This window comes from Heterodontus francisci, chromosome 15 (genome assembly GCF_036365525.1).
Source record: "Heterodontus francisci isolate sHetFra1 chromosome 15, sHetFra1.hap1, whole genome shotgun sequence".
NCBI classification, from domain to species: domain Eukaryota; kingdom Metazoa; phylum Chordata; class Chondrichthyes; order Heterodontiformes; family Heterodontidae; genus Heterodontus; species Heterodontus francisci.
In genome coordinates, this window is record NC_090385.1 from 63,603,150 (window position 1) to 63,891,507 (window position 288,358).

Consider the following 288,358-nt stretch of genomic DNA (forward strand, 5'->3'; position numbering starts at 1 on the left):
TACCTTCAGCTTTAATGGCTGTTTCATGTCTCTCCCCTGTTTTCTGGATTACTTCAGTCATTCTTGAGTCGGACCATATGTCCCACTGGACATCAACACATGATTCAAAAAGTTCAGGGTGGACAGTCTGAGAATACAATAAAAGTACAGAGGTTGTTCTGCTACTTGATATCACCAGTTCCTTCAATGCTAAAGATGTCTCACTGGATACACTAGTGTGCATTGCCTGTGGTGTGTTTGCCCGGGGTTGAAATCATTGAATTGATTCCCAGGCAAGTCTGATATTGCAAGTCATTTAAAATAAATGAAGCCTCTTTGGGATATGAGCTTAAAAGGGAAGGAAATCAGAAATGGTGGATCCGTGTTGGGGCAGGAAATTTTATGTGGGGGAAAAACAATTTTCTAACTTTCTCGTTTTGATAGTGGAGATATTGGGAGGGATACGATGTACAGGAAGTACGTGTACCATGGAGTCTTTAATGTTCACATGAATCACCAGAACCGCCAGGCAGGATCGCTAGGGAATAATCATTTTTTAACTCTCTATGAATTGTTTTCACTTTCCCGGTCCATTTGTGTGATTGTTACCTGTAGTTTAAAAATTAGTGTTGATTTTTTTTTTTAACAAATTGCCGTTGTATAGCACACAAAATTGTAGCTTTGGATTATAGTCCATTGCACAGCATGTTCACATGGCAAAACTAAAGAAGCTTGGATTAATCTCCTTTGAGCAGAAAAGGTTAAAGAGAGATTTAATAGAGGCATTCAAAATCATGATAAGTTTTTAAAGAGTAAATAAGTGTTTCCACTGAGAGCAGAGTTCATAGATTTAAGATAATTTAGGCAAAATCTCCAGAGGCGAGATGAGGATTAAAAAAATTTGCACAGTGAGTTATGTTGATCTGGAATGCACTGCCTGGAAGGGTGGGAACAGTTTCAGAAGTAACTTTCTAAAGGAATTTGGATAAATACTTGAAGAGAAAAAAATTGCAGGGCTATGGTGAAAGCGCAGGGGAGTGGCACTGATTGGATAGCTCTTTCAAAGAGGCGGCACAGGCACAATGGGCTGAATGGCTTCCTTTTGTGCTGTAAGATTCTATAATTTTAGACATATCTGTTGCTTTATTTTACATTTATGATCCTTTCTGTTTTTGGTAGGAAATTGTGGTTTACCTAGCAATGTACATAAGGACAGAACCCAATTTATTTGCTGAAATGTTCCGACTGCGTATTGGATTAATTATTCAGGTCATGGCAACCGAGCTGTCCAATTGTCTCGTATGTCCAGGTAAAGCTTCTAAAGTTTCACAGAAACATTAGCAGGTTTTCTCTGAGGATGGCAAAACAAACTGTCTGAAAATATATACGTTCAAACTCTGAATTGCTGTGTTCAAAACCAGTCTAAGGAAAAATGATAGTGTTGGTAGAGTAGGGGATATAGTTTGTAGATGTTTCCAGCTGTGTAGCTGTGGGCAGCCTTCCTGGTAGTCCAACTAAATAATGTTCATTATTGTAGTTGCCAACTCTATATTGGAAAGGTTTGCATGTTTGTTTTTAAGTGCTCCATTCTGTAAAAACTGATCCCCTGGCTATGAATACTCCTCCTTCCTCTGACTGGACACATTGCGGCTCCTGTTGGCCAGGAGTCAGAGGTTGCCTGTAAGGTGCTGCTGAGAAGAGCTGCCTTTATGGGATCCCTGAGACATTCAATGTTAATTTTCTTGCTGCAGTGTTTCTGTTGCTGTCACTATTTAGGGGCCAGGTTGATGGAGATGATAAACCAAATTAGGCGATGATCCCTCCAGCAGTCATCGGCATCTGTTATGGCGCAAGTGACATGAACATCCCTGCGATCTTTCACTCGGACAGTGATGTAGTCAAGCAAGTGCCAGTGCTTGGATTGTGGGTGTTGCCATGAGGTCTTTTGCTTGTTGGTTACAACAAGTTCTAAGCATTTCGTCAGGAGAAGGACTCCATTGTAGTTTATTTTCCCTACTCCTTACTTGGCAAACACACCCTTCCAGAGGGTCATGTCCTTCCCAACTCTGACATTGAAGTTGCCAAGGAGAATTGGCTTGTTTCCTTTCCCTCCCACCACCAGCACCACACCCCCCCCACCCCGCAAACCGGGGACATGGGTTGGGGTTTGCTCAAGGTTGCAGTAGAATCCCTTTTTATTCTCGCCTGTGCTGTCTGATAGAAGCATGTGCGCTGACAACAGTGTCAAACTGATTCCTCGTCAGGATGAGCTGATGGGTCATGAGATGCTTGCTTAACCAACAAGGGGAGTCACTGAGACACCAAACAAGTTCGTTCTTGATGGCGAAACCCACCCCATGAGGGCGTCATTCCTCTTCCGCATTGCCCTTCCAGCAAAAAGTATACCTGCCGCCTTGTTCCTTGAGTTGGCCTTCTCCTGCCCACCACGTCTCACTGAGGACAGCAGTATCATTATCATAGCGTCTGCAATCCAGAGCTATGATGGTCGCTATTGGAGTTCCATGAGAGTCCTGATGTTCCAGGTCCCGAACTTCATTTGAGGAGTGGAAGATACAGTAGTTACAACACTGGCATCTACCCGGCAATGTGGAAAATTGCCCAGGTATATCCTGTACACGCAAAGCAGGATAAGTCCAACCCGTCCAATTACCACCCCATCAGTCTACTCTCAATCATCAGTAAAGTGATGGAAAGTGTCATCAACAGTGCCATCAAGCAGCACTTGCTTAGTAATAACCTGCTCAATGATGCTCAGTTTGGGTTCCGGCAGGGCCACTCAGCTCCTGACCTCATTACAGCCTTGGTTCAAACATGGACAAAAGATCTGAACTCCATAGGTGAGGTGAGAGTGACTGCCCTTGACATCAAGGCAGCATTTGACCGAGTATGGCATCAAGGAGCCCTAGCAAAACTGAAGTCAATGGGAATTGGGGGAAAACCCTTCGCTGGTTGGAGTCATGCCTAGCGCAAAGGAAGATGGTTGTGTTTGTTAGAGGTCAATTATCTCAGCTCCAGGACATCACTGCGGGAGTTCCTCGGGGTAGTGTCTGAGGCCCAACCATATTCAGCTGCTTCGTCAATGACCTTCCTTCAATCATAAGGTCAGAAGGGGGGATGTGCAATCATCAGCAAACAATGTTCAGCACCATTCGCAACTCCTCAGATACTGAAGCAGTCCGTGTAGAAATGCAGCAAGACCTGGACAACATCCAGGCTTGGGCTGATAAGTGGCAAGTAGAATCGCGCCACACAAGTGCCAGGCAATGACTATCTCCAACAAGAGAGAATCTAACCATCCCCCCCTTGTCATTCAATGGCATTACCATCGCTGAATCCCCCACTATCAACATCCTAGGGGCTACCATTGACCAGAAACCGAACTGGAGTAGCCATATAAATGCCGTGGCTATAAGAGCAGGTCAGAGGCTAGGAATCCTGCGGCGAGTAACCCATCTCCTGACTCCCCAAAGTCTGTCCACCATCTACAAGGCACAAGTCAGGAGTGTGATGGAATACTCTCCACTTGCCTGGATGGGTGCAGCTCCAACAACACTCAAGAAGCTCGATACCATCCAGGACAAAGCAGCCCCATCCACCAACATTCACTCCCTCCACCACTGACGCACAGTGGCAGCAGTGTGTACCATCTACGAGATGCACTGCAGCAACGCACCAAGGCTTCTTAGACAACAACTTCCAAACCTGGGACCTCTGACAACTAGAAGGACAAGGGCAGCAAATGCATGGGAACACCACCACCTGCAAGTTTCCCTCCAAGTCACACCATCCTGACTTGGAACTATATCGCTGTTCCTTCACTGTTGCTGGGTCAAAATCCTGGAACTTCCTTCCTAACAGCACTGTGGGTGTACCTACCTCCCATGGACTGCAGTGGATTAAGAAGGCAGCTCACCACCACCTTCTCAAGGGCAATTAGGGACGGGCAATAAATGGTGGCCTAGCCTCCGACGCCCACATCCCATGAATAAATAAAATAAAAGATGCCTGTGCATGAGATCTTTTACTGTGGGGTGGCCATTGCACACCAGCTACCACACAGTTTTGACAGAGCAAGGTATTAATCCAATAGCAAAGAAGTCCAAGACAGTTGGAGACCAGGCACTGCTACATAGCATTACCACAGTTGACACACAGATGTATGCAAGGTGTGTAGACAGGAACAGGGGGCCACACAGATTTCCTACAACACCCCACCCACATGCACCCCTTAAACCTTCTCCCCCCACCCCCCCCCTCCCCCAGATTCCTCTGCAACAAACTCCCACTCTCACCCACACTCAGGCCTACTTCACCCTTGGTCTCCCCCTTGCTGAGATTTTCTCTCCCTCTCACAGATCTCTTCCACTTTAGCCCTCTCTCCCTCCAACCCTCTCTGTTTTTCTCCCCACTTTCTCTCTCCAACTCCCCACACCCCTGCCCCTGTCCCCAAAGGCCACAAAACTTGCTGCTGGGATCAGGTTGCCTAAGGCTGCAAATTCACCGCTGGGACCGGCCCCCCACCACCCCACCAAGGCCACAGACTGGCCACTAGTTTACAGTAATAAATCCATCGGCAGTATTGAAAGCTATTTACCCTAGTAAATCCCTCTACACTGATAGCCAATTGAGGATACTTAATGGCCTATTAAGGCCTATTGTCTGTTACATATTGTTAAATTATTCGTAAAGAGCTAGGAACAAATTGTTGTGTAGGTGTGTTCACATTTGCTGCTGCACTGACATGACTTGTAACAGTACATCACTTTGGAAGTCTTTACCAAGCAGCATGCCGAACTGTATGAATTAAACAAAGAGCTCCAGCATTTTAAGCCTAAAGTGTGATTATTTGTAACTTATGGGAACCGGAAGACATAACATTGTCACTGGAAGTTTGCGGTTGGCCTCCAGGTGCTCCAGGCAGTCTTTGAGGCCCTCCCACCTGCCTGACCTCAGCTGCGGCCACAGGCCGCCCTGTAGAGGGCCTCCCCCTCCAGAATGGTGGCCTGGCTGCTGAGGCCATTTTGTAATTTGCAAGTTTAAAAAATTAGGGAGCGGGCTCGCTCTCTTACCTGAACTGCAGGCTTCATCTGCTTCGGTGCTAGAGAGCCTCCTATTGGCCCTGTAACTTCAACAGCCCGCCTGCTGTCCAATTCCTGCCCTCTGGCCACTAATTGGCCAATTCGGGGAAAATCACTACCAGTTGACTGTTTCCCCACACAGTGCGGGGATGTGACCCCCATTTGACCCCAATGTCAGGGTCCAGACCAAAGTGCAAGATCCTGCCCTTAGTTTTTGCCATCTTACATCTGTAACCTCCCTCTTTCTAAATGTAGAATTTAAGCTTCTTGAGTCTTTTCTCATAGCTTGTACCTTTCTGTATTCAACATTGATCTTTGGCCTTTCTGCATCCTGTCTAATGCCTGTATATGTTCTTTATGATGTGACCAGAATTACCCCCCAAGTGTGGTATGACTAGTGCATTGTAACGACTCTGCATAACCTCCAATAGCTTGTGCTGTAATACGTTTGTTATATGATCTTAGTATTCTCTTTGTTTTTCCAATTGCAATAATCTCATCTTGCAGATATTCATCCCTATCAATTTTGACTTTTGTTAGGCGAAGAAGCAACTGAACATTTAATGTCTATGAGACCCTTTGATTTGAAGACACTTCTGCACCATATTCTGAGCGGAAAGGAATTCGGAGTCGAAAAAAATGGTTGTTTTTTTTACCTAATTCATTCTTTTACCGAAGTATGTGGGTGGTTATGACCCTAATGAAATACACTGACCTGAAGTAATATTTAATGCTCAATTTGATCTGTCAAAGTAGGGTTCTTTTGAAATGGCTTATGACATAATTTAACTTTTCCACCATTCTAAACATGGATTCAGTTGTGAACAAAGAATAATATAAGTTTGATACGGTTAAATGTCAAAACTTTTCAGATGCCCTCTGTATTCACCAGTGTCCAAAAATGAATAGTTTTCTAGGCTTCATTGCTCAGACATTTTAAAATATAAAACTAGAAGTACAATCATTGCCTTATATAAGGGCTTGGTGAAGTCTCGTGGGCCAGTGGCTGGTTTTGGTCCCCTCAGGGTGGGGGAATACTGAGGCCCTGCAAAAGGCTCAGACGAGGGCCACTTGTTTCCCAACTAGTTTAATTATCAGGTTGGTCTTAGAAAGCTGGGACTTTTTACTGAGGAAAAGTATGGGCTTCCAGGGAATATATTGAGGACTTCAAAATTATTAAGGGGTTAGATTCACATTATGAGGTCAGTGCTGGAGAAGTCCATGAGGGAATCTTGCCCTGCAGTACAACTTCCAAAGGGTGGAAATAGTGGGTTTGGGGGGGTGGGTGTTGGGGGTGGGGCACGGTTGAAGAGATCATCTTTGGGAGTGGAATTGGAAGTTTGAAACCATAGGACAGGCAGCAGTGGTATATCAATTAATGTTCACAAGCCTACTAAAAATGTTGCCTGTCTTGTAAACAGGAGAGCTCATTGGGTGGGGAGATAAGTGTAATGTAAATTTAAACGTGGAGCTATTGAAGGTTTTCAAATACTTCTCTTGATCTCAAAATCAAATGTGATTGGAAAAAGAGCAATGTGCTCCTACAGGAATCAGAAACATGGCGGTCCAACAAAGCCACCCAAAACAAGCTCAACAGCTTCCAGTTTAGATGCATGTAACAACTTTTTAACATCAGATGATTTAACAAAGTGATGAATGAAAGTGTACATCAGAGAGCAGAGGTGTCACCACTGACTATAATAGTCCGTAAAAAGATGGAGCTATATTGGTCATATTCTGAGAATGCCTCATACAGCGTCCCAAATTAGGTATGGAAATGGAAGACACGAGGGAAAAAAGCTAGTGGCTGAACATGAGGAACTCTAAAGATCGCAGTAACACATGATGCAGCTGAAGTGCACCTGCAATTATGTAAGTTGGAAGCAGAGATACAAGTCAGAATGCGATGGTCTTGATTATTTACTGCCTAATGCAGCTCAATAGCACAGGAAGAAGAAAAAAGCTTTGAGGGATAGGTGGTTCAACAAAAATAATTGTGTTGCAGGAAGTAAGTGTGATCCTTTCAGGAATGCATTGCTATATGAAAAACCTCTAATACTATACATACACACAGATATATATTGCATGTATAAGTATTTAAAATTCAATTCTAGTTGGAACAGAAATCCCAAAAGCTGGGATAGTTGGTTGTACTTTGGTAGAGGATAGATTGAGCTGCATTCAGCCTGTATTTCAGGACCCATGATCATCTATGGTTGATTTTTTGATTGATGTGCGTCAAGATGAATGGATGTCGATGTTCAGAAACTGGTAGGAACCATTTAGGGCATTCATCTGCTTTCTCCTTGTATAAAATTGTGAAGAAAAGAAAACATAAAGGAAACAAAAACAATTATTGGAGTATAGAGGAATAAGGTAGCAGAAAAGAATAAAATATTATAACTGGGTTGTACATGAGGGTGAGCAGGATGAGTTGAAATGAGTTTTCTTCTTCCTATCTTAGCCTATCTTTATAGACTTAAGTGCTGCAGTGCAACTGCATGGGAGTTTAATTTCCAGTGGTAGAATTCTGCCAAATGAATTTATTTGCATAAAATTACTTGGCAGAATTTGAAGAATTGTTAACCTATATAAATTAAACAAATTAATATTTGTGTTAGTGCATTGACCATTATAGAGAAATTTAAACCCTCTAAATGTCTTATCAACCATTTTGTTTCAAGTAGCAATTTCATTTGAGTCAAATCACACTATTATTTAGCAGCCTATTTTAGTAGGTATTGGAAATGTCTCAAAAGTGAAATCCATACGTGTGAACAGGTTTTTATGTTTGTGTTGCATCTTAAATGAGCCTCACTGAGACTCCTGCAGACTTTTTTAAAGCTGTATCCTTTTTTCTATCATTCTGTTTGAAGTTGTGTCACAACCTATTTTGACGTGAAACTGCTATCCAATTTGTGTCATTTTCGTAGCTGTTCTCGTTTAATCATCTTGCTTGACTTTCCACAGTTCATCATACTAGCTCAAAATATATTTCTATTCACGATGTGGATCACACTGGAGCAACAAAAAGTGAGAGAGCTGGAATTAGCAAATTGAAGATTGAGATGAGGCAGGTGAGCAGCCCATTTATCTAAAATGTGACTCATATATTTGTAAATATTTCTAAGTTCTGTTGAAGAATGAAGATGATGCATTATCCAGTGTTTAACAGATCAGGTTCAGCCCTGATATGTGTTCAATTAGCCGACTACAATTGGGGAGCACTGCATTGACACCCCTGGGCTGGGAAGAGTTAAAGATTAGCAGTTGCTACCCATATCTCCTGCTGGAAAATGCATATGTGCATACCAGGCAAGGACAAGATCAAATTGCTTGCTGGTAATCACTGAAAATATGTGTATTGTGGTTTTAGAGGGCATGCAACACCTGTGGAATCAGTGTCAGCATGAGTCATTGGCCCAGATTTTGCAGTCGGAATAACAGCGGGGCATTCAGCCCTCGCTATTATTGTGGAGTAAATCTGACAGGAACATCCAGCATCCAGATATGCAGAGTTAAATGTGGAAATCATGTAGTTGCTATCTGAGTTGCTCTGGTTTGCGACAAGTTTCGCTACACCAGTACTTTCCCGAGAAACTCAGCATTACAACACATGACGGGCATGACGTTGTGCTACCTGACCACTAAATATCCATTAAACCTGCCAGAAACTTGACCATTTAAGTGTAATTGAATTTTTAATGGCGTGATAAGTTTTATTTATTCTCTAATGCTGTAAAGTTTATCTTTCTACAAGTGTGGAGTCTCATTCCTGCAGATTTTATTTATTAGGGATTTTTTAAATGAAGAATTAAAATAATTTTTTAAAGCTTTTTCTGTCTCTCATCATCTTTTAATCCCATATTTCTTTCCCTCTTTATATTTCATTTGCCGTACATGATTCTACATTGAATTAAATATTCTAACTTACACTTCCTGGTTTCGACTCTAGGTGGAATTTTAATATAGTGAAGCGAGGGGAGCAGGAGAGCCCGGTAGCATGTGGGGAACCTGGAAGTATCTGCAGCGCTTCTGTCAGTGGCTTGCTAACCCAGCCTTTGCATTTGTATCTGATTTCTGGGTTTCCCTACCAATTAATGCGAGCGGGCGTGATGATGACTTGCATGAGTCTATTTCAGCTGAACTATTTAAAGAAGCACTGCGAGGCTGATAGTTGAAGGATTGTGGAGGTGGGGGAACAATGGAAGCAGCTGTACTAATGGATTCCCAATGTGGCAAGGCTGCACCTCAGCTGACAGATGCCTCAGCAGACCCGATGCTGCAGTATGTAAGGAACTGCAGGGAGATACTCTTCAATGGAAGGAAGAAGGCTGCCTCAGAGAACAAGAAGGCGTGGCTGGAGATTGCTGCGAAGGTTAGCAACAGGAGTATGGTGCCACGCTACTGGATACAATACTGGAAGTAATTTAATTACCTAATGAAACCAGGAAAGGTGAGTACAATGGCACATTCAACTACATCCTATGTAGTTGACACATATGTGTATCACCTCCACCTCTCCCACTCGCTCTACCTTCCCAAGTTTTCTCCTGCACATCACTCTTTACATCACCCTACCTTGCAGGTGCATCCATCCCTCTCTGTGCACCTCCTTGCATCCCCATCTGACCACCCACCACTGACACACCTCATCTTAATACAATGTCACACCTGTCCATCATAGTGACCCTCCACAAATGTTGTCCATCCATCCATTCAACTCATTCCATTATTCTCAATCATAGATCTGTTCTTTCCTTCCTTGCAGGATAAGAGAACACAGAACATCAGGGAGAGGCAGAGAACTAGAGGAGGTGCTGGAGATAAGCTGAGCCTCAACATGCCTGGTCATTAGAGATGGAAAGATAGGGGACTGCCAGCTACCTGGTGACGGAATTAAATATCAGACAACCACATGGCATACAACACTCACTCATGCTGATTTAATGTCAGCAGCCAGTGAAATTTTTTTTTCATTCCGTGATGTGGGCATTGCTGGCTAGGCCAGCATTTATTGCCCATCCTTAATTGCCCTAGAGAAGGTGGTGGTGAGCTGCTTTCTTGAACCACTGCAGTTCTTCAGGTGTAGGTACACCAACAGTGCTGTTAGGAAAGGAGTTCCAGGATCTTGACCCAGCGACAGTGAAGGAACGGCGATATAGTTCCACGCCAGGATGGTGTGTGGCCTGGAGGGGAACTTGCAGGTGGTGGTGTTCCCATGCATCTGCTGCCCTCGTCCTTCCAGGTGGTAGAGGTCATGGGTTTGGAAGGTGCTGTCGAAGGAACCTTGGTGAGTTGCTGCAGTGCATCTTGTAGATGGTGCTCACTGTGGGTCTGTGGTGGAGGGAGTGAATGTTGAAAGTGGTGGATGGGGTGCCAATCAAGTGGGCTGCATTGTCCTGGATGGTGTCGAGCTTCTTGAGTGTTGTTGGAACTGCACGCATCCAGGCAAGTATTCCATCACACTCCTGACTTGTGCCTTGCAGATGGTGGACAGGCATTGGGAGTCAGGAGGTGAGTTACTTGCTGCAGAACTCCCAGCCTCTGACCTGCTGTGATCATCTGCATAATATTTGCTTAACACCTTCTTACCTTGACAGTTCTAATTCATGTCTTTAAGCTCCCACAGGCCCATGAAGCGTCCTGTAAGAGGTGAGGTGATTCAGGAGGAGGAAGACGACTCCTCAGAGGGGGTCACTCACTCTGAGGCTGCACGTCACGGGACCCATGCAGACCATGCACCAGCTCGCATGTGCATACTTCAATGGGATTGATAAGCTATGTAGTTGGGTTTTCACCTGGTGTCTCACATATCACAAGTAAGCAAGAGCAGATAGTTGAGACAGGGACAGCAGTGGATAGTCCGCGTTGGAGGATGCAGGATGCTCCAAGCTTTGCTCAGCTGGACACAGATGCTGAACCTCGGGTCCACTGATGAAGAGGTTAATTCTGGAGCAACAGCAAAAATGTGCAAGTTGCTGGCAGCCTTTCCAGCTGCACTGTGCACGCTTGCAGAAATTGGAGGAATCCATCACAAGCATGAGTGCCATGATGTCGCAGGCCTTTGTGATGATGTCTTCAAGGAAAGAGTGGCCACCTGCATGGAGCATCAAACATGACAGTAGAGTGCATGCAGGCCTTCTGCAATGATTTGCACACTCTGACTGCCACCTTAAATAGGGTTGTTGAAATCCTAGCCTTCTCCCTCAGTACCCCATTGAAGTGCAGCAAAGTGCTGTCCAGCTCATTGCCAGGAGGGACGTATAGGTGGGACATGAGAGGGAAGATGCAGAAAGGGGACATGGAAGTGGGGACTCTGCTCAAAGTACTTCCACTTCTCACTTGTAGCCAACCCCTCAGTCAGTGTCTTTAATGCATCGGTGCAGACCTGATGGGCCGAAGGGCCTCTTCTGCACTGTATTATTCTGTGATTCTGTGAATGCCCAATATGCTGCCTCATGTTCCAATAGCCCAGACTGCACAGGTGTAAGTGGAGCAGTCTTTGGCAGGGCCTTTATGGGGCTCCGAAACCCAGAGGACATCAGCCAAGAGCATCTCAGCAGTCACAGCAGGGATCTGAAAAGCCTGTCTGTCCCTATTCTGAAGCCGCAGAGGTTGCACCACACAGGACATAACAGCATAAGGAGCAGGAGTTTGGTCATATGGCCTCTCGAGCCTGCTCCGCTGCTCAATAAGATTGTGGCTGATCTGATCTTGGCCTCGACTGCACTTTCCTGCCTGTTCCCCATAACCCTTGACTCTCCTATAGTTCATGAATCTGTCTATCTCAGCCTTGAACATATTCAATGACCCAGCCTCCACAGCTCTCTGGAGTAGAGAATGCCAAAGATTCACAACCCTCTGAGAGAGAAAAAAAATCCTCCTGGTCTCCTTTTTAAATGGGTGACCCCTTATTCTGAAACTATGCCCTCTAGTTCTAGATTCCCCCATGAGGGGAAACATCCTCTCAGCATCTACCCTGTCAAGCCCTATCAGAATCTTATCAGAAGTGCTCTGAAGAGGAAGAACAAAGATTTGTAGTTGCACAAGGTTATGCAGTTATGCACATGGGAGTGTTGCACAATGTTAAGTTTCTGTTAAATTTTTAAGACAAATAAAAATGATTTGTTAATAGCACTTTCCCATCTTGCCCATTTTTGCCTGCTGCCTGACAATTGGTCTTCTCACTTGTGATGAATGGTGAGTTAGGACTTAAAGCTGTGCCACGGGCCTACATGAAAGGGATGCTTTGTGGATTGCAGGACTGGTTTAGGTTGCAGGGAAGAATGGAGGGTAAAGGTGGTTTTGGCATGTGGCTGCCCGATGGGCACATTGGTGCAACCTAAATAAATCCTGCCATTGTCAGATCATCCTAGGCAGCTGTGTGCCTCTGCTGGTGATATGGCCATATCGCATTCCTTCTCCTCCTCCTCTGAAGAGGCATTGTGCTCTGCACCTTGTTCCTGCTGCAAGAGATATCTGCAGGCTTTTGCAGTTGGCTGCCCACAAATGCATCACACAGGTGACCGGTGCCATGTTTGCCAGGCAGGCAATTATGTATATTTTGTCACCGATGAGGCCAATCGGAATGAGTGGGCTCCAGCAGCTCCAATCCTCACTGCTGTGCTATGTTGTGCAGAGCATGGCACACCATGATTATTCTTGAGAACCTGGCTGGTGTGTATTGAAGGGCACCTCCAGATCTGTTAAGTGCATCTTCAGCAACCCGAATGTTTGCTCATTGCTTTATGATACTTCTCGTCATCATGTAGTTTTGATTTTGCAACGCACCAAAGCTCCTTAGACAGCACCTTCCAAACCTGCGACCTCTACCACCTCGAAGGACAAGAGCAGCAGATGCGTGGGAACATCACCACCTGCGAGTTCCCATCCAAGTCGCACACCATCCTGACTTGGAACTACATCGCCGTTCCTTCACTGTCGCTGGGTCAAAATCCTGGAACTCCCTTCCTAACAGCACTGTGGGTGTACCTACCTCACATGGACTGCAGCGGTTCAAGAAGGCAGCTCACCACCACCTTCTCAAGGGCAATTAGGAATGGGCAATAAATGCTGGCATAGCCAGTGATGCCCACATCCCATGAAAGAATTTTTAAAAAATTGTAGCGCTCTTGGGCCTCATTGGGCTCCTCGCAGGCATCATCAGCCACATTTTAAGTGGATAGTTCTAGTCTCCAAACAGCCAGCCAGTAAGTCTGTTCTGAGGTGCGAAGAGCTCAGGGAAGATGAATGTATCTTGGTGGCTCCCTGGGAATCTTGTACCTACGTAACAATCTTTTTGTGGTTGCAGATGAGCTCCATATTGACAGAGTGGAAGCGTGATGGTTCATGAACACTCCAGGGTGATCTGATTGCCACAGTCACTGACACTCTGCACCTGGGGGAAGCCAGTCAGAGTGGGCTCACCTGAACGCCTGCTCATTCTGACTGGCTTCATCGGTGCCAAAGTGTACATAATATGGCACTAGTCCCTGTATGATTTGTGGGCAGCCAACTATGAAATCCTGCAAATATCTCTTGCACATTCCTGGAAGGAGCCTGAGGCAAATCTTATATATAACAGATGTAAAGTGGAGATCAGATGCGCAAAATTCCAGAGTAAAGTGACCACCAAAGTAGTGAAAGTAACCTCCAAAGTAGTAGAAATCACCTCCAAAGTAGTAAAAGCAAACTCTCAACATGTACTGTGAGCAAAAGCCTTTCACTTAGGCAAGGAAGTAGGTGTGAGGTCTCAATACTTTTGGGATTTTTTGCATTCGTTCAGCCCTTCAACTGCTGCTATGCTTTCACTGGCAAGTTCCAGGAAGCCCAGGGAACCCACAGTTGAAAACCCTCTGTTGCCTCTCCCAACAGAGTTTTTCTCATTCAGCCGAATGCACTGCAGTTAAATGCAGAACTCAGATTTGAGCTGGCTTTTTGACGCACTGTCAATTTCTGTCATCCTCTCCCAAACTCTGTGAATTGAAGGTTCCCCCATGTCTCACAGTAAGGATTCTTCAATCTCTGATTGGTTTAAGAGATCCGCTGTTGCTTGCCCTGTTGACACAGATCCCAGGACCCTTGTAGAAGACACTGTGCTGAAATGGATCTCTAATTGCCATTAATTGCTGTGCAAAATCCCACAAGTAGTCTGAGAGCATGTAATGAATGGAAAGTTCTGTTCCTTCACCCCTGACCGCAAAATACAGGCCACTATCTTTGGCGACAAGAGAAAATTGAAGGGGAAATTTTCTTTTCTTCAAAAAACTGAATTTTTAGTGTGTGTAGCACTCTGGGGTTAGGGGGGGGGTGGGGTGGTGTTGGTGGTTAATGTAAAATCATCCAAGGTTACATAGAACATAGAACAGTACAGCACAGTACAGGCCCTTCGGCCCACGATGTTGTGCCAAACCTTTAACCTACTCTAAGATCAAACTAACTACCTACCCTTCATTCTACTATCATCCATGTACCTATCCAAGAGTCGCTTAAATGCCCCTAATGTATCTGCTTCTACTACCACCGCTGGCAGCGCATTCCACGGACCCACCACTCTCTGTGTAAAGAACCCACCTCTGACATCTCCCCTAAACCTTCCTCCAATCACCTTAAAATTATGCCCCCTGGTGATAGCCCTTTCCACCCTGGGAGAAAGTCTCTGACTATCCACTCTATCTATGCCTCTCTTGTACCCCTCTATCAAGTCACCTCTCATCCTTCTACGCTCCAATGAGAAAAGCCCGAGCATCCTCAATCTTTCTTCATAGGACATGCCCTCCAGTCCAGGCAGCATCCTGGTAAATCTCCTCTGCACCCTCTCTAAAGCTTCCACATCCTTCCTATAATGAGGCGACCAGAACTGAACACAATATTCCAAGTGTGGTCTAACCAGGGCTTTATAGAGCTCCAGCATAACCTCGCGGCTCTTAAACTCAATTCCCCTGTTAATGAAAGCCAACACATCATACGCCTTCTTAACAACCCTATCATCTTGGGTGGCAACTTTGAGCGATCTATGGACATGGACCCCAAGATCCCTCTGTTCCTCCACACTACCAAGAATCCTGTCTTTAAGCCTGTATTCCGCATTCAAATTCGACCTTCCAAAATGAATCACTTCACACTTTTCCAGGTTGAACTCCATCTGCCACTTCTCAGCCCAGCTCTGCATCCTGTCAATGTCCCGTTGCAACCTAAAACAGCCTTCCACACTATCCACAACTCCAGCAACCTTCGTGTCATCGGCAAACTTGCTAACCCAGCCTTCCACATCCTCATCCAAGTCATTTATAAAAATCACAAAGAGCAGAGGTCCCAGAACAGATCCTTGTGGTCACCGAGCTCCATGCTGAATACTTTCCATCTACTACCACCCTCTGACTTCTATGGGCCAGCCAATTTTGTAGCCAGACAGCCAGCTTTCCCTGAATCCCATGCCTCCTCACTTTCTGAATGAGCCAACCATGGGGAACCTTATCAAACGCCTTGCTAAAATCCATATACACCACATCCTCTGCTCTTCCTTCATCAGTGTTTTGTCACATCTTCAAAGAATTCAATAAGGCTTGTGAGGCATGACCTGCCCCTCACAAAGCCATGCTGACTGTCTCTAATCAAACCATGCCTTTCCAAATAATCATAAATCCTGTCTCTCAGAATCCTCTCCAATAATTTGCCCACTACCAACGTAAGACTGACTGGTCTATAATTCCCAGGGTTATCCCTATTCCCTTTCTTGAACAAGGGAACAACATTTGCCATCCTCCAATCATCCGGTACTACTCCAGTGGACAGTGAAGACGCAAAGATCATCGCCAAATGCGCAGCAATCTCTTCTCTCGCTTCCCGTAATATCCTTGGGTATATCCCGTCTGGCCCCGGGGACTATTTCCAATAATGGGTTCTATATTATTAAAGCACCATTCATACTTTTGAGCAATATACTTACTCTTCCTGCCCAAGACCCTATTTAATCAAAATGGCAAGCTTAAGAAATCTAGGAAGGCTATCCTTCAGGTATTTGGTTTCTGTTGTGGTATTACTTTAAGGGGCATATCTGAAATGTTTGACCATCACGAGACAGTATATGTTCACACCCATGTGATCTCTAGGCAGTTGTTGAAAGCAGCTACAGAAACAAGATGGGTATCCTACCTTTCCAGTATTGCTGCATATATTTTTTTTTATTCATTCATGGGATGTGGGCGTCGCTGGCCAAGCCAGCCATTCCTAATTGCCCTTGAGAAGGTGGTGGTGATATAGATTAGTATCTTCAATAAAAGAACCCACCTTTTAGATTTGCCAATTTTGTTTGTGTGCTTGGTGTGTTTGCATCAAGAAAGAGGAAATACAATATGGTGGCAGCTGGTTGTTGAAGATACTTCAAGTTTCTGCAGATCCTGCAAAGCTGAACCCATCCACTCGCTACAGAAGCTCAGGTGTGAAGGTGTGTAAGCTCATCAGGGTTGTCTGTAATCCTTGCAGCATTGTTGAAGTCTGTGCAGGTGACTCTGCGATATTGTTGGTGCGAAGACACAGCAGGTCCACACCATTGGAACATTGCACTTTGCGCCAAGATTCTACAGCTTTAAGGGAACATGAATCTGAATCAAGCTGCAATTACAGTTTGTGCCAGAAGCAATCTGTCAAAAGCTGACTCTGAGGTGTGCGCTGGGCAGATCACCGTCAGGCAGGAGCACTAATATTGCTGACGGGCCACCAGATCGGGAGTTCAGCGGGGAGATTGATCTATCGCCACACAGCCAGGGAGGAGCATCCGTGCGCGGCAGCCTCCAGGAGTTTGAGATGGTCAGAAAAACTTCATAGCCATTTTCCTTTTTCTCTTGAATGTCTCAGGCAAGTCATATTTCTTTACATAAAATTCAACTCCATTACTGACCGTTTCATAGATCAGGAGCGCTAAGAAAAAACTTTTCTTTCCCATTGCCAATACTCACCGCGAGATCCTTTTTGTGGCGACATTGCTCTTCGTGGGGGGGGCCTTAAGATACTGTGCAGTCTGGAAGACAGCGGAGTTTTTTTTCCTCGCGCTGAAATCGCCTTCGTGGGCAGGGCCTCAAGAAAGCGCGTGAACCCAGAGCCAGCGCCACGCTCGCACTGCCTTTCTCTCTACTGCTCCACTAGGCTCTGGCAGCCTGTGCAACTGCAGTGATTTTTTTTATCCGTAGCAGCAAGGCAGTTTTCTTTGGCTACAAAGAAAGCTCGTATCTGCAGGTTAAAGAGGAAGACAGCAGCCACAGAACTTAACCTCTTAAGGGTTGTTCAAGTTTAAATCTTTATTCCTGCCACCGATACTGATCAAAACAAGATGACAACCAAGTATCCATCCCTATACTAGAAGGTAGCAGACCTCCGCACTGAATTTAAATTATGTAGACAGAGAATGGAACTGTTTTTTCTTGACTTGGCCGTTGCTGAGCCAGATAGACAAGCAATTAAAGTCAAGATTGCCATTGGGAATGAAGGCCTCCATAGATTAAATACGTCCGATCTTTCAGAGGATGACCTAAGAGACCCGAGTCGAATATGGGCCACATTGGAAGACCAGTTGAAAGTCAAACTCAATGTCAGAATATACCGTCTCGAGTTTGTCATTCCGGTAGCAGCCAAAGGATACAATAGACCAATTCGTGAGCCGGTAGATATAAGGGGCATGATTGCGATTTTTCTTGAGCTGAGCTAGCTGACAGGATTATTGAGCTTGTGATAGCTTCGACCCCATTGAAGTATTCCAAAAAAACGTCCTTGACCAACCCAAAGGCTAGAGTTTAGATGCCTTGCTTAAAAGCAGTCGTAAATCTGAAGCCATCCTTAGGTGCAGGCAGAGCCTACAAGCCCCGTGCACCTTGTATTCTATTGGCACCATTGCCAGTATGACGAAATGTGGCGAACCATGTAGGCGGTGTGGCCTTGTACATTCACCAAGAAGTTGACCAGCTTTCCATGATTTTTGCAAAGCATGTGACAACAGAGGGCACTAGAAGTGCCAATATAAGAAACCCAAGGCATAACAAGTCAAGCCACAGTTCGATGCACGACGAGTATGGCATCCCAACAGACAGAGGAACAGTCTAAATACCAAAGGCAGAAAATGCATGAGACAATCAGCCAGACCGAAAGCATGACCAAGGCACTGACACAAAATGAGCAGGCGTTTCATACTGTCAATCTCGGAGTATATTGACATGATGGGACCTTCTGAAGCCTTTGCCACCATCTACATTGTTTCCCCACAAAAACTGGCAAACACACACTCTGGACCAAGATTGACATGAGCGCGAGCGCCAATATTCTACTGCTCTGTATCCTGAAGAACATGTATCCACAGCAATGGAAAACAATGACTCAACCGACCACTGGCAAGCTCACAACATACAACGGTTCAGCGATTTTGTCTTTGGGATCCATTATGCTTGAGTGCGGATAGAGCATTTTACCTTGGTCACCCCAAATTTTTTACATCATGGATATCACAGGTCCATCAATTGCAGGCCTACCGACGTGCAAACACCTGATATCGGTAACAATTCATGGCATCGATAACGATCGTGATGCAGACAGCAGACCACAAAGACCACTGGAAACAATCTGATAAGCAAGAGCAGGCACCGCAGGAGCTGGGCTACAAACACAAAATCCAGACTATCAAAAAAGCCAACAAAGCATTGTAGGGTCCAACTGAAAACTGATCTGGTGATCAAGAAGGAGTGCAATGCTCTACGCAAGAAGGGGCAATATCTTTCAGCCCAGAATAAAAGACTAACCGGTCAATTAAATGAAATTAAATGAAAGATAGCTGAGATGGACTGCAAGAACAAAGATGATGTGATGGCACTGAGACTTCAAGAAGCTGATAGGGCAGCTGTGGTTGAACTATAACATAAAATTGCTGATCTAAAGATACAGCATATATGCAACCCACATTTTGTTCTGCAATTGGAGAAGGAGCTGGTACAAGCAAGGTTAAGGGAAACCGAATCACAATGTGCTCTTAAAGAGATGCGGGACAAAGTCTTGGACATGGAAAAGAGAAACGCTTCTTTACTTAACGAGAATAATGCAGCCAGGTTGCAACAGGAGCGAAACCGAGAGAAGCAGAATCGCTAATGGGTCTGAAAGAATTTTGGCAGCAAGTTAAAGATTTGGAGGATCACTGGCAGCATCATCTGGCTAGAACTACTGGCAGGTGGAAAGACACCCCATGGAGGAAAGCTGTAGGATGAACTCACGACAGTACGCTTTAGAGGAGCTGAAACGTAGGCTGAACTGAAAGAAGTTAAACTAAGCATGTTAGAACTTAAAACAGAGAACCAAATCAGCAGTAACCAGCTATGTCGAGCAGAGGAGAATTGCTTGACAGGCAAGAAAAAATGAAAGACACGTCCCAAACCCAACATTCCCACCCACAGTCAAAACTGAGAGACTACAGCATCCACAAACTAAACTTACAGTAACCAGGTCAGGGTGTATCATTAGACCGCCAATACACTTTGGAGATGTGAAAATTTGTTGCTGTTCTTACGACTGAGGCGGGAGGAGTGCACTGTTCATTCTAGTCGCACTTCTTGTTTAGAGCTCTGTTACAGATAAAACAAAACACTTTGGCTGAATACTTGTTCATTCTTGAAGAAACAGCAGATGAGATATGTTGTGTTCCAAAACTGGCATACTGTCTGGTCTCCAAGTACATGTAGACGGGTCATTGGGATCTTTTAGTACAGTTCTTTTCAGGTGGTGTTGAGAATTAGTTTAGCAGGCTTTTCTTCAAAGACAGGAGACGAGATGAGTTGACACTGGACTTCTCAGGGTCTTTTAGAGAGGTGCTGGAAAGCTGAGCTGGGTTGTGGTCTTCTCTCCTTCCTTTGGAATTCTCTTCTCTCCTTGGAAGTTCTCTCCTTTTTTTATATAGTTCAACCCCAACTCAAAACAATTCAAAAGCAAAACCAACAACAGGAGGTCAACCTTTTCACCTCCATCAATCTTGACCTGTCACTTCTTTGTAACCAACTTCTCCAGGTGTCCAAAGTTCTCTGTTGTTTATTGAGCCGGAAGTCAAGTGGTTTCCTGGAAAGGCTTGTTTTCCTCACAAGACCTCTCAGAGCCACTTTAAAAAAAAAAAATATTTCCAGGGACTGTTTTTCAAAGTCAAGTGACCTTTACATGACCCCCTTTGAAAACCCCGAATTTTAACATTTCATCAATCTTTCAAAAATGAATCCTCCAAAAATATATTTAACAAAACACAGAGGCACTTTCATAAGACTGTATATTTAAAATATTTTAGACATACCTTTTTCACTAGCTGTATTGTAAATAGTTCCGGTCATAACATTTAATACATTTTTCACTCACTGCATTATAGATAGTCTAGATTATTTTGTGACACATTTTTAATTTAGGAAAAAGCAAGATGTTGTGGTATTGCTTTAAGGGGCGTAACCATCACCAGATAGGATGTGATGTACAGACCCATATGATCACTAGGCAGTTGTTGGAAGCAGTTATAGAAACAAGACATGTGTCCTATCTTCCCGGTATTGCTGTATATAAGTTAGTATCTTCAATAAAAGAGACTACCTTTTAGATTAGTCAGTCTTGTCTATGCGTTTGGTGTGTTTGCATCAAGAAAGAGGAAATAAAACGATTTCCTTTCACAAAGATCTCAGATCCCAACTGCACTTGTTGCACACTGGGAGCACAGGCTTGGCTAGTAATTATGTTTGGATTTAAATTCACCTGCCTTTAGCACACCCAACATTTCGTTTAAGTATATTTCTGTAGGCTTTTATCATTTCTGTGTATTTTTTTAGTCTGGAGCATCTTGCATAAAACTTACATGAAAAAAATCTTAAACCTGGGGAGAAGAGATCACATGCAATTTTCCACGTCATCTCATTGAGAATAGAGGTATTACACAGAAAGAGAGTGATTTATATTAGAGAAAGAGAATAGTATGAACTGTGTCTTTACATGGAGAAGGGGAGGGTAAAAGTGCCACAGATGGATATATTGCACTTGAGCAGAAGACAAAATATAATATGTTGTGTTAGAGGAATATATTGTACCTACATGCTTCGGCAGTTTGCTAGCCATGGAATTGTAATACCAATGATTATGCCATTTTATAAATGTAGCCTGAGAGATATTGTGCCTTTAAAGTGTCTCACTCAGAAAATGCTTAAATTTCATGCCACGAATAAATCTGGTATTTTTTTCCCTGTTTATAGATGGATTCACGTAACTTTTCTGCTGGTGTAATCAATAAGGAGGTGACATGTTTGTAGCTGGAACTATCAGCTTTCACAACTTTCCATCATTTTTTATTTGCCTGAATAGCTAATTACTTCACATAGCATTAAACACTGTGCATTGCTTTGAACATGCAGCTTAACCATCAGTTTAAAGTTTTATTTAAAACAATAGTGCATCACAAATACAATGTACTGTCTTACAGAATTGTAACTGTTGCCGCATGTTATGATTGATTGCAGTTTTATCTGATGATGCACGTATGCCAAAGCAATATATTTAATCTTTCTCTGTCCTTTTAAACTTTATTTTCCTTCCTTCTCCTTAAAAATCACTAATATTTGTTCGGTCAGAAAACAAGCAAATACTTTAGTTTCATCTCTTCCCCAAACTTCTTCCCTTAAACTCTTTCCCCTGTGAGAAGGTGACTGGTCCTGGCTTAGCACCTTCTCACAGTTGCACAATTAAGATTTGGGCCTCAGTGAAGTGAGGAATTGAACCTGTGCCTTACCACAGTTCCTTAAGCTACACACTGGTTTATCAATGTGCTTCTAGAAAAGTTTAAAAACATTGATGAAACTACTTTGAATCAATGCCATACAGAGTTGTGAGCTTTTGATTTAAATGTATTTTTGTCAACATTGGCTCAATGGTAATGCTGTCTGCTCTGAAGCAGAATTTTTGAGTTCAAGCCGAGATTTGAGCACATACTCTAAATTGACACTTAATGCAGTATTGAGCGAGTGGTGCAGCTTTCGGACACAATATTAAACTGAGGCCCAGTCTTCCTGCTCAGGTAGATCAAAAAGATCCTATTGCACCACTTGAAGAAAAGTAGGGGAGTTCTCCTGATGCCCTGCCTAACATTTATCCCTCAACCAGCAGCACAAATCAGATTATCTAGTCATTTATTTCATTGCCATTTGTGGGACTTTGGTCTGCATGAATTGGCTACTGTGTTTACCTACGTTACAATGATGACTACACTTCAAAAGTACTTTGTTGGCCATGTAACATTTTGAAACAGCCTGAAGATGCAAAAGGTGCCATATGAATGCAAGCTAATCCTTTTTTTTCTTAGAAAGCTCAATAAATTTTTCCATCAAAGCCTCTTTCACAACTTGACTGTAGGGTTAAACTGTTTCCATCTAAAGATAAAAAGAGAAACAGTGAATGCTGGAAAGCTGAAATGAAACAGAAAATACTAAATATGCAGAAAAGGTTGTTCAGCATCTAAAAGAGAAAAATACGTCAATGTTTCAAGTGGGACCTTGCATCAGAAATCCACTCAGTTGCAGGTTTTACGGGATTTCTGTTCTAATGTTTTTAACCATGGATATTAATATTGTTTTTTGCATGATGTCACAAAAATGAACTGACCACTTTCCTCACTTAAGTTTCATACCTTTAATATATGAAATTACTAACTTTCAACTTGCTTTAACAGGCCAGAAAACGGCAAAATTATATTGCTTGTTATGGTATGTTCTTTAACATGTATTATTTCCCACCCTTGTAGAGCGGATCCCTGATGACAGCTGACACCATGCTTGATGGAACACAAGAGGTGATGACTATTAGTGTTAACAATATTGCATTATATTTATTGATATTTTATGGTAATTGATCTGTCACTCAATTGCATCTTCCCAATATACCTCAGAATCATTATGCATTTAGCAATACTGAGTGTCTAGCCTTCGATGTCTGCATGACTAACCTCAGTCCAAAAAAAGAGTGGACTAGATGGCACAGTAGGACCTGGGGTGAAAATCCACTCGGACAATTAAACAAACCGGGTCTGCCTGTAAGAGTTCCTATGTAGAGTGAATTTAGATGATCTCTACACAGTAGATCTTAATTCTACTGGAATAAGTGAGCTTTATGACCTCTTTTTGATGTGTTCATGGGATGTGGCTCGGACAGCATTTATTGCCCATCTCTAATTGCCCTTGAGATGTTGGTGGTGAGCTGCTTCTTGAACCGCTGCAGTTCTTGGGGTGTAGGTACACCCACAGTGCTGTTAGGAAGGGAGTTCCAGAATTTTCATCCAGTGACAGTGAAGGAACGGGCAATATAGTTCCAAGTCAGGATGGTGCGTGGCTTGGAGGGGAACTGGCAGGTGGTGGTGTTCCCGTGCATCTGCTGCCCTTGTCCTTCTAGGTGGTAGAGGTTGCGGGTTTGGAAGGGGCTGTCAAAGGAGCCTTGGTGAGTTGCTGCATGCATCTTGTAGATGGTACACACTGCTGCCACCATACGTTGGTGGGAGGGATTCCAGTTTTGCCCAGCACAGGGCATGTTCTTCATAGGAACCCAGAACTGGGCCTCATCTATCTTGTTGGTCCTGAACCACAAGAAAAACTGAGCCATTTGGGGCCCAGGCTATCTCTACATCCTGGACTTCATGAATACTTATTTCTACAACACCTACATTCTTTTTCTATTCTATCTCCATTGTGATGAGAAATTATAGAGCATTTTATGTTCTCTAAATCTGCATACTGAATACAAGTATCTCCACTGGGCTGTGGTCATAGCCTTGGTTCTGCAGCAGTAGCCCCATTAACCTTGACATGTGATATTCTGTTTATTGCTTGTGATAGATCCTGACATTCCAAAATTTGGAGCAGAACTCAAGCAGCTACTTTTTCTGGGACTTACACTGCCCTTTTTCTGCTTGTATACTGTGTGATCCAGGGTGCAATAATCAAACCCCTTTGTGATCTGGCACAGATCATCGTGTCTTTCACACATGCATTTCTTCAATTTCTCTGAAGATTAGCTTAAGTAATACTAGATGAGCTGAGGTTTGGTTTCAAATCATTAAGCAGTTTATTTCCACTGTATGGTGAATGTACAGAGCAGTGGTTAAAATCAAAATCACTTAGTTTGAATGGTACAACCTAGCTTCACATGAAAATGAATATGCTATGCTATTCCATTTCGGTGGCTTGTTTTCCTTGACTTATTGACAGTGTCTGTAAGGAACTACATGGATTGCCGCTCATGCATTTATTAGCGAATTAAATTTGGTCAACATCTAGGATATTGTTTTAGTAATCAAATTAGAATCCCACTTTAGGGCTGACCTCTTCTTAAATTGGTGCCAGTTTGGTATGGCCCCTATGGTAAGAGATGCCTGAATGACACAAATTGAATTAGATACCTTGTAGAGTCTTTACGCTACAAATGATGGCATTTTACACACACCTTACTCCCTCCCAACCTTACATTAAGCCCTGCAGGGATGTTTTGTGGGTAAGGAGTTTTGAAGTAAGTTCTTTTTATTATAGGTCTTTTTAATCTACACTAGCTATTGTGCAGGCTGTGGGCCTTTTTACAGCGTGGGAGAAGGGGGTCATGGGAGGACAAAAAAAAGGCTGGTTCTGGGAAAATTGAGCAAAGCAGGATGAGTTGCTAAAATGCACAAGGAATGTTACCATTGACAAATAATGAAGATGGTGGATAATTCAGTTTTAAGATGCAGGCTACCAGAAGCACATAGAGCTCCAGAGACAGTTTTAACATGTCGCCATACCTAACTGTTGGGCAGCACAAATACCAAGCCTTTTATCATGGAGTGGAATGGGGAGCATTTTGGCAGTTATTTCATTTTTATAAATGCATAAAATATTTGTACAGCTTATTAGTAGATTACAATAACTAAACAATTCTGATTGTGTTTACAATGCATAATAAAGCCTGCCATTCCCATGAATAAACTTAATTGTCACAGGTAGTAAGTTACATCACGATTTAGTTTGATTTGTCATCTTATGATTACTGTGACCAGTCTTGTGTATATGTGATGCTGGAAATGGAGACCTTGAACAGATTTAAATTGCTTTGCTGTGCCTTAAGATACACTGTAACATTTATTATAAGCATATTAATAAATGTACTTGTACATCACAACAGTCAGGCAATCGATTCTCTAATGTAGCTGAGACTTTGACCAATCTTCCATTGGAAAGTAGTGATTCCTTTGATGCACGCCATGGACAGTGGTTGCGACGAAGGCGCATCGATGGGGCACTCAACAGAGTCCCTGTTGGTTTTTATCAGCGAGTGTGGAAAATTTTACAAAAGGTACTAAGCAGTGCTTCAGTAGAATTGTTTTTTTTCTTAAGTAAGTGTTTTTTTAAAAAAATTTGAAATGAGATAATCTGTTTTTATAAACAATCTGCCCTATGCTTGCAGTGTCAAGGGTTGTCGTTTAACGCTTACATTCTCCGATCGTCTACAACTGAAGAGGTAAACCATTATCTACTTTGGTTTTCCGTAGTTTCGCTTGCCTCACAGCAATCTGTCTTAATCCTAAGCTTGAAAATATGCCTACTTTACTGCATTGCATTTGTAACTTGCATCAGCCAGTTTAGTATAGGAACAGAAAATGCTGGAAATATTCAGCAGGACAACTGTGTTAACGTCTCAGGTTCATGAACTTTAATCAGATTTGGAAAAAGTTTGAGATGTAACAGTGTTTTAGTCCAGAAAGCCAGTTGGTGAAGGATATAGCTGGAGCCAATCTTTATACAGTTCCAGATAACAAGCAAGCACCTCCTAACCCAGGGCACAAGTGATTCCCCAGTTATTGCTCACCACCTGCCTACAATTAAACACAATTGATATACAGTTAACAGCTTTAAACAAGTACAGAGGTAGGGAAAGGAGGATGAGAGGAAAGAACAAAATGGAAGATCTGTGATGGGGTCGAAGGTAGGAGAGATTAAATGACAGAAGGGATGATGGTGCAAGGCAAAAGGGAATTGTAATGAGACAAGTAAAGCAACAAAATGTGGGTCTAGAGAAGTGTAAATGGCAATAGCAGAACCATTACCAATAGCTGCTGTCTGAAAAAATGGTAGCAGTGGCTATAATCTGAAATTGTTGAACTCAGTGTTGAGTCCAAAAGGCTGCAACATGCCTAACTGAAAGATAATGTGTTGTTCCTTGCACTTCTGTTGAGCTTCATGACAATTTAGTGCAAACTTGTTCACAGTACAGGCAGTTTTGTGTGTGGATTTGTCTTTTGCAAATTTCAGACTCAAGTCAAACAGACATATCTGTTGGGAATCTGCAATAAAAACAGAAAATGCTGGAAATGCTCAGCAGATCATCCTTCCTAATAACTCCTTTTTTTGCTCTGTGCCAAATTTATCTGATTATGATCTGTGATGCACCTTGGGACATTTTCCTACATTATATTCACTATATAAATGCAAGTTGTTATAGTTGTAGTAATAAAGTTACAAAAAGCTAATAACAGAATAGTGTATCGCTGTAAAATTGTCTCTATAAAAACTAAAAATATGTTCCCTCTAATTTCCCTTTGCTATGTGCAGCCCATTTATTGCACTGCATAGTCCCTTTAAGATCGCCATGTGGCTGCACAAACTGCTTCCTGTGCACGTCCTGTTTGTCCCCTGCACAATAAGTTCTGGACTGCTGCACAGCTTAGAGGGAAGCTTGAATGTGGGCCCTGTCTAATTTACTGTGCTTTTCCCTCATTGCAACCTGATAATTTTCCTTTGATCAGGCATCAAGCCTGGAGTCTTTTCAGGTCAGTGTAGCTCAGGTAACCACTTGATAAACTTGCTGAGCTACTAGTGGACCTTGTACACTTCATTCCAGTAATGCTGCAGTTAACCTTCAAGTATAAGACTGCACAACAGCAACTTAAACATGTAACTATGCCACTTTTGGTTTTATTTATTCTCATTTTCCTAATCTTCCCATACCACAGGAATAGCTCAGCCATCCAAATTAAGAAATCATGAAAAACATTTAAAAGTATTTTCAGTGTACATCAGACAAGGTTATGCGAGTTGCTAGCTGAAGCACAATAGTTGGAAGGAACTAGAAATCCATGTTGCAATTTTAATAGCACGTGACTCTACAGAACAGCAGTTTAATGCTCATGCACGTGCTTCATTAATTATGACTCTTTGGAACATGGGAGACTTTTGAACAAGGGGTTGAAAAATAAAGTTTTAATACCATATTTAAAACAAAGTTTTGGATCAGGGAAATCCCATTCAACCTATAAACAAATGCGCTTTGCAGTTCATGTACATTTTGCTCTATGAAGAAATCAGAACAATACTTGTAATCTCCTGAGGAAAGCAATGAATCACAGGATAAAGCTTTACAACATTTTTCCATGACCCAATAAATAATTTATTGAAACTTTAGGATGTTAATCCTTTCTTACAAACTACATTACTCAACTGTGACAATTTGCGTTCAACTGTGACTCTCCAGAGCATACCAATAATATTTTTTATTCTTTTCATTGGATGTGGGCATCACTGGCAAGGCCAGCATTTGTTGCTCATCCCTACTTGACAACTGCGTGACTTGCTAGGCCATTTCAGAGGGCAGTTAAGAGTCAACCACATTACTGTGGGTCTGGAGTCACGTGTAGGCCAGACCAGGTAAGGATGGCAGATTTCCTTCCCTAAAGGACATTAGTGAACCAGATGGGTTTTTACAACAATCGATAATTTCATGGTACAATTACTGAGACTAGCTTTCAATTCCAGATTGTTTTAATTAATTGAATTTAAATTCCACCAGCTGTCATGGTGGGATTTGAACCTGTGCCCCCAGGGCATTAGCCTGGGCCTCTGAATTGCTAATTCAGTGGCATTACCATTACGCCACCACCTCCCCAATTTGATTGGCCTGAAGAGTCAACAAATATTTGGTGGCAGTCAAGATTCTTTAATATATTCTTATGTTGGCCCCATTTCTGCTCTTTACACTTTCCCAACTCTGCTCAATTTATGATTTTACCCATCTGTAAGGAATTATTTTTCTTCATGTATGGAACTTAAAGAATTTGGTCTATGTTGCATTTTCATACATGTTTTGATGTCTCCTAACACAGGACTATGTTTTTGAGACTTTCACTAAATATAAAAGAAGCAACTTGTATACGAAAATGATCTAGCTGTCTGACTTTGTGATTTGATTTAGAATTGTAGAATGATACAGTGCAGAAGGTGGCCATTCGCCCATCGGGCTTACGTTGTGCCAGCTCTTTGTAAGGGCTAGCCAATTAGTGCCACTCCCCTGCTCTTTCCCCATAGCCATACATATTTTTCCCACCTCAATTATTTATCCAATTTCCCTTAAAAAAAATTGTTTTTGAATCTCTGCTTCCATCAGCCTTTCAGACAGTGCATTCCAGATCGTAACAACTTGCTGCATAAAAATTTTTCCTCATGTCTCCTCCGGTTCTTTTGCCATTCACCTTCAATCTGTGTCCTCTGGTTACTGACCCTTCTACAACTGGGAGCAGTTGCTTCTTATTTACTCTAACAAAACGCCTCTATCAAATTTCACTTAACCTTCTCTGTTCTGAGGAGAACAATCCCGGCATCTCTAGCCTTTCCACATAACTTAAGTCCCGCATCCCTGGTATCTTTCCAGTAAATCTCCTTTGCACCCTCTGGGAGGCCTTGACATCCTATGGTGCCCAGAATTGGCTGCAACACTCCAGTTGGGGCATAACCAGTGTTTTAAAAGGTTTAACATAATGTCCTTGCTTTTATACTCTATGCACCTATTTATATAGCCAAGGATCCCTATGTCCTTTTAACAGTCTTCTCAACTTGTCCTATCATCTTCAAAGAATTGTCCATGTACACCCAAGGACACTCTTTCTGCACCCCTTCATAATTGTACCAGTTAGTTTATATTGCCTCTCCTCATTCTTCCTACCAAAATGAGTCACTTCACAATTTTCACAGAATCTAACAGCACAAAAGTAGGCCATTCAGCCCATTGTGCCTGTGCTTTGAAAGAGCTGCCCTATTTAGTCTCTCATGCCAACTTTCTCCCCATAGCCCTTTAAATTAATCATTTTCAAGTACATGTCTAATTGCCTTTTGAAACTTCCTGTGAATCTGCTTCCATCACCCTTTAAGGTAATGCATTTCCAGATCTTAACAACCGTCTGTGTAAATAGACACTCCTTATTTCTCCTGTAGTTATTTTGTTAATTATTTTAAATTTATGACCTCTGATTACTGACCCACTGTCCAGAGGAAACAGTTTCTCCCTACCCGCTCTATCAAAGCCCTTCATAATTTGAATACCTCATATTGGGTCTCCCCTTAATGTACTATGCTGTAAGCAGAACCATTCCAGCTTCTCCAGTCTTGCCACATAACTGAAGTCCCTCATCCCAAGTAAACCTTATCTGTACCTTCTCCAAGGCCTTGCCATCTTTCTTGAATTGTGCACAATACTCCATCTGAGGCCTAACCAGTGATGTATAAAGGTTTAACATGACTTCCTAGTTTTCCCCTTTTTATAATGCCAACTATCCCATTGGCTTTCTTAACCGCTTTATCAACTTGTCCTGTTACCTTCAAAAATCTGTGAATGTGCAGCCCTAGGTCCCTCTGCTCTTGCCCTCATAATAGTACTATTTAGATTATACGGCCTCTCCATGTTGTTCCTCCCAAAGTGCATAACTTCATGCTATCAGCGTTAAATTACATCTGCCATGTGCCCTCAAACTTCAAAATTGTACTCTTTCTATCCAAGTCCAGGCCATTGTATCAAAAAAGCAATAGTCATAATACTGATCCATGGGGTCCACACTGCATACTTCCCTGCATTAAATTCCATCTGCCATGTATCTGCCCATTTCACCAGTCTATGTCCTTGTGAAGTCTGTTACAATCCTCCACATTGTCCAGTAAATTCCTGAATTTTGTGTCATCTGCAGACTTTGAAATTATGCTCTATGTACCCAAGGCCATGTCATGTATTTCTATCAAAAGAGCAATGGTCCAAATACCTACCCTGGGGGACACCAGTCGCTCTGGTGTAAAAAAAAAATAACTTCACCACTACTCTCTACTTTCTCCCTTAGTTAATTTTGTATCCATGCAGCCACTGCCCCTTTTCTCCTATGGGCTGCAATTTTACTAACATGTTTATTATGTTGTACCTTATCAAACATCTTTTGAAATTCTGTATAGACAACAGCAACCCTGGTACCCCTATCAACCCTCTCCGTTATTTCATCAAAGAACTCAATTTGCTTTTAATCTGTGCTGGCTTTCATTTATTAACCCATATTTTTCAGTGCCAATTAACTTTGTCCAGATTATTACCTCTAAATTTTTTCCCACGACTGATGTTAGGCTGCCTAGCCTGTTGTTGCCAGGTTTATCCCTCTCCTTTTTTTGAACAGGGATGTAACATTTGTAATCCACCAGTTCTCTGGCAGCATTCCCATATCTAAGGAGGTTGGAAGGTTGTGGCCAGAATCTCTGCAATTTCCATCCTTACTTCCTTCAGCAACCTCGGATGCATCCCATGCAGACCATGTGATTTTTCAACTGTGTTGTGCTCCCAACCTTTAAAGTACCTCTTATCTATTTTTATCCCATCCAATTTCTCTACTACTTCCTCCTTTATTGTGATATCGGCAGCATCCTCTTCTTTAGTGAAGACAGATGCAAAATATTCACTTAGTACCTCAGCTATGCACTCTGCCTCCACAAGAAAATCTGTTTTTGGCTCCTAATTGGGACAATTGGTCCTTTGACTACCTTTTTACTATTTACATGTTTTTAAAAAAAACATTTTGGTTCTCTCCTATGTGACCTGCAAATCTATTCTCATACACTCTCTTTGACCCTCTTATTTCCCTTTTCGGTTCTCCTCAGTATTTTCTGAATTCATCTTGGTTCTCTACTTTATTATGAATCATAGAATAGTTACAGCATAGAAGGACGCAATTTGGCTCATTGGGTTTGCGCCGGTTCCCTGCAAGAGCAATTCAGCTGGAACAAATTCCCCCAGCCTTTCCCCATAACCCTGCAAATGTTTTTTATCTTCAGGTACTTATCCAATTCCCTTTTGATAACCATAATTGAATCTGCCTCCACTACCCTCTCAGGCATTGCATTGTAGATCCTAAGCACTCACTACATAAAATTGTTTTCCTCAGGTTACCTTTGGTTCTTTTGCTAATCACCTTAAATCTGTGTCCTGTGGTTCTCAATCCCTCGGCCAAAGGGAAGTTTCTCTCTGTCTACTCAGTCTAGACCACTCATGATTTTGAACACTTCTATCAAATCTCTCAACCTTCTCTTCTCTAAGAGGACAGCTTCTCCAGTCTATCCTCGTAACTGAAGTTCCTCATTCCTGGAACCATACTCGTAATTTTTTTCTTCACCCTCTCTAAAGCCCTTCACATCAATCCTAAAGTGCAGTGCTCAGAATTGGATGATATGCTCCAGTTGAGACTGAACCAGTGATTTATAAAGGTTCATCATGACTTCCTTGCTTTTGTACCCAATGCCTCTATTTATAAAGCCCAGGATCTAATTTCTTTTTAACCACTTGCTCAACTTGCCCTGCCACCTTCAACGATTTGTGCACATATACCCCAGGTCTCTGTTCCTGCACCACCCCCCCTTTAGAATTATACTCTTTAGTTCCTATTCCCCCTCCTCATTCTTCCTATGAAAATGTATCATTTCACATTTCTCTGCATTAAATTTCATCTGCCGCGTGTCTGCCCATTCCACAAGCTTGTCTATGTGCTCTCGAAGTCTATCACTATCCTCCTCACAGTTCACAATACTTCAAGTTTTGTGTTATCTGAAAATTTTGAAATTGTGCCCTGTACACCCAAGTCTAAGTTATTAATATGTATGAAGAAAAGTAGTGGTCCTAGTATTGACCTCTAGGGAAACACCACTTCTTCCAGTCCAAAAAACCATTCCCCACTATCCTGTTTCCTGTCACTCAGCCAACTTCGTATTCATTTTGCCACTGTCCATTTTATTCCATTGGCTTCAACTTTGCTGACAAGCCTACTATGTGGCACTTAGGCAAATCCATATACACCACATCAGCTGCATTACCCTCATCACAAACAGACATTTCTTATAAATAGATTCTGAGATGAACGTCTTGATTTACTTGACCTGCATTTTTTTTCCTTTCTAAATAGATGACTCCTGGTGAAATAAAGTTTGCTGTTCAAGTAGAGACTTTCCTGAACAATGTGCCACAGCCAGAGTATCGACAGCTTCTTGTGGAGACAATCCTCGTTATCACCATGCTGGCTGATATAGATGTACAAAGTATTGGTGAAATAATCCATGTTGATCACATTGCACACATGGCAAATAACTTATTTATTGAGGAGCAGGTAAAATTTTATTTGTCATATATTATAGTTTCATTTTTATCTTTCCTGCCCCATCCCTTCTCCTGGCTAGAAAGTTTGGAAGGAGGAGCAGGTAATCTACAAAAGTTAGTTTGTATCCAGTTACTGGAATTACCTTGTGGTGCCTGTTCTCCGCTCATGTTTCTTCTCTTCTCCACCAATCCCTGAGTACTACAGTAGCTTTGGAAACTTGTCAAATGGCATATTAGGTTGGAGAACTCGTGGTTTCTGTTATGCCGTCCTTGTCAGGAATTGTCTTGAGCCTTAACTTTTACTGCTGTTGTTGTAGTTATCTTTTATAAAGATGTGGCACTAATTTGCACTTTTTTTCAATAGACAGCCCTGGGTGCTGATAATATCATGCTGGAAAAGGATACTGCCACTGGGATTTGCAAGTTGCTGTATGACAGTGCCCCAAGTGGTCGCTTTGGCACCATGACCTATCTTTTGAAGGCTGTAGCCGTATACGTGGATGAATTCTTACCAGGCAGCGGATGCTCTATGCAGTAAACTGCTCATCAAGTTTATTGGCATAATCTAAATTACAAGACTGAGCACTAAGTTGCCATGTGAAAGGGCTACAATGTGCAGCATTGAAATTGAATGTCACCATGCACTAATGATGCAGAAACTGTGAAGTGCAGGTTGTGTCGCTTATAGTTGCCAAGAAGAAATGACTGAATGAAATCTTTAAATCAATTAAATCTTCACAGAAAGGGAAGCATGGCCTAGTATACTTTTCTATACGCCCGTTAAGCTTGGACCTGTTTTCTTTTAGTAGAAATTGGAGAAGATCTGGAATATTTTTATATAAATTTTGTTAATGCATCAGCAAATGCAAAAAAATGGCATCATTAAAATAAGGCCAAAATTTATACATGGCTCAAAGCATGCTATTTATTGTAGACTGTTGGGCTAGAAAGCTACCTATTTGCAGCTAATGGGTGAAGTATCTTGCCCCTCCTTTTTAAAACAAAATGTATGAAACATATTGTGGTACTTGTTGAGCAAACGATGTATTTTGTATGCAAACAATCTTAACATAACAGTAAAATAATAAGTTTGATGATGTATGCTCGCACCTCTTCCCACCGTCTTAATGTCTCCTATGTTGCATGACATCTCACACTCACAATAAGATTACACAATTCTTATCGGTTTGACAAAGCTAATCCTCAGGAATGGATAAAAAAAAATTGTAGAGAAGTTTTTTTCTCTCCTCATCCCAAAGCAAAACTGTAGAGATCCAGGTGCTTTAGTTTATATTTTCTTTTATATTTTTTTAAGAAGAAATTTACATTTTGACAGTAATGATCAGGTTAATGTTACTGCCTTATCTTGAGTGATTATAAGAAAATTGGTTTTAGAAGTTAAGTATCTTTTTTTAAAATCATAAAGGAAAGAAATGTTTGTCTGCTTTGATGATATGCTTGTTATTTTAGCAACCTGCTTAACAATTTGCTTTTAATTGCAATGTTTAATGTATTAATGTGCCTTTATTGTTTGATCACAAGGGTAGTCACGCCTGATGAATTTAGGATGATTTGTGATTGTAATCATTATGCTGCTCAATTACAGGAAAGTTGTATGTGCAACTTCAGAAAATGTAGAGGCTGGTACTTTAAGGTTTAACATTGTGGGGAAGGGATGGCAAGTAGCTAGGCAACTGAGTTTCCACTTACTGTTTTAGATGATGCTTATGCAGATGCCATGCTCAGACCTTTTATTATTGCCTTGAAAACTGTATCAGATGCAAGTAAGAAGAGATCAGCTATTCTTCACTTGGTTCAACACTTTAATACTCTCCCATCTTCACAAAAAAAAATCCTAGACTGTTCAGTTAATAAAAACTTTTATTAAAGCTATGAACTCAATATCAAGTTGTTTAAAAAATTATTATGCTAATATTTTAACATGTTCTATTTTATCTGAATAATTATTTGTGTGTATGCATGCGCATAATAGATTTGTTGTCTTTCTAAATTTTCAGTTGTCTCCTTCCAAATCCGTGCCAACTTTCCCAAAACTCCACGTTTGAACCTCTCCAATCATTTGTTTCTGTCACTGCCACAGCAAAAAAGTTGCAATAGCATTCTCGGTGACTGTGGCTATCGTACACTTTCTCCTTACTCTCCTTATCCTTTTTGATCTAGCTATAGCCTTTGGCATGGTTAACTACATCATCCTCCAATGCTACTCCTCCATTGTCCAGCTGTGAAGGACTGTCCTCACTTAGTTTTACTCTTGCCTATTCTGTTGTAGCCAGAGAAGCCCCTGCATTGGCTTTCTTGCACCATTACCTCTGGAGCCCTCCAAAGATCTATCATTGACCTTCACCTAATTTGCATATATGTAACGCCCTCAATGACATCATTCCAATGATATGGCATTATGTTCTACTTTCTAGGCATCACACCTCAGTAAGGGTATATTGGACTTGGAGTTAAATAATGAGGACAGGGTTAGGCTTATATTCTCTTGTGTATAGCAGATGAAGGAATGATATGATTGAGGTATTTAAGATGATTAAAGGAGTTGATAGGGTAGCTAGAGTGAAACTATTTCCTCTGGTGGGGAAGCCCAGAACAAGGGGGCATAGCCTTAAAATTAGAGCTAGGCTGTTCAGGGATGATGTCGGGAAGCACTTCTTTACAAAAAGGATAATGGAAATCTGGAAAATTCTCTTCCAAAAAAGCTGTTGAGGCTAGGTCAATTGAAAATTTGAAAACTAAGGTCCTTCTAGCAAGGAATCATTTTCATGGCTCTCTGAACCTTTTCCAAGGTCATTACTCACCCATTTTGTAAGGGGACCAAAACTGGGTGCAGTACTGCAGATGTAGTCTAACCAGTGACCTGTGTAGTGGCAGATAATGTCCTTTGATTAGTACTGAATGGTTCTATTAATATAAAATAATACCCTGCTATAGCTGGAGCTTCCGTGCATTGATCATGAACCTTTAGTGATCTGTGCACAATATCTAAATCTTTTACTCTCAATCTCTTTCAGAATTGTTCCCGATAAATAAATGTATTGTGTGTTGATCCTACCAACATGCTGGATACTGGATTTATCCAGATGCAATGCCACTTGCCATTATAAGTCCCATTCCCCTAGAAAATCCAAGTTTCTCTGCATTAGATTTCACTCCTCTATTGTCTTAACCCTTGCACAGATTTTTGTATCATTTTCAAGCTTAATGAACAAACTATCAATACCAATACCAGGTCTTTTTTTTTAAAATTCATTCATGGGATGTGGGCGTCGCTGGCCAGGCCAGCATTTATTGCCCATCCCTAATTGCCCTTGAGAAGGTGGTGGTTAGCTGCCTTCTTGAACCGCTACAGTCCATGTGGGGTAGGTACACCCACAGTGCTGTTAGGAAGGGAGTTCCAGGATTTTGACCCATCGACAGTGAAGGAACTGCGATAAAGTTCTGAGTCAAGATGGTGTGTGACTTGGAGGGGAACTTGCAGGTGGTGGTGTTCCCATGCATTTGCTGCCCTTGTCCTTCGAGTTGGTAGAGGTCTTGGGTTTGGAAGGTGCTGTCTAAGCAGCCTTGGTGCGTTGCTGCAGTGCATCTTGTAGATGGTACACACTGCTGCCACTGCGTCAGTGGTGGAGGGAGTGAATGTTTGTCGATGGGGTGCCAATCAAGCGGACTGCTTTGTCCTGGATGGTGCCGAGCTTCTTGAGTATTGTTGGAGCTACAGCCATCCAGGCAAGTGGAGAGTATTCCATTACACTCCTGACTTGTGCCTTGTAGATGGTGGTTAGGCTTTGGGGAGTCAGGTGAGGTACTCCCCGCAGGATTCCTAGCCTCTGACCTGCTCTTGTAGCCATGGTATTTATATGGCTACTCCAGTTCAGTTTCTGGTCAATGGTAGCCCCTAGGATGTTGATAGTGGGGGATTCAGCGATGGTAATGCCATTGAATGTCAAGGGGAGATGGTTAGATTCTCTCTTGTTGGCGATGGTCATTGCCTGGCACTTGTGTGGTGCGAATGTTGCTTGCCACTTATGAGCCCAAGCCTGGATATTGTCTAACTTTTGCTGTATTTCTGCACAGACTGCTTCAGTATCTGAGGAGTCACGAATGGTGCTGAACATTGTGCAATCATCAGTGAACATCCCCCACTTCTGACATTATGATTGAAGGAAGGTCATTCAGCCAGAAGTGCCGAGTTGCTGATGCATCTCGGCCTCCTCCTGATGACCCCAGCATCACAAACGGCAGACTTCAGCTAATTCGATTCACTCTGCATGATATCAAGAAACTACTGAAGGCACTGGATACAACAAAGGCTATGGGCCCTGACAATATTCTAGCAATAGTACTGAAGACCAGTGCTCCAGAACCTGCCACGTCCCTAGCCAAGCTGTTCCAGTACAGTGGCATCTACCCGACAATGTGGAAAATTGTCCAAGTATGTCCTGTGTACAAAAGAAAAGGAAAAGTCCAACCCAGCCAATTACCGCCCCATCAGTCTACTTTCAATCATTAGTAATGTGATGGAAGGTGTCATCAACAGTGCCATCAAGCAGCACTTGCTTAGCAATAACCTGCTCAGTGACGCTTAGTTTGGGTTCCGCCAGGGCCACTCAGCTCCTGACCTCATTACAGCCTTGGTTCAAAAATGGACAAAAGAGCTGAACTTGAGGTGAAGTGAGAGTGACTGCCCTTGACATCAAGGCAGCATTTGACTGAGTATGGAATCAAGGAGTCCTGGAAAATCTGAAGTCAATGGGAATCAGAGGGAAAACTCTCCGCTGGTTGGAGTCATACCTAATGTAAAGGAAGATGGTTGTGGTTGTTGGAGGTCAATCATCTCAGCTAAAGGACATTACTGCAGGAGTTCCTCAGAGTAGTGCCCTAGGCCCAACCATCTTCAGCTGTTTCATTAATGACATTCCTTCATCATAAGGTCAGAAGTGGGGATGTTCGCTGACTGCACAATGTTCAGCACCATTCGCGACTCCTCAGATACTGAAGCAGTCAGTATAGAAATACAGCAAGACCTGGACAATATCCAGGCTTGGGCTGATAAGTGGCAAGTAACATTCATGCCACACAAGTGCCAGGCAATGACCATCTCCAACAAGAGAGAACCTAACCATCTCCCCTTGACAGTCAATGGCATTACCATTGCAGAATCCCCCACTATCAACCATCCTAGGAGTTACCGTTGACCAGAAACTGAACTGGAGTAGCCATATAAATACCGTGGCTACAAGAGCAGGTCAGAGGTTAGGAATCCTGCAGGGAGTAACTCACCTCCTAACTCCCCAAAGCCTGTCCACCATCTACTAGGTACAAGTCAGGAGTGTAATGGAATACTCTCCACCTGCCTGAATGGGTGCAGCTCCAACAACACTCAAGAAGCTCGACACCATCCAGGACAAAGCAGCCCACTTGATTGGCACTTCATCCACCACCGATGCACCGTGGCAGCAGTGTGTACCATCTACAAGATGCACTGCAGATATGCACCAAGGCTCCTTATCAGCTTCTCAACCCCCAACCTCTACCACCTAGGACAAGGGTAGCAAATGCATGGGAACACCACCACCTGCAAGTTCCCCTCCAAGTCACACACCATCCTGACGTGGAACTATATCGCCCTTCCTTCATTGTCACTAGGTCAAAATCCTGGAACTCCCTTCCTAACAGCACTATGGGTGTACCTACCTCGCCTGGACTGGTTCAAGAAGGCAGCTCACCACCACCTTCTCGAAGGCAATTAGGGATGGGCAATAAATGCTGACCTAGCCAGGGATGTCCACGTCCCATGAATGAATTTTTTTAAAAAATGACCTGGTAGTGGTATTGATAGTTTGTTCATTAAGCTTGAAAATGAATAAGTAAGGTATTAGGTGGGGTCTGGTTAAGTGGAATTGCTCTAGGGTCAAAATTAGGTTTACAATGCATGAATGTAAATGCATGAAGCATAGTCAATAGGTTTGATGAGTTGTAGACGTGAATAGCCACATATGTTGAATACGATGTTGTGGCGATAACAGAGACCTGGCTCAACACACATGCGGTCAGATCTGCTGAGTATTTTGACACTTTCTGTTCTCATTTCAGAGTTCCAGAATCCACAGTATTTTGCTCTCATCAAAAAATGGCAGGCCTGCTACAAAATATCCCTCGATCATTAAGTGTTCAGGAAAGATAGGGAATGAAAGAGATGGGGTAGCAATATTGATTATGGAGAATATTACAGTGCTGAAAGAGAGGATGTTCTGGAAGCGTGAAAGACAGAATTTCTTTGGTTAAAGTTAAGAAACAATAGGGTACTATTACACTACTGGGTGTATTCAATAGGCCACTAACTTGTGGGCAAGATATGGAGGAGCAGATTAACAGGGAAATTAGAGAGTTGCAAAAACTACTAAGTAGCGATCTCGAGGACTTCACATCCTGATATAGACTGGGATAATAATAGTATAAAGGGCAGAGCAGCAGGTGAGTTTCTAAAGTATATTCAAGAGAATTTACTTGATCAGTATGTTTTCAGCCCAATGAGGAAAGAGGCATTGGTGGATCTGGTTCTGGGGAATGAGGTGGATCAAGTATCAGTAAGGGAATACTTAGATAATTATATCATAAGGTTTAGGTTAGCCATGGAAAAGGACAGGAGCAATCTTGAGTAAAAATACTTAATTGGAGTGGGGCTAGTTTCAATTGGGTGAGAATCCTGGGTGAAGTGGAATCAAAGATTGGCAGGCATAACTAACAGGACAATGGGCTGCCTTTAAAGAGGAGATGGTTTGGGCACAGTCAAAGTACATTCCCAGGAGGGGGGAAGGTAGGGCAGCCAAAGCCAGAGCTCCCTGGATGACGAACAGGATAGAGAAAGAAATGAAGCAGGAAAAGGATGTGTATAACAGATGTCAATTTGATAATACAAGTGAGAAACAGGCTGAATGTAGAAAGTCCAGAGAGGAAGTGAAAAAGAAAATGAGAGAGTATGAGAAGAGACTGGCAGCTAACATAAAAGGGAATCCAAAAGTCTTTTATAGGCATATAGTGAAAGGGTAGTAATGAGGGGTGGGACCAAAAAGGGGATCTACGGATGGTGGCAGAGGACATGGCTGAGGTTCTAAATTATTACTTTATATCTTTACCAAGGAAGAGGATGCTGTCAAAATCATCGGAAAAGAGGAGGCAAAATAGTCGAGACACTGGATGGGCTAAAAATTGATAATAGAGGTGTATTAGAAAGGCTCGTCGTACTTTAAAGTTTGTAAGTCATAAGGGATCTATCACATGCATCCGAGAATGCTGAGGGAAGTAATGGTGGCAATTGCGGAGGTACTGGCCATAATCATCCATTCTCCTTGGATACAGGGGTAGTGCCAGAGGACTGGAGAACTGCAAAGTTACATGCTTTCTGGATAGAAGCAGCAAGTACAGGCTAGCCAGTTTAACCTCAGTGGTGGGAAAGCTTTCAGAAATGATAATCTGGGACAAAATAACTGCCACTTGGGCAAGCGTGGATTAATTAAGGAAAGCAAGCATGGATTTATTAAGGGAAAATTGTGTTTAACTGACCTGCGTGAGTTTTTTAATAAAGTAACAGTAATGCGTTTGATGCGGTGCATCTAGATTTCCAAAAGACATTTGAGAAAATGGCATATCATAGACTAGCCAGCAAAGTTGAAGTCCATAGAATAAAAGGGAAAGTGGCAGCATGAATATGCAGTTGGCTAACTGACAGGAAACAGAGTTGTGGTGAATAGTTGTTTTTCATACTGGAGGAAGGTATATAGACAGGATCCCAAGGGGATGGTACGAGGACCACTGCTTTTCTTGATATATATTCATAATCTAGATTTGGGTGTACAGGGTACAGTTCTAAAATTTGCAGATGACACAAAACTTGGAACTGTGAGGAGGATAGTGATAAACCTCAAGAGGACAGAGACAGGCTGGTGGAATAGGCAGAAATGTGGCAGATGAAATTTGATGCAGAGAAGTGTGAAGTGATTCATTTTGGTAGGATGAATGAGGAGAGGCAATATAAAATAAAGGGTACAATTCTGAAGGGGGTGCAGAAACAGAGACATCTGGGGATATATGTGCACAAAGTGTTGAAGGTGGCAGGGCAGATTGAAAAAGTGGTTACAAAGGCATACGGGATCCTGGGCATTAGAAATAAAGGCATAGAGTACAAAAGCAAGGAAGTTACAATAAACTTTTATAAACCACTGGTATGGCATCACCTGGAGTATTGTGTCCAATTCTGGGCACTGCGATTTAGGATTAATGTGAAGGCTTTATAGAGGGTGCAGAAAAAATTTATGGACATGGTTCCGGGAAGAGAAACTTCAGTTAAGTGAATAGATTGGAGAAACTGGGGTCACTCTCCTTACAGAAGAGAGGTTGAGAGGAGGTTTGATAGAAGTGTTCAAAATCATAAGGGGTCTAATCGGAGTGAATACAGAGAAACTGTTCCCATTGGCAGAAGAGTTGAGAACCAGAGAACACCAATTTAAGGTGATTGGCAAAAGAAGCAACGGCGACATGAGGGAAAAACTTTCTTAGGCAGTGAGTGGTTAGGATCTGTAATGCACTGCCTGAGAGTGTGATGGAGGCAGATTCGTGGCTTTCAAAAGGGAATTGGATAAGCTGGCAAGGACATGACAGACCAATGGCCGCCTTCTGTGCTGTATCCATTGTTCTATTCTATACTGAGAATCTAGTACTATCTTGCAAAGAAAGACCGACTGAAAGTCAAGGTAGAGGATGACTTCCCGAGTTCCATTATCCACTACCTAAATGACTTTCAAGAAAATAGTCAAGTTAGGAAGACACAACTTTCTTTTCTGGAAGCCATGTTGAGAACTTCTAATGGCCCATTTAAAATGGGGGAACCATTGGAAAGTGTGTTCATTTTTTTGCTGAAACTATTGATAGGTTTGTTTCAGTAGAACTGATTAGTTTAATTATACCATTGGATATAAAAGACATTGCAGTTCTGCATTGATGTGACAGTCCCTAAGCAGAGGGCTGTGGTTATGGAGTTTGGAATGTGACTGAGGCATTTTTAATAACATGTAGTTGGAAGGAGAGTCTCTGTGTTCTTCACCGAGTAGCTCAACTCCCCAAGCCTATGCACCATCTACTAGGCATAAGTCAAGAGTGTGATGGAATACTCTGCACTTGCCTGGATCAGTGCAGCTCAAACAACACTCAAGAAGCTTGTCACCAGTACAAAGCACTTTGCTTGACTGGCACACCATTCACCTCCTTAAAAATTCACTCCCTCCAACAGCAGCACACTGTGGCAGCAGTATGTACAATATCCAAGATGCACTGCAGCAACTTGCCAAGATTTCTCTGACAACACCTTCTAAACCCACAACCTCTACTACCTAGAAGGACAAGGGGAGCAGGTGCATGGGAACACCACCACCTGCAAGTCAAACACCATCCCAAGTTTGAAATATCACTTTCCTTCATTGTTGTTGGGTCAAAATCCTGACATTCCCTCCCGAACAGCACTATGGGTGTACCTACACCACACTGACTGAAGCGGTTCAAGGTGGTGGCTCATCACCTAGAAACAGAAAATTTACAGCACAGGAGGTCATTCGTACCTTTGTATCTGTGTTGGATGATAAAAAGCTATCCAGCCTAATCCCACTATCCAGCTCTTGGTCCCTGGCTTTGTAGGTTACAGTGCTTCAAGTGCAAATCCAAGTTTTTTTTAAAATGTGATGAAGGTTTCTACCTCAACCACCCCTTCAGGTGCTGAGTTCCAAACATACATATGAACATATGAATTAGGAACAGGAGTAGGCCACTCGGCCCTTGAGTCTGCTTCGCCATTCAATAAGTTCATGGCTGAACTGATTACTCCACATTCCCGCCTACCCCTAATAACCTTTCACCCCCTTGCTTATCAAGAATCTGCCTTTAAAAATATTTCAAGACACTGCTTCCACCGCCTTTTGAGGAAGAAAGTTCCAAAGACTCACGACCATCCGAGAGAAATAATTTCTCCTCATCTCTGTCTTAAATGGGCGACCCCTTATTTTTAAAGTGACCCTAGTTCTAGATTCTCCCACAAGGGGAAACATCCTTTCCACGTCCACCCTGTCAAGACCCTTCAGGATCTTACATGTTTCAATCAAGTCGCTTCTTACTCTTCTAAATTCCAGCAGATACAAGCCTAACCTTTCCAACCTTTCCTCATAAGACAGCCCATCCATTCCAGATATTAGTCTAGTAAACCTTCTCTGAACTGCTTCCAACACATTTACATCCTTCCTGAAATAAGGAGAACAGTACTGTACACAGTACTCCAGATGTGGTCTCACCAATGCCCTTTATAGCTGAAGCATGACCTCCCTACTTTTGTATTCAGTTCCCCTCGCAATAAATTATAACATTGTATTAGCTTTTCTAATTACGTGCTGTACCTGCATACTAACCTTTTGTGATTCATGCACATCCCTCTGCATCTCAGAGCTCTACAATCTCTCACCATCTAGATAATATGCTTCATTTTTATTCTTCCTGCCAAAATGGACAATTTCACATTTTTCCACATTATACTGCATTTGCCAGATCTTTGCCCACTCATTTAACCTATCTATATCCTTTGTAGCCTCCTTATGTCCTCTTCACAAGTTACTTTGCTACCTATCTTTGTGTCATCAGCAAATTTAGCAACCATACCTTCAGTCCCTTCATCTAAGTCATTTACATAAATTGTAAAAAGTTGAGGCCCCAGCACAGATCCCTGTGGCACACCACTCGTTACATCTTGCCAACCGGAAAATGACCCAGTTATGCCTACTCTCTGTTTCCTGTTAGCTAGCCAATCTTCTATCCATGCCAATATGTTACCCCCCTACACCATGTGCTTTTATTTTTTGCAATAACCTTTGATTTTTTGCAATAACCTTTCGTGTGGCACCTTATCAAATGCATTCTGGAAATCTAAATATAATGCATCCACACGTTCCCCTTCATCCACAGCACATGTAACTCCCTCATAGAACTCCAATAAATTGGTTAAACATGATTTCCCTTTCACAAAACCATGTTGATTCTGCCTGATTACCTTGAATTCTTCTAAGTGCCCTGCTATCACGCCTTTAATAATAGCTTCTCACATTTTCTCTAAGACAGATGTTAAGCTAACTGGCCTGTAGTTTCCTGCTTTCTGTCTGTCTCCCTTCTAATCTAATGGAACATTCCCCAAATCTAGGGAATTTTGGAAACTTAAGACCAACGCATCAACTATCTCACTAGCCACTTCTTTTTACACCCTAGGATGAAGTTCATCAGGACCCAGGGACTTGTCAGCCCGCAGCTCCAACAGTTTGTTCAGTACCACTTCCCTGGTGATTGTAATTTTCTTGAGTTCCTCCCTCCCATTTCCTGACTTACAGCTAATTCTGGATGAAACAAATTCCTTCTCAAATCTCCTCTAATCCTTCAATTATTTTAACTCCATGCCCCTTGGTTATTGAACTCTCTGCTAACAGAAATAAGTCCTTCCTATTCACTCTACCTAGGCCCCTATACACATCAATTAAATCTCTCCATAGCTGCCTCTGTTCCAAAGAAAACTCCAGCCTTCCCAATCTTTCCTCATCGGTAAAATTCTCCATTCTTGGCCACAGTCTCATAATTCTCTTCTGCAAACTCTCTAGTGTGATCCCATACTTCTTGTAATGTGGTGACCAAAACTGTATGCAGTGCTCCAGTTGCGGTCCAATCAGTGCTTATACAATTCTAGTATCACCTTCCTGTTCTTACTTTCCTTTATTGGCCAAGTCATAGAATGTATCCTGTACGTCATCTTAACCACCTCATCGAACTGGCCTTCTACCTTCTGCTGCTATTATCAAGGACAATTAGGAATGGGTAATAAATGATAGCCTTACCAGCGATACCCACATCCCATGAATGCATAAAAAGGTAATAATTAAGGTAACTTTTGGGTGTGTTTTTGAGATAATCCAATGCGACCCTGTTTTCCCCTTTTTTTTTTACAAAATGGCATTAATTAATAAGTATAAACGATCCTAGAAAGACTTCAATTTTTAATGTTAATTCAAAATTTTCCTTGCAAGCATGCTCCAGGACTCTCAAATGTACTGCCCATGTTATGCCTTTAATATTTGGATTTCATCTTCAGGCTTCATATCATTTTTTCCCCACCAACAACAGTGAAGGAATGTAGTGTATTGAAGTTAAAAAAGTCCGTTAACTACTTGTTTTCATATCAGAACTGTTACTGCGTTGTCGGGTTTTTGGAGCTTGTCAGCTAGTTTTTTAGGTTACATTTTATGGATTTTTAGCTCATCTATTTAAACTCTGGAGAGTGAGTCTCCTCTACTTACGTCTGCGGTAGTTGAAGCCAAGGCATAGGAAACTGGAGGTGAAGAAAATTGAGAATTAAATATCGAATAGCCTGGGAAAAAAACTGACTGAAATAGAGGCAAATATAAAATATGATTCAGGTTTCAGGATGCATACAATCTTTTGGTAATATCTTCCTGGCCCACTGATGCACCATTTCCCCTTTTCCTCTCTTAATAGCTGATGTTGCTAAGGGTGTTAGAACGCCTTTTCAGGGTAACGGCAGAGGATGCATCAGTTGGAAATACCCGACCCTTTTACAGGTTCCGAAGAAGGGTCACTGACCCGAAACGTTAACTCTGCTTCTCTTTCCACAGATGCTGCCAGACCTGCTGAGTGAATCCAGCATTTCTTGTTTTTGTTTCAGATTTCCAGCATTCGCAGTATTTTGCTTTTATTATCCTTTTACAGGTTGCACGGGGCCGGCCGGCAGACGGTTTTCTCGGTTGCACGGGGCCGGCCGGCGGACAGTTTTCTCGGTTGCACGGGACCGGCCGGCGGACAGTTTTCTCGGTTGCACGGGACCGGCCGGCGGACGGTTTTCTCGGTTGCACGGGACCGGCCGGCGGACAGTTTTCTCGGTTGCACGGGGCCGGCCGGCGGACGGTTTTCTCGGTTGCACGGGGCCGGCCGGCGGGCGGACGGTTTTTTCGGTTGGAGATGGAGCCCAAGCAGGAGGCGGATTCGGAATCACCGGCCCCTGCCACCAACATCTCCTATATCTACACTCCCGGCTACATCGAGAGATGCGACTCCCTTTCTAAGGTCACGAGCCGGGTAAGGCGAAAGGCCCATGGGGCAGTGCATAGCAACCAGCCCCTGGCGGGACTTCGAGGTCGAGATGATCTTTATTGCCCCCCCTCACCAGTGATGCCACTGCTACAAGAATTGAAACCCCTTCTTCCCACATGAGCCATGTGTTTTGTTCTGTAGTCTGTTTGACCCTGTGCCAATTTGCGTGTGGCTCAGGTAACAATCCAGAGATGTTCTGCATTTTAGTTTGGCCCCTAACTCCTCAAATTCTCTAAGCAGAACATCATTTCTGGTTCTACCTATGTCATTGGTTCCCACAGGATCACGACAACTGGATCCTCCCCCTCCCACTCCAGATTCCTCTCCAGCCGCAAGGAGATGTCCTTCACCCTGGCACCGGGCAGGAAACACAGCCGTCAGAGCTCTCAGCCGCAGATGCAGAGAACAGTATCTATCCCCCTGACTATAGTGTCTCTTATCACTACCACATTCCTCTTCACTCCACCCACTGGAATGGCATTTTTCACCGTGGTGCCATGGTCAGTCCGTTCATCCACCTTGCAGTCCTTCTCTTCATCCACACAGGTAGCAAGGACCTCATACCTGTTGGACAAGGTCAGGGGCTGAGGCTCCTCCATCACTACATGCTGATTCCCCCTACCTGCCTCACTCACATTCACACCCTCCTGTCCCTGTCCATTGGCCATCTCTAATATTCTCCCTACTCTAAGGAGTGTGACTGCTTCCTGGAACCAAGTGTCTAGGTAACTCTCCTCCTCCCTGGTGCTCCACAATGTCTGCAATTCAGTCTCCAGCTCGGTAATTCTGAGCTGAAGTTGTGCAAGCTGCAGACACTTACTGTAGACATGGTTGTCCGGGATTGCAGTGCGTTCCACAGATTCCCACATGCTGCAGTTGTAGCACACCACCAGCCCTGCCATCTCTGTACAACCTTTTTTTAAAAAATTGTCAATTAATTAATAATTCACACAGCTGAAATAATGGAAAGTTGCACATACCTACCTTCGAATCAAAGAAAGAAGACTCACCAGCTGCTGGAGGCTAAAAAAAAAAGATAGGAAAAGGCGCCCCTCTTTCCCCCTCTGCACGAATTCCCACGTGCACCAAATTTCCAACTTCACTCTGGCAATGTCTCACTCAGGAAGATGTCCCCTCACTGCTAAATGGAGAAAGTTATAACCAGATGCATTTCATTTCTTAGAACGGAGTTTTTTTAAAATTCATTTGTGGGATGTGGGCATCACTGGCTAGGCCAGCATTTATTGCCCATCCCTAATTCCCCTTGAATTGAGTGCCTTACTAGGCCAGAGTCACATGTAGGCCAGACCAGGTAAATTAAATCAGTAAGTTGTTACCTTAAAACAGGTTCTGCTTGGCCAACGTTAGAGAGTTACTTTGAAGAAGTAACATCGAGGATAGATGAAGGAAATGCAGTGAATATGATTTATATGAATTGCACCATAAAGTATGGGACAGGCTTTATGGACCAACTGATCTTTTCCTGTGCTTCATTTTCTTATGTCTGCATGATGTTTCTATGATATTTCTGCTCTTGTCCTTCTGTGTAGTAGAGGTCACAATGGACATGTAATCAAAAAAACCCTTGGTGAATTGCTGTTGTAAACCCTTTAGATAGTAAAAGCTGCAGCCTCAGTGAGCTGGTTATGGAGAGGATGGCTATTCAGTTGAATGGCAGGGGTGCAGATCAAGCAATCTGCTCTCATAGAGTCATTATGGCACAGAAGAAGGCCATTCAGCCCTTCAAGTCCATGCTGGGCATGTTCTAACCTAGATGGTGTTAAGCTTCTTTATTGTTGTAGTTGCACCCATCGAGGTGAGTGTTCAGTATTCCATCACATTCTGACAAGCCTTGCAGATGTTGGAAAGACTTTGAGAGGTCAGGAGGTGAGCCAAATATTGTAGAGTACCTCGTGTCTGCTCTGTTTTGGTAGGCATGGCTGGTCCAGTTAATCGCTTGGTCAACCATGATCCACAATGTGTTGATGAGTTCGAGTGACAGTGGTGCTGCTGAAGGTTAATGGAAATGTCTTTTTTTTTATTACTTGAGTTAATCATTGCATTACCTGACACTACTAGCGCAGGCCTGCTACAGGCTGGCACTGGCTGCCTTAATATCAGAGTAGAATGGAGCTGAGTACCAAAATAATCAGTAGATGGTCACTTGATAGGACTCCTTGGTACCATTTTCAGTTGAATGCTGATATTAAGGTCAACTCCTGTCACCTCTATTGGCATTTAGTTCTTGCATCCATGTCAAGATTAAGGCTGCAATGAGGTCTGGAGCCAAGTGCTTCTGGTAGAACCCAAACCAAACATCAATGAGAAAGTTAATAGGTGAGTAGATGTCGCTCAGTGGCACACACTCATGATATGCAATTTGGAAACCACTGAATCAACTGGTAATACAACTAATTTGCCTGAAACAGTGTATTAAGCAGCTTATCTGCCTCTGGGAGTTCATCTTTGTGAATTGTATCTAACTTCATAAGAATACCAAAATATAAATGAAATCAAAATCCCTTCCAGGCCAAATAGGTAAACATCTGAAAATGTTATATCAGTGGAGACTTTTACCGGCTGAATTGTCTGTTTATATGTTGTAACATTTTATAATCATAAGTAGATTTATTTTTATAATAATATTGGCCATACACAACTAAATCTAAAGGTTGTCTTCATTGCATCATTGACAAGACCTAGACATTGTCTGAAGCAGTTTAAAATATACAAACAGGAAGTTTCACAGGTAACTTGTTCATTTGCTGGAATTAGGAGCTTTTGATTACAAGCTTCAAACAATGCAGATTCTGGGACCTTGGATCTCATGAAAAGCATACTGCCAGAGGATAATTAAAGTAGTTGGAGCATTTATAAATCTGGGGAATAGAGATTGTTCCTTTGACTTGGCATTTGCTATTTGCTTATGTAACATCATTTACACAATGTTTCTCCACTCCAATTAGTGTAGATTTGTAGTTTCCAGATTGAATGGTTTCTGGCCAAACATCTATTCCGGACCATTTTCATTTTTTTGGTGTTATCCTTGGTTTGGTGGTAGCACTCTCACCTCTGAGTTGGAAAGTTGTGGGTTTGATGCCCAGTCCACAGATGCTTGAGCACATAATCCAGGCTGACACTTTAATGCATTACTGCGAAAGTGCTATACTGTTGGAGATGCTGTCTTATGGATAAGATATTAAACCAACTCTGCCCACTCAGGTGGACATAAAAGATCCCATGACTCTAGAAACATAGAAAATAGGAGCAGGAGTAGGCCATTCGAGCCTGCTCCGCCATTCATTATGATCATGGCTGATCATCCAACTCAGTAGCCTGTTCCTGCTTTCGCCCATACCATTTGATCCCTTTAGACCCAAGAGCTATATCTAACTCCTTCTTGAAAACATACAATGTTTTGGCCTCAGCTGCTTTCTGTGGTAGCGAATTCCACAGGCTCACCACTCTCTGGGTGAAGAAATTTCTCCTCATCTCAGTGCTGAAAGGTTTACCCCATATCCTTAGACTATGACCCCCTGGTTCTGGACTCCCCCACCATCGGGAACATCCTTTCTGCATCTACCCTGTCAAGTCCTGTTAGAATTTTATAGGTTTCTTGGAGATCCCCCCTCACTCTTCTGAACTCCAGCGAATATATTCCTAACCGACTCAATCTTTCCTCATACGTCAGTCCCGCCATCCCAGGAATCAGTCTGGTAGACCTTCGCTGCATTCCCTCTATAGCAAGAACATCCTTCCTCAGATAAGGAGACCAAAACTGCACACAATATTCCAGTTGTGGCCTCACCAAGGCCCTGTATAATTGCAGCAAGACATCCCTGCTCCTGTACTCGAATCCTCTCGCTATGAAGGCCAACATACTATTTGCCTTTTTTACCGCCTGTTGCACCTGCATGCTTACCTTCAGTGATTGGTGTACGAGAACACCCAGGTCTCGCTGTATATTCCCCTCTCTCAGTTTATAGCTGTTCAGATAATCTGCCTTCCTGTTTTTGCTACCAAAGTGGATAACCTCACATTTATCCACATTATACTGCATCAGCCCACTCACTCAACTTGTCCAAATCACCCTGAAGCGCCTCTGCATCCTCCTCACAACTCACCCTCCCACCCAGTTTTGTGTCATCTGCAAATTTGGAGATATTACATTTAGTTCCCTCATCTAAATCATTAATGTATATTGTGAATAGCTGGGGTGCCCCACTAGTCACTGCTTGCCATTCAGAAACAGACCCATTTATCCCTACTCTTTGTTTATTGTCGGCCAACCAATTTTCTATCCATCGCAATACACTACCCCCAATCCCATGCGCTTTAATTTTACATGCTAATCTCTTATGTGGGACTTTGTTGAAAGCCTCTGAAAGTCCAAATTAACCACATCCACTGGCTCCCCCTCATCAACTGTACTAGTTACATCCTCAAAGAATTCTAGAAGATTTGTCAAGCATGATTTCCCTTTCGTAAATCCATGCTGACTCTGCCTGATTCTACCACTGTTCTCTAAGTGCTCTGCTATAAAATCTTTGATAATGGACTCTAGAATTTTCCCCACTACTGACGTCAGGCTGACTGGTCTATAATTCCCTGCTTTCTCTCTACCTCCCTTTTTAAATAGTGGGGTTACATTAGCTACCCTCCAATCTGTAGGAGCTGTTCCAGAGTCTATAGAATCTTCGAAGATGACCACCAATGCATCCACTATTTCTAGGGCCACTTCCTTAAGTGCTCTGGGATGCATACCATCTGGCCCTGGGGATTTATCGGCCTTCAATCCCATCAATTTCCCCAACACCATTTCTCTACTAATACTGATTTCTTTCAGTTCCTCTTTCTCACTGAGCCCTGCGTTCCTCAACATTTCTGGTATGATATATGTGTCATCCTTTGTGAAGACAGAACCAAAGCATTTAGTTGGTCAGCCATTTCTTTATTCCCCATAATAAATTCCCCTGTTTCTGACTGTAAGGGACATACATTTGCTGCCTTCAATCTTTTTCTCTTCACATACCTTTAAAAACTTTTACGGTCAGTTTTTATGTTCTCCGCAAGCTTGCTCTCGTACTCTATTTTCCCCTTCTTAATCAATCCCTTGGTCCTCCTTTGCTGAATTCTGAACTGTTCCCAATCCTCAGGTCTGTTGTTTTTCCTGCAAATTTATATGCCTCTTCCTTGGATCTAATGCTACCTCTAATTTCCCTTGTAAGCCATGGTTTGGCTACCTTTCCCGTTTTACTTTTGCGCCAGACAGGGATAAACAATTATTGCAGTTCATCCATGCGCTCTTTAAATGTTTGCCATTGCCTATCCACCGTTATCCCTTTAAGTAACGTTTCCCAATCCGTCATGGCCAACTCGCGCCTCATACCTTGGTATTTTCCTTTACTAAGATTCAGGACCCTTGTCTCAGAATCAACTACGTCACTCTCCATCTTAATGAAGAATTCTATCATATTATGGTCGCTCGTCCCCAAGGGGTCTCGCACCACTAGATTGTCAATTATTCCTCTCTCATTGCACAATACCCAGTCTAGGATGGCCTGTTCTCTTGTTGGTTCCTCAACGTATTGGTCCAGAAAACCATACACTCCAAGAATTCCTCCTCTACAGTATTGTGACTAATTTAATTTGCCCAATCTATATGCAGATTAAATTCATCCATAATTACAGATGTTCCTTTATCGCATGCATCTCTAATTTCCTGTTTAATACCATTCCCAACATTTCCACTACAGTTTGGGGATCTATATACAACCCCCACTAATGTTTTTTGCCCCTTAGTGTTTCTCGGCTCTACCCATACAGATTCCACATCGTCAGAGCTAATATCTTTCCTCACTGTTGAGTTAATTTCCTCTTTAACCAGCAATGCAATTCCACCGCCTTTTGATTTTTGTCTATCCTTCTTAAATACTGAATATCCCTGGATGTTCATTTCCTATCCCTGGTCACCTTGCACCCATGTCTCTTTAATCCTGATTATATCATACCCGTTTACATCTATTTGCGCGATTAATTCATCCACCTTGTTGCGAATGCCCCGTGCATTAAGACACAAAGCTTTAAGGCCTGTCTTTTTAACATTACTTATCCTCTTCCCACTATTTTTTACTGTGGCCATGTGTGATTCTGGCCCTTGATTTCTCTGCCTATCACTTTTCTTATTCCCCTTACTGTCTTTTGTTCTTATCTTTGATCCCCCCTCCTCTGACTCCATGCAAAGGTTCCCATCCCCCTGCTATTTTAGTTCAAACCCTCCCCGACCACTCCAGCAAATACTCCCCCTGGGACATCAGACCCAGTCCTGCCCAGATGTAACCTGCCCAGTTTGTGCTGGTCCCACCTCCCCCAGAACCAGTCCCAATGCCGCAGGAAATCTAGAACCCTTCCCCTCACACCATCTCTTCAGCCACATATTCATCTGAAAAATCCTGCTATTTCTACTCTGTCTAGCACGTGGCACTGGTAGTAATCCTGAGATCACTACCTTTGAGGTCCTACTTTTCAATTTACTTCCTAGCTCCCTAGATTCTGCTTTCAGGACCTCATCCTTTTGTTTACCTATGTCGTTTGTACCAATGTGTACCACAACCACTGGCTGTTCACCATCCCGCTTAAGAATGTCCTGTAACCGCTCTGAGACATCCTTGACCCTAGCACCAGGGAGGCAACATACCATCCTGGAGTCTCTTTTGCCGCCACAGAAACGCCTATCTATTCCCCTTACAATTGAATCCCCTATAACTATTGCATTCCCACACTTTTTACTCCTCCCCTGTGCAGCAGAGCCAACCGTGGTGCAACGAATTGGGCTGTTGCTGCTTTCCCCTGAGAGGCCATTCCCCCCCCCAACAGTATCCAAAGCAGTATACCTGTTTTGCAGGGGAATAGCCACAGGAGATTCCTGAACTGCCTGCCTAGTCCTCTTGCTCTGCCTGGTGGTCACCCATTCCCCTCCTGCCTGTGGGGTCTGAGCCTGCGGTGTGACCACCTCTCTATACATGCTATCCACGATACTCTCCGCCTCGTGGGTGCTCCACAGTGTCCCCAGCTGCCGCTGCAGCTCCGAAAACTGGGCTTCCAGGAACTGCAACTGGATACATTTCCTGCACACATGCTGATCCCGGGCACTGGAAATGTTCCTGGCTTCTGACATGGAGCACAAGGAGCACACCACAGCTTTGAGGTCTCCTGCCATGATTTAACCCTTTCAATTAAATTAAGCCTTCTGGAAGATCTTAATGTCCAATAATATCAGTTACTCTAGGGCCCTTCTTCCCTGGTCTTCGTTACTACAGAACTCCCTAAAAAAAAACACTACTTACTATATTTGAAAGAAACTTTAAACTTTTCTTACCTGAGATACTTACCCAGCTATTTAGAGCTATTTGAAGAGCAGGGAAGTTTTCCAAGCATCCTGCCAACATTTATTCCTCAACTGACATCATCCAAAAAAAAACATTATCTTGTCATTCACGACCTTACCGTGCGCAAATTGACTGTTGCGTTCCCTAAATGACAACAATGATTTATAGTTCAAAGTAATTCATTGTTTGTGAAGTGCTTTGGGACAACCCGAGAATGTGAAAGATGCTATATAAATACAAAAATAAAAGCAAAATAGTGCGGATGCTGGAAATCTGCAATAACAACAGAAAGTGCTGGAAATACTCAGCAGGTCTGGCAGCATCTGTGGAGAGAGAGAAACAGAGTTAACGTTTCAGGTCTGTGACCTTTCGTCAGAACTGGCAACGTTAGAAATGTAATAGGCTTTGAGCAAGTGAAAGGGGGGAGGGGGAAAGAAGAACAAAAGGGAAGGTGTGTGATAGGGCAGAGGGTAGGAGATTAAATGACAAAGATTTCATGGAACAAAGGCAAAGGGAGGGCTAATAGTTGTAGTAAAAGACAAAGCATTAGTCCAGATAGAGTGTTAATGGTAGAATAATAAACAGCTCTGTCAGCATTCTGAAGAGACCATTCCCTCTGCAACACCTTGGTTCATTGTTCCATCGCCTTGTCCCCTTCTCATGGGACCATCCAATGCAATTGCAGGAGGTGTAATACCTGCCCTTTTACTTCTTCTCTCCTCACCATCTAAGGCCCCAAGCACTCCTCCCAGGTGAAGCAGCGATTTACTTGTACTTTCAATTTAGTATACTGTGTTCGCTGCTCACAATGCGTTCACCTCTATATTGGGGAGACCAAACGCAGATTGGGTGACTGCTTTGCGGAACACCTCCACTCAGTCCGTAAGCATGACTTAGAGCTTCCAGTTGCCTGCCATTTTAATTCACCACCCTGCTCTCGTGCCCACATTTCTGTCCTTGGCCTGCTGCAGTGAACCTCAACACAAGTTTGAGGAACAGCATCTCGTCTTCCAATTAGGCACTGTACAGCCTTCTGGACTTAACATTGAGTTCAACAATTTCAGAGCATGACTACCTTTTGTAAAATTTTATTTTAGTTTTTTACCATGTGCCTATCTTAAACTTGCTTTTAATGTTTGTGCTTTTGGACAGAACTTTTCATTATTTTGCCATTAGCACTCTGGACGAATGCTTTGTCTTTTACTATAACTATTAGCACTCCCTTTGCCTTTGTTCTATGACATCTTTGTCATTTAATCTCTCCTGCCCTCTGCCCTATCACACACCTTCCCTTTAGTTCTTCTTTCCCCCTACCTTCCACTTGCTCAAAACCTATTACATTTCTAATCTTTGCCAGTTCGGATGAAAGGTCACAGACCTGTAACGTTAACTCTGTTTCTCTCACCACAGATGCCGCTAGACCTGCTGAGTATTTCTGGCACTTTGTTTTCATTGTATATAATTACAAGTTCTTTTTCCTACTCTGGACCAAGCAAATTCACAGAAATTGAGTGCCAATTTTGGACAGTGATGCTATGCTCGGTAGTCTTGCTGAGTCTAGCTAGGTTTCCTTTTTTTCCCTCCGTTTGTTTCCCTTCAGAAAGTTTTTAGACCTCTTGGCTGTTGACACCATTCCAGAATGTATAACTAGGTTGACTATATTTGCAGCAGCACTTTCACTAAGGAAGACATTTGCCATTTGTTTAGCAAATGGTAATTTTATTTTCTTTTGTGTGAAACTGTTGCTGCAGTATTGGTGCCACTGCGATGCCCAAAATATGGTGCTGAAATTTGGTTACCTGCCCCTATCCAAAAGGATGGGTAAAAGCTTGAGTAGCATTCTGTGGTATTAATGGATTCCTGGTTACAATATGAACTGACGATGTTATTGAAGTTTTATACCACTGATTTGTGTGTAGGGAGATTTTGTGAGAGATGAGAGAATTGGGAAAAGTAATGGGAGAGATGGTGAGCAGTGTCACATGGAGAGAAGGGACACACTTTTTATCTGCAGTTAGAATGTAACTGTAAATTAGTGAATTGTTTAAGGTTATCATTTTTCTTTCTCTTGCCAATCACCAATCTCTCCTCTGCCCACCAGCTCATATGCTGCGGACATGGATTTCTCACGGGACTTCTCTCCAGTGCTTTGACCTTGATGGGTGGGAATGCATTACCGCTGAGCCCAATCCTGCACTTGCCCAAGATTCATGTACTTGCATTTTGCAGGAAATTCATTGGACAGTGGGCCGGAGCAGGAACTGTAGTGGGGTTTATTTTCAGCCCAGAGATGCTGAAGCCAATTGCAGTGCTGTCCCGACTAAGATCATCCAACTCAGCATGTCTTTGAGTTCATGCTATTCCTTTAACCAAAAGTAACACAAATTATCTGACGAAAGGTCACTGACCTGAAAAGGTAACGCTGCTGCTCTCTCCACAGATGCTGCCAGACCTGCTGAGTATTTCCAGCATTTTTTGCTTTTATTTCAGATTTCCAGCATCTGCAGTATTTGCTTTTATTATACAAATTATCTGCTCTTTGTTCCCTGTCACATCTGCTCCTGAATGACTGTATGGAGACTGCAGAGTATGACTGCGGGGAAACTTGCTGTTTAAAAATCTTCTCTCAGTTGTTCCCATAGGGAAATGTATGGCATATGCTTGATTACCTCCCTGATGGAATGGCCAGGGTCTTGAATTGATATATAAGGAATTGGAAGCACAATTCCATATTCAGCATGTACTGCTTGGTTGCTATTGGAAGCCTGCACATATTGATCTGCCCTTCTCGTCTGCTAACTAATCCCCATCTTTTTCTTCTAGGCCAGCATGGTCCATTCTCTGATTGCCTCTTATGGATTACTGAAATACATGAGGTACAGCCATTTTGTTTACCAGAAATATCTTTGTAGGCATCAAGCTTCATGTTTATAATATTCCCAGCTGCATCCACCCACCTTAGCTCCATATCCCTGAATACCCTTGGCATATAAAAATGTATCACCCTCGGATTTAAAATTCTTAATTGCGCTAGCATCGACTGCTTTTTGTGGGAGAGTGTTACAAATTTATATCACCCTTTTTGTGTCGAAGTTCTCACCTTAATGGCTTGGCTGTGATTTTAAGGTTGTGTGTCTTTATCCCTAGATTCTCCCACCAGCGGAAAAGGTTTCTCTCGATCAATTCCTTTCCAAATCCTAAAAACCTCAATCAAATCACTCCTTGACTTTCTATATTCCATGGCATACAAGTTTATTTTATGTATTCTCATAATCTGACTCATGGAGCTCTGCTAAATTCTGGTGAATCTGCACTGCACTCCTTCCAAGGCCAGTACATCCTTTCTAAGGTGTCGTGTCCAGAGCTGTACACAGTGCTCCAGATATAATCTAACCAGGGCTTTGTATAGTGGATATTTGATGTAGTTAAAATTACTGCAATGGCAAAATTTTGGTCCAGTGTACTGCCACCCATTATCCCCATTTGAACTCTAAATATCTGCTCCCAGGGTGGTCCTGTGTGCTGGTTTTAAAGTACAACAATGAGAAGAGGAAAGTAAGAAGTCGGGGTGTGGGTGGAAAGAAATATACTGATCCCCTTGCAGTTCATGAAAGTTGCTTGTTTCATTTTCGTGAAAGTGCTGTTACTCTGATTGAAGAGGAAACTTACAGAAGTCAAAGCTTACTTCTTGTTTCATTCAGATTATCAGATTAAATTGGGATCAGGCACTAACTTGTTGTCCAGCTTCCCAGTTTCTCCTCAGTTTTCCAGAAGGTGCTGACTGAGACTGTGATGTGTTTCATAGATGCTGGTTGAGCTCTGTTTTACAAACAATGATGGACAGAAAAAGATGCTCTGGTCCATCCAGCATGTCCCACTGTCATGCAGGCCCCCACCTGCCAAGAATGAGGAACATTAATTTTGCCACATGGACATTAAATTTCAAATTGTTGCTGGGAAGAAGAGAAGGCCTGATACAAGGGGTTGCCAAGCCTGGCTGGAAAGTCATTTTTGCATATTAACAGACAGGCTTGTAGACAAAGGATCGTTCCCTGACCCACCCAATACACAAAGCCAGAAGTGGTTATACCAGTCGGTCACGTGACCATCCTGCTGGCCAATTTGGGGAGTTTTAAGTTGTAGAGACAGGGTTTGAACTGGCAGCAAGCTCTGTGCTCCTGCATTGAAAAGACCTCCTCCCTTCCTGTCTGCTTCCATCTCTTTCTCGCAGAACTGAAACCCACTGAAGACACATGGACCCCAAGAGAAAAGTCTCCTACAGTGAACAAGGTTTAAGAAGAATACTGGGCCCCAACGAAAAGCAAGATCAACCTACAAAAGAACTCCACAGTGAGCTCGAAGAACCGTAACAAAGTCTTCAGATATTGCCTCAAACCTTTCCACTTTATTTTTCTTCTCTTTTCTGTCTCTATTTGCATGTGTGTATCGCGTATGCATGCTAGCGTGGGTGCATCATGTATCCGTAGGCGTCAAGCAAATTAGAGTTTAAGTTTTAATAAATTTCACTTTTCTTCTTTAAACATAAGAAAGCCTGTTGTGCTCATTTCTTTGCCTTATAATTGGAAAACGGTGAACAAGGATGCACCTAGAGGGAGCTCAAAACACAGTGTGTTTAAAATCAAACCCTGTTACAGTAAGACCAGGTGAAGGCTGAGAGGGACCCCGAGACACCTTTCTCACCTGGTCATAACACCCACACATTTGTGATACTTTGTGTATCACAATAGATGCACGTTCCACACAACCCATGTGAACTCTTGGGAGAGGAACATAAACTAAGAAAAACCCTGGCCAATTTAGGGGAAAAAATCTGGGGAAATTTCTATCCGACCCCAGCAAAGTGATCAAAACTAGTCCAGGTGGTCACTTTGGCTCTGATAATTCCTTGCAGTACCTACCTTTTGTAAGAGGAGATCCAGCCACAGCCAGAAACAGGTGAAAATCTCGCTTGAACAAAGTCAGTGGGCTGGCTTTTACCAGCCATCTAGGGTAGGTTGGGAGGTGGGTGGGGTGTCAGGGCTAAAAATGGCAAGGGAAGGTGGGGGGGGTGGAGTGTCGCCATGGAATTTTACCAGGGGCAGGGAAGGCCGAGGATGGGCTTCCTGCCCAAAGGCCAATTGAGACCCATAAGTGGCCAATTAAGGGCCTCCCCACCATGGCTGGTATTTTATCAACAGTGAGCGGGGGGGCCCTCTGCACGTGGGGAGGCCACCCAGTAAAAGCTGGCAGGCTTGGGAGTGCGGCGGCTGTGGGGAGGGGGGGGTGGGGGGCGGAGGCGGAGGATGCGAGGTTCTCCTGATTGGGACCCTGTGGCCAACGGAAGGCCTCCTCGGCAGCAAGGCGCACCCTCTTGGAAAGAAACCCCCACCCTCATGACTGATCGCCTCTCTCCCCCACCCCCACAATAGTCAGGCAAGCCCCAGCAAGCCTCACAAACTTACCTTCATTCTGGGGCTTTCTCTATGCTGTCTGGTCTGGGCCTGCTGCAGTCCCAGCAGCGGCCATTACTCCTGGTGGTGTTGCTGAGACTGAAGAACTGCCTGTCCTCTGAATGGCCAGCAGATCTTGGAGGGGGCTATTGTATTATAAAGGGACAGAAGCCCCAGCGCCAGGCAGTTAATTGCCTGAGTGCCCAGAAATGCGTTGTGGGGGGGACTCTGAACAGCCGAGGTGGGGTTGCCCTGGTGTCGGGACCCTTGCCACGGGCACAAAATTGAGCCCAGTGAATCAACGTTCATTGCAGAAGCTGGTAGCCTCTTCCAGATGTCCAGTATTCTATGGTAAAAGAACTACCTCCTGACATATAAACGAAATCTAGCCATTTACAACTAAAATTGTGACTTCTATTCCTCCCTAATCTATTTAATTGAAATAAACTGTCAACTCAAATGCAATCTATTCCCTTCATCACCTTATAAACCAAGATCATGTGATCCCTAAGTCTGTGTAACTCTGAAGTGTAAAGCCCCAGCTCTTCTAGTCTATCATGAAAACTAAGATGCTTCTAAACTGGGAATTAATCTAGTGGCTCTCCTTTGCACCCTTTCCAATATCAGCCACCATGTGAGGAGACCAAAACTGGACATGGTATTCCAACTGAGACCTGACCAAGGTCTTGTACAAGGACAAAATAGTTTGCTTTGTCTCGTAAATGCTCCTCAATGGCCTATTCCCTCCTGTGCCTGTCTTCTCACCGCTGCCTTCCCTTAAGATCTTGCTACAGCCTCACCATTTCCCCCCTTCCCTCAGCGCTCGCTCCAGACCTCGCCACTGTTCCACCCCCCCTCCCTCTCCTTGGCCGATCGTTCCTCACTCCTCTCCTCCGCCCCCCCCCCTCCCCACCACCACACCGTTCTCCGGCCAATTGCTCCCCGCTTCTCTCCACCCCCAGAGGCTAGCTCCAGGCTGCGCCCCTTCCCTCCTCTTGGCCACTCGCTCCCACCTTCAGTCGTTCTCTGCGCACTGCACAAAGAGGCAAAACGGACTGCGAGGGGTGACAGGGCGACACAGGAGCGAGTGGCTGAGAGAAGGGAAGTGGCGCGGCCTAGAGCTAGCGGCTGCAGGGTGGCGGGGTGGGGGGAGCAGGGAGCGAGTGGCTGGAGAGCAGAGTGGCGGGGGGAGGGGGGAATGGGAGGAAAATAGTGAGGAACATTCGGCCGTGGGGGGGGGGAAGCAGTGGCGAGGTTTGGAGCCATTGGCTGGGGGTGGGGCTCGGTGAAACTGTGCCCCCTAGTTATAGATTCCCCCAAGAGGGGAAACAACCTCTCAGCATCTACCCTGGCAAGCCCCCTCAGAATTTTATACGTTTCAATAAGATCACCTCTGAATCTTCAAAACTCCAATGAGTATAGTCTTAACCTTTCCTCATAAGACAAACCCCTCATCCCAGGAATCAGCCTAGTGAACCTTCTCTCAGCCGGCTTCCTGTGCCAGTATATCCCCCCTTAAATAAGGTGACAAAACTGTACACAGTACTGTAGGTGTGGTCTCACCAACATTCCATACAGTTGTAGCAAGTCTTCCCCTTTACAATAAAGGCCAACATTCCATTTGCCTTCCTAATTACTTGCTGTACCTGCATGCTGATTTCTGGTGATTCATGTACAAGGACACCCAGGTCCCTCTGTACTGCAGCATTCTGCAGTCTCTCTCCAGTTAAATAATCTGCTTTTCTATTCTTCCTGACAAAATGGACAACCTCACATTTTCCCACATTATACTCGATCTGCCAAATTTTTGTCCATATACTCAACCTATCTATATCCCTTTGCAGACTTTTTGTGTCCTCCTCACAACTTGCTTTCCTCCTATCTTCATATTGTCAGAAAATTTGGCTACAATATCCAAGTCATTAATATAGATCGTAAATAATTGAGGCCCCAGCACAGATCCCTGTGGTACTCCACTAGTTACAGTCTGCCATTCTGAAACTGACCCATTTATTCCAGCTCTCTATTTTCTGTTAGTTAGCCAGTCCTCTATCCATACAAATATGTCACCCCTAACACCATGAGCTCTTCTGTAGTAACCTTTTATGTGGCACCTTATTGAATGCCTTTTAGAAATCCAAATACAGTACATCTCCTGCTTCCCCTTTATCCACCCTGCTTGTTACATCTTCAAAAACTAATAAATTTGTCAAACATTATTTCCCTTTCACAAAACTGTGTTGACTGTGCCTGATTGTATTGTGATTTTCTAGATATTCTGCTACTACCTTTTTAATAATAGATTCTAGCATTTTCCCAATGACAGATGGCCTATAGTTTCCTTCTTTCTGTTGCCCTCCTTTCTTAAACAGAGGTATTACATTTGCAGTTTTCCAATCCGGTGGGACCTTTCCAGAATCTAGGGAATTTTGGAATAGACAACCAATGCATCCATTATCTCTGCAATCAATTCCTTTAAGAACCTCGGATGCAGGCCATCAGCTGTAGAGGACTTTGTCAGCCCATTAGTATTGCCATTACTTTTTTTCTAATGATGGTGATTGTTTTAAGTTCCTCCCTTCCTTTTTCCTCCTGATTTTCTACTATTCTTGGGATGCGTTTTGTGTGTTCTACTATGAAGATGGATTCAAAATACTTGTTCAAAGCCTCTGCCATTTCCTCGTTTCCCATTATTAATTCCCCAGTCTTGTCCTCTGAGGGACTAATGCTCACTTCAGCTACTCTTTTCCTTTTTATATAATTGTAGAAGATTTTACTATCTGTTTTTATATTTATTACTAGTTTTCTATCATACTCCAATTTATCACTCTTTGTTTTTTTAAGTCATTGTTTGCTGATTTCTAAAATGTTCCCATTCTTCTGGCCTACTACTAATCTTCACTGCATTGTGTGCCTTTTCTTTCAATTTGATACCGTCCTTAACTTCCTTAGTTAGCCACAGATGGTGCATCCTTCTGATAAAGTCTCTTCCTTAGTGGAATATATCTTTGTTGAGAGTTATGAAATAGCTCCTTAAATATCTGCCACTGCTTTATTGCCGTCTTACCTTTTAACCTATTTCCCAGCCCACTTTAGCCAACCCTGTTTTCATACCCTTGTAATTGCTTTTATTTAAGTTTAAGACACGAGTGATGGACCTACATTTCTCACCCTCAAACTGAATGTCAAATTCTGTCATGTTATGATCACTCTTGCCTAGAGGATCCTTTCCTTTGAGGTTTTTAATTAATCCTGTCTTATTACACATTACCAGGTCCAAAATAGCCTGGTCCCTGGTAGGTTCTACAACGTATTGTAAGAAAAAAAAGATACACACTATGAACTTATCCTCAAGGCTAGCTTTGCCAATATGATTTGTCCAATTGATGTGAAGATTAAAATTATCCACGATTATTACTGTACCTTTTTTGCAAGCTGCTATTATTTCTTTATGTATGCTCTGTCCTACTTTGTAGCTACTGTTAGAGGCCTATAAACTATTCCCAACAGTAACTTCTTAACTTTGCTTTTTCTTATCTCCACCCAAACTGATTCTACGTCTTGATCTTCTGAACCAAGATCGTTTCTCACTATGGTACTTATCTCATCCTTTATTAACAGAGCTACCCCACCTCCTTTTCCTTTCCTCCTGTCCTTCTGAAATGTCAGATACCCTTGAATATTCAGGTCCCAGCCTTGGTCACCTTGCAACACTGTCCATCATATCATACTCATTCATTTCTATTTGTGCAATTAATTCATCCATCTTGTTATACATGCTGCAAGCATTCAGATAAAAAGCCTGTAATTCTGTCATCTTACCATTTGTTTTCTACTCTAACTTTAGTTGCTGGTACACTCTTATGTTTGTATGCTCTGTCCCTCCCTGTCACACTCTGGTTCTCAACGCATATCATTACCTTGCACTGTTTCTTTGTTCTTTCTCTTTAACTTTCCAAATCTCCCCTCAGGTGAACCCTTCCCCTCCACTATTTAGTTTAAAGCATTCTCTATTACCCGAGTTATATGAATCCCCAGGACAGATGCCAGTGCCCCATGAATCTCCCACACCAATCTTTGAGCCACACTGTTACCATCAGTTGAGGAGGGGTCAAAGGGCTCCCCTCTTTTTCCTCTCCTTGTTTGACCACATCAGATTTATTTCTTTTTTCAGTGGATATACTTGCCAATTCAGTGAGTGTTTATTTGTTTATGCACCGTGATCATAAAAAGAGCCAATTGGACAGATTTTCTTGAGTTCAACCAAAGAAAGAGGTTAACTTTATTGTACTCAAACTGATCTAAGTAAAAATAATAAAGTATGTTCCAACTTTCACACACCAATAGATTACAGAGTGGGGAAGGATAGTTTGGTCGAATTAGAGTCCAGAGAAATAAAAGGGGTATACAGTCTGAGGAGGTTGGTGACTTGGCTGGCTTCAGGCTGAATTCAGTGGTCATGTGACTTTCCTTTGGTCCAGAGGCTTCCGGTTTGAAGAGGTGGGGGACTGATTCCCTGGGAGACAGCAATGTGACTGAATTCCTTCAGGAGATCTCGGTCTGTTCTTTCCAGAAAGTACTCTACTCTCTAGCTCCCCCATCGGGCTAAGTCATGAAGCACAGCGAGCATGGATTGGTGAACAGACTAACACAATCAAACACAGACCAATTAGACCACTGAACACGACAGACTGCAGCAGGGAATATGCCTCGGTGCTCACAGTAACAGAGCACAAAGCTTTTAAGGTTTGAGTGGTTTGTCTCCACCAGTTTAATATTCAGGTTTCCAGCCGATGGATTAAAATAAAATCATCATTGGACTTAGGACATTTTCAAGACACTTCTACACCATGCGAAATGAAATGCAATGACGGGAGCATTTCATTAGAAGTTGTAAAATAAAAAAAAGGGACTGTACACACACATTCATCCTCGAACACTCACTTATCAATCTCACACTGTCATAGCTATGCTCTGGTATAGTTTTCATCCAGGATGATTCTGTGCTGAGTTAGACTCTGGATAAAGTTCAGCTATCACATTGTTTTTCGCTGCAACGTGAGTAATCTTTAGATGCTAAGGTTGCAAAAGCAAGCTCCATTGGACTAGCCTGGCATTCTGAGTTTTGAATTTCTCCACAAATGTCAAAGGATTGTGGTCAGCATAAGCTACTTTTCGGATATATACTTCGAAGTGCTTGAGAGCCAGTTACAGTCCAAGAGTTTCCTTCTCTACAGTAGAGTATCTTCTTTGATGTTTGCTTAATTTCTTGGAAAAATACTCAACTGGTCCTTCAGTGCCTACCTAACTCATGATCTTGGAGCAGAACAGCACCTACCCCTAGGTCAGGAGCATCAACTGCCACTTTAAATGGTTTTTGGAACTGCTAGCATCGGCTCGTTGATTAAGATGGCTTTCAGCCTCTCGAAAGCTGTTTGGCACTTCCTTGACCACACTACTTTCACACTATTCTGTAATAAGTCTGTGGAGTGGCTTTAATGCTGAAGTTTGGGACAAACTTGTGGTAAAACCCACACAGGGCGGCACAGTGGCGCAGTGGTTAGCACTGCAGCCTCACAGCTCCAGGGACCCGGGTTCGATTCTGGGCACTGCCTGTGTGGAGTTTGCAAGTTCTCCCTGTGTCTGCGTGGGTTTTCTCCGGGTGCTGCGGTTTCCTCCCACAAGCCAAAAGACTTGCAGGTTGGTAGGTAAATTGGCCATTATAAATTGTCACTAGTATAGGTAGGTGGTAGGGAAATATAGGGACAGATGGGGATGTTTGGTAGGAATATGGGATTAGTGTAGGATTAGTATAAATGGGTGGTTGATGTTCGGCACAGACTCGGTGGGCCGAAGGGCCTGTTTCAGTGCTGTATCTTCTAAAAAAAAAAAAAATCCCCAAAAATTGCATTATTTCCTGTTTGGTTGTGGGGATGGGAAAATTCATCAACACCTGTGCCTTCGCTGCTCTGGGCAGCACTTGCCCTTGACCCACAACATGCCTTAGGTAGGTTACCTGAACTTTAGCAAACTCGCTCTTTGCGAGATTTAACACTAGGTCAGCTGACTGTAACCTTCGGAAGAGGACTTCCAACTGGTCTAGGTGGTCCCCCCACACTGTACACTAACAGATCATCCAGGTACACTACACAGTTGGGCAGGCCAGCCACTACCTGGTTCATCAGCCTTTGGAAGGTGGCTGGGGCATTTCTTAATCTAAATGACATCACCTGGCACTGGAATAAGCTGTCTGGGGTGACAAAAGCTGAGATTTCTTTAGCTCGGGTGGTTAAGGGAACCTGCCAGTATCATTTTAACAAGTCGATTCTGGTTATGTAGGTGGTGTTTCCTACTCAATCGATACAGTCTTCCAGGCGGGGCATTGGTATGAGTCGGCTCTAGTCACTGCATTAACTTTCCGGTAATCATTGCAGAGTCTTGTTGAGACATCGGACTTGGATGCGAGCACAACTGGTGAACTTCAGCTGTTCAGACTGGCTCTTAGCTTGTGCTCCAGTGTATACTGAATTTTTTCCTGCATCAGTTTCCTCGGACCTAGGAGATGGGGATTTTGGTTAATGGGAGGGGTCTCTCCTACATCCACATGGTGCAGGGCTTGGGTTGTGCACCCTGGTTAGTTCCTGTGGATCTCTTTAAACGCTGTGAGCAGCCTTGTTAGGTCTCCTCTCTGTTCTGCGTTTAGATAGGTGAGTATGGTGTCTAATCTCCCTAACATTTCGATGTTAGCTAACCGGATGGTAGGGAGTTCAATTTGGGAATCCTCCAAGCCTCCCTCTATCTCTTCTTCATTGTCCCTTTCACCCTCCTCTTTCCTGACTGCCTAACAGACCTGTGCTTGTCTGTCCCTTTCCCAACAGTGTTGCTGCTTTAACATATTGATGTGGCACAACATTTGCTTTTCCTCCTGTCTGGGGTGTCAATTAAGTAATTCACCTCACTAATCGTCTTTACTGCACCTGTCCGGCCACTGAACCGGGCTTTCAGTGGTTGACCCTGTATTGGTAGTAGCACTAACACATGGTCTCCGCGCTGAAATGTTCTGGCTTGGCATATTTATCTGTCTGCTTTTTCATTGCTGTTTGGGAGGCTTTTTGGTCTTCCTGAGCCACCGCATAGGCCCTTGTGAGCTGCCCACAGAACATGAAAATGTAGTCTAACATGGAAGGTTCGTCCCTGTGTCCCAAAAACCTCTCCTTGATTAGTTTAAGCAGACCTCTCACCTTGGGTCCAGAAACTAATTCCAAGGGATTAAAGCCAGTGGACCCTTTGAGTGAGTCCCTGGTAGCAAACAGAAGAAATTCCAACCCTTTGACCTAGTCATGGGGCGGGTACTCAAAGCAGTATGCCCTGATCATTGTCTTTAAGGTCTCGTGGTGCAGTTCCAGAGTCTTTTGTGACTGTGGGCGGTAGGCTGAGGACTTTAGCTGGGTTATGCCCAGCTAAACCTTGCCCGTCTAAGAGCGAAGTCCAAAGTACGGAAAGTCCTCATCAGAGAACTCCTCTTTGCTGACGATGCTGCTTTAACATCTCACACTGAAGAGTGCCTGCAGAGTCTCATCGACAGGTTTGCGTCTGCCTGCAATGAATTTGGCCTAACCATCAGCCTCAAGAAAACGAACATCATGGGGCAGGACGTCAAAAATGCTCCATCCATCAATATTGGCGACCACGCTCTGGAAGTGGTTCAAGAGTTCACCTACCTAGGCTCTACTATCACCAGTAACCTGTCTCTAGATGCAGAAATCAACAAGCACATGGGTAAGGCTTCCACTGCTATGTCCAGACTGGCCAAGAGATTGTGGGAAAATGGCGCACTGACACGGAACACAAAAGTCCGAGTGTATCAGGCCTGTGTCCTCAGTACCTTGCTCTATGGCAGCGAGGCCTGGACAACGTATGCCAGCCAAGAGCGACGTCTCAATTCATTCCATCTTCGCTGCCTTCGGAGAATACTTGGCATCAGGTGGCAGGACTATATCTCCAACACAGAAGTCCTTGAAGCGGCCAACACCCCCAGCTTATACACACTACTGAGTCAGCGGCGCTTGAGATGGCTTGGCCATGTGAGCCGCATGGAAGATGGCAGGATCCCCAAAGACACATTGTACAGCGAGCTCGCCACTGGTATCAGACCCACCGGCCGTCCATGTCTCCGCTATAAAGACGTCTGCAAACGCGACATGAAATCGTGTGACATTGATCACGAGTCGTGGGAGTCAATTGCCAGCATTCGCCAGAGCTGGCGGGCAGCCATAAAGACAGGGCTAAATTGTGGCGAGTCGAAGAGACTTAGTAGTTGGCAGGAAAAAAGACAGATAGCAAGGGGAGAGCCAACTGTGCAACAGCCCCGACAAACAAATTTCTCTGCAGCACCTGTAGAAGAGCCTGTCACTCCAGAATTGGCCTTTATAGCCACTCCAGGCGCTGCTACACAAACCACTGACCACCTCCAGGCGCATATCCATTGTCTCTCGAGATAAGGAGGCCCAAAAGAAAAAAGAAAGAAAGACCCATGACCTTTTGAAACATACTGGACATAACATTTGTGACCTGATCTGACTGGATCTCAGCAGGCAGCCCATAATAGGTGAAAAATTGGGTTAGCCCCTCCACCACTACCTTGGCAGAGATAGTTTTTAGGAGTTCTTAGGGGAATGGCCTCTGAAATCAGGTAGCCATATCCATAATGGTGAGAAGATACTGGTAGCCCCCTGTTTTCGGCAGGGGCCTCACACAATCCATCAGCACTCTGCTGAATGGCTCTCCCACCATTGGGAATTGGGGGTGCAGGTTTTATTGCAGTTTGGGGCTTCCCACAACCTGGTATGTGTGGCAGGTTTTACAGAACTCCACCACATCCTTGTGAAGTTTGGCCAGTAAAAATGCTGTCTTATGCGGGATTAGATTTTTTGGATACCAATATGTCCAGCCATTGGAATTGCATGCGCTATCCTCAATATTTCCCTATGGTACCTTGGCGGCACCACTATATGGTGGATCACTATCCACTCTTCATCCTCACGTCTGTGAGGAGGTCTCCAATTCCTCATCACCTCATTCTTTAAATAGTAGTACTCTGGAACTCCCTCTGCTTCAGCTTTCATTTGGGCAGTCTGTGCTAACCTTTTTAACTCTGGGTCAGCTTGCTGAGCCTCAACCAAGGAAGACCTGCTTAACACTTCCTTTGGGTCCTCTAAATTCCCAAAGGAGGTTTCAGATAACCAAACAGCTGTGTCATCTGTCTGCAGTGCCAGTTCATCCTCCTCTGACAGAGCTTGTTTGACCATGGACCAGGTCATTACACAGTCTGGGAAATGCCTGGGACCTTCTCCTATACCTGTTCTGACTCCCTGACCTCATTCTTCTTCTCCAAGACCCCTGGGGACACTACCACCTTGGCCCCCGCCAGTCCATTATCAAGGAGCAGGTCGACCCTGTCCACAGGCAAACTGAGGGCAATCCCCACAGTTAGCGATCCTGAAATAAGATCGCACTCCAAGTGCAGCTGGTACAAAAGTATGGGCCCCCGATATCATTCACTGCACTGTCTGGAGGAAAGGTCATCTCTTTTCCCAGCAGAAGGGATTAGGTGGCCTCTGTCTCCCTAAGTATGATTATGGGCTTACTTGCCTCACTCAAGGGATATGGGGTCACTTTTCCTTTAGACACAAAATCCTGGTAACTCTCAGGGATTTTGTTATGTTTTCCCGTACTGTTAGCGGTACATTTACAGGGACTTACTGCCACAGTTAAAGCCACAGCCTGGTCTGCCGTGCTTTTCATCAGGGCCTCTTCTCCTGCACTGGTCTGGTGTACCCTGACTAATCCTATAGGTTTTCCCTGTAACTTGCAGCAGTTAGCTTGAAGGTGACCTGCCGTGTTACAATGGAAACATACAGACTTTTGGGCATCATTTCAGTTCTTGGCACCTTCCACTTTTGGCCTGAGGAGGGCCCCCTGTGTTTTCAGCTTTCCTTTCTTGCCCATTGCTGTTCATCCTGCTATCACCCTCCCACCTTCTATCCTTTTCAGGTTTGTGGAGGTAAATAGGGAAGGATTTTCCTTGGGGCAAGGGTTTGTGAACAAGCTCATAATCATTAGCCAGGGTTGCTGACTGCCTGGGTCTTGGAACCTCTTGTTCCTCCACATGGGTTTTATGGAAAGGAGAAGCAAATTTTTGAGATTTTCGAGGATCTTCTCTCTCAGGTTTTCATAGGTAGGCTCTATCTTAAGCGCCCGTATCCATCAGTCGAAAGCAAGTTGCTTAATCCTTTCAGACTCAATGTAAGTTTGTTCAGAACTCCGAAGATTTTGGAATTTTTGGCGGCATGCCTCTGGTACCAGCTCATATGCACTCAGGATAGCATTTTTGGTTGTTTCATAATTTGATGAACTTTCGTCGGACAATAGGGAATAAACCTCATGGGCTTTTCCTGTTAATTTGCTTTGCAGTGGCATGGTCCAGCTCTCCGCTGGCCACTTCAGCTGTTCTGCTAACTTTTCGTATGAGATGATAAATGCTTCCACATTCCCCTCATCGAACTTTGGTATTAATTGGGCGATCTTTAAGAGCTTAGCACTCCGTCCTAAGCTCGGGGTAGTTCCCTCACTAGCGGTGCCTTCACTGGATACATTGGGTCTTTCCCTACTCAGTTCGAGCTGCCTTAGCTCTCTTTGCTGCTTCTCTTTCTGGAAAGCTCTTTCTTTCTCCCTTTCCTGGAATTCTCTCTCCTTCCTTTCTTGGAATTCCAGCTCTTGACTCCACTATTCCAGCTGTATCTTGGGTATTGCAAGCCTGTCTGTGTAGATTCTATGCTTGTCTCCGGTTTTTCAGTTTCAATTTCAAAATAGTTGACCAAACGTTTTAGGATTTCGGGTTTCCTAGCTTTTGGACGAATATTTATCTCTAAATGCCTACTCCTCAAAGCTAAATACTCCTCAACTCTTCAACGGCGAGGGCTTTTAAACTGTCCCAAGTACCTTCACTCAGTACTAGGAAGGTACTGGTCTTGAATGTGGACATTTTTGTACTCTAGCACTGAACCATAAGAAAACCCATATTGAAGTTTTTTTTTTAAAGATTATTGTTAGGGATCAATTTGGTTTCCTGCTTCCAATTTCTCATTTGTCTTTGGGTTTGATCCCAGAAGAGCCCCCAAATTTCTGTTACAATCAGGTGAGGAGGGGTCAAAGGGCTCCCCTCTTTTCCCTCTCCTCGTTTGATCGCAACAGATTTATTTCTTTTCTCAGTGGATATACTTGCCAATTCAGTGAGTATTTACTGATTTACGCGCCGTGATCATAAAAAGAGCCAATAGGACATGTTTTCTTGAGTTTAATCAAAGAAAGAGGTTAATTTTATTGTACTTAAACTGATCTAAGTACAAATAATAAAATACGCTCCAACTTTCACACACAGACACAGACACACACACACACACAGAGGTTACAAAGTGGGGAAGGATAGTTTGGTTGAATTAGAGTCCAGAGAAATAAAAGGGCTACACAGTCTGTGGAGGTTCTTGACTTGGCTGGCTTCAGGCTGAATTCGGTAGTTGTGCGACTTTCCTTTGGTCCTGAGGCTTCTGGTTTGAAGATGTGAACGCTGATTCAGTGGTTCTTTGGCTACTGGTTTGAAGAGGTGGACTCTGATTCAGTGGTTCTCTGGTTGACAGCAATGTGACTGAATTCCTTCAGGGAGATTTCTGTCTTTTCAGAAAGTTCTCTACTCTCTAGCTCCCATTCAGGGTCAAGTCATTAAGTACAGTGCACATTAATTGGTGAACAGACCGACACAATCAAACATTGATCAATTAGACCACTGAACATTGCAGTCTGCAGCAGGGAATATGCTTCAGTGCTCATGGTCAGCAGACAGAGTTCCTATGCCAATTTGCTCATGGCTGAGGTGGTAATCCAGAGATTATTACTGTTGTGGTTCTGCTTTTTAATTTAGCCCCTAGGTGCTCATATTCCCTCAGCAGAACCTCTTTCTTAGTCCTGCTTATGTCGTTGGTACCCACATGGACTACAACAACTGGATCCTTCCCTTCTCACTCCAAGTTCCTCTCCAGCCTTGAGGAGATGACCTTAACCCTGGCACCGGGCAGGCAACACAGTTTTCGGGCTTCACACGCTCGGCTGCAGAGAACCATATCTATCCCCCAAGCTAGACTGTCATCTACTACAACTACATTCCTTTTAAGTTCCCCTACTTGAATGGCTGTCTGCACCACAGTGCAGTGGTCAGTTTGCCCATCCTTCCTATCGTCCCTGCTGTCATCCACACAAGCTACATTGAATCTGTTGAACAGTTGCAAGGGCTGAGGCTTCTCTATTGCTACCTACTGGATCCCCATACCTGCTTCAGTTGTTGAAGAGTACGATTGACAGGAGGTGACTGCTTGCTGGGTGATCATATAACTCCTTGTTAGTGTATTTGTGATTAACTGGTGTGTTGTAAACTGGTATTCCTACCAAACCTAGTAAAAACATCAGTGTTTACTTTGGGCTTTTGAATGTTGACTCATTAGTTCTCGTAATTCTCATATCAAGGGGTGAAAGGTTACATCTTACAAAAGCAAAGTACTGTGGATGCTGGAAATCTAAAATAAAAACAGAAAAATGGTGGAAATACTCAGCAGATCTGGCAGCATCTGTGGAGAGAGAAATAGAGTTAACATTTCAGGTATACGAGCTTTCATCAGAATCTCGAGATCTATGTACAAGAACATCCAGATTTCTCTCTCCACCTATTAATGCTTTTCCTTGAAGTGTATGTATGTTGAGCATTCATTCTGTCCACATGCATAACACTGCATTTATTGAAGTTAAACATTGTTTGCCAGTCATGAGCCCAATCTCCCAACACATCAAGATTCACCTGAAGCCGTCTGGCATCATCTGCAGTCCTAACACTTGCTTAGATCTTGGTATAATCTGCAAATTTGCAGATCGTGCTCTCAACACTTCCATTTAGATGATTAATAAAAATAGTAATCAGCAACACTGATCGCTGTGGGATGCTACTGGTGACCAGTCTCCACAGCTCCAGCTCCATCTATAGCTACTTTCTTCCAGCCAGTTCTCAATCCAGGCAATATATTACCACTACTACCAGAGACTTCTATCTTCTAAAGAAGCCTCTTATTTGGAACCTTGTCAAGCTTTTTTGAAGTCTAAGTAGATAATGTCTACTGGGCATCTTTCATCCACCGTCTTGGTGACTTCAAATCAACATATTTCTAAGACATGATCTTTTTTGAAGCATGTTGGATGTTCATAATATCCCCCTGTCTCTCCAAGTAATTATATATTTCACCCCTAATAATTCCTTCAAGCATCTTTCCTATTATTCATGTCAAACTGATGGGCCTATATTTTACCCAGGTCTGTCTTGTTTCCTTTTTTAAAGATGGTGACGACATTAGCCTTCTTCCACTCCACGGGAACCATCCCTGAGTGCAGTGAGCTATTAAAAGTACTGACAAAGGCTTGCATACCATGTATCCTAACTCCATGAGGACCCTCTGATGGATATCATCTGGCCAAGCTGCTCTATTCTATTTTCAGGTTCTTAATTTGATCTAAAATTATATATTCATCTAATTTTATAATAATTTTATTATTAGCATCATTATTAAATTCTAACAGTTGAGCACCTTCAAGAGTGAAGACTGATGCAAAGTACTCATTTAATATTTCTGCCATATTCTGAGTTCTTATTGACCTGTCCTTGAGCATCCTTCAGTGGCCCAATGTGACCTTTGAAAGTTCTATAACTCTTCATGTTACTAAAAATCTTTTTCCATTACTTCCACAATTGTCTCCATCCTCTTCCTATTACCGTTTTAGCTGATACAGCAGGCTTTGTTTACTTTAACTGTTCCTTGTACTTTACTCTGTTCAGTTGAGTATTAGATGCCTTTAGTTCGTAGAACAATCTGCGTACATTTTATTTGCCTTTGTATGTGGCCAGTCAGACACCTTGCCTTTTACTTATTGTGCTCCCTTCTTTTAACTTTGGGTACATATTTGTCTTCCACATCTTTTATCTTGTCCTTAAAAGCTTTCCAATTGTACTCTGCATCAGTTCCATACCCACCCAATTGGTTAGCCAATTAACCTGTTCCAAATAGTTTGCCATTTTAGCAAAGTTTGCCCTTCTGGTACAAGTTGTAGATTTTCAGTACCTTTTGGTTTTATGGCCATTGAAACCAGGTAATGTTTTCTCATGTAACTGTCGATGCTTCATCATGTGTGAACCTAGGCAGTGAGCATTAGCAGGCACTCACTTGACGCATATACATTTGTGCTTCGAGCAGGCTGTAGGATGTGCAGTGAGAACCTTGGCTATTTTGTTCCTCATCCATGACTTGGGGGCAATGATACCAATTGCAGCCCTTATTGAGATCAGCTAATTCAGCACAGATCATACTGGGACGTTCCTGGTTTACATTGTTCTTTACCACACTGGTAATTGTGTTTACCCATTGAGTTCAACCAAACGGCTAACTTTAATGTTTCCACACTTTCTAAAAGTATGTAGGTTTTAATGGTATGTGCTGATTTAATTGGAACGTGCAAGTAGCTAAATGTTTTGTTCGGTATTTGACTTTGTATCATCATCTTGCTGGTTGACAACACTAATTATGCTGCGCTTTGAAAATATTGAGCACCTGTTAAGGATGACACATGACTGCTCTCCAGTCCAGATAGACATTGAGGCTGAAGGACGAACCCCAGAAGCTAATTCATATTTCAGTGAAGAATTAGATTCCAGCATAATTATTCAGAAGTGTAAAATCATAAAGTTGATGCTTTTATCATTTACAACAGGGTAGTCAAACCTCGAGTAGCCTCTATGGAGGAAATGGCAATGTTCCATACAGATGCCTATCTGGAACATTTACGAAAAATCAGTGAGGATGGCGATGATGATGACCCTGAGTCTGCAGAGTTTGGACTAGGTGAGCAGTCTGACTGCCTCTTTTGAATACTTCTGCTTTTTTTCTCTTTTCCTTTGTGATTTTATCCTTATGAAGGATTGTCACCATTAAAAACTTTTAGCTATGATGAGTCAGATGTAGAGTAAAGCTCATTCCACACTGCCCTAATTTCAATGGTGCACTGCTATTGCACTATCGTGACTTGTGCATTTTGTACCCTAACTCTATTTGTGTCCTCTCTGAGTGGTACTGACGACTTAATAAAGAATAGGGCTGAATTAAAACTGTAGTACTTGATGGTGATAATGGGTTAAAGTAAGGTCAGCTTTGTGCTTTGATTTTATGACCACAAAGGACTGGATTGAAACTGCTGAAGTCCTTCACTTGGGAACCTTGATATTGGCAGAGCGGAGACATTTTATTTCAGTAGTCTGGGTTGGGTTATAAACTAGGTCAAAAGGGTAGAATGACAGTGTTATAATCCACTGTGCCAAAATTAATGAAGTATTGCATTAGTGTATGTTATGGTGCAGCTCCTTTTTCGAATTATTTTCCCCTTTTTCCTATGGTTTTCCTCGACTATTCAACTTCCACAAAGTGAAAAGAGTGACCGACACTACAGCTCCACCTAAGCTGTTCTGAAACTAATCTTCAGAATGTGCATCAGATTCTTCTCACCCTGGAATGTCCAACCTTTTCGCATGGTCGGGGTGGGGGGGGGGGTGGGGGGGCCATATTACAATTTTTGTCTCATATAGGGGGCCGGTGAGATGATTTCAGAAAGATAAAGGCATTAAAAATTTATCTTACTATTGATCAAAACAACAAAAATGTACATTTTTGTGAAGAAGTTTAAATGAAGAGTCTGATTTATTGACTCACTTTCTCTTCACTATGTTGTAGAGCATGGCTACCGGACCCGACACGTGTCTGGTTTGGGTCAGGTCGATCTTCTGGGTCCAGCATGCGGGCTCGGGTCGGGTCGGGCCAGGTCAGACACACTCTATCACTACCTCCGATACGTGGCTCAAATCTTAATGTACTTTTTAAACAACCTTCAAGTCCAGTTACAGTTTTTGTTGCTTATCTGCACAAGCTTAAAAAGTGAAAAACGGAAGCTAGGTTAACTGAACATTCTGGTGGTCGGGTCGGGCACAAGAAAAATGAAAGGACTCGGGCCGGGTCGGATGTGGTTCTGTCGGGCTCGGGTCGGGTTTCATTTGCAGACCAGAGCTTGCCTTTTCTGTGTTGGACACTGATTTAGTGAGATACCTGGCATTGTTTTGCTTGCACAAGCAGTCAATGTTTGCCCAGACTCTTGATGTAGCAATGCGGAGTATTTTGGATAGATGTCATTCTGTCAGGAGTGATCTTGATCACTCTCTCCTTCTCTCTCCCTGTGTCCCTCCTCTCTGTGTTCCCCTCACTCTGTGTTGTTCCCCCCCTCTGTTTCATCCACACTGTCTGTGCCCCCCCATCTTTCGCTCTGTCTCCCCCCTTTTCGCTCTGTCTCTCCCCCCCCCCCCCCCTTTGGCTCCCTCTGCCCCCCCCTTTCGCTCCGTATCCCCCTTCTCTTTCGCCCCACGTCCCCCCCTTTCCCTGTCTCTGTCCCGCAAATGCTTTAACAAAAAAAGTTGGAACCTGCTGGAAAACCCCTGAGGAATGGCCGGGTACAGTTAACATCCGCAGGCCGGATGTTGAACAACTGTGTTCTAACCAGTGTTCCTTCTCAGTCTCTGCTTAGCAGCTTCCCGCTCCACAGTATGACTGAGCTCAGAAGTTTAGGGTTGTTGGGAGAGTGATGCCAAGAATGTGTGGATTAAAGCCTGGCGACCCGACCACTACGTGTCGGGCTCGTGTCGGGTCAGGTCTATATTCTGTGTCCAGCATTCGGGCTCAGGTCGGGTCGGCTCTGGTTGGGTTTTGTTTTGTATTTTTTTTTTATCAACATTTTCACAGGATTTTTTTCTGTACATGTTTGATATTTTCGGATTGGGCATGAAAAAAAATTGAAGAACTCGGGGCCCGGGTCAGGTTCGGGTTGGCTGTGGTCGGATCAGGCCTCGGTTGGATTTTAATTTTATACCCGAGCCAGGCTTTAGTGTTGATTTCTTTTGCTATGCTTCTTGATTTATTGGTAATTCTATAACTTCAGTGCCACAATAAACTGAGGTAAAGCAGTGCGATTTTATGGAAGCAGCAGTTAATTTTTTTCTCTGTATTGTCCTCAGGTTTTTAAATCTGTTGTTTTGCTTCTTCTGAAAGATTATATGGTTGCTGTTGGGGGGGTGGAATTGTGGGGTTGTGTTGCCTAGTTGCAACATGGCTGAATGGGAGAGACTCAATAAAACAGCTGGTCTTTTTTGTCCATCTTTTCTATCTGTTTTCTAAATGTATTTCATGCTCTAGTTGCTCTACAGGCTTTTTCTTTTGATTAAGTCCATATGTTTTAAGAGTTGAATTCAGATAAACACAAAGTTTTTTTTGCCAGGAAATGTACTGCTTGTATCCAGCTTTCTGGAAACTGTAGATACGTTAAAGATAATTTCATTTTCTTTGTCTCACAATGCATTCAAGAACTTGGTCTACCACCAATGTGGAAAATTCTGAATAGAAATACAATTCGCAAGCATTCGGATTTTAATATATAAATATATTATAGTGGTGTGTGGAATTTGTATAAAATAGGAAGGGCTCTGATATGTTAAAATTGTATCCATTGGGAATGAATAATTGTCGTCCATTGAGCAGATTGCAGATGGAAACCTGCATCTGATTCTTCCTGAACCATCTCTAGGTGCTAGGTCCACGTAATCTGAAAGCATTCTCTTAGGTTATTGCTGTTTCCTAATATCTGTGCCTGATCTGTGTGCGAGTTATACTTAGAAAGAAATAACGAATCAAACATTCATCTTCTAAACCTGAGTTTCAGAAAATCTTTTTGAACATTCCTGCTCAGGAAGCTTATAGATAACATTTTTTCATTTTGCAATGATCCAAGATGTATGCCACTTTTGTAAACGGTTTGTATCTGAGTAATGGTCAGTTGTGCGCAGTATCTTCCCAGTGGATGATTGATTTAGGCTCGACATTTGACATTTAACAGTCTATGCATGCATCTGATTTGAATTAATTTAGGAGCTGGAGAAAAAGACCATTTAAAAGAACTTTTGAGAAACAACTCCTCGCGAGCTATTGTAACATTACTGTCAAACCATACAGGGTTTCACATCCTCCTGCTGCAGTTGTGCATTGCTTGTTGCAATATGAATTAAAAGTTACCGTTATAAATGCTAATTTAGAAGGCAAACCTTCCTTCAGAACAGGAGAACTTTCCTCTTGTCTTGACAAATGTGAATATATTACTGTCACAAGCCACTAGATGGCAATAGTTGCCAATCTTTGGAAAGATCCATGAGTCACCTGCCTTATTGCTACATGTATTTGTTATTTTTGGGATTTTCTTCTCCCTGCTGCTTTCACATGCGTTCAAATCCTCTGAAGAAGGAATTTTCCTCCACACAAGATCAGGGGGCAGGTTGTTCAACCTTGCCCGTCTAAGAGCGAAGTCCAAAGTACGGAAAGTCCTCATCAGAGAACTCCTCTTTGCTGACGATGCTGCTTTAACATCTCACACTGAAGAATGCCTGCAGAGTCTCATCGACAGGTTTGCGTCTGCCTGCAATGAATTTGGCCTAACCATCAGCCTCAAGAAAACGAACATCATGGGGCAGGATGTCAGAAATGCTCCATCCATCAATATTGGCGACCACGCTCTGGAAGTGGTTCAAGAGTTCACCTACCTAGGCTCAACTATCACCAGTAACCTGTCTCTAGATGCAGAAATCAACAAGCGCATGGGTAAGGCTTCCACTGCTATGTTCAGACTGGCCAAGAGAGTGTGGGAAAATGGCGCACTGACACGGAACACAAAAGTCCGAGTGTATCAGGCCTGTGTCCTCAGTACCTTGCTCTACGGCAGCGAGGCCTGGACAACGTATGCCAGCCAAGAGCGACGTCTCAATTCATTCCATCTTCGCTGCCTTCGGAGAATACTTGGCATCAGGTGGCAGGACTATATCTCCAACACAGAAGTCCTTGAAGCGGCCAACATCCCCAGCTTATACACACTACTGAGTCAGCGGCGCTTGAGATGGCTTGGCCATGTGAGCCGCATGGAAGATGGCAGGATCCCCAAAGACACATTGTACAGTGAGCTCGCCACTGGTATCAGACCCACCGGCCGTCCATGTCTCCGTTATAAAGACGTCTGCAAACGCGACATGAAATCGTGTGACATTGATCACAAGTCGTGGGAGTCAGTTGCCAGCATTCGCCAGAGCTGGCGGGCAGCCATAAAGACAGGGCTAAATTGTGGCGAGTCGAAGAGACTTAGTAGTTGGCAGGAAAAAAGACAGAGGCGCAAGGGGAGAGCCAACTGTGCAACAGCCCCAACAAACAAATTTCTCTGCAGCACCTGTGGAAGAGCCTGTCACTCCAGAATTGGCCTTTATAGCCACTCCAGGCGCTGCCTCACAAACCACTGACCACCTCCAGGCGCGTATCCATTGTCTCTCGAGATAAGGAGGCCCAAAAGAATTTGTTAAAGGATAGCATTGAAGGAGACTGTAGCTTCTGAGGTTACCTCATTGCACAGATTTTTTTTTAATTATCAGTATCAAGAAATTAATTTATTTGAGCTTTGTGCCACACCTGTGGAAAATCAATTTTTGCATTCGATGGAGGCACAAATTGACTAAGCTGATGCTAGTGGTTCTAAGGCCGGCTTTATGGCTGCTGATCCAGAGTGGTGCAGATTCCTTAACTCAGCGCTGGCTGTTGACTCTGCAAGAAGTAGTGACTGTAGTTGGGTGAGGTTACTTGCATCACCCAATAGTTTTAATATTTTATGTGTTCCTCTCTTTCCTTGTGGAGTGGCACCTGACCTTACCTTGGTGTCTCTGCAAAGTTCTAGGATTAAGATGCTGCTGGGCATGAAACCATGACGTTGTATTATGGAGTGCAATGGTGTACCAAGAAATTTTATTGCTGGTTCACCACCATGACTTTTTTAAAAAAGTAAACTGTACCAAAATTTACACAATGGCTTTTGTGTGTCATCAAGGCTCACAACACAGCTGCATCGCAAGTTAGAAATGCAGACTCTGAAATAAGAATACTTTATCCCACAACCAAACTCAAAACTATACACAATTATGGTGCTTGGACAAGCCCTGTGTTTTAACTTTGGTTAATCACTATGTGTTATCCTGTGCCATAGAAAGGTAGGATGCAGGTTTACTCCTGAGATTATATGTGAAACATTTAAAGAGAAAATTAGTAAATCTTAGCCCCACTGGATGACGAATGGCATTCTCGTAGGAAATCCAGCATCTGCAGGTTTCCCTCCAAGTCAAATGGTATCCTGATTTAGGTGTATATATATTGCTGTTGCTTTATTGTTGCTGGGTCAAAATCCTAGAATTCCCTATCTAAAACCATAATGGCAGTACCATTAACACAATGACTGCAGTGGTCCAAGGAAAAGACTGACCAGCATTTTCTGAAGGCAGCTAAGGATAGGCAGTAAGTGTGCCAGTATCGCCCATATCCCACGAACATACATTTTTTAAAAAACTATTCTTGAGAATATTGCTGTGGACAGGAAGTGGTTTCAATGAGAAATGAGCTATCTGGAAGGAAATGGTTTTTGTTCTTAATCTGTTTTGAAACAACAGCAGCAACAACAACATAAATTTATATAGTGCCTTTAAGGCAGTAAAATGTCCCAAAGTGCCTCATAGGAGCACTACCAGACAGAATGTGACACCAAGCTACATTAGGAGATATTAGGAAAAATGGCCAAAACCTTGGTGAAAGAGGTAAGTTTTAAGGAGCATCTTAAAGGAGGAAAGAGAAGCACAGAGATTTGGGAAGGGAATTCCAGAGCTTAGAGCCTCGGCTGCTGAAGGCACAGTGCCAGTGGTGGAGCAGTTAAAATTAGGGGTACGCAAGAGGCCAGAATTGGATGAGTGCGGATGTCTGAGAGAGTTGTAGCTGGAGGAAGTTACAATGATAGGAAGGGCAAAGCCATGGAGGGATTTGAAAATAAGGATAACTTTAAAATTGTGGCATTGCTTACCCGGGAGCAGGTGTAATGAGCAAAGGGTTATGGGTGAATGAGACTTGCTGCAAATAAGGATATGGGCAGTAGAATTTTGGATGAACTTAAGTTCAGGAGTGCATTGGAATAGTCAAGTCTAGAGGTGACAAAGACATGGATGAGGGTTTCAGTAGATGAGCTGAAGCAGTGGTGGAGTCGAGGGATGTGACGGAGATGGAAATAGGCGGTCTTTGTGATGGTGCAGATATGTGGCCGGAAGCTAATTTCATGATCAAATATGACACTAAGGTTGCGAACAGACTAGTACATGTGGAACCTGACGCTGTGTTATTAGATGATATCACTGAGTAGCAGCATATATATGAGAAATAGGAGGGGACCAAGGACTCCTTGGGGAGCATCAGAGATAGTGGTGGGGGAGTGGAAAGAAAAGCCATTGCAGGTAATTCTCTGGCTTTGACTAGATAGATAACAATGGAACCAGGCGAGTACAGTCCCACTCAGCTGGACAACAGTGGAGAGGTGTTGGAGGAGGATGATGTAGCCAACCATGTCAAAGACTGCAGACAGGTCAAGAAGGCCTGGGATGGATAGTTTACCTCAGTCACAGGGGATGTCATTTGTGACTTTTGATAAGAGCTGTTTGAGTACAGGGGTGGAACCCTGATTGGAGGTGTTCAAAATGGATTTTCGGAAAGGTCGATGCAGATTTGGGAGGCAGTAGCATATTCAAGGTCTTTGGAGATGGAATGGTAGTTGCAAGGATGGAGGGGTCAAGGGTTGCTTTGTGAGGAGAGGGGGCAGGACCCAAGGAGAGAGGATTGTTAACAATATCAGCTAGCATAGGAAGCCAGGAAGGCAAGTTAGGTGGTCAGCAATTTAGTGAGGACTGGGTCAAGGGAGCAGGAGGTGGGTCTGTGGAAAGATGAACTCAGAGAGGGCATGAGAGGAGATATGAGAGAAACTGGAGAAAGATATGAGTTCAGGGGAAGCTTTAGAGGAAATTTGGCCCAGTGGGCTAGCAGGGAGAAGGGAGGGAAGCAGCACTGGCAGCTGAATGGATGGTCTCAATCTTAATGACAAAGCAATCCATGACCTCAATACACTTGTTGGAGATGAGGGGAAAGGGGTTTAATAAGACAGTTTTCAGTAGAGAAAATAAGCCAGAGTTTATCTTTGCATTCCGGGATGATCCTGCAATAGCGAGCAGTTTTTGCAGAGGAGAGCAGGACCCAATAATGCTTTATGTGGTGCAACCAGATTTGGCAATCTGGCAATGAATAGCTAAATCAGTTGTTCGTTTCAATTCTGCATCCCTTGCACTTAAGGGAACGGAGATGAGGGCCATACTCGGCTAATGACCAGAATGTGAAAGAGTAATGCTTTTAATTGGGACTAGGACATCAAAGATGGGGATGAGGATGCAGTTAAGCAGATCGGTGGCTGCAGAAATGTTGTGCATGGTGGGTCAAAGGCTAGACAGTGAAGGTGTGAAAGTTGTAAGTGAATTGAGAGTGTGTGTTTTCCAGTGGTGGACTCGGAAGGAAGTAGGTTGGGAGGGGGAAGAGGATGTAGATGGAGAGCGATACAAGAAAGTGATCAAAGATGGCCTCTTCTGTGCTTGACATGATGGGAGTAGCGAGGCCATGTGAGATGGTAAGGTCAAGGGAGTGGCTGTAGGTACAGATTGGGGAGTTTATGTGAATGGAGGAATTAAGGAAAGATGTGATCTCGAGGAGAGAAAGTGTGATGAACTGAGATGGAAGTTGAAATCACCGAGGATAAGAAGTCGCTTGGTGCAGAGGCTGAGGGAGGAAAGCAGTGAAGATATCTTAGTGAGAAAATTGTCATGGTACTTAGATGGGCAGTAGAGAACGAGGATTTTAAATGAAGGGCGAGAGGGGTGGAATAAAGTGAGGTGCTCTAAAGAGGAGAAGGTGCCTGATGAGTAGGATGACAAACCAAAATGTGATTTGGTGATAAGAGCCATGCTGCCATTGCAGTTATTTGGGCAGGATAAATGGTAGAAGGTACAGCCAGGAGGAGAGGCTTTGTTTAGGGTGAAGATATCATCACCTCTCAGCTAGGTTTCCATCAAGGCCATGATGTTGATGCAATGATCCACAATAAGCTAATGGATGGCAAGGGCCTTGCTCACAAATAAATGGAGATTCTGGACAGAAATTTGGAGAGTGGCAGTGATAGCTGATCCAGTGGTAGAGTCCACAGAGTTAGCATTGGGTGGAGTAAGTGAAATGGGAAAGAGGTTGAAAAGATTTGGCCCCAGCGAATGCTAATCCTGGTAGTAAATAGGGAATTAAAGAGAAGACAATAGGAGGGAGTCCAGAAATAAAGCCAAAGGTCCTGTGCTGGGATAAAGTTGACAACAGTAGAGTGGGGTCAGCATGGAGCATCAGCTAACTGATATCCAGGTTCGGAGATGGGTGTGATGGGTGAATTAATCTTTATTTGAAGGGTAGAGTATAGGAGGACGTACAGTAGGAACTATTTCTGTGGGAATGAAGATCCAGGAGGTGTACAGAAATCAGTTGTGGAACTGAAGAACAGTGGCGAGGTTGGAGGTCACCATAAGGTCCAGAAGCAGCCGAGAAATGTACTTCAGCCCAGAAGAGTGAATCTCCGTTCAGGAACCAGACTAGCTGAAGCCGCAAAACCAGTAGGGCAGTCACAGGCTCAGCAGGTAATAGCAGCAGTGGAGGATGGGCTATAAGCTAGACAAAGTTACTTTGAAATTTAAGCAACTGAGCAGCAGATCAGAGACACAGGTATAGTCCACTGTAGAAATGTAGTCTTGATATCCAGAAAAGTCCAAGAATGTGAAAGCCAAATTTGAGAAAAGATCCCATGTTCACTGAGGAAAACAAAGAGGATGGGTAGTGAGCATTTTATGTTGCAGTTAACTTGTAGTTGAAGCTAAAAGGCATCCACTGTTTAAGCCGATGGAACTTAAACAGTGGAAGAGAGGAGATTGAGGGAGAAAGAGCAAAGCATGATGGTGGATGACCCTAGGGAGCCATCTTGAGGGACCTCAGACAAATTGAATACCATCATGTAGTATCATAGGTTTGACTCATTATGTCACTAAGCATTTGTCAATTTCAATTGTTCTGTTGTGGAGTGATACGGAGAAGAGGCAAGGGATCTTCCCATAGTTGGGGGTGAGAGAGAATTGTAAAGAGTTGTCCCTGAACCAATTTTGTGCCATCTAGCAACTGGGACGGAGAAGTGTTGACAGAGGCCTGTGTGTAACAAGGCTTTAGAATATGATTGCCCCGTGGAAACGAGCGCAGGTAAGGAAGGAGAAATTTTTGGGTTTTTTTTTTTGCAGAAGAATGAAAATGTTTGGTTGATGCACTAAAGGGTAAAACTTTAAAAGGAGTATAAGAGCTTAGGAGTTCAGTTACACAAAGCTTTAAAAATGTGAGGGCTCTTTAATAAAGCTGTTTAAAAAAATTTAGATTTTTGCTTTTATGAACAGAGGCAGGGAATTAAAAAAAACCAAGTGTTAATGGTAAATCTTCTCCTTCAGAAAGATGACAAGGGCGCAGAGAAGTTTTAGAAGGGATTTACTGAGATGATGCCAAGGATGGGAGCCTTCAGTTACAAGGAGAGTTGGGGAAACTATGCTCCTATCAATTGAATGTAAAATGTTAAGAGGAGATCCGCTAGATGCGTTCAGAATTCCTAAGACTATTTCCACTGATCAGTAAGTCCGTAACTGAAGGGTATAAGTTTAAGATCATGGCCAGAAGAATGCAGGAAGTGATTAGGAGAATTTCTTTTTTTGCGGCCAGTTAGGATATGGTATACCCTAGCACAGGGATCAGTAATCTTACTAAGAAGAATAGCCATTTTTAAAAATTTAGTCAAAAACGCAATATCATAAGAGCTGCAATGCCGTTACTCAAATGCCTATAATAATGAAAAACAAAACAGATACACATTTCAACAACATTTTAAAGGTTTTTGCAGAAAGTTATTAATTGAATGATACTTTCTCACAAATACAATGTTAATAAAAAAAAATTTAAAAACAAAACAAACAATTTACTTAACATCAAAATGGCTGACCAGTTAAGGTCTGGAGCCGCAAATGACTTCTCAATGAACCGCAGGTGGCAGACCCCTGCCCTAGCAGAAAAAGTAGTGGAAACTGAATATACAATTTAGCTTTTTTTAAAAAGTGGATAAGCATTTGAAAAAGATAAAAAAGAGTGTAGGGATAGGACTAAGTGCATAGCTGTTTCAGTGGTGCCATAAGTGCGATGGGCTAAATGTTTTTTCTTCTGTGCTGTAAAATTGATAATTCTGTGATGGGAATATCAGTAAATAGTTCTCATGATGTAATACAGGTTGATTTCCTACTTGGATGGCAACACTTCAAAATCAAAAATGACCCTTGCTATATGTGAGCGAGTAATTTGCCTTATGGGCTAACTGATTTATTTTTTAAAAGCACTAAAATAATGTGAGTACTTTCTACCTACTCATCTACAAAATGTAACACGGCACTTTCATTCAAATAAAAATCAGCATTGACCCCCAGGGCTGAAACATTGGGAGATATTTCTTAGTCATCAGAAGTATTGACAAATTCCCACACAGGTGAAATACAGGCTTGTAGTGTGTGTTTTTTAAAAGATTATGATCAACAAGTGAGCAGACAACAGAAGAAAATAACTTGTTTATATCTACCATTGCATTGATAATCAGAGGTAGAAATCAACCTCTCCCTGTCCTGTTCCGCCACACTACCCCAAATTTCCAGCTTCGATGCATTTTTGGTACTCAAGAAGTTAACTTTATCTTACTGCACTACCTGGAAAGAGGTTGACTATCACAAACACATCCCCTCATGGTTTCCTCATGGTAATGAGTTTGTGAAAAGCTCTGTCTCTCCTGCCTCAGTCAGAGAGGGTCCTCAACATTGCTGGGGCTGCCGAGCCTTTCCCTGTTGCTAGGTGTTACACAGCCTCAGACTGTGCTTCGCAGTACTCTGTAGATAAGGATTAGCGTCAGTCAGGTTGTCTGAAAGCTGGGACCATTCCAGCATAGAGGAATTTAATCTCACAGAACTCTTATTATATTTCACTTAAACCTGATCTAACAAAGGACCTTCTGTGGAACTGTTAGCAGCCAATATAGGGAAAAGACAAAGACCAACCAGACTGGTGCTTCCTACCCTGAAATCCCCCACTCTCTGGTTCCCAATTGGTTTTGGAAAGGAGAAACAAAAGCATTTCTGTTGCTTTCCATGGAACAGAATTCAGATCATCTGTAGAACCAAAGGCCTCATGCTCTGGTGTTAAATGAAATAGAATGAGGTGTGCAGGAGGTGTAAAAGGGCATCTGGATGTAAATCTGCAGCGTTATTCAAATCCTTCCTGTTTCAAGTTAATTTGACACATGTTGGCATTTAATACACTTTATTTAAACTATAATTTTCCTTTGTTTTTCTCACATTATTGTGAACTATTCTGTTCTGAAGTACAGCCAAGTGTCCTGTTTGTAATCCTGCGCTATTGTGCACCTGTTAACGAGGAGACAGCCACATAGCCTAAAGTGGCCCAATCTTGCCATCATTTACTATCTCTTCCTATGGGCTGCCTAAGATCCATACGGATGTTTAGAGTAGTAAAAGATGACATTTTTTTTTTAAAGGCTTGAAAAGAATAACCTGTAAATTCTTTTAGCCCACTGATAGTGTTATTTAGTGTGATCAGGGGTGGAGATGCAACACCTTGTCCCGTGACCACAGTTTTCCTGACATTTATAGTCAAGGAGAACAAGTTACAGGCATGGGAGAGGCAGTCCGAGTCTTTGTAGCTGAATTTCCATTGTGAGCGACTAGTGCAGCATCATCAATGTAGAGGAGTTCTCTGATCAGGACGTGATGAGTTTTTGTCTTCGCTTTCAACCTTGATAGATTGTAGAGCTTGCCATCTGACCTAGTGTGCAATGTAGATTCCTTCCATATCTGTAGGGCAGGCGAAGGTCAAGAGCATGGAGAAGAAGTTGCCAAACAGAGTGGGGGCTAGGCCACGACCCTGTTTCACTCCATTCTTCACTCCAACACTGTTGGAAGTGGAGCCACCAAACTGTACAGTGCAGTGCACGTTGTCATGAAAGGAGCAGATGAGACTGAGGACCTTCGGTGGACAGCCAATTGGAACCACTCAAAGTGGTTAGCAAATTCTGCTACCTTGGGTCCACGGTGACAGACAATCTGTCCCTTGATGCAGAGCTCGATACACGCATAGGGAAAGCAGCTATCACTTCTGGCAGACATGTGAAATGTGCATGGGATAACACTAAGCTAACCCTTAGGACCAAGCTGATGGTTTACATGGCCTGCGTTCTCAGCACCTTGCTGTATGTTTGTGAAACATGGGCAACTTGCAGCCACCAGGAAAAGAAGCTCAATAATTTCCTTCTTGGCCGTCTGCAGTGCATCGTGGGTATATCCTGGCAGGACGAAATCACAAATGTAGCATTCCTCTCGAAGGAAGAGCTCCCAAGTTTGTTGGCTCTAATCAAAAAGCGGTGGCTTCGGTAGATCGGACACGTCTGCAGGATGGAAGATGGTCGTGTACCCAAGGACCTTCTGTATGGTGAGGTAGCAAGGACCAGACAACCAGTGGGGCACTCAAAGCTCCGCTTCAAGGATGCTTGCAAGTGTGACATGAAGGCCCCAAATGTCGACTGTCGCACCTGGAAATCACTAGCCATCGAAAGAGGGAAATGGTGACACATCCTGTGGACTGCTGTGCACTACCATGATGACCAGTTGCTACAGCAGCTTGGCAACAAACGCCAACGTCAAAAACAAGAGCTCACAGCATCACGTGGCAGCTTCATGTGCAGCACTTGTGGCAGAACCTGCCTGTCAAGGATTGGCCTTCATAGCCATCAGTAAACGTGCACCAAGAGAAGACACCCCACCTAAATGGATTGTTTGCTGTGTGCCCATCATTTTTCGTAGATGGAAGGATGCCAACCAACAACAGATAGCGTGTGGTGTGCACTGACCCAAAAAAAGTCCTTTCAGGCTGATATGAGGCATTAGCTCATGTTTTGATTCTGAAGAAAGTCAGTTATCTCAAGCAGAGTTGCATTTGGAGCTCTTCAATGCAGTGCAACTTCATGCACTCTGCATGACAACTGGAAGTTTTGCAAAAGTGTTGTATATTTGACTTACACTCTGATTTTTATTACTTTCCCATGAGGGCCCCTTTGGGGGAGGAAATTGGAAGGATTAGTTGCTTGAAGGAAAATTAATTACTCTGGGACAGGAGGCTGAAGTGTTCTGATTTGATATGTGATGTATCTCGCCTTAGTTAAATAATGAGCAGGAGAGGCCGAAGGGAAGATTGTGTAAGGATTTTCTCCAGCTTAGGAAATGGTGTATGGTATTGGAGCGGCTGAAAAATGAAGAGGAAATGGCTTTCTTGACAGCATTGTGAGTTTATATAGTGAAGAGCAAAACTATACAGAGTGTGATTCAGCTGTCTGTCTGTTTTGAATTAGCTAATCCCAGTTTGGGCAGTGGTAGAGGTGCTACAATTAGCTTCCACACCCTTGGTTTATGAAAGGAGATGTCAATCAGGATTCATGCACCTGGTCATTGTTCAGTTCTGAAAGTACATGTGTGTCAGTGTTGGTTGAAGACGGAATTGGGCATAGTTGTGAATTGTCCTGTAGTTGAATAGCCATGCATTTTCAAAGCTCATGTATGAGTAATGGCCACTTGACTAAAGTTCTTGAGCACAAGCAGCACCTGTGGAATCATACCCCACCAAGAACTCAACACCTTCAGGAAAGTGGGGAAATGGTGGCTGACAATGAGGAAAAAAGAACTTAAAGGATAAACTTTGTTAGAAAATAAATATCTGTTCTGTGCCTGGGTTGCCCATAGCTCAGGATTCCTATCTGCCACTGACTTGGTTTCACCATTCTTTCTGTTTGATTACCTCTCCCATTTCTGTATTTTTCAGGTTATGACTGCCCTACAGCAGAGGGAGTGTTTGATTATGCTGCGGCAGTAGCTGGAGCTACTCTTACAGCTGCACAGTGCCTGATAGACAAAAAATATCAGGTGGCAATAAACTGGCCTGGTGGATGGCATCATGCAAAGAAGTGAGTGCCTGGAATATAACTTCTTCACCCAGCAAGATAAGAAAATCAAAACAATTACATATTTCAAAATAACAGGATTCAATTTGTTAATTGAATTGTCTTTTGTGTCTTTTGATGCCTTCATTAGTTTTTACTTGAAGACCTTGATCTTTTCCAAAAGCCTGGCCATAGACTTGATGATTTGCTCAGAGTTGTGATGCTATCTGCTGAATTAGGATTGTTCAGTCTGAACGTGTTCAGTGTACCTAATTTCCCAGGATTCATCAGTATTCAGCTGTAAGAATTTTCGTTAAAGCCTGGCACTTTCTGCCCAGTAACTTTTCCTGAAATAATTTTGGAAGACGAGGTTGAATTTCAAAAGCTGTACTAAAATAAAATTTATAAGCTTTTTATAAAAAAAACTTTGTATGTTTGAGAAAGAAAACAATGACTGATTACATGCATGTTTAAACTTTTTGTGTTCTATAAACTTTAAAAAATGTATTTAATTAAGGGAGGTTGAGCGATAAATGAGGTGGAGGTAGAGATATGAATCAAAAAGAAGTGACGAATTATGTGCTTTCTTCATTTACTGTTACTTCAGTTTTCAAAAAAGAAGTTTAATATTGAAGTCAGCGAATTGTTTCACCTGTGTTTTGTTCTTAGAAAAGGTCAATACTTATCACTTAAACAGATCTTGATTTCTAACACGAGTGTAAATGGGAAAGAGACACAGAGGGACAGAATGGCGATTTGACAGAAAACGGGGCTTGCATTGGTAGCATTTTTCCAACCAGCACCTGCATGTTCTAAGCCCGTAACACTTTAAACATTCCAACCTAGTTCATTGTGCACAACTACTGAATACTGGAAAACCTGAACATTATCTGCAGCTGTTACCTTATAAATTGGAGCCTTGTTGACATCCAGCTGAGTACCAGTGGGCAAGGGGAGGGTGGAGATGGGGAGAATGTCGTCTCAGCTTGGGACTGCCTGTAAGTTATTTTCCATTAGAGGGGATTCTGGTGGGTATCTTCAGTGGATGTGGGGCTTTTTATGTGATTTGACCTCAGTGGGAGAGGCAGGTGATTGATGCATCAGCAGCGGGAGATGTGGGTGGGAAAGTTTTGTTTTGGGGGAAGACAGCAGGTGTCAGAGAACTTTTTATTTGTCTTGGAGTCGGGGAAGAATATTTGCATTAGCAGGACTTAAATGCTACCTTGCGATTCAGAATGCTGCTTGCTGTTGTTAGGTGGGTGCTGTGGATGCATTTTGATTTCTGGATATCACTATTTATTTCAGCAAATCTAATTAACAGTCCTTTCATGAGAGGCCAAGTTCAGAGAGCTGCATTTTTGAATCTCCTGTTCAGCCGTGGTAAGCCACGGGTGCCTTTTATTTTGTTCTTTGACTAACTTCTTTATCCAAGAAAAAGCAGCCCAATTGAGGAGTACCCCATCCACCACCTTAAGCACTCACTCCCTCCACCACCGACACACAGTGGCAGAGGAGTGAGCCATCTACAGGATGCACTGCAGTAACTCGCCAAGGCTCCTTCAACAGCACCTACCAAACCTGTGATTTCTACCACCTAGAAGAATAAAGGCAGCAGATCAATGGCACGCCATCACCTGCAAGTTCCTCTCCAAGTCACACTCCATCCTGACAAGGAACTTTATTGCTGTTCCTTCTATGCCACAGAGTCAAATCCTGGAACTCCCTCCCTAACAGCACTGTTGGTGTACCTACACTACATGACTGCAGTGATTCAAGAATCTCAAGGGCAATTAGGGATGAGCAATAAATGGGCCTTGCCAGTGACACTCACATCCCAAGACTGAATAAAAAAATCCTTTTCCTGAAACAAATTGGTTCAGGGCTAAATGGGACTTCAGTCCCACTCCTATGTAGTTGATTTTTTAACAGCCCTCTGAAGTGCCCTAGCAAACTGCTCAGTTTCAGGGCAACTAGGGAATGGCAAATAAATGCTGGACTTACCAGCAATGCCCACATCCCAAGAATGAATTTTTAAAAAATGTTTGATTTCCTTACACACTGATATGTGCCATGTGCAGGAATCTCCTGTATACTCCATCTAATTCCCTTGTACACTGTTGCATACTGTGTGATATCCCTATATAGTGATGTATACTATGTGTTTAATTCCCTTGTACACCAATATACACTGCCATATACTTTTGTGTGCAATTTGCCGTTAAACTGATATACACTGTGTGCTTGCTTCCCCTATGTACTGCATGTAATTCCCAGTGCACTGATGTGCATTGTATGTCTGATTCCCATGTATGCTGAAATACATTATAAATAATTTTTCTCTTGTCAGTATTAGCATTGTATTAATTTGTCTAAGATTTTTTCAAGTCTGACATTGACATAATTTTAAATGTTGATGTTCAGAGAGATTTGGCTGTACTCATATAAGGAACACAAAAAGTTAGCATGCAGGTACAGCAAGCAAGTAAGAAGGCAAATGGCATGTTGGCTTTTATTGCAAAAGGACTGGAGTGCAAGAACAAGGAAGTCTTGCTACAGTTGTATAGGGCTTTGATGAGACCACACCTGGAGTACTGTGCAGTTTTGATCTCCATATTTAATACATATACTTGTACTGGAGGCAATACATCAAAGGTTCAGTAGATTGGTTTCTGGGATGAGGGTGTTGTCCTATAATGAGAAGCTGAGTAAATTGGGCCTATACTCTCTGGCATTTAGAAGAGTGAGGTGATTATATTGAAACATGTGAGATTCTGAAGGGACTTAGGGTAGGCACTGAGAGGTTGTTTTCCCTAGCTGGAGAATCTAGAACATGGGGGCACAGCCTCAGGGTAAATGATTGATTATTTAGGACTGAGATGAGGAGAAATTTCTTCACTCAGAGTGTTGTGAATCTTTGGAATTCTCCACTCCAGAGGGTTGTGGATGCTCCATAGTTGAGTTTATTCAAGGCTGGGATAGATGGATTTTTGGTCTCTCAGGGAATCAAGGGATATGGCGAGTGGGCAGGAAAGTGGAGTTGAGGCAGAAGATCAGTCATGATCCTATTGAATGGTGGAGCAGGCATGAGGGCCTGTATGGTCTACTCCTGCTCCTATTTCTTATGTTCTTATCAGTTTTTCCTGAATGAGACTTCCAGATGTTAATGCTAAGATTTACATATCAAAGAAAACGATCAATTGCAAAACACTTAAATATAATTATAAGTATCTGATCTCTCCAAATTCCTTCAAACAGTTCATTCCTATAAATCTTATCTCCAGTTTATTTTGCAGCATTGCCCTGCTGCAAGGTGGACAGGCAACTTCCTTTTTGGATTCTAATTCTTCCAATCACTGGATTCAAAAGAATTACTGAACAATACATGCATACAAATATAGTGCAATGAGATAAAAGGAGCAAGAAACCTTACCTCAGTTACAAGAATATTCACAAGTCAGTTGAGTTTCACCATTATGGTGTATGACAGTCTGCCTTGTGAACCATCTTGTTATTTGTTTGTTGATACTTGCAACTGACCTAATGGGTGGAATCTTATGGGTGCCATGGTGTTCCCGATGGGACCAGAAGTTGTCATAACGTTTGCTCCCACAGCAAATCCTTTTTGCCATGCGATTTCGTATTTAAATTAGCCAGGCAGCGACGGGCACTTGGGAACATGTGGCGGGGGTGGCCTTTCATTGGTGAAACCTGCCACCACTGCCCAAAGCACCATGATCGCTGCAAATATAAAACATTCTGTGCTTGCAGCCTCAAGGATCAGCAGCCTTCCTTTCATGTAAGTATCTTCAGACTAACTTAAATTGAAGCATTTACTTAAATCAAAACGGTTTGCCGCCCTTATTTTGCGAAAGTCACCACCAACTTCATATCATTTATTTTCCCTACAGCCAAAGTCAATCTCATGGGAGCCAGCAGGCAGCGTCCCGCCCCACGGTTCAGTGATGCCTCCCTGCAGGTTCTCCTTCAGGCCATCAGGGAAAGACAGGAGGTCCGCTTCCCGGCAGATGGAGTCAGAAGACCCTCCCGCCTCATCAAGGCGGCCTGGATGGAGGTAGCGAAGGAAGTCTTGAACCATGGGGTAACCCGTAGAACGTGGGTGCAGCGCCACAAGTGAGTCAATGACTTGCTCAGATCAATGAGGTCAGGTGTTCTGGTGAAGCTGCTCCACTGTTTTCTTCCATGACTCTGTGTCTTCAAGGCAGAGGGTACACAATGAATACAGTGGAATGTGTGAGCAGCCTTGGTGCCATTCACTAAATGAAGAAGATTGGCATTGTTTATGTGATTGAATGTATCATGCAAAAGCCAATGCAGAATGAGTGATATTGATGCATGTATGTAATGGTTGTGATGCATCATTTTCCATGTGATTAAATCTGCACTGTCTGCTGCAGGATAAACGAAACCACAACCAGCGTGAGCGTGCTAAGACGGGAGGAGGGGTCCCTGACATCAGGCTGCTGACCACGGCTGAGGAGGAGGCTTCGGAGATCGCGAGAGAGGAGAGAGGCAGGGCGAACAAAGATGGCGAGGCAGGAGCCACAAGGCGTAAGGCTGAAGTGTCATCTCTGCTCTTGCAGCCATATGTGGAAACTGAAGGAAATTGTGTGAACTTATGTGCCTCTGTGTCTGCACTGCAAGTGCCCGCACTCAAGTCTCAGAATGCCATGTGGCCCAAGAATCCTCCTCTGGGGAGGAAGAAGAAACCAATGCCCCAGAGGGTGCACCGCCACCTGCCTCCTCTTCCACCTCCACCAGCACAGATAAATCCACAGGGGGGGATTTGAGATTAGAATCTGGGTCACAGTCTGGTGTGGATGACACAAACACGTCTCAGCAGCTAAGGGAGCATGTGCCAGCCGGGACCCCTGACAATCAGAGGACTGCTAGGGACCAGGCCCCTGCTGAGCAACACGCTCATGATGATCCTCTGCTTGTTGCTATGAGAAGTCTGCTGGATGTGAAGCAAAGCCATGTGGAAAATATGTCGGAGGTGCCTGAGGTCACACGTGGCTTTACACATGCCATGGAGGAGTCCATGAAAGCCATGATGCCTGCCATGTCCCAGGCATTTGAGTGTATGGCTTCCTCAGTCAAGAGTGTGGCAAGCTCCATGGCGAGTCTTGTTGAGCATTCAAGCCATTTGCGATCTGACCTGCACTCCAGCACTGTTGTCGTGGGCTCCATGTAGCAGAGTCTAAGCGAGAGGGGGGACGAGAAACCTGGAGCTCCCTCCAGATTCTCCTTCCCCTCAGGGAGACAGGCAGGTGCCATCGTGAGGAGTGCGTACCAGCTGCCCCGGGGCCCACTTCTCAGGGAAAGCGGCGTCTCGTTCTCTCCCACTAATATTGACCCCCTACCTCCAGCAGGCCAGCACATTTGGCGGGGGGGGGGTTTACTTAAGCACCATTGCTGCAGACCCCCAGTAGGATGGAGCCATCAAGGCCCTGTTCCTCCACAGGATGCCTGCCATTGTCATCCACAGCAACGGGGCAGAACCCTGAGCAGACTGCCTCCACCTCAGCTGCTAATGTTGGGGTAGCACCTAGACATAATAAGAGAAAAAGGAAATTGAAACAGTTTTGATCACGAAGGTGGCACGGGTGCTGTGCAAATTGTCACGTTTGCACAAATATATTAATACATTTCTATTTCATGCAAAATTTGGTCCACTCTCAGTAATGTTTTGCTTCGTTACAGATGGATACAAAGAAGTTTTTTGCAGGCCTATGGCAGGACTGCAGCGATGCTTGCAAAGCATCTCAGGAAATGTCCAGTGTCCATATCTCATTGGAATTTGATCCTTCACTCTTCAATAATGGCTGTTTTCCTATTGATGATCAATAACTTTTTCCAATACTGTCATGCCTTACTTTTGTTTTCTACGGTCATAAATTAACGCTGCTTGCAGTAGTGTGTAATCGCATTCATAGTAGCCCATTGATGATTTCAAATGCTAATCACATGAAAAGCAGCGACGCATCATTAAGATTGCAGAAATGAATAAGACCTCATACAAAAGAGAATTTCTGTGGGGAATTGTTATGTTTCTCCTCCCAACATTCCTTGATTATGTGTCTTATTGTTGGTCGAATCGTGCATAAATGAGGTTCTCCCTGATGTCCCATACATGTCTTTCCATGGCCCTCATATCGATGACAGCATTGTTGTTATTGTTGTCCTCCTCCTCACCCTCTTCATAGTCATCCTCTTCTGAGGAGGACTGATGTTCCTCCTGTTCCTCTGCCTGCAGATTGTTGTTCTGTCTGATTGCAAGGTTGTGCAAAGCACAGCAGATAATGATTATTTGTGACACCCTCTGTGGCGTGTACTGAAGAGTCTCTCCAGACTGGCCAAGGCAACGGAATCACATTTTCAACATGCCAATGGTGTGTTCAGTGATGACTCTGTGAACGACATTGTACCCCTCTTCAGAAGCACTTTGGGGATGACGTACTGGCGTCATCAACCGTGTACAAAGTGGTAACCCTTGTCACCCAGATTCCATCCGTCCACTTCGGCCAGTTCCTCAAAAACTGCTGGGAGTTCCTCAAAATGTAGGAGTCATGACGGTTCCCTGGGAAACGGGCACAAACCTGCATGATTCTTCTCCTGTGGTAGCAAACCAGCAGTACATTTAAAGAGTGAAAGCCTTTGCGATTGACAAAGACAGCAGGCTGGTCCCTGGGAGCTCTAATGGCCACATGAGTACAGTCAATCACCCTTGCACTTTAGGGAAGCCAGTGATGGCGCCGAAGGCCACAAACACTGCTGCCTGGCTGTCCTCATCTACAGGTAAGTAGGTGAAATTATTGGCACGTTGAAAAAGGGCATTGGTCACCTCTTAGATCCACCTGTGGGTCGCAGAGTGCGAGATGCCACATATGTCGCCCATGGATCCCTGGCTGGAGCCACTGGAGAATAAATTGGGTGCAGCAGTCACCTTGAGGGCAACTGGCATAGGATTCCCACTGAAGCTGAGCAGCTGTAGGATCCTACAAGTTTCTGTGACCATTTCACATGACATCCTTAGGCGTCTCTGGCATTGCCTGTCTGATATTTGAAGGTAATTTATCCTTGTCCTGAGGATGCGATGACATGCCAGTGCCCATCTTCGATAAGATTGTTCCTCGATGTTATCATTCAGAGCATCATCACCTTCCTGTTACTGGCGCTCAGGCATCATGAGTTGAGGGAACTCCTTCGTCTCTCTCTCTGTTCTTCCCGTGGTACGAGACAAATTGGATGTATGAGACCCATGTCTCTGTGGCTCTTCTGAACAATAAATAAGCAGAGCGTTGCGATTCAGCCTTCTGTTACCACTGAGCTGAAACATCGAGGCAATGAACAGCTCCCTTATATCTGCCTTCAAATTGCAGTCAGGTAGAAGACACACCCACTGTCATTTGCCTCCTCCCGCTCTCCTTGCAATCCTTGAGTGTCCACGTGGTTCCCATTATCGTTGGAGAAAATGGTGCGCGTGGAATTCAGACAAGTCTCCTCACCTTCCAACCTCCTTCTGCAACCTTCCAGCTTGAACCTATCACCTTTGACCCACCCAATGTTACCATTACTCTTCCCTCTGTTACCATTGAGCCTCTCCCATTACCGTGCTCGGTAATCCTCATTGTATTCATGCCATCCCTCCCACCTGTTCCTACTCCCATTACTATCGGCATGCTGACTCTCATCCTTGACCTTCTCACATTGATCTGACCATTGTGGCTGAATCCATTCCTCTTCATATGGAGCTGTCGAATGCCCACCCATTAGTCTTGACCTTCCCCTCTACAGAATCCATTTGCCCCCATTGACTGTGACCATTCCCTCTGCTAGCCAGTGCCCTCAATTTTCCCCATAGCTTCCCGACGTCGACAGCACTCATTCCTCCCTTTGGGGCCTTGCCAAATATCTTCACACAGTACTGAATTAATTCACCCACCACCCCGCAGCCAACAAAATGCACCTTCACTATCAACATCAACCATTCAACAACATGTATACTCCACTCCATCCGATCAACCCCACCCTTCCCTCCCTGACTACCCTTCCCTGCTCCTCCATGCACCCAATCACCCCCACCCTTCTCTCCCTGACTACCCTCCACTGCTCCTCCATGCACCCAATCACCTCCACCCTTCCCTCCCCTACTCCTCCATGTAGCCCCTGCTCATGGCTTCACTGCCATCCCCTGAAATAATTCACCCTTGCTGGTGCCGAGTCTGGAGGCAAACATCCATTCCAGTGCTGGCGTTAGTTTAGTGGCTGAGTTAGAGAGAAGAGCACAGTCCTGAGATTCAACTGCACAAATCCAACTGTTGCATGCAATGTTGAAACATTCTTGAACTGGATGACACGGTAATATTATTCGCCGTTCACTTAATCTGGCAGGTGGGACTAAATTGTAACTATGTGTCGGGTAATGAGTATTCATGTTATTTAAATGAATGCAAAGCTGCAGTCCGCCACTGCGCTGGGGGAACCCCGGAATGCCACAAACCCACAGCCAACTTAATTCTTCTAAAATATCCCGCCGTCGAAAATCTGAAAAAACACCTCCTACCTAATTATATCACTCCACACGCCACCAAATCCACCATAGTGGAATGCATAGAATTGACCCCAATAGATGCAAATGAAGAGCTGCATTATTACTAATAAACGTTAGTAATATTACTGCTTTTCGCATATTAGAAGAGCTGGGATATAGTTTAATAGTCTGCTATGGACATATACAGCATTCTGTTTCTTTTTGTTCAGGCTTGATTTAGTGCCCATTGTACAGAATGGTAGCTACATATGATATACTGTTTCAAGCTGGTCAGTGTTCCAATGATTAATTGCTTGGCATAGCAGGTGGACAAACTATAATCAAGGTAAAGTCTATAAAAATAAATACAGTCATAGATGAGTATGTAGTCTAAAGCAGTGTTTTACAGACTTCTTTTTGAACCAGTTTCCAACTTTTCATCCCACCAAACAATTTGTAACCTATCACGCCTTTCTAACTAGTTCCAGAAAGAATCCAAAAATGTTTGGATTCCACCTCCTCCACAATTTTTTCCTCTTCTGTTTCTCTCCTTCGCTTCTCTTATGCCCCTCATATTTAGTCCCATTTCCTTTATCACTTCACTTCTCTTGACTTCTTTCCACTTCACTTTTCCAACATTTCACCATTTCCTTCTTCTCTTCCTTTTCTGTTTTTCCTTTCTCTCCAGTTGGTCTTTTGAACATTTCATATCCATTCTCCCTGCTATGTTCACATTTCTGCATGGCAAAACTGGGGTGGGGGGGGGGTGGCGGAGGAGAATGGGGCTGGGGAGACAGTGCAAAGAAAAAGTACAGAAGCAGAGAGGCCAGTAGGGAGTGCATTACAGAAAGAACATAGAGAACAAGAGGCAGAATGTTTTTATTTTATTTATTCATGGGATATGGGCGTTGCTGACAAGGCCAGCATTTATTGCCCATCCCTAATTGCCCTTGAGAAGGTGGTGGTGAGCTGCCTTTTTGAACTGCTGCAGTCCACGTGGGCTAAGTACATCCACAGTGCTGTGAGGAATATTACACGTACATGTGCCATTGACTGTTGTCCTAGAGTTTTCCACTCGATTGCCTTTGGAGTTTGGGAGGCGTCAGTTCTCTTTGAAAGTTTTACTCGGAGTAAGTTGAGTAGAATCCATATTATTAACAATTGTATGTGTTCTGGTGGAAGGAAATGGTTTAATTGGTTGAATGTGGGTGTAACATGAGTGATGCTGAGTTCTGCACTAGGAAAGAAGGCTGTTAGAAAAGATAAAAAGAAATCTGTGAGAAAAGAGTAAAGCACTAGCGGGGCTTGACAGAAAGTATCAAGTGAGTGAATTGGCTTGCAGATTAAAAAAGACATTGTAATTATACTGCACCTTATTATGTCTCTTGCAAACATCCCAAAGTATTTCACACATTTGAACTACTTTGAAATTGTGTTTACTTCAACATATATTGACTGTTGTAAGCAAGTGAGGCAGGATTTTTGGCAGTGTTTTTGGATCTCATTCTGTGTTTGTTTGTTTTCCATGAAAGCTACAAATCAGTTGCCTTAATGATTTGACTACAAAAGGGCAAGGCTATTGACAGCACTGTTAGTAGGAAGTGAATGTGACAAAGCTGTCCAGGAGATTAGAACAAAGAACAAAGCACAAAGAAAATTACAGCACAGGAACAGGCCCTTCGGCCCTCCAAGCCTGCGCCGATCCAGATCCTCTATCTAAACCTGTCGTCTATTTTCTAAGGGTCTGTATCTCTTTGCTTCCTGCCCATTCATGTATCTGTCCAGATACATCTTAAAAGACGCTATTGTGCCCGCGTCTACCACCTCCGCTGGCAACACGTTCCAGGCACCCACCACCCTCTGCGTAAAGAACTTTCCACGCATATCCCCCCTAAACTTTTCCCCTCTCACTTTGAACTCGTGACCCCTAGTAATTGAATCCCCCACTCTGGGAAAAAGCTTCTTGCTATCCACCCTGTCTATATATCTTATGATTTTGTACACCTCAATCAGGTCCCCCCTCAACCTCCGTCTTTCTAATGAAAATAATCCTAATCTACTCAACCTCTCTTCATAGCTAGCGCCCTCCATACCAGGCAACATCCTGGTGAACCTCCTCTGCGCCCTCTCCAAAGCATCCACATCCTTTTGGTAATGTGGCGACCAGAACTGCACGCAGTATTCCAAATGTGGCCGAACCAAAGTCTTATACAACTGTAATATGACCTGCCAACTCTTGTACTCAATACCCCGTCCGATGAAGGAAAGCATGCCGTATGCCTTCTTGACCACTCTATTGACCTGCGTTGCCACCTTCAGGGAACAATGGACCTGAACACCCAAATCTCTCTGTACATCAATTTTCCCCAGGACTTTTCCATTTATTGTATAGTTCACTCTTGAATTGGATCTTCCAAAATGCATCACCTCGCATTTGCCCTGATTGAACTCCATCTGCCATTTCTCTGCCCAACTCTCCAATCTATCTATATTCTGCTGTATTCTCTGACAGTTCCCTTCACTATCTGCTACTCCACCAATCTTAGTGTCGTCTGCAAACTTGCTGATCAGACCACCTATATTTTCCTCCAAATCATTTATGTATATCACAAACAACAGTGGTCCCAGCACGGATCCCTGTGGAATACCACTGGTCACACGTCTCCATTTTGAGAAACTCCCTTCCACTACTACTCTCTGTCTCCTGTTGCCCAGCCAGTTCTTTATCCATCTAGCTAGTACACCCTGGACCCCATGCGACTTCACTTTCTCCATAAACCTACCATGGGGAACCTTATCAAACGCCTTACTGAAGTCCATGTATATGACATCTCCAGCCCTTCCCTCATCAATCAACTTTGTCATTTCCTCAAAGAATTCTATTAAGTTGGTAAGACATGACCTTCCCTGCACAAAACCATGTTGCCTATCACTGATAAGCCCATTTTCTTCCAAATGGGAATAGATCCTACCCCTCAGTATCTTCTCCAGCAGCTTCCCTACCACTGACGTCAGGCTCACCGGTCTATAATTACCTGGATTATCCCTGCCACCCTTCTTAAACAAGGGGACAACATTAGCAATTCTCCAGTCCTCCGGGACCTCACCTGTGTTTAAGTATGCTGCAAAGATATCTGTTAAGGCCCCAGCTATTTCCTCTCTCGCTTCCCACAGTAACCTGGGATAGATCCCATCCGGACCTGGGGACTTGTCCACCTTAATGCCTTTTAGAATACCCAACACTTCCTCCCTCCTTATGCCGACATGACCTAGAGTAATCAAACATCTGTTCCTAACCTCAACACAGTTGGCGGCGCAGTGGTTAGCACCGCAGCCTCACAGCTCCAGGGACCCAGGTTCGATTCCGGGTACTGCCTGTGTGGAGTTTGCAAGTTCTCCCTGTGTCTGCGTGGGTTTTCTCCGGGTGCTCCGGTTTCCTCCCACAAGCCAAAAGACTTGCAGGTTGATAGGTAAATTGGCCATTATAAATTGTCACTAGTATAGGTAGGTGGTAGCGAAATATAGGGACAGATGGGGATGTTTGGTAGGAATATGGGATTAGTGTAGGATTAGTATAAATGGGTGGTTGATCGGCACAGACTCGGTGGGCCGAAGGGCCTGTTTCAGTGCTGTATCTCTAATCTAATCTAATCCGTCATGTCACTCTCCTCAGTGAATACCGATGCAAAGTACTCGTTTAGAATCTCACCCACTTTCTCTGACTCCACGCATAACTTTCCTCCTTTGTCCTTGAGTGGGCCAATCCTTTCTCCAGTTACCCTCTTGCTCCTTATATATGAATAAAAGGCTTTGGGATTTTCCTTAACCCTGTTTGCTAAAGATATTTCATGACCCCTTTTAGCCCTCTTGATTCCTCGTTTTAGATTGGTCCTACATTCCCGATATTCTTTCAAAGCTTCGTCTTTCTTCAGCTTCCTAGACCTTATGTATGCTTCCTTTTTCCTCTTAGCTAGTCTCACAATTTCACCTGTCATCCATGGTTCCCTAACCTTGCCATTTCTATCCCTCATTTTCACAGGAACATGTCTCTCCTGCACGCTAATCAACTTCTCTTTAACAGCCTCCCACATATCAAATGTGGATTTATCTTCAAACAGCTGCTCCCAATCTACATTCCCCAGCTCCTGCTGTATTTTGGTATAGTTGGCCTTCCCCCAATTTAGCACTCTTCCTTTAGGACCACTCTCGTCTTTGTCCATGAGTATTCTAAAACTTACGGAATTGTGATCACTATTCCCAAAGTAGTCCCCTACTGAAACTTCAACCACCTGGCCGGGCTCATTCCCCAACACAAGGTCCAGTATGGCCCCTTCCCGAGTTGGACTATTTACATACTGCTCTAGAAAACCCTCCTGGATGCTCCTTACAAATTCTGCTCCATCTAGACCTCTAACACTAAGTGAATCCCAGTCAATGTTGGGAAAATTAAAATCTCCTATCACCACCACCCTGTTGCTCCTACATCTTTCCATAATCTGTTTATGTATTTGTACCTCTATCTCACGCTCGTTGTTGGGAGGCCTGTAGTACAACCCCAACATTGTTACCGCACCCTTCCTGTTTCTGAGTTCTGCCCATATTGCCTCACTGCTCGAGTCCTCCATAGTGCCCTCCTTCAGCACAGCTGTGATATCCTGTTTGACCAGTAATGCAACTCCTCCACCCCTTTTACCTCCCTCTCTATCCCGCCTGAAGCATCGATATCCTGGGATATTTAGTTGCCAATCGTGCCCTTCCCTCAACCAAGTCTCAGTAATAGCAATAACATCATACTCCCAGGTACTAATCCAAGCCCTACGTTCATCTGCCTTACCTACTACACTCCTTGCATTAAAATAAATGCACCTCAGACCACCAGTCCCTTTGCGTACATCATCTGATGTACTAATGTCAACATGTGCGTCTTTACCACTGTTTTACCAATAAAGTGAAGGAATACAGAAGTCGGCATAGGAGTCCTATGCATGTGATTATTCAAAGTAATTGTTTTAAAAAGAAAATTACACTATATCCAAAGGCTTTGTATAATGGCTGGGTGTTTTTGTAATTAGAAGGCTGTTTCCAGTGATCTGCAGGGCTCTGTGTTGGGTCCTTTTGCTTTTTGTGATGTACATCAATGATTTAGTCTTAAATGTAGAGGAGTGATTAAGATGTTTGCAGATGATACAAAGATTGGTTATGTGGTTGATAGGAAGAAAACTGTAAACTGTAGGAAGATGTCAATGAACTGGTCAGGTGGGCAGAAAAGTGGCAAATGAAATTCAGTCTGGAGAATTGTGATGTACTGCATTTGTAGAGGGCAAGCAAGGCAAGGGAATATAGGTAGGATACTGAAAAGTGTAGAAGAACAGCGGACCTTAGAGTGCATGTCCACAGATCCCTGAAGGTAGCAGGACAGGTAGGTAAGGTGGTTAAGAAGGCATATGGGATAGTTTCCTTTATTAGCTGAGGCATAGAATGTAAAAGTGTATAAAACTGTAGAACTGTATAAAACACGGGTTAGGCCACAGCCAGAACACTGCATACAGTTCTGGTGTCACTGCATTACAGGAACGATGTGACACCAGTAGAGAGGGGACTGAGGATATTTACGAGGATGTTGCCAGGAATGAAGAATTTTCGCTATGAGGAAAGATTGGATAGGCTAGGGTTGTTTCTTTGAAGGAGGCTGAGGGGAGATATAATTAAAATGTATGAAATTATGAGGGGCCTAGATAGAATGGCTAGAAAGAACATATTTCTGTTAGCAGGGAGTTCAGTAAATCGGGGGCATAGATTTCAAGCAATTGACAGAAGAATTAGAGTGGAGTTGAGAAGTTTTTCACCCAGAGGGTTGGGGTTCTGGAACTTACTGCCTGAAAGAATGGTTGAGGCAGAAACCCTCATCACATTTTAAAAATACTCGGATATAGGGTGGCACAGTGGTGCAGTGGTTAGCACCGCAGCCTCACAGCTGCAGCAACCCAGGTTCGGTTCTGGGTAGTGCCTGTGCGGAGTTTGCAAGTTCTCCCTGTGACCGCATGGGTTTCTGCCCGGTGCTCCGGTTTCCTCCCACAGCCAAAGACTTGCAGGTTGATAGGTGAATTGACCATTGTAAATTGCCCCTAGTGTAGGTAGGTGGTAGGGAATATGGGATTAATGTAGGATTAGTATAAATGGGTGGTTGTTGGTCGGCACAGACTCGGTGGGCCGAAGGGCCTGTTTCAGTGCTGTATCTCTCTATGACTCTATGTACATGAAGTGTCTTAACCATCAGGACTATGGATGAAGAGCTGGAAAGTAGCATTAGGCTAGATAATTGTTTTTTGGCTGGCACAGACGTGATGAGCCGAGTGGCCTCCTTCTGTGTTGTAAATTTTCTAACTAAAATGTCCCAATTGATATTAAGATACGAAATATGTTCATCACATTGCATGTACAAAAGAAATGGATCTTTGTATTCCAATTACTGTTCTGTATGCTTACAAAGGGTGATGTGGAAGTCAAAATAAAAAGGAGAGTGTTGCACGCTCCCAAACCCAGTTTTTAATAGTATTTGGGTGAAAGCATCTAATTATACTGCATTATACCAAGATACCTTCCTCTTTGATAGTAGAAGTTGTAGTTTTGAAAGTTTGGTTTTGTCTGAGGTATTTACTGTCACTACTGCAGAGCTGGCCTCAGACACCGGAAACATCAGAGGAATGTATGATGGCATGAAGAGAGCTCTTGGGCCAACCATCAAGAAGATCACCCCCCTCAAATCTAAATCGGGGGACATAATCACTGACCAACGCAAACAGATGGACCGCTGGGTTGAGCACTACCTAGAACTGTACTCCAGGGAGAATGCTGTCACTGAGACTGCCCTCAATGCAGCCCAGCCTCTACCAGTCATGGATGAGCTGGACATACAGCCAACCAAATCGGAACTCAGTGATGCCATTGATTCCCTAGCCAGCGGAAAAGCCCCTGGGAAGGACAGCATTACCCCTGAAATAATCAAGAGTGCCAAGCCTGCTATACTCTCAGCACTACATGAACTGCTATGCCTGTGCTGGGACGAGGGAGCAGTACCCCAGGACATGCGCGATGCCAACATCATCACCCTCTATAAAAACAAAGGTGACCGCGGTGACTGCAACAACTACCGTGGAATCTCCCTGCTCAGCATAGTGGGGAAAGTCTTTGCTCGAGTCGCTCTGAACAGGCTCCAGAAGCTGGCCGAGCGCGTCTACCCTGAGGCACAGTGTGGCTTTCGTGCAGAGAGATCGACTATTGACATGCTGTTCTCCCTTCGTCAGATACAGGAGAAATGCCGTGAACAACAGATGCCCCTCTACATTGCTTTCATTGATCTCACCAAAGCCTTTGACCTCGTCAGCAGACGTGGTCTCTTCAGACTACTAGAAAAGATCGGATGTCCACCAAAGCTACTAAGTATCATCACCTCATTCCATGACAATATGAAAGGCACAATTCAACATGGTGGCTCCTCATCAGAGCCCTTTCCTATCCTGAGTGGTGTGAAACAGGGCTGTGTTCTCGCACCCACACTTTTTGGGATTTTCTTCTCCCTGCTGCTTTCACATGCGTTCAAATCCTCTGAAGAAGGAATTTTCCTCCACACAAGATCAGGGGGCAGGTTGTTCAACCTTGCCCGTCTAAGAGCGAAGTCCAAAGTACGGAAAGTCCTCATCAGAGAACTCCTCTTTGCTGACGATGCTGCTTTAACATCTCACACTGAAGAATGCCTGCAGAGTCTCATCGACAGGTTTGCGTCTGCCTGCAATGAATTTGGCCTAACCATCAGCCTCAAGAAAACGAACATCATGGGGCAGGATGTCAGAAATGCTCCATCCATCAATATTGGCGACCACGCTCTGGAAGTGGTTCAAGAGTTCACCTACCTAGGCTCAACTATCACCAGTAACCTGTCTCTAGATGCAGAAATCAACAAGCGCATGGGTAAGGCTTCCACTGCTATGTCCAGACTGGCCAAGAGAGTGTGGGAAAATGGCGCACTGACACGGAACACAAAAGTCCGAGTGTATCAGGCCTGTGTCCTCAGTACCTTGCTCTACGGCAGCGAGGCCTGGACAACGTATGCCAGCCAAGAGCGACGTCTCAATTCATTCCATCTTCGCTGCCTTCGGAGAATACTTGGCATCAGGTGGCAGGACTATATCTCCAACACAGAAGTCCTTGAAGCGGCCAACATCCCCAGCTTATACACACTACTGAGTCAGCGGCGCTTGAGATGGCTTGGCCATGTGAGCCGCATGGAAGATGGCAGGATCCCCAAAGACACATTGTACAGTGAGCTCGCCACTGGTATCAGACCCACCGGCCGTCCATGTCTCCGTTATAAAGACGTCTGCAAACGCGACATGAAATCGTGTGACATTGATCACAAGTCGTGGGAGTCAGTTGCCAGCATTCGCCAGAGCTGGCGGGCAGCCATAAAGACAGGGCTAAATTGTGGCGAGTCGAAGAGACTTAGTAGTTGGCAGGAAAAAAGACAGAGGCGCAAGGGGAGAGCCAACTGTGCAACAGCCCCAACAAACAAATTTCTCTGCAGCACCTGTGGAAGAGCCTGTCACTCCAGAATTGGCCTTTATAGCCACTCCAGGCGCTGCTTCACAAACCACTGACCACCTCCAGGCGCGTATCCATTGTCTCTCGAGATAAGGAGGCCCAAAAGAAAGAACTGCAGGGGTTGAGGCCAGAATTAGCCTGCTGAGAGGAAGTGTTTCTGATGGCAATAATTGTCATCCCATCCTGCCTCATTGAGGAAAGTCACCACTGGGGGCAACATATTCTTTATCAACACATCACAGCTACTGGTTTAATCTTCAGAAAGGGGATAAGAAAATCTTGCCCTGTGTAATCAAGCAGTTATTGAAGTGACTTCCTGTGATCTTCAGCTCCTCAGGCTGTGTATTCTATATGGCTCCTTTTTTCTCTAATGGGGGTAGTGTGCACAGCAATTAGTCTTTATTATACCCTGGCATGGTTTGTTTTTTGAGCACCTTTTAACCATTTTAAGAAGATTCCACTTGTGTGTCAAAGCTCTGTTTATTAAATTTTCATGTGTAGTGGAGTAAGACACGAAACACAGTTAGGGCCAATTATCATGGGCAAATCTAAATCTTTTGCAGAAAATAAAATTAGGGCTTCATTTACATAGTCTTTTCATATCTCTCTCTAGATTTGGAGGTGAATTTTTATGCTCGTCAAGGTGAAGGTTAGCCCTGGAAAATACAACTCTTTTCGTACCAACAGCCGTTTGTATTTTTATAACATTCCTCACACTAGGAAAAATATCTCTGATCACCTGACAGGGCACTGAGCAGAAGAGGAAGGGAAATAGAATTCTTTGAGGAGGACAAAGATCAGTGGAAGAGAAGGCTGTTTTGGGAAGTTTTTGACAACAGGAGGAAGTTGGGACGGTGTAGAGATTTAGTTAAAGCAATCCTAGAGGGCTTAGAACAGAGTTGTCCAACCTTTTCGGGCAGAGTGCCACATTACGATTTTTGCTCGGCCCAGGGGGCTGGTGAGCAAATTTTGCAAGATAAAGGCATTAAAAATTTATCTTACTAATAAAAAGAACAACAAATGTGAAATTTTGTGAAGAAGCTTTAAATGAAAAGACTAATTTATTGACTTACTTTCTCGTCACTATATTGAAAACTGATTTAGTGACATAACTGGCATTGTTTTTGCTTTCATAAGTAGTCAATCTCTGCCCGCATACTTGATGTAGTGATGTAGAGTATTCTGGACAGATGTCCACCTTTCAGGAGAGACCTTGATTTCTCTTTCCCCCGCCTCCCCCCCCCCACCCCTCTCCCCGCGCTCTGTGTTTATGTGTATCGTTCTCTCTTCAGGACTGGGGGACACAGATTCAAAGTTTTGTGAAAAAGATGCCGGGGGAATATGAGGAAGCACTGATTTTACACAGCGGGTGGTGATGACCAGGAACTCGCTGCCCACAAGGGTGGTGAAAGTGGAGACATTCAATGACATCAAGAGGAAGTTGGATGGCCACCTGAGAGAAATAGACTTGCAGGGCTACGGGGATTGAGCCAGGGAGTGGGACAGACTGCAAAGCTCAGTGGAGAGCCAGAATGGGCTCGATGGACAGAGTGACCTCCTATGCCGTACGTAAATGACTCTTTGGCACTCTCTCCCTTCTCTGTCTCTCTCTCTTTCCCTCGCGTCTCTCTCTCTCGACCCTCTCTCTGTCTCCTCGACCGTCTCTCTGTCCCTCTCCACCCCTCTCTTGCTGTCCCTCACCCCCCCCCCCTTCACCCCCTGTGTCTCCAGTGTTCCCCGTTCCCCTGTGCGTGTTCCCCGCTGGGTGTTCTCCGCTCCCCGCTCCAGGTTCACCGCTCAGTGTTTCCCATTACCCACTCAGTGTCCCCCGCTCTCTCTGTCCCTCGTCTCTCTGTTCCTCGTCTCTCTGTCTCTCTCCCCTCTCTTTCCCATTCTCTCTCCCCTCTCTTTCCCATTCTCTCTCCCTCTGTCCCCCTTTCTCTGTCTCCCCCCTCTGTCTCTGCCCCCCTCTCCCTCTCTGCCCCCCTCTCCCTCTCTGCCCCCCTCTCCCTCTCTGCCCCCCTCTCCCTCTCTGCCCCCCTCTCCGTCTCTGCCCCCCTCTCCCTCTCTGCCCCCCTCTCCCTCTCTGCCCCCCTCTCCCTCTCTGCCCCCCTCTCCCTCTCTGCCCCCCTCTCCCTCTCTGCCCCCCTCTCCCTCTCTGCCCCCTTCTCCCTCTCTGCCCCCTTCTCCCTCTCTGCCCCCCTCTCCCTCTCTGCCCCCCTCTCCCTCTCTGCCCCCCTCTCCCTCTCTGCCCCCCTCTCCCTCTCTGCCCCCCTCTCCCTCTCTGCCCCCCTCTCCCTCTCTGCCCCCTCTCCCTCTCTGCCCCCCTCTCCCTCTCTGCCCCCCTCTCCCTCTCTGCCCCCCTCTCCCTCTCTGCCCCCCTCTCCCTCTCTGCCCCCCTCTCCCTCTCTGCCCCCCTCTCCCTCTCTGCCCCCCTCTCCCTCTGCCCCCCTCTCCCTCTCTGCCCCCCTCTCCCTCTGCCCCCCTCTCCCTCTGCCCCCCTCTCCCTCTGCCCCCCTCTCCCTCTGCCCCCCTCTCCCTCTGCCCCCTCTCTCCCTCTGCCCCCTCTCTCCCTCTGCCCCCTCTCTCCCTCTGCCCCCCTCTCTCTCTCTGCCCCCCTCTCTCTCTCTGCCCCCCTCTCTCTCTCTGCCCCCCTCTCTCTCTGTGCCCCCTCCCTCTCTTTGCCCCCTCCCCCTCTGTGCCCCCTCCCCCTCTGTGCCCCCTCCCCCTCTTTGTCCCCTCTCTCTCTGTCCCCCATCTCTCTCTCTGTCCCCCATCTCTCTCTCTGTCCCCCATCTCTCTCTCTGTCCCCCATCTCTCTCTCTGTGTCCCCCATCTCTCTCTCTGTGTCCCCCATCTCTCTCTCTGTGTCCCCCATCTCTCTCTCGGTCTCCCCCTCGCTCTCTCTCGGTCTCCCCCTCGCTCTCTCTCGGTCTCCCCCTCGCTCTCTCTCGGTCCCCCCCTCGCTCTCTCTCTGTCCCCCTTCTCTGTTCACCCCTCTCTGTCTCCCCTCTCCCCCTCTCTCTCTCTCCGTCTCTCCCCCCACTCTCTCTCTCCTCCCCCACTCTCTCTGTCATAGTTGCAGAGAGTGGAATGCTCAGCAGATGCTTGGTCAGTTCTTTTAAAAAAAAGATTGTTGTCAGTTTCACAGCTGACAGCTGCTGACTTCAGGAACAGTCATTTCCCAACAGACTTGGGGTTTTCTGGCAGGTTTTTTAAATATAAGGTCAGAACCTGCTGAAAAACCCCCGAGTCTGTTGGGAAATGGCTGTTCCCAATGTCAGCAGCTGTCAGCTGTGAAACTGACAGCGTAATAGTTTGAAAGTCGGTGTGACAAAGGGAAATTTCCCAACTTCAGTCACGGATCCCAGGTGATGATGAGGAATGGCACCGGGTACAGTTTACACCCGCAGGCTGGGTGGAAACCTTTGGCAGGCCGGATCATGGCCCACGGGCTGTATGTTGGACAATGCTGGCTTAGAAGGAACAGCTACCATTGGTGGAGCAGTGAAAGAAAGGATGGGGACTAAACTGGGGTCAAAAGAGCAGAGAATGCATGTGGGATTATATAATTGAAGGAGATCACTAAGGTAGGGTGGGATGAGGCTTTCTCAATTAGTTGGAATTGAAGAAGGTCATTAGAGAAGTTGAGTAAGTTAATGAACCTGTGGAATAGAAGTTCCATAACCAGGTGGTGAAGCAACCCCAAATTGTTTGATGAAAGCAAAATACTGCAGAACTGGATATCTGAAATAAAAACAGTAAGTGCTGAAAATGCTCAGCAGGTCTGACAGCATCTGTGAAGAGAGTAATTGAACAATGTACCTCAACTCCGAAAAGTACCCTACACTGTACTAACACAAATTATCCATTTGCTAGTCCAGTTGTAACCTCTGAGTAGTTTACCAATTTATTGGGTATTCACTTGGATTCGGATAGTGTAGCACTCCTTTTGTCCTGCACTAAGTGTCAGCCTGGATTATGTAATCAGGTCTCTGGAGTTGGACTTGCGCCCATTAGCCTTCTAACTTAGGTGATGGAACTGTATTTCAGCAAGGTGTCAGCTTCTTCAAGAGAAGAAGGAAAGGGATAAAAAAACAGAGGGGGAAATAAGACCACAGGATCTTATGCCATGTCAACAATGTTTCCAAGTTTGGAATCATTCATCATAGTAGGCCAGAGGCATAATGCTATAAATAGAATAAGCAGCTTGAAAAACAGACATACAGAAATAATATAACTTATAAGATGGGGAGCATGTAATTCAGCCACTTTGTGGATTATTTTTCATGTCCCATCACTTAGTTATTCTATTCATTTTGACTGTGGTCATGAACTTAGCACTGTAATTCTTGAGTAATGTGTTTGGGTCTTGTACGGATTTCAATTAATGCGCTGTCAGCAAGGTGGCAGAAACTGATCTGATCTTTTGGTTTGGACACTCACAGACAATCTTTTCATTTGAAGTAGTGGAATTACAGAATTTGGATGGTGGAGTTGAGGTAGAAGATCAGCCATAATCTTAATTAATGGCAGAATGGTTTCAAAGGGCGAAATGGCCTACTTCAGCTCCAGTTTCTTACGTTCTTTTAAGGCAAGTGTTTCTTTTGTGTTAACAATTGTGGCTTCTTGATGTAGAACTGGGAAAGTGTTTGAAACTGTTTTTTACGTTCTGTACATTGTTGAATTCTACTTTATACTACAGTATTAAGAATGTACAATATGGATATCCTAGTACTGTGCCTCGATGGTGTAGCATTGAACTGGGTTGTTGGGAGATGGGATATGAATCTGCACCTGTAATTTTTTTCATTTAATAGAGAGAAAGTAGAATAATCTATTTTTTCAATAATTCAAGGCTGAAAGCGAAGACAAAAACAGAACTCCTCTACGTTGATGCTTTATTTTTATTTTTTAAAATTTTATTTAGAGATACAGCATTGAAACAGGCCCTTCAGCCCACCAAGTCTGTGCCGACCAATAACCACCCATTTATAAACCCTACAGTAATCCCCTATTCCCTATCACTTCCCTACACTAGGGGCAATTTACAATGGCCAATTTACCTATCACCTGCAAGTCTTTGGATGTGGGAGGAAACCGGAGCACCCGGCGAAAACCCACGCAGACACCGGGAGAACTTGCAAACTCCGCACAGGCAGTACCCAGAATCGAACCCGGGTCCCTGGAGCTGTGAGGCTGCGGTGCTAACCACTGCGCCACTGTGCCGCCCTGCTGTGCTAATTGCCCACACAGAAACTCAGCTACATAGACTCGTGGACCGTCTCTCCCATGCCTGTAACTTGTTCTTCTTGACTATAAGCGTCAAGAAAACCATGGTCATGGAATAAGTTGTTGCACCTCCACCCCGATCACACTAAATACCACCCCATTGGAAGTGATTAGCAAATTCTGCTACCTTGGGTCCACGGTGACCAACAATCTGTCCCTTGATGCAGAACTTGATACACACATGGGAAAGCAGCTACCACCTTTGGCCGACTTGCAAAACGCCCAACGGAAAACAACAAGCTGACCCTTAGGATCAAGCTGGTGGTTTATAAGGCCTGTGTTTTCAGCACTTTGCTGTATGGCTGTGAAACATGGGCAACTTACGGCTACCAGGGCAAGAAGCTCAATAATTTTCAACTTTGCTGTCTGCGACATATAATGGGTATATCCTGGCAGGACAAAATCACAAATGCGGTAGTCCTTTCAAAGGAAGAGCTCCCAAGTGTGTTGGCACTAATCAAACAGAAGCGGCTTTGGTGGATCAGACACGTCTGCGGGATGGAAGATGGTCACGTACCCAAGGACCTGTAGTATGGAGAGGTAGCTAGAGCCAGACAACCAGTGGGGCACCCAAAGGTCTGCTTCATGGATGCTTTCAAGCATGATTTGAAGGCCCAAAATGTTGACTATCGCACCTGGGAGTCACTAGCTGTCGATAGAGTAAAACGGCGACACATCCTGTGGGCTGTTGTACAGTACCATGATGACCAGTGGCTACAGCAGCTTGTCAACAGGTGTCAACGTCAAAAACAAGAACTTGCAGCTTCACATGCAGCACTTGTGGCAGAATCTGCTTCTCAGGGATTGGCCTTCACAGCCATCAGCAAAGTGCACCAAGAGAAGACATCCCATCTAAATGGATTGTTTGTTGTATGTTTATCATCTTCCGTAGATGGAAGGATGCCAACCAGAATAATTCATTTTGGGTGTTTTGTATCAACCTCTCAGCAGATGGCTAACAGTCACACTGACAGGAATATGTGAACAGGTTGTTGCTCACTCTCATTGGGGGCTTCACACAGGAGGCGTATAGAGGGTGAGAAAATAAGAACAGGGATAGGGGAATAGAAGAAAATGAAATAAATATCACAATGATTTTCTGGGGTTGAGGTTGGTAAAATATTCAGGAACCATGCCATAGTAACTCTGCAAAAGCACTGTGATTATTGATTTTTGGGATAATGCGTTTTTCAAATGGTACTCTTATTGTCAAGAATTATTATCGTTCAGTGTGACTAGACTGTATAATCCAGAGTGGCAGCTAATTTGGATTGTCCCCAAAATCAATCACATCAGAGAGACATAGAATCAATAGGATTATTTGTTTACGTTAGAAAAGCAGGCAGCTAATGGTCATTTCAAGTCACTTTTTCTTTCCTTCTAAACTACCTCCTACGCTACTTTGTAAAAGACACTAGGAGGTGTTTGTACCAGTGATTCTGGACATGCCACCAACTGATTTATATATTTATTCCCACCGCTCCCTCCCTGTCTCTCCCCTGCCACCCCCAGTCACCCCTCCTCCTGTGGGAAAATGTACTGTGACCAGGTCCATAGGTTGTATAAAGTTTGATGTTAAATACAAGGCATATTAAGCTTGGCAACTAAAGTGAAGAAAACACTAAGTAAGGGACTTCAAACTTAATTAGGTTTTTGGGCTACAAGATAAACTGATTGGATGGACATCCCTATTTATGTGCACCCAGAGACAAGTATAATGTGGGTATAAAGCAAATACTCGGCATAAAAGACCGAGGAAACTCAGGCGCAAGTACGTTATGCATGTAATTGCACTACACGTGAATTTTCTTTTTCTGTAATACCTGTCAATTGACCCTTGCCCCCAAAGGCATCTGGACTCGTTATAAAGTCTCTGCCTCAGGCTAAAGAGTTGTACATACAGATTTCCAGCCATTGCATTGTTTCAGAATGGGTGTAAAATACAGCACCAAATTATAGAGGCAGCAAGAAAGTGTGTTTTCTGGAGTTTTATTGCTTTTTTTTTGAGTATTTTGAAAAAGATTTATCTTCACTGAGACCTATTTTCAGTTACTTTGAATGCATTTATATGGCACCAGTGTAAGTCACATTAAAGCATAATTGGTGGAGTGAGTAAACATTTAAGATGGTGGATGGGGTGCCAGTCAAGCTTCCACAGACTATGCCTTTTTTTGGTCTTAAAAAATAAAAAGTGTTGGTAAACCTCAGTGAGTAAAATTTAAAGTCTTTAAACATGTGCTGTGCCTGATGAATGAATGATAGAGAGCAAGAAGGAGGAATACATGGTGTGAGTTTAGCATGCTCCGCATCCTGACAGTTTGCACTGATTTTTTTCTTGTTTACATTCCGGCATATGTTAATGTAATTGTCAGTGTGTAAATAGACATCCGAAAATTGGGTGCACGAATAGGTATAGTTTTGGGCATAACTTCTGGATACCATTCCCACAGGAAATTCCAGCTCATTGTGTTAGTTCAAGGGATAGCTCAGGATGTCAGTATAGCCTACTTTGGAAAAAGTGAGGAAACTTAGTATCACTTTTAATGTCCTTGTTCCAGATAACATTGGAAGACTAAAGTTATCATCTAGAGTTTGCTCACTGAGTTTTACCTACACTTTTTATTTTTTAAGACCAAAAAAAGGGATAGTCTGTGGAAGCTTGATTGGCACCCCATCCACCATCTTAAATGTTTACTCACTCCACCATTGGCACACCACAGCTGCAGTGTGTGCCATCTACAAGGTGTGTCACAACAGCGCTCCAAGGTTAATTCAACAGTACCTTCCAGACCAACATATCCTCTCATTTATTTTTTGTAGCGTGCTGGCGATTTGTTTGTGTGTGTGGGCCCTTTGAATTATTTTGTGCAGTAACTTAAAGGGACCAACTTGTGCGGAACATGCGTGAAAACATTTGTGTTGTTTAGTTTTGAGCTCAGAGGGAACATTGTTCCAAACCTGCAACCTCTATTGCCTAGACGAACAAGGCACCAGGCACGTGGTAACAGCGCCACGTGGAAGTTCCCATCCAAGTCAGACACCATCCTGACTTGATAATATACTGCCTGACATGATAATATACTGCCATTCCTTCATTATCTCTGGGTCAAAATCCTGGATCTCTCTTTCTAACAGTACTGTGGGTGTACCTGCACCACACATGACTGCAGCGGCTCAAGAAATTGGATCACCACCATCTTCTCGAGGGCTATTATAGATGGGCGATAAATGCTGGCTTTGCCAGCGATGCCCACATCCCATGAATGAATTTTTCAAAAAGTTGGTTAATACTACTGTGAGAAAAGGCATCATGTTCTCATTATCTGCCTATCCCTGTTTTGTTTTGAAGAGATGAAGCATCTGGGTTTTGTTATCTGAATGATGCTGTGCTTGGCATTTTAAAACTGCGAACGAAGTTTGATCGAGTTTTATACATAGACTTGGATCTACACCACGGCGATGGTAAGATTGAATTTTCCAATTCATCTTAATTACAATATCATGATAAAAGTTATAAAGGAATTTGAGAATCTCCTGCGACACTACTGCTGGTAAATTGAAGGATATTCTGTTTTATAAGGAGAGGAGCATTTTACTTGTCTGCTGCAAAACTGAAGCCATGTGTAATCCAGTGTGTTCTCTGGGGCTGCAGAATTTAATTCCTGTACCTTCCTGGGGTCAGTTAGAGGTTAATTGCTTTTCGGCAGATATTGAGGTGAATTAAAAGTCAGAACAAAGTGGCAGGAAATGACTGACTTGCAAGTATGACAAGTGTGATACCTGACACAAGACAGATACATCTCAAACTTCTTTCTATATCTAATATTATATCTTCTATATGCACAAACTTCCTGTCTGCAAAACCTGAGTTCCTCTTGTTTTGTTCTTATCACACATTCTGCATCAAATTTTTCCCATTATAAATTTCTACATTAACTATTAGAAATGCGAAGTGATTCATTTTGATAGGAAGAAATGGAGAGACAATATAACATAAAGGGTACAACTCGAAAGGGGTAGTATGAACAGAGGGACCTGGGGGTATATGTGCATAAATCATTGAAGGTGGCAGGACAGGTTGAGAAAGCAGTTAATAAAGCATACAGTATCCTAGGCTTTATTAATAGGGGCATAGTGTACAAGAGTGAGGAGGTTACATTAAACTCGTATGAGACACTACTACAGCCTCAGCTGGAGTATTGCATCCAGTTCTGGGCATCACACTTTAGGAAAGATGTGAAGGCATTGGAGAGAGCATGGAAAAAAAGATGCACGAGAATGGTTCCAGGGACGAGGAACTTCAGTTATGAAGATAGATTGGAGAAGTTGGGACTGTTTTCCTTGGAGAAGAGAAGGCTGAGAGGTGAAATAAAAACAGGAAATGCTGGAACCACTCAGCAGGTCTGGCAGCATCTGTGGAAAGAGAAGCAGAGTTAACGTTTCGGGTCACTGACCCGAAACGTTAACTCTGCTTCTCTTTCCACAGATGCTGCCAGACCTGCTGAGTGGTTCCAGCATTTCCTGTTTTTATTTCAGATTTCCAGCATCTGCAGTATTTTGCTTTTATATAAGGCTAAGAGGTGATTTGATAGAGGTATTCAAAATCATGAGGGGTCTGGACAGAGTGGATAGGGAAATACTGTTCCCACTCGTAAAAGGATCGAGAGCGAGAGAGCAAAGGTTTAAAGTGATTAGCAAAAGAAACAAAAGTGACATGAGGAAAAACTCCTTCACACAATGAGTGGTTAGGATCTGGAATGCACTGCCTGAGAGTGTAGTGGAGGCAGGTTCAATCGAGGCATTCAAAACGGAATTAGACAGTTATCTGAAAAGGAAGAATGTGCAGGGTTATGGGGCGAAGGCGAGGAAATGGCTTTAGGTGAAATATTCAATAGAGAAATGCTCATTAGGAGAGCTGGTGCAGACACGATGGGCTGAATGACCTCCATCTGCACTGCAACAATTCTGTATTGATTGAACATTTAGAATGTGTTTTTGTGAATGTAAAGTTGTCACTCTGATTGCATCATCTGGTCACCAGGTTACCATAAAATACACAAACTGTTTATGGAGTATTTTTTCATCTTCAAACATTTTCCTCAGTAACTGAAATTTCAACTGTCTAAAATAAGGGTTTAAATAAAATAAATTTAAAGAAATGTATATTTCATAATGACATGATTAAATTATCTAATAAATTGTCTTTTAATTCCTTCATTAAAGTTTTTACTTGAAGATATCAGTCTCTCCCAAATATCTGAGCTTGATGGCTGGAATTTTACGTTGGGCGGGAGGCCAGCCAAAAGGTTGGGGCGAGCCTGCCTCCGCCGGGCTTGGGGAACCACGGCGGGACTTTTCACTCCCCAGGTCTTTAATTGGTCTTGGGCGGGACTTCCACCTCCTTGAGGAAGTAAGTCTCACCTAATGGAGCTGCTGGCCAATCAGCGGGCCAGCAGCTCTTAGTCCCAGCATCAGCGTTGGGAGCGGTGGCCACTGCTGGGACTATATCCAGCCAACGGAAGCAAGAGGAAGGACAGCCCCGGAACTAAGCTAAGTTTTTGGGGTCTCACTGGGGACAATCAGCCAGGCCCAGCAAGGCAAGGGGGGGGGGGGGGGGGGTCACTTAGGGGGAATTTTGTCTCGGGGGACGGTGGGCCGTGAGGGGAGCCCTCTGTGGGTCACAGGGTAACCGATCATGAGGGCCCCCATCCCGCCTGCAAGAAGATCGCCAGGTTTTACCTGGCGGTGTTCTTGGCCTTTGCATTCCAGCCGCTGCAGGTAAAACGAGGCCATTGAGAGGCAGTTAATTGGCCACTTAAGGATCTTGATTGGCCTGGGGTGGGCGGGCTGTTTCTTGCCGCCGCCCTGCGTAAAATTGCAGCAGGAGCGGGAAGGCGTCGGGAACAGCCCTCCACCCCCCGCCTCCGACTCAATTTTACAGCCCTCCCCCCACCACCAGTCCACTCATTGGTGCGGCTGTAAAATTCCGGCCAATATCTATGCCCAGAGCTATGTGAGCTGAACTTAGATTACATTAATACGGGTGTGTGCAGTCGACCTAACTTCCCAGGAATCATTAATACTGTTGTCAGATATATTGATGGAATATTTTCTTTTAGCTTCTAGGACTTTCTACAGTAATTTTGAAATGTAAGAGGATAGATTTCAAAAATGTTATTGATAAAATACATATTGAATGTTTTTTTAACGGAAGATAGAAAAATGACAGTGTTTTAATTAGACACCTGTTGTTTCATTTGGTCCACAAACTTAAAAGTGTAGTAAGCTGGGGGTGGTGGTGGTGGGGGAGGGGGAGAGAGAGAGAGAGAGAAAGACTTTATTTAATGTTACTTCCATTCTCAAAAAATTTAGAATTTTGAAACCAACAAATTCTCTCACCTATGTTTTGTTGAAGGTTGGCCAAGGTCATGGTTGATAGCTTGCACCTATGAGGTATTGTGATGGGAGGAAGAGGTGGGGAGAGAGCAGAGATGGACAAGACAGGTAGAGAGAAAAAGACACAAGCAGAGAGAAAGGTAGAGAGGCAGTTTCTTTTCTCAGTCTAAATTGATTTTTTAAATACAAATTTGTATCAAAACAAAGCTTCTTAAAAAGAAAAGTCTCAACATGGTGTGCTTTATGAGAAGCACTATTCTGGGCATAATAATAAAAGCAAAATACTGCGGATGCTGGAAATCTGAAATAAAAACAAGAAATGCTGGAATCACTCAGCAGGTCTGGCAGCATCTGTGGAAAGAGAAGCAGAGTTAACGTTTCGGGTCAGTGACCCTTCTTCGGAACCCTACTCCATCTGAATCTAATCTGCATTCCTAGAAGCTTGTGTGTTTAGATTTAATCCCTTGTGAGTGAAATTTAATTTAATAACATTTTAACATAAATTAATCCAAAAAAATTCCTCCTGTCCAAATACTCAAAAATGTAGAAATGTGACAGAGTGATTATTACAAAGTATGAAGATGAAGGGAGAGAGCTTAAAAATGTGGATGATTTAAATCTTGGAGGGAGGGAAGTAATTTAGTCATTGGTTTGCATGTGCAACCCAGACCATAACCTTCAGGCAATCTGAGTGATACATTAATTCAGACAAATAGGAGCATGGAACATTCAAAGATATAAACATATTCATCATAAATGATGAGAATGGCAGCATTTTGTAAAGTGTACTTCCTGGAGTTCCTAATGAGAACCTTGCTGGGTGGTATTATGACCGACCGCTCAAGACAAAGCCCCCCAATCAATATATATGATTCTGTTTGTAGTGGGAGAAACACATTGTTGATTCAGTCCTGCCCCTCCACAGATTGTCTAACATGGAGCGGAGAAGGCTGAGGGAGGACCTGATTGAGGTATACAAAATTATGAGGGGCATTGATAGGATAGATAGGAAGAGACTTTTTCCCTTCGTCGAGAAGTCAATAACAAGGGGGCATAGACTTAAGGTAAGGAGCAAGAGGTTTAGAGGGGAGTTGTGGAAAAAAATGTTCACCCAGTGGGTGGTTAGAATCTGGAACACCAGCCTGAAGGGGTGGTGGAGGCAGGAACACTCACGACGTTTAAGAAGTATTTAGATAAGCACTTGAAACGCCATAACATACAAGGCTATGGGCCAAGTGCGGGGAAGTGGGATTAGTTTTGGACTGGTGCTTGATGGTTGGCACAGGCACGTTGGGCCGAAGGGCCTGTTTCTGTGCTGTAAAACTTTATGACTCTATATCATTTTAAATTTTCTAAATTAAAGAAAACCACAGGCAAATTGACCATCTATTAACCCCCGAATGAGGTGAACCAAATCAGGTGTCTTTAGATCAACAAATTAACTGTTTAATTAGAAAAACTAAATTCTTAAACACTACTAAGATATAAACAACATTTAAAATAGAAGAATTAGTGTCCTTGCAGGTTTACGCTCCACCCGAAGTGGAATCTTCCAATGTGGAGCTGTCCAAGGTTGCTTGAACCCCTCACAGCCATCTGATGGGGGAAAAGAAAATGTCCGACATCCGAAACTGCAGCTCCTCTTTCGTCCAGCGATGACCTCAGCCGATCAACCACTCACAAACACTTCAATTAATCAATTTGGCTTTAGAATTTTTTTGAGGGGTGAAAAAGTGATCAGTCTAAAATCCACCTCCCTCCAGTTTAAATTATCAGAGATCTCTGTTCCATTCATGCTGGTCCAGCTGTCTGTCTGTGTCTGTTAACTGTGCCTCAAAACCCAGTTTTTCAGCCAGTTTCAAACGTCACTCAGCAACATTGTATCTTTGTCCTTCTCCGAATGGCTGTATGCACATTTGAAGTTGGCTGTATCCTATGGCTATGCGAATGCATTCTTTGACTCAGTCCCTGGAGCTTGCTGCCTTAAAGCAGTACTGATCCTTTTCCAGCCTTAAAGGCACACCGAATACTTCCCGGAAAAGAAAAAAAATTACAGGAACATCACCTCCGCCCCTGGCAGAATGAAACACCATTCCTGGAATGCGTTTCATTTCAGTGTATAAAAAATACAAATTGAAAAGAAAGGCAGACTTTTTTTCCACATTTACAGGCATATACTTTTCTAAAATGTTAGGACTACAGCAACAAGTTCCACCAGAACATTTTCGGCTTTAAATTTTCAAAACGTTGTCCCAATTAACCGATTTCAAATTTCCAAGCGTTGTCTTCCAGTTGTTTCATGTTTTTCTTCCAAGTGTTCCCCTCAGCCAGGTGAACTGCACAGCTAGGAGCACTGACCACTACTGGGTTCACTATTCTCTGAGAAGTTTCTCGAGTTCCCCTTTACCTATGTGGCATCACTTGACACTGGAAAACCCTGTCCTGTATAACAGAAGCTGACTTTTTCTTACCCTGGGATGTCAAAGGAATTTGACAGTATCCCTCCAACACATCTGTCTCTTTAAGACACATTGTGTTGCCCATTCTGACCATACAGTCCTTAAAATGAAAATTTTGGTAAGAGTCTGCCTTCTTTACTGCAGTTACTTTTCTCAAGTCTATGCAAGTTTGAGCCGTCCCACCAGGTTTAGACATCAAGACCATCTGCGAATTCCAGCTGTCTTTCAGCATGCATTGTGCCTCTGCTTCCACTTGGCCTGTCTGTCTGGACCTAAGCGGCAAGGACGTTTTAAAGGAATGGTTCCCCCTGTACCCACATTATGTGTGGCTAAGGTTGTACATCCCGGCGTATCTCCAAATTTTTGAAACATTGTGAAAACCCTGGTTAGGACGTCATGCTGTTTTGTCTCTAAGTGTAAAAGTATATTGTCAAATGTTCCTAGCCATTCTGTATTCGCTAATCGGATAGTTTGACGTTCAATCTGAGAATTACCTAGGCCTGCTTCTGCCTCATCCTCACTATCCTCTTCTTTCTCAACAGTCCCGATTATCTGACATTTCTGTACTGGCTTATCCTCCTCCCTGCGGTAATATTATTTGAGCATATTAGTGTGACATGACCAGTTCTTCCGGCGATCAGGAGTGTCAATCAAGCAATCTAACTTACCCCCTCTTTTGATCAATCTATATGGGCCACTGAACCATGCTTTTATTGGTTCTCCCTGTAAAGGTAACAGCACTAATATTTCATCCCCTGGTTTTATGGTAGGTTGTGGTTTTTCCCACCATTTGACAGGTATGGCATGCCCTACAAAATTGTCTCTCATCCTTTGTAAGACCTGGCCAGTAGTAATGTTGGCTTATACGCGATTTGTTCTTCCGAATTCCCTTATGTTCTGCAAAAGGAATATCGTGTGCTAACCTTAATAATCCTTGTCGATATTTAGGTGGTACCACTATCTGTCCAGTCTTTATCGGCAGGTCTATGAGGTGGTCTCCATTTCCTCCTCAAATTCCCGTTTGCCATACAATAGCCTTTAGAACTCCTTTCGCCTCAGTTCTGACAGAGCCGTCTGTGCTATTTGGTATCTCTCTGGATCAGCTTGCTGTGCTGCAATGATAGATGATCTGTTAAACATCTCATTTGGATTATCTAAATCCCCAAATAAGGTTTCAGATACTTGGCTATCTATTTGTGGTGCCCCTTTTACCCCCGATAATGGATCCTGTTTAGCCATTGCTCGGGTAACTACACACACAGGAAATATTCCCAGAATGTATTCCTGTAATTGCTTCATTTACTTAATTTCACTTGGTTCCTCTTCAACTATAGGAGAAACTGATACTTTTGATCCAGCCAAATTATTTCCTAGGAGTAGATCAATTCCTTTTACTGGCAAACTGTGGACAATACCTACAGTTATTATCCCAGATATTAAGTCACTTTCTAGGCATACTTTATACAAAGGTATGGGTATATTCTCCCCGCCAGTTCCATTAACTAAAACTTTAGTGTTCAAGGCGCGCTCTGGTGGAGACATTCTATCTTTCCCTAGCAAGAGTGTTTGGGTTGCTCCTGTGTCCCGGAATGTAATAGGTTTTCCTGCCTGACTTACAGGATACGGAGTTACTCTCCCCTTCGACGAAAATTCATTCTAACTCTCAGGTATTTTATTCTTAACCTCTACACTCAGTTTTAGTATCTGGTTTCACAACTGTTGTTAAAGCTATAGCCTGGTCTGCTATACTCTCAGAGTCTTTTCCTCTGCACCAGCGTTGCATACCCCAACAAGTCCTATTGGTTTACCTTGCAATTTCCAGCATTCTGAACGAAGATGACCCACTTTGGCTTGCGAACCTCACTTCTACCCTCAGCACCTTCCTTTCTGACCTGAGGAGGTGATTGTGGGGCATTCCCAGCTGTTCCTTCTTGTCCTCGGCTACTTGCCTTCCTTTCACTCTCCCACTTTCTATAATTTTGGGGGTGACGGACAAAATTGGCTTATTCGCAAGCTCAAAATCAGCAATTCCCACTGCTTGCCTAGCTTTCGAAACTTTCAGTTTATCTATATGAGTTCTCACTACTGAAGGAATGGAGTTTTTAAATGCTTCTAAGAGAATCAATTCTCAAAGGTTCTCGTATGTGGTTTCCATCTTTAATGCCTGAATCCAACAGTTAAAATTAATTTGCTTCGCCCTCCCAAATTCTAAATATGTCTGCCCAGCCAATCTCCGTAAGTTCCTAAACTTCTGATGGTAAACTTCAGGGAATGACTCATACGCAGAGATAATAGCCTTTTTTGCCATCTCATAATCTGCGGAAGCCTCTTCAGGAAGCATGGCATATGCTTCATGAACTCCGCTTACCAGCCTGCCCTGAATAAGCAGTGTCCAGCTTTCTTTCGGCCATTTCATCTGTTTGGCTATTTTTTCAAAAGATATGAAAAATGCCTCTACGTCCCTTTCCTCGAACTTAGGAAGAGCCTGTATAAATTTAAACAACTGTTTGCTGCGTCCTGATCTAAATTCAGATTCTTTCTAACCCGAATTTTCCCTGGATTCAAGACTACACTTTTGTCTTAGTTCCATCTTTTTTAACTTAAATTCCCTCTCTTTCTCCCTTTCCTCTTTCTGGAATTCAGGCTTAATGCTATTGCTGTTTCTCTTGTTCAAGTTTTCTTCATTCTTTTCCAGCCTTAAAGGCACACCGCATACTTCCCGGAAAAGAAAAAAAAAACTACAGGATCATAACAGTGGTCATTTGTCAGTCTGAAAGAAATAATTTTTAAAAAATAATTTACAGATAAATGCACTTTAAAAATGTAGTTCATCAGTGAGATCAGTGGCATGATTTATAGCAGTCGGCTAAGTTTATCAAGACTTTTCAAGTGCACTTGGTTCAAATTATAAGAAATGCTGCTTTTAGTCTTGATGAATCAAGTAACTATAGTTTTAAGCTAAAAAGGGAGGTGGAGGGTTTAGTTTAGGGGAAATTTATAAATCTAAAGAGAAAAGTCAAGACCATAGAGCAGTGTAGAAATTTGGGTAAAGATAAGCAGAGTATGACAGGAAGGAACAATGAATTTGACGGTAATAGTGCATCAGTCAATAAGGTCAAATCAGGGGAATATGGTAAAAGGCATGTCATGAAGACCCCTCAACCTACCAAGAATGAGGCATATTAATTTTGTCATATGAACATTAATTTTAAACTGTTGCTGGAGTGAAGAAATAACTTGTTTAAAGAGATCACCAGACATTTGGCTGGAGGATATTTGCATACTACGAGACAGTGCTTAGAGAGACAAAGCAACAACTCCCTGGTCCAATTAACTCAATTTTGTTCACAAGACATTGAAGGTGTCAGAAAGCTCGCATTCCAGTGTCTGCTAAGATGGAGAATCCACAAACGCAGGAGTGGTTAATCAAGCTGGTCACATGACTAACCTGATGGCCCAGACTTTTTGAACTATACACAGGACAGTTTGAAGACAGATTGCAACCGAACCTGGAACAAGAGAGCCTCTCTCCTGGCAGGCTCACTCTCACTTTCTCACAAACCTCCAGACCCACTGAAGTTGCTTAAACCTCAAGAGAGAAAAGACTCCTACATCGAAACAAGTTAAAGCATTCCCAGGACCCCAACAAACGGGAGGACTTACCGGCAAACGAAGACTACACATTGAACTCAAAGGACCTTGTCATGCAGTCCCCCTTACCTGCCAAGAATGAGGCATACATTATTTCACCACATGAACATTAAAACTTAAAATTGTTGCTGGGAAGAAAAGAGGGCCCATCACAAGGAACTGCCAGGCCCCCTGCCGGAAAGACCTTTTTGCATACAAGCAGATGGTGTTGGAACAAAGGAACCAGTCCCTGCTTCCCCAATACACAGAAGACCTGGTCAGACCAGTTTAGTCACGTGACTAACTGACTCTTGGAGTTTTTTAATTTGAACTTGCCACAGAGAATTTGAACTCAGAAAGCTCTTTGCTCCTGGACTGAGAACTTCTCTCTCCTGTCCGTTCCCATCTCTTTCTTATGGAACTGAAGACCCATTGAAGACACACAAACCCCAAAAGAGAGAGTCTGCTACAGTGAACAAGGTTTAAGAAGAATACTGGGCCCCAACAAAAAGCAAGAGTTACCTACAAAATGATTACAGTGAGCTCAAAGCACAGTAACAAGAAATTCTTTTGATATTATCTCAAACCTCTCTATTTTTGTCTTCTGCTCTTTTCTGTCTCTATTTGCATGTGTGTATCGCGTATGCATGCTAGCGTGGGACGCGGCATGTATCCGTAGGCATTAACCGAATTAGAATTTAAGTTTAAGGTTTAATAAATTTCACTTTTCTTCTTCAAACCTAAGGAAGCCTGTTTATGCTCATTTCTTTGCCTTATCAGTGGAAAGTGGTGAACAAGGATTCACCAAGGGGGAGCTCAAAACACAGCATGTTTAAAATTAAACCCTGTTACAATAAGACCAGGTGAAGACAGTAAAAGACCTCTAGACACCTTTCACACCTGAACAAAGAACAAAGAAAATTACAGCACAGGAACAGGCCCTTCGGCCCGCCAAGCCTGCACTGATCCAGATCCTCTATCTAAACCTGTCGCCTATTTTCTAAGGGTCTGTATCTCTTTGCTTCCTGCCCATTCATGTATCTGTCCAGATACATCTTAAAAGACGCTATTGTGCCTGCGTCTACCACCTCCGCTGGCAACGCGTTCCAGGCACCCACCACCCTCTGCGTAAAGAACTTTCCACGCATATCCCCCCTAAACTTTTCCCCTCTCACTTTGAACTCGTGATCCCTAGTAATTGAATCCCCCACTCTGGGAAAAAGCTTCTTGCTATCCACCCTGTCTATACCTCTCATGATTTTGTACACCTCAATCAGGTCCCCCCTCAACCTCCGTCTTTCTAATGAAAATAATCCTAATCTACTCAACCTCTCTTCATAGCTAGTGCCCTCCATACCAGGCAACATCCTGGTGAACCTCCTCTGCGCCCTCTCCAAAGCATTTACATCCTTTTGGTAATGTGGCGACCAGAACTGCACGCAGTATTCCAAATGTGGCCGAACCAAAGTCTTATACAACTGTAACATGACCTGCCAACTCTTGTACTCAATACCCCGTCCGATGAAGGAAAGCATGCTGTATGCCTTCTTGACCACTCTATTGACCTGCGTTGCCACCTTCAGGGAACAATGGACCTGAACACCCAAATCTCTCTGGACATCAATTTTCCCCAGGACTTTTCCATTTATTGTATAGTTCACTCTTGAATTGGATCTTCCAAAATGCATCACCTCGCATTTGCCCGGATTGAACTCCATCTGCCATTTCTCTGCCCAACTCTCCAGTCTATCTATATTCTGCTGTATTCTCTGACAGTCCCCTTCACTATCTGCTACTCCACCAATCTTAGTGTCGTCTGCAAACTTGCTAATCAGACCACCTATACTTTCCTCCAAATCATTTATGTATATCACAAACAACAGTGGTCCCAGCACGGATCCCTGTGGAACACCACTGGTCACACGTCTCCATTTTGAGAAACTCCCTTCCACTGCTACTCTCTGTCTCCTGTTGCCCAGCCAGTTCTTTATCCATCTAGCTAGTACACCCTGGACCCCATGCGACTTCACTTTCTCCATAAACCTACCATGGGGAACCTTATCAAACGCCTTACTGAAGTCCATGTATATGACATCTCCAGCCCTTCCCTCATCAATCAACTTTGTAATTTCCTCAAAGAATTCTATTAAGTTGGTAAGACATGACCTTCCTTGCACAAAACCATGTTGCCTATCACTGATAAGCCCATTTTCTTCCAAATGGGAATAGATCCTATCCCTCAGTATCTTCTCCAGCAGCTTCCCTACCACTGACGTCAGGCTCACCGGTCTATAATTACCTGGATTATCCCTGCTACCCTTCTTAAACAAGGGGACAACATTAGCAATTCTCCAGTCCTCCGGGACCTCATCCGTGTTTAAGGATGCTGCAAAGATATCTGTTAAAGGCCCCAGCTATTTCCTGGTCGTAACAACTGTAAATACAACCCAGCTATTAGATCAAACTTTTCTCCTTTATTCTTTTTACATTTTCTGTCTCTATCTGCATGTGTGTTTATCGTGTATGCATGCTGGCATCGTTGCGTACTCATAGTCGGAAACCGAATTAGAGTTTAAGGTTAATAAACGTCTTGTTTAAATCTAAGAAAACCTGTCTGATTTCTTTGCCTTACAATTGGAAAGCAAGGATTCACTGAGGGGGAGCTAAAACATGGTGTTTTAAAAATTAAACCCTGTTACAGTTAAACCAGGCAAAGGCTGAGAGGGAATCCCTAGACCCCTTTCTCATCTGGTTGTATCAGGCATTTTACCTGAATGCATGACATATTTGTGACAAGGTACACAAATTAGTGACACAAATAGAAATAAATGGCTTTGATCTAATAGACATTATAGACATGGTTGCGTGGTGACCAAGGTTGGGAACTAAATTTTACAAGGTAGTTGACATTTTGAAAAGACAGACAAAATGGAAAAGGAGGTGGGGCTAGCCCTGAATATAAAGGATGGCATAAGGACAGTAATGAGGAAGGATCTTGACTTGGAAGGAGAATTCAGTATGGGTGGAGATAAGAAATAACAAGGGGGAGAAAATACTGATGAGAGTAGCTTATGGGCCCCCTGACAGTCGTTGCATTGTTGGACAGAGTATTAATCAAGAGGTGAGAGGAGCTTGTAACAAAGATAATACAATAATCATGGGAGATTTTAATCTTCATCTAAACTGGACAAATCAAATTAGCAAAAGTAGTTTGGAGGACGAGTTCATGGAATGCATTCGAGATAGTTCCTAGAAGAACACATTGTGGAACCAAGCAGGGAAGAGGCTATTTTAGATTGTGTCTTGTGTAATGAGACAAGGTTAATTAATAATCTCATAGTAAACAAACTTGTGAGAGAGTGATCATACTATGATCATACTGGGGAGGCAGTGGTATAGTGGTATTGTCACTGGACTAGTAACCCAGAGACCCAGGGTATTGCTCTGGGGATATAGGTTCAAATCCCACCACAGCAGAAGGTGGAATTTGAATTCAATTAATAAATCTGGAATTAAAAAGCCAGTCTAATGATGGCCATGAAACCATTGTCGATTGTTGTAAAAACCCATCTGGTTCACTAATGTCCTTGAGGGAAGGAAATCTGCTGTCGTTACCTGGTCTGGCCTGCATGTGCCTCCAGATCCACAGCAATGTGGTTGACTCTTACATGCCCTCTGAAATGGCCTAGCAAGCCACTCAGTTGTATCTAACCGCTGCGAAGTCAATAAAAAGGAATGAAACCGGACGGACCACTCGGCATCGACCTAGGCACCGGAAACGACAATGTCAGCCTGTCGACCCTGCAAAGTCCTCCTTACTAACATCTGGGGGCTGGTGCCAAAATTGGGAGAGCTGTCCCACAGACTAGTCAAGCAACAGCCTGACATTGTCATACTCACGGAATCATACCTGACAGACAATGTTCCAGACTCTGCCATCACCATCCCCGGGTATGTGCTGTTCCACCGGCAGGACAGACCCAGCAGAAGTGGCGGCATAGTGGTATACAGTAAGGAGGGAGTTGCCCTGGGAGTCCTCAACATCGACGCTGGACCCCATGAAGTCTCATGGCATCAGGTCAAACATGGACAAGGAAACCTCCTGCTGACTACCACCTACCGCTCTCCCTCAGCTGATGAATCAGTACTCCTCCATGTTGAACAGCATTTGGAGGAAGCACTAAGGGTGGCAAGGGCACAGATGCAGCAGATGCATCTGTCCATGACAGTATTGGTAGGAGTGACCACCGCTCAGTCCTTGTGGAGACGCAGCCCCGCCTTCACATTGAGGATACCCTCTTTCGTGTTGTGTGGCACTACCACCGTGCTAAATGGGATAGATTTTGAACAGATCTAGCTATGCAAAACTGGGCATCCATGAGGCGCTGTGGGCCATCAGCAGCAGCAGAATTGTACTCATCCACAATCTGTAACCTCATGGCCCGGCATATCCCCCACTCTACCATTACCATCAAGCCAGGAGACCAACTCTGGTTCAATGAAGAGTGCAGGAGAGCATGCCAGGAGCAGCACCAGGCATACCTCAAAATGAGGTGTCAACCTGGTGAAGCTACAACACAGGACTATCTGCATGCCAAACTGCATAAGCAGCAGGCGATAGACAGAGCTAAGCGATCCCATAACCAACGGATCAGATCTAAGCTCTGCAGTCCTGCCACATCCAGCTGTGAATGGTGGTGGACAATTAAACAACTAACTGGAGGAGGTGGCTCCACAAATATCCCCATCCTCAATGATGGGGGAGCCCAACACATCAGTGCGGAAGATAAGGCTGAACATTTGCAACAATCTTCAGCCAGAAGTGCCGAGTTGATGATCTATCCCGGCCTCCTCTTGTAGTCCCCAGCATCGCAGATGCCAGACATCAGCCAATTCGATTCACTCCGCGTGATATCAAGAAACGACTGAAGGCACTGGATATTGCAAAGGCTATGGGCCCTGACAATATTCCGGCAATAGTACTGAAGACCTGTGCTCCAGAACTTGCCGCGCTCCTAGCCGAGCTGTTTCAGTACAGCTACAACACTGGCATCTACCCTGCAATGTGGAAAATTGCCCAGGTATGTCCTGTACACAAAAAGCAGGACAACTCCAACCCGGCCAATTACCGCCCCATCAGCCTACTCTCAATCATCAGTATAGTGATGGAAGGTGTCATCAACAGTGCCATCAAGCAGCACTTGCTTAGCAATAACCTGCTCACTGATGTTCAATTTAGGTTCCGCCAGGGCCACTCAGCTCCTGACCTCATCACAGCCTTGGTTCAAACATGGACAAAAGAGCTGAACTCATGAGGTGAGAGTGACTGCCCTTGACATCAAGGCAGAATTTGACCGAGCATGGCATCAAGGAGCCCTAGCAAAATTGAGGTCAATGGGAATCAGGGGGAAAACCCTCCGCTGGTTGGAGTCATACCTAGAGCAAAGGAAGATGGTTGTGCTTATTGGAGGTCAATTTTCTGAGCTCCTGGACGTCACTGCAGGAGTTCCTCAGGGTAGTGTCCGAGGCCCAACCATCTTCAGCTGCTTCATCAATGACCTTCCTTCAATCATAAGGTCAGAAGTGGAGATGTTCGCTGATGATTGCACGATGTTCAGCACCATTCGTGACTCCTCAGATACTAAAGCAGTCTGTGCAGAAATACAGCAAGACTTGGACAATATCCAGGCTTGGGCTGATAAGTGGCAAGTAACATTCGTGCCACACAAGTGCCAGGCAATGGCCATCTCCAACAAGAGAGAATCTAACCATCTCCCCTTGACATTCAATGGTATTACCATCGCTGAATCCCCCACTATCAACATCCTAGGGGCTACCATTGACCGGAAACTGAACTGCAGTAGCCATATAAATACCGTGGCTACAAGAGCAGGTCAGAGGCTAGGAATCCAGCGGCAAGTAACTCACCACCTGACTCCCCAAAGCTTGTCCATCATCTGCAAGGCACAAGTCAGGAGTGTGATAGAATACTCTCCAATTGCCTGGATGGGTGCAACACCAACAACACTCAAGAAGCTCGACACCATCCAGGACAAAGCAGCCCGCTTGATTGGCACCCCATCTACAAACATTCACTCCCTCCACCACCGACGCACAGTGGCAGCAGTGTGTACCATCTACAAGATGCACTGCAGTAACGCACCAAGGCTCCTTAGACAGCACCTTCCAAACCCGCGACCTCTACCAACTAGAAGAACAAAGGCAGCAAGTGCATGGGAACACCACCACCTGCAAATTCCCCTCCAAGTCACACACCATCCTGACCTGGAACTATATCGCCGTTCCTTCACTGTCGCTGGGTCAAAATCCTGGAACTCTTTTCCTAACAGCACTGTGGGTGTACCTACCCCACATGGACTGCAGCGGTTCAAGAAGGCAGCTCACCACCACCTTCTCAAGGGCAATTAGGGATGGGCAATAAATGCTGGCCTGGCCGGCGACGCCCACATCCCATGAATGAATTTTAAAAAACTATGATAGAATTATACATTGAATTTGAGAGTAATGTATGTAAGTTCAAAAATAGAGCATTAAACTTAAATAAAGCCAATTACTTAGGTCTGTTGGGCAAGTTGGCTAAGGTAGATTGGGAAGTTAGATCAAAAGTAAGGACTTTCGATAAGCAATGGTAAACATTTGAAGAAATAATTCATAATTCTCAACAAATATACATTCTGTTGGGAAATAAAAACTATACAGGAAAAGTGATCCATTTATGGATAACTAAAGAGGTTAAGGATAGTATTAGATTAGAAAAGGGGAATTCAGGATGCAGTATTTACACTGGCTGTCAGATTTCAGAAGGCCTCAAGTTCAGTCCCATCTCTGATTGCCAGGACCTTTATTCTGCTTAAGCAATGTTGAATTAGGTACTAGGTTTTAATCACCCAGCTATTGATTCTGGGTTTATGAATAAAATGTTTTTTTTCCCTGAATTGAGATACACTATAAATAACGATAGTTTCACAGAAGATGATCAGAACTGAGTGGCTCACAAGAGATGGAGATAATCTTATAATAAATATAATCTAAAATGTAATATCTTATTGTTTATAGGTGAAGAAAAATTACCTTTTGTAGTTATATACCATTAAGTAGGAGAATGTCCTTACACATGATTAAACTTGTAATAGATCTTGGAAACATTGCACCATTAATCACAAAGCATTGGAGGCCAAGGCACGACAGTGTAAATACTGTGTGATTTTTGTTGGCAATATCTGAATTTCAGTAAAAAGGACTGCAGAGTTGAACAGACCTGCCTTCCAAGAGCCTGGAAATGTTGAGATTTATTCATTTGGAGTTAAGATACTCTCCTTCATTTTTGCCTTTACTATATTTATCAAGAATTTTTGCTCTTAAGTTGCCCTTTTAGACCTCAGAAGCTATTGTACAAGTGTTTCTGGTGATGCTGTTATTGGATGAATTGTAAAGAAGGGATGGAATGTTGTGAGATGATCCAAGGTCAACAAAGTTGTAGAACCCACTCTCAAACCCTTCACCATCTATACAGTGAGTTTTCTTCTTGGTATTGTCATTGGGAGAGCAGACAAGAAGTAGAGAGTCAGCTGGCCTGGTTTTGCACACATCCTTGTTAAGGTCACAAGAATGGTATTAGAAGTCTGGAAACATGTCTTTCTCCATTTTTTTTCTTTGGAAAGCAGAGGCAGATAAAGAGATAAAATATATCTTAGTGGATGTGAAATAACGCAATCCATGATGAGATTAATACTGCGTATCCTTAACGTTTTTAAAACATTTCTATACCTGATGAGATTTACTGAGAATATGGGATGGAGGAGTTCATTAGCACTGATTTATATTATAAATTGGGCATTGAATTTTACTGCAGATTATTTCATGATAAACCTGCTGTTTTTATGTTGTAATCTATGATTTTATGGGAATATCATGAATTAATGATCAGCGTACTGGTAAAAATTATCAACAATGACCGGAACCATTGCTAAAATTGACCCATCAGAATAAACCACACCACTCAACATATCTTTTATAACGTGGTTTTAATTTTCTATCGGGAAGTGATTTTCATTTTATAATTTAATCTTGGCTTTCGAATGATGATTTAAACTGTTTAACCTCACTTTCATGATTTGCCATCTCAACCCCTCAGTCTATTACTCATTCTCATGAAACAGAGAGGGAAAGAAAGACGGGATTGAGAAAGAGAGACAAGAGACAGAAAGCAAAAGTTTTTTTAAAATTCTGATGGAATAAGATTCCACACTTTTAAAAGTACATTTTCAGTGGCAGAGAGGTGGTTTTGCATTAATTAAGACATCAGAATGCCAAAAATTCACTTACACTTGAATGTACAAGTCCTAACTTTTTCTGGTGTGTTCAGTGCAAATCTAGTAAGTACTGCATTTTCATGCTCTTCATATGTTGAATGCCAAGCCTCTCGACGAGATACTGTTGTAATGAAACTTATGGAGGAGCAGGGCAACTTGGACAGAAACTTTGTTATCCACATTTTACTGTTTATATGAGGATGCCAGATGTTGCTGTCCAATCTACTCCATAACAACAGTGAGTGCTGATAGCCTCACTTGTTATTGTTACTGTTATTGCATAATCTGGACCGTTGAATTGCCCTTTAATCTGTTGTTTAAAAATAACTTTGTAAATTCTGCAAGGCCTGTCACAAGCCATAATGTCTCTAGATTCTGTGTCATAAGTTAATAGTACCCCTTGTCCTACATGATATAGCATGATTTGTGTCTTGAAGCATTACCATGTGAAAACGCTCGGCTGCCTGGGCACACCATGATGGTTAAAATTTTCCTTTTCACAGAACGTAATGTAATTGTGTCCTTTATGGACAAAAGGGATGGTTACCATCCTTTATTATAATTTTTTTTTGTTGGTTAAACTACCTTTTTATCTTGAAATATTGTCTTTATTTGTCTTGGTCTTGGTACACAACACAATATTCTTGATCAAGATAGTGAGTCAGTGACCTATTCCCAGAGCTTCAACAATGCCAATGTAAAACTGGTATCTAGGACATGCTGGGCAATGGCCTGAAGTCATTCTTGTGCTGATTTTCCTCCTCTTATTATCGGAGTAAGATCTCACCTATCTCTGCACATCTCCACAGCATTATGGCTGAGATTTGTGAGACTTTGTGAACAAAACCTGGAAAGAAACTACAATCTTACTACTCAATGGTGTAACATGTTCGAAGTCCAGTACTCTAGGTTAGTCTGTATTTACGAACTGCTATGCAGCCGTTTTCTTTTAGAGTCCATGAAGCAATAAAGTCTGTGTGTCTTAATCACTGCTGTTCTTTGTCTTATTTTTCATTTTCTCCAGGTGTAGAAGATGCATTCAGTTTTACATCAAAAGTCATGACCGTATCTTTTCACAAATATTCCCCTGGATTCTTCCCAGGTAGGTCTGCTGTCTCTTCAGTCCTTCACCTGGAATACAGTTTTGGAAAGAATTTTTCTTTTTCATGATTTCATTTTTTATGATTTCTTGTTATTTCTTAAGGAACAGGTGATGTGACAGATATTGGAATGGGGAAAGGAAGGTATTACACTGTGAATGTCCCATTACAAGATGGCATTCAAGATGAGCTGTACTACCAAATATGTGAAAGGTAGGAACTGCTATAGAATTCAATTAGATTCTGATCAATACAGAATTACTTTTTGGGAAAATATTATGCTTGAATTGGGGTTTTCCTAAATTTCATCTACAATATTCAGGTGGTTACCCCCCATGCCTCTAACTCCCCACATGATGAATTGCTGATCTCTTCTGCATTGACACAGGGGATGTATCAAGTATAGGTTAGCTGTCTTCTTCCAGCAAGGGAAGGAGGATCACAAGGAGATTTTCCCCAGCTGATTGTATAGCTCTTCAAGGTATCTGTCATAGAGTGATGTAGGCAAAGACATTCATGTGACCTCTTGGTGATCTTGCCAGTTAATGTTGAATTCTGAGCATTTGTGTGCTGTTGGTTAGTGATCTCTTGGAACTGCATTGACATCGCCCAGTCTCATTTTGCATGCCATCCTTACAGCCAGGAGACAGAGAAAACTTCAATTTTATTAATCTGGGATGAATTTAAACTTTGGTTGCAGAGGTGGATAGACAGTATACTAACAATGCCCATTCTGAGGTAGAGAATTCCAAAGTAAAGAAATTTCTCCTCATCTCTGTCCTAAGTGGCTTCCCCCTTATTTTGAAATTGTGTCCCCTGGTTCTAGACTCCCCAGCCAGGGGAAACATCTTAGCTGCATCTACCCTGTCTATCCCTTTAAGTATTTTGTAGGTTTCAATGAGATTCTTCGAAACTCTAGAGAATACAGGCCCAGTTTCCCCAATATCTCTTCTTAGGACAGTCCCGCCATCCCGGGAACAAGTCTAGTGAATCTTCATTGCACTCCCTCTATGGCAATAATATCCTTCCTAAGGTAAGGGGACCAAAACTGCACACAGTACTCCAAGTGCGGTGTAATCAAGGTTCTATACAATTAAAGCAAGACTTCACTACTCCTGTACTCAAATCCTCTTGCGATAAAGGCTAACGTACCATTAGCCTTCCTAATTGCTTGCTGCACCTGCATGTTAGCTTTCAGTGACTTATTGACAAGGGCACCCAGGTCCTTCTGTACATCTACACTTTCTAATCTCTTACCATTTAAGAAATACCCTGCACATCTATCCTTCCTACCAAAGTGGATAACCTCACAATTTTCCACATTATATTCCATCTGCCATGTTCTTGCCCACTCATTAAATATGTCCAAATCCCTTTGAAGCCGCTTTGCATCTTCCTCACAACACACATTCCCACCTAGTTTTGTGTCATCCGCGAACTTGGAAATACTATTATTTGGTCCCCACATCCAAATCATTGATATATATTGTGAACAGCTGGGGCCCAAGCACTGATCCCTGTTGTACTCCACTAGTCACAGTCTCTCAATGTGAGAATGCCCCATTTATTCCTACTGTCTGCTTTCTGCCTGTTAACCAATCCTTAATCCATGCCAGTATATTACCTCCTATCCCACGTGCTTTAATTTTGCTAACCAACCTCCTATGAGGAACTTTATCAAAAGCCTTCTGAAAATCCAAGTATACCATGTCCCTTTATCAATTCTGTTAGTAAGATCCTCAAAAAGCCCCAACAGGTTTCTCAAACATAATTTCCCATTCATAAATCCATGTTGACTATGCCCAATCAGATCATTATTATCCAAGTGTCCATTTATCACATCCTTCAGAATAGATTCTAGCATTTTCCCAAAGACTGATGTAAGGCTAACAGGTCTGTAGTTCCCTGTTTTCTCTCTCCCTCCCTTCTTAAATAGTGGGGTGATACTTACGATCTTCCAATCTGCAGGAACTGCTCCAGAATCTATAGAATTTTGGAAGATGATCAATGTATCCACTGTCTCCATAGCTACCTCTTTGAAGGGGGGAAGCTTAGGATTCTGAGTGTAGTTCGTGGCAGTGGGGTGTGGGTGGGGGCGGTGAAATGGGTTAACTCTGCATTTCTAGTGTTGTGGGGGAGAGGAAGGGGTGATCTCTGCACTTGGTGCAGTTGGTAGGGGGAGAGGTCAAATATTCAAGGTAAGTCTTTTGGAAGTGGGGAAATGGGGCGACCATTTATTTTCAATGTATTGGGGCGGGTACGGTCAGAAACTTAATTGCAGTGTAATGGGGGGCTGGGTACAGCTTTAAAACTGTTACCAGTGCCTACACAGAGGCAGCTGACGCTGTTCAGGGCATCGTAGAGCCCACCCCCGCCACGTGATGGGGGTAGGGGGGGGGGTGTCAGCCCGCCCTGCATATTTAAATGAGCTGCCGCACGCTCGATCGTTCACCCATTCAATTTAGCCCTTTAGGTTATTATGACTTTGTCCCTGGAGTGTTCAGGACCATTTCAAAGGTGGAGCAGTGAGATCATTTCCTCACCAATTTGAAATGAGTGGGTTTCTCATTTTTACATTAGCATCACAAAACCTTTTCATCAGTTCCCTACTGAGAAAATATTCAGGCCGAAATCAATTTTTTTATTCAAGTCCAACTGTCTGTTATCACAGACAACAGAAGTTTTTTTTTGTTTCTGGGATGTGAGCATCACTGGCAAATCCAGCATTTGTTGCCCATCCTTAAATTTGATACAGCTGAGTGGCTTGCTCAGTCATTTCAGAAGGCAGTTCAGAGTCACCCAAATTGCTGTGGGTCTGGAGTCATGTGTAGGCCTGAACAGGTAAGGATGGCAGATTTCCTCCGCCAAAGAACATTGGTGAACTAGATGGGTTTTTAATGACAATCTGGCAATAAGGCTAGTGTTTTATTCTAGACTTATTGATTAATTGAATTTAAATTCCCCCAGCTGCCATGGTGGGATTTGAACTGACGTTTCCAGAGCATTATTCCCATCCTCTGGATTACTAGTCCAGAAACATTACCACAGTGCTACCATCCCAAGTTGGCTTTGGTAATATGTAATTGTGAAGACTAGGATATAGCATGATCAGTTTTTAACTTTTGATATGGTGTCAGTGCAGGCAGGAAGTTTCTATTGCAAGCACTCCATAGCATCGATGATATTGAAGCTTGCTGAGGGTTGGGGTCTAGAGTCCTATTAACTTGCAGCATGTCAGGTCTACAAAGGCATTTATTAGCCAGCACTGTTTCTTAAAGGTCTCAAAACAAGATATGCATTGTGAATGCTTTGTACTACAAGGGTGGCTCCATTAATTAGTATAACATTGCTCATTCCTTTTCTTTTTACTGCTTGTCCTTTGTTATGAGTGTACTGATTTAGTCTCTGCTACCTCTATTTCCATTCCTGCTGTAAATTAAGACCTAATATCTGAACTACACAACCTGAAATTCCATCAAAAGGTTGTATGCAATTTCCACCAAAAGTTTAGTTTTTTTTTTAGAAGTATTATTTTCCCCCTTCCTTTCCTTTAGATCTTCCTCTTAAGTTGCACCCTATCCATAGTGGATAGGCAGTTGGCTCACAGGCCTCTACCAATCATAGAATCATAGAAAGTTTACAGCACGGAAAGAGGCCACTTGGTCCATCGTGTCTGTGCCAGTCGAAAAACGTTCCACCCATTCTAATCCCACCTCCAAGCATATAGTCCGTAGCCCTGCAGATTACAGCACTTGACTTCCAGACTTCTTTTGAATGAGTTGAGGGTTTCTGCCTCAACTACCCTTTCAGGCAGTGAGTTCCAGACACCCACCACCCTCCTCATTTCCCCTCTAATCTTTCGACCAATCATTTTAAATCTCTGCCCCCTAGTCACTGACCTCTCTGCTAAGGTAAATAGGCCCTTCACCTCCACTCTATCCAGGCCCCTCAAAATTTTGTACATTTCAATCAGATCTTCCCTCAGCCTTCTCTATTCCGAGGAGAACAACCTCAGCCTATCCAATCTTTCCTCATAGCTGCGTTTTTCCAGTCCTGGCAACATCCTCGCAAATCTCCTCTGTACCCTCTCTAGTGCAATTACATCCTTTCTGTAATGAGGTGACCAGAACTGCACAAGGTACTCAACTTGTGGCTGAACCAATGATTTATACAGTTCCAGCATAACCTTACTGCTCTTATATTCTATACCTTGGTTAATAAAGGAAAGGATTCCATATGCCTTCTTAATCGCCTTATTGACCTGTCCTGCTACCTTCAGGGATCTGTGGACATTGACTTGAAGGTCCCTCACTTCCACTACACCTCTCAGTATTTTTCCATTAATCGTGTATTCCTTTGCCTTGTTTGATCTCCCCAGATGCATCACCTCACACTTCTTCAGGTTGAATTCCATTTGTCGCATTTCTACCCATCTGACCAGACCGTCAATATCTTCCTGCGGCCTACAGCTATCCTCCTCGCTATCTGTCACACGAACAATCTTGCTGTCGTCTGCAAACTTCTTGATCATGCCTCCCACATTTACATCCAAATCGTTAATATATACCACAAAAAGCAGGGGACCTAACACTGAGCCCTGTGGAACACCACTGGAAACAATCCTCCAGTCACAAAAACACCCGTTAACAATTACCCTTTGTTTCCTGTCACTGAGCCAATTTTGTATCCACCTTGCATTTCCCTGGATCCCATGGGATTTTATTTTTTTAACCAGTCTGCCATGTGGGACCTTGTCAAAAGTCTTGCTAAAATCCATGTAGACCACCTCAACTGCACTAGCCTCATCTATCTTCCTTGTTACTTCTTCAAAAAATTCGATCAAGTTGGTCAGACAATATCTTCCCTTAACAAATCCATGCTGACTATCCTTGATTAATCTGTGCCTTTTTAAGTGACAGTTTATCCTGTCTCTCAGAATATATTACAATAATTTGCCCGCTACTGAGGTTAGACTAACTGGCCTGTAATTATTTGGTCTATCCCTCGCTTCCTGTTTAAACAAAGGTATAACAATAGCAGTCCTCCAATCCTCTGGCACCACACCTGTATCCAATGAGTGCTGGAAAATGATGGTCAGACCCTCTGCTATTTCTTCTCTTGCTTCTTTTAACAGCCTGAGGTACATTTCATCCGGCCCCAGTGTTTTATCAACTTTCAACCAGGGAAAGGGTTGGCCCACTCAAGGACAGAGATGGGAATCTATGTGTGGAGCCAGAGGAAATGGGCGAGGTGCTAAATGAGTACTTTGCATCAGTATTCACCAAAGAGAAGGACTTGGTGGATGATGAGCCCAGGGGAGGGAGTGCAGATAGTCTCAGTCATCTCAGTATCAAAAAGGAGGAGGTGTTGGGTGTCTTGCAAAGCATTAAGGTAGGTAAGTCCCCAGGACCTGATGGGATCTACCCTAGAATACTGAGGGAGGCAAGGGAAGAAATTGCTGGGGCCTTGACAGAAATCTTTGCATCCTCATTGGCGACAGGTGAGGTCCCAGAGGACTGGAGAATAGCCAATGTTGTTCCTTTGTTTAAGAAGGGTGGCAAGGATAATCCAGGAAATTGTAGGCCGGTGAGCCTTACGTCAGTGGTAGGGAAACTATTAGAGAGGATTACTCGGGACAGGATTTACTCCCATTTGGAAACAAACGAACTTATTAGCGAGAGACAGCATGGTTTTGTGAAGGGGAGGTCGTGTCTTACTAATTTGATTGAGTTTTTTGAGGAAGTGATGAAGATGATTGATGAAGGAAGGGCAGTGGATGTTATCTATATGGACTTTAGTAAAGCCTTTGACAAGGTCCCACATGGCAGGCTGGGACAAAAGGTGAAGTCACACGGGATCAGAGGTGAGCTGGCAAGATGGATACAGAACTGGCTCGGTCATGGAAGACAGAGGGTATCAGTGGATGGGTGTTTTTCTGAATGGAGGGATGTGACTAGTGGTGTTCCGCAGGGATCAGTGCTGGGACCTTTGCTGTTTGTAGTATATATAAATGATTTGGAAGAAAATGTAGCTGATCTGATTAGTAAGTTTGCGGACGACACAAAGGTTGGTGGAGTTGCGGATAATGATGAGGATTGTCAGAGGATACAGCAGGATATAGATCGTTTGGAGACTTGGGCGGAGAAATGGCAGATGGAGTTTAATCCGGACAAATGTGAGGTAATGCATTTTGGAAGGTCTAATGCAGGTGGGAGGTATACGGTAAATGGCAGAACCCTTAGGAGTATTGACAGGTAGAGAGATCTGGGCGTACAGGTCCACAGGTCACTGAAAGTGGCAACGCAGGTGGATAAGGTAGTCAAGAAGGCATACGGCATGCCTGCCTTCATCGGTCGGGGCATAGAGTATAAAAATTGGCAAGTCATGTTGCAGCTGTACAGAACCTTAGTTAGGCCACACTTAGAATATTGTGTGCAATTCTGGTCGCCACACTACCAGAGGAACGTGGAGGCTTTGGAGAGGGTACAGAGGAGGTTTACCAGGATGTTGCCTGGTCTGGAGGGCATTAGCTATGAGGAGAGGTTGTAAAAACTCGGATTATTTTCACTGGAACGACGGAGGTGGAGGGGCGACATGATAGAGGTTTATAAAGTTATGAGTGGCATGGACAGAGTGGATAGTCAGAAGCTTTTTCCCAGGGTGGAAGAGTCAGTTACTAGGGGACATAGGTTTAAGGTGTGAGGGGCAAAGTTTAAAGGGGATGTGCAAGGCAAGTTTTTTACACAGAGGGTGGTGAGTGCCTGGAACTTGCTGCCAGTGGAGGTGGTGGAAGCAGATACGATAGCGACGTTTAAGAAACATCTTGACAAATACATGAATAGGAAGGGAATAGAGGGATATGGGCCCCGGAAGTGCAGAAGGTGTTAGTTTAGGCAGGCAACAAGATCGGCGCAAGCTTGGAGGGCCGAATAGCCTGTTCCTGTGCTGTACTGTTCTTTGTTCTTTGTTCAAGGATACTATCCCATTAATATGTCCTTTCTCCTTATGTTGATCACATCCAGTACTTCACACCCCTCTTCCTTAGCTACAATATTTGCCTCGTCCCCCTCTTTTGTGAAGACAGACGCAAAATGTTCATTAAAAACAATGCCAACATCTTCCGCCCCTACACATAGGTTCTTTTTGGTCTTTTATGGGCCGTAGTCTTTCCTTAGTTATCCTCTTACTCTTAATGTATTGATAAAATATCTTTGGGTTCACCTTGATTTTGCTTGCCAATATTCTTTCATGCCCTCTCTTTCCTTTCCTAATTTCCTTTTCACCCCTCCACTTTCTATACTCCTCTCGGCTTTCTGTAGAATTGAGTTCTCCGTGTCGGGCATAATCTTTCCTTTTCTGCCTCATCTTACCCTGTAAGCTCCTTGACAACTATATGGCTCTAGATTTGGCTGTCCCACCCTTTTTCTTTGTGGGGACATGTTTACACTGAACCCCTTGAATCTCCCCTTTGAATACCTCCCACTGTTCTGACACTAATTTACCTTCGAGTAGCTGTTTCCAGTCCACTCACTAAATCACTCCTCAGCTTAGTAAAATTGGCCTTGCCCCAATTGAGAACTCTAATTCCTGTTCTATCCTTGTCCTTTTCCGTAATTATGTTAAAACTAACTGAATTATGATCACTACCACCAAAATTGTCTTCCACTGTCACTCCTGCCACCTGCCCATCTTCATTTCCTAAAACTTAGTGTAAAACTATGCCCTCTCTTGTTGGACTTGCTACATACTAGGCAAAAAAGTTCTCCTGGATGCACCTCAAGAATTCTGTTCCTTCAATTCCTTTCACACTAAAACTATCCCAGTTAATATTGATTTAATTAAAATCCTCTACTATTACTGCCCTATTGTTCTTGCACTTCTCAGAGATTTGCCTACATATCTGCTCTTCTGTCTCCCTCTGACTATTTGGGGGATCTAAAGTACACTCCCAGCAGTGTGATTACCCCTTTTTTGTTCCTTAGCTCAATCCATATGGCCTCATTTGATGAACCTTCCAACATATCATCCCTTCTCACAGCTGTAATAGTTTCTTTGACCAAAATTGCCACTCCCTCTCCTTTCTTATCCCCCTCCCTATTGCATCTGAAAACCCTGTACCCAGGAATGTTGAGGTGCCAGTTCTGTCCCTCCTTAAGCCATGTTTCTGTAATAGCTATAATATCATACTGCCACGTGTCTATCTGTGCCCTCAGCTCATCTGCTTTATTTGCTATACTCCTTACATTGAAATAGATACCCTTGAGCACTGCCAAACTCTTTTTTTCTAACCTTTGTTTTCTTTATCTTCCAGACTCATCCATTAATTTTCTGTCTTGCATTTTCATTTCTTATTTTGTCCTAACTGAGTCTACCCTCAGGTCCCCATCTCCCTGCCAAACTAGTTTAAACCCTCCCCAACAGCACTAGCAAAACGTCCCGCAAGGAACTCAGTCCCGGCTCTGTTCAGGTGCAACCTGTCCGGCCTGTACAGGCCGCATCTCCCCCAGAACCGGTCCCAATGTCCCAAGAACCAAAAGCCCTCCCTCCTGAACCATCTTTCCAGCCATGCATTTATCTGTCTTATCCTTCTATTCCTGTACTCACTTGCGCATGGCACAGGGAGTAATCCGGAGATTATTACTTTTGAGGTCCTGCTTGCTAATTTCTTACCGAGCTCCCTAAATTCTGACAGCAGGATCAGATCCCTCTTTCTACCTATGTCGTTGGTTCCGATGTGGACCACGACTGCTGGCTGTTCACCCTCCCCCTTCAGGATGCTCTGCAGCTGCTCAGTGACATCCTTGACCCTGGCACCAGGGAGGCAACACACCATCCTGGATTCACGTTTGCAGCCACAGAAATGCCTGTCTGTTCTCCTGACCACTGAATGACCTTTCACTATGGCTCTTCCAGTCTTCCCTGTACCCTGCTGTGCAGCTAAGCCACCCATGGTTCCATGGACTTGGCTCTGGCTGCACTCCCCAAATGAACCATCACTCTCATCAGCACTCAGAACTGAATACCTCTTGGAGAGTGAGATGCAATCAAGGGTCTCCTGCACTACCTGCATGTTTCTTTTTGACTGCCTGGCGGTCACCCATTCCCTCTCTCCCTGCATAATTTTAAGCTGTGGGGTGACCACATCTATAAACGTGCTATCCACATGGCTGTCATCCTCATGAATGTATCGCAGTGTTGCCAGCTGCTGCTCAAGTTCCAAAACTCAGAGCTCAAGCTGCTTCAATTGATTATCCAGGTTATCCAGGATACGGGAAGCATCCTGGAGCTCCCACATAGCACAGGAGGTTCACTCATGAGGTTGAAGCAACCCTGCCATACCTTTATTTATTAGTTGACCCTTTGCTACCACTGAAAAAAAGAAATGTTACCAGTACTAAAACACCTTAGGACTATTAATAAAGCCTTACTAGTACTGATATATTCTACTACGGCACAGGGCAGCGCAGTGGAGGGCGGCGCAGTGGTTAGCACCACAGCTTCACAGCTCCAGCGTCCCGGGTTCGGTTCTGGGTACTGCCTGTGCGGAGTTTGCAAGTTCTCCCTGTGACCGTGTGGATTTCGGCCGGGTGCTCCAGTTTCCTCCCACAGCCAAAGACCTGCAGGTTGTTAGGCAAATTGGCCATTGTAAATTGCCCCTAGTGTAGGTAGGTGGTAGGAAAATTGAGAGAAGGTGGGGATGTGGTACGGAATATAGGATTAATGTAGGATTAGTATAAATGGGTGGTTGATGGTTGGCACAGACTCGGTGGGCCGAAGGGCCTGTTTCAGTCACTCTATGACTACTAATCAATACAGTTCACTAGTTAAAATAAACCTTACTCAAAAAAAGATAATACTCACCAGCTACTCACTCGTTCCTAATTAACAATACTTAATTTTTTTTCTCGTTTTTAGTCTGCCGGTTGTTGAGACGCAGTCCCTAAGCTGCAATACTCACCAGCCAATCACCTACCTGCTTCCCTGTGATGTCACACCTCTTTTTTCTCTTTCCAAATGCGGGCTCCAACTTATTACATGCAACAGCGAGCCCCGCTGGTCTCGCTGATTCAAGCTGTTTATAGCCCCGCTGGTCTCGCTGATTCAAGCTGTTTATAGCCCCGCTGGTCTCGCTGATTCAAGCTGTTTATAGTCCCGCTGATTCACGCTGTTCATAGCCCCGCTGGTCTCGCTGATTCAAGCTGTTTATAGCCCCGCTGGTCTCGCTGATTCAAGCTGTTTATAGTCCCGCTGATTCACGCTGTTCATAGCCCCGCTGGTCTCGCTGATTCACGCTGTTCATAGCCCCGCTGGTCTCGCTGATTCACACTGTTCATAGCCCCGCTGCTCTTGCTGATTCACGCTGTTTATAGCCCCACTGGTCTCGCTGATTCACGCTGTTTATAGCCCCACTGGTCTCGCTGATTCATGCTGTTTATAGCCCCGCTGGTCTCGCTGATTCACGCTGTTTATAGCCCCGCTGGTCTCACTGATTTGTGCTGCTCTGACTGAATGCAGTAAAATTTACTTTTTCTTAATTAATTTATAGTTCCCCTCCTTGCTGAACTCCCTCATTTACCAAACTCCCTTTTTCACACACTGTGCCCTCCAGCAGCACTCAGTGCAGGCAAGCAGCACTGAGAGTCCCCTGAATTTACACTGTGAAAACAATGCTGTGTCAGCTCTGCAAGAGCTCTGCTGGTGCTCAGAAACCAGTTTAAGCTAGCTACCTAATTAACTAGCTACAGCTACTCAGGGAGCTTGTATACTGTTTAAACTGTAAGAAACCTAACTTACCTCTCAAACACGAATTTCAATTAATTGATAAATGTAAACAAAACAATGTTACTAGCTGGCTGCTAGACATGGTGTGAGAACAATCTGCTTTGACATTTCTCCTTCCCTATGTAGAAACAGCCTAGCTTCTGCTTGATGTCTATTACTGACACAGTTGAGATCAATAACTTGCTAAGTGATGAACAGCAAGCATAGAGTCTTGCCACTTCATGACATGGTGTGTTGATGCACCAGCAGTGATTGCTCATTGCTGGATTCAAGTTGCACAAGGCAATTGTTTTTCTCCATTATCAGGTCTTGCTGCAATAATTGCTGTTTCCAACTTCCAATCAACAGTCTGCAAATGATCATCAAGATCTGATTGTGTCTCAAGCAACGTCAAACCTTCAGCTAAAACTATTTATTGTTTGTAGCAGTTAAACAAATGTACTAACCAAAAACCCTGCAGAAATGAAATAATTTTTTTTTGCATGTCAATTTGTGGGATACGGATGTATTCCATGGATAACAACGTACGTGACTTAGAACATTACTGCTCAGAATTTGTGGCTGGAATGAATTATTGAATATTTTCTGCATCCTGCAGGCTAATGTCCAGTATCCATCACTTATTTGTGAAACTGGAAATTTCAGCCAATAGAATTGAGGTTTTTTTTGCAAATGTGCATATTGATTTTTCATTGGTAAACAACTAAAAATTATAAGAGTTAAGAAAATATTCATGCTTTACAATTTAAAATAGACAAGACGCTGATGTAATTCTGAAATGTTGACAATTTACTATTCACATAACCGAAGAGTATGGGATGAAATTGGGCTCTGTAGTGCTAATTGTTTTTGGGCACCACCAATCCCTTTAGGGTCCTAAAATGGCATCTGCCTTGCGGATGCACACTTCTGACATGGAAAAGAATTTAGCACATGCACACTTGGCGTCTGCCAGAGGTATGCAGAGCTGGAAGATCATGATGTCAGCTGGCATTTTGGAGCTCCATGTTCCAGCCTGGGCCCTTTCTTAACCTCGCACAACTGAACATGAAGTCGCATGAAGAATTCCCCCACAATTGCTATTTAAAGAGATTGTCAACTACTTACAGGTTAACTGCTGTTTTTTTTTCTGGCTGTTGCTACAGTTCTACACATTTTTTTGTGCTTTTCACTTTTTGTACATTTCAAAAGTCAACAGGGAGTGGTGTGACAGGTGCTGAAGTACTTTTTACTGACTTAAAGACTTCTGCACACAGTTGCTCCCAGACATGTGTGCACTAGTAGGCACTCCTCTTAGAATTGATCATGACTGGGGGAATGGACAGAGACCATGCAGAGCAGGACAAGCTGCTAAAAAAGAGAGAGAAGGGCTCTCAGGCGGCCATATCCGCCCTGCATGTTCAGGGAGCAATTCTCCTATGTGAACCTCAGTGACGACCATTGTTTGAGATGTCTGCACTTCACGAAGGTGGTTGTCACTAAAATCTGCCAACTGCTGCAGCCACAACTCCAACCTCAGAGCAGGGCAAGAACGGCATTGCCAGTGGCTGTGAAGGTGGTCGTAGTTTTGAGCTTTTATGTGTCTAGCTCCTTCCAGGCTAGTGCTGGAGATATTAGCAACATCTCTCAGTTTGCAGTGCACTGTCGTATAAGGGAAGTCACTGAGACTCTCTATTCAAAGAGAGAGAACCTAATTTCATTTCCTCTTGCCAGAGAGAAGTGGGTGGAACAAGCATGACAGTTTGCAGGGATTGAAGGGTGCCGTTCACAGCACACACATTGCTTTGTGTGCACCTCATATCAACATTGCCATGTATCTGAACCAAAAGGGATTTCACTCCCTCAACTAGGTGTGTGACCATAGGTAGCGTATCATGCAGATTAGACTCAGCAGTCCACTTTGCCAAACTGTATTTCAGCCACCACAACAAACCAGAGGGTGGCTACTGTGTGACAAGGGCTACCCTCTAACAACATGGTTCGTCGCACATGCACAGTATGCAAACAATGAGAGTCACACTCGCATAAGAAATCTCATAGAGCAGGCCACTGACTTGTTGAAACAATGATTCTGCTACCTGGACTGCTTTAGAGGAGCCCTGCAGTACTTGGCTGAGCGGTTCTCCAGATTTGTGGTAGAATGCTGCATGCTACGCAACTTTGCCATCATGAGGTAACAGCCCTTGCCATTATCTATGATAGGAGAAGGTGAGGAGCACGAGGAAGGGGAATGGAGGCTGCAACCTTGACAGTCCCTTTCTGCCGAGCTGCACAAGAAGAACTAATTCAAGTGTGATGCCAGTAACCTCAACTCCAAATCCCCATTCACCAGCAGTTCTGCACTCCTTACCTTCCCTCTGTCACTGACCATCCTCTTGGTCACAATGCAAAAAAAGAGCCAACACAAAATACACATTCCAAACCAAACTTATAAATGAAATCATGCCATATTGCATACAAAATTAAACTAATCACCCTTGTGCATTCCCTTATTGCCTGTCTTCCCTGTGCCTTTGCCTGTTCTAGTGCTGCTATGAAGTGCTACGCCAGTGGGGGAAACTGCGGATGTCCTGGGAGGGACACCTTAAGCAACTTTGGGCCCAGAAGGCCCGGCTTCAGACTGCACCATCTAGGCATAGGCATTGTAATCTGGCTGGCTAGCTGATGGGCAACAGCAAGGGTATTGGCAGAGTGGCAGTCATGGGATCATGAAAGCTGCCTTCCTGAGAGAGAACAGCAGGTTTGTGCTCCATGGAGCTACTGTCACTCCCCCAGGGTTGCAGCTCAGCAATCCTAGTAATCTGTTGGAGGACAGACTGCTGTGACACCCTGGAAACTCCTTTGACCACTGATGTCCACAGCCATGATGGCAGCAGTCTGAGATTCCATTGCAGTACTCATACATTGGGTGGCTGCTGCTTGTGCTGTCATCAGATGCTGTATCACGATTGGGTCCACAAGCATATCGATGGAGTTGGCTACTGTTTCTATGCTGGAAAGGATGGGCTCCAAGCTGCGTGCAAAACCCTGTACCAAGTTGGTGCCAGACTCTTCCATGTTCCTTGACATTGCACGCAGGCTTTCTGGCAGGTTTCCCAATCCACCAAGCATTTCATTGTGTATACCCACCAGCCTTCTTCTGTAGGCTGCCCCATCACTGTTCTCATTTTGAGTCCTCTGTAGCAGAACTCGTTTGTGACCTCACTCCCTCTGGCAAGCTGGCATCTGTGCAATCTTCTCCTCTGGAGCCTGGCTGCTTGTGCCTGTTGTCTCATGTACAGATCCTGACTATGTGCCATCTCCTGAGATACCCATATTGTCAGTATATGAGCTGGTGGCTGAGAGAGTGAAATTGAGTGATGGTGTGAACATAGAACAGTACAGCACAGTACAGGCCCTTCGGCCCACAATGTTGTGCCGAACCTTTAACCTACTCCAAGATCAAACTAACTACCTACCCTTCATTCTACTATCATCCATGTACCTATCCAAGAGTCGCTTAAATGCCCCTAATGTATCTGCTTCTACTACCACCACTGGCAGCGCATTCCACGCACCCACCACTCTCTGTGTAAAGAACCTACCTCTGACATCTCCCCGAAACCTTCCTCCAATCACCTTAAAATTATGCCCCCTGGTGATAGCCCTTTCCACCCTGGGAAAAAGTCTCTGGCTATCCACTCTATCTATGCCTCTCATCATCTTGTACTCCTCTATCAAGTCACCTCTCATCCTTCTTCGCTCCAATGAGAAAAGCCCGAGCTCCCTCAATCTTTCTTCGTAGGACATGCCCTCCAGTCCAGGCAGCATCCTGGTAAATCTCCTCTGCACCCTCTCTAAAGCTTCCACATCCTTCCTATAATGAGGCGACCAGAACTGAACACAATATTCCAAGTGTGATCGAACCAGGGCCTTATAGAGCTGTAGCATAACCTCGCGGCTCTTAAACTTAATCCCCCTGTTAATGAAAGCCAACACACCATACGCCTTCTTAACAACCCTATCAACTTGGGTGGCAACTTTGAGCGATCTATGGACATGGACCCCAAGATCCCTCTGTTCCTCCACACTACCAAGAATCCTGTCTTTAAGCCTGTATTCCGCATTCAAATTCAACCTTCCAAAATGAATCACTTCACACTTTTCCAGGTTGAACTCCATCTGCCACTTCTCAGCCCAGCTCTGCATCCTGTCAATGTCCCGTTGCAACCTACAACAGCCTTCCACACTATCCACAACTCCAGCAACCTTCGTGTCATCGGCAAACTTGCTAACCCAGCCTTCCACATCCTCATCCAAGTCATTTATAAAAATCACAAAGAGCAGAGGTCCCAGAACAGATCCTTGTGGAACACCACTGGTCACCGAGCTCTATGCTGAATACTTTCCATCTACTACCACCCTCTGACTTCTATGGGCCAACCAATTTTGTATCCAGACAGCCAACTTTCCCTGAATCCCATGCCTCCTTACTTTCTGAATGAGCCTACCATGGGGAACCTTATCAAACGCCTTGCTAAAATCCATATACACCACATCCACTGCTCTTCCTTCATCAATGTGTTTTGTCACATCTTCAAAGAATTCAATAAGGCTTGTGAGGCATGACCTGCCCCTAACAAAGCCATGCTGACTGTCTCTAATCAAACCATGCTTTTCCAAATAATCATAAATCCTGTCTCTCAGAATCCTCTCCAATAATTTGCCCACTACCGACGTAAGGCTGACTGGTCTATAATTCCCAGGGTTATCCCTATTCCCTTTCTTGAACAAGGGAACAACATTTGCCACCCTCCAATCATCCGGTACTACTCCAGTGTACAGTGAAGACGCAAAGATCATCGCCAAAGGCTCAGCAATCTCTTCCCTCGCTTCCCGTAATATCCTTGGGTATATCCCATCTGGCCCCAGGGACTTATCTGTCCTCATATCATTCAAAATTTCCAGCACATCCTCCCTCTTAACCTCAACCTGTTCGAGCATATCAGCCTGTTCCACGCTGTCCTCACAAACGACCAGGTCCCTTTCACTAGTGAATACTGAAGCAAAGTATTCATTTAGGACCTCCCCTACCTCCTCCGACTCCAGGCACAAGTTCCCTCCACTATCCCTGAACGGCCCTACCCTCACTCTGGCCATCCTCTTGTTCCTCACATAAGTGTAGAACGCCTTGGGATTTTCCTTAATCCTACCTGCCAAGACTTTTTCATGTCCCCTTCTAGCTCTCTTAAGTCCATTCTTCAGTTCCTTCCTGGCTACCTTGTAACCCTCCAGAGCCCTGTCTGATCCTTGCTTCCTCAACCTTAAGTAAGCTTCCTTCTTCCTCTTGATTAGCTGTTCCACATCTCTTGTCATCCAAGGTTCCTTCACCCTACCATCCCTTCCCTGCCTCATCGGGACAAACCTATCCAGCAGTCGCAGCAAGTGCTCCCTAAACAACCTCCACATCTCTGTCGTGCATTTCCCCGAGAACATCTGTTCCCAATTTATGCTCCCCAGTTCCTGCCTAATAGTATTGTAATTCCCCCTCCCCCAATTAAATATTTTCCCATCCCGTCTGCTCCTGTCCCTCTCCATGACTATAGTAAAGGTCAGGGAGTTGTGATCACTATCACCGAAATGCTCTCCCACCGATAGATCTGCCACCTGGCCTGGTTCGTTGCCAAGCACCAAGTCCAACATAGTCTCCCCTCTAGTCGGCCTATCTACATATTGAGTCAGGAAACCTTCCTGGACGCACCTGACAAAAACTGCTCCATCCAAACTATTTGCACTAAGGAGGTTCCAATCAATATTAGGGAAGTTGAAGTCACCCATGACAACAACCCTGTTACTTCTGCACCTTTCCAAATCTGCCTCCCAATCTGTTCCTCCGTGTCTCTGTTGCTATTGGGGGGTCTATAGAAAACTCCCAACAAAGTGACTGCTCCTTTCCTGTTTCTGACTTCCACCCATAATGACTCAGTGGACAGACCCTCCTTGACGACCTCCCTTTCTACAGCTGTGATACTATCCCTGATTAGCAATGCCACTCACCCACCTCTTTTACCTCCCTCCCTATTCCTTGGTCTTCCTCCATTGCCTGGGCAGATTGCAGTGCTTGCCCAGCTGCAACACTGGCACCAACCAAACAAAGTGGAAAATTGACCAGTTATGTCCTCATAGAATCATAATGGCACAGAAGGAGGCCATTCGGCCCATTGAATACATGCCAGCTCTCTGTAGAGTAATCCAGTCAGTCCCATTCCCCCCTCTCTATCCCTGTAGTCCTTCAAGTTTAGTTCCCTCAAGTGCCTATCCAATTTCCTTTTGAAATTATTCATTCTTTCCACTTCCACCACCCTCGTAGGAAACAAGTTCTCGTCGCTCCATTAAAATGTTCTTTCTCATATCCCCCTTGTATTCTCTTGCCCAAAACCTTAAATCTGTGTCCCCTAGTCCTTGTACCATCAGCTAATGGGAATAGCTTTTCTTTGTCTACCTTATCTAAACCTGTCATAATCTTGTACATGTCTATCAAATCTTCCCATACCTCCTTTGTTCTAAGGCGAATAACCCCAGCCTTGTGACTAAATTCCCTCATCCCTGGGATCGTTCTGGTGAATCTCCTTTGTTTGGGTGTGAGGCTTGCAGCAGTAAGTGAGCAATGGTGTTGTGGTGTATTGAGTAGTAACTGAGGTTAGTGATGCAGTTGGTAGGATATGGCATTTGAAGATGCATTCACTGATCTTATCCACTCATGTGAGGTCATTAAACTTCTTGTGGCACTGCATCCACATCCTTGGGGCAAAACTCCTGGAATTGACCTCCTGGTTACCTGTTCCCACTGCTTCTCATTGTGCATCTGGAGGGCCACCTGTCCCCCTTTACAGATACAGGGCTTCTGTCCTCCCACCTTCTCCACCTAGACCTCCCGTGCAGGATCCAAAAACCTTGGTGCACATGCTCGCTCATGGTCAGCCATTGTTAATGGTTGTTGCACACTATTCCCAATGATCTCAGGACTTCCAGCAACCACAATGCTCCTTCCCTTTAAGAGGTGCAGGCTAGCTTTAAATAGTACAGCCAATGAACGGTGTAATTAGCGCTGGCTAGAAGCTGAAATCATTATAATGAATAGGCAACACAAGGTTGATGTGCAGCCTGCATTAAACTGAACGGGTGTGGGATAACCGTGCATCGTGATCCCCACGCCTGTTTTTGGCAGCTATCCAATTTAACCCCCAATAGTTCTGCTTAATTTCTGTTCACGTTAATAGTCATACAAGTGCATAGTTAGTCAAATTGTGCTTATTCCACCACTGAACCCAACCCCCATTGTTAAATCGTCAGAGGATCAGACTGGTAATTAATCTGCTACATGCGTTTGCCACTAGGGGAATTAGAGAGACAAACTCTGCACGGTGGCGCAGTGGTTAGCACTGCAGCCTCACAGCTCCAGCGACCCGGGTTCAATTCTGGGTACTGCCTGTGTGGAGTTTGCAAGTTCTCCCTGTGTCTGCGTGGGTTTTCTCCGGGTGCTCCGGTTTCCTCCCACAAGCCAAAAGACTTGCAGGTTGGTAGGTAAATTGGCCATTATAAATTGCCACTAGTATAGGTAGGTGGTAGTGAAATATAGGGACAGGTGGGGATGTGGTAGGAATATGGGATTAGTGTAGCATTAGTATAAATGGGTGGTTGATGGTTGGCACAGACTCGGTGGGCCGAAGGGCCTGTTTCAGTGCTGTATCTCTAAACTAAAACGAAAACATTTGGTGAACTGTATACAGATTATTCTATATTCTCTGTCATTATTTTCAAGTATTTGCCTCTTTTCAATACCTTCCCCAATACTCTAGTTAACATTGTGAGGTTACCAAATGAAGAATTACTGGCATAAATTTACACCTCATGCACACTGCAATGATTTGCACTTGTATAATAAAGCTAATAGAATGTTATTGTTTATCGCGAGGGGACTTGAATACAAAAGTAGGGAGGTTATCCTTTAGCTATACAGGGTATTGGTGAGACCACATCTGGAGTACTGTGTACAATACTGGTCTCCTTATTTAAGGAAGGATGTAAGTGCATTGGAGGCAGTACAGAGAAGGTTTACTAACTAATACCTGGAATGGGCGGGCTGTCTTATGAGGAAAGATTGGACAGGCTAGGTTTGTATCTGCTGGAATTTAAAAGAGTAAGAGGCGACTTGATTGAAACATACAAGATCGTGATGGGCCTTGACGGGGTGGATGTGGAAAGGCTGTTTGCCCTTGTGGAAGAATCGAGAACTAAGGGTCACTCTTTAAAAGTAAGGGGTCACCCATTTAAGACAGAGATGAGAAGAAATGTTTTCTCTCAAATGGTCATGAGTCTTTGGAATTCTCTTCCTCAAAAGTGGAAGCAGAGTCTTTGAATATTTTTAAGGCAGAGGTAGATAGACTCTTAATAAACAAAGGGGTAGAAGGTTACCTGGGTTAGGTGGAAATGTGGAGCAATCAGTTCAGCCATGAAATTATTGAACGCGGAGCAGGCTCGAAGGGCCGAGTGGCCGATTCCTGCTCCTAATTGATATGTTCGTATGTTTAATGACTTTAATGTAATTAATTGTCTCAAAGGGTTTAAACAGAGAAAAAGATTTAATGGAGATAATTAAAGACTTTGTCAGGGAGGTTTTGAGGAGACTTTTGAAGGGCATGAGAAATGTGGAGGGGTTTAGAATGAGAATTTCAGAATGTAGTAATGTGATAGTTGAAGGCTCTTCCACTGATGGCAGAGTGGAGAAGGAGTGAGGTTAGAGTCAGTAGAGTGGAGGGTACAAACTGAAAAATGGGACTGGAGCTAACAGGAAAAGCCCATGTTGCCAGATGAAAGTTCATCAAATTATGAACTGACAAAAATTGCTATCGGGGCATATGAGCTAGTACCGGAAGCCTATCACCAGAAGTTTCGAACCCTCAGGAAGCAAGCTGATTGAACTTACTTGGAATTTGAGAGAAGTAAGCAGCTGGCATTTGACCAATCAATTTTCATCTGTGTTCCAACCTGCAGCGCACAGAACAGCAGGTGGAGAATCCTGAGAAGATACTGTATAAATTAAACCATTCTAGTGTGACTGAAACCAGAATGTTGAGTTCCTTCACTGATTTCAGAGGATTGTAAATATGTTCAAATATTCAATTTTGACCGAGAATTGGGTACTAAACGAAATGAAACTACTTCTAGCATCCATTTGCAGAATTGCATTGTGAGTGGACATCACATGCACTACAAATTGCAGACCTAAAAAATCATTCTAATGAGGGTTGATGTTTCACAAAATTAACCTTGTTGCTAAGAGCACCAAAAACTCAGCAAGTTTGTACTGGGATGTCAGTGCGTGTGTGTGAATGGAGCACTTGTGCAACAGAAAAGACTATTCATAACTCCTGCTGAGACAATGAGTTGGGCTACTCCCTTGAAACTAAAGACTACAGCACAGGCTGAAGGAATAACACTCCACAAGGGGAAGAGAGAGATTGCAAAAATGCTTCTCATTGTTGGGATGGCACCTTGAGTAATGCCTTGTGTTAGACATTAACATGTTGTGCAACAGAGGGTTGGGACATGCCTTTGTGGTGGGTGAATGTTCAGACTCAACAGTGATATACTGTAAAAATATGGAACAGAGGTCAGGGACTACCACAGGTGGAGCAAGAGTCATAGTTGGGCTCATCGCATGTCAAACCAGTGGTCAGTTTGAGTAGAATTAAGGGAGACCTGAACCATGAATGATGTGTAGAATGGGGAGACCAAATTACAGAATTGGAGAAAATAATATTAAACTGGCAATGTTATCCTCATCAACAGAGAAAAATAAGCAGTACTTCTAGCTGACTATGGGTGTTTTTCTCATCCCCTTCAATTGAGCTTTGGAATGTATGAAATCAAAACTCAGTCAGGTACATATCCCAATCAGTTCCATCCAATAAATGAACCTAAATTGAACATAATCAATTAAAAAATAGTCAAAAATCTATTGCACGCAATCCCTGACATTTATTGCCCCGTCAAATGCTGTGATGGGATTTTTCAATAGCACTATGAGCAGGAAATTTTATGCATATGATCCAAAATGAAATAAATGCTCTTACCAAAAATACAAAGTATGAGTTTGCACATTCTGTGACCCAAGGACAACAAAAAGTGTCTTTGTGGAGCATGTAGATTTGTGAGGATAGGAATCATTGAATTGAGCTAAGAAAGTGCTAATTAGATTGAAAGTTGGTGAGGTTAAAATTTAAGAGTATTCCCCAGGATGGCTTTTGTTTTAATTTCAATTAAAAAATTTTAAGAAGAGAACATTTTCTAAGAACTTTTCAGTCTGTTCAGAGTTGTCTTTGCTTTACAATGTAATCTGTGGGGTCCTTCATATGCTGTAGAATGAGGCACAGAACTTATTCTCCCTTATCTCCCAACATAATTTGCTCTCAACTTGGTAAATTTTTGTTTTCAAAGTTTTCTGTGTGGAAAACTCCTGCAAATATTGACATACTCAAAGAGATCACCTGTACTAACCTGAGAAACAGTGTTAGCTATCCAAAGTAAAATAATGCAGTCAGTGTAGAAGGTGTATCATTTACCTCGATCGCAACATTCTGGCAAATCCACAAATTATAGAAAAATCCGATGAGAGACAGAGAGGTAACCTCTGTTACCATCTGGGATCATTTCTGAAACCCCAGTTTGAAAACATGCACTCTAATAATTAAATTTTGATTTAGCGCTTAACTTAGAGGCCTGTGGATAGTAATATATTTCTAACCTCAAACAGTATTCAATAATGTGAAGTTTGAAACATAGGGTCATAGGACTTAGGAGCAGGCCATTCGGCCTTTCGAGTCTGCTGCACCATTCGATAAGATCATGGCTGATCTGGTTGTAGTCTCCACTGCATTTTTCTGTCTGCCCCCCATAACCCTTGACTCTCTTGTCAAACAAAAATCTATCTCAGCCTTGAATAAATTTAGTGACCCATGTTCCACTGCTTTCCAGAGAGGAGAATTCCACAGACTAACAACCCTCTAAGAGAATAAGATTTCTCCTCATCTCCATCTTAAAAGGGAGACCCCTTATTCTTAAATTGTGTCCCCTGGTTCTAGTCTCCCCCACAAGAGGAGACATCCTCCCGGTATCTATCAAGTCCGCTCTGGATCTTATATGTTTCAATAAGATCACCTCTCATTCTTCTAAACTCCAACAGCTATAGGCCCAACCTGTTCAACCTTTCTTCATAAAATAAGCCCTTCATCCCTGGAGTGAGTCAAGTGAGCCTTCTCTGAATTGCTTCTAAGACAATTATATCATTTTTCAAATAAGGAGACCAAAACTGTACACAGTACTCCAGATGTGGTCTCACCAAGGCTCTGTACAGCTGCAGTAAAACTTCCCTACTTTTATACTCGATTCCTCTCGCAATAAAGGCCAACATTCCATTTGCCTTCCTAAGCACTTGCTGTATCTGCGTACTAACCTTTTGTGGTTCATGTACCAGGGCACCCAGATCTCTCTGTACCACCATTTAAATAAGATACTGCTTTTCTATTCCTGCCAAAGTGGACAAGTTCATATTTTGCCACATTATACTCCATCTGCCGAATTTTTGTCCAGTCACTTAACCTATCCATATTCCTATGTAGACTCTTTACCTCCTCTTGGCAACTTACTTTCCTTCCTATCTTGGTGTCATCGGCAAATTTAGCAAACATACATTTGGTCCTTTCATCCAAGTCATTGATATAGATTGTAAATAGTTGAGGCCGCAGCACTGATCCGTGTGGCACTTCACTAGTTACAGCTTGCCAACTTGAAAAAGACTCATTTATCTCTACTCTCTGCTTCCTGTTAGCTAACCAGTCCTTTATCCATGCTAATATGTTACCCCCTACACCATGTGCTCCTATCTTGTGTAGTAACCTTTGAGGTGGCGCCTTATCAAATGCCTTTTGGAAATCCAAGTTCACTAGATCTACAGGTTCCCTTTTATCCACCTTGCTTGATACTTCCTCAAAGAATTCTACTAAATTAGTTTAACTCGATTTCCTTTTCACAAAACTATGTTGACTGTGTCTGATTCCTTTGATTTTTTAAGTATCCTGCTATAACCTCCTTAATAATAGATTCTAGTATTTTCACTATGACAGATAACTGCCCTATAGTTTCCTGGTTTCTGTCTCCCTCCTTTCTTGAATAAAGGTGTTACATTTGCTATTTTCCAATACGCTGGGACGCTTCCAGAGTCTAATGAATTTTGGAATATTATAACCAATGCCTCTACTATCTCTGCAGCCACTTTTAAGACCCTAGGATGCAGGCCATCTGTTCCTAGGGGCTTGTCAGCATTTAGATCTAATAATTTTCCCAACACCTTTTCCCCGGTGATGGTGATTGTTTTAAATACCTCCCTCCCTTTCACCTCTTGATTTTCAAATATCTTTGGGAAGTTTTCTCAGTCTTCTACAGTGAAGACAGACAGAAATTGCTTTTTAAAAATCTCTATCTCCACCACCACTGCTCCTCACCCAACCCTTCCCTTTGGGTGTTCCTCCATTATACTTGGCTGACAAGGCAAATGGACACCATCCCCTAGACCTTTCTCAATATTGCTGTGTAACCAAATATGAGGATGTAAACCAGAATGCCGAGGAGTAACTGGGCCCAGTTTCTTTTGTCTCCCTCCCCCTAAGGTTGGCAAGCCATCATACAATGACTCCATCAGACAATGAAGTGAGCACCAGGAGCATTCTACTGCCAGTCAACAACAGGACTCTACCTTAAAAAAATCAAATTTAACTGCAGAATCTTTTAATGACATTTGTTTGGAGGGGTGATTTTTTTTTTAAATGGCAAATGTTAATGTTGTCATCAAAGTAACTGGGTTAGAGGAATTACTGAGCCAAATTAATATGCATTGATACAATTGATCTGCTTTTCTGTTGTTAATCCCTTTCCCTTGCACAGTTATTGTAACATTGAGTGTACACACTTTAACAATGAGTCTTACTATCATCGATATTCACTGGGCTCGTGATGAGATCTCTATGTTAATCCAGCATACATGCACTGTAACACTGCTCGGCCAGAACCCTGTGTTGATGACTGAATCTGTCTTACAGTTGCTTTGAGCTATCAGACTCAAAAATTGCTTACAACCAGCATCCTAGGTTAATGACTTTGCCTCTTCTGATATTTTAGCTGTCGCATGCTCTCAGCACTGATGATTGCTTCCAGCCAGTTATCACATTGACACTCAAATACAATCAACGGGATCTTTAAAAATACTTTGTTTAGGTAATAGGATTCCTACTGATGAAACTTGTTCTTGCAGAATTTGAGTTAATTATTGGGAAGATTGAGGGTTAAGCCTAAAAAAATGTTGAGCCTTTTTTGAACCTTGAGGATTTGTTCCAGCAAGAGAATTCATAAAGAGAGATGTCTTTTGCTTATTTAATACTGTTTTAATTATGGTTTTGTAATATTAAACATTGCGATCCTTTACAAACAATATCTATGATGAAAAAGATATGTGGAAGCTGTAAACAATTAGTCGTCAAAGGAGGAATAGCTGCATTTTACATTGGTACTGAGAGGGATCATGGTAACTCACTCCAGGTGCCAGCCTGGAGACGGTAGTTTTGCTCCAGTTAACCATTTAAAGAAAAAAATCCGACCATCACAACCAGATATAAACTTTAACATTATTATGTTTGATTTTATTAAATTTGCACTGGTATAAATAAATACATAGAAATTAAAGAATACTGATTTTGTGAAGATGTTTTTGTATATTTGATAATTGAATCGTGTATCTGAACAGAACTATTACAGGGACAGATGTTTTGCATTTTTGGCCCTGATATTTTGGTGGGAGTACAGAAAGACTGAGTGAACCAACAGGCAGAACCTAGAATGCATTCTAGCCAGCATGGATTGCTAAGTTATGTTTGATATTCTGCTGAAACATTTGCTACAAAGATGTAGCATTCCATATGGTAACACCATATAAAAGGGGCTGGAGAAGTGGCATATGAAGCTGAGTTATCATTCTGAGCAGACCTTTCTGGATTGATGTGGAATGTTTAGGTGTATTTGCAGCTTGTGTGTTCAGGCAGTTGAATACTGGAGATTTTTAAGGGCAAGTCATTTCACTGAATGGTATGAGGGAGAAAAACAGGTAGAAAATCTTCTTTGGGTGCTCTCATGAAGTTTCCTATCAGCCAATTCAAGAGTCAAATAGTAGATGACTGGAACGGGCTCGCATACCTCCCTCTTGGTTGCCTATAGGATGGATAAGTAATGAGTCAGTAAGGAATAGGGTTGGTATTAGACTGACCCATTTTAATGCATTCTCAAAGTGAGCATCACTGGCAAGGCCAGCATTTATTGCCCATCCCTATGCTGTTCTTCGGGAATTGGACTGATAATGAGGATCCGGGGATGCCAACTGCAGCAAACTATAGTCCGGTAACATCTGTTTACTTATTTTGTTTCCTCACTAGTGTGTTAAAAGAGGTGTATGCATCATTCAATCCTGAAGCAGTGGTCTGCCAGCTAGGAGCAGACACTATTGCTGGAGACCCAATGTGCTCCTTCAATATGACACCAGTGGGAGTGGGAAAGTGCCTGCGTTACATACTGAACTGGGAGCTGCCAACTCTGGTCTTGGGAGGAGGTGAGTCCATCTCTCTTTTTTACAACATGTTTAACAAATACAGAGGTGATTGATAACTGCAAATAGAAAAGTAACTAGTGCATTGGCCGGTTATCACATTGACTGTAAAAAGGAGTCTATTGACTTGTGTTTTAGAGCAGTTTAACATAGTTTTGCATTTGGAAGTGTTTTTTTAAAGTCATGATGCAATCACAGTTAAATAAAATAAATGATTTTGAAAGGGAGGGATTAGAAAAAGACTGTCACAGTATGAAATTTACCATTTACTTCTGGGATCTGAGTTCAGATCCATCCCAGACTGATGTAATGAAACACCCCCATCTCTGTTTGCTGTATAAAATTAATTTGGGCAATTTCTACTTAGATTGTAATAGACGAGGCTTAAAGAGCCAACTGCCCAGATTGGAGATTGGCATTAAATTGCTGATTTAGCTTAAGGAGTTGACATGGGGGAAGGAAGTATCACATTGTAGGAGTCCATGATACAGGGCTTTGATGAAGCACCTCATAGCAATTGGTTATGCAGCACTGATAGAGACCTTAGGTTATAGAATCATAGAGTCATCACGACACAGAAGGAGGCCATTCAGCCTATCGAGTCTATGCCGGCACTCTGCAGAGCAATGCAATCAGTCCCTTTCCCCGGCTCTGTCTCTGTAACCTTCCGAGTTTATTTTCCTCAAGTGTCCATCCAGTTTCCTTTTGAAATCATTCATCGTCTTTGCTTCCACTACCCTTGTAGGCAGCGAGTTCCAGGTCATTACAACTCGCTGTGTAAAACATTTCTTCCTCACATCTTCCCTGCATCTCCTACCCAAAATCTTTTAGTCTGTGTTTCCCCAGTCCTTATACCTTCAGCTAATGGGAGCAACTTTTCTTTGTCTACCTTACCTAAAGCTGTTATAATCTTGTACACCTCTATCAAATTCTCCTCAACCTTCTTTGATCCAAGAAGAGCAACCACAGCTTCTCTGACCTAACCTTATAGCTAAAATCCCTCATCCCTGGAACCATTGTAATAAATCTCCTCTGCATCCTCTCAAGGACCCTCACATCTTTTCTCAAGTGTGATGCCCAGAACTGGACGCAATACTCGAGTTGTGGTCTAACCAGAGCTTTATAAAGTTTCAACATAACTTCCCTGCTTTTGTACTCAATACCTCTATTTATGAAGCCAAAGATCCCATATGCTTTGCTAACAACTCTCTCAATTTGTCCTGCCACCTTCAAAGATCTATGCACGTGTATTCCTAGGTCCCTCTGTTCCTGCACACTCTTTATAACTGTGCCATTAAGTCTATATTGCATCATCCTATCCTTTCTGCCAAAATGCATCACCTCACATTTTCTGTATTAAATTCCATCTGCCACTTGTCTGTCCATTCTGCTACCCCATCTATGTCCTGTTGCAGTCAATTGATATCATCCTCACTGACTGCCACATCTCTAAGTTTGCTATAATCGGCAAATTTTGAAATTTTACTCGGTATTCCAACATACAAAGCATTTATCTATATCAAAAAAGCAGTGGTCCTAACACTGAACTTTGGGGAGCATCACTGTCTACCATCTTCCAGTTTGAAAAACAACCGGCACAGTGGCGCAATGGTTAGCACCGCAGCCTCACAGCTCCAGGGACCCGGGTTCGATTCCTGGTACTGCTTGTGTGGAGTTTGCAAGTTCTCCCTGTGTCTGCGTGGGTTTTCTCCGGGTGCTCCGGTTTCCTCCCACAAGCCAAAAGACTTGCAGGTTGATAGGTAAATTGGCCATTATAAATTGTCACTAGTATAGGTAGGTGGTAGGGAAATATAGGAACAGGTGGGGATGTTTGGTAGGAATATGGGATTAGTGTAGGATTAGTATAAATGGGTGGCTGATGTTCGGCACAGACTCGGTGGGCCGAAGGGCCTGTTTCAGTGCTGTATCTCTAATCTAAAAAAAAAAACCATTTACCACAACCCACTGGGTACTTGACCATCACTTTGGACTGATGTATGATATTTGTCATTAAAAAAAGGTCTAGGGATAGGAATGGGAGAAATTATTTTCAAACATAATTTAAAGAGTTGTTAACTGAGACTTGACTTGGCTGTGTAAACTCTGATCATTTACCAGAAGTGTGTGCTTTTGAATATAGTCCAGTGATGTATCCTCTGTGTTTCTGTTTGTGGAACAGTCCCTGAACATTCAGTGTGTAGTTTCCAGTTCTCTCCTTGTGTGGTAAATGCAAGGAACTGTGTGCATAAATTCTTTTCTTTCATGATATTTCATACTATCCCTTCACTGCACCACAAACCCTACCTCCAGCTAAGAGAATTGTAAGAGTGGCAGTTGCAACTGGAGGTTGCAAACAGTTTGCAGGAGAGTTTAGAGATGAATCCCACAATCTACACAGAAAATGAAAGCACCCCATTAAATCTACCAGATTTTTTTCTCCCTTTTGTAGGGAATTGTTTGGTCTCAACTCAGCAGTTGGCCACAATGACCTAATTGAAATCAAGAATACTATTGCATAAGGAACAGTAGACACGAGTCCGCATTCTATCTATGTACTAGACCATTATTGAGAGACCTTCAAGTTACCACTTGATATTGTGGCTCTCAACAATGTTAGTGAATCACTCTAGTGTTGAGAATCTAGAAAAGTACAGGTACTCATGCATGTCCCACATACTGAGGATCAAATGCATTGTGCCTCCACAGGAAAAATTATGGATAGAGAAGAAGAAAGGATGAAATAATTGCAAATCTTCTCAAACCATCAATGACCATGATTTCAGCTGTCTCCTAATTGAATATATAACAGTGTGAAGAATAGTTTTAAAATGGGACAGTAATAAATAATCTGGTCACTATGCCTTCTGGCCTTCTTGTCTAATAAATTATTTCTGTGTGGTTTGCTTTTCTGGTGGTGACAGGAGGCTATAACCATGCTAACACAGCCCGGTGCTGGACATACCTGACTGCCATTATCCTTGGAAAAACCCTGTCCTCAGAGATTCCTGATCACGAGGTATGGCTGCAACAGGCTTCTTTTTTCTTGCTATCTGCTGAGTCACGACAACTAATCAAACCTGGGACGTCTACTCTGAATACAGTTTTGTGGTCAAATGACAGCACAACAATAATGCACTGTCTCTCCATTTTCCCAAGATTGATGGGCTTGTTCTGAACTGAAATAAGCTGCAACTGTTTGATTCATAAACATAGTGTTGGCTGTTCTTTAATAACTACTGCGAGGCCCCTCTAGGCTTTCTGCAATCTTTAGACCTTGAATTCCTTTTTGGATATGGATAGTATTGTTGCAGATTGCATAATCCTCTTCAAAAATTGCATATTTGCTATTGTAGGTACATTGATTTTGTGCAAACATAATTTTATGCTTATATTACAAGTTTCTGTTTTTTTCCTCAATGTCATTGTTTCTTAGTGGACTGAGCATGGCTACTCACCCTGCACAAAGAATCTGCTCTTTTGGTACATATTTGGCTTAAGTGGAACATCTTGGTTTAGAGGGTGCACCTTTGCGACAGCTTATTCTATGTATGTTATGTTTCTGCTGTCCAAATACTAGAAGCCTGAATGACAGAGTCAGGGATCAAATGGCATCGCAGGCCGCAAGAGCAGAACTGGGACTGGATCTTGTCCCTGCGGCAGGGGTCCCAACACCGGGCCAGAAAGTCAGGGGGCAACCCCGCCTCAGCCATACAATCTATATCAATGACTTGGATGAAGGGACCAAGTGTATTGTAGCCAAATTTGCTGACAGTACAAAGATAGTTAGGGAAGCAAGTTGTGAGGAGGACACAGAGTCTGCAAAGGGATACAGAGAGGTTAAGTGAGTGGAGAAAAATTTGTAAGATGGGCCATAATATGGGAAAATGTGACATTTCCACCTTTGGAAGAACAGAAAAGCAGAATATTATATAATTGGAGACCACAGAATGCTGCAGCATAGAGGGATCTGGGTGTCCTTGTACATGAATCACGAAAAGTTAGCATGTAGGTACAGCAAGTAATTAGGAAGGCAAATGGAATGTTGGCCTTTATTGCAAGGGGGATGGAGTATAAAATTAGGGCAGTCTTGTGACAACTGTACAGGACGTTGGTGAGACTGCACCAGGAGTTTTGGTCTGCTTGTTTCAGGAGGGATATACTTGCATTGGAGGCATTCAGAGAAAGTTGATTCCTGGGATGAAGGGGTTGCCTTATAAGGAAACGTTGAGCGGGCCTATACTCATTGGAGTTTAGAAGTACACGGAGAGCAGACCTGCATGAGAAGGGCAGCGGCGGCGGGAGATAAAAACCGGTGGCAGAGAGGGAGGCCCAGAACACAGAGAGCGGACCTGCATGAGAAGGGCAGCAGCAGATAGAAACCAGCGGCAGAGAGCCCATTCTATCTTTTTCTACCTGACAGAGCAGAAGTGTGATGTCACAGGAAAACAGGTAGGTGATTGGTGGGTATCTCTTCTGTGTTTCTTTTGATTGGCCAAGTGGATTAAATCAAGAGATGCTATTACAGTTGAAGAGTACAGTTAAGAAATTCACTTTTAAAATATTTAACAGGCGATGTGTTGCAGCTGTAGTATGTGGGAGCTGGTGGACGCCGGTGCGATCCACGGTGACCACATCTGCAGCAAGTGTTGGCTGCTCGAGGACCTTCGGCTCAGAGTTGATAAGCTGGAGTCCGAGCTGCGGACACTGCGACACATCAGGGAGGGGGAGAGTTACCTGGACATTGTGTTTCAAGAGACAGTCGCACCCTTTAGATTAATTACATCAAATTTGAACCGTGGTCAGGGACAGGAGGGTGTGACTGCAAGTGAGGCAGGTATGGGGATCCAGAATTTAGCCTTGGAGGAACCTCAGCCAGTGCCCTTATCCAATAGGTACAAGGTTCTTGCTCCCAGTGTGGACGAGGGCACAGACCGCAGGGAGGATGAGCGAACTGAGCACAGCACGAGGGTTCAGAGTGCCATTCAAGTGGGGGGGGAGAAAAGAGAAATGTAGTAGTAATAAGGGAATAGATACTGCTCTCTGCAGCAACGAAGGGGAGTCCAGAAGGCTGTGTTGCCTACCTGGTGCCAAGGTTAAGGACATCTCTTCTGGTCTGGAGAGGAACTTGGAGTGGGAGGGGAAGGATCCAGTTGTCTTGGTCCACGTAGGTACCAACGACATAGGTAGGACTAGGCAAGAGGTTCTGCTGAGGGACTATGAGCAGCTCAGGGCTAAATTAAAATGCAGAACCTCAAAGTTAATAATCTCCGGATTACTACCTGAGCCACCTGCAAATTGGCATAGGGTAAATAAGATTAGAGAGGTAAATGCATGGCTCAAAGATTGGTGTGGGAGACATGGGTCTGATTCAGAGAGCACTGGCACCAGTACTGGGGAAGGAGAGAGCTGTTCTGTTGGAACAGGCTTCATTTGAACCATGCTGGGACCAGTGTCCTGGCGAATCGTATAACTAGGGTTGTAGATCGGACTTTAAACTAATTAGTGGGGGAGAGGGTTCAATTGAAGGGAAGTTTAAGTAGTCAGAAAGAAATGAGAGAGCAGAGGTGCAGGGAAGTGAAGAGGCGAACGGTAATCAAAGCGTGACAGGAAGGGGCAGGAAATATAAGCATAAGAATGCAGCAGAAATTAGAACCAGAATGACTAATAATGGTAAAAAGTCAAAGCTTAAGGCTCTTTATCTGAATGCACGCAGCATTTATAACAAGATAAATGAGCTGACAGCACAAATAGAAATAAATGAATATGATTTGATAGCTTTTACAGAGAAGTGGTTGCGGGGTGTCCAAGACTGGGAACTCAATATTCAAGGGTACTCGACCTTCTGGAAAAATAGGCAAAAAGGAAGAGGAGGTGGGGTAGCTTTGTTAATAAAGGAAGGTATCAGTGCAGTGGTGAGTAGTGTTGTAGGTGCAGTAGATCGTCATGTGGAATCAGTTTGGGTGGAAATAAGGAATAGCAAGGGGAAGAAATCACGGGTGGGAGTCGTCTACAGACCCCCGAAGATTTGCCTCACTGTAGGACAAAGTATAAATTGGGAAATAATGGAGGCATGTAAGAAGGACACGACAATTGTCATGGGTAATTTTAATCTGCAAATTGACTGGACAAATCAGATTGGCAGAGGTAACATGGAAGACGAATTTGTAGAGTGCATCAGGGATTGTTACTCAGAGCAATACGTTGCAGAACCTACCAGAGAACAAGCCATTTTAAATCTAGAAACGTGTAATGAGATAGGATTAATAAGAGATATCGTAGTTAAGGATCCTCTAGGGGGTAGCGATCACAACATGGTAGAATTTCAAATTCAGTTTGAGGGCGAGCAACTCGGGTCTCAAACCAGTGTCCTCAACTTAAATAAGGGCAATTACGGAGGTAAGAGAAAGAGTTGGCTAAAGCGGGCTGGGAAAATAGACTCAAGGGAAGGTCAGTGGATGAGCAGTGGCAGACATTTAAGCAACTATTTCATAACGCTCAGCAAAAATTTATCTTGGTCAAAAACGACTCGATGAGAAGGATGAACCACCCGTGGTTAACAAAGGCAGTCAAGGAGAGTACCCAATCAAAAACTAAGGCATGCAAAGTGGTAAAAACTAGTGGTAGGCCAGAGGATTGAGATTTTTTTAGGAACCAGCAGCAGATGACTAAAAAGCTAACAAAGAGGGAGAAAATTGATTATGAAAGTAAATTGGCAAGAAATATAAAAACAAACAGCAAGAGCTTATACGGGTATATAAAAAGAAAGAGAGTAGCTAAAGTGAGCGTGGGACCCTTGGAGGATGTGACTGGAGAATTGATATCAGGGAACAGGGAAATGGCAGATAATTTAAACCTATATTTTGCATCGGTCTTCACAGTGGAGGACACTATAAACATCCCACAGATATCAGATAAGTAAGCAGCTAATGGGAGGAAATATCTTGTAACAGTCTCTATCACGAGGGACAAAGCATTTGACAAACTAATGGGACTAAAGGCAGACAAGTCGCCAGGACCTGATAGCCTGCATCCAAGGGTTTTAAAGGAAGTGGCTGCAGAGATAGTGGAGGCATTGGTCGAAATATTCCAGAACTCACTGGATTCCGGGAGGGTCCCGGCGGATTGGAAAACCACTAATGTGACGCCCCTGTTCAAGAAGGGAGGGAGACAAAAAGCAGGAAACTATAGGCCAGTCAGCCTAACATCAGTCGTTAGGAAAATGCTAGAGTCCATTATTAAGAAAAAAATAGCAGGACATTTAGCAATCAAACAGAGCCCTTATGAAAGGGAAACCATGTTTGACAAATTTTCTAGAGTTCTTTGACAATATAACAAGCAGAGTTGATAAAGGGGAACTGGTAGATGTAGAGTATTTGGATTTCCAGAAGGTATTCGATAAGGTGCCCCATAAAAGATTATTGCACAAGATAGGAGCTCACTATATTGGGGGTAATGTATTATCATGGATTGAGGAATAGTTAACACACAGAAGACAGAGAGTTGGGATTAATGGGTCTTTTTCAGGTTGGAAAGACGTAACTAGTGGAGTGCCACAAGGATCAGTCCTAGGGCCTCAATTATTTACTATCTATATCAGTGACTTGGAGGAAGGGGCAGAGTATAAAAAATCCAAATTTTCTGACGATACAAAAATAGGTGAAGGGCATGTTGTGATGAGGACATAAGGAATCTGCAAGGGGATATAGATAGGTTGAGTGAGTGGGCAAAAACTTGGCAGATGGAGTTTATTATAGGAAAGTGTGAGGTCATGTACTTTGGTAGGAAGAATCAAAAGGAAAATTATTATTTAAATGGAGAGACTCCAAACAAGTGCAGCACAGAGGGATCTGGGTATTCTTGTGCATGAAACACAAAAGGTTAGCATGCAGGTGCGGCAAGTAATTAAGAAGGCAAATGGAATTTTGGCCTTTATTGTTAAGGGGTTGCAGTTTAAAAATAGGGAAGTCTTGTTACAACTGTACAGGGTATTGGTGAGGCCACACCTGGAGTACTGTGTACAGTTTTGGTCCCCGTATTTAAGAAAGGATATACTGGCATTGGAGGCAGTTCAAAAGAGATTCACTAGCCTGATTCCTGGGATGAAGGGGTTGACTTATCAAGAACGGCTAAACAGGTTAGGCCTTTATTCATTAGCGTTTAGAAGAAAGAGGGGTGATCTTATTGAAGCGTACAAGATACTGAGGGGGCTTGACAGGGTCGATGTTGAGAAGATGTTTCCACTAGTGGGGGAATCTCGAACTAGGGGACATAGTTACAGAATAAGGGGACACTCATTTAAAACTGAGATGCGAAGGAATTTCTTCTCTCAGAGGGCAGTGAATGTCTGGAATTCTCTACCCCAGAGAGTTGTGGAGGCTAGATCAGTGAAAGTATTTAAAGAGGAGGTAGATAGAGCTGTGAAATATTGGGGACTTGAGGGCTATGTGGAGCTGGCACGAAAGAGGAGTTGAGGTCTGGGGCAGATCAGCCATGATCCTTTTGAATGGCCTACTCCTGTTCCTCTTTCTTATGTAGAATGAGAGGTAATCTTGTCTAAGCATATAAGATTCTGAGGAGGCTTGACAGAGTAGATGCTGAGAGGATGATTCCCCTCATGGGAGAATCTAGAATTAGGGGGCACAGTTTCAAAATAAGGGCTCTCTCATTTCAGATGGAGATCAGGAGGAATTTCTTTTCTTCGTGGGTCGTTAATCTTTGAAATTCTCTACCGCAGAGAGCAGTGGAGTCTGGGTCATTGAATGTATTCAAGGCTGAACTAGACAGATTTTTGACCTACACGGGAGTAAAGGGTTATGGGGGACTGGCGGGAAAGTGGAGTTAAGGCCACAATCAGAACAGCCATGATCTTATTGAATAGCGGAGTGGGCTCGAGGGGCCGAATGGCCTACTTCTGCTCCTATTTCTTATATTCGTATTTTCAGAGGCCCCGCTGTAATTCAATTACAGTCAGGTAGTTAACTGCCTGCCGTCGGGGCGTCCACCTCTTTAAGAGCAGAGATCCCACCTCCAAGAGCTGCCAGCCAATCAGATGGCCGGCAGCTTTCAGTCCCACCAGCGCCACCAGGAGCAGTGGCCATTGCTGGGACAGCAGCATGCCCAGACCAGCCAGCATGGAAGAGGCCCAGGAATCAAGCTGACTTTGTGGGGCTCACCGGGCCCAGTCTAGCAGGCACTGGTGAGGTGGGTCAGTCGTGAGGGCAGGGTGGTTCTTTCAGTGGGGGTGGCCCTCCATGGGCCACAGGGTGCCCGATCTGGAGCCCTCCCGCCCAGCCTGCCCCCACCAACCCTGCAGGGAGGCCTCCAAATTTTATTGGGCAGCCTCCCTACATGGCGGAGGAGCCCTGCTGTTGGGAAAATAATGGTGATGGGAAGAGGCCCTTAATTGACCACTTAAGGGCCTCAGTTGACCTCTGGGTGGGAAGGCTGTCCTTTTCCTTGGTAAAATTTCATAGCTTTGGGAAGGCAACAGGCACTCCAACCCCCGCCATCCCTTGCCATTTTACGCAAGCAGCACATCCCTAGAGGCTGGTAAAATCCAACCCTGGTTTCTTTATGAATGCCATATGAACCTATTAATAATATAACATCTCTGAACCATTTTACATAATATATATACAATAAGGCATTCGGATTGAAGTGGGGTAAAGTTGTGCAACAGATGGAAGAATGTTGCAGAATTCTGATGTCCTGGCCAATATTTATCCCTCAATCAACATCACAAAAACAGATTATGTGGTCATTATCACATTGCTGTATGTGAGAGTTTGGTGTGCGTATACTGGTTGTCACGTTTCCTGTATTACAATGACCACACTTAAAAAAAAAACTTCATTGGTTGTAAAGCACTTTGAGATGTCCAGCGGTCATGAAAGGCAGTCCATAAATGCAAGTCTTTCTTTTCTTTTAATTCTATTCACTTTAGAGTGTATAGCAGGGGTGTACAAGCTTTTTGATTTGTGAATCTTACAGGTGTGTGCCATGAGGTGTCGGGGAACATCTTTGCATTTATCTAAAATGGCTGATATTAATTGATCTTGGTGCACTGATTTAGGGCTTATCCGCTAAGAAAATAGCAAAGCACAACAAACCAGTGAATAAGAAATATAAACACATATGAACATATGAATTAGGAGCAGAAGTAGGCCATTCGGCCCCTCTAGCCTACCCCGCCATTCAATATGATCATGGCTGATCTGTTTGTGTCTCGAATTCCACACTCCCATCTACCCCCGAAAACCATTGATTCCCGTGCCTAACAAGAATTTATTTACCTCCGCCTTAAAAATATTCAATGACCCCACCTCCACCACCTTCTGAGGCCGAGAGTTCCAAAGTTGCACAACCCTCAGAGAAAAAATTTCTCCTCATCTCTGTCCTAAAGGGGCAATCCCTAATTTTAAAACAGTGCCCCCTAGTTCTGGACTCACGCACAAGAGGAAACATCCTTTCCACATCCACCTTGTCAAGACCGTTCAGGATCTTATAAACTTCAGTCAAGTCTCCCCTCACTCTTCTAAACTCCAGTGAAAACAAGCCCAGTCTGTCCAGCCTTTCCTCATAAGACAACCTGATCATTCCAGGTACCAATCTAGTAAAATAAAAGCAAAATACTGCGGATGCTGGAAATCTGAAATAAAAACAAGAAATACTGGAACCACTCAGCAGGTCTGGCAGCATCTGTGAAAAGAGAAGCAGAGTTAACATTTCGGGTCAGTGACCCTTCTTCGGAACTGACAAATATTAGAAAAGTCACAGGTTATAAGTAAGTGAGGTGGGGGTGGGGCAACAGATAACAAAGGAGAAGGTGTAGATTGGACAAGGCCACATAGCTGACCAAAAGGTCATGGAGCAAAGGCAAACAATATGTTAATGGTGTGTTGAAAGACAAAGCATTAGTACAGATTAGGTGTTAACGGACCAAATATTGAACAGCAGCAAGTGCAAACCTGAAAAAAAACAGTGGGTAAGCAAACTGAACAAACTAAGATGAAACGAAATAAATGCAAAAAAAAATTGTAAAAAATGTAAAAAAGAAAAAAATAACTAAAAATGAAAGGGAAAATGGGGGGCTGTCATGCTCTGAAATTATTGAACTCAATGTTCAGTCCGGCAGGCTGTAGTGTGCCTAATCGGTAGATGAGATGCTGTTCTTCGAGCTTGTGTTGATGTTCACTGGAACACTGCAGCAATCCCAGGACAGAGATGTGAGCATGAGAGCAGGGGGGAGTGTTGAAATGGCAAGCAACCGGAAGCTCAGGGTCCTGCTTGCAGACTGAGCGGAGATGTTCCGCGGAGCGCTTGGTCTGCCCAATGTAGAGGAGACCATATTGTGAGCAGCGAATACAGTATACTACATTGAAAGAAGTACAAGTAAATCGCTGCTTCACCTGAAAGGAGTGTTTGGGGCCTGGGATAGAGAGGAGAGAGGAGGTAAATGGTCAGGTATTACACCTCCTACGATTGCAGGGGAAGGTGCCATGGGACGGGGACGAGGTGGTGGGGGTAATGGAGGAGTGGACCAGGGTGTCGTGGAGGGAACGATCCCTTCGGAATGCTGACAGGGGAAGGGAGGGGAAGATGCGTTTGGTAGTGGCATCACGCTGGAGGTGGCGGAAATGGCGGAGGATGATCCTTTGGATATGGAGGCTGATGGGGTGGAAAGTGAGGACAAGGAGAACCCTGTCACGGTTCTGGGAGGGTGGGGAAGGGGTGAGGGTAGAGCTGCGGGAAATGGGCCGGACACGGTTGAGGGCTCTGTCAACCACAGTGGGGGGAAATCCTCGGTTGAGGAAAAAGGTCATATCAGAAGCACCGTCATGGAAGGTAGCATCATCAGAGCAGATGCGTCGGAGACGGAGAAACTGGGAGAATGGAATGGAGTCCTTACAGGAGGTAGGGTGTGAAGAAGTGTAGTCGAGGTAGCTGTGGGAGTTGGTGGGCTTATAATGGATATTAGTAGACAATCTATCCCCAGAGATGGAGACAGAGAAGTCGGGGAAGGGAAGTGTCGGAGATGGACCATGTAAAGGTGAGAGAAGGGTGGAAATTGGAAGCAAAGTTGATAACGTTTTCCAGTTCGGGGCGGGAGCAGGAAACGGCACCGATACAGTCATCAATGTACCGGAAAAAGAGTTGGGGGAGGGGACCTGAATAGGACTGGAACAAAGAATGCTCGACATATCCCACAAAAAGACAGGCATAACTAGGACCGATGCGGGTACCAATCTAGTAAACCTCCTCTGAACTGCCTCCAATGCATTTACATCCTTCCTTAAATAAGGAGTATAGTATTCGAGATGTAGTCTCACCAATGCCCTGCATAACTCAAGCATAACATCCTTATTTTTATTTTCAATTCCTCTCCTATTTAAAGGATAGCATTCCATTAGCCTTCTTTATTACTTGCTGTACCTGCATACTAACTTTTTGTGACTCCTGCACTAGAACACCTAGATCCCTCTGCACCTCGGAATTCCGTAGTTGTACTCCATTTAAGTAATATCTGCTTTTTTATTCTTCCTGCCAAAGTGAACAACTTCACATTTCCCACATTATACACAAAATCTGCTAGATTTTTGCCCACACACTCAGCCTATCTATATTGGTCTGCAACCTCCTTATATGTCCTCTTCACAAATACTTTCCTACCTATCTTTGTGTCATCTGCAAATTTAGCTACCATGCCATCACTCCCCTCATCTAAGTCATTGATATAAATTGTAAAAAGTTGAGGTCCCAGCACAGACCCCTGCGGGACTCCACTAGCTGTCCTGCCAATCAGAAAAGGACCCATTTATGCATACTCTCTGTTTTCTGCCAGCCAGCCAATCTTCTGTCTATGCTAATACGTTACCCCCTACACCATGAGCTCCTATTTTGCACAATAACCTTTTATGTGGCACCTTGTCAAATGCCTTCTGGAAATCTAAGTACAGTACGTCAACGGGCTCCCCTTTATCCACAGCGCATGTTACTCCTTCAAAGAACTCCAATAAATTGGTTAAACATGATTTCCTTTTCACAAAACCATGCTGACTATTCAAAATTACCTTGAGTTTTTCTAAGTGCCCAGCTATAACCTCCTTAATAATCAATTCTAACACCTTCCCCACGATAGACGTCAAGCTAACTGGCCTATAGTTACCTGTTTTCTGCCTCCCCCACCACGCCCCTCCCCCCCACTTCTTGAATAGAGGGGTTATATTCACTACTTTCCAGCCTGATGGAACCTTTCCAGAATCTAGCGAATTTTGAAAAATTAACACCAACGCATCTATTATATCATTAGCCACCTCTTTTAAGAACCTAGGATGAAGCCCATCAGGACCCGGGGACTTGTCAGCCCACAGCTCCAGCAGTTTGCTCAGTACCACTTACCTGCTGATTGTAATTTCACCAAGTTCCTCTCTTCCTTCCACCTCCTGATTTACAGCTATTACTGGAATGTTTTTGTATCCTCTATAGTGAAGACAGAAGCAAAATATTAGTTAATTTCATCCACTATTTCCTTATTATCTACTATTAACTTCCCATTCTCACACTCTTGAGAACCAACACTCATTTTACTTACTCTTTTCCTTTTTGAATATCTGTAGAAACTCTAGCTGTCCGTTTTTACATTTCTAGCTAGCTTCATTTCATACTCTAATTTCTTTCTCCTGATTAACCTTTTAGTCATTTCTGCCATTCTTTATATTCTGGCCAGTCATCTCACCTGCCACTCATGTTTGCGCAATTATATGCCTTTTCCTTAAGACTGATACTTTCCGTAACTCCTCTAGTTAACCACGGATGGTGGGTCCTCCCCTTTGAATTTTTCTTTATAGTCAGAATATACTTATCCTGAGTATTCTGAAATATCCCCTTGAATGTCTGCCACTGCCTCTCAAAGATCATTACTGTGGGAAGGTGCTCAGGGTAACCAGGGTTTACCAATAGTGACGCAGCCATATTAGTATGTTTCTGTGCCTCTCACCAACTGGTTTCAGAGCAGAATTTGGCTGAGGCCTAAAAGCAGGTCACTGACCCTCTGAGTCAGTGAACAGTGCACAGTGTCAAGAAACTCAATTGGGAGAAATAAATTTTACAAAAGCAGCAGAAGAAAATTCTTAAATGCCACAAATTATCACAAAGTGGGGGAGAAAGACTGAGATTGTAGTCAGGAGGCTAAAAAGCAAGGCTGAGAAATGTGGAGTGACCTGAAATGGAACTTTTGGAGCTGAATTTTCAATCCCGCAATCCCCATGGAAGAGCACTTCAATGGTCCTAGTTTAATTTCCAACAGAAACAGTGGTCTTAGCAGTGTTTGGGCACATTTGATTGATGAAATTGTTTCTGAAATCAAGAAGTAACAATGTACATTTATTAGGAGTGAATTTTAAGCTAAGAATACTTAACCATTTGCAAAGTGTATATTTTTAGTAACTAATCACTTTTTGAGCTCTGACAAGGAAGTTGACTGCTCCATTCCCTCGGATAATCTATGTCATTCACTGCACTAAAGGAACTGACACTTCCTCTGGTAATTAAGTTTGTGTGTGCAGATTAGAGGCATCTGTTCACACAGTACTAGTTTGAATTAAATCCTTTATTTGCAATCATTCTCGCAAAGTATAGAGAAACACGCAGGTTTTTGCTTTTTTTCTTAGCTATCATAGATGATGTGGACAGTAGTTTTTTTTTAATTTGCCTTTTTTTTTCACCTTCTCTTCCTTGAGCACACTTATTGGATGCCTTCTGTCAGGACTTTGGTACTCTAGCTGCTGGTGACTGAAATGAGGAGGTTTCATTGTGCCACGTTATAGCTTTAAGTCTCAAACTTTGCAGTTAACCTTTCTCATGGTTAGATAAATTTTGAAGGAAAAAAGATTGAAAAGATTCAGTCAGCTCCAGAAGTTTCTTTACATCCTTGTGAAACACTTGCAGAGCGATTACAGTGTTTTGTCAGCCATCAGACCCCATCTCTGGAGGAAAATAGCAGTATAGAAAATTTTTGTGATTTACCATTTATTCATTTATTTTGCTTTCATGTCTCTCGACTCCCTCTTACAGTCAGATAGATCATATCGTCTGAACTCTGGACTGCTTCACCCCTGCTGTCAGGTCCATTGATCATCTTAGCACAAAGGACCATCTTAGCAGCAGGGACACTCCATCTCGCAACTCACCCAAAGTACAGAGCCTGTGATTATAATTGAGTCACCAGTGTAGAGATCCATACTTTACATGGATCCCAGCTGCCTAGGATGGAAATGTGATGCTCTAACCACTGCAAGAATTACTGTCTTCCTTTGCAAATGCCTTTCTTATTGAAAATGTAGTAAACTGAGAAGAGTGAGGCAGTACAAGCTGAACTCTGCACTAGTAATCCTCTGCTTGGGTTTACAGCTCCATTGTCCTGGATGTAATTAGTTCTGCTTGTATGGAGCTTCGAGTTACTTAATTATTTATCAACACCAAGACAGTGAAACTGGGTTGGTACTTCCTGCAATTACTTCAGATAACATTGTCCTGCAGAATTTACAGGCAATTGCCTTTGCAAGTCCTGCTGCATAAAATAATGAGCTTGATTGTTCTGTGTAGACGGAAATAATTGATTAAGATGAGCAGTTGTTTTTCCACAGTAAAGACTTGATCAGAGTACCCAATTTTGGGAAATGCTGCAAATGCTGTATGGGCAATGTAAGCCTTGCAAAATCCTATTCCACAGCTTGTTTATATTGAACAGCAAATGCTGGAAATACTCAGTAAGTCAGGCAGCATCTGTGGAGAGCAAAACAGTTAACATTCAATTTCACAGACCTGAAACTTTGGGCTGGATTTTACGTTGGGTGGACGGGAGCTGGCCACCGACTTAAAAATCAGTGGCGAACCTGCTTCCGCCTAGCCTGGGGATCCGTCCCACATTTTACGGGTCCCCAGGCTTTAAGTGTTCCGAGGCAGGACTTCCACCCACTTGAGGGAGGAAGTCCTGCTTCATTGAGCTGCCAGCCAGTCAGCGGTCCGGCAGCTCTTAGTCCCAGCAGCACCACTGGGAGCGGTGGCCACTGCTGGGACTGCAGCTCAGCCAAGGACATGCAGCCAGGAGTCCAGGTAAGTTTGGGTTGCCTCGGCGGGGGTAATCGGTCGATCCCTGGTGAGGCAAGGGTGGCCATTTGAGGGGAAGGGGGCATCTTGGGTCCTGGGGGTGGTTGGGGAAGTGGTGGCGACCCTCAGTTGGACACCCTGTGCCCCTGGGGTGCTGAGAGGCCGCCAGCTTTTCCTGGGCGGCCTTTCCCGGCTCCAGGACGCCTGCTTGCCACACGTAAAATCTGCATGGAGGCGGGTGAAGGCCCCTAAGTGGCCATTAATTGGCCACTCAAGGGCCTTGATTGGCCTGGGGCGGGCGGCCCATTTCCCCCCGCCCTTCGTAAAGTGGCCTCCCGCTCCATTTTACGCCACCCTGCCACCATCTAGCTCTTTGGGGTGGCGTGAAATTCTGGTGCTGTTTCTCTCTCCACAGATGCTACCAGACCTGCTGAGTATTTCCAGCATCTTCTGTTTTTATTTCAGATTTCCAGCATCCACAGTGTTTTGCTTTTTGCTTATATGGAAACTGCTTCCACAAGTTCAGGTTTAGCTCTAGTTGGGAACTGCTGCTGTAAATATTATTGCACTTCAGAGTATTGGCAGTTTGTGTTGTAAATCATAGCTGCTGCTGGGCCACAAATAGACTTATCTAAGTAAACACTGTCCTTCATATATTTTAATTCATTCATGGGATGTGGGCATTGCTGGCCAGCTCAGTACTTATTGCCCTTGAGAAGATGGTGCTGTGCTGCCTTCTTAAATGCAACTGAGTGACTTGCTAGGCCATTTCAAAGGACAATTAAGAGTTGTTGGTAGTTATTTTTTGTTGGTAAGGAGTCACATATTGGCAAGACCTGGTGAGGGAAGATTTCCTTCCCTAAAAGGGCATTAGCAAACCAGATGGGTTTTTGCAACAATCTGATAATTTCATGCTCACCATTACTGCTACTAGCTTTTTATTCCAGATTTATTTAATTGAATTAAAATTTGGGATTTGAACTCATGTCCCAGGATCTTTATAACTTGAGTTCCAATATTTCTCGATTTAAATTCAAGCCTGTAACATACTTCCAGGTACCCATTATTCTATACAAAAACTAATTGTGATCCCTGATTTGATTAGGTTGCAATCTATAACTTATTCATAGGTCTTTGTTACTCAGCATGTAAACCACCTAAATTTGTTGATTTTAGGTTGCGACATGTGATTAAAACTCAGCAGCTTGATTGTTCCTAAGAGGAACAGAACCCTGGACACTTCCAAACAGTACTGGCTGGAGTTTTTTTCCAAGTTCCAGGCTGAGTAGACTTCATGTAATCATATAATTTGATCATTTTTCCAGCTGAGTCAATAACCAAGGCAACTACTACATTTATGCATTAGAGATCTTCGGGGGACAGAGAGGGTAACAGAAAGAAGAAAAGATGAAGAGAGGATTGGCCCAGAAGCATTGAGGTCCTTGTATTTTTTGTATAGTTGCCAAATTTGAGTTTGAGGGGTTGGTTGGTGCAAGTTATAATTCTTACAGATGCAAGATTGCCCCTTGACACACATGTAAAGATGCTTAAACACGTATGGCTTTTTAATTAGAAGTAATTTTAAATGACAGTCATTTGCAACTCCTCTCATCCTTCCCCCACCCCGTTAATCAAAATAATAGAGTCCAAAAGAGGAATTCTGATGGTGATGCCATTTTTCTTGTAATGACATTTGAAAATGGGATCCAAGAGAAGCTTAATGTAGCTGCAGACTTTTCATTGCCATTACTGACTCAAATGACTTCATAGTATTTTACAGAATATGGGCCTGATTATGTACTGGAAATCACCCGAAGCTGCAGGACTGACCAGAATGATCCCCAGCGGATTGAACAGATAGTTAGCACGATCCGAGGTGAGAAGTGCATACTCTCATGAAATTGAGATAAACAGACAAGCTCATGACAGATAGATAGTGAATTTTTTGAGTGTGTTCAGGATAGTTTCCTGCAACAATCTGTCCTAGAACCAACAAGGGGTCAGGCCATTTAATAATGAGTAATGAGCCAGATTTGGTTAATAACCTAATGGTGCATGAACATTTTATCTAATAAGGACCATAATATGATTGAGTTTATTGTCATGTTTGAAAGGGAGAAACACGAAACAGCTACAAACATTCAAGCTTCAGGTAAGGCTAACTTCAACAGGATGAGACAGATGCTGTCCACACAGTAAACTGGGCAAATCTGTTAATGGGGAAAAAGATCAGCAAGAGGTGTTCAAAAAAGAATTTAACATGATAATTTTTATACCCCTAAGGGGCAAAGCTCTACTTGCCCAAAAAAACCCATGGATGACTAGACAGGGTCAGAGACAACATAAAACAAAATAAAACTAACTAGAACTAAAAAAAATTCCTGAAGCTCCATGTTTGAATCCCTCCAATCATATTTCCACCCCGCGACAGTAACAAAACAGCTCTTATCCAAGTCACAAATGACATCCTCTATGACTTTGCCAAAGGTAAACTATCCCTCCTCATCCACCTAGACCTGTCTGTAGTCTTTGACATGGTTGGCCACACCACCTTCCTCCAATGCCTCTCCACTGTTGTCCAGCTGAGTGGGACTGCACTTGCCTAGTTCCATTCTTACCTATCTAATCATAGCCAGAGAATCATCTGCAATGACTTTTCTTCCCACTTCTGCACCATTACCTGAGGTGGCCCCAAGAATCTATCCTGAGGCCGAACCATACTGTTCGCAACTTTGGTGTCATATTTGACCCCGAAATGAGCTTCCAACCACAAATTAATGCCATCACTAAGACCACCTATTTCCACCTCTGTAATATCACCCGACTTCACCCCTACCTCAGCTCATCTGCTGTTGAAACCTTCATCCATGTCTTTGTTACCTCCAGACTTGACTATTCCAACATATGCCTGATTGGCCTCCCGCATTCTACCTTCAGTAAACTTGAGGTAATCCAAAACTTGCTGCCTGTGTCCTTACTTGTACTAAGTCTCATTCACCTATCACTTGCTGACCTAATTCCCCGATTAGCAACACCTCAATATTAAAATTCTCATCCTTGTTTTCAAATTCCACCATGACCTCACCCCTCCCAATCTCTGTAATCTTCTCCAGCCCCATAACACTCCAAGATATCTGCACTCCTCAAATTCTGGCCACTTGAGCATCTCTGATTCTATTGCTCTACTGTTGGTGGCTGTGCCTTCAGCTGCCCTGAAATCTGGAATTCCCTTCCTAAACCTCTCCGTGGCTCCAGCTTTCTTTTCTCCTTTAAGATGCTCCTTAAAAATTATCTCATCTGTCCTAATGTATCTTTTGTTTCATAACACTCCTGTGAAGCACCTTGGGGCATTTTGTTTCATTAGAGGTGCTACATAAATACAAGTTGTTGTAGAAAAAACGTACAAGAATGGGAGAGATACTAAGAACAGCAAAGGGTGACAAAACAGAGTAAGAGCAACAAAAAAGGAGTCTAAAAACAAAATTGCAAGGGAAATCAAAATCAACACAAAAAACCTCTTACAATTATATTAAGAAAAAGAGCGTGGTTAAAAGCAATGCGGGTCCCTGGAAGTGGCGAACATGTTAAATAATTACTTTGTGTCAGTATTTACAGTAGAGGAAGAGGATGTTAATGAGTTTGCACTGGAGTGCTGACTTGGGGCTGCATTAGAGTGCTAAAGTGGGAGTTTTGTTACTGGGGGTAATTAAAGATTAGTTTTATCTAAAGTCTAGTCTGTCTTTTATTTAGCAAATTAACTTAACAGTTGCTGTTTGGGTTGGAGAAGGTGAGTTTTAGACCAGCTTTAAACAGAGTTCACTCAGGCTCTGCTTGCAGCTGCACCTTGTTAATTAGATAACTGGCTTAAACCAGTTTTCAGGGGCTAGAGTCAGACAGTATAAAAGTGGCCCATCTTACAGTGCTGACTTCATTTGCACTGGAGTGCTGACTTGGGACTGCATCAGAGTGCTGACTTGGGACTGCATCAGAGTGCTAAAGTGGGAGTTTTGAGACTGAGGGAGTTCGGTGAGGAGGGAGCGAGGAGCTCCTTTCATTTCCTACCTGTCCTCAGAGAGCGTGAGGGGAGCCGAGAGTTTCCAAAGAGCACAGCTGACTGGTGAGTAAGTCCTGGCGCGTATTTTTCAAACTAGATTGAATTGTAAGTCATTGTTTTAGCAAGACATAGTTCTTTTTTTTTATTATAATAGTCTTCTAAAGTTTTAAATTTAAAGGGTTTAGTCATGGCAGGAGAGCTTAAAGCCGTGGTTTGCTCCTTCTGCTGCATGTGGGAATCCGGGAACATTTCCAGTCCCCGGGACCAGCATGTGTGCAGGAAGTGTGTCCAGCTGCAGCTCCTGGAAGCTCGGGTTTCACAGCTGGAACGGCGGCTGGAAACACTGTGGAGCATCCGCGAGTCTGAGAGCATCGTGGATAGTACGTTTAGAGAGGTGGTCAAACCGCAACTGAAGGGACTTGAGGAAGGAAGGGAATGGGTAACCACCAGGCAGTCCAAGAGAAACAGGCAGGTAGTTCAGGAGTCCCCTGGGGTCCCGTTAGCAAATCGGTATTCCATTTTGGAGGCTGATGAGGCTGGTTCCTCCAGGGAGTGCGGACAGAGCCAAGCTTCTGGCACCACAAGCAGCCTGTCTGCACAGGAAGGGGGAAAGAGAGGAAGATCAATAGTAATAGGGGATTCTATAGTCAGGGGAACAGATGGGCGCTACTGTGGCCGTCAATCGTGACTCCAGGATGGTGTGTTGCCTCCCTGGTACCAGGGTCCGGGATGTCACTGAATGGCTGCAGGGCATCCTGAAAGGGGAGGGTGATAAGGCAGAGGTCATGGTACATGTTGGTACCAATGACATAGGTAGAAAGAGGGATGAGGTCTTGCATCAAGAATTCAGGGAGTTAGGCAGTAGACTAAAAAGCAGGACCTCCCGGGTTGTAATCTCTGTATTACTCCCAGTGCCACGTACTAGCGAGTATAGAAATAGGAGAATAGCACAGATGAATTCGTGGCTTAAGAGTTGGTGCAGGAGGGAGGGTTTTAGATTTCTGGACCACTGGGATCGTTTCTGGGGAAGGTGGGACCTATACAAGCGGCACGGTCTACATCTGAATCAGAGGGGGACTGACATCCTTGCTGGTGGGTTTGCTAGTGCTGTTGGGAGGAGTTTAAACTAATTTGGCAGGGGGAGGAGACGCAGACTCCTAGCAGAATAGGGACACAGCTGAACACAGGAAAGCCAATAAGTCAGAGGGAATACAGCAGAAGTAAGTTTCAAGGGAGTAAGACCAGGATGGATGGCCTCTACTTTAATGCCAGGAGTATTACAGATAAAACGGATGAGTTAAGGGCAAGGATTGACACGTGGAATTGTGATATAGTAGCCATCACGGAGACATGGTTGAGGGAGGGACAGGATTGACAGCTCAATATCCCAGGATATAGAATCTTCAGGCGAGACAGAGGAGGGGGTAAAAGAGGAGGGGGCATTGCAATATTAGTTAAGGAGTCAGTTACTGCAGTAAGGAGAGATGATATCTTGGAGGGGGCATCAAATGAAGCTTTATGGGTAGAGTTTAGGAATAAAAAAGGGACAGCCACATTGCTAGGTGTTTATTATAGACCCCCAAATAGTCAGTGGGAAATTGAGGGGCAAATAAGTGCGCAATTCGCAGAGGTGTGTAAAAATAATAATAGGATAATTATATTAGGTGATTTCAACTGTCCCAACATTAATTTAGATAGTCATTGTGTTAAGGGCTTATATGGAGTGGAGTTTTTAAAATGTATACAGGAGAACTTTTTAGCTCAATATGTAGAGGATCCAACAAGGGAGGGTGCAGTGCTGGACCTAATTCTGGGGAATGAAGCTGGACAGGTGGTTGATGTGTTGGTGGGGGAGCATTTTGGTGATAGCGACCACAACATGGTGCAATTTAAGCTTGTTATGGAGAAAGAAATAGACAAGTTGCAAAAAAAGGTTTTGGATTGGGGGAGAGCGAATTTTAGTAAAATACAGCAGGATCTGGCCAAGGTAGACTGGAAAGAGTTACTTGTCGGGAAATCTACAGAAGAGCAGTGCGGGGCATTCAAGAAGGAAATGGGGAGGGTACAGGCCCAACATGTTCCCTCTAGGGTAATAGGTAGGGGCAACAAGCCCAGAGAACCATGGATGACCAGAAACATTCAGGGCATGATGAGAAAGAAAAGAGAGGCTTTTAGCAAATACAAGGAGAGCAAATCAATGGAAGCATTAGGGAAGTACAGAAAGTGTAGGATGAAGCTTAAGAAAGCAATTAGGAGAGCAAAGAGGGGAGATAAGAAAGCTCTGGCTGGTAAAAGTAGGGAAAATCCCAAGATATTCTATAAGTATATCAATGGGAAGAGGATAACCAGGGAAAGAGTAGGGACCAAGGGGGAAATCTGTGGGTGGAGCTAGAGGACATCGGTAGGGTGTTGAACGAATACTTCACATCTGTCTTCACCCAAGAGAATGAGGATGTAGATATGGAACTCAGAGAGAGAGACTGTGAGGTTCTTGAGCAAATTGTCGTAGGGAGTGACAAGGTATTGGAGGTTTTGGCAGGCTTAAAAGTGGACAAATCTCCAGGTCCGGACGATTTGTGTCCCAGGATGCTGTGGGAGGCGAGGGTGGAGATTGCAGGGGCTCTGACCAAAATTTTTAATTCCTCTCTGGCCAGGGGGGAGGTGCCAGAGGACTGGAGAACAGCTAATGTGGTCCCACTATTTAAGAAAGGTTGTAGAGATAAGCCAGGGAACTACAGACCAGTGAGTCTCACGTCAGTGGTAGGGAAACTATTGGAGAAAACTCTGAAGGAAAGAATCTATCTCCACTTGGAGAGGCTAAATTTGATTAGGAATAGTCAGCATGGCTTTGTCAGAGGGAGGTCATGCCTAACAAATTTTATTGAATTTTTTGAGCATGTGACCAGGTGTGTAGATGAGGGTAGTGCAGTTGATGTAGTTTACATGGATTTCAGCAAAAGTTTGACAGGGTCCCACATGGGAGACTTATCAAGAAAGCAAATACACATGGGATACAGGGTAACTTGATAAGGTGGATTCAAAATTGGCTTCTCTGTAGGAGACAGAGAGTGATGACAGACGGCTGTTTTAGTGACTGGAAGCCAGTGTCCAGTGGCGTACCACAGGGATCTGTGCTGGGTCCCCTATTGTTTGTCATTTATATAATCAACATAGATGACTATGTGAGGGGTAGGATCAGTAAGTTCGCGGATGACACAAAGATTGGCCGAGTGGTTAACAGTGTCTTGGGTTACAGGAAGATATAGACGGGATGGTCAAATGGGCAGAAAAGTGGTAGATGGAATTTAACCCTGAAAAGTGTGAGGTGATACACTTTGGAAGGAGTAATGTGACACGGAAGTATTCAATGAATGGCCTGACACTGGGAAGTTCCGAGGAATAAAGGGACCTTGGCGTGTTTGTCCATAGATCTCTGAAGGCAGAAGGGCAGATTAATATGGGCATATGGGACACTTGCCTTTATCAATCGAGGCATAGATTACAAAAGCAGGGAGGTCATGTTGGAGTTGTATAGAACTTTGGTAAGGCCACAGCTGGAGTACTGTGTGCAATTCTGGTCACCACATTATAGGAAGGATGTGATTGCACTGGAGGGGGTGCAGAGGTGATTCACCAGGATGTTGCCTGGGATGGAACATTTAAGTTATGAAGAGAGGTGGAAAGGTATGGGTTGTTTTCGCTGGAGCAGAGAAGACTGAGGGGTGACCTGATTGAGGTGTACAAGATTATGAGGGGCATGGACAGGGTGGATAGGGAGCAGCTGTTCTCCTTAGTTGAAGGGTCAGTTACGAGGGGACACAAGATTAAGGTGAGGGGCAGGAGGTTCAAGGGGGATTTGAGGAAGAACTTTTTTACCCAGAGTGTGGTGATGGTCTGGAATGCACTGCCTGGGGGGGCGGTAGAGGCGGATTGCCTCACATCCTTTAAAAAGTACCTGGATCACTTGGCACGTCATAACATTCAAGGCTCTGGGCCAAGTGCTGGCAAATGGGATTTGGTAGACAGGTCAGGTGTCTTTAATGCATCGGTGCAGACTCAATGGGCCGAAGGGCCTTTTCTGCACTGTGACTACTTGGCATTGTTGTTTACTAAGGAAGAGGATGCTGACAAAATATTAGTAGAAGTGGAAATGGTAGGGATAATTGATGGGGTGAAAATTGATAGGAAGAAACTTCACCTGGTCCAGATGGCTTGCATCCCAGGTTGCTAAAGGAAGTGGGGGTGGAGATAGTGAAAGCACTTGCCATAATCTTCCAATGTTCCCTAGATACAGGGGGTGGGGGGGAAGTGCCAGAGAATTGGCAAATGTGACACCCTTTTTCGGAAATGATGTTCGGCATTCCTAGTAACTACAAGCCAGTCAATTTCACATCAGTGGTGGGTAAAGTTTTAGAAACTATTATCAGGGAAAAAAATCAACAGGTACTTGGAGAGATTTGAGTTAATTAAGGAGAGCCAGCACAGATGTGTAAAAGGCAGATTGTGCTTGACTAATCTAATTAAATTTTTTGATGAAGTAGCAGAGAAGGTTAATGATGGGAAAGCAATGGATGTTGTCTACATTGATTGGAAGAAAACCTTTGATAAAGTGCCACATAAAAGGTTGGCTAACAAAATTGAGGCTCATGGGATAGTAGGGTCAGTGTTAGCTTGGATAAAAAATTGGCTTTAAGGACAGAAAACAGCAAGTTGTGGTAAATCGTTTTTCAGATTGGAGGATGCTAGACAGTGGTGTTCCCCAAGGTTCAGTGCTAGGACCACAGTTTGTTTGATGTATATAAATGGCTTGGATATTTGAATAGAGTGTAAAATTTCATAATTTGCTAATGATATCAAACTTGGAGGTATGGCAGACAGTAGGGAAGATACCAATCGACTGCAACATGACGTAGATAGACAATCAGAATGTTCAGACAAGTAGCAGATGGAATTTAATACTGACAAGTGTGAGGTGATGCATTTTGGCAGAAGGGATAGGTAGAGGTAATATATACTTAATGGCACAGTTATAAAGAGTGTATAGAGATGGAGGGACCTGAAGGTTCATGTGCTTAGATCTCTGAAGGTGGCAGGAAATATTGAGAGAGTAGTCAGCGAAGCATATGGGATCTTGAGCTTCATAACTAGAGGTATTGAGTACAAAAGCAGGGAAGTTATGCTGAACCTTTATTAAGCTCCAATTAGGTCACAGCTAGAGTATTGTGAACAGTTCTGGTCAGCACACTTTAGGAAGGATGTGAACGTCCTTGAGAGGGTGCAGAGGAGAATGGCACAAGGGATGAGGGCTTTTAGCAACAGGGTTAGGTTGGAGAAGCTGGGGATATTCTCCTTGGAGCAAAGGAAATTTGAGGGGAGTTTTGATAGAGATGTACAAGATTATGACAGGTTTAGATAAGGTAGACAAAGAAAAGCTGTTCCCATTAACTGATAGGACTAGGAGACACAGATTTAACTAAAAGCAAAATATTCCTGATGCTGGGGCTGGATACAGATTTAACGTTTTGGGCAAGAGATGCAGGAGGTTGTAAGGAAGAACTTTTTACACAGCGAGTGGTAATGACCTGGAACTTGCTGCCTATAAGGGTGGTGGAAGCAAAGATGATAAATGATTTCAAAAGGAAATTGGATGGGCATTTGCACGAAGTAAACTTGCAGGGCTATGGATATTGAGTGGGGGAATGGGACTGACTGGGTTGCTCTACAGAGAGCCAGCATGGACCCAATGGGTCTCATAGCCTGCTTCTGTTCTGTAATGGGTCTATGACCCTAGGACAGCGTAAGGAAAATAATTTTGAATCAGTGATGGGGACTCCCCATAATTAATGTAAGTAATCACTCCAGAATTGGCCTTTATAGCCACTCCAGGCGCTGCTTCACAAACCACTGACCACCTCCAGGCGCGTATCCATTGTCTCTCGAGATAAGGAGGCCCAAAAGAAAAAAAAAAGAAAAGAATTCACACTAATAAACAAAGTAATGTTACTAAAGAGTGCCAAATCCCAGAATCAGATGGTTTTCATACCAGGGTTTTAAAGGAAGTCGGTAAGAACATTGCAGATGCCATAACTATGATCTTCAACATTCTTTTGATTCAGGAATTGCTCCTTTAGATTGGAAAATTTCACATTCACTCCGCTAATTAAGAAAGGTGATAGAGAGAAATCAGGGACCAGTTAGATTAACATCTGTTGTCAGGAATTTACCAGAGTCTATAATTAAGGACAAGGTGACTGAACACCTTGAAAATTTTCAGCTGATCAAAGTGAACCAACAGGAATATATAAAATAAAAGCAAAATGCTGCGGATGCTGGAAATGTTTAGTTTAGTTTAGAGATACAGCACTGAAACAGGCCCTTCGGCCCACCGAGTCTGTGCCGACCATCAACCACTCATTTATACTAATGCTACACTAACTCCATATTCCTACCACTGAAATAAAAACAAGAAATGCTGGAAATACTCAGCAGGTCTGGCAGCATCTGTGGAGAGAGAGAAGCAGAGTTAACGTTTCAGGTCAGTGACCCTTCTTCAGAGCTGGCAAATATTAGAAATGTAAAAGATTATAAGCAAGTAAAGCGGGGATGGGGCAAGAGATAACAAAGGAGAAGGTGTAAATAGGACAAGGTCACAGAATAGCTGACCAGAAGGTTGTGGAGCAAAGGCAAACAATATGTTAATGGTGTGTTGAAAGACAAAGCATTAGTACAGTTAGGGTGTTAACGGACTGAAAATAGAACATCCACAAGTACAAACATGAAAAAAAAACAGTGGGTAAGCAAACTGAACAAACTAAGATGAAATAAAATAAAATAAACACAAATAAAATATTTTAAAAAGGAGAAAGAAAAAAATAACTAATAAATAAAAGTAAAATGGGGGGCTGTCATGCTCTGAAATTATTGAACTCAATGTTCAGTCCGACAGGCTGTAGTGTGCCTAATTGGTAAATGAGATGCTGTTCCTCGAGCTTGCGTTGATGTTCACTGGAACACTGCAGCAATCCCAGGACAGAGATGTGAGCATGAGAGCAGGGGGGAGTGTTGAAATGGCAAGCAACCAGAAGCTCGGGCTCCTGCTTGCGGACCGAGCGGCGGTGTTCCGCAAAGCGGTCACCCAGTCTGCGTTTGGTCTCCCCAATATAGAGGAGACCACATTGTGAGCAGCGAATACAGTATACTACATTGAAAGAAGTACAAGTAAATCGCTACTTCACCTGAAAGGAGTGTTTGGGGCCTGGGATAGTGAGGAGAGAGGAGGTAAATGGGCAGGTATTACACCTCCTGCGATTGCAGGGGAAGGTGCCATGGGAAGGGGACGAGGTGGTGGGGGTAATGGAGGAGTGGACCAGGGTGTCACGGAGGGAACAATCCCTTCGGAATGCTGACAGGGGAAGGGAGGGGAAGATGCGTTTGGTAGTGGCATCAAATTGGAGGTGCCGGAAATGTCAGAGGATGATCCTTTGGATATGGAGGCTGATGGGGTGGAAAGTGAGGACAAGGGGAACCCTGTCGCAGTTCTGGGAGGGAGGGGAAGGGGTGAGGGTAGAAGTACGGGAAATGGGCCGGACACGGTTGAGGGCCTTGTCAACCACAGTGGGGGGGGAATCCTCGGTTGAGGAAAAAGGAAGACATATCAGAAGTGCTGTCATGGAAAGTAGCATCATCAGAGCAGATGCGTCAGAGACGGAGAAACTGGGAGAATGGAATGGAGTCCTTACAGGAGGCAGGGTATGAAGAAGTGTAGTCGACGTAGCTGTGGGAGTCGGTGGGCTTATAATGGATATTAGTAGACAGCCTATCCCCAGAGATGGAGATAGAGAAGTCGAGGAAGGGAAGTGTCGGAGATGGACCATGTAAAGGTGAGAGAAGGGTGGAAATTAGAAGCAAGGTTGATAAAGTTTTCCAGTTTGGGGCGGGAGCAGAAAATGGCACCGATACAGTCATCAATGTACTGGAAAAAGAGTTGGGGGAGGGGGCCTGAGTAGGACTGGAACAAGGAATGTTCGACATATCCCACAAAAAGATAGGCATAACTAGGACCCATGTGCGTATGCATAGCAACACCTTTTACTTGAAGGAAGTGAGTGGAGTTGAAGGAGAAGTTGTTCAATGTGAGAACAAGTTCAGCCAGGCGGAGGAGGGTGGTGGTGGATTGGGACCAGTTGGGCCTCTGTTCAAGGAAGAAGCGGAGAGCCCTCAAATCATCCTGGTGGGGAATGGAGGTGTAGAGAGATTGGACGTCCATAGTGAAGAGGAGGCGGTTGGGGCCAGGAAACTGGAAATTGTCAAAATGATGTAGGGCGTCAGAAGAGTCACAGATGTAGGTGGGAAGAGACTGGACCAGCAGAGAAAAGATAGAGTCAAAATAGGGAGAAATAAGTTCGGTGGGGCAGGAGCAGGCTGATACAATGGGTCTGCTGGGACAGTCCTGTTTGTGGATTTTGGGAAGGAGGTAGATATATAAAAGGTTGGTTCTGCCTGACGAACCTGATTTGATTTTTTTTTTGAAGAGGTAACTAAAGTAGTGGACAGGAGAATGTCAATGGATATAATTTATAAGGTGTTCCAGAAGGTATTTGATAAAGTCCTTGATAGGACAGTGGTAGCTAAAGTTGAAGGCCATGGAAATGAAGGCAGTTTATTGACCTGGTTATGAAGTTAGCTAAGCAGCAGGAGACAGAGTAGGAATAATAGGCAAGTACTCTAATTGGCAGGATATGACTAGTGGCGTCCCACAGGGGCCTCTGTGTTGGGGCCTCAACTATTCATCATATTTATTAACACTTAGATGATGGGATAAAAGTAAATGTTGGGATATCCAAGTTTGCTGATGGCACAAAGATAGGCAGCATTGTAAGCAGTGTAGATGGAACATTAAATTACAAAGAGATATTAATAGATTTATGAACGGGCAAAACTATAGCAAATGAATAAGAACATAAGAACGTAAGAAATAGGAGCAGGAGTAGGCCATTCAGCCCCTCAAGCCTGCCCCGCCATTCAGTAAGATCATGGCTGATTTGTCCCAGGCCTCAACCCCTCAACTCCCCGAGATTTGAAAAATCTATCTACCTCTTCCTTAAATACATTTAGTGACCTAGCCTCCACAACTCTCTTGAGGTAGAGAATTCCAGTGATTCACCACCCTCTGAGAGAAGAAAATCCTTCGCATCTCAGTTTTAAATGTGTGCCCCCTTATTATGTAACTATGTCCCCGAGTTCAAGATTCCCCCACCAGTGGAAACATATTCTCAACATCTACCCTGTCAAGCCTCCTTAGAATCTTATATGTTTCAATCAGGTCACCTCTCATTCTTCTAAACTCCAATGAATAAAGGCCTAACCTGTTTAGTTGTTCTTGATAAGACAACAGATATACCGCTTTGGATACTGTTGGGGGGGATGACCTCCCAGGGGAAAGCAGCAACAGCCAGGTCCGTGGCACCACGGATGGCTCTGTTGCACAGCAGGGGCAAAAAAGGAGTGGAAGAGCTATAGTGACAGGGGATTCTATCGTAAGGGGTACAGATAGGCGTTTCTGTGGTCGCAAACGTGACTCCCGGATGGTATGTTGCCTCCCTGGTGCTAGGGTCAAGGATGTCACGGAGCGGCTGCAGGACATTCTGAAGGGGGAGGGGGAGCAGCCAGAGGTCGTGGTACACATTGGTACCAATGACATAGATAGAAAAAGGGATGAGGTCCTGCAAAAAGAATTTAGGGAGCTAGGTAGCAGAATAAAAAGCAGGACCTCTAAGGTTGTAATCTCTGGATTACTCCCGGTGCCACGTGCTGGTGAGTTTAGAAATAGGAGGATAGAGCAGATGAATGCATGACTGAGGAAATGGTGCAGGAGGGAGGGCTTTAGTTTCCTGGATCACTGGGTCTGTTTCTGGCAAAGGTGGGACCTGTACAAGTTGGACGGAAAAGTGCTGTTGGGGGGGGGGGGGGGTTTAAACTAATTTGGCAGGGGGATGGGATACAGAGTGAAGGTACAGTAGGGGGTAATATAGAACAGAAAGTGGGTCTGGTTGGAAGGCAGAGCAAATATAGACCTGGTAAGGCACAAGGGAAAAATGCAAGGTTGGATTGCATCTATTTCAATGCAAGGAGTCTTACTAGTAAGGCAGATGAATTGACGATTAGCACATGGGATTATGATATTATTGCTATCACAAAGACATGGTTGAGGGAGGGACAGGACTGGCAGCTCAATATTCCATGGTATAGAAGCTTCAGGCGTGACAGGGAGGGGATAAAAGAGGAGGTGGCATTGCACTGTTGATCAAGGAGTCAATTCCTGCAGTAAAGAAGGATGACATCTTAGAAGGTTCCTCAAATGAGGCCATTTGGGTAGAACTTAAAAACAAAAAGGGGGCAGTCACTTGGCTGGGTGTGTACTACAGGCTTCCAAACAGTCAGGAAGAGATAAAGGAGCAGATATGTAGGCAAATCTCTGAGAGGTATAAAAATAATAAGGTAATAATAGTAGGGGATTTCAACTTCCCAATATTAACTGGGATAGTCTTAGTGCAAAAGGCTTAAAAGGGGCAGATTTCTTAAAATGCATACAGGAGAGCTTTTTGAGCCAGTATGTAGAAAGTCCTACAAGAGAAGGGGCAATACTGGACCTAATCCTAGGGAATGAAGCCAGACAAGTGGTAGAAGTGACAGTGGGGGAGCATTTCGGGGATAATGATCATAACTCTGTAAGATTTAAGGTAGTTATGGAAAAAGACAAAGATGGACCAGAAATAAAGGTACTGAATTGGGGGAAGACCGATTTCAATATGATAAAACAGGATCTGGCCAAAGTGGACTGGGAGCAGCTACTTGCAGGAAAGTCTACATCAGACCAGTGGGGGTCATTCAAAGAGGAAATTGTGAGAGTTCAGAGCCAACTTTGTACCCGTTAAGGTGAAGGGTAGGACTAACAGGCCCAGGGAACCCTGGATGTCAAGGGATTTCGAGGATAGGATCAGGGAAAAAAAGGAGGCTTACAGCAGATCCCAAGTGCTGAAAACAGCGGAGGCACTAGAGGAGTATAGAAAGTGTAGGGTGGCACTTAAAAAAGTAATTAGGAGAGCGAAGAGGGGACATGAAGAAACACTGGTGGGCAAGATAAAGGAAAATCCCAAGGCACTTTATAAGTATATTAAGGGTAAGAGGATAACCAGGGAAAGAGTAGGGCCCATTAGGGAGCAAAGTTGCAATGTGTGTGTGGAGCCGGAGGACATAGGTGAGGTTTTAAATGATTACTTTCCATCGTTGTTCACGATGGAGAAGGACGATGTAGGTTTAGAGATCAGGGAGGTGGATTGTGATATCCTTGAACATATTAGTATTGAAAGGGAGGAAATATGAGCTGTTTTAGCAGGCTTAAAAGTGGATAAATCCTCAGGCCCAGATGAGATGTATCCCAGGCTGTTATGTGAGGCAAGGGAGGAGATAGCAGGGGCTTTGACACACATTTTCAAATCCTCTCTGGCCACAGGAGAGGTACCAGAGGACTGGAGGACAGCGAATGTGGTACCATTATTCAAGAAGGGTAGTAGGAATAAACCAGGTAATTACAGGCCAGTGAGTCGAACATCAGTGGTTGGGAAAATATTGGAAAAAATTCTGAGGGACAGGATTAATCTCCACTTGGAGAGGCAGGGATTAATCAGGGATAATCAGCACGGCCTTGTCGGGGGGAGATCGTGTCTAACTAACTTGATTGAATTTTTCGAGGAGGTCACTAGATGTGTAGATGAGGGTAAAGCAGTAGATGTAGTATACAGGGATTTCAGTAAGGCTTTTGATCAGGTCCCGCATGGGAGATTGGCTAAGAAGGTAAGAGCCCATGGGATCCGGGGCAATTTGGCAAATTGGATCCAAAATTGGCTTAGTGCCAGGAGGCAGAGGGTGATGGTCAAGGATTGTTTTTGCGATTGGAAGCCTGTGACCAGTGGGATCGGTGCTGGGACCCTTGCTGTTTGTAGTGTACATTAATGATTTAGACGTGAATATAGGAGGTATGATCAGCAAGTTCGCAGACGACACGAAAATTGGTGGTGTTGTAAATAGTGAGGAGGAAAGCCTTAAATTACAGGGAGATATAGATGGGCTGGTAAGCTGGGCGGAGCAGTGGCAAATGGAATTTAATCCTGAAAAGTGTGAGGTAATGCATTTTGGGAGGACTAACAAGGCAAGGGAATATACAATGGATGGTAGGACCCTAGGAAGTACAGAGGGTCAGAAGGACCTTGGTGTACTTGTCCATAGATCACTGAAGGCAGCAGCACAGATAGATAAGGTGGTTAGGAAGGCATATGGGATACTTACCTTTATTAGCCGAGGCATAGAATATAAGAGCATGGAGGTTATGATGGAGCTATATAAAACGCTAGTTAGGCCACAGCTGGAGTACAGTGTACAGTTCTGGGCACCACACTATAGGAAGGATGTGATTGCAATGGAGAGGGTGCAGAGGAGATTCACCAGGATGTTGCCTTTTTTTTTAATTCATTCATGGGATGTGGGCGTCACTGGCTATGCCAGCATTTATTGCCCATCCCTAATTGCCCTTGAGAAGGTGGTGGTGAGCTGCCTTCTTGAATCTCCGAAGTCCATTTGGGGTAGGTAGACCCACAGTGCTGTAAGGAAGGGAGTTCCAGGTTTTTGACCCAGCAACAGTGAAGGAACGGCGATATAGTTCCAAGTCAGGATGGTGTGTGACTTGGAGGGGAACTTGCAGGTGGTGGTGTTCCCATGTATTTGCTGCCCTTGTCCTTCTAGTTGGTAGAGGTCGCGGGTTTGGAAGGTGCTGTCTAAGGAGCCTTGGTGCGTTGCTGCAGTGCATCTTGTAGATGGTACACACTGCTGCCACTGTGCGTCGGTGGTGGAGGGAGTGAATGTTTGTAGATGGGATGCCAATCAAGCGGGCTGCTTTGTCCTGGATGGTGTCGAGCTTCTTGAGTGTTGTTGGAGCTGCACCCATCCAGGCAAGTGGAGAGTATTCCATCACACTCTTGACTTATGCCTTGTAGCTGGTGGACAGGCTTTGGGGAGTCAGGAGGTGAGTTACTCGCCTCAGGATTCCTAGCCTCTGACCTGCTCTTGTAGCCACGGTATTTATATGGCTACTCCAGTTCAGTTTCTGGTCAATGGTAATCCCTAGGATGTTGATAGTGGGGGATTCAGCAATGGTAATGCAGTTCAATGTCAAGGGGAGATGGTTAGATTCTCTCTTGTTGGAGATGGTCATTGCCTGGCACTTGTTTGGCACGAATGTTACTTGCCACTTATCAGCCCAAGCCTGGATATTGTCCAGGTCTTGCTGCATTTCTACACGGACTGCTTCAGTATCTGAGGAGTCACGAATGGTGCTGAACATTGTGCAATCATCAGCAAACATCCCCACTTCTGACCTTATGATTGAAGGAAGGTCATTGATGAAGCAGCTGAAGATGGTTGGGCCTAGGACACTACCCTGAGGAACTCCTGCAGTGATGTCCTGGAGCTCAGATGATTGACCTCCAACAGCCACAACCATCTTCCTTTGCGCTAGGTATGACTCCAACCAGCGGAGGGTTTTCCTCCTGATTCCCATTGACCTCAGTTGAGCTAGGGCTCCTTGATGCCATACTCGGTCAAATGCTGCCTTGATGTCGAGGGCAGTCACTCTCACCTCACCTCTTGCGTTCAGCTCTTTTGTCCATGTTTGAACCAAGGCTGTAATGAGGTCAGGAGCTGAGTGGCCCGGCGGAACCCAAACTGAGCATCACTGAGCAGGTTATTGCTAAGCAAGTGCCGCTTGATGGCACTGTTGATGACACCTTCCATCACTTTACTGATGATTGAGAGTAGGCTGATGGGGCGGTAATTGGCCAGGTTGGACTTGTCCTGCTTTTTGTGTACAGGACATACCTGGGCAATTTTCCACATTGCAGGGTAGATGCTAGTGTTGTAGCTGTACTGGAACAGCTTGGCTAGGGGCGCGGCAAATTCTGGAGCACAGGTCTTCAGTACTATTGCCGGAATATTGTCAGGGCCCATATCTTTTGCAGTATCCAGTGCCTTCAGTCGTTTCTTGATATCACGCAGAGTGAATCGAATTGGCTGAAGTCTGGCATCTGTGATGCTGGGGACTTCAGGAGGAGGCCGAGATGGATCATCAACCCTGCATTTCTGGCTGAAGATTGTCGCAAATGCCTCAGCCTTATCTTTCGCACTGATGTGCTGGGCTCCCCCATCATTGATGATGGGGATATTTGTGGAGCCACCTCCTCCAGTTAGTTGTTTAATATGTCCACCACCATTCACGGCTGGATGTGGCAGGACTGCAGAGCTTAGATCTGATCCGTTGGTTATGGGATCGCTTGGCTCTGTCTATCGCATGCTGCTTACGCAGTTTGGCATGCAAGTAGTCCTGGGTTGTAGCTTCACTAGGTTGACACCTCATTTTGAGGTATGCCTGGTGCTGCTCCTGGCATGCCCTCCTGCACTCTTCATTGAACCAGCGTTGGTCTCCTGGCTTGATGGTAATGGTAGAATGGGGGATATGCCGGGCCATGAGGTTACAAATTGTGGATGAGTACAATTCTGCTGCTGCTGATAGCCCACAGCGCCTCATGGATGCCCAGTTTTGCATTGCTAGATCTGTTTGAAATCTATCCCATTTAGCACGGTGATAGTGCCACACAACACGATGGACGGTATCCTCAATGTGAAGGTGGGACTTCGTCTCCACAAGTACTGTGCGGTGGTCACTCCTACCACTACTGTCATGGACAGAAGCATCTGCGGCAGGCAGATTGGTGAGGACGAAGTCAAGTATGTTTTTCCCTCGTGTTGGTTCCCCCACCACCTGCCGCATACCCAGTCTAGCAGCTATGTCCTTTAGGACTCGGCCAGCTCGGTCAGTAGTGGTACTACCGAGCCACTCTTGGTGATGGACATTGAAGTCCCCCACCCAGAGTACATTTTGTGCCCTTGCCACCCTCAGTGCTTCCTCCAAGTGGTGTTCAACATGGAGAAGTACTGAGTCATCAGCTGAGGGAGGGCGTTAGGTGGTAATCAGTAGGAGGTTACCTTGCCCATGTTTGACCTGATGCCATGAAACTTCATGGGGTCCGGAGTCGATGTTGAGGACTCCCAGGGCAACTGCCTCCCTCCTGTATACCACTGCCACCACCTCTGGTGGGTCTGTCCTGCCGGTGGGATAGGACATACCCAGGGATGGTGATGGCAGAGTCTGTGAGTATGACTATGTCAGGATGTTGCTTGACGAGTGTGGGACAGCTCTCCCAACTTTGGCACAAACCCCCAGATGTTAGTAAGGAGGACTTTGCAGGGTCGACAGGGCTGGGTTTGCCGTTGTCGTTGCCGGTGCCTAGGTCGATGCTGGGTGGTCCGTCTGGTTTCATTCCTTTTTATAGACTTTGTAGCGGTTGGATACAACTGAGTGGCTTGCTAGGCCATTTTAGAGGGTATGTAAGAGTTAACCACATTGCTGTGGGTCTGGAGTCACATGTCGGCCAGACCAGGTAAGGACAGCAGATTTCCTTCCCTAAAGGATATTAGTGAACCAGATGGGTTTTTACAACAAACGACAATGGTTTCATGGCCATCATTAGACTAGCTTTTAATTCCAGATTTATTAATTAAATTCAAATTCCACCTTCTGCTGTGGTGGGATTCGAACTCATGTCCCCAGAGAAATACCCTGGGTCTCTGGGTTACTAGTCCAGTGATAATACCACTACGCTACCGCCTACCCGCCTGAGCTGGAGCATTTCAGCTATGAAGAGAGACTGAAAAGGCTAGGGTTGTTTTCCTTGGAGCAGAGAAGGTTGAGTAGGGACATGATTGAGGTGTACAAGATTATGAGGGGCATTGATAGGTTAGATAGGAAGAAACTTTTTCCCTTAGCGGAGGGGTCAAGAACCAGGGGGCATAGATTTAGGGTAAGGGGCAGGAGGTTTAGGGGAGATTTGAGGAAAACATTTTTCACCCAGAGGGTGGTTGGAATCTGGAACGCACTGCCTGAAGTGGTGGTAGAGGCAGGAACCCTCACAACATTTAAGAAGTATTTAGATGAGCACTTGAAAACGCCATAGCATACGCTACGGGTCAAGTGCAGGAATATGGGATTCAAATAGTTGGGTGCTGGATGGCCGGCACAGACACAATGGGCCGAAGGGCCTGTTTCTGTGCTGTGTAACTCTATGACTAACCCCTTCATCCCAGGAATCAGCCTAGTGAACGTTTTCTGAACTGCCTCCAATGCTAGCATATCCTTCCTTAAATAAGGGGACGAAAATTGTACACAGTACTCCAGGTGTGGCCTCACCAATACCCTGTACAGTTGTAACAAGACTTCCCTAGTTTTAAACTCTAACCCCCCTAGCAATAAAGGCCAAAATTCTATTTGCCTTCCTAATTACTTGCTGCACCTGCATGCTAACTTTTTGTGTTTCATGTACAAGAACACCCAGATCCCTCTGTACTGCAGTATTTTGTAGTTTTTCTCTATCTAAATAATAATCTGCCTTTTTATTTTCCCTACCAAAGTGGATGACCTCTCACTTTCCCACATTGAACTCCATCTGTCAAGTTTTTGCCCACTCACTTAACCTATCTACATTCCTTTGCAGATTCTTTGTGTCCTCATCACAACATGCCTTCCCAACTATTTTAGTATGTCAGCAAAGTTGGATACACTACACTTTGTCCCTTCCTCCAAGTCATTGATATAGATAGTAAATAGTTGAGGCCCTAGGACAGATCCTTGTGGCACCCCAATAGTTACGGCTTTCCAACCTGAAAAAGACCCATTGATCCTGACTCTCTGCCTTCTGTGTGTTAGCCAATCTTCAATCCATGCCAACACGTTACCCCCAATACCCTGAGCTCTTATTTTGTGCAATAACCTTTTATGTGGCACCTTATCCCAACGACAGATGTTAAGCTAACTAGTCTATAGTTTCCTGCTTTCTGTCTCCCTGCTTTCCTGAATAGGGGCGTCATATTAGCAGTTTTCCAATCCGCTGGTACCCTACCGGAATCCAGTGAGTTTTGGTATATTATGACCAATGCCTCCACTATCTCTGCAGCCACTTCTTTTAAAACGCTTGGATGCAGGCCATCAGGTCCTGGCGACTTGTCTGCCTTTAGTCCCATCAGTTTGTCCAGTACCTTTTCCCTCGTGAAAGAGATTGTTACAAGTTCCTCCCTTCCATTTACACCTTGTTCATCTATTATTGTCGGGATGTTTATAGAGTCCTCCACCGTGAAGACTGATGCAAAATATTGGTTTAAATTATCTGCCATTTCCCTGTTCCCTGTTATTAATTCCCTAGTCTCATCCTCTAAGGGTCCCACACTTCCTTTAGCTACTCTCTTTTTATATATCTGTAGAAGCTCTTGCTGTTTGTTTTTATATTTCTTGACAATTTACTCTCAATCAATTTCCTCCCTCTTTATTAGTGTTTTAGTCATCCGCTGCTGGTTTCTAAAAAATTCCCAATCCTCTGGCCTACCACTAGCTTTCGTCGCTTTGTACGCCTTTGTTTCTGATTTGATACTCTCCTTAACTTCCTTTGTTATCCACGGGTGGTTCATCGTTCTGTTTGAGTCCTTCCTTCTGACCGGAATAAGTGTTATGAAATAAAAGCAAAATACTGCGGATGCTGGAAATCTGCAACAAAAACAAGAAATGCTGGAATCACTCAGCAGGTCTGGCAGCATCTGTGGAAAGAGAAGCAGAGTTAACGTTTCGGGTCAGTGACCCTTCTTCGGAACACTTATGAAATATCTGCTTAAAAGTCTGCCACTGCTCCTCTACTGACTTTCCCTGTAGTCTTATTTCCCCAGCCCGCTTTAGACAACTCTTTCTTCATACCTCTGTAATCGCCCTTGTTTAAGTTGAAGACACTGGTTTGAGACCCGAGTTGCTCACCCTCAAACTGAATTTGAAATTCTATCATGTTATGATCGCTTCCCCCTAGAGGATCCTTAACTACAAGATCTCTTATTAATCCTACCTCATTATACATGACCAAATCTAAAATAGCCTGTTCCCGGGTAGGTTCTGCAATGTATTGTTCTAAGAAACAATCCCTGATGCACTCTACAAATTCGTCTTCCATGCTACCCTTGCTAATTTTTTATTTTATTTATTTTTATTTATAGATACAGCACTGAAACAGGCCCTTCGGCCCACCGAGTCTGTGCCGACCATCAACCATCCATTTATTCTAATCCAACACTAATCCCATATTCCTACCACATCCCCACCTTTCCTATATTCTCCTACCACCTACCTATACTAAGGGCAATTTATAATGGCCAATTTACCTATCAACCTGCAAGTTTTTTTGGCTGTGGGAGGAAACCGGAGCACCCGGCGAAACGCCACGCAGACACAGGGAGAACTTGCAAACTCCTCACAGGCAGTACCTAGAATTGAACCCGGTTCGCTGGAGCGGTGAGGCTGCGGTGCTAACCACTGCGCCACTGTGCCACCCACAATTTGTCCAGTCTGTATGCAGATTAAAATCACCCATGATAATTGCAATGCCCTTCTTACACGCCTCCATTATTTCCTGATTAATATTTTGTCCTACAGAGAGGCAACTCCTCGGGGGCCTATAGACCACTCCCAACCGTGATTTCTTTCCCTTGCTATTCCTTATTTCCACCCAAACTGATTCTACATCCCGATCTATTACACCTATATCATTACTCACAACTGCATTGATCCCTTCCTTTAATAACAAAGCTACCCCACCTCCTTTTCCTTTCTGCCTATTCTTCCGGAACATTATATATCCTTGAACATTGAGTTTTCAGTCCTGGTCATCCTGCAACCACGTCTCAGTGATAGCTATCAAATCATATTCATTTATTTCTATCTGTGCCATCAGCTCATCTATCTTGTTACAAATGCTATGTGCATTCAGATAAAGAGCCTTAAGCTTTGACTTTTTACCATTTTTACCTACTCTGGTTCTAATTTCTGCTGTACTCTTATGCTTATATGCTCTGTCCCTTCCTATCACAACTTGATTGATGTCTGCCCCTTCACTTCCCTGCACCTCTGCTCTCTTATTTATCGACTTTTTAAACTTCCTTTCAATTGAACCCTCCCCCCCCCCCACTATTTAGTTTAAAGCCTTATCTAGAACCCTAGTTATACAATTCACCAAGACACTGGTCCCAGCATGGTTCAAGTGAAGCCATCCCAACGGAACAGCTCTCTCTTTCCCCAGTACTGGTGCCAGTGTCCCATTTCTCCCACACCAATCTTTGAGCCATGCATTTACCCCTCTAATCTTATTTACCCTATGCCAATTTGCACATGGCTCAGGTAGTAATCCGGAGATTATTACCTTTGTGGTTCTGCTTTTTAATTTAGCCCCGAACTGCTCATAGTCACTCAGCCAAACCTCTTTCCTAGTCCTACCTGTGTCGTTGGTACCTACGTGGACCATGACAACTGGATCCTTTCCCTCCCACTCCAAGTTCCTCTCCAGCCCAGAAGAGATGTCCTTAACCTTGGCACCAGGTAGGCAACATAGCCTTCGGCACTCTCTATCTTTGCTGCAGAGCACAGTATCTATTCCCCTATCAATGCTATCCCCTATTACAACTACATTTCTCTTTTCCCCCCCCCACTTGAATGGCGCTCTGAACCACAGTGCTGTGATCAGTTCGCCCATCCTCCCTGCAGTCTGTGCCCTCGCCCACACTGAGAGCAAGAACTTCATACCTATTGGTTAAGGGCACTGGCTGAGGCTCCTCCAAAGCTAAATTCTGGATCCCCATACCTGCCTCACTCGCAGTAACACCCTCCTGTCCCTGACCATGGCCCAGATTGGATGGAATTAATCTAAAGGGTATGACAATCTCCTGAAACACAGTGTCCAGGTAACTCTCCCCCTCCCTGATGTGTCTCAGTGTCCGCAGCTCAGACTGCAGCTCATCAGCTCTGAGCCGAAGTTCCTCGAGCAGCCAACATTTGCTGCAGATGTGGTCACCATGGATCGCACCGGCGTCCACCAGTTCCCACATACTACAGCTGCAACACATCGCCTGCTCAGCCATCTCTATTCTATTTCGTTAATTAATTTGGATCTCAGTATTTTAGAAAAATAATTATTTCAGTGTACTCTTAACCTGTAATGACATCTCCTGATTTAATTCACTTGGTCAAAACAAAAAGAGACACGGAGGAAATACCCACCAATCACTTACCAGCACTCCTGTGGTGTCATATGATTTTCGTTGGTCAAGCAGCTCCACTGAACAGAACAGAGCAAACCAGAGCGCTCTCACCGCCGCCGCCGCTTCTGGTCTCCGCTCTTTTATTTCTCGGCTCCTCTCGCCTGTTCCCATTCTCACCACCGCCACTGCTGCTTCTGGTGAATTTCAGTATAGACATGTGTGAGGTCATCCACTTTAGACCTAAAAAGGATCGAGCACAGTACTTTCTAAATGACGAAAAGCTAGAAACAGTGGAGATCCAAAGAGACTTGGGGTTCACGTACATCCGATCATTAGAATATTATAAATAGGTACAAAAACGTAATCAAAAAGGTTAATGGAATGATGGTCTTTATTTCTAGAAGATTAGAATATAAGGGGTTGGAAGTCATGCCACAGTTATACAAAACCTTGGTTAGACTACACTTGGTGTTCAGTTCTGGGCAACACACCTTAGGAAGGATATATTGGCCTTGGAGGGAGTGCGGCGTAGATTTACTACAATGATACCGGGACTCAAAGAATGGCATTGTGAGGAGAAATTACACAAACTAGGAGATGGATATCATGATTTAATTTTACCTCCCTCAGAATCCCATACCCGGACTGGTAAAAGCCACCTTCTTTAAAAAAAAGTCTGGGTGCCAGTATCAAGAATCTAGATTTCAAAATCAGTAATAGCGAGTCCAAACAGGGCTGACTTGGGTTTCTGTTTTTAGGAATAGGAGTAGGCCATTTAGCTGCTCGAGCTTGTTCCACCATTCAATGAGATCATGGATGATCTATGACCTAACTCCATTTACCTGTTTTTGTCCCATATCCCTTCATACCTGATGTGTGATACCTGGAATTCAGAAGATTAAGGGGTATTTGATTAAAGTTTTCAAGATATTAAGGGAAGTGATAGAATAGATAGATTGGAAAATTAGAATACAAGGAGTTTGAAGTCATGCTACAGCCCTGGTTAGACCACACCTGTAGTATTGTATTCAGTTCTGGCACCACAACCTAGGAAGGATATATTGGTCTTGGAGGGAGTGCAGCATCGACTTGCTACAAAGATACCTGGATTCTAAGGGTTACAATTCCACTAATTGGGGAATCTAGGAATAGGGGACATAGCCTTAGAAATTAGAGCTATGCCTTTCTGGAGTGAAGTTAGGAAACACTTCTACATGCAAAGGGTGGTTGAAATTTGGATCTCACTTCTGTAAATGACAGTTGATGCTGGGTCAATTGTTAATTTTAGACCTGGGATTGATGGATTTCTGTTAACCAAAAGTATTAAGGATATGGAGCAAAAGCGGGAAAATGGAGTTAGTTCATTGATCAGGTATGACCTAATTGAATAGTGAAACAGCTTCGAGGGGCTAATTGGCCTACTCCTGTTCCCATGTTCCTGAATTGGCCTACTCCTGTTCCCAAGTCAGTCCTGTTGCCTCGTCATTTTTGATTTTTATAATCCAAGTACTGAATGCTGACACCCAAGCTTCCATAAGGAGGTGTTTTTTCCCAGTCTGGCTATGTAATCTGAAGGAGGTAAAATTAAATTGGAATATCCATCCATGTCCTGCATTTGGCAGAAAAGCTGTTCTCAAACATTTAAAAGAGGCACTTAAGTGACCCTCGGATGACTGTACTTCCAGTTTTCCTTAATGGTCCTCTTATTGGGAAATTTCCTGGCCTGTCTTCAGTACCTAGCCATAAAAGCATGGCTATGATCAGGAATTCAACAGTGGAAGATTAAATCTTTTCCCTGTCACATTAGTGGCTAAGCTCACGGGTGTATTAATGTGCTGATGCTGCCTTCTTTCCAGAGAAAGCAGCTACTTGTACTTATAGCACCTTTATTGTAGAAAAATGTTCCAAAGCGCTTCACAGGAGCATTATCAAACAAAATTTGACAAACCTAAAAAGTAATTAAATTGCGTAGCCATGCTCTTGGACAGAACTAGTCTGCTTTTGAAATTGGAGTGATTGTCTACTTGTCAAGATCCCATAACCTGATGACACAATTTTTCCAGTGTTGGGAGAAATGTATATCCTTCAGTGATATACATGTTTAATGCGTCAAGTTTTTTCCGAAGAGAAGTAGGTTGGTATACCTACACAATTGTAGTACGTCTTAGAATCGAAGAATGTTTAAGGCACAGAAAGAGGCCACTTGGCCTATTGTGTCTGTGTGGGCTGAAAAACAATCCACCCATTCTAATCCCAGTTTCCAGCATTTGGTCTGTAGCCCTGCAGATTACAGCATTGAGGTGCATATCCAGACTCCTTTTGAATGTGTTGAGGGTTTCTGCCTCAACAGCCCTTTCAGGCAGTGAGTTCCAGACCCCCATCACCCTCTGGGTGAAAAAGTTTTTCCTCATCTCCCCTCTAATTTTTCTACCAATCACTTTAAACCTATGCTTCCTCGTCACTGACTTCTCTGCTAAGGTAAATAGGCCCTTCACCTCCACTCTATCCAGGCCCTCAAAATGTTGTACATTTCAATCAAATCTCCCCTCAGCCTTCTCTGTTCCAAGGAGAATAACCCCAGCCTATCCAATTTTTCCTCATAGATGCATTTTTCCAGTCTGGCAACATACTCGTAAATCTCCTCTGTACCCTCTCTAGTACAAATACATCCTTTCTGTAATGAGGTGACCAGAACTGCACACACTACTCAAATTGTGGCCTAACCAATGAGCTATAGGGGGATGGCATTCTGCAGAGAAATTACACGATAACCTTCCTGCTCTTATATTCTATATTTAGCTGCCTTGCCAGTTTCTCGAAAGACACAAAAAACTCTTCCACATCTTCCTCATTGAATTTTGGAATTAATTGAGTGAGTTTTAGCAATCTCATGCTCAGCCCTGAATTCTGCTCCTCCATATTGGCCATGCTTTCACTGGGGTTACTCTGTCACCCCCTAGCTAACTCAAGCTGCTTCAACTCTCTTTCCTCGCATTCTTTCCGGAATATTATTTCTCTCTCTCACAGGGCACTGAGAGGCCACCAACTTTCACTGGGTGGCCTTTCCCGGCTCCAAGACGCCCGCTTGCCATGGGTAAAATCCCTGTTGAGGTGGGCGAAGGCCCTTAAGTGGCCGTTAATTGGCACCTTAAGGACCTTGATTGGCCTGGGGCGGGCGGCCCGTTTTTCACCCTCCACCCCCCTCCATGTCCTACGTAAAGTGGGGCGGAGGCGGGAGTGGTTCGGGAAAGTCTCCCAGAGCCTCCTGCTCCATTTTACGCCACCCCCCCCCCCCCGCCCCCCGCCACCATCTGGCTCACTGGGGTGGCATAAAACCCTGGCCACTGTGTTTTGAGCTCCCCCTTTGGTGAATCCTTGTTCACCACTTTCCAATGATAATGCAAAGAAGTGAACACACCAGGTTTTCTTAGGTTTAAAGAAGAAAAGTGAACTTTATTAAACCTTAAACTTAAAATGGAGAGGTTTGAGTCAATCTCTGATGAGGTTTTGTTTTACTGTGCTTCGAGCTGGCTGTAGGGACTTTGATTGTAGGTCGTCTTTCATTTCATTGGAGCCCAGTATTCCTCTTAAACCTTATTCACTGTAGGAGACTTTTCACTCTTGGGGATCATGTGTCTTCAGTGGATTCAGAGGCTGATGAGAGCAGACAGGAGAGAGGTCTTTTCCAGCCCAGGAGCAAACAGCTTTCTGAGTTTTAAAATTCTGTGGCCGGTTTAAATTTAAAAAATCTACAGCCAGCCAGTCATGTGACTAAACTGGTCTGACCACTTCTTCTGTGTATTGGGTCCCTTGTTCCAACACTGTCTGCTAGCATGCAAATGTCTTTCCAGTCAGGGGCTTGGCAGTTCCTTGTGATAGGCCCTCTTTTCTTCCCAACCGCAATTTTAAGTTTTAATGTTCATATGACGAAATAATGTGTGCCTCAGTCTTGGCGGCGGGGGGGGGGGGCTTGCCTGACAAAATCTATACAGCGAAATCCTTTCATGAGACTGTTGCTTAATATCAACAAACAAGATGTTCTTGTGCATTACATTAGGGGACAATAATCTGATGCACTGAAATACACCAGTTGCCTGCTTCCTGTATAATCGGAAATGGAAACCTGAGGCCTCCTGTGCATCCAATGTGGACACCCAGCACAAATGGTACTGAGAGCTTGCAGATAAGCAGTCCTTAAGCCTCATTAGACCCCCAAATAATAGAATCATAGAAAGTTTAAGTCACAGAAAGAGGCCACTTGGCCCATCGTGTCTGTGCCAGCCGAAAAAAGATCCACTTATTCTAATCCCAACTTCCAGCATTTGGTCCGTAGCCCTGCAAGTTAGGGCACTTGAGGTGCATATCCAGACTCCTTTTGAATGAGTTGAAGGTTTCTGCCTCAACTACCCTTTCAGGCAGTGTGTTCCAGACCCCCATCACCCTTTGGGTGAAAACATTTTTCCTAATCTCACCTCTAATTTTTCTACGAATCACTTTAAATCATTGCCGCCTATCACTGACCTCTCTGCCACGGTAAATAGACCTTTCACCTCCACTCTATCGAAGCCCCTCAAAATTTTGCACATTTCAATCAGATCTCCGCTCAGCTTTCTCTGTTCCAAGCAGAACAACCCCAGCCTATCCAATCTTTCCTCATAGCTGCACTTTTCCAGTCCTGGCAACATACTCATAAACCTCCTCTGTACTTTTTCCAGTGCAATTACATATTTCTGTAATGAGATGACCAGAACTACACACAGTACTCAAGTTGTGGCCTAACCAATGAGTTATACAGTTCCAGCATAACCTACCTGCTCTTATAGTCTATACCTCGGTTAATAAAGGAAAGGATTCCATATGCCTTCTTAACCACCTTATCAACCTGTCCTGCTACCTTCAGGGATCTGTGGACATTCACTCCAAGTTCCCTCACTTCCTCTACACTTCTCAGTATTTTCCCATTAATCACGTATTCCTTTGCCTTGTTTAACCTCCCCAAATGCATCACCTCACACTTATCCAGGTTGAATTCCATTTGCCACTTTTCTGCCCATCTGACCAGACGATCAATATCTTCCAGCAGCCTACAGCTATCTTCCTCGCTGTGTCCCACACGGCCAATCTTTGGGTCGTCTGCAAACTTCCTGATAGTGCCCCCTACATTTACATCTACAAATTGTTGATATATACCACAAAAAGCAGGGGACCCAGTCCTGAGCCCTGCGGAATGCCACTGGAAGCAGCCCTCCAGTCGCTAAAACACCGATCAACAATTACCCTTTGTTTCCTGCCACTGAGCCAATTTTGTATCTACCTTGCTGCATTTCCCTGGATCCCATGGGATTTTTTTTTAACCAGTCTGCCATGTGGGATCTTGTCAAAAGCCTTGCTAAAGTCCATGTAGAATTAGGAAGCTAACTCACAATGTAACTGGTGCACCAGAGTATTTCTTCAGCTCCAGAGTCCCCATTTGGAGCTAGTGCTAATGGGGAAGCCCTGTTTTAAAGAAAGCCGGCCCTGGCACACTTGCCCATTGCTACCTGTGTCTAGTGCCACTGCCCGCTTTGCTGGAAAATACCTTAGCATTTAATGGGCTATTGGCATCCAAAATTCCAGTTTCATGGGCACCAGAAAATTATTCATATGGGCTGCACATGTTATCTGGCAATGTCAGATCATTACTTCACAGGAACATGGAGCACCTTAAAAGTGCTGGCATTGGTGGCAAGTGTGCAAAGGTTATATTTTTGACTCCTAGATATAAGTAATCATGCAAAAATATACCCCTGTGGGGTATATATCCTGAGTACAGCAAAACATAAGGGTATTATTGTGTCTCTAAGGATACTGTATACAGGATGCAGAGTAAACACAGGAAATGTACTTGTGGAACATGTCAGTCAAACGTAGGAGAATGTGTTTCTGCAGACACCATATACTCGATAGCTGAATCGTTCAAATTGCGAAAGCAGAGGATGGCGATATGTATATGATGTAATAAAACAATATTTTGTTCTTAGTTGTGACACATGGATGCTATTACAGCCACCTTAAATTACTAAGACTTTCAGAGTCAAATCTTGGCTATTATCACATTTTATTATATCAGAAGCTAGCTAGTTGGGCGTTGCTGATAATTCGATAAATGGAAAATTCAAGTTAATTATCATTGACGGTTTTGGAATGTATTCAATCTATACCTTTGCTAAAATTTTGCATTATATGACCTGAGTATTTCCTGGACATAAACTGGAATGAATGCTTTTAAACAGTGCCGTTTAAAAGATTGAAGTACTGCCTGCTTCCCATCTTCCCAGGATAATTAGAAATTGGACCTTGCCATCTAATTAACTCTATTCTGACACCACAGCAGTAAGGCAATGCCTGATCTCTGTCTATTGGCTGTACAGAAATAATCTTTCTAAAGAAGATCCTGTTCTGGTTGTATGGTTTAATGTTCATCAAGACAATCTATTTCTGCAGCTTAATGATACACCTAGGATTTAATAAAATGAGGATCTAACTCCATTTGATTCATACTTTGCTGAATATGATTTGTAGTTAAACTGCTAGTGCACAGTGCTATGAACCAGTAAAGGCAAAGGTTTATGTAAAAATATTGTTTTTTGTGTGTTTTTTCCAGGAAATCTGAAGAATGTAATTTAATAAGTGGTGGGGAGTGAGCGGAAGGCTAGAGAAGCCTTATAACTGAATACTGTCTGTGGCTGCTGTAGCTGCAGGGGAAACTTGGACGAAATTACTTGCAAGTTCCAGGACAACAGATGTTGAGACTTGAAGCTGCAGTTAACCCTTTCTTGTTCAACCAAATAGGAAAGACCGTCAGACATTCAAAGATTGTAGTATTTTGTTCTATTTGCTTTTTTATTAACCTCATTATGTTGTAAATATATTTTAATTCATTTTTATTTAGTTGCTGCTTTGAAATACAGCCCATATTGGAGTTGCAGTTTAATTTGTGGTTGGCCAAAGAATGTACAAATTATATATGCTGGGATTCAAATAGCATTTTGTTTTCTATCCCTAGATACAGAGCTAATGGCTTGGTTCAAAGTGAAAACAGTTTTTTTATCAGATGCATCTGCTGCAGAGAAATTGCAAAAAGAATATAAAACTTTATAAAGTAAGATATCCATGTAGCTATGTAATGTTCCCGTGCACTGTTTTTGATGGAAGGACCTGGATTTGTGCTTCACCTGTCAATTTTCTTGGCTAAATTTCCGGAAGGAGGGAAAGAAATGTCTCAGTGAAGGTCAAGGCCTCAATCAAGGTGGGAGAAAGGAAACAAGTAAAGTTGAATCTGTCTTCCTCCAGAGTCATTCAAAGAGCCTCTTTAACCTGTGATTACAAAATGCAGGATGAAACTTGTCCTTTTTGTAGGAATGGTGCATACCACATGGAGAAGGGAGGTGATGCATAAAATCATTTTTAAATTACAGTGGGGAAACCAGCAAAAGTTTTAAACAAAAGGTTAAAGTTAGTCATTCAAAGTGATATAACTTGCTTAAGTTTATCCTTAATTTCTTACTGTTTGTTTTTTCCAGGAGAGTTCTCTGTAGAATCTCATTTTAATCCAAACATATATGGATTTATGTGGTTCTTTTCATCATTTCCCCCAGGGCCCCTTAGTGAGGCAGTCACTCTGTGATGGAGTGGCAATGCCTAGAGCAAATAGCTGACAAATTTGCAGTGATTTCTATTGCCAACTCAGGAAAAATATCGTGAAAATAAATTACTCTGGTGGTGTCTGAGGTAAAAGGCAAAATTTAGAACAACAGCTGTGTGTTACAAAAAGATGAAAAACTATTTTTGTTGTTTTTGAAGGATGTTCGCAGTGAGAAAGGCAGCTGCAACCAGTTACAAACAGTATTTTTTGTTGATAGGTTTATTGGTCAAAATGAATACTTTTAACCTTAATTTTTTAACATGGGTGTCCGATCTGCAGCCCTAGGGCAATGAGTACCCCTGAATTTAAGCAGTCTGGCATGAAAACAAGAAAGCAGTCTGGCTCTTAGTTGTCATATTTGAGTTTAACATGGATGGAGGTTTGGAAAGTGTTTTTTTGTCGCTGTTACTTCACTGGTGCAGAAATCCTAAATTAGAACTGCAAGAACTATTAGTATTAGCGACTTTACACGTGTGCAAATTAATGGAAAAGTGGATATAAGCTGGATATATGGCCCATAAGGACAAGAGCTTGCAAATTCTTGTGCTTTAGGATAAATGTAAATCACACCTAGATATCGCTCTAAATGTTTCTTTAAAAAGCAAATATCAATATTAGTAACCTTAATAGTTTAATCATTAAAAGTTATGATTAATATCTCTTTTCCCCTTTTAAATGTATTTGTTTAAATACTGAGTGCTGTTGATGTCACAAAAGGACTGAAGTGAAGAGGTTACTGAGCCCAACACCATGAGGAGCTGAATTAATGCTGAAAGTGACAGAGTAACTAACACTGTTTGCTGACTCTAGGCCTAACAGAGCGAGGACTTCAGTAAACTCCCAACACCTGTAGCTCATGCAGCATTTGAAATACAAAAATAAACTTGCCAAAATTGGGAGAAACCATTTTCTGGTTCTTCCCATTGTGTGGTCTTAGAGAAGACCAACAAGTTGATTTTTCTGCTTACAGTTGGCTGCATGTGATGTGGGAACAGAACTGATACCACATCACATGCATGGATATGAATGCAACATAAAAGCAGTCATAAGAACTGAGTACTGGCTGGCAAGTGTTACTGAGCACAGGAAAACTGGGGAACTGTATTAACTAATAGATTTGCCATTCTAACCACTGAGTGCTGGTGATATTGAGCCTAATAATGTGAGATAGCTTTACTCTATGCTTGGCACAAAGCTAACGTGATTGATAGTTCTTGGTCAGAATTTTACCAGCCCCTTGGCTGGGAGGCTGGAAGGCTGGTAAAATGGCATGGGAAGGTGTCGGGGAGTGGGGCGTGCTGAACGTCTTCCCACCACCATGCCATTTGGCCAGCAGCAGGAAATCTAGCAGACATGCCAGCTGTCGGGAACCCAATTGAGCTACTTAAGTGACCAATTAAGGGCCTCTTCCCACCTGTGTGGGCATTTGCCAGCAACAGGATGGGGACACCGTCCAATGCAACCTAGCGGCCTCCCAGCAGGCTCCAGGGGGTGGAGCCTCCTTATTGGGCACTCCATGGCTGACGGAGGGACACCCCGGTGGCAGTGGCCGCCCCTGCGGAAATGGCACTGCCTGTCCTCAGACCCGCCCCCACTCTCACCGACCCCCCACTCCCCCTCCACCCCCAATTGCTGGGAATATGCCTCCCCGGGTCCTGCCACTGTCATGAAATTCAGCCCATGGTCTCTACTTCCATTGATGTTAAATTCAACTCCCTCACACATCAAGCACAGTAAGTCCTCTAACCTCACATCAAGTTGTCTAACCAGTTTTCCCTAATTATATTATCAGCACACATGATTTGAACAAAAATATTCAAGAAAATAAGTAATGGTTAAAGAGGCTTTGCTGTTGTGTTGGAGTACGGATAAACTCCACTTCTTGTAGCATAAAATGCACCATATGGACGCAGATACTGAACAAACCAGATTTTTTATGTGTGGTCTTAGATTTAACAAGTGCCTTATCAGTTTCAAATGTCTGTGCTTCATACAATGAATTACTTTTGGAGTGCAGTGACTGATGATTTAGGCAAGCCTAGCAAAGAGCCACAAACAACCAGAAGTTGATCAGTTAAGTTTTTGGTGATATTGATTGAGGGAAGGATGTTGTTTAGGACACAATCAAGAACGATCTGGAATAGAATTAAAACCAAAAGAACAAGAAATAAATTGAGTACAAGGAGACAAAAATAAGAGTGAAACACAGGAGTAAAGCGAACACAATAAATAAGCAAATAAGTCAAATGTTAGAAATTGAAAGCTAAAAGTAGTAAAAGGGCAGAAAAATAATGAAAACGAAAAGGTTGAAAGTAAAGTGAAAATGAAGTAGACGAAGAGGCGGAGTTCAATTTTCTAGTCCTTGTCTTTATAATTTTGTTGGTAACATCATCAGCATCACACAGGTATCAAGTTTGATAGGGGATTCAATGTAGCAGGAACTGACATTGTCAATTTCTGAACCCACCATTCCTGAGTATCCATAATTTTGCAAACTCTGTCTCTGTTAAGATGTCTTCTACATCCTTTTACACTCACCAAAACATTCCTATGAAATTTCTTCTTGTTTATTATAATGAAAAACAATGTCTTGTGAGAGGATTGTTATAGTTCATCTGTGGAGGTTAATAACAAAGGGATACTTCAGTTTTAACTAATCCATTCATTCACCAGCATCACCTTGTCTTTGCTTGTTTTTTTTAACACATTTTTAAACTAAGTCCTATTTTAAATGTATTTTAAACATAGGGTTTTAGCTATACGTCAGCCTTATTAAATAGTTTGGTTGCATTTTTACCAATGTTAAAGAGCCGAACTCTAATGGTATTTTGTACATTATTCCTGTTACTGTTACTTATTTTTGCAGTTTTTCTGGTGACCAGAAACAATACAATAAGTGGTTATTGATAAATGGAATTAAAAATGTCAATAATTTCTTTGCTTTCAGACAGTGCTCATTTAACGGGATTTCTTGACGCTAGTCCAATACAGTCATGACCGGGGCTGGTTTTGTTATTTTTCTTTAGCCTCCTGTACCTCAATTTTTTTAACAAAAGCAAGTTTTGATATTTTTCTTCAGCCCCTGTACCTCCTTTTTTTTTAAAAGCAAGTGTTTTAACACTGGCACGCATCACTGAAATGAAATGATGCAGATTAACCCTTTTGAGTACTGAATATCTTCTGCAACTTGCAATTTGTTAAGTGCCAAAAATCATACACATCTCCATGTTAAGAACCAGTAATATGAGGAAAACAACTGCTGCCTGTACTACCAAATATATATATGTACAGAGCTTCATTTTAAAGGCTGAGATCAAAACTGTTATAACCCTATTGTGGAGGGGCTTTTTCTTCCTTTTTCCCATTGTGGGCACTAGTCCAAGAAAGCACCCAACAGGAAAATAATGAGACAACCACCCCTTGAAAAAGAATTCTCAGCTTCATGATAGCCATATGATCCACTCTTCTTCTTGTGCTATATACCTCCTAACCATTGGCAACAATGTCTTTCATGCTGCTCCTTCCTCTTCCTGCACCTGCCCCTTAATTTTTTTATTTTTTTTATTTTAGAGATACAGCACTGAAACAGGCCCTTCGGCCCACCAAGTCTGTGCCGACCAACAACCACCCATTTATACTAACCCTACAGTAATCCCATATTCCCTACCACCTACCTACACTAGGGGCAATTTACAATGGCCAATTTACCTATCACCTGCAAATCTTTGGCTGTGGGAGGAAACCGGAGCACCCGGCGAAAACCTACGCGGTCACAGAGAGAACTTGCAAACTCTGCACAGGCAGTACCCAGAATCGAACCCGGGTCCCTAGAGTTGTGAGGCTGCGGTGCTAACCACTGCACCACTGTGCAAATCTCAGTTTTCTCTGTGCCACATCTCTCATGAAGGCATTGTCTCCTTTCTGGGGTATTATTTCCATGGGCACCAGTTACTCTCTGGTGCATCACTGAAGTCACCATTATTCGTGCCCTGACAGTTGTTGTAGCCATAGTCCTATAGGATCATAGGTATCTCACCCATTTGAGAGAAACAGCTGGTGATGTATAGCTTGAGGGTCACCACTCCACAAGCGTGGGGCAAGGTGAGGAGGCAGGCCTCCATGAACTATCACAGCCGGTACATGGATTGAACCTGCGCTGTTGGTGTCTTTTTACATCACACACTAGCCATCTAACCAACTGAGCTAGAGGCTATTAAATCATGAGGGCATCGCAGTTAATCCACATTCTGTTCAATATACAGACATCTGAATTTCCAACAAGAGTATTTGGATAGTGACCAGACCAATGACCTTGGCTCATTTTCCCATCAATTATCCATAGCACTGACAACATTTAAGCACCTCATATACAATGCTTTGGTTGAGATCAGCTAACTCAGTAGACCAGGGATCCAATAGTGAGCATTTCTGGTCTGTAAGGTTCAGCTACTGATGAAGTGACAATCCCTGGACTATGCTGAGTAAGCTGTCAGTTGGACTCATGGCAGGAATATTACAATTGGCTATAGCACTGATAGGTTATATTGGAAAAGGCAATATTTCCTGAATATCCAGCACCTTCATGTGTTATGCCTGTGTAAACATTGAGTGAAGGTGGGAATTGGGCTCAATTGTAATTCTTCTGTGATTGAACAGCCTGTCAACACTCTGTTTAGGCTCATCTAATGAATAAGTGAGGTACGAAAAGGCAACCAATATCCCTGGAACCATATCCCAGCAAGTGCTAATGGCTTCAGATGGGAATACTGAAAATTGGCAACAAATGAAATCTGTATTCCCGAAGGTCTGTGATTTGCACCCATCTGCTTTCCCGGCTGGAGTCTGGTCACAAACAGCTGCTGTGTTAATGACACTGGATCCCAACTAACACCTGGAACCCAGTCAGTGGCAACACCAAAGTAAATTTGCTGAGATCGAGGCCCAGGAAGGCACTGATAAAGAAGGCCTTGCCTGGCATAGACGTTAGGAGCTGGCAGCATTATTATAGTATGTACTTAGTCCAAAGTAACAACAGAATCACAGACAGGAACCATCCAAAACAGAAAAAAAAATTTTTAAGTATGTAAAAACATTCATGTTGAATAGGAACTACTTAATTGCAAACATTCCCACCCTATGCATTTCTGCAGGCAGGGTTCTCGTTTCAAGCATTGCTCATAAGCCAGTGCCTAAGAGATATACAACAGTAGTTCGCTGTTTTTATGCCCTCCTGTGTGCGAGTGCATTGTCTCCTCTCAATCCATCACTTAACACCATGGTTTAGTTTCGAAATTTATGTAGAGAATCATGGGAAGTGATCTACATCCATTCTAATGTAGAACAATGCATCAAAACATGTGTTTCATCTTGAAGCCATTCTTTCAGAAACCAGTCCGTGTAATATTGTGTTTTAATGTGAGGGTGTATTTGGTCCTGATATATTTTAACATTGAGGATAATGAATAGACTTTGCATGTGTAAGCCTCAAAAATGAGTGTTAAAGCTATTTTACTGGGGTGGGGGGAGGGGTGGAACTTTACACACTGAGTGCAATTTGGCCCTCACTAAATATCCACACTTTCTAACAGATACTACAGGACTGTAATTGAAAAGATAAGGCTCGGGTGACCTAATAGAGGCATTTAAACTTATGAAAGGTTTTGATAGACTAGACAGAGACAGTATTTCCACTTGTAGGGGAGAGCAAAACTAGAGGCCATCAGTATAAGATAGTCACCAAGAAATCAATTAGGGAATTCAAAAGAAACTTCTTTACCCAGAGAGTAGCGAGAATGTAGAACTCGCTAACAGAGTGGGTAGTTGAGGTGAATAATATATTTGGGGGAAGGGGGAAGCTAGATAAGCATATGAGGGAGAAGGGAATAGGTTATGCTGATAGGGTTAAATGAGGAAGGATGGGAGGAGGCGTGAGTGGAGCATAAATGCTGGTATGGTCTGGTTGAGCTGAATGGCCTGTTTCTGTGCTGTATATTTGTAATTGGAAGCTAAAGCACTGTTTATTTTCTCACCCTTTTCACAGTCTAGGAACCTGTGGCTAATTGTAGCACCCCAAAATTCCTCCAACTGAGAATAGATAACACAGCAGGAATTGAACCTGGGCACTTTCTTAACCTGTATGGCTCAGCATTTTAACTGTACAGTGATTTCTCTCAAGAGCCATTGTATCATTGCTTCTCCACCACCACCATTGAGTTATCATTTAATGACTATCACTAATATTTTGTTCTCTGCTACTGAATGGAAAAGAAAATCTTATTTTGTAAAAAATGAGAAAGCACTGAAAGAGTAGGGGTTGCCAGACTTTCATAAGCCTAAGCACACAGCAGCAATGTTCAGTGTTAGTGTTACTTTGGGAAAGGATCTGAAGGAATCTCTCCTTGATAAAAGGGAGGCAGTGATGTGAATAATTATCTCCACTGGTGAAGTATTGGAACGGGACTAGTTCTGTCAGCAGCTGTCACCTCGGCTGTCTCCTGCTTTACTGTGTTAATTCCATCCCCGGCATCTCCTGCCAGATGGATGAAATGTGTATTAAGAATTAAATTGTGCTGATCTACTTGTAAAGAACTAACACAATATTGCTATTACATAGACAATAATTTGCTGACCTGTCAAAGGTGAGCTAGGGCACTCAGAAAAATCAATCAATTATTTTACCTTCGGCATTGCTTGTCTGTATTACTATTTTACAGTGAAACTGAATTTTTATTCTTGTCCTTTCTTCTGAAGGTGGCTATTTTTCTTAAGTATTCCTCCAGCAAATTGCCAAAATGCCCAGTCTACACATGGAAGTGTAAATCAGTGAGTTCATCAGGCTATTTAATCATGGGAGCCAGATCTTGTCCATATGTACATTTTGTAGCAGCTTCTCACAGATATAGTGCCCAATATTGCTGGAGACAATTACCTTGAAACTAAGCTACATCCAAATACCAAAGCACTGGCCCATTAACAGGAGCACTTCTCCCGAAATACAAAGCATAGGAGTTAACCAAAGACCCTCATTAAAATTTGAGGGTTTTTTCACCAAGACTTCCTCTTGTGTTAATGGTTAGATGGCAGTTTCCTTGATCAGACCTGGTTCCTTTTGAATCAAAACCTGAGACTTTATTCTCCACAGCATGTCCTGATTTACAATTAACCCCTAAACATGATAAATAGTTTTGTGGAAATATATGGGGTGCCCAGCGTGTTATCCTTCCACCATCAAAATCAGAAAATAACCCAGACCAATCTGTACAGGCTAAAACTACTTGCTCAAATTTATTTACAGGTAAAATAATATAGAGAAGCAAAAAACACAGCAATATACTAAAACAGGAGTTAATGTATCTTTTCAGAAAGATGTTTCTTACAATGTTTGATATATATTTGATCCTCTTGATTGAATCGCTGTGTTTGTCTCATAGATCTTTAAGATGTGGTGTATATGGACATAGTTGCAGGTTACACACATAGTATGGTGCTCCTTGACTGGGGCTGACAACTGGCAACCAGAACCACAGTTTTATACTCTGAGGATTATTTCATGTGGAAGGGACTTTATTTTGAATAAATGATCCAGGAGAAATGTTAACAGCCTTTACAACTTGTCGGAAAGGCATTAACAGCTTGAAAGCCTGCAAATTCCCACACACGGTAGTCTCCAAATGTGAACACAACTGCAAATCACAGTCATCTGTCAGTCTCGATGTTTTAAGTAATTTGGAGGAACTATCAAGGAAAGTTGTCAGGCTGTTAGCTCACAGATGGTAGCCATTTTGTAGCTTACTAACTATCTATTTTAGAAGCTATTTTAAAAAGTGTAGGAACAGGAGTAGAGCCTTAATTTGGTTAACAAAAATCTTATCAAGCTCAGATTTTAAATTAACAATTGATCTAGCAACAATTGCTGTTTGTGGAAAGAAGTTCCAAATTACTACCACTCTTTGTATGTAGAAGTGTTTCCTAATTTCACTCCTAATTTTTAGACTATGCCCCTACTCCTAAACTCCCCAACCAGTAGAAGTAGTATCTTTCTATCTATCCTATCTGTTCCCCTTAATATCATGAAAACTTTAATCAAATCACCCTTAATCTTCTAAATTCCAGGGAATACAACCCCAGTTTTAGTAATCTCTCCTTGTAACATTACCCTTGGAGACCAGGGTTCATTCTGGTAAATCTACGCTGCACTCCCTCCAAGGCCAATATATCCTTCCTAAGGTATGGTGCCCAGAACAGAAAAATCAGGGTTTTGTGTAGCTGAAGCATGATTACCAACCCCTTTTATTCCAGTCCATGCCACATAAAAGCCAGCGTTCCATTAGTCTTTTTGATTATTTTTTGAACCTGTTCATGATCTATGTATTTGGACCCCCAAGTCTCTTTGACCCTCCTCTGATTCTAGCTTTTCACCATTTAGGATGTACCCTTTTCTATCCTTTTTTAAGTCAAAAGTGGATAACCTGTCTACATCAAAATCTATTTGCCACTTTTTTCACATTCACTTAATCTATAATATCTATTTGTAATTTTATGCTTCCATCTACACTGCTTACAATGTCGCGATCTTAGTGTCATCAACTAATTTGGATAAGTGGCTTTTTATCCCATCATCTAAGTTAATAAATTTGGTGAATAGTTGAGGCCCGAACACAGATCCCTGTGGGACACTAAAATAAAAGCAAAATACTGCGGATGCTGGAAATCTGAAATAAAAACAAGAAATGCTGGAACCACTCAGTAGGTCTGGCAGCATCTGTGGAAAGAGAAGCAGAGTTAACGTTTCGGGTCAGTGACCCTTCTTCGGAACTGACAAATATTAAAAATGTCACAGGTTATAAGCAAGTGAGGTGGGGGTGGGGCAACAGATAACAAAGGAGAAGGTGTAGATTGGAAAAGGCCACATAGCTGACCAAAAGGTCATGGAGCAAAGGCAAACAATATGTTAATGGTGTGATGAAAGACAAAGCATTAGTACAGATTAGGTGTTAACGGACTGAATATTGAACAGCAGCAAGTGCAAACCTGAAAAAAAACAGTGGGTAAGCAAACTGAACAAACTAAGATGAAATGAAATAAATGCAAAAAAAAAAGGTTGTAAAAAATGTAAAAAAGAAAAAACAACTAAAAATGAAAGTAAAATGGGGGGGCTGTCATGCTCTGAAATTATTGAACTCAATGTTCAGTCCAGCAGGCTGTAGTGTGCCTAATCGGTAGATGAGATGCTGTTCCTCGAGCTTGCGTTGATGTTCACTGGAACACTGCAGCAATCCCAGGACAGAGATGAGAGCAGGGGGGAGTGTTGAGTTCTTTTTTTCTTTTTTACAACCTTTTTTTTTTTGCATTTATTTCATTTCATCTTAGTTTGTTCAGTTTGCTTACCCACTGTTTATTTTCATGTTTGCACTTGCTGCTGTTCAATATTCAGTCCGTTAACACCTATTCTGTACTAATGCTTTGTCTTTCATCACACCATTAACATATTGTTTGCCTTTGCTCCATGTCCTTTTGGTCAGCTATGTGGCCTTGTCCAATCTACACCTTCTCCTTTGTTATCTCTTGCCCCACCCCCACCTCACTTGCTTATAACCTGTGACATTTTTAATATTTGTCAGTTCCAAAGAAGGGTCACTGACCCGAAACGTTAACTCTGCTTCTCTTTCCACAGATGCTGCCAGACCTGCTGAGTGATTCCAGCATTTCTTGTTTTTATCCCTGTGGGACACCACTAGTTACATCCTGCCAATTAGAATATCTGCCCATTATCCCTACTCTTGTGTCTCCTGCCACTCAGCAAATTTCCTAACCAGGCCAATAATTTGCCTTCAATTCCATGAGCTTCAACTTCAGCTAACAGTCTCTTATCGAGGTCATTATCAAATGTCTTCTGGAAGTTCATATAAATTATCTCCATAGACATTCTCAGGTTCATCAGGCATAACCTACCTTTTACAAATTTCTCTGCTCAGCTGAAAATTTTCAAGGTATTCAGTCGCCATATCTTTATAGACACTAGTAATTTCCTGATAACAGATGTTAGACTAATTGGTCTATAATTCCTTGTTTTCCCTCCTTTCTTAAGTAGCAGAGTGGCGTATGCAATTTTCCAATATAAAGCAAAGGTTCCTGAATCATAAGAACTTTGAAAAATTATAGCTAGGGCATCTCCAATGTTCTCCCCTACTTCTTTTAAAATCCTGGAAGGGAAGCAATCTGTTCCTGGGATTTGTCACTCTTTAGTGCCATTATTTTCTTCATTGGTGTGACTTTGCTTACAGTAATTTTGATGAGTCCCTGCCCTTGGGATATCCAGCATGCAGACCTCTTCCTCTACTGTAAAAGCTGACACAAAGTAATTATTCAACATCTGCCTTTTCCTTATTTTCATTGACAATATCGCATCAGTTTACAGGGGGCTCACATTGCTCCAGACCATCCTCTTTTTCCTCATATAGTTGTGAAAAATGTCTGTGGTGTATCTTTGTATTCAAAGCATAGTGACCAAAATTAGTTTTTCCGCTAGCCCCACTGTTCCAGAACTCCCAACAACACTACTCCATACAGCCTCATCTCTGGTCCAGTGGGGGTATTGGCGACAGCTGGGTACCTTTGGGGATGCTCGATGCTAGGAGTGGCTGAGTTTCTACCAAGTCATTTTTGGTAAGTTTTTTTTTTTGCTATAAGATACATTGGCTTTCCTTTCTTCTCAATGTGGGATAGGAGGAGATCAAAAAAGGTTCATTCTGAAAAAGATTCCCTTAGGCCTTAATAGGAGTCTGTGGCATAATGCTGAATCAGCACCATTCTCTTATTTTGATGACTGTATTGTCTGCTAACGTCATAGGCTGGTTCAGGCCAAAGCAAAGAGAAGCACTATATTGGCTGTAAATATATCTGCCACCAATGTTTTAATGGTTTCATTATTACCTCCCACATGGGCAGCAATAAAGGTGGTCTGGGAAGATTTACTGTCGGCAGTTAGAATAAGTAGCATCCCATCCAAAAAGGCGTTCCAGTCTTGCAAATGGGTCTTGTTTAAATAGCTACCTATCACCTCACTGGCAATCTTCTAGGTACAGATAAAATTCGACATCGCTTGTAGAGAGCAAAGCACCACAATTGAATCTATACAGCTGCATGTGAGACTAATAAGATCCGGATCTGCAAAAGTGGCTGATGGAGCTATTCCTCCCAGGCAAGGGCATACAGGAGCATCAGAGTGAAGCAACCCTGGAATGCTTCAACAATCCAGAAGAATTACAGGAATTCCTATGGACACTCCAAGCAGAGGCATCACCAGATTGGGCACTCTTAAACCAGAAGATTTCAGACGAGGGACATTTAAATCTGAGGACATAGCATCCTGCCACAGGCAGGAAGGAAGCCAGGTGGTATCGGTGTTCTTTCATGGGCTGGTTCTTATTTATATGTGGAAGCTGAACTCTTAAAAGAATGAACACTCCAAATAATATACCATCTTAATAAGTATTTCAAAGTCTAGGCAAATCAGTTGAGATGACTTTGTAAACTCACTTTGTCAATAGTGCCTGCAGAAATATATTTTGCTCACCCTCTGCTACTTCCGTGCTTGAATGTTGTAAATGTAGGTATCGATCACCAGACATATAGTGAGCGATAACTACATAGATGTGAATTTGGTAGATGAAAATTGAGAAAGAACAGGCAGATCTATAATTACACTAATAAAACATTGTAAGGCACAGCAGCAAAGAATCTAATCTGTGCAGTTCGTGTGGAAATGGTGGAGCTTCAAGGAATGTTCCCACTGGAAAGAAATGCAGTTTTGGATTGCAAAGCACCGGATAAGATGGCATTGAAAAGTAAGTGTGTTTAACGGGTGGTCTTCAAATTGTCCTGAATACTGAGATATACTGTTATTGAAGTACCGATTAGGCAGCTACTTTTGTGCAAAAACTCTGAACATCTGCCCTTTCCGATGAATGGAAATGGGTTGTTGCAAAACATGGAGTAATGAGTATGGCATACAACATGGACTAATCGCAGTCGACTGTTTCAGGGTAGCACTCAACTTGTGATATTTTGTATGCTGAGCCCTGAAGTAATCCAAATGAAGCATCACAGAAACTAAAGGAAAATATTGTGGATGCTGGAAATTTGTAATATAAATAGAAAATGCTAAAAAAAACTCAGCAGGTCAGGCAGCATCTGTGGAAAGATAAAGAGGGGTAATGTTTCAGGTGGATGATCTTTCAGCAAAACTGGTAATTTTGACTTTACTGGCCAATAAAAGATAGTTTCTTTCTTTCTCTTTTTCTCTCGTTCACACTCACATATATCCTTGTCCCCCTCCTTATTCCTCATTTATATGGTACATCCCTTAGCTTCAAATTCATTAATCTCCTAGGTGTCAACTCAAGCCTTGAAATACATATATAATAAAAGCAAAATACTGTAGATGCTGGAAATCTGAAATAAAAACAAGAAATGCTGGAAATACTCAGCAGGTCTGGTAGCATCTGTGGAGAGAGAAGCAGAGTTAACGTTTCAGGTCAGTGACCCTTCATCAGAACCTTGAAATACATAACCTTTCTCAACGCATGCTCAACTCATTCCTCTGAATCCAATCTGCCAGAAAGAGGGGAAAATGTTCTGGACACAGGCAGACTGTGCAATAAAAATATTTTCAAGGTAATGACGAAAGGGATTGAACAAGACAAATGTGGGTTTACTTGGTATTTCCTAGGTGGTTGTACATTTAAATGCAGAATTAATAAGAAACACTAATGTTGATTTCAAGGTAGAAAAGGATTTCCCCTTTCTAAATAGGTGACTTTTCTTTTCACCTGATTTCCATGTTCCTCTGAGGCTGGTACTATAGATGATATGGGATCAGGAAGACCAAAAACATGAATAGCAAAAGCACAATTGTTAATAACAAACATTGTTAATGCTGTCTGTACTGTGATAATCACACACATGCTTTATTCATTTGACCAGAATGAATGAAGGAACTGCATGCATTGTAATTTTAAATGAAAACAAAAGACACAATTCCCATTTACATCCTAATGATTTCTTAATTTATGCAATTCCCATCTTGTATGCCTGATTTAATGTAAATGTCCCGGCTGAACATGTTCTTTAAAACACTATCAGGAAAGACAGTTTAAACAGCTATGATTTCCTTTTGCAACAGTTTATCCTTTTCTTCCTTCTTGAAGGTGCTGATTCATGGGCACTAACAACCCTGATATCTTAGCCTAATGGCCCAAACTTTGAGGGTTTGCAAGTTATCTGATGGAGGGGCATCATAGTTGAGTCTAATTCTGTCCTTACCTGACCTGACACCTACACATGTGCACTTTCTAACTTGGTTCACTAGATAGTAATCAAGAGTAAGAGTATTGGTTTTCCCCTTCCTAGCTCCGGACGTTCAGGTTATTTATAGCACTTTTTAAAGATTTTTTTTACTATTTTAGTACTATTTTAGAGTCACTGACTAAGACGAAGAGTTGATGTGGGACCTTCCTAACCTATGTAGCTCAGTATCAAACTGAGCAATGCGTCTGCCAACTGAACCATTAGGGGTGATGTAATACAATATTCTGCTTATATTTATAGCAAATAGGATCATTTTTAAGTTTGCTGTCCCTCCTTGTGTTCCCATGGTGGATATTCATAAGTAATCTATCTACCAGGGTTTTATCAATATTAATATCTTATTATTGTATATTTAAATTATGTTCCTACATAACATCTTGTCCTACCGAACACCCAATATTCCAATTTGCTATTCAGAAAGGAGGGAGAGAGAAAACAGGGAATGACAATCCAGTTAACCTGACATCAGTCATCAGGAAATACTGGAATCTATTATTAAGGAAGTCTTAACAATGCACTTAGAAAATCATAGTATGATCAAAGTCAACATAGTTTTCCGAAAGGGAAATTGTGTTTGACAAATTCGAGTTTTTTGAGGATGTGACTAGTAAGGTAGACAAAGTGGAACCAGTATATATAGTACACTTGGATTTCCAAAAGGCATTTGACAAGGTGCCAGACAAAAGGTTACTATGTAAGATAAAGTTTCATGGAATTGGGGATAATATATTAGCATAGATGGAGGATTGGTTAATGGATAGGAAGCAGAAAGAAGGGATAAATGAGGCATTTTTAAGTTGGCAGACAGTGACTAGTGGACGTGCCACAAGGATCAGTTCTGAGGCCTCAGCTATTTGCAATCTATATTAATGACTTAGACAAAGGAACCGAGAATATTGTGTCTTCGCTGGCGATATAAAACTAGGTGGGAACTGACACCGTCACGAAGACACAAAAAGACTGCAAAGAAATAGAGACAGGTTAAGAGAGTGGGCTGCAAGGTGGCAGGTGGAGTACAATGTGGGGAGGTGTAAGGTTATTCACTTTGCTAGTAAGAATAGAAAGGCAGAATATATTTTTTAAAAGACATGAAACTTTTAAATGTTGATGTTCACAGAGATTTTGGTGTACTCATGCAAGGAACATAGAAAGTTTGCAAGTAGATACAGCAAGCAATTAGGAAGGCAAATGGCATGTTGGACTTTATTGCAAGGGGATTGGAGTACAAGAATAAGGAAGCATTGCTATAATTGTTCAGGGCTTTAGTGAGATCACACTTGGAAAACTGTGTGTAGTTTTGGTCTCCATATTTAAGGAAGGATTTACTTGCCTTGGAGGTGGTACAGTGAAGGTTCGCTAGATTGGTTCCTGGGATAAGAGGGTGATCCCATGATGAGAGGCTGAGTAAATTGGTCCTATACTCTGGAGTTTAGAAGAATGAGAGATGATCTCTTTGAAACATACAAGATTCTGAAGGGGCTTGACAGGGTAGAAACTGAGAGGTTGTTTTCCCTGGTTGGGGAATCTAGAAACAAGGGCACAGTCTCAGGATAAGGGGCCAATCATTTAGGACTGAGATGAGGAGAAAATTCTTCACTCAGGGGGTTGTGAATCTTTGGAATCCTATACCCCAGAGGGTTGTGGATGCTCCATTGTTGAGTATATTTAAGTCTGAGATAGGCAGAACTTTGGTCTCTGAGGTAGTCACGGGATATGGGGAGCCGGTGAGAAAGTGGAGTTGAGGCAGGACTCCTGTCATGATCGTATTGAAAAGTGGAGCAGACTCGAGGGGCTGTATGGTCCACTCCCTGCTTCTATTCCTTATGTTCTTATCCAACCATTGGAGACCGGAACTACTTAGTATACATAAATAAAAGCAAAATACTGCGGATGCTGGAAATCTGAAACAAAAACAAGAAATGCTGGAATCACTCAGCAGGTCTGGCAGCATCTGTGGAAAGAGAAGCAGAGTTAACGTTTCGGGTCAGTTCCGAAGAAGGGTCACTGACCCGAAACGTTAACTCTGCTTCTCTTTCCACAGATGCTGCCAGACCTGCTGAGTGATTCCAGCATTTCTTGTTTCTGCTTAGTATACACCCTGAATCAATAAAGGAATATTTGACTTTTGTTCCTTCCAAGCGGTACATCATCGGTAGATATTTGCATTATTTGGTATTTCACCTTGGTGATGGATTGAATTTGGTTTTTTTTCAGGAATCAATGGAAAACCTACATTCGAATAAACGGGATAATCCAGACCAGGTTTTGCACTCGTTCCTCACGGTTAAATCTACACTTTGTGTCAGTGAAAGCTGATGGGGCTGGCACAGAATAAAGTCCGGAGACCAGAGAAAAGCTCTTTCATTGCAAGCGGGGATTCACAGAGGGTGCAATGCATAGATTTGTTCGGCAGAGAGAATCGGATCAAACGTAGTTCATTCAGATTGAGATATTCTTTGAGAACGGTCTCCAACTCCTGGCAACTCTGCCTTACCCTGGACATTGACCAGGAGAAAATCTGCACAGATATTGCTGTCGCTGCAAATGATCCAGTTTGTCGAATTTAACTGGGGGACGAACAACTCCGTTCTCGGACTCAGATTCAGAACTCTACTGTTCATTGACTGAGCTGAGCCCTCAACTCCAGGATTAATCCAGATCGGATCACCGTGTGGGCAGCGGCGCCCCAGCACCAATCCAGCGGGGGTAGGATCGCATCAGAAAGAATCTGGACATTTGGGGGTCACTTTCTTGGTGGGGGGCGGGGAGGGGTTGTGGTTCTTCTCCCTAAATCAGATCAACAGTCAAGTTTGCAAAAGAAATCTGAGACGCTGGCTCAGGGAGCCAACCGTGGAGAAGGTAAGCACTGAACACTATGGGTCGCAGATATGCCCTTCCCCTTTGTTTAATGCCCAGCACATATTCGCAATAATTTGCATTAAGTGCAAACGAGGTTATAAAGCATGCTATGTTAGAAAGCATACATCAACGACTGTTCAACTTTACGGAGCTTCAGGCTTGACCGTTTAGCACAGGCGGGCTGCTCCTCTGCAGAAGTTGGAAATATGTGTCATTAGATTCATCCAGAGTCTGACCCCACACCTGGTGGTGGAGCCAGGCCAATTAGACTCTTTCGGTTCAGTTGAATATCCACAGAAACCGTGTTTATGGAAACAGGTCGCTGTGTTTAGTTAAAACCAAAGCGAGTTCAGCCTGCTGGGAGAGTGGATCCTATCAAGTTTAGCCCACATGACATTCTTGTGACATTTTGGTACCGTGGATGAGGATGAAATACATTAATTGCATCCCTCGATTCCACGTTATTTAAAACATATGGTTCTCGGGTGGATTTTTTCGACCTAACAGCCAATGCGTCAAACAGACGGGGTGGTACAACCCATAAATGAAACTTAAGCATGTATCTGGACAAATCTTCAACCCTTGTAAACTTCTTTTCCTGCATTAGTGTATACATTTAATGCCAGACAAGACTCGTTCTCTCGATATTACTAAAATATAATCAATTTAAGATTTGTTAGAAGATTTTATATGTTTATTACATGTGTGTGGTATACTTTGAAAAGTTCAGTAAATTTACAGCATGCACGCCATGGTGCTTGGAATGGGAGAGAACCTCGGGAGTACCGTGGGAATGCGTTACAGCAGATTAACCGGGATAATAGAGACACAAAAAGGGCCCAGGAGATGAGAATAGCAGACGGTGTGAAACATAATACGAAAACATTCTTTCGGTATCACAGCAGCAAAAGGATCATTAAAGAAGTTTGAATTCTGAAAGCTGAAAGTGGCGTGAAACGAAGATGCAAGTTAAAATGGTACTACATGAATATGTTTTGAAATCTCCACCAAACACTAGTTTGCTTTTTATTTTGTTGTACACCCAGTTTTCACAGATGCTGCCAGACCTGCTGAGTATTTCCAGCATTTCTTGTTTTTATTTCAGATTTCCAGCATCTGCAGTATTTTGCTTTTAATACAATTTTAAAGTCAGTGTGGCAGATGTATTTGATAGGTTAAAGGGACACTCGTAAATCCGACCAACCCAAGGAGGCCAGGTAGGATATTTGGTGAAATTGGTAACGGCTGAGGTCTCACCAGGTACAGAAGTAAGTAAGTAACCTAGGGGTTACATCTCTGGATTGGGCAATTAATTACTGGACCATTGAGCTATGAACAGGGCCACTGGTTTATTGTGACTGAATAAGCAAATTTCATTTTTATCACATAGGATTTTAGGGCATTTTGCACGATTTATACCAATGTTTTGAAGATCCCAGGAAGTTAAGCCATAATTCCGTGAAACTGCAAAGTTTGCTGTGAAGAAAGATCAGAGAAGCTCCAGCTTTACAGTCCAGATGAGGCAGTTAAGGGGGCAGGTAACCTCATGGATTACATAAATTACATTGACACTGATAACCCCAAATCTATTTTATATCAAGACAGAAAACTAAGACTAGGGTACATCAAGTTAAATAAAAATAAAAAATAGGAAGAACGTATTTATTCAAAAGTGATAAATGTCTGAAATAATCCATCGGGCGATCAAAATGCAGTTGGTTGGTAAAATTGATGAGCTGGGGTGCTGGAGCAATGAAAGCCAGAGACCTTTTCTGATCCTGCACTTTTCTTACAAATGAGAAGGTTACGCTTGTCAATTACAACGCTTTTCAATATTTCTATAGTTCGATTAGTTCCGGTTGTCTGCGCTAGTTCGACTTTCATTTTATTTGAGTGACAGTATTCTGAATCATCTTTAGCCTGTAGAGACAGGTGATTGCAGTTTCCCATGAACTACGTCTTTTAAAATGTCTAAACCTCACATGGAGCCAACTGTTATATGATCGCAAAGAGTTAATTTGATCCCAAACGCTTCGTTACTTGTAGCTGGACCATCACCGACTGTCTTGCTTTTCGCTTTGTAACATAATCGTTATTTGTCAGTGAATGAGAAATCGACCTTTAATGATAAGAAGTGTGAAACACGCTGATGCCAATTCTGAATACTAACATGTTGCAACATTGTGTCACTGCGACTGGAATAGTAACCAGTATAACAAATATAAATATAAATTTAAGTTCCAGAATGAACAAGTTTTTGGTGTCTGCTTTTTACTGAGGGTGCAGTATTTATGTTTGAAATTCTCCCCCTGGGGGTGCTGCTAATTTAAAGTTGTTTCCCCCTCCCCCTCAGATCCCTGGCTGTTCTCCAGAGGGTCGATGAGTTCTCTGGTGTACCCCGGACTGAAGGAACGTGAAGCGGTCAGCATGCTGCACTATGGAGGCTCGGGAGCTCGGAGCAGGATTCCCAGCGGCAACAATGGACAGTTTAACTCGGGGCTGATCGCCTCTTCGTGCGGGGTCCAGCAGCAGCAGTTCAGCCTGCACAGCCCGCAGCTGCTGGCCAGCTTGCAGCTGCAGAAACTCAACAGCCAGTACCACAGCTCGGCTGTGCACCCTGCTGCAGCCCCCGGGGATAGCCAGACACCGGCTGCTCCTCAGCCCCCAGCCCAGGCAATCACGGCCACACCGGCCCCACACCCACCGGGCATCATTGACACGGACCTCATCGACGAGGACGTGCTTATGACCCTAGTGCTGGAGCTGGGCTTGGACCGAGTGGACGAGCTGCCTGAACTCTGGCTGGGACACAACGAGTTTGATTTCACCTCGGATGTAACTGCCGGCAACACGGTGACCTGCTGACAGCCAGTGAGATGACCAGATGGTTGCTCTGTATGAACTGATCCCAACTGATTAAAACAGATCTGAACTGACCCGAAGTGAACTGATCTGAGAATGATTGCAATCGGTTCCCTTTTCATAATCGGTACTAATATACTCAGATAGTGGACTGGCGTTTATTTGCGAAGTGTTATGGCTTTATCCAATGTGATTGTCGTCTTTCAAGGAAAGGCTTTCACATTGAGCGAGTCACAGAGCCGATTAAGGATTTTTTCCCAGCACTGCCGCAGGACACTAGTGAGATCTATTGACGCAAGCTGAGATGGCAGTTTTAAATACTAATTTATTAGAAACACAAAAGCCGAGGATCAATGATCTTGTTTGATGTGCCTTAAAAAGTTGACAACGTTCCGAAGAAGGATCACTGACCCGAAACGTTAACTCTGCTTCTCTTTCCACAGATGCTGCCAGACCTGCTGAGTGATTCCAGCATTTCTTGTTTTTGTTTCAGATTTCCAGCATCCGCAGTATTTTGCTTTTATTATGACAACGTTCTTGTTTTTTTCACCTCGGAGCTGGAGATATTTCATCAGGACCTTAGACATTCCTTAAAGTTACACCAACCACATCCCACACTCTTGTCTTCATTTTTTTATGGTAGATTTGGGACACTCAGCTCTGCAGGAGGACACGCTAGACCTCTTATGGACAAAAATGGAAAATACCAGATTGCTTTCTGAGGACATCTGAAGTTGTATTTAATTTGCCAGAACTGGCAATGGCTTTGTCACACCAGTTCACGCTGCCATTCATTAATGTCACATGTTTTATGTAACTTGAACAACGAAGTTGACATAAACTTGATATAGTTCCTTTTGGCTAGTGAAACCAACTTAATAATATAGTATCAGTTGTGTAGAAACTGGTTTAAAAAACGCAAAAGAAAAAATAAATAGAAACTACCAAATGCAGCAGAAAGCTTGCTGTTCAGAGTGAAAGCAGAGGGGCAGCAGTGGCCATATCCCAGGACGTACAGTATTGTGCATTCAATCTTCCGGTTTTCTCTGCTTTGTCTCCCATACCTATGGCTGAAGTGGTCTGTAAGGGGAGGTATAAAGTGACACTTCTCCCCAATCATGGAGGGAAAATCAGAATGCCTGTCACACACTGGGAACAACTCTAGTGCTCCTTGTGGCCAGTTTCAGAATAATACTGGCATAATCCTGAGAAGAAGTCACCTGGCTCCCTTCCCCTTTTCTCAGCTGGGTTATTGGATGATGATACGTGGGGAGGGGTGGCATAATGGTAATGTCACTAGGCTAATTCTCTAGCGACATGGGACACAGAATCTCATGGTAGAATTTGAATTCCATTAATAAATCTGAAATTAAAAAGCTAGTCTAGTGGTGACCATGAAACCATTGTTGATTGTTGTAAAAATCTCTTTTGTTTACTAATGTCCTTTAGAGACTGTCCTTACCTGCTCTGGCCTACATCTGACTCCAGACCACACAGCAATATGGTTGACTCTGACTCTTAACTGTCCCCTGAAACACAGATGTGATGAGTCAATTCACATTGAAATTCACCAAATGTCATTGAGTCACTTTGGCATGATATCATTGTGATGGAAATAACATTCAGCTCTTCTCTCCCCAGAGCTTAAGGACAATTCCTCCTGAATAAAAATAAAAAGTTTCTCTTTCCCGCCCCAGTTTTTGATTGGGCAATTTTCACACTAGTTTTGGCTTTGAATGTCTGCACACACAACCCCCACCCTGTTATTCTGTTATTTTGCAGATACTTAAAGTAGGGATAAAATGAGAACAATGCAGGAACTGTGCTCTTACTGTCCTATACCAGTTTTAAACCATTTCCAGAAGTTTGTTTGAAAATTCTGCAAATTCTTAAGATTTGTTTGCAACACAAAATGTAATTGTAACAACCATATCAAAGGTGGAAGATTATTTTATACAATATAGTGCTGTCAGGTTAGAGCTTTTCATAGGGCAATTTACTGATGGACCATTGATAAATGTACATACTAAAAAAATCTAGATGTTCTAAAACTGTGGCACTTTTGTCTTATTCTGGTGGAATGTCATAGAATGGTTTAAAATGTCCCAAAATTATTTTACTAGCAGTTACTTAATAAACATACAATTTGACATATACAAGAGTGTGAAGCATCTCATTTCAGAGAGTTAGCCATATGATGTGAATTTTTCAAGATAATATTTCATGAATCTGACTATGACTTTTGGAACATATATATTATTGTGCGGTATGTGTAGTTCTGTGAGAAAAGATACAAAAATGAATAGTTCTCAGGCTATCTTTCAGTCTGCTATTTCTCAGGATTTTGGCCTGATATGGGAGGGTGGGGTGGGGGGGGGGGTGCGTAATTTCATGTCACCAGTCTGTGTGATCCTGCCCCCAAGCTGTTTTGGAGGAAGGCCAGGTCAGGGACAGAACGGCTACCCACCCGCAAGCAGCAGCTAGCCAATTGAGGTCATTAAAAGGCCAATTAAGAACATGGATCAGAGGCCGACAGGAATTTTCCAGGGCCTCCCCATGGTATCAGCAGCATGGCTGCTGCCTGGAGGGGTGGCCTGTGGCACACGGGGGGGGGGGGGGGGGGGTAATGCTCCAGCTGGAGACTAAGGGCCCCCCGCCCCATACCTGGTCATAGCTGTGGCCATGGACCATCCTGTGGAGAGGTTCCCCCACCTGTAGCCATTTTTTACATCAGATTTTTTAAAATTGCTGAGAGGGTGCCTCAAGATGCAACAGCAAACCATAGCTCCTGCAGTGCTCCTATTGGCCCTCCAGCCTCAAGAGCCCATCCGCTGTCCTTAATTGGAGGGCGAGCATGCACTAATTGGCCAGTTCATGGAAAATCACTGTCAGGTTACTGTGTTTGACACACTGCGGGGTTGGGACCCGCATTTGACCCAGACGTCAGGGTTCCGACCCAAGATGCAAAATCCTGCCCTATATCTCTGAATTTTTCTTTTAATCTATTTTTTCTTTTTCCCCTCACTCTCATTATCCTTATTCTGTGTCCTGTTCTTTGTCTTCTCATCCATTTCTCTCTTGGTGCACTTTGCCTTTTCATTTTGTCTCACTTAGCTGGTTAGTGCTTTTATGTGTATTAGCCAAGCTTTCCTCACTGTTAATATGCAACTCCAATTAGAACTTTTCTGATAATTCCAGTGACTCAATACATTTAAAATGCCAATTCACATGGAAAAGATTTAGAAAAAGCTGGCATAGTATATTGGTACTCCTAAGCATTCTACCCTAGAATGATAGGGTGCTGGTTGATATCCATGAAGTCTCATCCTGCAAAATGTCAAACTTATTAGATAGAGCTGGCAGCTATGTTCTGTCAATAGAGAACATTAGAGGGTGAGTCACTCTCATGCACCTCTAATATACTGTCTCAAAAGTGATGTACTTCACAGAATGTGGGAGCAGACTACTAACCTTGCTGGGGATTGGCTTGGAAAAACTTAAAAAATGAGAAAGAAGATAGGGTACATTATAAATAGCTAGATTGAGAAACCTCCAGATGCACTGCTTCTAACAGTTACAACAGAAGTTACAGGTCAAAAGCATTCCTGGGATTTTGTACCATTTCACCTAGGCCTTGAAATTACACCATGGAATTCTAGTGTACAAATGCTTAATGCATTCATCAAAAGTTCCTCTTTCTTCTATTTTAGTAAAGGCTTCTATCTGTAAGTCAATGGTTTATCCATACCCAAGTTTGATGCTAAAATGCTGAATTACAGCAGGGTACAAGTTGGAGACAGTCATGCTTAAACTGGATAGTGGTCTCATCAGACCATATTTTGATTACTGTATCCAGTCCTGGTTATCAGGACAGAAGAGTAACATTCAAGCTGTGGAAGTGCTGTAGTGAACAGCTGCAAGACAGATCACCAGCATCAGAAAAGTTAGCTGTGAGGAAAGCATGGAGAAAATGGGTCTTTTCAGAACTGAAAGGAGGCAAAAAGGTAACCTTATAGAGATATAGAAAAGGTAAATTCCAAACATTACTTCAAATTAAAGCACAGGAATAGTACATACAAGCTTACAGAAAGGACAAGACCAAAAGGCCCCCATTGTTTAACCTATCTGTGGCAACCTTTTGCATCCCCTCCACAATTACTAATAGTGCTAACTCTTCTTGGGAGGTAAGTAAGAAAAGCAAAAAACAACTGTGGCCAATATCATGAACAGTTCTGGAAAATGTCTTTCCAACTTAAGATATTCAAACAGGCTCCAGAAGACTAAAGTTATTCATGATTCACCACCAAAGTACTTAATTAATCCCCCCTCCCAAAGTATCCCAATGCCTTTAGAGACATAGCACTGTCCTGGACTGGAAAAGACAATCACCACCCTTTAGGATAGTGCCAAAGATCATATACTTGATATGCCATTTCATGTCTCGAGCTCTTCAATAGCTCTTGCTGACAAAAATATATCCATCACACTCTCAAATTTATAACACCAATCAGAGCAACTACCTTCCTGGATAGGTTGTTCCACATACTCTCTATCCTCTGTGCAGAGAAGTTATATTTTAACCTTGTACTTGAATGATTGTGCAAAAGAATTAAATCTCATGGTATGGGGAGGCAATTGAAAAATATATTAAAATTAATACAACTATTACACAAGATGTTTTAAAATGGAGTACCCTCCCATAGGGCTCCAGTGGGTTTCCCCAAGGGTCAGTGATTGGTTTCTTCTGTTTATTACATTCATTAGTTATCTGCAGGCTGACATAGATGGCTTATTAATTACATTTGTGGATGAACTCCTGTTAAGAATGACGATATATGGCTATTTAGTTCCAGAATCATGCTAGCAAACTGACGGGTGATTTGGAAGGGTAAGCTGGATGGACCAATGTTCACTTCTTCAAAACATTACTATTGACTGAGTTTGAACAGCCAAAAATGGGTGGGCTGAGGCCAGGGGGGAAGCTGAAGTTTAAAAAATCTGAACCCCAACCAGCCCACTTCTGGGTTTAATGGTCCTAGGAGGCAGGCTGGCAATTTAATTGTTTTAATGAGGCTGGCAGCCTCAAATTTAACCTGCTTTGCATGTTTTACAGTGTGAAGCCAGGTTTCCCAGACCTGGAGAAACCTAGCAGCTGAATGGAAGTGGGAGAAGTTACTTAACTTTTAGGGAGAAGTTAAGTGCCTTGATAGCACTGCGCTTGGGCCAGGATAAGCAGCAGTGCTTCCCCTTCAGACCCTCAGCAGTTGGGGACCAGAGCTTCCAATGACAAGAGACACAAGCTGTAGAGTTAAAACACAAGTTCAAACTAGGAAAAGGCAAATTTTGGACTAAAATCAGTAAGCTCTTCACAAGAAGAGTGATTAGCAGAGAGGGTCACCAATTCCATCAGACCTAATCCTGGAGATTTCATCATATGACCTCCCTATACAGTAAAACAGCCTCCCTCCCCCCAATATTTATATAACTAATAAACAAAAAGCACACCATTTAAAAAAAAACAAGATTTTTCTCATTCGCAGCTCACAGCAGGCTAATTTTCAATTCCTGGAGGGGGTGGCAACCTAAAGTAGCGTAAAGTGGAAAACCTAGAATCGTTGAAAAGAAAGCAATTGCTATTACTAGGAGACCATGATCTTCCCGAATATCCAACCAGTTTCTCACTTGTGCCCGTATTGAGGCAAACAAGGGGTGCAGTGCGCAGCCGCGCCGTGACCTCTAACCCGCAGCCTCCTTGCGCGTTGCATTGTGGGGAGTGGTCCTTTTCCTGCAGCTACAGAAATGGTGAGGATTTAAGTGCTGGAGTTCGCGGGCCGAATCAGACAACATCCACTTCACAAAGCAGAGAAACTTGATCAATTTTACCCCAATCCCTTTCCAAATGGACGAGAAATCGGGCTCCAGCCGAATTTGTGCGAAGTGAACTGAAGTTTTTTAGATGTTTTAGTATCAAGTGTGGCGGGGCTGATGAGCGAGTGCTGGGGTAAAGCGGCAGCCATTGCTGCCTGGGCCAGAGAGCACTCCCGTCACCGAGGCTCAGGGACTAGGCCCCCTCTCCCCTCGCCTCGTTATAGGCTGGCGCTGATTTAAGTATTCAGTGAAGTTACTGGAACGTTCCATTTGTTAACCTGCCTTCTTCACTGTCGGCGATGTAGTCCCAAGGCTGGCCCGTGTCATCAGCGGGCTGGAGTTTCAGGTTAACGCCAGGACTCCTTCCCTGAAATAGGCGAGGGAATCGGGGAGGAAGCTGCTGGTGTTGGCCGGGATGTTAAACCACGAAATTTGGGTCAAGCATCTGGACAGAGGAGGATTGGGAATTTCGGCTGCAGTCACAAACTAAACGGTTTTTCTTATTAATACAGGCCCGAGGTCCAAAGAAGCACCTGAAGCGCCTAGCGGCACCCCGGCACTGGATGCTGGATAAACTGACGGGGGTCTTTGTAAGTATCTCCCAGCATCAAATGAATATTAGTATTTCATCGTCTCCGTGATAGTGTAGATTGAGTTTGGATGTGGTGGGGTTTTGTAGCTCTTGGATTGCTCATTTTAATACAGTTGGAAGATGACCATTGTGATTACAGAAACTTTTGTGTTCTGGTGAATGGAGTGTGGGTATTCAGAGTTCTACATACCTGGTTGTAAATTTCGCAGCCTCGTAGCTGCCTTGCCAGCTGTTATCAATGACCTAGTATATTTAGTGGTTGAGGGACTGTTGATCAGATAAGGTTAATACCTTTTTAATTTTCTCATTCCAGCTTTAAACAGCCTACATTTTTAACATTCTGGTTGTATGCTGCTCAGTTTACAGGTAGATTGTGATTGAGTTAACAGGGAATAATCTTTTATCTATTACCCCATTGAATTTGGTGGTTTTTAAAAACTTATAAATGTGCATTTGAAATTTGAGGAATTTTTGTGATAGTGTTCCACCTGCCTCAAAGTTAGCATGGGTCAGAAAATGGGTATCGATTTGCTATGTATTCCTATAGTTGCTTTTTAAAGGACGTGTCATAGTTTTGTCATCTGCTGTTCTCAGCTGTCAGGTTTTTGGATTTTACTATCTGATTGCCCAGAGTGAAGATCTAGGTCGGTCCTTTCCAAATTGGCTGAGTTTTGACAGCTGGAGATTGGCATAATTACTAAACAAATTGGTGGACCTGTTTCTCTGGCTTATAGGAAGAGAAGGAAGGAAGATGAGAAATGAAAGTGCCATGAGACAAATGTTTCAAGTAAAACTGAAGTAGATAATGCAGTTTGTTGGCAAAAGTACTGTTACTGAGAATATTCTACACTTATAAAACATTTTTTCTGAATAAGTGAATATACTGTCCCTATGAATATTTGGAAATTCTGTTGGTGCATTGTGTGCTGAATATGTAAACTATTTTTCATTGTTAGGCTCCACGTCCATCTACTGGACCCCACAAGCTCCGGGAGTGCCTCCCCCTCATCATTTTCCTCAGAAATCGCCTGAAGTATGCTCTGACTGGTGATGAGGTAAAGAAGATCTGTATGCAGAGATTCATCAAAATTGATGGCAAAGTTCGCACAGACATCACTTACCCAACTGGATTCATGGGTAAATATGGAGTTTCCTTAATTGCAATTTTAGAAAGATCTTTGAAGCTCAATATCCCTTATGTGCTTTGAATTGAATATTGGCTTCGCTATATTGATTTCAGTTCCTAACTGGAATAACATGGAGATATTGCTGTGCCGTTTCTTGGAAAACTACATAGACCTATTTCCTGATGCCAAACTGGGTGTATTTAGAAAGGTGCTTGGTTGATTCCGTTCAAATTCACACCAGATAAGTGATAGGAGAGAATGATCTCATGAAGCAGATGGCATATGTGGAGGGAGGGAATTCCCAGTGAATTAAATTCTATGGTTCTGGCACTGTCTTATGTTAGTAAACTGCCAGATGCTGTCGTTACTGCAGCCTCGCAAAGTATGACCACTTGTTTGGTTGATAAACCGTTTGAGTTCAGCAGGATAGACCTTTGTGTGTGTCTGCACGCTATGTATTGTGCCTTAATTTATGAATTTGTACACAATGTGTTTATTTACAGATGTGATCAGCATTGATAAGACAAGTGAACATTTCCGTCTGATCTATGACACCAAAGGCCGTTTTGCTGTGCACCGAATTACAGCTGAGGAGGCCAAGGTAATTGCTGCAACATGGACTCTAATGCATCTTAGTTCATAGGACATGTCTCTGTTTCTGCTTCAGTTGGCCTCTTAGGGCGAGGTGCTCAAGAGAAACCTGAATATTTATTTCTGCCGCTTTTTCTCTGTTTAAAGAACTTAGTGCCCCTGCCTCTATTTGTGTGTATTTGATTGTGACTAGAATGTTTGTCGTATGCAATGGAAGATACATTTTTTGACAAAGCTTTGCATGACTTCCTGGGGTCCTGAAAGTCTAGATCAGTGCTTATGGATGTGAGTTAAGCTACTTAGTGTTGTGTGGAGGAGTGAAGCCCAACTCCTCCTGTCTCCTGGCGGGTGAGAAACTTGGACTGCTGACATGTCTTGCATAAGTTGAAAGCTTGAGTAGCTATTCGCATTATTCTTGGCTGGTGGTGAGGTTGGCATCAAAGGTGTAGGCTTGGCAGTATTTGGAATGCCACTTGTGATAGCTTTTGTAATAGCTTAGTAATTCTACTGAAAGTTTTGTATGTTTTGAGTTTAGTTGCACTGTGGTATCTTCCAATGAATGGTACTGACTGATTAGAGATGGCTAGCAATTATATTTTGTTTCCTTTTTTAGTATTGGTTCACCAAGTGTGGTCTGCAAACAAATTGTCATTAAATCACAGAAATGTTCAGTGGGTCAGGCAGCAACTGCTGAGTTTTTCCAGCACTTTTTTTTTGTCAGATTTCCAACATCTTCAGTATTTTGCTTTGATCCAGTGTCATTAAATCAGAGTACGAATAGGCCGTATGTCCTCTTGAGCCTGCTCCACCGTTCAGTAAGACCATGGCAGATCTACTTCAACCCCACCTCGCGCTGTCCCCATAATCCCTTGATTCCCTCTGGGTCAAAAATCTTAGCGATTTCAGCCTTGAATGAACTCAATGAATGAGCATCCACATCTTTTCTGGGGTAGAGAACTCCAAAGATTCACAACTTTTGAGTGAAGAAATTTCTTCTCGTCTCGGTCCTAAATGGTTGGCCTCTTATCCTGAGATTATACCCCCCGCCCCCATCGTTCTAGACTCACCAGGTAGGGGAAACAGCCTTTTTTCATTCTTTCATAGGATGTGGGTGTGCTGGCAAGGCCAGCATTTGTTGCCTGTCTAGATGTTCTTGAGAAGGTGGTGGTGAGCTGCAGGATGTGCTGCAGCTGCAGTGCTGTTAGGGAGTTCCAGGATTTTGATCCCATGACAGTGAAGGAACATGATATAGTCAGTTAGGATGGTGTGCAGCTTGGCAGGTAACGTGCAGGTGGTGGTGGTGTTCCCGTGTGTTTGCTGTCCTTGTACTTCTAGCTTGAAGAGATTGCGGATTTGGGAGGTGCTGTTGAAAGAGGCATGGTGAGTTGCTGCAGTGCATCTTTCCTATAGTACACACTGCTGCCACTGTGCTTCGGTGGTGGTGGATGGAGCTGATCAAGGGGGCAGCTTTGTCCTGGATGGTGTCGAGCTATCTGAGTGGTGCTGGAGCCGCATTCATCCAGGCAAGTGGAGGGTATTCCATCACACTCCTGACTTGTGCTTTGTAGATGGTGGACAGACTTTGGGGCGTCGGGACATGAGTTACTCATCACAAGAGTTCCCAGTCTCTGATTTGCTCTTGTAGTCACAGTATTTAATCGGCTGGTCCAGTTCAGTTTCTGGCCAATGGTAACCCTCCAGGATGTTGATAGCGGGGGATTCAGTGATGGTAATGCCATTGAATGTCAAGGGGATGTAGTTAAATTCTCTTTTGTTGGAAATGGTCATTGCCTGGCACTAGTGTGGCATGAATGTTACTTGCCACTTATTAGCCCAAGCCTGAATGGTGTCCAGATCTTGCTGCATATTGGTTCAGGTGGCTTCGGTATCTGAGGAGTTGCGAATAGTACTGAACGCTCTGCAATCATCAGTGAACATCCCCACTTCTGACGTTGTGATGGAAGGAAGGTCATTGATGAAGCAGCTGAAGATAATTGGGCCTGGGACACTACCCTGAGGGACTCCTGCAGTGATGTCCTGGGACTGTGATTATTGGCCTCCAAAAACCACAACCAGCTTCCTTTATACTAGGTATGGCTCTGACCAGTTTTCCCCCGATTCCCATTGACTTCAATTTTGCCGGAGCTCCTTGATGCCACACTCGGTCAAATGTTGCCTTGATGTCGAGGACAGCCACTCTCTTTTTAGTTCAGTTCTTTTGTCCATGTTTGGACCAAGGCTGTATTGAGATCACGAGCCGAGTGGCCAAGGCGGATCCCAAACTGAGCATTAGTGAGCAGTTTATTGCATTGTAAGTGTCACTTGATAACTTCCATCACTTTGCTGAAGATTGAGAGGAGGCTGATGGGACGATAATTGGCTGGATTGGATGTGTACTGCTTTTTGTGGACTCTAAGCATTTACCTTGTCAAGCCCTCGTAGAATCTTTTAAGTTTCAATGAGATCACCTCTCGTATTTTTAAATTCCAAAGATTATAGGCCTATTCTATTCAATCTGTCGTAATAAGAGAGATTGAACCATTGTTTGTGTCTGTTGCTGCTACTGAAACTATATAGGTTTAGAGATTGCTTTATAATATTTGTTACTTTATGGCCTAGTTCACTGGGCATGCAGGAGTAAGTACAGTAATGTGTTATGGATTTCTCAAGTTTATTATCAAGCGATAATTGAGCAAAAAACTCTAATTTAAATAAACTGATAAATCAATAATACATAAATGTGTAAAACATCGAATGTTTGTTTCATCTAGAAGTTATACCATTTACTTTAAGTTCTTGCACCTCCTCTATTCGTATTCTGGAGGATAGATTGCTTTGGTGCTTATAGGCTTCCGTCATTACGATTGTTTTGAAGTGCAGCCCAGGAACACTCCCAAATCCCATTGTCTGCCAGGCTAGATGTATCTGCCTTCTGTTTTATGGTACCCTGGTAAAAGTATAGGAGCTGGCCATTTGCCATGGAAGATTGCAGGTGCAGGCTTGTGTTTGCCACTTAACCACAGGTGCTACTGTGTACTGCTGCACTGTTTTGTCAGTTCCATTTTCTAATTTGGAAAAATTGTTTAAACTACTGTGTTGGGGCACGTATTATAGTGTGTAGGCAGGAGTGAATTGGGTTCAATAAGGTGAGGTGTGGATCTTTATTGTAGGGGTAGTCATGTTGCTCTTTCTCTCTCCTGCCCCCCCCCTGCAATTCTCCTCACCCATATCTTATGCAAGTAAACACTTTGAAGGACTAATGTAGGATAAGGTGATGACCTCATACTTCAGTACGTGAAAGATACTTAACTGCAGTCATGTTCCTGTTTGGAAGTGGCAATATTTTCTGAGATAAGGTTACAGGGCACAGTAGTCAGATGCCACAAATAGGGGCATTTTAAAAGGTTTTAGACAGTGTCAAGAGTGAATTCAGTTTCATTTGTTTCCCAGTATAAGCTGTGCAAGGTGAGGAAGATTCGAGTGGGCACCAAAGGAATCCCTCACCTGGTTACACATGATGCACGAACCATTCGCTACCCGGATCCTCTGATTAAGGTCAATGACACCGTGCAAATTGATCTGGATACTGGCAAGATCACAGACTTCATCAAGTTTGACACAGGTATTTGTGTTGTTAAGACTCTAAATTGGACAATATCCTTATTGGGTTTTGAGACATTTATGATCAATATGTTTCCAGGCCTATGCTTCTGCTCATTTAGGGGAAGGGTGGTAAGGTGGAAATTGGATCCAGATGTCTGCATGACAGGACACAAATTCAGCTGAAGAGTCTTTAATGGGAAAGGGGGATTAGAGAGGTCAGTGCAATCGGACAATAGACAGTGGCAGAGAATTTTAAAAGTAAAATCAATGTTCTGGTAAATTAGATCCCTGTGCGATTTTTTTTTTTTCTCCTCTGTTGAAGCTATGTGTAATTAATTCTATGTTCCAGATAAAGAGTGAATTTTTGCTTTTAAGTTACAAATTAAGACATTTGCGGAGTGAGAAACTGCAAGTGAAACTAAGCTTAACTTTTAATTTTAAATACTCCACATTTCAACAATGGGTTTTTTTCTTACAGTAACTGAAACGTGGAATAGGTGCAATTCATCTCCCAGCCTCTCTTGCACTTGAGTTTTGCACAAGTACAGTAATTATTCTATACTTAGCTGCTGAATCCGGGCATCAGTGGATACAGAATTATTATAATTAATCAGTTGTTCCATCTAACTAGTCACAGCTGACTTTTGTTTATATGGTTACATGCATTTAAGAGGAACCTGGATAAATACATGAGCATGAAAGAAATAGAAAGTTATGCTGATGGGGTTAGATGAAGTTGGGTAGGAGGAAACTTGTGAAATGTAAACTCTTGGCATGGACCAGTTGGGCCAAATGAACTGTTTCTGTATTGTACATTCGAAGCAACAACATGTGGCTTGGTTTTCGTATTTCACTTAGTGACGACGAATACCAATTGTGCCTTTATGTGCCAACTACCTAGATACGTGTAGTGAGATTCAGGGGTCGACTGGGTAACCTTGTCTGAGGGAGGTGGAATAAGAGAGTTGCTCAGTTTAAACCTCTCGACAAATATGTTGAACATCATAAATGGATAAATGATCAATCTTGAACACTAAGGTTACTTCTTATGTGGCTATCTTTTAGAATTTGTGTCCTGACTTTCTGGTTTTAAACTGGTAAGCAGTGCAGGCACGTATATCCCACAATCAAACTACAGTTAGTATAAGGACCACAAGGAATCATGTCCCTGCCCCTCAAGGACCTGACTTCAAGTTTTACCTCAGACGTGGCTCTTAATTAATTCTCAATAATCTCTGCTAAGCACTTTGATTTGTTAGAGAATCTCCATCCAAATACAGTGGCAGCAGGCAAAGCATTTGTATAGATGACTTCTTGATCTAAGCATGTAAATGGCTTGTTTTTGAGGTGTACCTGTAAACCGGGCAGCAATGTATATTTCCTTAGACTTTCAGTCTGTCTCCCACGCTAAGGAATTGAGCTTGTGTCCTGCATTAAGTGGGTGCCTCCTTTTCAATCTTCAGCTCTGTGACATACTGAAAGAGAGAAGAAAATTAAAGCTGATTGCAATCCTGCGCTTGCCTGATGTTCCCACGCATAGATTTTCTAACGGGAGCAGTGAATAGATATCAGGAACACGCACTGTATCTGGTTTCCTCTCCCTAGCCTTATTCTTGAGGATATGTATCTCCTGCTCTCTCTTCAGCTGTAGATTAGCAAATTAATATCCACTTAAATTTTTAATCAGGCCATGATAGTCTGGGAGCTTTTTTTTCTTTATTCATTCTTGAAATGAGTGTCGCTGGCAAGGCCAGCATTTATTGCCCATCCCTAATTATCCTTGAACTGAGTGGCTTACTAGGCTATTTCAGAGGGGAGGTAAGTCACCCACATTGCTGTAGGATATTAGTGAACCAGCTGGGTTTTTATGACATTCCGGTAGTTCCATGATCATTATTAATGAGTAGCATTTTATTCCAGATTTATTAATTAAATTTAAATTCCTCCAGCTGTTGTGGAATTTGAGCTCATGTCTCTGGAGCATCTGTCCGGGCCTCTGGATTACTAGTCCTGTAACATTACCACTGTGCTACTATTTACTGTGGGGTACAGGAATGTGGGAAGTTAACTTTCACAGTGTTGATACTGTGGATGCAGAAAGTTGTTTATGATGTGCCTGGGTTACTTTATATTTAAAAAAAAAATCCTGAGTGAGTAATAAAGGATATATATTTAGTTCATAAGAGTTGTTCCTAAATGCCTGTAACCCCTTAATCTGTTATCACTTATTTCTTTGCCCATGCAGGTAACCTGTGCATGGTGATAGGAGGTGCTAACTTGGGTCGTATTGGAGTGATCACTAATCGGGAGAGACACCCTGGCTCTTTTGATGTTGTTCATGTAAAGGATGCTAATGGTAACAGCTTCGCTACCAGGCTTTCCAACATTTTTGTTATTGGAAAGGTGAGTATGAATTCTGGTGCCATTGGAAAGCAAATTTTTTTAAAATCTAGTTGGCTATACAATTGTGGCTTAGTTAATCAGAAGTAGCCCTGCTTTACCAGGATAGCTCTGGGTTGAAGGACACTGCAGCATTGTTATAAGCCTGTTAATTCTTTGGGTGTGTACACTGACTTGCAAAATTTATACAAAGCTTCATTGTACAGTGGTATAGATTCTACTGTTCAATGCCGAAGTTTGTTTGGCTGTGATAGAGCTTCAGTAGTATGTCAGCTGTGACTCAATGGTATCACTCGCACCTTTGAATCAGAAGGTTGTGTGTTCAAACCCTATTGCAGAGATTTAAACATATGGCATTTCAATGCAGTACTCATCTGGGGTGAACAAAAAAAAAATCCCATGGCAGTATTTGAAGAGGAGCTCCCGGTTCTCCTGGTGTTCTGACTGACATTTGTCCTTCGGCTGATATCACTAAAACAAATTAATTGGTCTCTTGCTGTTTGTGGAACCTTCCTTTACGCAATATTTCTGCACATTACAACAGTGATTAATGCTTCAGAATTTCTTCACTGGTGGTAAAATGCTTTGGGACATCCTGTGGATGTGAAAGGCACTATATGAAATGCAAATTTTTCTATTTGAAAGCTTGATTGGTAGTTGAGATTTAATTCAGATAGTTACGTTCTGGTTGTTTGCTGTATTCTGGCTCATTCCCTTTGAGAAATTATGTACATGTGGATTTTATGAGCATGTTAGTGACTTGTGAAGTAAAAGTGGCTTTTTGAAGAAGATTGAATCGTCCCATCAGAATCTATTGTGAAAGTGGATTAATTCAGCATTACCCTGTATAGTTAATCAAAACTTCCTAATACAATCTTTTGTTTGTAGCAACTTGTTAGGGATTTGTAGAGATAAAATGTGCCATTAGAAGTTTCCAGAATCAACTGGTCACAATATAGCTGAATCTCGTGGCTTTCCAGGCAAGGCAGAGGTGGAGCAGAGGCCATGATTAAAACTTATAAAGCTGCCATGATTATTGGGGTCATGCTGTTTATAATTGAGCCAAAGGTTGTAGAAAAACATGTTATACATATTATGTATTGACTTTTCTTCCACCACTTTAATCAACTTTCTTTGTTCCCAGGGTAATAAGCCATGGGTTTCCCTGCCTCGTGGAAAAGGTATCCGTCTCACCATTGCTGAAGAGAGAGACAAGAGGCTGGCTGCAAAACAGAGTAGCAGCTAAATATCTGAGAACTGTACAGTGGTCGCACCACTCCCTCACAAATCTGAAAAATTAAAAACTTACTTTATATACATTGTTGTGTCTAGTTTTTGTTCCGTTTTCTTTGCTGCTCTGGTACAAAAAATGCTATCAGTAATATGCCCTGCGTGTGCGTCCGAGGCACACGCTTTGACTTTGCAGAATAGGGACTGTAATGCTGATACAACATTGTAGAATGGTGTTTTTAATAAAAATACCCAATTATAAAATTGACATTGATAAATGGAAGAAACAAAATCACTGGGGAAATGTGGCAGAATTGTGCAATGCTATCATTGTAGCACATAAAATGCAGTAGATTTTATAATTATGAACCTGCAAGAAATGGGTGCAGTGTTGAACACCTCTAATAAATCTCCCCTTAACCTCTCCTCTAAGGAGAACATTCCCACTTTCTCCTAGTTGCCCAAAAACATGGCTGCATTAATCCCTCCAGCCCTCACCCCTTATCTGAACTCAGAAGTGTGAGTGCTGCATATTCTCTGCACTCTGAGCTGTTGGGGGGAGATGGTGGTGCAGTGGTAATGCTGCTGGAATAGTAATTCAGAGGCCCAGGTTAATGCCTTGGCGCCATGGGTTTCAATCCCACCATGACAGCTGGTGGAATTTAAATTTAATAAATTACATTATAAATCTGGAATTGAAAGCTAGTCTCAGTAATGGTGCCATGAAACTATGGTCAATTGTAAAAGCCCATCTGGTTCACTAGTGTCCTTCAGGGAAGGAAATCTGCCATCCCTATCTGGTCTGCCCCAGATGTAACTCCAGACCCACAGAAATGTGGTTGATTGTTAACTGCCCTCTGAAATAGCCTAGCAAGCTTCTCAGTTCAAGGGCAATTGAGGATGGGTAACAAATGATGGCTTTGCCAGTGACACCCGCATCCCATGAAAGAATAATTTAAAAAGGGTGTAAGTGTAAACCCAGCAACTACAGACCAGTTTAACCTTGGTGGTGGGAATGCTTTTAGAATTGATAATCTGGTGTGGAGTTTGCAAGTTCTCCCTGTGTCTGTGTGGGTTTTCTCCAGGGGCACCGGTTTCCTCCCACAAGCCAAAAAAAGACTTGCAGGTTGGTAGGTAAACTGGCCATTATAAATTGCCCCTAGTATAGGTAGGTGGTAGGGAAATATAGGGACAGGTGGGGATGTGGTAGGAATATGGGATTAGTGTAGGATTAGTATAAATGGGTGGTTGATGGTTGGCACAGACTCGGTGGGCCGAAGGGCCTGTTTCAGAGCTGTATCTCTAAATTAAACTAAACTAAAATTAATGCTCACTTGGGGCAAGTGTAGATTAATTAAAGAAAGACAGCCCGGAGGTAAATCATGTTCAACTAGATTGAGTGTTTTTGATGAGGGTAATGTGGTTGATGTGGTGTAAATGGACTTCCAAAAGGCATTTGATAAAGTGCTATATACAGGCTTGCCAACAAAGTTGACACCAAGGAAATAAAAGGGACAGTGCAGCATTGATATGAAGTTAGCTGAGTGAAAGGAAACAGTAGTGGTGAATTATTGTTTTTCTGGATTGGAGGAAGGTATACAATGGTGTTCCCTGGGGTTGGTACTAGGACTGCTACATTATGATCTGTATTCATGACTGAAACTTTGGTGTACAGGGCGCAATTTCCATATTTGCAGATGACACACTTGGAAAATACTATGAACTGTGAAGAGGATACTGATAGACTTCAGGAGGCCGTAGACAGGCTGGTGAAATGGGTGATAAGTGACAGATTAAATTTAATGCAGTGAAGCGATACATCTTGGTAGGAAAAACAAGGAGAGGCAATAAACATTATGGGGTACAAATGTAAAGGGGCTGCAGGAATAGAGATCTGGGGGTATATGTGCACAAATGGTTGAAGGTGGCAGGGCAGGTTGAGAAAGTGGTGAAAAACGCACATAGGATCCTGCACTTTATAAATAAAGACATGGAGAGTAAAGGCAAGGAGGTTATGATGAACTTCTATAAAACACTAGTTTGGCCTCATCTGGGGTATTGTGCCCAATTCTGGGCAGCACGCTAGGGAAGGATATGAAAGCTTCAGAGAGGGTACAGAAAAGATTTGAGAGAATGTTTCTGGGGATGAGGGACTTCAGTTATGTGGATAGATTGGAGAAGCTGGGGTTCTCCTTAGAGAAGATTGATAGAGTGTGTTCAAAATTATGAGGGGTCTAGACAGTAGAAAGAAAGTGTTACCATTGGATGAGGGGTCGAGAACTAGAGGACATAGATTGGTCACAAAGTGGTCAACTAACCAGACCCAGCCATACAATTCACAGGTTGTCACTGAAGGACTTGGATAAAGGGAAGACTGGTGCATCCACATCATCAAGACTATCATGAGCAAAGCTGAGGAGGTTCTGAAGAAGTGCACTTTGTGGTAAAGATTGCACCCATGGAGTTCGAATTGAAAGGGAACTCCTTGAAGAAAGGAGCTGAAAACCTACCTGAGGAACTTCAGAGTTGTGAAGAACAGTGTGATTGTAATTGTCATATATGCTGGATGGTCTGCCCAGTGAAACTGAGACCCATCTCTGTTGTATCTGATAGTTAAGGTGTAATATATATATTTATCGACCGTGATCCATCTGTTGCTTCATGTTTATGTTGGTTTTGGTTTGAGTGCTAAAGTAAAAGTTATAAAAGTGAAATCTTGTCTGGTTTCCTAAATTGGAGTCAATCGGGAGATTCGGTTCTTTTTGTTTATTGGTGGTCTCCTTGGGGATCATAACACATTGGGGGCTTTTCTGGGATCAGATCATCTATGATTAGGAGATAAAATGGGTTCATTGGAATTTTCCTGAGTTTAAACAAACAAAATTTCACATTTACTTTGGCGGTGTTCAGTGAGAAATCAACATGAGTACCATCAATGTACAGGAATTTGTTAGGAGGGAAGATTTGACTCAGTATATTGCAACAGTTGTAACAAGTTGATTTGGTTGCGATATTGGCACACATGAGGATTAGTGTAAGCCCAGGGGCTAGGAAAGTGGAGATAATCCAAGAATTAGATCCTCACTTGAAGCTGAAGAAAGGAAAGGATGTTTCTGCTAGTATTGAAAGACAACTAGCCAAAATTGAGTTAGAGAAGATATAATTGGAAAGAGAAGGTTGAGAAAGAAAGAAACAAAGACAATGTGAGGTGAGAAAACATGAATCCGAACGAGAGGGGTTAGAATTGGATAAGGAAGAGAAAGAAAAACAAGAAAAATAAATTCAAAAATTGGCATTAGACCACGAAGTGAAAATGGAAAGGCTCAAAGCCAGTGGATGTGCATCAGGAGTGAAAATTGAGGGTGACCCAGATGAAGCTCCTCGTTGTTTTGATTTGGCAAGGAATATACATTTGGCACCTAAATTTAGTGAAGAGGGAGTAGAAATGTACATTGTGTCATTTGAGAAAATTGTCATGAATCTGGAGTGGCCTAAATCATCTGGACCAATGCTCCTACAGAGTGTTTTCGTAGGGAAAGCTTTGAATGTGTACTCATCTCTTTCAGATTAACATTCACGGCACTACGACAGAGTAAAGACTGCAGTTCTCAATGCCTTTGAGTTGGTTCCAGAGGCCTACAGAGAAAAAAATTAGGAATTTAAAAAAGAAACGGCCAGATATATATGGAATCTCTTAGGGAGAAGGAATTGGTACTTGATAGGTGATATAGATCAATGAAGATGGTACAAGATTTTGAGATCATTAGGGAAGTAATTCTGATGGAAGAATACAAAAATAGTGTCCCTTCAGGAATAAGGTTCCACCTAGAAGAACATAAGGTTGGTAGAATAAGGGAAGCTGCAGTAATGGCAGATGATTATGAATTGACACACAAAAGCAGTAGTTACAAGCCCAAGTTTGGAAACTTTCAGAGAAGTTGGAGAGATAGGAAGTTTGTTAACGAAAAGAGATCTGGTTCTATTGAGAAAGATGGCAAAAGCAAAGAGACAGAAACGCCTCAGGCGAGTAAAAGAGAAGGCCAGGAGGAAAAGTTTGGTTCGAGGGGAACGACATGCTATTTCTGTCATATTAAAGGACATGTGAAAGATGAGTATGGGAAGTGGAAAACAAGCCCGTTGCATGTGTGCAGTTGAAGGGTGTTTCCACAGGAGTTACTGTCCCAGTGGGTGACATTCATGTCAAGCAAGTAGTTTTTCCCACGTTCACTGATAAGAGTGAATTAGATTGCAGAGAACTATAGAAATTTTCTGTTGGAGGGTGAAGTATCCCTGCAGTCATCTGGTGAAGCATCCTTAGAGATACAGAGGTGGCACAGTCACTAATGTTGGCAGGTGACATGAAATTCTTCCCCAGTAGTTTGCTGAATTCAAAAGTGTTAATCCAAGGGATAGACAGAACCTTTCCTTTATATAGGGTTAATTTAAACTCTGACTAAGTCACTGGTCCTGTTACTGTTGGGGTTGTTCCTAGTTTGCCAATTGAGGGGGTAGATTTTCTGCTAGGAAATGACTTGGCTGGGGCTAAGGTAGTGGCACCTCTAGTAGCTTCAGATACACCATTTGAAGTGGCTGGAACTTAGGTTTTGCAGGAAGGATTTCCTGGAATATTCCCACTCTGTTATGACTAGATCCCAGGCTCATCGGGTTAAACAAGATGAGATGGATTCAATTATTGTGGAAGACCTTTTGGGTGTTTGGTTTGCTGAGATTTTATTAAAGAATTTAAATGGGGATGTTGATGATAAAGGCTCCAAGGCTAACAATGATGAATTGTTCAGCAAATCCTCTTTGATTGAAGCACAACAAGCAGACCCTGACTTAAGAAGCTTGTCTCTGACAGTGTGTTCTGAAGCACAGGTTGAAAAGGTCCCTGATATTATTATGTCAAGAATGACACATTCTGAATAGGAAGAGGAGATCTCCCACAGGGGCCCGCTAATGAGGATTGAGCTGTAGTCCATGAAATTGTGTCTCCTTGCTACTGCAGTGAAATTTTGAGAATTGCCCATGAGATATCAGTTTCAGGTTATTTGGGTATTCGGAAGACTAGGATACTGATGTATTTTTATCAGCCAATGCTGAACAGAGATGTGGTTGACTTCAGTAAGACATGTCATAAATGTCAGATGATTGGGAAGCCACAGCCTTTGATTAAGCCAGTTCCACTACCTATATTTGATGAACCATTTAGTCAGGTGCTTGTGGTTTGTGTTGGTGTGATGGAAACATGACCTGCCAAGAATGAGGCATATTAATTTCATCATATGGAACATTAATTTTTAAACTCTTACTATACTGAAACATGGCTGTACCTGCATTTTAAAAGGACAGTGGCTGGAAACATTTGCATTCTAAGAGAAGTTACCTGGAGAAGAAAATGGAACTGCTCTCTGATTCAATTAACCAAATGGATTTTGATCAAAAGACATTGAGTGTGTGAAAGCTAGCATTCCAGACTCCCTACTGAGGATGTCAACTGAGATTGAAAGAATCCACAAAGAATCCAGGTGGGGAGCTATTCACATGACTGGCCTGCTGGTTCAGGTTTGGTTTGAATTGTGTTCACAGACTGCAATTTGAAGACAAAAGAGAAAGAAGGTCTCTCTCTCATGAAAAGACAAGGACCCACAGAAGAAATTAAGCCAAGACAGAAAACCATCGAAACAAGTTTGAAAGAGTGGACTGGGCCCCAACGAGATGGCAAGATTTAACTGCAATCAAAGATTTTACATCAAACTCAAAAGACAGTAAATGAACTCCAGCTATTGCTTCAAACCTTTCCCCTTGATTCTTTCTCCTTTTCTGTCTCTAACTGCGTGTATGTTCATCGTGTATTCATGCTACCATGGTCGCATCGCATATTTTTTGTAGCTTTAACCAAATTAGAGTTTTAAGGTTAATAAACTTACACCTTTCTTGTTTAAATCTAAGCAAACCTGTCTGGGTGATTTCTTTGCCATTACAATTGGAGAGCAGTGAACAAGGATTCACTGAGGGGAAGCTAAAAACACGGTGTTTTTAAAAATTAAACCCTGTCACGGTCAAACCAGGAAAAGGCTGAGAGCGAACCCCTAGACCCCTTTCTCACCTGGTCGTAACAGTTGGACTCTTACCCACAACTAAGCCAGGTCATAAGTACCTCCTAATCATTATGGATTTGTCCACCTGATTTCCAGAGGCAATACCCTTGAAAAAGATCACAGCAAAAATTCTGATTGAGGGATTAATCCAGTTTTTTCACTGGGCATGGGTTGCCAAAAGAAATTCGGTCTGACCAGTTATCAAATTTCATGTTAAGGTGTCATGTGCAATTTGGGAGTGAAATCGTCTGCAGTCATAGGGTGCTTTGGAAAGATATCAACAAAATTTGGGCCAGGAGAGGGAAACTACCCTCTTAGACTATGTGTCAGAGTTTCGAGAGAGACCCACAAAAGCTTGTGAGATGGCCAGAGAACATCTCAAGGTTTCTCAGCAGGTGATGAAAACCAAAGTTGATAGAACAGCTAAGGCACGGAGTTTGCAACCCAGAGATAAGGTGCTAGTTTTGATGCATTTGCCTAGTGAACTATTGAAAGTTAGATATAGTGGACCTTACTGTAACAAAATAAAACTCAGTGAGGTGAACTATTTGGTTAGTACCCCAGACAGATGAAAGAGTTAAAGGGTGTGTCATGTGAATATGCTGAAGAGGTACTATGACCGTGAGCATAGTCAGCCAGTAGGTATAGCATAGGTGGTAGAGAATATAGATGGTGATACTGATACACATGATAAACCAAAGGATGAGTCTAAGACTGAGTGTCCCCAGGTTGAACCTCCTGTGTTGAAGCTGGTGAACACAGAGGTGTTAGAGGGTTTGTATGAGGCACTACAACACTGACCTGAGCACCAGAGGAAAGACACAACTGACTTATTGAGGGGGCATAAGTTGATATGTGCAAATAAGCCAAATCGAACTTCTCTGGCTCCTCATGACATTGATGCAGAGTAGTGTTGTCCAACAGATGGCCCACGGGCCAAGATCTGGCCAGCAGATGTACTTCAGAGATGAGAAATTTTCCATTGTCTTTTTCTTTCAGACCGGCTTTTTAAAAAAAAATCGCTAGTCGGGTGCTGACATTGGGAACTGCGGTTTCTGAACTTTGGACAACTTTGGGGTTTCCAGCGAGTTCTGAATTCTTTTTAAAAGCCTGCCGGAAAACCCCGAATCTGTCTGAAGTTAGGAAACTGCTGTTCCCGCTCCGAGCATCTGTCAGCTGTGAAACTGATCTGCAATTTTTAAAAAAACTGATCAACCACAAAGCTGCTGTGCTGAGCGCTCCAGCTCCCTGCAACTGGCAGAGAGAGAGAGAAAGCGGGGGAGAGAGAGGTGGCAGAAAGAGAGAGGGGGGACAAAGAGAGGGGGGACACAGAGAGTGAGGATAAAACATAGAGGGGGGAACACAGAGAGAGAGGGAGAGAAAGTGATCAAGGTTGCTACAAGAAGTGTGCGGGCAAAGATTGACTACTTGTGCAAGCAAAAAAATGCCAGGAATCTCACTAAATCAGTGTCCAACATAGTGATGAGAAAGTAAGTCAATAAATAAATCTTCTCATTTAAAGCTTCTTCACAAAACTGCACATTTGTTGTTGTCTTGATTAATATTAAGATAAATGTGGACAAAAGTTGGACAACCCTGATGTAGAGGAAGCTAAACCAATTAAACAAAACCTTACAGACTCAATCCCAGCAAATTGGCAAAAGTCAGGGAGGAGGTTCAATACATGTTAAGTAAAGATATAATTGAACCCAGTCAAAGTAGTTGGAGTTCTCCTGTTTTAATACCAAAACCAAACAGTTCTCAAAGGCTCAGTATAGATTACTGAAAAGTTAATGCAGTATCTAAGACGGACTCCTATCGCAAGGCTTAAAACTTGTATTGATGGAGCTGGGCAGAGTGGGGGGTGGAGTGCGTGATGGTGAGAGCTTGGCCTTTGTTAACAAGATTAATTTGCTTAAGGGATATTGGCAAGTCCCCCGTCTGACCAAGCTAAAAAAATCTGCTCTTGTGACACCAGATGGTCTGTTCCTGTGTAAAGTTATATAAATTGGTATGACAAATGCACTGGCTACATTTCAAAGATTAACCAATCAAGTGTCAGGAAAACATAATATGCCAAATGAGGGATTTTAATTCATCGGTTGGAAACTACATTAAACTTTTAAATGGAAAAAAATCCTCTAGTTAACTTTTAAAAAAGCTGGCAGCCAAGATGGCCACCACAATTTGCATTTGAACACCTTACACATTCCAAGGCTTCTAACAGGAGGCACATGTCTAATGAGCTTGTACCCAAAACAATGGCTTGCTCGAGTGATTGAATTATCTAAGATTGTTTTCATTAGCATGACATTCAAGCCCATCCTGACACATTGACTTTGAAAGAGCAAACCCCTCCACATATAAATATTGGCATCCTGAGGCCTGAGGAAATGGAAACTCCTAACCTTGAATCTCATTAGAAGATGACCATCTGTCTATCTCTGTGAAACCTAGGAGATTCCTAGCGCAAAGGAAGGTGGTTGTGGTTGTTGGAGGTCAATCATCTCAGCTTCAGGACATCACTGCAGGAGTTCCTCAGGGTAGTGTCCTAGGTCCAACCTTCTTCAGCTGCTTCATCAATGATCTTCCTTCAATCATAAGGTCAGAAGTGGGGATGTTCGCTGATGATTGCACAATGTTCAGCACCATTCATGACTCCTCAGATACTGTAGAAATGCAGCAAGACCTGGACAATATCCAGGCTTGGGCTGATAAGTGGCAAGTAACATTCGCGCTACACAAGTGTCAGGCAATGACTATCTCAAACAAGAGAGAATCTGACCATCTCCCCTTGACGTTCAATGGCATTACCATCGCTGAATCCCCCACTATCAACATCCTAGGGGCTACCATTGACCAGAAACTGTGGAGTAGCCATATAAATACCGTGGCTACAAGAGCAGGTCAGATCCTAGGAATCCTGAGGAAAGTAACTCACCTGACTCCCCAATGCCTGTCCACCATCTACAAGGCACAAGTCAGGAGTGTGATGGAATTCTCTCCACTTACCTGGATGGGTGCAGCTCCAACGACACTCAAGAAGTTCAACACCATCCAGGACAAAGCAGCCCGCTTGATTGGCACTCCATCCACAAACATTCACTCCCTCCACCACCGACGCACAGTGGCAGCAGTGTGTACCATCTACAAGATGCACTGCAGCAATGCACTAAGGCTCCTTAGACAGCACCTTCCAAACCCGCGGCCTCTAGCAACTAGAAGGACAAGGGCAGCAAATGCATGGGAACACCACCACCTGCAAGTTCCCCTCCAAGTCGCACACCATCCTGACTTGGAACTATATCGCCATTCCTTCAGTGTCATAGGGTCAAAATCCTGGACCTCCCTTCCTAACAGCACTGTGGGTATACCTACCCCAAATGGACTGCAGCGGTTCAAGAAGGCAGCTCACCACCACCTTCTCAAGGGCAATTAAGGATGGGCAACAAATGCTGGCCTGGCCAGCGACGCCCACATCCCATGAATGAATAAAAAAAAAAGATTTCCTTGGACAAAGACAAACAAGCCAGTGACTGAAACTGTGCAGAAGCAGAAGGGATGCGTCCCTCTCTCTCCCTCTCTCTCTCCAGATAATGGCGCAAGTTTGAAAACGTTCTGCAACTGTGGACCCTTGAAGGCTACAGATTGCTCCAGACAGAGAAACCGAGGAAGAGAACCAGCTACATGTCTGCCTCCAAGAAAACCCTGAGCCGAGTGGGCCAGCTACAAAGTGCACTTCGACCAGCCAGAGACTTCAAGAATACAACTTCAACCGAAGACCACGGAATCATCCAATTTTTAAAAAATGTATTCTGGACTCTAATCCAACCACAAATCTACTTCTCACTCTGTAATCTATTTGTGTGTGTGATTCTCGTGTGAGTGTGTGCGCATATTTTTTATTAATTTTTATTTCGATCAGGTTTAGATTGTTAAGTAAAATAAACTCACCTCTTTCTTGTTTAAACCCAAGAAAACCTGTCTGATTGGTTCTATCACAATCACAACAAAGGTAAAAGTTAAAATACTCACTGAGGTGGTAAGCACATCCACTGTTTAAAAAGGAATAAGCCCTGTTGTGGTCAAATAAGAGGAAGGACAAGAGGGGAGCCTGCGAACACAGCACCCCACCCCCCCCCACCCACAACCCCCCACCCCCTCACCTGGCCATAACAGAAATTTGGGGGCTTTAGCCCATGATCGTAACCCAATGACAAATGAGAAATTGGAAGGGGGAATCCAAATTGATCCCTATCAAAATATTAAAAACTTCAATACAGATTTTCTTGTGGTTTACATTACTAGAGTACTAACATGTCCACATTCAAGGCCAGTATCTTCCTCAGCCAAAGTGAAGTAACTTGGGACAGGTTAAATGCCCTATCTGTTGAAGAATGTAGCTGGGCAGTTTGGATTACTATCCTTCCAAAAACTAGGAAAATCGAAATCCCAAAACCTGCAGCCAACCATTTTGCACTTGAAACTGAAGAACAGGAGACAGGCCTAGAATCAGAAACAGAAAGGGTAATGTTAGTTAATATACAACTAGAACAGAGGAGACTAGAATTAGAATTCTAGAGAGAGAAAGAGCAGAGAGTGTGTCAAGAAAGGTAAAAAGAAAGGTCTTTCCAGAAGGAGAAGGAGGAAAGGGAGTTAAGGCAGCTAGAACTAACTAGGGGGAGACCCAATACACCCAGTGAAGACACAGCTAGTGAGAGAGCTACCCCTAGCTCAGGACCGAGTGTTGAGCTCTTAAAGTTCTCCCAGCTGATTCCAAAGTTTAATGAGGGGGATGTGGATGCATTTTTCGTCATTTTGAAAAGCTTGCAAACCAGCTGAAATGGCCGACAGACAGCTGGACGCTGTTATTACAAAGCAAACTAACAGGAAAAACCCATGAGGTTTATTCACTGTTACCATATGAGAGTTCATCAGACTATGAGATGACTGGACGCATATGAGCTAGTACCAGAGGCTCACCGCCAGAAATTCTGAACGCTCTGAAAGCAACCTTGTTACGAACAGGTGAGCAGGGGTCTAGGGGTTCCCTCTCAGCCTTTGCCTGGTTTGACCGTAACAGGGTTTAATTTTAAAACACTGTTTTTAGTTCCCCCTCAGTGAATCCTTGTTCACTGCTCCAATTGTAAGGCAAAGACATCAGTCAGGTTTCCTTAGATTTAAACAAGAAAGGTAGAAGTTTATTAATCTTAAACTCTAATCCTGTTAACGACTACGAACATGCGACGTGACCAGGCTAGCATGCATACACGATAAACACACACGCAGATAGAGACGGAAAAAGTAGAAAGAACAAAGGGGAACAGCTCGAGGCAATTTCTGTTAGGTATTTACTGTCCTTTAAGTTCAATGTGGAGTCTTTGGTTGCCAATAAATCCGCAGTTCGTTGGTGCCCAGTTCACGCTTCAACTTGTTTCGATGTCGGAGTCTTTTCTCTCTTGAGGTTTACGTGTCTTCCGTGGGTCCGGTGGCTTGGGAGAAAGTGAGAAAGAGAGAGAGAGACAGCCAGGAGAGAGGCTTCCCTGTTCCAGCTACAGTTGCAAAACTGCCTTCTATGTTCTTTTCTGTGTGGCACAAAATAAAAACCCAAGTTGGCCATCAGGTCAGTCATTTGACTAACTGGCTTAACCACTTCTGCGTTTGTGGATTGTATTGTCTTAGCAGGCCCTGGAATGCACATCCTTACACCTTCAATGTCTGGTGATCAAAATCCATTTGGGTTAATTGGAGCAGGGAATAGACCTTTGTCTCCACATGCAGCATCTCTTAGTATGCAAATGTCCTTCCAGCCCAGTATCTAGTGATCTTCAAACAAGTCATTTCTTCACTCCAGCAACAGTTTAAAATCAATGTTCATATGACAAAATTAATATGCCTCATTCTTGGCAGGTGGGGGTCTGCATGATACCTCCACACCCAGCGCAATGAAATGCAATTTTAAAAAAAAGAATATTTCATTAAAAGGGACTAGAGAGAAGACAAGGACAGGAAAACACACATGCATCTCTCTCATTCATTCAGAACCCTAACAATTGTTACTGCCTGTCTTTTCTGGGTAGCAGTGCCGCTTTTGAATGGCCCTTTTTGACATCCCAATAAACATATGGTTTTTGGGGAAGGTTTTCCAGTTTGCACATTTCCATGACTGCCTAAGGTGTCTTTGTTCTTGTTGAGGTCTGCAGGGGGAGATTCCTAGGTTGGAGTTCTGCTCAGGGGCAGTAGCAGTAGGAGGTTCTACTCTGAACTCTCAGTGCTTTAGTGAGTCAGGCAAGGGCTTTTCACCTCAGTGGAGGACTGGTTCCCTTTTTTCCTGACAGTGGGGGTGGATTCTTTGCTAATCTTCCCTTTGTCCTCTGGGACATTCCTGCTTGCAGGTATTTGTCCAGGTTCTGCCGCACTCCCCTGTGGCACCTCGACTAGGTGAGGCATCACCCTCACAGTTTCTCTGCATCTTGAACAATTTTCTTTGTTTTTACAGATTCTTGTAAATGCTGTTAGCAGCTCTGCTAGGGTGTTTCTAGAATCTGCATTTACATAGGAGGATGTGGGGTCTAACTTTTCAAATATTTCGGGGTTGGCTGACCAGACAGCAGGGGTTTTCATCCAGGATTCTTCCTGGACTTCCTTTAACCTGCCCTCTTGGGCCCTTTTTCCCCACTCCTTTCTAACCTGTTGCCAGCCTTGTGCTTGCCCTTTTGTTCTCGGCAGAGGTCCCTTACAGTTCACCAGCCCTCTGCTGGAGGGTCCTCCAAACACCGATACAGGACTTAGGGGTGCAGATTTCACTGTAGGTTGGGGTTTCCTCTCAACCTGGCACATGTGGCAACTCCTATAGTACTTCACCACATCTTTGTGGAGTTTTGGCCAGTCAAACTGTTGTCTTATGCAGTTTTGGTTTTTCGTATACCAACATGTGCCACTGCAATCTCATGGCCATTCTTACTATTTCTCTCCGGTACCTCTGCAGCACCACTAACTGGTGAACTACTGTCCACTCCTTGCTCTCAGGTCTGTGAGGAGAACTCCATTTCCTCAACAGTATCTCATTCTTTAAATAGTAGCAATCAGGGATTCCCTCTGCTTCAATTTCAGATTGGGCAGCCTGTGCTAACTCTCTCAGTACTGGGTCAGCTCGCTGAGCCTCAGCTAGGGAAGATCCATTTAACTCATTCCCTGGATCTTCTAACTTTCCAAAGAAAGTCTCAGATAGACAGACCTCATATTCATCTGCCTGCAGTGCCAATTCAGTCTCCTCTGGGGGAGCTGGTTTGATCATGGCCTCACTCATTACACATTCAGGGAAACTGCAGGGAACCGTCACCTGGCACTGTTCTGTCTCTCTGACCTTCTGCGGTCTCTCTTTCACTACTGGGGAAACTACCACCTTCGTCCCCACCAGATCATTACCAAGGAGCAGGACGACCCTGTCCACAGGCAAACTAAGGACAATCCCTACGGTCACCGGTCCTGAAACTGGGTCGCACTCAAAATGCACGCTGTGTAAAGGTACAGGCATACACTGCCCTCCGATACCATTCACCACCATTCTGGATTTTACTGCACTCTCTGGGGAAAAGGTTAGGCCTTTTCCCAGTAAAAGGGATCTAATGGCCCTATGTCCCTGAGCATTACTATTGGCTTGCTTGTCCCACTCGAGGGGTATGGGGTTACTCTCCTTCCAGACACAAAACTCTGATAACCTTCAGGAATCCTATTAAAATTTCCTGCATTTGCAGCATTAAGCTTCCTGGGTCTCACTCTTACTACTGTTGAAGCCACAGCTTGTTCTGCTGTGATTTCCATCAGGTTCACTTCTTCAATGAGCGGGTGTGCCCTGATTGACCCTACAGGTTTTCCCTTTAGTTTCCAGCAGTCAGCTCTTAAATGCCCTGCTTTATTACAATGGAAATACACAGGTCTCTGGGTCTCACTCCTGCTTACAGCATCTCCCTTTTTGGCTGGAGGAGGGCTCCTGTATTTCCTTCCCTCCTAGGACTGCTTGGGCTCCTATCACCTTCCCACCCTTTGTCCTTTTCGGATTTGTGGGGGTGATTAGGAAAGGTTTTCCCCCGGGAAACTGACATAAATTAGAGCAAACTCATCGGCCAGAACTGCTACCTGCCAGGCTTTATGAGCGTTTTGTTCCTCCACATGTGTCTTTATGGAGAGTGGGAGAGTTTTTAAATTCTTCTGGCAAAATTACCTCTCTGAGATTTTCATAGCTGAGCTGTACTTTAAGAGCCCTCAGCCACTGGTCAAATGCCAGCTGCTTATTTCTGTCAAACTCCAGATAAGTTTGATCAGCTTGCTTCTTGAGGGTTCTAAACTTTTGGCGATAGGCTTCTGGTACCAATTCATATGCCCCGAGGATAACATTTTTTTTCAGTTAGTAATCTGATGAACTCTCACCTGGCAACATGGAATAAACCTCATGGGCTTTTCCTACTAATTTACTCTGTAACAGCAGAGTCCAAGCCTCAGCTGGCCACATTAACTGCCTTGCCAGTTTTTCAAAAGACACAAAAAACTCTTCCACGTCTCCCTCATTGAATTTTAGGGTCAGTTAGGAGAGTTTTAACAATTCTGTACCCAGCCCTGAATTACACTCCTCCATATTGGCCATGCTTTCACTGGGGTTACTCTGTCGCCCCCTCGTTAACTCAAGCCGCCTTAGCTCTCTCTCGTCGCATTCTTTCTGGAAGGTTCTTTCTTTATCTCCTGTCTCTCTCTTTCTTTCTCCTCTAATTCAAGTTTCCTCTGTTCCAGTTGTAGCTTTGTAATACCCTATTGGAGTCTACTTCTAACCCTGTTTCTGCTTCTTCCGATTCAAGGGAAACATGGTTGGCCACTAGACTTAGGAGTTCAGACTTCTTAACCTTGCCACGTACAGTGATCCCACACTGCTCAGCCATTTTCCTCAACTCCTCCACAGACAGTGCTTTTAACTTATCCCAAATTACTTCACCCTGGCTTGGGGAACTACTAGCTTCAGTTGCAGATATGTCAGTATTCAAGCAAACACAACCACAAGAAAACCTGTATTGAAATCTTTTCTCTTTTTTGATTGGGAACAATTTGACTTCCCACTTCTAATTTTCGCGTTTGCCTGTGGGTCAAATCGAGGATGCCAGCCCCCAAATTTCTGTTACAACCAGGTGAGAAGGGGTCTAGAGGATTCCTCTCAACCTTTGCCTGGTTTAATTGTAACAGGGTTTAATTTTAAAACACTGTGTTCTTAAGTCCCCCTTAGTGAATCCTTGTTCACTGCTCCAATTGTAAGGCAAAGAAATCAGACAGGTTTCCTTAGATTTAAACAAGAAAGGTAGAAGCTTATTAATCTTAAACTCTAATCCATTAACGACGACGAATATGCAACGTGACCAGGCTAGCATGCATACACGATAAACACACACTCAGATAGAGACAGAAAAAGTAGAAAGAACAAAGGGGAACAGTTTGAGGCAATTTCTGTTAGGTATTTACTGTTCTTTAAGTTCAATGTGGAGTCTTTGGTTGCCAGTAAATCCCCAGCTCACTGGGGCCCAGTTCACGCTTCAACTTGTTTCGATGTCGGAGACTTTTCTGTCTTGAGGTTTATGTGTCTTCCGTGGGTCCGGTGGTTTGGGAAGAAAGTGAGAGAGAGAGACAGCCAAGCGAGAGGCTTGCTTGTTCCAGCTTCAGTTGCAAAACTGCCTTCTGTATTCTTTTCTGTGTGGCACAAAATAAAAACCCAAGTTGGCCAGCAGGTCAGTCATGTGACTAACTGGCTTAATCACTTCTGCGTTTGTGGATTGTATTGTCTTAGCAGGCCCTGGAATGCGCTTCCTTACACCTTCAATGTCTGGTGATCAAAATCCATTTGGATTAGTCCTTTATCTCCACAAGCAGCATCTCTTAGTATACAAATGTCCTTCCAGCCCAAATGTCTGGTGATCTTGAAACAAGTCATTTCTTCACTCCAGCAACAGTTTAAAATCAATGTTCATATGATAAACTTAATATGCCTCATTCTTGGCAAGTGGGGATCTGTATGACAACCTGAACAAACTTGGCTCGAGTTTGAAAGAGTTAAGCAGCTTGCTTTTGACCAGTGGATACGGACACTTAAGATACAGGGCACTTATGAAAACCTCAGATGGATGATCCTTCTTGAGGAGTTCAAAAACTCAGAAAATAGGCAAATTGGCCATTGTAAAAAAATGCCCCCAGTGTTGGTAGGTGTTAGGAGAATTGAGGGAAGGTGGGGATGTGAGAGGGAAAATGGGATTAATGTAGGATTATTATAAATGGGTGGTTGATGGTCAGTGCGGATTCGGTGGGCCGAAGGGCTTGTTTCGATGCTGTATCTCTCTATGATTAACTCACTTCTCCTTCCCATTAAAACCCACATCGAGGAACAAAAGGTTCAAAGAGTCAGGCAGGCCTTAGCCCTGGCTGACGAAGTTATCCTTGTACACAAGCTGTTACCCCAAGGGAACCCCTTCCCTAATCACCCCCACAAACCTGAAAAGGATAAAAGGTGGAAGGATGATAGGAGCCTGAACATCTATGGATGAAAAGAGAAAGCTGGATACACAGGAGGCCCTCCTCAGGCCAAAAAGGACAGTACTGAGAGCAGGAGTGACACCCGAAGACCTGTGTATTTCCTTTGTAACAAGGCAGGTCACCTTCAAGCTGACTGCTGGATGTTACGGGGAGAACCTGTAGGATTAATCAAGGCACATCAGACCAGTGCAGGAAAAGGGGACCCAATGGAAAGCACAGCAGATCAGTCTGTGCTTTTAACTGCAGCAGAAGGACCCAGTAAACATATTGCCGTGAGTGAGGGAAAACTTAACAAAATATCTGAAAGTTACCAGGATTTTGTGTCCCAAGGAAAAGTGACCCCATACTCTTTAGTGAGGCAAACAAGCTCATAGTCATACCCAAGGATACAGGGGCCACCCAATCCCTTCTGCTAGCAAAAGGCATTACTTTTCCCCCAGAGAATGCATTGAATGCTAGGGTGTTAGTGAATGGTATTGGAAGGTGGTATATGCCCATACGTTTAATACAGGGTGCACCTGGAGTGTGACCTTGTTTTGGGACTGGTAACTGTGGGGATTGTCCCTCGTCTACTGGTGGATGGGGTCGACCTGCCCCTGGGCAATGATCTAGCGGGGGCAAAGGCGGTAGCTTCCCCAGTGGTTTTAGAAAGACAAAAGAGGTCAGGGAGACAGAGCAGTTGCAGGAGAAGGTCCCCAGCACTTTCCATGATTATGTGGTGACTCAGTCCATGGCTTAGCAAGCTCTGTCAGAGGAGGCTGAACTGGCACTGCAGACAGATGACCCTACTGTCTGGTTATCTGAAACCTTTTTTGGGAATTTGGAGGACCCAAAGGATGGGTTAATCAGAACTTCCTTGGTTGAGGCTCAGCAAGCGACTCAGTATTAAAAGAGTTAACACAAACTGCCCAAACTGAAGTGGAAGCAGAGGGATTCCTAGAGTGCTACTATTTAAAGAATGAGGTGCTGATGAGAAAATGGAGACTTCCTCACAGATCTGCGGTTCTCCAGATAGTGGTGCTACCAATGTATTGTAAGGAAATACTAAGAATACCACATGAACTTTCAATGGTTGGACATGTTGGTGTACAAAAATCCCAAGCCCACATTAGACAGCATTTTGACTGGCCAAAACTCCTCAAAGATGTGGTGGAATTCTGTACGTGCCAGTTTGTGGGGAAGCTCCAACCTGCAATAAAACCTGCACCTCTAATTCCCATACCAACTTTTGGGGAAACCTTCAGCAGAGTGCTGGTGGATTGTGTGGGACCCCTGTCGAAAACAAAAGGGGGCTATCAGTACCTTCTCACCACTGGGGCCATACCAATTTCCAGAGGCCATTCCCCTAAGAACTATCTCTGCCAAGAGAGTGATGGAGGGGCTAACCCAATTCTTTACCAGATATGGGCTGCCTGCTGAGATCTGGTCAGATCAGGGCATGGATTTCATGTCTGGGATCTTTCAAAAAGTCATGGGTAATCTGGGCATAATCCAGCTAAAGTCCTCAGCCTACCACCCACAGTCACAAGGGGTTTTGGAACGGTACCACCAGACCCTAGAGACCATGATCAGGGCATACTGCTACGAGTACCCCCATGACTCCTGTTTGCCGCTAAGGACTCACCCAATGAGTCTACCAGCTTTAGTCCCTTTTAGTTAGCTTATGGACACAAGGCAAGAGGTCCACTTAAACTAATTAAGGAGAGGCTTTTGGGACCCAGGGATGAGTCTTCCATGTTAGACTACATTTCCATGTTGCGGGAGCGGCTCATAAAAGCCTGTGCAGTGGCTCAGGAGCACCTACAAACCACCTAGACAGCTATGAAAAGGCAGGCAGACCAACATGCCAAGGCCAGAACATTTTGGTCCAGAGACCATATATTGGTACTACTCCCAATCCAAGGTGAACCTCTGAAAGCCCGGTTCAGTGACCCATACCTTGTGGCAAAAATGATTAGCCGGGTATATTATTTGATTGACACCCCAGCCTGAAGGAAAAATCAAAGGCTGTGCCACATTAACATGTTAAAACAATATCACAACCGTGAAGGGGATAGACAAGCACAGGTCTGTCCAACAGTCAGGAAGGAAGGGGATGAAGGGGGCAGTGAGAACGAGCTAGAGGAAGGCCTGGAGGATTCCCAAATTGAACCCCCTACTAATTGATTCGCCAGCACCGAAGTATTGAATAACCTAGATCCCACACTCTCCTACTTAAAGGCAGGACAATAAGAAGCCCTAGCAAGGCTGCCAACAATATTTACAGAAATTTTCAGGGACAAGGGATGTTCCCAAAAAGGCAAACCGACAGTGAGGGAGATGCCTCATCTAGCTGAAATGCCGCAGGGGAGTACAGTGAAAACTGGACAGACATGAACGAGCAGTAATGTCCCAGAGGACATAGGGCAGATTAGAAAAAAGACCCTCCTCACAGTAAAGGGAAAAGGTTAGGAAGAATGCCCTAAGACAAACAACACTTGTGTAACTCACCAGAAAACTAAACGTGAGGTCAGTGTGGAGCTACCCACTGAAGAACCCCAATGATCAGGTCAGACATCCAAAGCTAATCAAACCTAATAGTTTCAATTCAGAACTCAGCAAGAACAAGGGCCCATGGGAAATCTCAGACACTTCACAGGGGCTAAAAAACAATTGATTACCCACGTGCAGGAAAAATCAATGTAAATGCTGATTCATTGTCCAGGGTCTAACCCAACACAGAACCATTCCAGACAAAACTCCAAAAAATTAAATCAGCGTAGCTGTTGCAGACAATGCCTGTTTCAGCAATTCTAAGATTAATATGTGAATTTGAGAAATTAATGTTGAGAATGAATGTGTGTTTCTTTTTTCTTTTCCACAATTCTGTAATGAAATGTTCCTATCATCACATTTCTTTCCATGTGGTGTGGAGGTGTCAAGAAAACACAATACGCCAAATGAGAAATTTTAATTCATCAGGAGACACATGTCTGATGAGCCCATACCCAAAACAATGGCTTGCTGTAGTGATTGAATTATCAAAGATTACTTTCATTAACATGGCATTCAAGGCCATCCTGACACATTGACTTTGAAAGAGTAAACCCCTCCAAGTGTAAATATTGGCATCCTGAGGCCTGAGGAGATGGAAACTCCTAACCTTGAATTTCATTAGAAGGTTCCAGAGAAAACACAGAGCCAGTCATATGACTATCTGTCCATCCCTGTGAAAGCTGGGAGTTTCCCTTGGACAAAGGCAGACAAACCAGTGACTGAAACTGTGCAGAAGCAGAAGGGCTGCGTCCCTCTCTGTCACTCCCTCTCTCTCCAGGTAACAGCGCAGGGGGGAGCCTGTAATCCCCTCCTCACCTGGCCATAACACAAGTGATTGCTGGGTTGAGTAATTGTGTTGTGTACATCAATGACCTTTTGGCGTACACCACACAGGTGTGATCATGTCAGACATTTGAGAGCTCTACTTGACAGGCTGGCCAAAGCTAACCATGTCATAAATGTGCCAAAGAGCAAGTTTGCCACGGCCACAGTCACTTATTTGGGACATATCGTGGGCTAAGCTCAAGTATTACCATGAGAAGCCATGGTTCAGGTGATAATAGATCTTCCTGCACCCAAGACAAAGAAAGAAGTGTTATGGCTTCTGGGTATGCGTGGGTTCTACAGGAAATTTGTCCCTAATTTCAGTACAGTCGTCACCTCATTGACGACACTGTTAAAGAAGAACTTAAAGTTTGAATGGCCGGAGTCATGCCAAATAAGTTCACGAATGTCCTTTAGGGAAGGAAATCTACTGTCCTTACCTGGTCTCGCCGACATGTGACTCCAGACCCACAGCAATGTGATTGACTCTTAAATGCCATCTGAAATGGCCTAGCAAGCCACTCAGTTGTATCTAACCACTACAAAGTCAATAAAAAGGAATGAAACCGGATGGACCTCCCGGCAACGACCTAGGCACCGGAAACGACAACAGCAAACCCAGCCCTGTCGACCTTGCAAAGTCCTCCTTACGAACAGCTGGGAGCTTGTGCCAAAGTTGGGAGAGCTGTCCCACAGACTTGTCAAGCAACAGCCTGACATAGTCATACTCACAGAATCATACCTTACAGACAATGTCCCAGACACCACCATCACCATCCCCGGGTATGTCCTGTCCCACCGGCAGGACAGACCCAGCAAAGGTGGTGGCACAGTGGTATACAGTAGGGAGGGAGTTGCCCTGGGAGGCCTCAACATCGACACCAGACCCCATGAAGTCTCATGGCATCAGGTCAAAGATGGGCAAGGAAACCTCCTGCTGATTACCACCTACCGCCCTCCCTCAGCTGATGAGTCAGTATTCCTCCATGCTGAATACCACTTGGAGGAAGCACTGAGGGTGGCAAGGGCACAAAATGTACTCTGGGTGGGGGACTTCAATGTCCATCACCAAGAGTGGCTCGGTAGCACCACTACTGACCGAGTCCCAAAGGACATAACTGCTAGACTGGGTCTGCGGCAGGTAGTGAGGGAAACAACACGAGGGAAAAACATAATCTGACCTCGTCCTCACCAATCTGTCTGCTAATGATGCATCTGTCCATGACAGTATTGGTAGGAGTGACCACGCACAGTCCTTGTGGAGACGAAGTCCTGCCTTTACATTGAGGATACCGTCCATCATGTTGTGTGGCACTATCACCGTGCTAAATGGGATAGATTTCGAACAGATCTAGCAATGCAAAACTGGGCAGCCATGAGGCGCTGTGGGCCATCAGCAGCAGAATTGTACTCAACCGCAATCTATAACCTCATGGACCTCCATATCCCCCACTCTAACATTACCATCAAGCCAGGAGACCAACCTTGGTTCAATGAAGAGTGCAGGAGGGCATGCCAGGAGCAACACCAGGCATACCTCAAAATGAGGTGTCAACCTGGTGAAGCTACAACCCAGGACTACTTGCGTGCCAAATTGTGTAAGCAGCATGCGATAGACAGAGCTAAGCGATCCATAACCAACGGATCAGATCTATCTCTGCAGTCCTGCCACATCCAGCCGTGAATGGTGGTGGACAATTAAACAACTAACTGGAGGAGGTGGCTCCACAAATATCCCCATCCTCAATGATGGGGGAGCCAAGCACATCAGTGCCAAAGATGAGGCTGAAGCATTTGCAACAATCTTCAGCCAGAAGTGCCAAGTAGATGATCCATCTCGGCCTCCTCCTGAAGTCCCCAGCATCACCCTGCGTGATAGCAAGAAACGACTGAAGGCACTGGATACTGCAAAGGCTATGGGCCCTGACAGTAATCCGGCAATAGTACTGAAGACCTGTGCTCCAGAACTTGCCGCGCCCCTAGCCAAGCTGTTCCAGTACAGCTACAACACTGGCATCTACCCTGCAATGTGGAAAATTGCCCAGGTATGTCCTGTACACAAAAAGCAGGACAAGTCCAACCTGGCCAATTACCGCCCCATCAGCCTACTCTCAATCATCAGTAAAGTGATGGAAGGTGTCATCAACAGTGCCAACAAGCAGCACTTGCTTAGCAATAACCTGCTCAGTGATGCTCAGTTTGGGTTCCGCTAGGGCAACTCAGCTCCTGACCTCATCACAGCTGTGGTTCAAACATGGACAAAAGAGCTGAACTCCAGAGGTGAGGCGAGAGTGACTGCCCTTGACATCAAGGCAATATTTGACCGAACATGGCTTCAAGGAGCCCCAGCAAAACTGGAGTCAATGGGAATCAGGGGGAAAACTCTCCGCTGTTTGGAGTCATACCTAACGCAAAGGAAGATGGTTGTGGTTGTTGGAAGTCAATCATCTGAGCTCCAGGACATCACTGCAGGTGTTCCTCAGGGTAGTGTCCAAGGCCCAACCATCTTCAGCTGCTTCATCAATGACCTTCCTTCAATCATAAGGTCAGAAGTGGGGATGATCGCTGATGATTACACAATGTTCAGCAACTTTCGTGACCCCTCAGATACTGAAGCCGTCAGTGTAGAAATGCAGCAAGACCTGGACAATATCCAGGCTTGGGCTGATAAGTGGCAAGTAACATTCGCGCCACACAAGTGACAGGCAATGACTATCTCCAACAAGAGAGAATCTAACCATCGCCCCTTGACATTCAATGGCATTACCATTGCTGAATCCCCCACTATCAACATCCTAGGGGCTACCATTGACCAGAAACTGAACTGGAGTAGCCATATAAATACCGTGGCTACAAGAGCAGGTCAGAGGCTAGGACTCCTGCTCCGATGTTACAGCCATTTACATTGAAAATGGTGCATGTTGCAGAGAAAAGCAATGTAATTGCTGAGGCTCTACCCAGAGTTTAAACAAGGGGTTTAAAAGAGAAGGAAGGCCCTGAGTTAGGATAATTCTATGATGTTTGAATCCTAATGGTCACATTTTCTTGGGTTTTATTATTGGTTAAGCCCTTATGATTTTGTAAATACGTTATGTATAATTGTGAAACATGAAAATGTTACCTGTACAGTATGCAATAAGCTATTTGTTAAAACATTCATGATGTTACGAGCTTGCTGTATTTCTAAACTATTTTAAAGAAATGTTTACTCTGGTAAAGCTTTCTTTTCCCCAAGGATCAAGAGTGATGGAATCTGTAGTTGCAAAGCATGGTTTTTTTCCAGACCCTATGTGGGAAGGAAACCAAAACTGAAACAGAAGCTGGAAAAACAACTTCAAGTTTCCGGGCAAAGTGACACCTGTTAGAACCAGATAAAAGGAGACAGAGTCCTCCCCAGATCAAGCAGTAGTGGAGCGCCGACAAGCAGAAGAAAGTGACGACTGAATCCAGAAACTGTTTCTGTCACTTAAAGTAGCCCACTAATCAGACCTGGCCATACAGTGCACAGGTTGTCAATGAAGGACTCACATAAAGGGAAGACTGGTAAATCCACACCATCAAGACTGACGCGAGCAGAGCTGAGGAGGTTCTGGAAAAATGTGGCTTGTGGTGAAGACCGTGCCCCGTGGAGTTCGAATTGTGAGGGAACTACTGTCAGACGAACAGCGGGTAAATCTTGGAAGAAAGGAGCTGAAAATCTACCTGAGGAACTTGTGAAGAAGTTGTGAAGAACTGTTTGACTGTAATTGTTGCCATTTATGCTGGGTGGACTGCCCAGTGAAACCGTGAGAAATCTCTGTTGTATCTGATAGTTAAGATGTAATTTATAATATATATATTGACTGTAATCTGTCTGTTGCTTCATGCTTGATTTTTGTTGGTTTTGGTTTGCATGTTAAAGTAAACTTTATAAAAGTGAAAAGTCCTCAACATTACTCTAGATTCCACGAAATTTCAGGCATCAGGTCAAACATGGGTAAGGAAACCTGATGATTACCACATACGGCCCTCCCTCAGCTGATGAATCAGTGCTCCTCCATGTTGGAAGAAGGCACTGATTTTAGCATGGGCAGAGAGGTACTCTGGGTATGGAAAATCCAATGTCCATCACCAAGAGTGGCACAGTAGCACTTCTACTGAATGAGCTGGCCAAGTCCTGAAGGACAGAGCTGCCAGACTGGGCTGTTGGCAGGTGTTGAGAGGTAGGGAAAAACAAACTTGACCTTAGCCTCACCAATCTGTCTGTTGCAGATGCATCTATCCATAATTGTATTGTTAGGAGTGACCATCACACAGTCTTTGTGGAGACAACATCCTGACTTCACACTGAGAATGCTGTCTATTGTGTTGTGTGGCACTACCACTGTGCTAAGTGGGATAGTTTCAGACCAGATTTAGCAGCTCAAAACTGGGCATGAGATGCTGTGGGTCATCAGCAGCAACAGAAATGTATTCTACCACAATCTGTAACTTCATGGCCCGGCAGTTCCGTCACTCTACAATTATCACTAAGCCAGGGGATCAACTCTGGTTCAATGAGCGCAGGAGAGCAGGCCAGCAGCAGAACTAGCCAGACCTAAAACTGAGGTGTCAACCTGGCAAAGCTACAAGAAAGGACTGTATGCTAAACAGTGGAAGCAAAATGCTGTAGACAGAGCTAAGTGATCCCACAAACAATGGAACAGATTAAAGTTCTGGAGTCCTGCCACATCCAGTCATGATGATGTACAATTAAACAACTAACCAGAGGAGGAGGCTCCATGAATATTTCCATCTTCAATGATGGCACAGCCCAACATCTGAATGCAAAAGACAAGGCTGAAGCATTTACAACCATTTTCAGCCAGAGGTGCTGAGTGGATGATCCATCTCAGCCTCCTCCTGAGGTCCTCACGATCACAGAAGCCAATCTTCAGCCAATCTGATTCACTCCACATGCTATTAAGAAACGGCTGAGTGCACTGGACACAGCAAAGGCTATGCACCCCGAGAACATCCAGGCTGTAGTACTGAAGACTTATGCTCCAGAACTAGCCACGCCTCTAGCCAAGGTGTTCCAGTAGAGCGACAGCACTGGCATCTACCCAACAATGTGGAAAATTGCCCAGCGACGTCCTGTCCACAAAAAGTAGGACAAATTCAATTCAGCCCATCAGTCTTCTCTCAATCATCAGCAAAGTGAAGGGAGGTGTCATCCACATTGCTCACCTGTGCTCAGTTTGGGTTTCGCCAGGGCCACTCGGCTCCAGACCTCATTTCAACCTTGGTCACGTATGGACAAAAGAGCTGAATTCAAGAAGTAAGGTGAGAGTTACTGCCCTTGACATCAAGGCAGAATTTGACTGAGTGTGGCATTAAGGAGTCCTAGTAAAATTGAAGTCAATAGGACTCAGGAGGAACAGTCTCCACTGGTTAGAGTCATACGTAGCACGAAAGAAGATGATTGTTGTTGCTGGAGGCCAATCATTTCAGCCCCAGGGGATCACTGCAGGAGTTCCTCAGGGCAGTATCCTAGGTCCAACCATCTTTAGCTGCTTCATCAATGAGTTTCCTCCATCATAAGGTCAGAAATAGGGATGTTTGCTGATGATTGCAGTGTTCAGTATCATTCACAACTCCTCAGATACTGAAGTAGTCCATGTCCATATGCAGCAAGACCCAGATAACATTCAGGCTTGGGTTGATAAGTGGCAATTTACATTCACACCACACAAGTGACAGGCAATGACCTTCTCCAAAAAGAATGAATCTAATCATCTCCTTTGACAGTCAATGGCAGTACCATCACTATCAACATCCTGAGGGTTACCATCGACCAAAAACTGAACTGGATCTGCCATATAAATACTGTGGCTACAAGAGGCTGGGAATTCTGCAACGAGTGACTCACCTCCTGACTCTCCAATGCCTGTCCACGATCTACAAGTCAGACACAAGTCAGGAGTGTGATGGAATACTCTCCACTTGCCTGGATGGGTGCAGCTCCAACAACACTCAAATAGCTCAATGGCATCCAAGACAAAGCAGCCCGCTTGATCGGCACCCCATCCACCACCTTCAATATTCACTCCCTCCACCACCAATGCACAGTGGCAACAGTGTGTACCATATAGAAGATGCACTGCAGCAACTCACCAAGGATCTTTCAACAACATCTTCCAAACCCGTGACCTCTACCACCTAGAATGACAAAGGCATCAATCGAGTGGGAAACTGCCAACTGCAAGTAACCCTCCAAGTCACACACCATCCTGATTTGGAACTATATCGTCCTTCCTTCACTGTTGCTGGGTCAAAATCCTGGAACTCCCTCCCTAACAGCACTATGAGTGTACCTACCCCACATGGACTGCAGTGGTTCAAGAAGGCAGCTCACCACCACCTGCTCAAGGGCAATAAGGGATTGGCAATAAATGCTGACCTTGCCAGTGATGCTCGCATTCCATGAATGAATAATAAAAATACATAGTGTATACCCCTTCCATTCTGAGAGCTGCCTGCAATTTAGAAATTCTGTGCAACATATCTCTGTTCCATGGGGTAGGTGTGGTCCAGAGATGAATGACTGTGATCGTGTCTGGCTTGAACCCAGTGAAGTATATAAATCCTCAGCCACCATGGTTCGACTCAGCTGAGTTGGGGCACAGATAGAGTCTTTCATCTAAAACAGACAGGGATATTTTTCTTTGTTCCCTAATGTTAGCAAAAAAAAGTTTGACATCTACTTTTCCAATAACATGAGCAAAGGAAAGAAAAGATAACCCAAGAATTCTCCGTCTCTTCAAACATTTGTCAAGCATCGAACATCTATTGTCTGTGGGTCTACAATTAGAGAAAAGGAACTGCTCCGTGATGTTATCCTGCAATCCTGATAGTATGTCCCACTGCTGAAGAGACTGCTCCACTTTGATTGTGGTGTGGTGTCTATAACAGCCAGATGCACATTTGAACAATCATTTTAAAGCTGTACTGAGTGGCTATATCCTGAGGACTGCTGGTTTTTCCTCTGGATGTGAACAGTTTATAAAGGCCAGCAACAGCAAAACTTTCCCTGCTCTGTCTAGAACAAAATATAAAACTACTTTCGCTGGACATCTTCTTTGGATTTATGTCAATACCAAAGGCACGGGCTGAAAAATCTTTTTTGGTGGTGCACAAAATCAACATCCCCCTCCCATTGCCCCATCAGAGCCTTTAGCCGTCTGGTTCTTAATCTTTGGAATTTCTTTCCTAAACTCCATCACCCTCCCCTTCTTTAAAAAGCTTCTCTAAACACATCATTTTAATGAAGCCTTTGGTCAACCTCTTTTCTGACTCTGTTTTGTAAGTGCTATCTGTGAGATTAAAAGCACTATATAAATATAAATTGTTTTGCAATAGTTCAGTGTGAAGCTTGTCAGAAAATTGATTTACAGATGTTGAAAGATTAATTTTCAACTCTTGTGCTTTTGTCCTGAAGATGATATAAGTAAAAGCTGCTCTTATGAAAATATAATTACACACAGCCCTTATTGTACTTCTGTGTATGTGTAAATGTGCCTGGTATTTACCACTCCCTGAGGGAGACAGCTTTTATTATAGATCTGTGCTGCCACCCTGTGTTCTTAATTCACTCAGCAATGCCTTTTGTCCCAATTTTAATTTAACGTGCAAATTGGGCGGAAGAGGTTCAAGTCAAGCGTCATATTGTCATGACCTCGGCGGTGTGAGACCCAGGAAATTGTAATAGGCCCAGTCAGTCTCCCGGTCAGAAAGGACAGTGTCAAAATTTGGGGTTTCTTTTGCTCTGACTCCTCTTCCTGCTCGTTTGGCCTGGTGCAGATCTCTACTTAAAATAGCCCCGATGATGTCATCAGAGCCTGATCTCCATATTTCAAGAAGAAAAGTGAGACTTGCAGGAAAAGAGTGGGACCTCAGCAGTGAGTCCCATGAACGATTTTAACTGCCCACCCTGTTTCTGCTGTGTGAGTAGGGTTAAAATCACCCCTTTTATTTTTTTCCCCCTAAAGTATATTGGGCTCAATATTCATTTCCTATGACCCTGGGGAATTCTCAATTCACAGATGCAAAGCAGAGGAAAAGAAGTTGGAGACCTGTGAAGCCAAAGGTTTCGCTGCTGGCTGGAGGTTAAAGTAGTAAATACAGTCTTAAAAGGTGGGACTCTTGTTATTAATATCCATTTTAACAAAAGACACAGAACTCCTTTCAAAGAGCCTGTCATGTTATCAATGTATTTCAAAGAGGAGCACAATAACAACTTGCATTTTTATAGTGCCTTTAACATAGATAAATGTCTCAAAGTGTCACAGGAAGGTAAGGAATACAAGGATATAAAATCTGGAGTGCAGCCCAGTAATACCTGGGAGGAGAGAGCGAGCTTCTCTTGGTAGGAGACCTAAGCACTGATTTTAAATGGAACAGGTTAGATGCCTGTTTTACACCCCGCCTGTCCCAATTTATGCTCCATTGACTTGTGTAGAGCGAGGTCTGAAGCTACACTGTCAGAGGTAAGAATGCCATCACTGAGCTAAGACTGACACCCATAACTCCTTTTGTTTTGACCATTCATTTGCTCAATTTATGTAGGGAAGCAAGTAGTCATTATAAACTGAAATTCACCAGATAAAATAGAGGCATACTGTCCATAAATAATCATCATTGCGTTGGGCTTACAATTATCAAGAGGCCTTACTATGACTCCAAGCTTTAGAAGTTGTGAAGTTGTTGAGGCCCTTTTGAAAACTCAGGTGCAGAGTATGCTGCAGAGTTTTATTGTATTGAGATGTACACTGACTGGTTGACAAAGTCATATTTGCACAGGGGGCTCCTGATCTAGGACTGTGCTGTCTGGTTTAATGAGGTAGAGATGGCAAGTGGAGGTAAGATGTTTCTGCAATCATAGAAAACTTTTGTGTGTGTTCTGACAGTCATCCTGTACTCGAGCGTTACACTGATCACTTTACCTTGATATGTTCTGCACATCTGAGTGTGACCATGTTCTCGATGCAATAGGGTTGGCAGGCACAGTGTTGTTAGCTAGCTCTCTTAGCTGACTTTGGTTTTGCCTTAGCACTGCTCCGTTGGGGATGGTTACTTCATAAGATCTTGGTTCGTTGCAGATTTTGAACACTTCTGCAGGGAACCGCACTTTTTCTTGTGGATGAATTACCCTAACTTTCTGCCTTCCTGTAACGATGGTATTTCTATACCAGCATGCTTATCGTGCATCATATTCATTTTATCTTGTTTTGCTAGAAGCCTGTCTTGTATTGAGGAGGATTTCATGAGATGGTGACTTGGAAGCATTGTCTTAACCTGTCTTCCAAATATGATTTCTACAGGGTTGGTAGCCCTGTATCGATTGATGTTGCCCTCAAGTGTAACATGGCTATATGTAGATCCTGTTTTGTTTCATGACACTTAAGCATCAGTGATTTGACTGTATGTACCATTCTTTCTGCTAGGCCATATGACCTAAGGTAATTCAGTGAAGATGTGATATGGTTTACACCCCATTTCCTGCACATGTCCTGGAATGACTTGGCAACGTATTGCAGACCGTTGTCTGATACTATCTCTTCCAGGGGACCAAACAAGCTGAAAATTACACTGATGGTATTAGCAACTGATGCATTCGAAGTGTCCCTCAATTGACCTATTACCGGAAATTTAGTGTAGCAACCGGTGACCAACAAGCAATCATTGCCTTTGATTGTGAAGAGGTCGGTGGCTATCCTTGACCAAGGATGCAACGGGATGTCATGAGGAATAAGTGGCTCTTTATGCTGGCATGGTTGGTGCTGCTGACATGCATCACATGACCTTACTACTCACTCAATGTCACTGTTCATACCTGGCCAGTAGACGGTTTCGTGCACAAGTCTTCTAGGCTTCTCAAAACTCACGTGCTACATAGAACTGGGAGAGGATGTCAAGGCTGAAGCATTTGTGGAATTATTACCTTTTTGCCTTTGAAGATAACACCGCTAGAAATTCCCAACTCATCTCAGTCTAGCCAGAAAGTTCTGAGCTCAGCAAGAACCTCTTGTATGCTGTCTGGCCATCCTTTAACAATGAGTTGCCATAACATCTTCAAGACTGTGTCTTTTGAGATTTCTTCCCATAATTCTTCACACTTCTTCTGCCCAAAACATTTCAAGTCTATCTCGTATACATCCTCCAGCTCAATGTCAACCTCGTCAACCTGGATGTCTAGTGGAATATCTTCGCACTTTTTAGGATTAGGTAATCTGCTTAAAGTGTCAGAGGTCACTATGAGGTTCCCTGGCTTGTATTTGTCCTCGCAGTCATATCCTTGCACTTTTATCAACAGCCATTGTAGCTGTGTGGGCACGCTGGTGTGCGGTTTTTACCAGATCATTGCTAATGTTTTTTGATCTATTTCAACTACAAAGTATTTCCCAAAGAGATAAGTGTGAAACCTTGTGTTTCCAAACACCAGTGCTAGTCTTTCTCTTTATATATTGGAATAGTTGGCCTGTGTGGAGGATAAGCTTTTCGAACCAAAAGAAATTCGAGGTCCGCCTTGCAACAAGCATGCGTCAAGGCCTTTTTGTGAAGCATCTGCTTCGAGAATGGTATCCTTACTTGGATCATCACACGCAAACATGCATCCATTGATAGTGACTGCTTCAGCAAGTTTAGTACATGCTGGTGATCCTCATGCCACAGAAATGGTGTTTCTTTTCGGAAGAGTTCCTGAAGAACTGAAGATTTCTTGGAGAAATTTGAAATGTAAGCAGCTAAGAAATTGAAGAGACCAAGACATCTTTGCTAGTCTACTTTGTCTTGTGGGCTTGGCATGGACTGAATATCCTCTATCTTACTGGGATCCGGTCTTATACCTGTGTCTGAATAAATGGAACCAACGTTGTTGATGTGTCTTGTGTTTATGGCACATTTTTTACTGTTGAATACAAAGCCCTCTTTCCTGGCTCAGGTTATGTAGGATCCTGTCACGTTCTTCTTTTGTGGTGCCCACAACTGCAATATCATCAGCGATACAGAGAGACCAAGGCTAAGGGAGTAAACCCTAACAGAAAATCCGGAGCGGAACCCCGTAGGCGGTCATGTGTCACCTTTGGCATGTTTCCGGCAGTTCCTGCAGCCATACTGGTGCCAAACGTCGTGTCCTGCACTCCTTTGGACCCCACCAGAAAGGCCGAGAGGGGGGTTTTGACGACTGGGCAACTCTCAACCTCCATAAATTTGCCCAGGCATGCGCCATGGAGAGGTCACTCCATAGTTGCCTCACAGCGACTGAAACAACACGGAAGGCAGCAGTTACGGGTTATAAGTCCAGATAAATTGGCGTAGAAACTGGGCGCCACGGGTTGCCTTTGTCGGTGGGAGAGGTCATTGCACCTCACTGGACAGCTACCGCCCGCCTCAAACCGGGCAGCCCCCGGTCAATAAGGTTCTGTCCCGCCACAGTCTGCCTGCTTCAATGGGTGCTTGGAGCTCAGGGTCATTGCCCGAAAGGTGGACTGATACACCGCACCAAACAACATGAAAAAAGGAAAGAAGGTACCAGCCCTTCGCTTTGCAAGCTGGAACGTCAGAACTATGTGTCCTGGCCTGTCGGAAGACCTTACACAAATCAACGATTCTCGGAAGACCGCCATCATTAACAACGAGCTCAGTAGACTCAATGTGGACATTGCAGCACTTCAGGAGACTCGCCTCCCCGCGAGTGGCTCTCTAGCAGAGCAAGACTACACCTTCTTCTGGCAGGGCAGGGATCCTGAAGAACCAAGACAGCATGGAGTGGGCTTCGCCATCAGAAACTCCTTGCTCAGCATGATAGAGCCTCCCTCAAATGGCTCGGAACGCATACTGTCCATCCGACTGCTCACCACCTCTGGTCCAGTACACCTACTCAGCATCTATGCTCCAACACTCTGTTCCGCACCTGAAGCTAAAGACCAGTTCTATGAACAACTCCATAACATCATTAGCAGCATCCCCAACACCGAACACCTATTCCTGCTGGGGGACTTTAATGCCAGGGTTGGGGCCGACCATGACTCATGGCCCTCCTGCCTTGGGCGCTATGGCGTTGGAAGGATGAATGAGAACGGGCAGAGACTGCTTGAGTTGTGTACCTATCATAACCTCTGCATCACCAACTTGTTCTTTCACACTAAACCCTGTCACCAGGTTTCATGGAGGCACCCAAGATCACGTCGTTGGCACCAGCTAGACCTCATTGTCACAAGGCGAGCCGCCTTAAACAGTGTTCAAATCACACGCAGCTTCCACAGTGCGGACTGCGACACCGACCACTCCCTGGTGTGCAGCAAGGTTAGACTCAGACCAAAGAAGTTGCATCATTCCAAGCAGAAGGGCCACCCGCGCATCAACACGAGCAGAATTTCTCACCCACAGCTGTTACAAAAATTTCTAAATTCACTTGTAACAGCCCTTCAAAACACTCCCACAGGGGATGCTGAGACCAAGTGGGCCCACATCAGAGACGCCATCTATGAGTCAGCTTTGACCACCTACGGCAAAAGTGCGAAGAGAAATGCAGACTGGTTTCAATCTCATAATGAAGAGCTGGAACCTGTCATAGCCGCTAAGCGCATTGCACTTTTGAACTACAAGAAAGCCCCCAGCGATTTAACATCCGCAGCACTTAAAGCAGCCAGAAGTACTGCACAAAGAACGGCTAGGCGTTGCGCAAACGACTACTGGCAACACCTATGCAGTCATATTCAGCTGGCCTCAGACACCGGAAACATCAGAGGAATGTATGATGGCATGAAGAGAGCTCTTGGGCCAACCATCAAGAAGATCACCCCCCTCAAATCTAAATCGGGGGACATAATCACTGACCAACGCAAACAGATGGACCGCTGGGTTGAGCACTACCTAGAACTGTACTCCAGGGAGAATGCTGTCACTGAGACTGCCCTCAATGCAGCCCAGCCTCTACCAGTCATGGATGAGCTGGACATACAGCCAACCAAATCGGAACTCAGTGATGCCATTGATTCCCTAGCCAGCGGAAAAGCCCCTGGGAAGGACAGCATTACCCCTGAAATAATCAAGAGTGCCAAGCCTGCTATACTCTCAGCACTACATGAACTGCTATGCCTGTGCTGGGACGAGGGAGCAGTACCCCAGGACATGCGCGATGCCAACATCATCACCCTCTATAAAAACAAAGGTGACCGCGGTGACTGCAACAACTACCGTGGAATCTCCCTGCTCAGCATAGTGGGGAAAGTCTTTGCTCGAGTCGCTCTGAACAGGCTCCAGAAGCTGGCCGAGCGCGTCTACCCTGAGGCACAGTGTGGCTTTCGTGCAGAGAGATCGACTATTGACATGCTGTTCTCCCTTCGTCAGATACAGGAGAAATGCCGTGAACAACAGATGCCCCTCTACATTGCTTTCATTGATCTCACCAAAGCCTTTGACCTCGTCAGCAGACGTGGTCTCTTCAGACTACTAGAAAAGATCGGATGTCCACCAAAGCTACTAAGTATCATCACCTCATTCCATGACAATATGAAAGGCACAATTCAACATGGTGGCTCCTCATCAGAGCCCTTTCCTATCCTGAGTGGTGTGAAACAGGGCTGTGTTCTCGCACCCACACTTTTTGGGATTTTCTTCTCCCTGCTGCTTTCACATGCGTTCAAATCCTCTGAAGAAGGAATTTTCCTCCACACAAGATCAGGGGGCAGGTTGTTCAACCTTGCCCGTCTAAGAGCGAAGTCCAAAGTACGGAAAGTCCTCATCAGAGAACTCCTCTTTGCTGACGATGCTGCTTTAACATCTCACACTGAAGAATGCCTGCAGAGTCTCATCGACAGGTTTGCGTCTGCCTGCAATGAATTTGGCCTAACCATCAGCCTCAAGAAAACGAACATCATGGGGCAGGATGTCAGAAATGCTCCATCCATCAATATTGGCGACCACGCTCTGGAAGTGGTTCAAGAGTTCACCTACCTAGGCTCAACTATCACCAGTAACCTGTCTCTAGATGCAGAAATCAACAAGCGCATGGGTAAGGCTTCCACTGCTATGTCCAGACTGGCCAAGAGAGTGTGGGAAAATGGCGCACTGACACGGAACACAAAAGTCCGAGTGTATCAGGCCTGTGTCCTCAGTACCTTGCTCTACGGCAGCGAGGCCTGGACAACGTATGCCAGCCAAGAGCGACGTCTCAATTCATTCCATCTTCGCTGCCTTCGGAGAATACTTGGCATCAGGTGGCAGGACTATATCTCCAACACAGAAGTCCTTGAAGCGGCCAACACCCCCAGCTTATACACACTACTGAGTCAGCGGCGCTTGAGATGGCTTGGCCATGTGAGCCGCATGGAAGATGGCAGGATCCCCAAAGACACATTGTACAGCGAGCTCGCCACTGGTATCAGACCCACCGGCCGTCCATGTCTCCGTTATAAAGACGTCTGCAAACGCGACATGAAATCGTGTGACATTGATCACAAGTCGTGGGAGTCAGTTGCCAGCATTCGCCAGAGCTGGCGGGCAGCCATAAAGACAGGGCTAAATTGTGGCGAGTCGAAGAGACTTAGTAGTTGGCAGGAAAAAAGACAGAGGCGCAAGGGGAGAGCCTACTGTGCAACAGCCCCAACAAACAAATTTCTCTGCAGCACCTGTGGAAGAGCCTGTCACTCCAGAATTGGCCTTTATAGCCACTCCAGGCGCTGCTTCACAAACCACTGACCACCTCCAGGCGCGTATCCATTGTCTCTCGAGATAAGGAGGCCCAAAAGGAAAAAAGGACAGATACATCCTGGCACATTCTCTGCAATGTGATCCATGCGTTGCTGTACTAAATCCTGGCTTACTAATGAAAAGCAGTATCACTCAAACAGAGTCCTGAAAGTTGTCAACTCTTGTAAACTTTCAGTGAGATGAACTGATCAGTATCCGTGCTTCGCATCTAGTTTCGAAAAAATCTTGGCCATTGCAAATTTTGGATTCAGCTCTTCTAATGTGGGGATTTTGTGAGGACAACATTTCAACGCCTTGTTTAGCCTTCTGGGGTCCAAACATACCTGGTTGGTGCCATCTTTTTTGACTACAGCCGTTATCGAGCTGCACCAATCCATGCGCTGCCTGATGTTTCCTTGCCTCTCCATTGTATCCAGCTCTGCTTTCAGTTTGTCCATAATGTGGACACTACATTTCCTTGGTGGATCTATAGAAGGAACCACATCGTCCCTCACATGTAGGACAGCATCTCCTAATAAACTTCCCACTGTGTCAAAACGGTCTGGGTCGTTCTTTGTAAATCTTAAATGGACTCAATAGGGTCAGACCTGTTCTGGTTGTGTGTCTTTGACACACTACTGATCTCATAGATTGTTATGATTAGAAGCTCGCTACATGGTGATATGCCTGCAACTGCAGGACCATCTGTGTTGACGATCAGAAGTTCCATACCTGCACTTCAACCTTAGTGTCCCTGTACAGTTGATTAGTGTACCATTGTATGTGGTGAGTCTTGTCTTCATTGGTTCTGTCATGGCTTCCCATCTTGCCAGGTACATGTTCTTTACTATTCGCAGCAGCAAAATGTTTGCACTTGCCCCGTATCGACTTTGAGCCACAAGGTATGTTGTCCACTTTCCTCTGGGCACACAATGCCAATGGTTGTGAATGCTTCCCTCTGTGTAAGGACACTCATTTGGTGTGTAAGGGTTACTGTGTGGAAGGCTTGCTCACCTTCAGTGCCCTGTATGCTGCTCACATGGATATGTCTGTGTTTGGTTTGGCTTTTGGCAATTCTATTCCTGTTTCTTGCACAAGGTGGTGTCTGCTTCTTATCAGGTCGTGGTCTGCTGTAACTCCTGGCCAGTTTTCCATTATTGGAGCTCCCGCACAGCCTTGTTCAGTGCCTTTTCTTGCCACACACATTGCAGTTGTTTATATAGGGGGGGACAATTCCTTGGTTGGTGCATTAGGCCTCACTTGCCACATATCTTGCCAGGCTGAAGTATCCTGGTTATCTCACCAATACTGTAGTACCAAGCTCCCGTATGCACTGCCTACTTGCAACAACGGGCTCAGATTTTCTGCCTTCTCTCAGGAGACTATCAACATCGCACCTTTTTTCCTTGTCAAGTAGCTCCTTCTGAACAGCTTCTATGGGGGTAGATGCAATCACCAATTCCATAATCCATTTGGATAACTCTACCTCTGAGGAGTCACAGAATTTCCCTTTCACGCGGCACCTGCCCATGAATTGGTCAATGGTCTCTCTTGATTACTGCCTGTATGTCATCAGCTTTAGGTGGTGAATTCTGAAATTAGTTTAGTTTAGTTTAGTTTATGTTTAGAGATACAGCACTGAAACAGGCCCTTCGGCCCACCGAGTCTGTGCCGACCATCAACCACCCATTTATACTAATTCTACACTAATCCCATATTCCTACCACATCCCCACCTGTCCCTAGATTTCCCTACCACCTACCTATACTAGGGGCAATTTATAATGGCCAATTTACCTACCAACCTGCAAGTCTTTTGGCTGACCTTGAGCTGATCCTCTAAGGTAGACCATAGTCTTATTGGGTCCTTTTGCTCTGTTTCAGAAAGTCCCGAGCTGTTAATCTGGTGTAGCCCATCATTACCGATTGGTATTTTTATTTTGACCACTTGCTTTTCCAGCTCCATGATGGCCAGATCCAAAAAACACAACTCCATCCATTATTCAAAAGTTGAAACATGGAGGAGGCCTTCAGCTTTTCATTAGTGGACACGGTGCCAAATTCGCAGTATAAAAAATGCAGCTGGAGCTTTCCCCTTTAAATGCAGCTTTCTTTTTTTTATCTTGGGCCTTTCCCTGGAGGGGAAAAACTCTTGCAGGTATACTGTGTCTGCAGTGTTGTGCTTCGGCCACACCCAGAACTTGTGCCTGCATCGTGGGCTTTCAGCCTGCGATTGGGGAGGCTCTGCCCACAAAGCACCAACACTGGGAAAACACCCTGTGTGTAATGGTGATGCTGATCCGCAGCCTCGACGAGAACCGACACTGCTCGCTTTTTCCGAGTCCAATTCTGCCCGATTTCTGCTATTTCTTTCTGGCCACCATCGATGTGAACAATCCCCTTCGTGTACTCACTGTGTCTTGAGCACCAACTTTATGGAAGGTCGTCGAACTTGCCCGTGCTGAATCACCACCGCCCCGACGATGAGTTGCGTGGCCCTATCTGTGTTGGACTATGACGGGAGAGATTGTTGGTCTCGATGTCTTGCTCGAGATCACTGGTCTCCATGAGTCCGTTGATGAACCTCTCTGCAGTAGTATAACCTCTGAGCTGTGATCTTCAACATCGCTATCACCACATTGTGAATGGTGTGCTGCTTCAGAAACCACACACGCCACGATGTCGTTGAGGCTGTGATTCTTCAGAGACCACATGATGCTATCATGTTGACGATGGTGTGTTTGAAAGTTGAAATATCTTCAGAAATCATACGCTGCCATCATATTGCGTAATTGTTTTTATGTAGTAATAAGGTACCGAACAATTTCAAGTTGAGTGGTCATAAAACTGCGGGTTCTTTATTATAGAGCAATACATTTACAAGAGAGCTCTCTCATACATTCTCAACTCCAACTAACTGATCACATGTTGGATGATATCACTTCCTGTGATGATGTGGAGTACTTACACTGTTAAAGTAATATCACAACACTTCTGATTTCTTGTTATATGTCAATTGCATTGTCATTCCGCAGTCATTGAGAGAATGTGTTGTTGAAATAACACGAGGGTCACCAGGGAATTGTCAAAACCAAATAACTTCTTCGGAAAAAGGTATGGTTCTCGGAAATTGACCACATGTGGTGCGCAAAATCAATCAGTGTTTGCCATGTCAAGCAATCATAATGTCAAATCATCGTAAGCCGCTCAACATGTCTGAGCTACCTGCAGGTTCATGGATTGAAGTTAGCATAGACTTCGCAGACTTGCCAACTGATGAGCACTTGCTTATTGTAACTGATGATTGCAGCAGATTCCCAGTCGAAGAAGTAACTATGTCCACCTTAGCAAAAGCAGTTGTCCCAAAGCTGGACCAAATTTTTGCTTTGTTTGGAGTCCCTCAAACGGTGAGAAGTGACAATGCAGCCCGTTCAACAGTGATGAGTTTAGTAAATTTGTGAACTACCTGGGCTTCACTCACTGAAAAATCACACCTTGTTGGCCAACAGCTAATGCAGAAGTTGAGAGATTCATGTGTACCTTGAAAAAAGTGATCAGTAAAGCTACTGCTGATAACAAGTGTGGAAGCAGCAGTTGTATTGTTTTCTTCTCAATTACAGAGCGGCTTCTCACTCGACCACTGGAACGCCTCCAGCTACGCTCATATTTGCAAATCCTGTGCAATACGTCTTCTGAGCTACCCTGAAAAGGTAATAGAGTCACAGAGAGATACAGCACCGAAACAGGCCCTTCGGCCCACCGTCTAAATTTCACCAGCTGCAATGGTGGAATTTGAACCAATGTCCCCAGGGCATTAGTGTGGACTTCTGGATTAGCAGTCCAGTTGACATTACCACTATGCCACTGTCTCCCCTCAACATGTATGCGAGTGTGATCGAGGACAGAAAGATCACAGGAAAGGAAAGGCAGAATGAAGCATGAAATTCAGAACTGCACTGCTAAAGGCAGGAGACAAAGTGCTTGTAAAATGTGATGGTTATGTTGGAAAGCAAATAACCCCCTATGATCCAGCCATTTGTTGTGACCAACACAAAGGGATCACTGATCACTGCTAAACATGGTTCACAAATCATCACACGAAACATATCATTCTTCAAAGTGTTGCAAGCACCGTCTGCAAGTGTTGTGTCTGATCCAGACATCGACACTTCAGATGAATCACATGAGTTAAATGAAGCAACACCTGATGTCACACGTCGATATCCTACTTGTGAGCAGAAAAGTCTGCCATATTTAAAAAATTATGTTACAAACTAAATAATGTCCAAACAGAACAACGTAAGCAAATCATTGAAACTTTCATTTACTAAGAAGTGGGGTTGGGTGGAGTGGGGGCAGGTGGATGTAGTGTATTGTTCATTTATCATTCATTTGACATGTAGTGTATTGTTCCTTTGAGGCCACTGTGCATGCTTAGTGTAGTATGTGCAATGTGCCACTAGAGGGTGTCGCTAATAAATGTTTGGTTTACAGCAGCAATCCAGAAGGAAGTGCCGTGTGTTTCTTCCAGAGATTTACAGTAGCAGATCTACAATGTGCGATCTTACAAATGTGAGAATAGCGAGACATGAAACTTGAACTTAATTAAGGGAAAAATAAAGTATACAAAAGTAGAATTCTTGCAGTACCACAGAGCCATAGAAATGTGCAGCGCGGAAGGAGATATTAGGAAGGGCTTGATCAAAGAGTTGGGTTTTAAGGAGGGTCTTAAAGGACCATAGGGAGGTGGAGAGGGAAAGGGATCTATGGGCTGGAATTTCAGAGCTTGGACCTCGACTATTGTAGGCAAGGCAGCGAATAGTGGTGTGGAGATAGCAAGGATAGCACAAGGTGTCCATGTCAATGGAACAGAGTTCAGGGTGAGGGTTGTTCACTTGGAAGAAGTTACAAGAGGGTTACAAGAGCCTGAAAGAAGGAAGGACAATGAAGAGATTTAAACGTGAGGTTGAGGATTTTAAATTTGAGGTGATGGAGGACCGGGTTCTAAAGTAGGTCAGTGAGCTCAGGGGAAATGGCTGAGCAGGACTTGAATCAGCAGAGTTTTGGATGAGCTGAAGTTTACAGAACACGGAGAATAGACGCCTGGCCAGGAGAACATTGGAATCGTCAAATCTGGAGCTGCCAAAGGTATGGATGAGAGTTTCAGCAACAGATGGACTGGGGTAGAGGCAGAAATGGGCAATGTTTTGGAGGTGGAAGAAGACAGTCTTTGTGATGGAGAGGATATGGGTTGAGAATTGAATAGGATGCCAAGGTTGCAAACTGTCTGGTTCAGCCTCACACAGTGGCCAGGGACTGGGGTGGAATTGGTTGCAAGAATATGGAGTTTGCGGTCGGGTTTGAAGAAAATTGTTTTGGTCTTCCCAGTGCTTAACTGGATAAAATTGAGGCTCATCCAAGATAGGATGTCAGGCAGAGGCAGGGAGGAGTCGAGCAAGGTGGTGGAGAGGGGGAGCTGGGTGTCATCAGTGCACATATGGAAGCTGTCCCCATGCCAAAGTAGCAGCATTATGTAGAATTGCAGGCAGTGGTGATTTTGATTCACAAAAAGCTATCTGTCCATGTGAGTTGCACATACACCCTAGCGTGCTGCTTTAAGAAGTGGCAGATAATTGTTTCTTGGTACCAGTCATTGTATGAACATGATGATGTGAGTCTCCAGCATACTATCTCAGGGCTGCTAGGTAGTAGCAGTTTGATCCTAGTCCCTGTGTATGGGAGGTGTGCAAGATGAGTCTCCAGGATATTGCTTCATAGAATTGGAGGCTTTGGGTTCTTGTCTGTTGCCATTATTTGCATTGATGAGATTCAGGGGGGGAAGACTGACTAAAATCCAGGTGCTTCCCTTAGGGAGAGAAGAAAAATTGCCTAGCGATTCAATCTGGTGCTCTGGTCTACCTGCAAGCAGCCAGACTCAAAAGTTCTATTGGCAGAGGCCGGGGTCACATTATCTACCCTTCGTGACAGGCACAGAGATAAGAAGGGAAGAAAATATCTTATAAAGGAGTCTAAGCCTCAGAGGGGGGCAGTGTGAAGAAATTCCATTCAGCAGTGTTAATCCAGGCACTAATCCTGGACCAGCCGACTAAACACTAATTGGATTGGGAAGTGGTGTCGCTATTTACTATGAAAAGTGAGATAACTGACAGAGTTCAGCAAATTGTATTGAAATGAAAACAAAAGGACGATTCCCAAAGCAAGACCCTATCATCAGAGCTTTTGTTTTTGGATGGAGGTCTGGTTTGGCTGCTACTGTTTGTTTTGTCTGTGCTGGTTATTCTTACATTTGTGGCTGTTTTTCCAGGGGAGTTTCACACAGACATCCTGGGGTGATTAAAGTATGATTCCAGCTCAGGCAAAGATTCCCTCTTCTCTCGTAGCCTCTGACAATTCCTCTCTAGGGAAAAGAATACCCATTGTCCAGAATTGTTGTTGATTTTAGACCTTATTCCAATAAGTTGATTGTGCATCTGTGTTCACAGTAAATCTGCAATCCATGCTTTACCAGTCACTTCTATCAGTGCCTTGCAGAAATTTAGAAATCCTGTTCTGCAGGTCTAAAACGAATTTGCAGGTCTCACGGTAAATTGCCTCAATTTTCATTTCTATCATAGAATCTTTCAGCACTGATGGAGGCCATTCAGTCCATCATGCCTATCCTGGCTCTTTGAAGGAGATCTTGAATTAGTCCCACTCTCCTGCTCTTCACGATAGCCCTGCAATTTTTTTCCTTTTCAAGTAGTTATCCAATTTCCTAGTGAAAGTTATTATTGAATCTGCTTCCACTGCTCTTACCGGCATTCCAGATCTTAACAGGTCACTGCATAAAAATAATTCTCCTCATCTACCCCTGGTTCTTTTGCCAACTATATTAAATATGTGTCCTCTGGTTATTGACCTTCCTGCCAATGAAAACAGTTTCTCCCTATCTACTCTATGAAAACCCTTCATCATTTTTGAACACCTCAATTAAATATCCCCTTAATCTACTCTGCTGTAAGGAGAATAATCCCAGCTTCTTTATTTCGCCACATTCCTGCTACCATTCTGTTATTTTGTATTTTCTTCTGACTAGCCTATAATAATAAGAGGTGAGGTGAGTGTGACTGCCCTTGACATCAAGGCAGCATTTGACTGAGTGTGGCATCAAGGAGCCCTAGCAAAACTGGAGTCAATGGGAATCGGAGAAATCTCTCCACTGGTTGGAGTTATACCTAGCACAAAGGAAGATGGTTGTGGTTGTTGGAGGTCAACCATCTCAGTCCCAGGACATCACTGCAGGAGTTCCTCAGGGTAGTGTCCGAGGCCCAACCATCTTCAGTTGCTTCGTCAATGACCTTCCCTCCATCATAAGGTCAGAGGTGGGGATGTTCGCTGATGATTGCATAATGTTCAGCACCATTTGTGACTCCTCAGATACTGAAGCGGCCCATGTTCATATGCAGCAAGACCTGGACAACATCCAGGCTTGGGCTGATAAGTGGCACGTAACATTCGCGCCACACAAGTGCCAGGCAATGACCATCTCAAACAAGAGAGAATCTAACCATCTCCCCTTGACTTTCAATTGCATTACCATCACTGAATCCCCCACTATCAACATCCTGGGGGTTACTATTGACCAGAAACTGAACTGGACGAGCCACATAAATGCTGTGGCTACAACAACAGGTCAGAGGCTAGGAATCCTGTGGCGATTAACTCACCTCCTGTCGCCCCAATGCCTGGCCATCATCTACAAGGCAATTGTCAGGAGTGTGATGGAATACTCTCCATTTGCCTGGATAGGTGCAGCTCCAACAACACTCAAGAAACTCGACACCATCCAGGACAAAGCAGCCTGCTTGTTTGGCACCCCATCTACCGCCTTCGACATTCACTCCCTCCGCCACCAACACACAGTGGCAGCAGTGTCTACCATCTACAAGATGCACTGCAACAGCTCACAAAGGCTCCTTCGACAGCACCTTCCAAACCCGCGACCTCTACCACCTAGAAGGGCAAGGGCAGCAGATGTATGGGAACGTCACTACCTGCAAGTTCCCCTGCAAACCACGCACCATCCTGACTTGAAACTATATTGCTGTTCCTTCACTGTCAGTGGGTCAAAATCCTGGAACTCCCTTCCTAACAGCACTGTGGGTGTACCTACAACCCAAGGACTGCAGCGGTTCAAGAAGACAGCTCATTACCATCTTCTCAAGGGTAATTAGGAATGGGCGGTAAATGCTGGCCTAGCCAGTGATGCTCACCGAAGGAATAAAAAAAAAGCCTTTAGTAGTCCTTTAAGAAGAAAGGAATTTTGGAGCTCACTTTCATAAGCAAACTTATAGGATGTGAATTAGAATCAGCGTGGTGGCAAAACAGAACAAGAAATCTGTTAGTGGCTTCAATTGAACTTCCTTCCTTGTTTACCCACATGGTTTTGTAAAAATGAACCCAGAGGAAAATATAACCTTTGTGAATTTAAGATTCAATATATGGAGTGTTTATAAAATATGGGAATCGAGGGCATGGGTACACTGCTAAGAAATCTTAAGCAAGATTTGAGATTAGAAGGATAATTTTTCTTTTGCAGTTATTTATGGAATAAATATGCATTGCTGGTTAACACTATTAAAAAAGAGCTGGAGAAAAATGTGTTGGGAATGAGGGTTATAAGGATATGTACAGATATGCTGTGTAGAAGACAATAGTCTGAGCTGCTGGAATCATAGAATGATCATGCCAGGAAAGGAAGGCAGTTGGGCTTTGTAGAATAATGCAGGATTAAGGTTAAGAAGGTATTTTGCAGGTGTTTTTCTTTTGTCTCTAAGCTAGCACACTGTAACTTGCTAATATTTTACTAAATTAGTAACTAATCAAATAATCAAATAAATTAATAAATATAGTTAGATATACACGGCAGGACAGGTGGTGTGATGTAACTGCAGCAGGTGGGAGTTTGTGGAGAGCATTGCGATACTGGGCAATCATATCTGCGGTAAGTGTCTGCAATTTGAGCAACTTCAGTGCAGAGTTGTTAAGGTGAAGTCTGAGCTGCAGACATTGTGGGGCATTAGAGAGGGGGAGAGTTACCTGGAAACTTTGTTTCAGGAGGCAGTCACACCTCTTATGTTAAGTAGAAGTTTAGAGTTGGTCAATGGTCAGGGACAGGAGGGTGTGACTGTGAGTCAGGCATGTATAGGGATCCAGCATGTAGTGAAGGAGGAGACCCAGTCCTTGACTTTGACCAAAAGGTATGAGGTACTTGCCACCTGTATGGATGAGAACATGATTGCAGGGTGGATGGGCAAACTGACCATAGCACCACGGTGTAATGAGCCATTCAAGTGGGGGGAGCAAAACCGAATGTGGTTGTGGATAGGAGACAGAATAGTCAGGGGGATAGATACTGTTCTGTGCAGCCGCGACAGGTGTCAGGGTTACAGACATCTCCTCAGGCTGGAGAAGAACTTGGAGTCGGAGGGGGAGGATCCAGTAGTTGTCGTCTTTTTTTATTCATTCATGGGATGTGGGCGTCACTGGCTAGATCAGCATTTATTGCCCATCCCTAATTTCCCTTGAGAAGGTGGTGGCAAACTGCAGTGAACCACTGCAGTCTTTGGGGTGTATGTACAGCAACAGTGCTGTTAGGAAGGGAATTCCAGGATTTTGACCCAGCACCAGTGAAGGAACGGTGATATGGTTCCAAGTCAGGATGGTGTGTGGCTTGGAGGGGATCTTGTAGGTGGTGATGTTCCCATGCATCTGCTGCCCTTGTCCTTCTAGGTGGTAGAGGTCGTGGGTTTGGGAGATGCTGTGAGTTGCTGCAGTACATTGGTGGTGAAGGGAGTGAATGTTGAATGTGGTGGATGAGGTGCCAATCAAGTGGGCTGCTTTGTCCTGTATGGTGTTCAGCTGCTTGAGTGTTATTGGAGCTGCACCCATCCAGGCAAGTGGAGAGTATTCCATCCCACTCCTGACTTGTGTTTTGTATATTGTGGACAGGCTTTGGGGAGACAGGAGGTGATTTACTCGCCACAGAATTCCTAGCCTCTGACCTGCTCTTGTAGCCATGGTATTTATGTGGATGGACCAGTTCAGTTTCTGGTCAATGGTAAGCCCCCAGGATGTGGATAGTGGGGGTTTCAGCGATGGCAATACCATTGAACATCACGGGGAGATGGTTAGATTCTTTCTTGTTTGAGATGGTCATTGCCTGACACACGTAGTTAGAATAAAAATAAGATCCTGCGGAAGGAATTTGTGGAATTGGGTTGTAAATGAATAAACCGAATCTTAAGGATAATAATCTCTGGATTACTACCTGAGCCACGGACAAATTGGCATTGGGTTATGCAGATTAGAGGATTAAACGCATGACCCAAAGAATGGTGCGGGAAGAATGGGTTTTGATTTATGCAGCACTGGTACCAGTACTAAGAAAAGAGGGAGCTGTTCCATTAGAATGGGCTCCACTTAAACTGTGCTGGGATCAGCATCCTGGCAAATTGTATAACTAGGGCTATGGACAGGGCTTTAAATTAAAAGTGGGGTGCTGGTACGGTGGGGAAAATACGGATCAGGTGAAGGGAAATTTAGAAAACTAAAGATATAATTCAAGGCAATAGAGCAGTGCAGCAATTTGGGTAAAGATAAAACAGGAAGGGACAGAGAGTTTAAAGGTTAAAGGGCATCACTGAATAAGGTTCCAGCAAAGAATAGTGGTTAAAAAGAATTAAATTAAAGGCTCTTTATCTGAATGCAATAAGATAGTAATAAGATAGAAGACACAAATCAAGATAAATGAGTTTGGCCTAATTGCCATTAGTGAGACATGGGGCAGGATTTCCCCTGTGGGCTTCTGAACCCAGCTGTCAGGCTCAAATGTGGGTCAGAAGCCTGCACCATGTGGGAAACATTAACTCAATGTGATTTTCCCTGGCACAGCCAATTAGTGGCCAGAGGGCGGGCTCGCTGTCCAATTAAGGACAGCCAGCAGGCTCTCAAAGCTGGAGGACAAATCAGAGGCCTTCCAGCTTGAAAGCAGCAGCAGGCTGCTATGGAAGGTAACTGAGGGAGAGGGCGCTTCAAAATGGAGATGCTCTATCTCCAACATTTTTAAAGTTTAAATAAAAGATGGCCTTTATGCTAGGCCACCTCTGTGGGGATGCGCCCCTCTACAGGGTGGCCTGCGACTGCTGCTCCAGGCAGATAAACTGGCCCCTGCCGCCTGTGGGAACCTAGGACTGAATTTGCCAAGCCTAAAAGGGTTGTGCTGGGAGGCAAGAAGCCTGGCCATATGGTGGGGGAAGGTGTCAGGAGGAGAGTCCGACGTCTTCCTGCCACCGTGGTATATTGCCAGCGGCGGGAACCTTGGTGGCGCGTCCGCCCACTGGGCCGCCAATTGAGCCACTTAAGTGGCCAATTAAGGGCCACCTCATCTGCATGAGCATTTTGCCTGCATAAGGAGGGCCTGCTACTGTGTGGGGAAACCATCAGGTAAACACTGGTGGCCTCCCAGTGGGTTATAGAGGTGCCCTCCTTGATGGATGAACCATGGCCCACAGGGGGGCTCCCAACGGCAATGTTGGTGCTGGTGCACCATGACCTTGCCTGCCCGGCCCCAGCTTCCTCCAACCAAACTCACCACTCTTCGAGGGCATTTCGCCATTGAGACGCTCTATCCCTGGTGGTGCAGCTTCAGCCACCGCTTGTGATGGTGCTGCTGAGGCCACCAAGCTGCAGGCCTCTGATAGGGCCGGCAGCTCTGGAGGGCAGAAGGCCGTCCTCAATTTAGGGTGGCGGCCCTGGCGGCAGCCTCTTAATTGACCGCTGTGGGCCAAATGCCATCTCAGGTTCCTACCTCTTGACAGAGCGGGGTTGGCTCCGCTTTCAGCCTCGGTGGTGGGACTTGACCTTCAGTGAAAACATTCAGTCCCTGGAGGCTGACTGGAAAATCCCAGCTGGTGTCCTGTAATTGGCTTTAGGTTGCCCTCAACGAGCCTGATCGGAAAATGGCCCATGGGCGGGATAGAGCACAGGGACCGGCACGCTGGCCGGTGGCACTATTTTTACTGCCCACCCACCTCCGCTCCTGGACCCAGCAGGGGGTAAAAATTCAAGGCTGTAAAATAACTTTTTTTCTTATTCGTTCTTGGGATGTGGGCATTACTGGCTAGGCCAGCATTAATTGCCCATCCCTAACTGCTCTTGAACTGAGTGGCTTGCTAGGCCATTTAAGAGTCAACCATATTGCTGTGGGACTGGAGTCACATGCAGGCCAGACCAGGTAAGGACAGTGGATTTCCTTCCCTAAAGGATATTAGTGAACCAGATGGCTTTTAGAACAATTAGCAATGGTTTCATGGTCACCATTAAACTAGCTTTTTAATTTCAGATTTATTAATTAAATTCAAATTTTAGCACCTACCATGGTGGGATTTAAACCCATGTCCCCAGACCTCTAGGCTGGGTCTCTGCATTACTAGTCTAGTGACATTACCCACTGCACCACCACTTCCTTCAGGATTTTCCAAAATTCCCTAAATTATAGAACAGTTCTAGCAGATTGGAAGTTAATAAATGTAACAGCGCTATTCAAGAAAAGAGGGAGAGAGGAAACAGGGAACTACAGGCCAGTTAGCCTGACATCAGTCATCAGGAAAGTGCTGGAATCTATTACTAAGGAAGTCTTAACAATTCACTTAGAAAATCTTAGTATGATCAGACGAAGTCAGCATGGTTTTATGAAAGGGAAATCATGTTTGACAAATTTATTTGAGTTCTTTGAGGATGTAACTAGTAGGGTAGTTTAGAAAGAGCAGATAGGTTGGATTTCCAAAAGGCATTCGATATGGATGGAGGATAGGTTAACATACAGGAAGCAGAGAGTAGGGATAAGTAGGGCATTTCCAGTTAACAGGCTGTGCAGTAAGGTTCGGTGCTGGGTCCTCATCTATTTGCAATCTATATTGATGACTTAGACAAAGAGACCAAAAGTAATGTATCCAAGTTTGCTGATGATACAAAACTATGTGGGAATGTAAGCTGCGAGGAGGACAGAAAGAGGATGCAAAGAGATTTGGACTGGTTAAGTGAGTGGGAAACAAGGAGGCAGATGGAGTATAATATGGGGAAGTATGAGGTTATTCACTTTGGTAATAATAGAAAAGCAGAATATTTTTAAAAGGTGTGAAACTTTTAAATGTTGATATTCAAAGAGACTTGAGTGTACTCGTATAAGGAACACAGAAAGTTAGCATGCAGGTACAGCCAGCAATTCGGAAGGCAAATGGAATTTTGGTCATTATTGCAAGGGGACTGACTGGATTACAAGAATAAAGAAGTCTTACTACAATTGTACAGGGCTTTGGTGAGACCACACCTGGAATATTGTGAGCAGTTCTGGTTTCCAT

The 288,358-nt window shown here is 43.6% G+C and overlaps 4 protein-coding genes across 9 annotated transcripts in view; all 4 read left to right on the forward strand.

The window, feature by feature from the left end:
* The window catches only part of phka1a (phosphorylase kinase, alpha 1a (muscle)), a 213,366-nt gene extending 178,952 nt beyond the window's left edge, over positions 1-34,414 (forward strand). For 4 of the 5 annotated variants that reach the window (XM_068047677.1, XM_068047673.1, XM_068047675.1 and 1 more), the window contains 9 exons: positions 1,159-1,288; positions 5,619-5,720; positions 8,049-8,155; positions 21,329-21,370; positions 22,870-22,917; positions 25,269-25,439; positions 25,551-25,604; positions 32,338-32,538; positions 32,893-34,414. In XM_068047677.1, the coding sequence (XP_067903778.1) occupies positions 1,159-1,288; positions 5,619-5,720; positions 8,049-8,155; positions 21,329-21,370; positions 22,870-22,917; positions 25,269-25,439; positions 25,551-25,604; positions 32,338-32,538; positions 32,893-33,066 (1,029 nt within the window). In that variant the 3' untranslated portion in view covers positions 33,067-34,414. The remainder of the gene's footprint in view (positions 1-1,158; positions 1,289-5,618; positions 5,721-8,048; positions 8,156-21,328; positions 21,371-22,869; positions 22,918-25,268; positions 25,440-25,550; positions 25,605-32,337; positions 32,539-32,892) is intronic. The other variant, XM_068047674.1, reaches the window with a different exon arrangement.
* An 11,048-nt stretch (positions 34,415-45,462) lies between these two features.
* On the forward strand, positions 45,463-208,608 carry hdac8 (histone deacetylase 8). Of its 2 annotated transcripts, XM_068047678.1 has the most exons (11): positions 45,463-45,716; positions 55,943-55,995; positions 73,429-73,559; positions 87,678-87,819; positions 113,586-113,698; positions 132,079-132,156; positions 132,259-132,367; positions 157,456-157,628; positions 160,547-160,641; positions 175,503-175,608; positions 204,659-208,608. In XM_068047678.1, exons 1-11 carry the CDS (start codon positions 45,600-45,602, stop codon positions 204,679-204,681), a joined length of 1,140 nt encoding a protein of 379 aa, XP_067903779.1. In that variant the 5' UTR covers positions 45,463-45,599; the 3' UTR covers positions 204,682-208,608. The 2 variants fall into 2 exon arrangements, with proteins under 2 accessions (XP_067903779.1, XP_067903780.1); XM_068047679.1 differs by lacking the exon at positions 175,503-175,608.
* A 13,262-nt stretch (positions 208,609-221,870) lies between these two features.
* Positions 221,871-225,022, forward strand: cited1 (Cbp/p300-interacting transactivator, with Glu/Asp-rich carboxy-terminal domain, 1). Its single transcript, XM_068047995.1, has 2 exons — positions 221,871-221,926; positions 224,280-225,022. Exon 2 carries the CDS (start codon positions 224,306-224,308, stop codon positions 224,789-224,791), a length of 486 nt encoding a protein of 161 aa, XP_067904096.1. The 5' UTR covers positions 221,871-221,926; positions 224,280-224,305; the 3' UTR covers positions 224,792-225,022.
* Positions 225,023-231,078: 6,056 nt separating this feature from the next.
* On the forward strand, positions 231,079-240,286 carry rps4x (ribosomal protein S4 X-linked; the record flags this gene model as incomplete). The annotated part of the gene is made up of 6 exons (XM_068047005.1): positions 231,079-231,246; positions 232,205-232,385; positions 232,879-232,976; positions 236,417-236,588; positions 238,815-238,972; positions 240,114-240,286. Coding segments are annotated over 6 exons (879 nt in total), but the record flags the coding sequence as incomplete, so codon positions are not given.
* Positions 240,287-288,358: the final 48,072 nt, after the last annotated feature.

Bases quoted from the DNA above. Each gene is read 5' to 3' on its own strand.
- hdac8 (XM_068047678.1), top strand. From the start codon at position 45,600: ATGGAGCCCAAGCAGGAGGCGGATTCGGAATCACCGGCCCCTGCCACC. The intron at 45,717-55,942 runs GTAAGGCGAAAG...TTTTTCTTCTAG, and splicing joins TTTCTAAGGTCACGAGCCGG to GCCAGCATGGTCCATTCTCT. The intron at 132,157-132,258 runs GTAGGTCTGCTG...TTATTTCTTAAG, and splicing joins TTCCCCTGGATTCTTCCCAG to GAACAGGTGATGTGACAGAT.
- cited1 (XM_068047995.1), top strand. From the start codon at position 224,306: ATGAGTTCTCTGGTGTACCCCGGACTGAAGGAACGTGAAGCGGTCAGC.